Genomic DNA, 237,189 nt, shown 5'->3' with positions numbered 1-237,189 from the left:
ATGTGATGCTCTGCAGGGTCAGTGTGTGTGGGTGCATTGTTATGAGATGGTCTGCAGGGGGTGTGTGGGTGCACTGGTATGCAATGTTCTGCAGGGTCAGGGGTGTGTGGATGCACTATTGTGAGATGATCTGCAGGGTCAGGGGTGTGGGGATCCATTGCTTTGGTTGAAAGCCCAGTGCACCCCAGCCGCCAGCAGTGATACCCCCACCCTGTGGCACTGACCGTACCCCTTTGTCCCCTGGACCTTCAGTGCTGGCCACCACAGCCCCCAACTTCCCTTCCCCCCGCCACCTGGACCCCCCCCCCAGTGATGTTCACAAAGACCGGACACCATCAACCACCCCCACCCAGGACCGCAGTAATGATCCGGCTCTCTGAGTGGCACAACTACACCCCCCCTGAACTTACTGATGAAGACGGGCTCTGGGCTTCTGCTCCTGAATCGCTGTAATGATTGACAATGCCCCCCCCCCCCCCCCCCCTGGACCTCTGCGGTGCTGGCCGTCACAGCCCCTAACCAGCCTGTACCCTCCCCCCCCATCATCCCCCCCCACCCGGGTTCGCAGTTAAGATCATGCCCCCTGAGTGGCACAGCTCCCCCCTCACTGATGAAGACGGCCCTGGGCTCCTGGACAGCTGTAATGATTAATGATCGGGCCCCCCATTCCTGGATTGTTGCCATGGTGCCCAACTGCAGCTTTAAAGGAAGGCCCCAGCGGGTGAGATGGGGGGAGCTCACAGTGCAGAGTGATGAGTGCCCCTCTGACCGGGAGCCCGATGGAGTGGTGCCCCTTGTATAGCGCCCTGCTTGCTTTCCCCTCCGTCCACCTCCACACTCCCCCTTCCCCGAACCTCAGAAGTTCTCCGACCCCCCCCCCCCCCCAACTGAAGGCGAAGATCCCCCTACCTCACCATACCCCGGACCCCCACCCGTACCTCAGCAGTCCAACCGTCCCCCGGACAAAGGGGCTGATCCTCCATCCCAGGTCTGACGGACCTCAGCGGTGAAAATATCAGCAGTGACAGCCTGACAGGAGAGGTGAGATTACCCCCTAAAACTACAACCCCCACCATGTCCTGCTAACAGCTCATGATGGGAGTTGTAGTTTTGAAGCCTGTGGCCATCCAGAACTACAACCCCCATCATGCTTATAGGCTGATCATTTTGGGAGTTTTAGTTCTGCAGCAGATTAGAGGATGACAGCATAGGAGGAGGAGGCGGCAGTGGCACAGTAGAACTACATCTCCCAGCATGGTGTGGTGATATGAAGCACTACAGTACACAAGGGGACATGTGATGTGTGTGGAATGTATGTTGGCACACTAGACCATAGGGCTGGGCGATTAATCAAATTCAATTAATTTGCCCAGAATTTTAGAATTGATTTGAATTTTTTGTGAAAATCGTAAATTCATCGTAAAAATCATTGCGGGCGGTGAGGTGCACGAGGAGAGAAAGAGCTGCACAAGGCAGAACATGGGGCCGCTGAACGTGGTTCTTGTGGCCGGCATTCTCTACCGGCCAAACACCAGGAGCGAGACGCCCATCACAGTCACTCTACCGCCGCAGGCGAGTGACCATCTGAACCCATGCAGTGCGCGGGTTCAGAGGTGGGCGGTGCCTGGGAGCAGAGGGTGCACTCCGTACTGCAGGGGAGAAGGACATGTCCCAGAGAGTGCCGGCCACATGGGGACTACCGCCTCCCTGTACAGCCGGCAGCGGAGCGCCCACAGATGTCACAGCACACTGGCAGCCGGGGGAAGAGCAAGCGGAACGGGTAAATACAGCCCTGCTCCCCGGTCTCTGGAGGAGACTGCGGGGGCTGCAGGGTAAGGTGATCGCATTGCTACGAGTCCTGGAGCTTTACAGCAGGATCAGGGGGTGCAGTGTAAACCCCCAATCCTGCTGTACAGCCCCAGAACCTGCAGCAATGCTATCACCTTATCCTGCAGTCCCCGCGGCCTCCAGAGACCGAGGAGCTCCATGTGCGGCCGGGAGGAGGTGTGTCCAGCTACCCCAGTCCCATCTGGCACCCCCAGCCCCTCCCCCAGCTGCCCCACTTCACTCTGTTCCCCCCAGATGTCCCCCCCATTCACCGCAGTCCCCCTCTGTCACCCCCAGCTGCCCCAGTCTCCTCTGTTCCCCCCAGCTGCCCCCGTCCCCCCCCCCCCCCCCCCCCCCCCCCCTCTGTCGCCCCCAGCTGAAGGGGGATTTTCTGCTCTCATGGTTCCTGGTCAGGCCACCTCCAGTTAGATCAGGCTGTCCATCACTGCTGATGTCATCACTGCCGAGATCTGAGGTGGGGTAGTTGGGGACAGTTGGGATGTGGAGGATCACTCCTGAGGTCCTGGTGGTATTACTCCTGAGGGGAAGGGGAAGTAGGGGAGCACTTTTGAGGTTCCGAAGGGTCCAGGGTGGAGGATTGCTGTGGATCGGCAGGGACACAGGGGAGAGTGAGTAGTGCGCTGTGCTCTGCGTTGACACAGCCGGGAGATACAAGGGGTGCTACTCAATCAGGGTATGGGGTGCGCTCCTTATTGCAGGGTAGGGTCCGGGTGGCAGGGGTGAGGGTGGGTAAGGGGAACTCATCGTTGCACAGTGAGGTCTGTAAAAGGAACACTGGGGCACCAAATCAGGAGTTCTGGATGCTTTCCTGGTGTGCATCAGGAAAGCATCCGGAGTTCTGGTGCTCCCGTATAGTTCTACGGGGGCATCTGTGCCAGAATTTCGGATGAAATTAGGATAGAATGTGAAAAATTCTGACCTATTTTCCGGAACAGACGCCCTTCAGAAAAAAATCCTGAAATGTGTCCATGACTAATGTACCCCTATGGGTCTGGAAATCTGGACAGATTTTCCGGATTTGTGACACATGATAGGTGTGTGGGGGGGGGGGAGGAGTTGTTTCTTAGCAATTATCACTGCTGGCGAGAATGAGATTGGTGGGGCTGCAAATATCACTGCTGCGGTCCCGGGGGACTTAGCGATCATCATTGTGCTGAGGTTGGGGGGGGGGGGGTAGCTAGATAGAGGAATGCTGCCAAGATTGCCTGTAGTCTGCTCCCAGCCTAGTGCTCCCAGTCTAGTGTCCGCTGCACTGGCACTGTGTCTGCCTGGGAGGGGGGGGCTGGTGCCTGCAGCTCCATGCAGGCGCCCAGCCCCGGCCTGTCACCAGAATTCCGGACACTTTCCTGATGTGCATCAGGAAAGTGTCCAGAATTCCGGCACTTCCATAGACCTCTATGGGCTGTCTCAGACATCTTTGCGACATATCCCTGCATCGGATCCCAAAAAAAACCTGTGAATATAACCTTAATTTTCAAAATAAAGGTATAATATTGATTGCATAAAAAGCCTTGTACACACTATTAGTTTATACAACCAGAACCTGCTGACAGATCACTGTGCAATATTAATCTTTAAATTGTTTGTAATAAAAGTTTATTTAAAAAAAAAAATGGTTTCATGTTTTTATTGGGGTGGGGGAGAGCTGGGGCTGTTGTTTCATTGTGTTTATTGGGGTGGGGGAGAGGTGATCAGCTGCTGATTGGCTGAGCTGACACTGCACAAGTCTTTGCTCAGCCAGTCATCGCCTGCAGCAATGCCCCGCCTCAGCCGCTGAGTGGCTGATGGTAGATTTGAAGAGACAGAGCACAGCACACTAAAAGCTCAGTGTGCTGGGCTCTGGAGAAGGAAGATGTTGAAGGTGAGTATGGAAGGTTTACCCGCACTGCACCCATCCCAGAAAGGAAGGGGGCGTTTAACCCCCCTTCCTTGCGGGGATGGGTAAAGAGTGAGATTGGTCTGGCCACCAAGGAGTTGTTGTGGATACAGTGCATCCTCACAACCCCATCGTGGGCCACATTGTTCAGTATGGCACCAAAAGGGTTAAGTGGAGATGCGATGCATCCTCACTTAACCCCTTGTGTACCGGACTGTAAGCAGCATCTGGCAAGATGCTGTATATTGTAAGGTGCAAAACACCTTTCAAAATGATGGGTGTTCTGCTCCTGCCCTTTTTTGTGTCTCCCCTCTTGTTTTTCAGATATTGGTAAACAGGCTTGTGACTGATTCGGTGGACAATGTCAATGACCAGTGTGGTCAACGAGGAGTGTGTGTGGGGGGGGGGGGGGGGTTATTTTTTGAATAAAACATTATTTTTTTCAACTTGTCATCTTTACTTTACAGGCTGACAGATGGCATCCATGAGTCAGGGCTAGTGATGCACGATGCACCGAAATATCGATACTATTATCGATATTTCGGTCAGAAAAACGGTTCGATACCAGGATTTCCTGGTATCGATACTTCATGTTAATCTGCATAATAGTGCAGATTAACATGAAGTATGGTGCAGAGAACACGGCCGGCAGCTACCTGAGCGCCGGCCGTGTTCTCTATGTGCCGCCCCCTGCCCCCTGGTGTCCCCTCCTCCGCCCGCGAGCTCTCCGCTCCCGGCGGCGCCAAATTTAAATAGCCGGCACACAGCGATCACTAGTGCCGGCTATTTGCAGGGGTCCTCAACTGGCGGAGGCCAGCTGTCCGGACCCCTGGTCAGACCTCCTAACCGCCCCGGATCCGGTCCGTCCCGGGGCGGTTAGGAGGTCCCGCTCCCCACCGCACTGCCTCCCGCCCCATAGGCGTACTGTCCTTAGATGTCAGTACGCCTGTGGGGCTGGGGGCAGCGTCGGTCCGGCCCCCGGCTGATACGCGCTCTCTGGGGATGTCCCGGGATTCCCCAGCAGAGCGCGCACCACAGACCTCAGTGTACGCTGGCGGCCTGTCCTTCCCGGAAGTGCAGGCCGGCGGCGTACGCTGAGGTCACTGATGCGCGCTCTGCTGGGGAATCCCCGGGACATCCCTACAGAGCGCGTATCAGCCGGGGCCGGACCGACGGGAAGAGAAGAAGACAGCTGCAGCGGGGAACGAGGTGCTAGGTGAGTTGTTTTTGTTATTTTTTTTTTCTGTCTGGGGGGCATCTACAAGGGGAGAGTGCACAGGTGGACTGTATACTACAGGGGGGACCTCACAGGGGGCTATATACTACTGAGGGGGCTATATACTACTGGGGGGAGCGCACAGGGGGCTATATACTACAGGGGGGACCTCACAGGGGGCTATATACTACTGAGGGGGCTATATACTACTGGGGGGAGCGCACAGGGGGCTATATACAGGGGGGACCTCACAGGGGGATATATACTACTGAGGGGGCTATATACTACTGGGGGGAGCGCACAGGGGGTTATATACTACAGGGGGGACCTCACAGGGGGCTATATACTACAGGGGGAAAGCACAAGGGGGGCTATATACTACTGGGGGGAGAGCACAGGGGCGCTATATACTACAGGGGGAAAGCACAAGGGGGGCTATACACTACTGGGGGGAGAGCACAGGGGCGCTATATACTACTGGGGGGAGCTCACAGGGGGCTATATACTACAGGGGGACAGCGCATGGGGGGGCTATATACTACAGGGGGAGCTCTCCGGGGGCTATATACTACAGGGGGAGCTCTCAGGGGGCTATATACTACAGGAGGGAGCTCACAGGGGGGCTATATACTACTTGGGGGGAGCTCACGGGGGCTATATACTACTGGGGGGAGCTCACAGGGGGCTATATACTACAGGGGGAGAGCACAGGGGGGCTATATACTAGGGGGAGCTCACAGGGGGCTATATACTACTGGGGGACAGCGCACAGGGGGCTATATACTACAGGGGGGCTATATACTACTGGGGGGAGCTCACAGGGGGCTATATTCTACAGGGGGAGAGCACACGGGGAGGCTATATACTACTGGGGGGAGCTCACAGGGGGCTATATACTATAGGGGGAGAGCGCACAGGGGGGCTATATACTACTGGGGGAGCAACAGGGGGCTATATACTACTGAAGGAGAGCGCACAGGGGGGGGCTATACACTACTGGGGGAGCAACAGGGGGGCTATATACTACCAGGGCAGTCACCCCCTTTGTACCTAATATCAAAGGCCTGGTGAGAGAGAAAAAAATGCCAATTTTCCCGCTAATAAGCAGCAATTTTGTATATAAATAGTTGAACGTTTGTGACAAAGTAACAAAACACGTTTCCTACTGATGTTCAGCTCGGACCTTCACCTGACAATAGACCCCGGTAAGTGGACCTTCACTAAAAGTTGTTGAGTACCCCTGCCCTAAAGGGTAGATGCCGCTGTCATAACCGACAGCGGCATTTAACCCCTGCAGAGCCGCTCCATATGCAGCACGAGTCTGCTGCATATGGATCGGCCCCTCACTGCTAATGACTGCGGCCCGCAATCCCGCGGGCAGCAGTCATTCAACCATTCCAAATACGGGACCCGCCGGTGCTGCGGCAGCGGTCCCTTACACCAGCCAGTTCCCCAACCTCCGGGTCCACAATCCTGTCGCCGCCCCTCCATTCCCGCGAGGCCCACCGATACAGTGGCACAACAACTCCCAGAATACCTTCTTGTGGGGAGTTGTTGTTCACAAGGAGGCATGCTGGGAGTTGTTGTGCCAGGAGGCTGCTAATGCATTACAACTCCCAGCAGCATACCTCCTTATGCACTACATCCCCCAGCATACCTCTTTGTGCACGAGGAGGCATGCTGGGAGTTGTAGTGCACAAGAATGTATGCTGCACAGAGTTGTGTCAGGAGCTGCACAACTGCAATTCCCAGCATACCTCCTTGTGCACTACAACTCCCAGCATACCTTCTTGTGGGGAGTTGCAAAGCACAAGGAATTATGCTGGAAGTTGTTGTTCACCAGGAGTTATGCTGGGAGGTGTAGTGCACAAGGAGTTATGCTGGGAGGTGTAGTGCACAAGGAGGTATGCTGGGAGTTGCAGTTGCGCGGCAGCAGCCTTTCAAAACATCCCAGCATACCTTCTTATGCACTACAACTCCTAGCATTCCTCCCTGTGCACTACAACTCCCCACAAGAAGGTATTCTGGGAGTTGTTGTGCACAGGGAGGTATGCTTGAGGTTAGAGGGGAATAAAAAATGTAAAAAAAAGTGTTTTAAAATAAAACAAAAAATAAAGGTTCTAATAATCCCCCCTTTTCCCTTTTTTTCAAAAAAAAAAAGTAAAAAAAAAAAAAAAAAGAACATACATGTATCCATTACATGTGAATTGTCCGAACTATAAAATGTAACAAAGTGATCAAGAAGTCACATAAATAAAAATGTTGTGCATGGGGGGAACATATCTGTAGTCAGGGAAAAGGGAAATTATATTTGTATTTTTACGTGTTTTTTTCTCAAACTTTTTATTTAGTATCGAATTGGTATTGAGTATCGAAATCCGAAAGCTGGTATCGGTATCGAACTCAAAATTTTGGTATCGTGACATCCCTAGTCAGGGCTTAGTGTTAGCTGGTATAAAATGGCTAACACTAACCCCACCTTCCCCCATTATTACCCCAGTTCCCACTGCACCAAGGTTGCTGGGTACCCTATACGCACGCACACACACATACATATATATTCCGAGTGAGTTGGGGGATGCGTCTCCCTGCGTGCTGCTCATTGGCAGGGTTCAGAATGTAAAAGTTACAACATTTCCCCATGTGGGTTAGTTTTTTATTTTTCTACATTTTTAAGCTTTAGGCTATGTTCACACTGCGAATGAATCCGGCTGTAGTTCGTACGCCGCCGTACATGTGCGGCCGAAACTACGGGCGTGGGAAAAATCGACACGCGGCCGGATGATACAAACTGTGAACATACGCCCGTAGTAGAGTTATGCTTCCCTAGCTTGTTTCGTAGTGATCTGAAACAGGTCATTTACTTGGAAATCTTCGCCCAGCCCAATAAAACACACAGAACCTTTTGGATCGAAAAATCAAGTTAAATTTGGCTGAAATAAGTACTTCATACGGGACCGCATGGGAATCCACGGCCGTGAGTTACAACATTTCCATCCTCACACAATGGTCTTGTTCATTTTTCATGGCGCCGTATACGATCCCGCCGTAAGCTCATACGTAGTGTGCATTGTGCAGGCGTATATCGTATACTTCCAAGCAAACGCATCAACCTCAAAACTACGTGCGTATATTCGCGGTTTGCACTACGGACAGAAAAATACCCAGTGTGAACATAGCCCCAAAGTGAATCCGTCAGTGACTGGACCCGAGGTGCTAACAGTGTGTATCCCCTTGTGTGCATTGAACCTGTCTACAAAGCCTCTGTGCAGTGGGATTTTTCCACTTTACAAACAGTCTAACCAAGCGTCAAAGAGGAGTGGTGGCTTGGCATTTGTGCCGCATCTCGGCCCGCCTCACCACTACTTCTTCCTCCCCTTTTTAATGCATATATACATATTCGCCTGCCTCCTGCCCCCCGATATCATTATGTTGCTAATCGTGCATGCGTTGTTGGGCAGAAGTGCGGTGCACACATGCTGAGGGCCTGAAGCCAATGCCCTCTGCACCTTCCTCTTCCGCCCTATGGTGCATGCAGGAATGGTGTTATCAGGAGCACACCCTCAGAGGGAATTGTCTGTGCAGACATGCAACAACGTGACTACGAAGGGGAGCAGGAGGCAGGCTAATGGGTAAAATGCATGAAAATGGGGTGAGGCGGGCCGAGGTGTGGCCCAAATGTCAAGCCAGTACTCTTTGACACTTGGTTAGAGTGCGTTTGTAAGGAGTTTAAACAAATTACTGCAGGGAGGCTTTGTAGAAAGTGACCATGCACACCTATACTACACTGTCAGCATCTTGGGTCTGGCCCGGTGCTGACAGATTCCCTGTAAAGCCTGCCTATCAGAAACAACCTCTTTTAGATTATACGGCATGGAGAGAAAGGAGCTGCTGCACCTCACACCTATGGCTGACACTAAGGGGCTGTTCACACAGAGCAAGAACGGCGGAATGCCGCCAGCCTCCGTGTCATAATGACCTTGTATGGGAGGCGCGTGCGGCTCCTCTCCCTGCGCTGAAGAATGAACATGTTCATTCTTCAGCGCCGAGAGATGCAGTGTGCACCTCCCATAGAGTGTCATTAAGACACTAAGGCTGGCGGCATTCCGCTGTTCTTGCTCTGTGTGAATGGGCCCTAATGCTTCTCGGCTACATTTAAAAACCAACGCCAGGATGATGGTATATAATTTGATTAAACCATATTGCCTCGTGTACCACGTGCAGGTCCCCTGAGTCCCTACACTACACACTGTCGGTCAGTGACCGCAAACCCCGCAAAGCGAGCGCAAGCAGGGAAGGGAGGCCATAGAATGGTCCTGCAACCTCTTTTAGATTACTTTATTATTTCCAGTCTGGAGAGCAGGAGAGGTTTTCTATGTGGATTTTCTACTGCTCTGGACAGTTCCTGACACGGACAGAGGTGGCAGCAAAGAGCACTGTGTCAGACTAAAGAGAATACATCACTTCCTGTAGGACATACAGCAGCTGATATATACTGGAAGGTTGGATGTTTGTTAAGGAAATTACATATCTCTGGCACTAACCCTTACAATACCCATGTGCTGGCATCTTTACTGCCTGTATAATGTGGCAGATGGATCAGTGAGTTCCATCCACCTCCCATTCTCCTTGTAGATGGATCAGTTCCCTCTGTGTGGTGTAAGGACTGTGGCTGTCTCTCTCTCTCTCTGAGCTTGTCAGGCTCAGCTTTTTAGTGAGTGATGAGTTGCCATGTAGGTTACCAAAGCCCCCCACCCCCAATCTCTGACAACCAGGGACTCCAGGGGTAGGACCTACCTCTGGCAACTACATTCTAGCCTGCTCACACTGAATAGGTTAGACTCCGGAGGTAGGAATTACTTTTTAGCCAGGACCTACCTCTGGCAACTACAGGCTTCAGGGGTAGGACCTACCTCTGGCAACTACATTCTAGCCTGCTCACAGTGAATGAGCTAGATTCCGGACTCCAGGGGTAGGACCTACTTCTGGCAACTACGGGCTCCAGGGGTAGGACCTACCTCTGGCAACTACATTCTAGCCTGCTCATAGTGAATGAGATAGATTCTGGACTCCAGGGGTAGGCAACTACAGGCTTCAGGGGTAGGACCTATTTCTGGCAACTACAGGCTTCAGGGGTAGGACCTACCTCTGGCAACTACATTCTAGCCTGCTCACAGTGAATGAGCTAGATTCCGGACTCCAGGGGTAGGACCTACTTCTAGCAACTACATTCTAGCCTGCTCATAGTGAATGGGCTACATTCCGGACTCCAGGGGTAGGACCTACTTCTGGCAACTACAGGCTTCAGGGGTAGGACCTATTTCTGGCAACTACGGGCTTCAGGGGTAGGACCTACCTCTGGCAACTACATTCTAGCCTGCTCACAGTGAATGAGCTAGATTCCGGACTCCAGGGGTAGGACCTACTTCTGGCAACTACGGGCTCCAGGGGTAGGACCTACCTCTGGCAACTACATTCTAGCCTGCTCACAGTGAATGAGCTAGATTCCGGACTCCAGGGGTAGGACCTACTTCTGGCAACTACGGGCTCCAGGGGTAGGACCTACCTCTGGCAACTACATTCTAGCCTGCTCACAGTGAATGAGCTAGATTCCGGACTCCAGGGGTAGGACCTACTTCTAGCAACTACGGGCTCCAGGGGTAGGACCTACCTCTGGCAATTACATTCTAGCCTGCTCAGTAGAGAACAGTCTAAATTCTGTACTTCAGGGGTAAAAATTACTTTTTAGCAACTCCTGGGGTAGGACCTACCTCTGGCAACTACATTCTAGCCTTCTCCTACTGAATGGGCTAGATTCCGGACTCCAGAGGTAGGACCTACTTCTAGCAACTACATTCTAGCCTGCTCATAGTGAATGGGCTAGATTCCGGACTCCAGGGGTAGGAGCTACTTCTGGCAACTACAGACTCCAATGGTAGGACCTACCTCTGGCAACTACATTCTAGCCCGCTCACAGTGAATGAGCTAGATTCTGGACTCCAGGGGTAGGACCTACTTCTGGCAACTACGGGCTCCAGGGGTAGGACCTACCTCTGGCAATTACATTCTAGCCTGCTCACACTGAATAGGTTAGACTCCGGAGGTAGGAATTACTTTTTAGCCAGGACCTACCTCTGGCAACTACGGGCTCCAGGGGTAGGACCTACCTCTGGCAACTACGGGCTCCAGGGGTAGGACCTACCTCTGGCAATTACATTCTAGCCTGCTCAGTAGAGAACAGTCTAAATTCTGTACTTCAGGGGTAAAAATTACCTTTTAGCAACTCCAGGGGTAGGACCTACCTCTGGCAACTACATTCTAGCCTTCTCCTACTGAATGGGCTACATTCCGGACTCCAGAGGTAGGACCTACTTCTAGCAACTACATTCTAGCCTGCTCATAGTGAATGGGCTAGATTCTGGACTCCAGGGGTAGGACCTACCCCTGGCAACTACATTCTAGCCTGCTCACACTGAATGGGCTAGATTCCGGTCTTCAGAGGTAGGACCTACCCCTGGCAACTACATTCTAGTCTCAACCCTACATATATCTGACTGTGGGCGCCACATCCCGCACAGCTACAGGACCTTTGGTGACGTCATGGCCACGTGATCATCTACATGGGTGGGAGGAGCCAGGCTCACACCCGAAAGTGTATGTGTAAGAGTAACGGGTGTTCATGAGCTGTGATGGGTGTGCAGGGCTGAGAGAGCTGTGTGTGTATATACTGAGAGAGCTGTGTGTGTATATACTGAGAGGGCTGTGTGTGTATATACTGAGAGAGCTGTGTGTGTATATACTGAGAGGGCTGTGTGTGTATATACTGAGAGAGCTGTGTGTGTATATACTGAGAGGGCTGTGTGTGTATATACTGAGAGAGCTGTGTGTGTATATACTGAGAGGGCTGTGTGTGTATATACTGAGAGAGCTGTGTGTGTATATACTGAGAGAGCTGTGTGTGTATATACTGAGAGAGCTGTGTGTGTATATACTGAGAGCTGTGTGTGTATATACTGAGAGGGCTGTGTGTGTATATACTGAGAGAGCTGTGTGTGTATATACTGAGAGAGCTGTGTGTGTATATACTGAGAGAGCTGTGTGTGTATATACTGAGAGAGCTGTGTGTGTATATACTGAGAGAGCTGTGTGTGTATACTGAGAGAGCTGTGTGTGTATATACTGAGAGAGCTGTGTGTATATACTGAGAGACCTGTGTGTGTATATACTGAGAGAGCTGTGTGTATATACTGAGAGAGCTGTGTGTGTATATACTGAGGGAGCTGTGTGTGTATACTGAAGGAGCTGTGTGTGTATACTGAGAGAGCTGTGTGTGTATATACTGTATATAGCTGTGTGTGTATATATACTGAGAGGGCTGTGTGTGTATATACTGAGAGGGCTGTGTGTATGTACTGAGAGCTGTGTGTGTATATACTGAGAGAGCTGTGTGTGTATATACTGTATATAGCTGTGTGTGTATATACTGAGGGAGCTGTGTGTGTATATACTGAGAGCTGTGTGTGTGTATACTGAGAGAGCTGTGTGTGTATATACTGAGAGCTGTGTGTGTGTATACTGAGAGAGCTGTGTGTGTATATACAGAGAGAGCTGTGTGTGTATATACAGAGAGAGCTGTGTGTGTATACTGAGAGAGCTGTGTGTATATACTGAGAGAGCTGTGTGTGTATATACTGAGGGAGCTGTGTGTGTATATACTGAGAGCTGTGTGTGTATATACTGAGAGAGCTGTGTGTGTATACTGAGAGAGCTGTGTGTGTATACTGAGAGACCTGTGTGTGTATATACTGAGAGAGCTGTGTGTATATACTGAGAGAGCTGTGTGTGTATATACTGAGAGAGCTGTGTGTGTGTGTATACTGAGAGAGCTGTGTGTGTATATACTGAGAGAGCTGTGTGTGTATATACTGTATATAGCTGTGTGTGTATATATACTGAGAGGGCTGTGTGTGTATATACTGAGAGGGCTGTGTGTATGTACTGAGAGCTGTGTGTGTATATACTGAGAGAGCTGTGTGTGTATATACTGTATATAGCTGTGTGTGTATATACTGAGGGAGCTGTGTGTGTATATACTGAGAGCTGTGTGTGTGTATACTGAGAGAGCTGTGTGTGTATATACTGAGAGCTGTGTGTGTGTATACTGAGAGAGCTGTGTGTGTATATACAGAGAGAGCTGTGTGTGTATATACAGAGAGAGCTGTGTGTGTATATACTGAGAGAGCTGTGTGTATACTGAGAGAGCTGTGTGTGTATATACTGAGAGAGCTGTGTGTGTATATATACTGAGAGAGCTGTGTGTGTATATATACTGAGAGAGCTGTGTGTGTATATACTGAGAGAGCTGTGTGTGTATATATACTGAGAGAGCTGTGTGTGTATATACTGAGAGAGCTGTGTGTATACTGAGAGAGCTGTGTGTGTATATACTGAGAGAGCTGTGTGTGTATATACTGAGAGAGCTGTGTGTATACTGAGAGAGCTGTGTGTGTATATACTGAGAGCTGTGTGTGTGTATATACTGAGAGAGCTGTGTGTATATACTGAGAGAGCTGTGTGTATATACTGAGAGCTGTGTGTGTATACAGAGAGAGCTGTGTGTGTGTATATACTGAGAGAGCTGTGTGTGTGTATATACTGAGAGAGCTGTGTGTGTGTATACTGAGAGAGCTGTGTGTGTATATATACTGAGAGAGCTGTGTGTGTATATACTGAGAGAGCTGTGTGTGTGTATACTGAGAGAGCTGTGTGTGTTTATATACTGAGAGAGCTGTGTGTGTATATACTGAGAGAGCTGTGTGTGTATATACTGAGAGAGCTGTGTGTGTGTATATACTGAGAGAGCTGTGTGTGTGTATACTGAGAGAGCTGTGTGTGTGTATACTGAGAGAGCTGTGTGTGTGTATATACTGAGAGAGCTGTGTGTGTATATACTGAGAGAGCTGTGTGTGTATATACTGAGGGAGCTGTGTGTGTATATACTGAGAGAGCTGTGTGTGTATATACTGAGAGAGCTGTGTGTGTATATACTGAGAGAGCTGTGTGTGTATATACTGAGAGAGCTGTGTGTGTATATACTGAGGGAGCTGTGTGTGTATACAGAGAGAGCTGTGTGTGTATATACTGAGAGAGCTGTGTGTGTGTATATACTGAGAGAGCTGTGTGTGTATATACTGAGAGAGCTGTGTGTGTATATACTGAGAGAGCTGTGTGTGTATATACTGAGAGAGCTGTGTGTATATACTGAGAGAGCTGTGTGTATATACTGAGGGAGCTGTGTGTGTATATACTGAGAGAGCTGTGTGTGTATATACTGAGAGCTGTGTGTATATACTGAGAGAGCTGTGTGTATATACAGAGAGGTGTGTGTGTGTATATACTGAGAGAGCTGTGTGTATATACAGAGAGAGCTGTGTGTGTGTATATACTGAGAGAGCTGTGTGTGTGTATATACTGAGGGAGCTGTGTGTGTGTATACTGAGAGCTGTGTGTGTATATACTGAGAGCTGTGTGTGTATATACTGAGAGAGCTGTGTGTGTGTATATACTGAGAGAGCTGTGTGTATATACTGAGAGAGCTGTGTGTATATACTGAGAGAGCTGTGTGTATATACTGAGAGAGCTGTGTGTGTATATACTGAGAGAGCTGTGTGTGTATATACTGAGGGAGCTGTGTGTGTATATACTGAGAGAGCTGTGTGTGTATATACTGAGAGCTGTGTGTGTATATACTGAGAGAGCTGTGTGTGTATATACTGAGAGAGCTGTGTGTGTATATACTGAGGGAGCTGTGTGTGTATATACTGAGAGAGCTGTGTGTGTATATACTGAGAGCTGTGTGTGTATATACTGAGAGAGCTGTGTGTGTGTATATACTGAGAGAGCTGTGTGTATATACTGAGAGAGCTGTGTGTATATACTGAGAGAGCTGTGTGTGTATATACTGAGAGAGCTGTGTGTATATACTGAGAGAGCTGTGTGTGTATATACTGAGGGAGCTGTGTGTGTATATACTGAGAGAGCTGTGTGTGTATATACTGAGAGAGCTGTGTGTGTATATACTGAGAGAGCTGTGTGTGTATATACTGAGAGAGCTGTGTGTGTATATACTGAGAGAGCTGTGTGTGTATATACTGAGAGAGCTGTGTGTGTATATACTGAGAGAGCTGTGTGTGTATATACTGAGAGAGCTGTGTGTGTATATACTGAGAGAGCTGTGTGTGTATATACTGAGAGAGCTGTGTGTGTGTATACTGAGGGAGCTGTGTGTATATACTGAGAGAGCTGTGTGTGTATATACTGAGAGAGCTGTGTGTGTATATACTGAGAGAGCTGTGTGTATATACTGAGAGAGCTGTGTGTATATACTGAGAGAGCTGTGTGTATATACTGAGAGAGCTGTGTGTATATACTGAGAGCTGTGTGTGTATATACTGAGGGAGCTGTGTGTGTATACTGAAGGAGCTGTGTGTGTATACTGAGAGAGCTGTGTGTGTGTGTATATACTGAGAGAGCTGTGTGTGTATATACTGAGAGAGCTGTGTGTGTATATACTGAGAGAGCTGTGTGTGTATATACTGAGAGAGCTGTGTGTGTATATACTGAGAGAGCTGTGTGTATATACTGAGAGAGCTGTGTGTGTGTGTGTGTGTGTGTGTGTGTATACTGAGAGAGCTGTGTGTGTGTATACTGAGAGAGCTGTGTGGATACTGAGGGAGCTGTGTGTGTATATACTGAGAGCTGTGTGTGTATATACTGAGGGAGCTGTGTGTGTATATACTGAGAGCTGTGTGTGTATATACTGAGGGAGCTGTGTGTGTATATACTGAGGGAGCTGTGTGTGTATATACTGAGAGAGCTGTGTGTATATACTGAGAGAGCTGTGTGTGTATATATACTGAGAGAGCTGTGTGTGTGTATACAGAGAGAGCTGTGTGTGTGTATACAGAGAGAGCTGTGTGTGTGTGTATACAGAGAGAGCTGTGTGTGTGTATACAGAGAGAGCTGTGTGTGTGTATACAGAGAGAGCTGTGTGTGTGTATACAGAGAGAGCTGTGTGTGTGTATACAGAGAGAGCTGTGTGTGTGTGTATACAGAGAGAGCTGTGTGTGTGTATACACACAATATGTATGTATAGAGCTGTATACAATTGTGTGTATAATGTGGACACAGCAAATAGAGCTGTATACAGTGTGTGTTATATGCACACGGCAGGGCAGTATTCATGTGTATATAGAGCTGTATATGCATGTGTGTTATATGAACAGTGCAGTGTGTGTGCATGTACTATGCATGTTGTACCTGCGGTATGGGTGGGTTCATACTGAGGAATTCTCGCGGGTAATGTCCGCGAAATTCTGTCTGTCCGCGTGCCTTTCCGCCGGCTCCATAGACACCATTCTATGGGCCGGCGGAATACGCCGTCCCATAGAATGGTGTCTATGGAGCCGGCAGAAAGGCGTGCGGACAGACAGCGGAACCCACCCTATCTGTGTAAGAGACCTGTGTGTGGGATGAGTGGGCAGGCAGCGCAGTTTTATGTAGGGGGTTAGTATTACATGGACCGACCCCTGCTAGAGATGAGCGACCCTGGAGCAGCTGGAGTCCATCCGAACCCGAGCGTTCGGCATTTGATTAGCTGGGGCTGCTGAACTTGAATAAAGCTCTAAGGTTGTCTGGAAAACATGGATATAGTCAATGACTATATCCATGTTTTCTACATTGTACGATTAACAATTTTTTTTTTCATAACAATCAGCGTTTAGACGGTATGATATATCATACGGAAAATGTGCTTTGCGATCGATTAAGCCTATCTCACACATTGGTTAAATCGGCGAACGACTGTTTACACGGAACGATCTGCGAACAATTTCTCGTTCATCGCTTGATCGTTCGCTGCGTTTACACGTACGATTATCGTTCTAATTTGCACAATAATTGTTACATGTAAACGCACCTTCAGAGCTTTATCCAACTTCAGCAGCCACTGCTAATTAAATGCCGAACAATCAGGTCCGGATGGACTCGAGCATGCTCCAGGGTCGCTCATCTCTAACCCCTGCCCCATCTACTAGATTACTCAGTCTGATTATTGTGCAGGACCTTGGGAACTGTTGCTGATTGTTCCTGCCGCCTATCATCATGGTCGGCACATATCCTAATCATTTCTTTTAAAGTAGCTCAACTGGTTGACAACAAAGGAGAAGCGTTCGGCAATGTATCAGTACGGGTGCGGGAATCAACGGTTTTGGAGCTCCCAGCATCATAATGAATGCCGATACCGGGAGCTCCGAGGGCTGGTCCACAGAACACTGTCCGTGCATGTACTGTCTGACATTGTGGACATGTAAATAAGGCCTCATTCCGTTCTTTATACTTCTTTCTTTTGGATCCTCTTAGGGTGAATTCACACATACCGGAATCGCAGCAGAATTCTCTGCCATTCCTGGTGCTGTCAGTTTGAATAACTTTACATACTTGCGGAATTCTCATACATAAAATGCCCCTTCCCCGCCGTGGCCTAGTGAATACTTTACTGGACTGTGCTCCGGCCTCTGGGGCCCCTGCTCAGCCAATCACTGCTCTGTCCTGCCGCACCCACTGATTGGCTGAAAAATCCGCAGTGAGTGTGTAAACCCGTACAAACTGACAGTATCGGGAATCCGGTACACGTGATCCCACCCTCAGGCTATGTTCCCACACTGTTAAAATAGAGTGGATGGCCGCCATTTAATGGTAAATAATTACTGTTATTTATAACAGCGGCCCTTATAACAGAAATAGTGTCCGTTGTTAGAGAATAACGGCTGCAATTTTCCGTTAAATGATGGCCGTCTTTTTGACAGCGTGTGAACATTGGCTTATAGTGTTTGTGGGTGGGAGCCAGGCTTTGTGTCCTGTTACTATAGGTGTTCCAGGTCTTTGGATATGTAACAGCTTCTGCTTCCTGTCCCCAGCTTCCCGGGACCTTTCATTATCATCACATTAGTTATTCATTATTGCGGCTGTTTTTGCTTGTTTTGCCGCCTGGCCGTTGCCTTTCCGGACCTCCCCCTTGTCTGCGCCTTCCTTGCCTTGGATTCTTCTCGCTGTGTCCTGTTTGTCGGCACACAGGGACGTCCATCACGGCTTTTGCACATATTTTTCCCTATTAATCTCAGCAATCTCTCATCCTGTTACTCTGTATTTAGGATTTTTCTTGCTATAATAGTATATGTGCAATTCTTTATTATTATTATTATTATTATTATTCACCTAATGAGATGGGAAGCCGGTGTTTAGCCGCTGCCGTTCTAGAAGACGAATTCATTGTTGCACAGATGTAAAAAATTGCACAACACTTGTGAGCAGCTCTCTACCACCAGCTGTAACATTTATGTTTATCGTTAACCTAAAATTGTTATATTACACAGGACGATGGTCGTTAGTTATGATCGTTATTGTGATCGTTATTGCGATCGTTACTATGATCGTTATTGTGATCGTTACTATGATCGTTTATTCCTTCTGATCCCAGCAAAACAATGAACAATGTGCAATTATGCTGCGTTTACACGTAACGATTATCGTGCGAATTTGCGCGATAACTGTCGAATTGGAACGATAATCGTATGTGTAAACCCATCGAACGACGCACGATAAATCGTACTATCATGATCTTTCATCAGGTCAGCAAATCGTCGTTCATCGTACGCAAAAAATTCGCAAATCGTTCCGTGTGAACAGTCGTTCGCTGATTTAACTAATGTGTGAGATAGGCTTAAACGATTGCAAAACGATCACAGTGCGAATTTTCGTACGATATATCGTACCGTCTAAACGCTGATCGTTATAAAAAAAAAATCCTAAATCCGACATCGCTAATCGTACGATCGGGCCAATAATCGTTACGTGTAAACGCAGCATTACACTGAACAATTAGTGAACAAATGCGGACATTATGGACATTATTAGCGATGTCTGTGCAGCCCTTGCTTTATTAATTAATAAAGATTATACTTACCTCTCAATGCTCCTCAGTGTACTCCTGCCTACACTCTCCTCAGCTGTATTACACGGAGCGATGTGCGGTCGGCGGCCGATGGATTTATAAATTTGATTAAAGACAATGATCAGCTAATAATTAGGGCTTCATTGATGGATCTCTTTATTACACGCAGTGATTAGGGATGAGCGAACCGGCCGAGGTTCGGGTTCGTATGAACCTGAACTATCGGCTTCTGATTCCCACTGTCTGCCCGCTCTGTGGAGAGAGTGGATACAGCCGGAGGACCGCCTGGAAAACTGGGATACAGCCATAGCCATTGGCCCGCTGCACGGAGCGGGCAGACAGCGGGAATCAGAAGCCGGTTCGCTCATCCCTAGCAGTGATGTCTGCCCGAAGCTGCCTGACTTGGCGACAATCGCTCTGTGTAAGGGTCCTATTAAACAAAGCGATTTGTCAACGATAAACGATCTCAAACAACCACTTTGGCGAACAACCTAAAATCTTTCATTCAATTACACAGAACGATAATCCTATAGGAACAACCAAACAAGGTGTTATGATGCTGCGTTTACACGTAACGATTATTGGCCCGATTGTACGATTAGCGATGTCGGATTTACGATTTTTTTTTTTATAACGATCAGCGTTTAGATGGTACGATATATCGTACGAAAATTCGCACTGCGATCGTTTAAGCCTATCTCACACATTGGTTAAATCGGCGAACGACTGTTCACACGGAACGATTTGCGAATTTTTTGCGTACGATGAACGACGATTTGATGACCTGACGAAAGATCAAAATGTACGATTTATCGTGCGTCGTTCGAACGTTCGCTGCGTTTACACGTACCTTTATCGTTCGAATTCGACCATTATCGCGCAAATTCGCACGATAGTCGTTACGTGTAAACGCAGCATTACACCGAACGATCAACGATTTTAGGTTAATGGTGCGTTTACACAGACAGATTTATCTAACAGATCTTAAAAGCTAAAGACAGGAATGGACTATAAACACGGAACAAGGTCATAAAGTAAAACTGAAATCTCTCCTTTTCAAATCCATTCCTGGCTTTGGCTTCAAAAATCTGTCAGATAAATCTTTCTGTGTAAACGCACCATAAGGATTAAACAAGCGATCAACGATTTCTCGTTAGTCATTCAATCAATGCCAGCAATTAGGGTCCATTTACACAAAAAGATTATCTGCCAAAGATTTGAAGCCAAAGCCAGAAACAGCCTATAAGAGATCAGGTCATAAAGGAAAGCCTGAGATTTTTCCTCTTTTCAAATTCAGTCCTGGCTTTGGCTTCAAATCTTTGGCAGATAATCTGTCAGATAATCGTTCCGTGTCATAGGACCCTTAGGGTACTATTACATGGAACGATAATCGGCCGATCATCGCTCCATGTAATAAATACAACGATCAGCCGATGACAACGATCATCGGCTGATCGTTGATATAGGTTTAGACCTATTTTTGTCGGGCACCGACCGCACACCACTACGTGTAATAGCGGTGCGCGGGCGGCGACTAACGATATACATTACCCATCCACGTTCCAGGGCTGCTGCTGCGGTCGTCTTCTCCCCGGGTCCCGCGCGCTGTAACGTCAGAGTGGCCTGTCAGCTGACAGGCCGCCCGGCTAATCACAGGCCGCGGTGGTCCCGGACTGTGATTGGCTGAGTGTCCTGTCAGCTGACAGGCCACTCTGACGTTACAGCGCGCGGGACCCGGGGAAAAGAAGACCACAGCAGCAGCCCTGGAACGTGGATGGGTAATGTATATAGTTATGCAAGGGCTGCAAGGACGTGTAATAGGCCCAGTAAACGAGCGGCGATCTAGCAGATCGCTGCTGGTTTACAGGTATTATCGGGCCCTGCTCGGCCCATGTAATACCACCCTTAGGCTCCCTACTGGGCTGATCAGCCGACTGTGGCGTACTAATGCACTATATTGTAGGTAACTAAGATAAGAATGGAAGTTATAACCAGATTTTCTGAACACAAGATAAAACTTTTGTCTGTTCGGTCCATAAAATCGCGGCCACAATGACGTTTTAGTTTCATTGTAATTTGGTTCAAGCCGAAACAGCAAAGTAACAATAATGCAATAAAACTAATGGCCGTGGCAGGAGGACCCCAGCTTGTTTAGAACGCGCAGAGTTAACTCTTTTCTAATAGAAACTGAATTGAAGGATAAAGATAAAAATCGACTTCATTAGACTTATGGTACTTTTACACGGAGCGATAATTCGCACGATTAACGATTTTGAATGAACAATGTTTTTTTTATAACGATCAGCGTTTAGACGGAATGATACATCGTACGGAAAATTTGCTATGCGATCGTTTTGCGATGGTTTAAGCCTATCTCACACATAGGTGAAATCGTTGAAAGACTGTTTACACTGAACGATCTGCAAATTTTTTGCGAACGATCAACGATGATTTGAGAACATGTTGAAAGATCAAAATGAACGATTTATCGATTTGATTGTTTGCTGCGTTTACACGTACAATTATCATTCAAATTCGATCGTTACCGTGCAAATTCGAACGATAAATCGTTCCGTGTAAAAGGACCATTAGGGCCCTATTCCCCTGGACGATTATCGTTTGCATAATTATTAACGATTTTAAACGACCGCTATTGCGAAAGACCTGGAAACGTTCACTCATTTCCATGGAACGATAATCGTTACTTATGATCGTAATTGCGATTGTTTTTTATTCGCTATTGCGTTCGTATCTATTGAGAACGACCGAGCGATGTCTTAGGGCCCTATTCCACAGTAACGATAATCGGCCGAATCTGCCCCATTTGGCCCGATTCGGCCGATTATCGTTCGGTGAAATAGAGAGAACGATCAGCCGATGATCGTGTCATCGGCTGATCGTTCATTTAGGGCCAGACCTAAAATCATTGTTCCCCCACCGCGCATCGCTACGGTTGAATAGCGGTGCGCGGCGGGCGACCAACGATTTCAGAAGCGCAGCAGCATACATTACCTGCAGGTCTTCTTCTCCGCGCTGTCTTCATCCCAGGGTCCCGCGCGTTCTATCTTCCGAATGGCCGGTCAGCTGACGGAGCGCTCAGCCAATCACAGGCCGGGACCGCCGCGGCCTGTGATTGGCTAAGTGTGGCCTGTCAGCTGACCGGCCATTCGGAAGATAGAGCGCGCGGGACTCGGGGATGAAGACAGCGCAGAGAAGACCTGACAGGTAATGTATGATGCTGCAAGGACATCGGTAACGATGTCCCTGCAGCCCTCGCTCAACGATCATCGGGCCGTGGAATAGGCCCAGTAAACGAGCGGCGATCTAGCAGATCGCCGCTCGTTTACATCGTTGATCGGGCCCTCCTCGGCCCGTGGAATAGGACCCTTATTCAATGCGAACGATTTACGAACGTTTTGGAAACGAGCAATGATAAAAATAGGTCCAGGTCTTAGGCTGGTATTACACGGAGCGATTATCGTTCGAAAAATCGTTAAATCTTTCGGATTTGAACGATAATTGTTTCATGTAATGGCAGGCAACGATTAAACGACCAACGAGAAATCTTGCTTCACTTTTCAAGTGGATTCAGTATATATATATATATATATATATATATATATAATATATATATATATATATATATATATATATATATATATATATATAGCTGTGATGTGCCCCTGGCATACGCCTGCCATAATCCCCGCTCGCCTGATGGGTAGGCACTGAGGGAGGATTGGGGCTACGAGGTGGGGAGGAGAAGAGGCCTCCTCCCGCACCTGATTTATGAAGGTTTACAGCTGGAAACAGGCGTAAAACAGGTAAAAATGTCCACCTGCTTCAGGACAGGTGATGCCCGCTCAGCCACTCGCTGGCTGTAGTGGTGACCAGTTTTCCCTGGTTAAAGGGGTAGTGCGGCGCTAAGAAATAATTCACAAAATAACACTCATTACAAAGTTATACAACTTTGTTATGTATGTGAATGGCCCTGTGTACCCGGAAGTGTAGTGCAGTATACATACCTGATCCATGTCGACCGACCCCGTCTGTAATCTTGTCAAAGAGGTCATCTTCGGGAGGCCGGACGACCCTGCAGCCCCCGCCCGGAGCATATATTACCTGTTTAGCGCCGCAGCTGTGTGAAGCTCCCGGCTCCCCTCATTAGCCAATCAGAGAACTTCACACAGCCGCGGCACCGAGCAGGTAATGTATGCTCCGGGCGGGGGCAGCCGGGCGGCATACATCACCTGCTCCAGGCCCCTACTTTGGCGGTCAGCCAATTAGTGCTGGAGCAGGTGAGGTATGCTCTGGGGCTGCGGGGGTTAAAGGGGCCGGGTTACATATTCGCAGCGGAATGAAAATTCCACTGCAGATATGTAACCCATAGACCTTTACATTACCAGGATCCGCAGCAGAATTTGCTGCAAACCCACTGCGTGAAATCCGCTGCGGATCCGGTACGTGGGAAGGCGCCCTTAGGCTAGGTTCACACATAGGATTTTGGTTAGTATTTCAGTCAATACTGTGGAACCAACATAGAAAAACAGTTTTTTAACCCCCTCCTGGTTTTGGTTGAGAAATACTGCTGTAAATCCTATGTGTGAGCATAGCCTGAAGGTGCGATCACACTTACATTGTTTTCAGCTGCAGAGTTCGCATTTTGTTACAGGTCCAGAAGATGCAGCTGACAACACTGTAGGTGTGAATGGGCCCTTAACCAGGGGGGGGCTTCATTTGTTAATACAATTAGATAACAGGACAGAAGTAAAGAGCATGCAGGCCGGATGGTAAAAAAAAAAAGGATCTCATTACATGGTGGACGCAGCCAAAGTAATCTCCAAAGGCGCAAAACGATAATCGTCCGTACTTGGTTTAATGGTGGAATGACCTGCTCGATGTCGGCTGACCATTGTCTTCCAGCATGTTGAATAAAGAGCCAATGAAAGTGACGGTCTACTGTCTGCCGCTTTGTGTAGTAGGCAGCGGGCCACTATCTTTTAAGGGCCACTCTGAGGATCTAAAGATGTTCCAGGCCTTCCCCTCCCCCCCCTCCTTACCTGATCAATCCATATGCGTGTAATAGCACCAACAGTGAGCGGGAACGAGGAGTTTTCAGGTCAGCACTCGCTTGCTCCTTATTATTGGGTGATGGGGACCTTGAAGGGCTATAAGGTTCAAATCCAGACACACTATCTGAGTCCTTATTTCCTATTAAGACCAGGGTCACATGTAGCATGGCATCCGCTGTGTTACTCTGTCCTGTCATTGGCCTGGCCATAAACCTTCAATAACTGGCAGCCAAGCGATTGTTTGGCCATCATTTATCTCTCCCACCCCCATACCTCCTTTGTTCTCTGAAGGGAGGTATAAGCCACAGCCAGAGCACTCTGACCTTACAGCAGCTCATCTCTCCCAGAACTAAGGGGTCAGACTGGAATTTTCCATCATTCTTGAATCCTATCTCCACCAACCTCATCTTTGGGTGGTCGTTCGACCTTAGATTGACTGTTGATTGATTGCTGAGATCTCACAGCTGGCCGTACACCACCTTCACTGATCGTCTGGCCATCAGTTATGCCTCCCGGCCGCCGCCGCCCGTCCTCCCTATACGTAGGAACGTTACGCAGGACACACTCACAGTCAATCCAATAGTGATCCCCATAATTCCTCCACCGTAAACTGTATATGGTTCCTGTAATGACTTTCATACTTGTGTTTGCTTCCACTTTTAATGGCGTTCAGGATCTTATAAGCTGTAATTACTTTTATAACCCATAAAACCGTTTTGGCCGTAGACACTTTAACTAGCAAGGAAAGCATCATGGAGGGCGGGAAGCTTCTCGTCTCATTTATTACTTGTAAAGCGCTTCTTGTTTTATGTCTTTAGTGATTTTGCTTCCATTACTTATTACAGTTTAGGTTACGGCCGTTGCATTGATACAGGATTAGGGATGAGCAGACTTGCTGAGGTTCGGGTTTGTACAGATCTGACTGATCGGCGATTGACTCTCGCTGCCTGGAGGAGGTGGATGCTCTCCGCAAGTTCGCTCATCCCTATGCAGTATCCATTACTCCAATGGCTCCGTCACAGTTATAAACCAATGTTAAGGTTAAATTTATATGTTGACCTCTCTCTATGGAGAGAAGCCAAAAACCCAGGTAAAGGATGGTTTTTTAATTATATCTAGAGTTGGAATCCTGCAGTATTACCAGCTCGTTACTTATACGTCATGGACACAGATAAGACAATGTATCATGATTATAAGCCTGGAGAAAATGGCCCAAGTTTTATTATGGTCATCACATTTTATAGACAGATAAAATATAGGGTGGTAACAAATGCTAATAAGGCATAGATGAGGCGGTGCTAGTGATTTAGATATTCAGTCATGCGCAATGGCATCTATATTAGTATTCATTATTATTATTCAAAAAGGTTAGAACAATACATTCTCTGCAATGATACTTTCACATTATTCCCACTGTAACAGACAGGCAGCTTTCCTCTGAGAATGTCCTTGAACGCTGATAAAGATGTCTCTGAGGGAAATAGTTCTTGAGACAAAACATTCTTTCTAGTGTCATATCAGACGTTTTCCCAGGTAAGAAATGGTCCAACTATAAGTTAACCCTATCAGGGACTCTCTAATGTGCTGGAGCTTCTGAGCAAGAGGCCTATATATATGTGTATTCATATAGGTACGGTGCAGGTAGGTAAAATCGCATCGCTGGCCTTATCATTCCCCCATTTGACATCCGTGGAGCATGGATATGGTTCATCACTGGTGGTTGGGTCGTAGCCGGAGGTTTTAAGGACTCTACCCTCAGTCGCAGGTTGATCAAGGGACCACAGGTGAAAACATCCTCCAAGTACTAGTACAGCATCCAACCTCCAGAAATGTCCAGGCGGCACAGATTCAAGAGAACCGATAAGAGAAAGAAAGCATAGTAACGTTAGTCTCTTATATGAGGGTGAAGCTTCTTCCTGTTTGTCGAGGTTTTATACGAGAGAAAATACACATGAACACTTTTACTGAAAAACAGATCAGTATTATGCATAAGACCACTTGGAAGAGACCCTGAAGGACTCCCATTAGTTTATGGGCATCACCATAGGATAGACAAAAATAGTACCATACGTTTTATTGAAAGTTATAGATGGCGGAACAAACTTACAGCAGATGTGGTAGTAAGATCTGCAATAACCGAAAGAAAATACTAAACAATGGGCGAGTCTGTACAGTATACATCAATATACAGCTTAGTTACAACAAAACAAATAAAAGCTTATTATCAATACCCAAACTAATATATGTATATGACAAATACCTCTCCGGATTTTATCAAAATAACCAAACCTTATTGTCTCATCACTCCTGTCCCTAAGATTTGTCCCTAATCTTGACTACAGATGTAGCCCCCTTCTCTAGGTCCCTTTACCGTAGGACTGCTTTAAAGGTAAGACAATCCTCCGTCCCGAACCTAACTAGTCTCCTGTCACTCCTACGTCTCCCTGTGACACTGAGTGATCAGACAATAAGTTCTTCACTGTATATAACAGATGTGACTCTATCACAAGGACTCTACCACTTTGGTATCATGTGGGTATTGGAAAGTCACAAAAACTAACTTTAAAAAGTTTCTGAAAATAAAAAGTTTAGATGTGAACAAATCTTATCTCATGGCAAAAGCAAAAATAAAAAGTTGATTGACACATAAACCAAAAACAGCATAACAGGTGAATGCAATAAAATCTCCACAATGTGACCTACTATGTAACCTCTAGATTCACTTATAATAACCAATTAGTGAATTCACAATCTTCAGTACCGGATTCTAAAAATTTCCACTTCTTTTTAGTCTTTTTACTTCATTTTGTACCTAGAAAACGTCTTTATGATTAGATCACACAGGACTAATGACTGGTCGCATGGTCACATCTCTTCCTGTAAATAATCATATAGTATAATACATAGACCAATAATATGGAGTAACTGGGCGCTTATTACCTACATAATATTTGGATCCTACTGAATTGTCTCTTGTCTGACTGAGATCATCATATATTACACATAAAATAACCACCATAGAAATAACAGCAAAGTGTAAACGATACATCACCTAAGGTTTCAAAGCCTTTTTATGAGAATAATATATCATATGATCCTTTTTGTAATAGTAGCATTGGTATGGATCCTTTATCCTTAAACCCATCTTTTGACTGACAGGCCTCTTTACAGACACTTGGATTCTTGGCCTCAGTTATATCGCTTCTTTTAAGGCCACTAATATCACCTCAGACATTGGCTTTGTCGTCTCCCATAGCTTTGGCTGACCTGTAAAGAAGACACCAATACAGACAAGGACATACCTGTATAGGCCACCTGTGGCAGGTGGATGACGTCCACTTACATTCCCTAAAACAGGCAGGAAGATGACAGACTATGCAGACAGGCACTTTACGGTGTTACTTACAGTAGGTTATGACAGGTGTAGATAATACAGCCGTACACAACCCTCTCTGCTATATTTGTTGTCCCCTGGGCCGCCCAATGTGAGGATTCTACACCACATTACACATGGCTTCCTTCTGCTGGTTTTGTCAGATAACTTACAGTGGGATACAAGGCAGGCGGCAAACACAGTTACTTACTGTCTGACTGCCATCTTTACCCAGTACCTCTTCTCCATCCGCTGGTCTCACAGCTTGTTGCTGATTGTCTCTGGAAAAGACTTAAAAACAAACAGATCCACATCTCCTCCTCCACCTGTACACTATGTACGGTTACCTCAGGAAGAGACTGGAAACATCTCCCCATTCCCTTGTACGCTTTGTACGCTGTTACCTTGGGAAGAGCACAGAAACCACCGCATCACCAGCTTTATCCATCATCCATCACCCTTTTTGGCATCAGGGTTTGTCTGCGTGAACGTTGCGTCAGCCGCTCTATGGCAGCTTTTTGGTAAGCCCAGGGACCAAACAAATCTCTAATTTGCCAATTAACCCATAATGGTGGGCTTCATATAGACATCTGCACAGTTACCTTCAACCATCCTACATGTCTCAGTGATTGTCCTCACCTCCAGCTTATAGCAGGAGCGGTTTCTGCAGTGGAACGTCACTCTGCATGGCGGTCACCATATATCCTTGCGTCTTGTGTCATCCATCTTTGAAAAGTCTGAGATAATCTACAATGAAAACTTTTAAACTTTCATTAATATTTGGGCTTTCAATTACATTTTCATCTTTCACAATTTAAAATATCAAACACAATAAGTAATAAAAACATCCTTATTCAAAAATAAAAATTTGTACGGTGTTTAAAATGTTTTTTTTTTTTTTTTTTTTTTAAACATCAAAATGGGCTACTCCCATTTCCATTCACCTCTATCCCCTCCCCCATTTGAATCTACATCAATAGGCAACAGAGATGCTGGATTCAATGCACTTAACACAAAATATATATATATTGGGGGGGCATAAGGAGTGCAGACTGGAGCCATGGACATGGGTTTGGTTTTTACTAGGGATAAAAGTACATATATATTCATGAGCTAAGTTTGCTATAATCATCACAAAACTGTTACCCCTAAAAATAACAAATAAAAATAATTAAACATTGTACACTCGTCCTATATTAACCTTCTTTTGATAAAAAAATTAAATAAAACACACCTTAAAGATGAAATGTAAAACATACGGTATATAGAATAATTCTTTTTGTCAGAACCTTCAGCTTAATTTGTACCATCATTAGCTGAAATGAATCCATTCCTCTAGTAAGCGTCTCTTATCAGTAAGTAGAACGCTCTGTACCTCACTTCTAACCTTGAGCAGTAAAATCATAGATACAAGAGTTAAAACTTCTTTTTTTTTTTTTTTTTAACATCCTTGAAGTTACAGAAGATATCAGCGCTGTGCTCTTATGCACCAGACTGTAACCTTGGACAGTGGCACACATACTTATAACTTAGTAGGAAAAAAAACCAATTTGCGTAGAACTTATTAGGATAGATGTGTACACATATATACACATATATATATATAAAGACTTGTTAAATAAAGTTACATAGAAATATATATTACAGTAGTAAGTTACTACTCCTTAGAAGTATATATATTTTACTATAGTAAACTACTTCTTCTTTGAAATATCATACGTTGGGGACACACACTTAAAGAAAATCTGCTTACAATATATATTGGGATACATATATATACCTACAACATACTTTTTAAATACAAATGTGTAAGTTACAGTAATAAGTTACTACAGGCTCCTTATACCATTGGGTTCTTAATAAGTGCACAAAATTCTGCGTTTGATCTTTACCAATTATCACTTTTCTCTTGACATTCCAAATAAACGTACTTTTTCTCTCTGACTCCTCCTACTGACACTTCCGTATAACAATCTTATACACTAATAGGTCTAATAGACCCAGCTCCTTCAAACAGTCTCATTGCTTTTCCCTCCAACAAACCTTTGTCTAACTTTCTTCACCATCAGGTAATAATATTCATTAATAAATGTGCAAAACAGTTGTTAGACTCTATCGGAGAATCCTGTGCCCGCCCCCTCAGTGACACTAAGCAGTATGGGCGGAGGACAGAAATGCCAGGAGTTAAAATGGCCACCGGACTAGATAACCGGATATAAGGGTGTTGGCTTAGGGCATGGTTTTGAGACGTCACAATTATAATGGAGACGTGGATGATATGGGGAGTGTTTGGCTTTCCGTCGCCATCTTTGAGGGCTGATTACAGAAAAGTGGCGTACACAAATAAGCAAATGTTCCACGGTCGGGACAACAGAAAATGATCAACATTTTTTTAACACGTAACATACTTCTAAAGGGGAACACCAGCTTAGTAAGACTGGCTGAAATACAGTATAATGTAGGAGCGTACATTACATTACACTAACAGCTCTGATTCTTTTTTTTTTTTCTTCTAATGCTGCTTGCATGTGATCTGCAGCCCTCAGAGCTGGTTGATGGCCTTGTACAAAACATAACAAATAACACACATTATGTACTTTGTATGCTGCTTCACTACGCAGCATTAATTAACCTCTTCAGCTCTCTCAGTACTGTATCTAGCAATGAGCTGGACTGTTCTCCTTGTCTGAGTACGTGGCTTTGTACTTAGACACTTACATGGCAATATACACTATTTGAGGTTAGGCTGCCCACCTCCACAAAGGCATTGGTCTTACTATCAGGTAAGGGGCACTTTAAATCAAAGTAACTACTTCAACAGCCAACCAAGGGGAAGATTCCTGCAGAACAGAGGGTCTATACGCCACCATTGGACGTAGGTTGGCTTTTCGCAGGATCTGGGGTTTGTATACAGATATAAACTGGGTACAATGGTGTAACATAATGATGTGGCTTGGGTCTGCCACACACACTACAATATTCTGTCTTATCTAGATATTGTTGGTCACCGGCACATGACATGTCCACCCAGCTGGACTTGTGCTTCCCACCCATTATCCTGAATGTTTTCCTTCTGTCTGACCCTCTGGCTCTCATCTCTCTATCTACTTCCCACCCTCCCCTCTTAGAACTCTAATCCTTGATTCCCCCTTAGGGATAGTACTTCGATTAACCCCTAAGATTCCTGGAAATTCCAAGGACCCATTTGCCCTGCATGTTACATGTAGGTCTGGTTACCTACCCACAAGGCAAAAATAAGTGTGCACAGGAGTGTGGGGGGTTTCCCAGGTGTTGGTCAGAGAGCCAGAGGTTGGTGGGGCTAAGGCATGTATCTGCCTTCATATCAAGCCTCCTAAAGATCTGTTCTAGATCTTGCACTGCATCTTTACATGCCCATCGCTATCTTCCTTAGCTTCACATCAGCTTCACATAAACTTCTTGTGGAGACTGGGGATCCCTTCTTTTTAGTGAATAACTGTCTCATCCTTGCTCAGCTAATCCCTAGGTAGCGTATTGGGGAACGAAACCTAAACCTTAGGTTTTAACAAGCACAGCCGCTATAGGCCCAGCCGCCACAGTGACACACTATGGCGACGCACTACAGCAACCTTGCTATAGGCCCAGCCGTCACAGTGACACACTATGGCGACGCACTACAGCAACCTACTGTCCCTCGTTGCTAATTCCTCCTAGGGGGCAAGGGGGTAAGTCACAGATCTTCTGACCTGCTCTCTACCACAGTACAAGCACAAATAATGGGATCAATACAAGTATTGTTCCCGCTGCTCGAGACAGATATCACTTATCAGGAACCCGTTCACTCCAAAAGTTATGCGCCTGCTGTCTGTGACCTTGCAGCTGTTCTCGATGCCATGCTGTATTACAAGGGTTAAGAATTAATCACAGCCTCCCCGTAAGGACGCAGAAGTGATCATGTTCGGCAATCCCTTTCCTTAATTCAGCATAAATACAGCAACAGCTTATCTCAATCACACAACAGTTTGCGATGGCAATGCAGCACTTTAACCTTGTCCTATCCTGGGTTACAGAGTTCTTTGTCTAACAATTAGACTCAGCTTTACAAACATATATAGAGAACACAGGTGTGACGGGAATCTGATTAGATCCGTTCCCCTGAGGCGCAGATAGTACGTAAGAAAGGAAAGTCTTTCTTACCTGGCCAGTTATATCTGCGCGTCCGATGACGGATAAATCACCACATCCCGTCAGTCTGCGTTCTAGTTTGCAAGCGGCTGAGTCCCAGTTCGGACGCCAAATGTTAAGGTTAAATTTATATGTTGACCTCTCTCTATGGAGAGAAGCCAAAAACCCAGGTAAAGGATGGTTTTTTAATTATATCTAGAGTTGGAATCCTGCAGTATTACCAGCTCGTTACTTATACGTCATGGACACAGATAAGACAATGTATCATGATTATAAGCCTGGAGAAAATGGCCCAAGTTTTATTATGGTAATCACATTTTATAGACAGATAAAATATAGGGTGGTAACAAATGCTAATAAGGCATAGATGAGGCGGTGCTAGTGATTTAGATATTCAGTCATGCGCAATGGCATCTATATTAGTATTCATTATTATTATTCAAAAAGGTTAGAACAATACATTCTCTGCAATGATACTTTCACATTATTCCCACTGTAACAGACAGGCAACTTTCCTCTGAGAACGGCCTTGGACGCTGATAAACATGTCTCTGAGGGAAATAGTTCTTGAGACAAAACATTCTTTCTAGTGTCATATCAGAAGTTTTCCCAGGTAAGAAATGGTCCAACTATAAGTTAACCCTATCAGGGACTCTCTAATGTGCTGGAGCTTCTGAGCAAGAGGCCTATATATATGTGTATTCATATAGGTACGGTGCAGGTAGGTAAAATCGCATCGCTGGCCTTATCACCATCACATGATAGACGGGTGAAGTATGTGAGCGATGTAGAAATGTGTCCAATACGTGATTTGTATATCAGGAGGGAGCAAAGTCTGCTTGTGTTACCCTGAAGTAATCCCATTAGATACAAGCAATCAAGGTGTTAAAGCCAAAGTGCAAAGATCACAGCAAGCCAATGGGGTCAGGCGTTATTGGATAGTGAGAGTTCCTATATACGTATATCCTACACATCTGTTTCTGAGATGTTAAATGAATCACTGGACTATTACGTCTAAAAGCTTTAAAGGAGTTATCCAGCGCTACGTAAACATGGCCGCTTTCTTCCAGAGACAGCACCGCTCTTGTCTCCAAGTCTCCAAGCAATTAAGCTCCATTCACTTCAATGGAACTGAGTTACAAAACCTGCCCCCAAACTGGAAACAAGAGCGGCGCTGTCACTGGGAGAAAGCGGCCATGTTTTTGTAGCGCTGGAGAACCCCTATAACCTCCAACAGCAGTGACGTATCATTACCACGTGCTACAAAGTAATACATTGCAGGATTTCCTATATCCCTTCATAACGCTGACAACATGCAGTCAGTTGTATCTGTGAGTTTCTGACAAATATTGCACAATTTTTTTTTTTTTTTTAAGTTATAAAGCGCAGAGAAAACGCAAACAGTTTATATTTAATTTAAGTTTTAGGTTTTTTTCCGTTGTATACCAATAGTATTGTACAGTAAATATTATCAACTTCTGTGTATACCAGGGATGGGGAACCTTCGGCTCTCCAACGGTGGCAAAACTACAACTCCCATCATGCCTGGACAACCAGCCAAGGTTCCCTACCCCTGGTGTATACTGTGGCACAGATATTAGTGGGAAAACTTTGCTAAGACAAAGGGTTTTATTACACGGAGCGATTTTTAACGATAAACAATTGCAAATGAGATTGCTTATCATTAACCTGAAATCATATTACACAGAACGATGGCCATAAGTTATGATCGTTATTGCAATCGTTACTATAATCGTTTATTCCTTCTGATCCCAGCAAAACAATGAACAATGCGCAATTACACTGAACGATTAGTGAAAAAATGCGGAACTTGCGCGAACCAATGTGGAATTACAGGCGAACGATTAACGATAATTTTAGGTTCAGATATAAGGGTACTATTACACTGAATGATAATCGGCAGAATCGGCCCTATCCGGCCGATTATCGTTCCGTGTAATAAACACAACTATTAGCCGATGATCGTTGTCATCGGCTGATTGTTGATATAGGTTCTGACCTATAATTGTTGGCCACCGACCGCGCACCGCTACGTGTAATAGTGGTGTGCGGCCGTCGGCTGATGATTTGCAAAATAAATACATTACCGATCCATGGTCCAGGGCTCCTCCTGCTCCTCTTCTCCCCGGGTCCCGCACGCTGCAGCTCCAGAGCGGCCGGTCTTAGCTGACGGACGCTCAGCCAATAACATGCCGGGACCGCCGTGGCCAGTGATTGGCTGAGCGGCCTGTCAGGTAAGACAGGCTGCTCTGAAGCTGCAGCGCGCAGGACCCGGGGAGAAGAGGAGCAGGTAGGAGCCCTGGACCCGAGATAGGTAATGTATATCAGTTTAGCAAGGGCTGCAAGGACGTCGGTAACGATGTCCATGCAGCCCTTATTAAACGATTATCGGGCCGTGTAATAGGCCCTGTAAACGAGCGCCGATTTACTGTTATTATCGGGCCCCCATCGGCCCGTCTAATACCACCCTAAATCAACGACATACGAACGATTTTTCGATCGTTGCCTGCAATTACACAAAACGATTATCATTTAAATTCTAACGATATAACGATTTTTCACACAATAATCAGTCCGTGTAATAGGGCCCAAAGGCTGCATTATGAATTTTACTGTGACACGTGTCACATGGTCAAAAGTCATTGCGTTACACAGCAGCGATTGTGCTGTCTGGCAACTTGGGTAAGTGACTGGGGTCGTCTTGTCAGCCACAAGTGGCCGGGTCTAGAGATGAGTGAATGCGGCTTCCTTAGGATTTGTAGGAAGCAGCACACTCGGCTTTTGATTCCCATACAAGTCAATGGGGTTCATCGAGCGATATGTCTGTCTCAGTGTTTTGGCTTTTATTGAGAACAGGTACCTGTAGGTTTATAGCCTCAATTCTCTATATTGATGAGACACTAATAATCGTCTTGTTATTATCGTAATTCACTTTCTCCTTTTTTTAAAAACAGAATTTCCCATTAGAGATAAAACACACAAACCCCAATATTCCCTCCCGCTCCGATTCACTTTCTTAAAGGGGAATAATTTATTTGCAGGTGACATCACATTATTAACCCTTGCTGGATCATAGCTGCTGCTTTGATGCTTTAAACCTTGTATATTATATTATGTGCACAAAAACATTAGTAAAATTGAAATCGGTCCTTTCCTCAGGAGTAGTCGGTGGATTTCACACCAAGGCTCTGACCCCTTGGTGTGAGGCAGGCCGGGTGTGGGGCCGGACTCACATGCCTTGTATTTACATGGAAATTAACCTGGTTTTGCAGGTTATCTAAAGACGTTGTTAACAATTCCTCCTCTATTAGTCTGTGGGAGCGAAGTGGCCGGTCAGCAGCTGCATTGTCTCATCACCTTCTAGTCAGCTAAGGTAAGAGAGGCGCCTTATATTTGTGTCTCAGACCATGTAATATCTAGTATGGTATATACTGGGGGGGCTCCATGTAATATCTAGTATGGTGTATACCGGGGGGGCGCCATGTAATATCTAGTATGGTATATACTGGGGGGGCTCCATGTAATATCTAGTATGGTGTATACCGGGGGGGCTCCATGTAATATCTAGTATGGTGTATACCGGGGGGGCTCCATGTAATATCTAGTATGGTGTATACCGGGGGGGCTCCATGTAATATCTAGTATGGTGTATACCGGGGGGGCTCCATGTAATATCTAGTATGGTGTATACCGGGGGGGCTCCATGTAATATCTAGTATGGTCCATCCTTGTACAGTATATACCGGGGGGGCTCCATGTAATATCTAGTATGGTGTATACCGGGGGGTCTCCATGTAATATCTAGTATGGTGTATACCGGGGGGTCTCCATGTAATATCTAGTATGGTGTATACCGGGGGGCTCCATGTAATATCTAGTATGGTCCATCCTTGTACAGTATATACCGGGGGGGCGCCATGTAATATCTAGTATGGTATATACCGGGGGGGCTCCATGTAATATCTAGTATGGTATATACCGGGGGGGCTCCATGTAATATCTAGTATGGTGTATACCGGGGGGTCTCCATGTAATATCTAGTATGGTGTATACCGGGGGGTCTCCATGTAATATCTAGTATGGTCCATCCTTGTACAGTATATACCGGGGGGGCTCCATGTAATATCAGTATGGTCCATCCTTGTACAGTATATACCGGGGGGCGCCATGTAATATCTAGTGTGGTATATACCGGGGGGGCTCCATGTAATATCTAGTATGGTGTATACCAGGGGGGCTCCATGTAATATCTAGTATTGTGTATACTGGGGGGGCTCCATGTAATATCTAGTATGGTCCATCCTTGTACAGTATATACCGGGGGGCGCCATGTAATATCTAGTATGGTAAATACCGGGGGGAGGGGGGGGGGGGGCGCCATGTAATATCTAGTATGGTGTATACCGGGGGGGGGGGGGGGGGGGGGCTCCATGTGATATCTAGTATGGTATATACTGGGGGGCTTCATGTATTATCAGTATGGTCCATCCTTGTACAGTATATACCAATACCGGGGGTCTCCATGTAATATCTAGTATGGTCTATCCTTGTACAGTATATACCGCGGGTCTCCATGTAATATCTAGTATGGTCCATCCTTGTACAGTATATACCGGGGGGGGGGGGGGGCGCCATGTAATATCTAGTATGGTGTATACCGGGGGGGGGGGGCTCCATGTGATATCTAGTATGGTGTATACCGGGGGGCTTCATGTATTATCAGTATGGTCCATCCTTGTACAGTATATACCAATAACGGGGGTCTCCATGTAATATCTAGTATGGTCCATCCTTGTACAGTATATACCGGGGGGGGGGGGGGCGCCATGTAATATCTAGTATGGTGTATACCGGGGGGGGGGGGCGCCATGTGATATCTAGTATGGTGTATACCGGGGGGCTTCATGTATTATCAGTATGGTCCATCCTTGTACAGTATATACCAATAACGGGGGTCTCCATGTAATATCTAGTATGGTCCATCCTTGTACAGTATATACTGGGGGGGTCTCCATGTAATATTTTGTACAGTATATACCAATAACGGGGCTCTCCATTTGCTGCAGCCCCCATTTTCTGTAGTTTAGCAAGAAGAGGATAGTCGCAGGATAGAAAACAGTTACCTCTGTGATAGATATGCGGTTACACAATCCTCAGCAGGAGGGGTTGGATGTTTCCTTTTGTTTCCACCAAAATAAGTGTCTGCCAGTTGTATATGTGCCTTAAAATATTACATGTAAGTGGTCATTTACAGGTTCCGTATATACAGACAATGTGCTGTGGAACTATATGTGGAGCTCCCAGCACTATGATTCATGATGATGCCGGGAGGTCCGAATCAGTTTAAATCTCCGCGCTCCTGTACTGACACAGCGCTGCAGCCGGATGCATACAAAATGAATCGGAGCTCTCGGCAATCACAATGCTTTGAGTTCCGTGATTCTGGTCCTTAGCACATCGCCCGTATAAACGTGTAAATGCCCCCCATGCCCAGGGGTACCAAAGCAAATGTATCTAGAGAAAAGTCTGCAAATGATAAAAATGCCTATGGGTCCTATAGATTATAGATATAGACTACACTGTATGCATCACTATAACACGTAACAAAGGGAAATGTTACCATCCATCTCCAACCTGTGCCGGGATATTTCCTAATTGTGGTGCCCCCTTCCTTCCTTTATTAGTAGCCATGGGGCTCACATACAGCTGGTTATATATATATATATATAATATATATATATATATATATATACTGCAGGTTGTACTTGATGGTATTTTTTCAATGGGAGAATTGTGCAACTGAATGGGAACCGTATACAGCTGCATAAGCCCGGGAGATACGGGTGATAGACGGATCATGGTGCAGATCAGGGGAGATTTATCAAACATGGTGTAAAGTGAATCCGGCTCAGTCGCCCCCGGCAACCAATCAGATTCCACCTTTCATTCCTCACAGTCTTTTTGGAAAATAAAAGGTAAAATCTGATTGGTTGCCGGGGGCGATTGAGCCAGTCTCACTTTACACCAGTTTGATAAATCTCCCCCATAGTGTGGAGTGGGGCATTGATCACATCTTCCCCTGTATGGCAGTAATCATTAGTTCTAATCCCCCGATCATTGCATAGTACATAGTCTGAGAGCAGATTGATTCGCTATTAGAGATGAGTGAACCATGTTTGGGTTCGAGACGATCCGAACCCGAACGTTCGGTATTGGATTAGCGGTGGCTTCTGAACTTGGATAAAGCTCTAAGGTTGTCTGGAAAACATGGATACAGCCAATGACTATATCCATGATTTCCACATAGCCTTAGGGCTTTATCCAAGTTCAGCAGCCACCGCTAATCACATGCCGAACGTTCGGGTTCAGATCGACTCCAGCTGCTCCAGGTTCGCTCATCTCTATTCACTATACATGGTTGATGCTCATATTGGTGATCCTTCAGCCCATGTACAAGAAGCCTTATTCTTACTATAATCATTCGTTGTTACGTTGGATCTATGTGAAAGTCAGGGATTCCTGATCTGTGAGGTGGGCCTTACCGGTGCGACCACCCTAGCTGTTGTTTGTTAGGTTGCTATGGAAGAGGTTCTCACAGAAATGTGAAAATCAAATTCTCCACAGGCCGTTCTTTGGGCGGCAGAAATTCCAGTGTCAGTAAAGTAATGGGCTCCTTTTGTGCTTGTCGTAATGTTATACTGGGGTCAGGAGACACATGAACTGGGAGACCGAGCAGTGGCTGAAATCCTGGCGTAAAATTCAACAATCTGTAGGAAATCACTAGGTTGTAGTTTAGGCCCCAAGAAGAAAAGTTAAAGAAGCCTAAAGATCTAAATGACCTACAGGAAGGCTATCCTCACAAGGTGGCCTTAGGGTAGTATTACACTGGCCGATAGGGGTCCGATAATAACTGTAAACTGGGCCTATTACACGGCCCTATTATCGTTTAACAAGGGCTGCAGGGACATCGTTACCGATGTCCTTGCAGCCCTTGCTTAACTTTATACATTACCTATCCAGGCTGCAGGGCTCCTCTTGCGGTCTTCTCCCCGGGTCCCGCGCGCTCCAGCTTCAAAGCGGCCTGTCAGCCGACAGGCCACTCAGCCAATCACTGGGCGCGGCGGTACCAGCCAGTGATTGGCTGAGTAGCCTGTCAGCTCAGACAGGCCGCTCTGAAGCTGGAGCACGCGGGACCTGGGGAGAAGACCGCAAGAGGAGCCCTGCAGCCTGGATAGGTAATGTATATTGTGAGCCACCGGCCGCGCACCGCTTTTACACGTAGCGATGCGTGGTCGGCGCCCAACAATTATAGGTTCAAACCAATATCAACGATGAAAAGAGGAGAAATCTCAGGCTTTCCTTTATGACCTGATCTCTAATCTGTCAGATAATCTTTCTGTGTAAATGGACCCTTAACCTTAAATCGTTCACCATATTACACATAATGATGGTCGTTATTGTGATCGTAACTATGATTGTTTATTCCTTCTGATCCCAGCAAAACAATAGACAATGTGCAATTACACTGAGCGATTAGTGAACAAATGCGGAACTTGAGTGAACGAATGTGGAATTACAGCGAACGATTAACGAACAATTCAGGTTCAGATCTAAATCAATGATCAACTACATACGAACGATTTTTTGATCGTTGCCTGCAATTACACAGAACGATTATCGTTTAAATTCGAATGATATAACGATCTTTCGCTCGATAATCGTCCCGTGTAATAGGGCCCTGAGAGCAAAAGTGTCTATTAGTCAGGGTGTAACCTTTCAGAGAATAAGCCAGGAGAAGTCTGCCCCCCCAACTTCTGGTAAGGGCCCTATTCCACGGGACGATTATCGTTGAGATTATTGTTAAGTCATTCGGATCTAAGCGATAATTGTTCGGTTGAATAGCAGTTAACGATTAACGACCAAACGAGAAATCGTTGATTGCTTAATAAGACCTGGACCTATTTTTATCGTTGCTCGTTCGCAAATCGTTCGCATTGAATAAGACGTCGTTCGGTCATTCGCAGTAGTGACGAACGCAATAGCGACGACAAGACGACCGCAAGAACGAGCATAAGTAACGATTATTGTTCCATGTAAATAGGTGAATGATTTCAGGTCTTTCGCAATAGCGGTCCTTTGAGATGGTTTATCGTTAACGATTATGCGAACAATAATCGGAAGAGAGTGCCGGAGAGCAGAAGGTTCCTCAGACAAAAACTACTTGGGTAAAAACTTGTGATTAGTTTGTGTTTGCAGTATTGGAGACTGCAGTGTTACGGTAACATAACCTGATTGTGTATAATCAAAAAGACAAACAAATCCAAAGGGATGAATTGTTATTGGCCATGCAGCAACATTGTTTCACTGTAAGGGTATGTTCACACTGAGCACATGGGGCGGAATTCCACCTGCCTCGGTGTCGGACCGCATCTCTGTGGGAGGACCCCCGCACCTCCGATCTCCTCTGCTCTCCGCTCAAAGAATTGACATGACAAGAAGGTGGCATTCCGCTCCATTTGCTAAGTGTGAACATACCCTTATGGTGGTTTTACACAGAACGATGTATTGTTCAAATTTGCATGATAACGGTCGAATTCGAACGATAATCGTACAATCAAGCGACGAGCGAGAAATCGTTCATTTTGATCTTTCAACAAGTTCTCAAATCGTCGTTGATCGTTCGCAAAAAATTCGCAGATCGTTCAGTGTAAACAGTCTTTCAACGATTACCCTATGTGTGAGATAGGCTTAAGCGATCGCAAAACGAATATTCCGTACGATGTATCGTTCCATCTAAACGCCGATCGTTATATAAAAAAAAAATCGTTCATTCAAAATCGTTAATCGTGCGATTGGGCGAATTATCGCTCCGTGTAAAACCACCATTAGGGCCCTATTACAGGAAGCAATTATCGGCTGCATTTGCTTGATTATCGGCCATTACGGACAATAATAACTTTGTATAAAAAAAGGCAACAACCAGACGACATGAGCGGCTATGTCAAAATAATCCAGCGATGAGCTGACGAGCAAACTCTGATTTACCTGCTGATTGTATCTTCTGTGCGGCCAATAACAAAGGGGACGCACAAATGATCCAGCGATGGCTCATGCAGCTATATAATTGATTGAGCATTGTACAGACTCTGCATAAAACTGATCGGTCATGTATTCTATGGTCAGGTTACTTAAAGGGGTACTCCGGAGATTTTCTTTTTTCTTTCAAATCAACTGGTGTCAGAAAATTATACAGATCTGTAAATTATTTCTATTTAAAAATCTCCAGTCTTCCAGTACTTACCAGCTACTGGATGTCCTGCAGGAAGTGGTGTATTCTCTCCAGTCTGACACAGTGCTCTCTGCTGCCACCTCTGTCCATGTCAGGAACTGTCCAGAGCAGCAGCAAATCCCCATAGAAAACCTCTCCTGCTCTAGACAGTTCCTGACATGGACAGAGGTGGCAGTAGAGAGCACTGTGTCAGACTGGAAAGAATACATCACTTCCTGCAGGACATACAGCAGCTGATAAGTATGGTAAGACTGGAAATTTTCAAATAGACGTAAATTACAAATTTGTATAACTTTCTGACACCGGTTGATTTGAAAGAAAAAGATTTTTTGCTGGAGTGCCCCTTTAACCAAAGAGCTGCTAGTATGACTCCCTATATACCTTAGGACCTGTGTAAGGGCCTCCTTAGCCTCTCTAAGCGGGATGTCTCTATGTATGAATCCTGGAGGTGGTGACGTCCCATTCGTCTGGATGGAAGTTGCAGATAGCAATGAGTTTGCTTATGAACAATCCATCCTGCAGGGCGCTGATCTCCAGGCACCATAATAATGCAGTATAGAAGACATTAGTGCAAGAACTTGGATTATCCCCTCATTAATACGGTTATATTATACATGAATCTATTACACTCCGCTATGAAGAACACTGAGTAATAATTTTGGGGTAATTGTCTTTATTTTTACAGAACTATTTCCTGCGATCGCGTTTACTATGTCCTTCGATTCATCAGACTGTCCTCCAAGTGGTAATGTGTATATATATACTACTGGTCACATGATCACTGCTTTACATAATGTATCCAATGCCAACATTCTCTAATGAAGTACAGCGATGATATATAAGCTACTGTACAGTATAGCAGCATGTGGTGTATAATGTATAGTAACTGTATAACCGTGATAACACCGCAGCTGGATATGTGATATATAAGTTACTGTACAGTATAGCAGCATGTGGTGTATAATGTATAGTAACTGTATAACCGTGATAACACCGCAGCTGGATATGTGATATATAAGTTACTGTACAGTATAGCAGCATGTGGTATATAATGTATAGTAACTGTATAACCGTGATAACACCGCAGCTGGATATGTGATATATAAGTTACTGTACAGTATAGCAGCATGTGGTATATAATGTATAGTAACTGTATAACCCTGATAACACTGCAGCAGCTGGATATGTGATATATAAGTTACTGTACAGTATAGCACCACGTGGTGTATAATGTATAGTAACTGTATAACCCTGATAAAACAGCAGCAGCTGGATATGTGATATATAAGTTACTGTACAGTATAGCAGCATGTGGTATATAATGTATAGTAATTGTATAACCCTGATAACACTGCAGCTGGATATGTGATATATAAGTTACTGTACAGTATAGCAGCATGTGGTATATAATGTATAGTAACTGTATAACCCTGATAACACAGCAGCTGGATATGTGATATATAAGTTACTGTACAGTATAGCAGCATGTGGTATATAATGTATAGTAACTGTATAACCCTGATAACACTGCAGCTGGATATGTGATATATAAGTTACTGTACAGTAAAGCAGTATGTGGTGTATAATGTATAGTAACTGTATAACCCTGATAACACTGCAGCTGGATATGTGATATATAAGTTACTGTACAGTATAGCAGCATGTGGTATATAATGTATAGTAACTGTATAACCCTGATAACACTGCAGCTGGATATGTGATATATAAGTTACTGTACAGTAAAGCAGTATGTGGTGTATAATGTATAGTAACTGTATAACCCTGATAACACAGCAGCAGCTTATAGATACAGGATCGAGCTGCAGATCCCCATAATGCAGTAGTGTAGTACAACAGTCTACAATAGAGAAGCAGGGCTGCTGTCAGAGGTCTGTGTGGTCACATGACAGCAATGGGGAAGGGGCGTGTGCTCAGCATGGACCAATCAGGAAGTGAGAATCACAGAGCTGTGCAGGAGGACAGTGACAGAAACTTCTCTATACAGTAGTGTGTATAGCTGAGTGTGAGTGCAGGCACATTATAGCAGCAGTGTGTATAGCTGAGTGTGAGTGCAGACACATTATAGCAGCAGTGTGTATAGCTGAGTGTGAGTGCAGGCACATTATAGCAGCAGTGTGTATGGCTGAGTGTAAGTGCAGGCACATTATAGCAGCATTGTGTATAGCTGAGTGTAAGTGCATGCACATTATAGCAGCAGTGTGTATGGCTGAGTGTAACTGCACGCACATTATAGCAGCAGTGTGTATAGCTGAGTGTAAGTGCAGGCACATTATAGCAGCAGTGTGTATAGCTGAGTGTGAGTGCAGGCACATTATAGAAGGAATGGAGAAGATGGGAAACACAAGGACTGACAGAGACTGCAGGGAGCATGAAGGAATAAGCAGGGTATATGTGGGCACAGTATAGCAGCGCTCTCTGTCCGGGGAGAGAGGGGTTACAGCTATGTAAAGATTACGCCCACAGTCCTGTCCCCTGATGTGAGCCCCAGCCTGAAGTGGATCTGCTATGATTTGGAAGGTGAGGGAGACTTCCTGGGTCAGAGTGCAGGGCTGTAGACCCCCCGATGCAGGCCATGCCGCTCCTCCTCCCACCCAGTACAGGGAGCTCTTACACCAAAGCAATGCTCTTACACCAAGTTACAATTTAGAAAAACTGTGAGCTCTTCTTGCAAAGCGCTGAGAAGTAATTTGGTTCATTAACAATATTTCACGAGTTTACCGTAAATTCTTCTTATTCTTTTCCTGTAGCCTTTTTCTACATTGGAACTAATGACAGCGATGATGAAGAAAATTTTGACTGCGAGTAAGTATTTCTGTAATTTTATATGTACTTTGTGATGGTAGACATGTATATAATAGGATTTTGAACACATGGGTGGGGTTTAATGACGCACAAATGATCCAGCGATGGCTCATGCAGCTATATAATTGATTGAGCATTGTACAGACTCTGCATAAAACTGATCGGTCATGTATTCTATGGTCAGGTTACTTAAAGGGGTACTCCGGAGATTTTCTTTTTTCTTTCAAATCAACTGGTGTCAGAAAATTATACAGATCTGTAAATTATTTCTATTTAAAAATCTCCAGTCTTCCAGTACTTACCAGCTACTGGATGTCCTGCAGGAAGTGGTGTATTCTCTCCAGTCTGACACAGTGCTCTCTGCTGCCACCTCTGTCCATGTCAGGAACTGTCCAGAGCAGCAGCAAATTCCCATAAAAAACCCTCTTCTGCGCTGGACAGTTCCTGGCATGGACAGAGGTGGCAGCAGAGAGCACTGTGTCAGACTGGAGAGAATACACCACTTCCTGCAGGACATACAGCAGCTGATAAGTACTGGAAGACTGGAGATTTTTAAATAGAAGTAACATACATATCTCTGGTTAGTTTCCTAGGATGTTGTGTGTATTTGGAGATTGGATTCTGAGCCCAGAGCTAGGCCGTGTGTAGAACTATATATTATGTTTGTAGAAATATTCAGTATTTCTCCACTTTTTATATTATTCTAGGCCCTTCTCTTCTTCCGACATCTCTATGCTAACCGCAATCTGGAATGATATAAGCTCCTGGGAAGAGGGGTACACGCCGCCACTAGAGCTCGCAGTTAAAATACTAAGAATCCTGCACGGCCTGAGAATTAGTCCACATGAAAGCAAAGAAAGCTTTACCTCCTACACCGCGTTTTTGGTAAGTTTTATCTATCACTGTAAAAAAAAAAAAATGCTTAAAGGAGAATTCCGGCAAAAGTTTTTATTAAAGTATTGTGTTGCCCCCTAAAAGTTATACAAATCCCCAATATAGACTTATTATGGGAAATGCTTATAAAGGGCTTTTTTTCCCTGCACTTACTACTGCATCAAGGCTTCACTTCCCGGATAACATGGTGATGTCACTTCCTGGATAACATGGTGATGTCACTTCCTGGATAACATGGTGATGTCACTTCCTGGATAACATGGTGATGTCACTTCCTGGATAACATGGTGATGTCACTTTCTGGATAGCATGGTTATGTCACTTCCTGGATAGCAGGGTGATGTCACTCCCTGCATAACATGATGTCCCTTCCTGGATAAACATGGTGATGTCACTTCCTGGATAACATGGTGATGACATTTTCTGGGTAACATGGTGATGTCACAATTCCCAGAGCTTTGCGGGCTGTGGCTGCTGGAGAGGATGATTGCAGGGGACACTGAGGGACACAGGGCACTGGAGGGACACTGAGCATGCCCCTGCCATCATCCTCTCCAGCAGCCACAGCCCGCACAGCTCTGGGAGTCGGGTCATGACATCATCATGTTATCCAGGAAGTGACGTCACCATGTTATCCAGGAAGTGACATCATCATGTTATCCAGAAAGTGACGTCACCATGTTATCCAGGAAGTGACATCACCGTGTTATCCAGGAAGTGACCTCACCATGTTATCCAGGAAGTGACATCACCATGTTATCCAGGAAGTGAAGCCTTGATGCAGTAGTAAGTGCAGGGGAAAAAATGTTATAAGCATTTCCCATAATAAGTGTATACTGGTCATTTGTGTAACTTTTGAGTGGCAATACAATAGTTTCAAAAAATTTTCGCCGGACTTCTCCTTTAAGACAATAAGTAAGAAATATGATACTAAAAGAAGCGGAGATGCAGTTTGGGGTATTCTAGAGCAGGGATGGGGAACCTTCAGGTGTCCAGGCATGATGGGAGTTGTAGTTTTGCAACAGCTGGAGGGCCAAAGGTTCCGCATCCCTGTTCTAGAGAGTAGATGCAGCCTTATTCTATACAGACTGGACAATCAGTGAATGGGGCCGGAAGCCGCTTGTCTCCGTTCCCTGTGTAGTGGTAGTAACCTGTAACTGCAGCTCATTGGTGAATGGAGACAAGCTGCTTCTGGCCCCATCACTGTGTAGTGCGGGTACCGAGCAGCTGATGGTCGCCACGTTTCAGTGGTTATTGACGCCATTTTTCTTTCCAATTTCAGAACAGACGGATTGCTAAAGTCTCCGAAGCTTTGCAGGAATACAAGGAGCAGTTATGTACACAGGTATTCCATTTATTGTTATTTGGTGAAAGAGCGGACGTGTGTTACATGAAGGGGGTAAATGTGGACAACCCAGAAGGGGCCTAATACCCATCATGGCTGCCACTGTAATGATGCTAATGACAACAGAGCCTAAATCACACAGATTGAGCATTACTGAAGGCGTCACTTACATTTACTTACCTCTGCACTTTCTGTACACTGCTTTCTTATTATTTAGGTATTTTCTGTTCTGGAGGAAAAGGAGGAGGAGGCTGATCTATCACAGGAGATAAAGGAAGAAATACAGAGGATTAAGGTGAATGGATACAACATCTCAGGACCATGTATATCGCCGCCTTTACCAGTGTTGCTGCTGCATTTCACAAAATCTTTTCTTTTTTTGCAGACAGAGATGGAGCATGCAAAGTTATTGTCTTATCAGAAGAACCGCAGCATCCGCAAAGTGAGTAAAGATGCAAAGAGGCTGTTACAGTGAACTGCTTAAAGGGGTTATCCAGAGACACAAAAACATGGCCACTTTTCCCCCTACTGTTGTCTCCAGTTCGGGTGCGGTTTGCAATTAAGCTCCATTTACTTAAATGGAACTGAGTTTCAAACCGAACACAATCTGGAGACATGAGAGGGGGAAAAGTGGCCATTGTAGCGCTGGATAGCCCCTTTAAAACCACCAGGGTTTTGTCCTGACATGAAGGGGTTTTATCATTTTTTTTTATGTCCATTTTATAATTTTTAAATCAATGGCCATTTCTAAGAAGAGGAGGAGGAGAAGAGAGGGGTCGGAATGGGCCATAATGGTGCTGAAGCACCACCCCCACTGCTCCAAGTGCTGAAGCCCCACCCCCTCTGATTCAAGTGCTGAAGCACCGCCCCATACTGAAGCACCGCCCCCACTGCTCCAAGTGCTGATCCCTGCTCCAAGTGCTGAAGCACCACCCCCACTGATCCAAGCACTGAAGCCGCGCCCCCACTGCTCCAAGTGCTGAAGCACCGCCCCCACTGATCCAGGTCCTGAAGCCCCGCCCCCACTGCTCCAAGTGCTGAAGCCCCTCCCCCACTGCTCCAAGCACTAAAGCACCGCCCCCACTGCTCTAAGCACTGAAGCACCGCCCTCAGTGCACCAACTAGCTAATCTGCATAATAAATAAAAGATGTTTTCCTGGTGATTGATTCAGTGTTACAGGATAATAAAAGTATTATGGATTACACAATAACCTCTAATAAATCTATTTAGCGGTGCCAGCAGTATAGTGGTAATTACTACAGGGGAATACAGGTCAATTCTGATAAACTAAATAATAATTACGTCCTCCATAACAACCTCAAGGTTCTAAGTCTGTTCTTTTATTCCAGCGTTCTTTATTACGATACATTAGAGAAGCATTCATCGGATCAAAGCGGCTGAGCATTATAAAGAAAAAGATGTGGTCAGTATCAGATTCACTTCTCAGTCGCCTATGGGCACAAGGTTTTTTCTCTTAAAATCTGCGAGATCGGCGCCTTTACATGGCGCAATATTATGTGCAGCCATGGAAACTGACAGCACAGATATGCAGGATGCCAGATCACACAGCAGCGCACTAGGTAAGTATGCACTGCTGTGTGATCTGGTAACCCACAGCTGGGATATATGCATACATGTGCTGTCAGTTTCCTTTTGCTATCGGCTGCACGTCTATACAGGAAGATGTGCAGTCGGTAGTGATATATTTTAAAGCGGTTACAAGGAACGGCCATTGCTGTCACTTTTAGCAACTAGTAGAATCCTACCCCTTTAAATCTTCATGGAAAGACATCATTGAATTCTTATTCACTCCCTAATATCCATTATTCTATCTTACAGACAAGATTGAAGAAGAAGGAGGAGAGGAAGACGATGATGTGTCCACTGTAAAATGTCTTTATTTTCTCAAGCTCATCGGAAGAAAGTAGTGAAGAATAAAACTTCGCGGAAATGTGATATTCCATAAAGCTTGTGGCTTAGAGATGTAAATGCTTTCAAATCTTAAAGGGGTTATCCAGTACTACAAGACATGGCCGCTTTCTTCCAAAGACAGCACCGCTCTGGTCTCCAGTTTGGGTGCAGGTTTTGTAACTCAGTTCCATTAAAGTGAATGGAGTTTAATTGCAAACCGCACCTGACCTGGAGACAAGAGTGATGCTGTCTCTGTTTTTGGAGCACGGGATAACCCCTTTAACTTTACTGTTAGGAAGGGACTGCCCTATATTCACTCACAATTTCTAATATATCCCATAGCGCTATCAGAAGCCCCCCCCCCATGCTCTGCCGTCCTGCTCAGCATGTCCATAATGTGACCGGACATTGGAGGAGCAAGTTCCTCACTTGACTTCCTCCATGGAAATATTCAGGCTAGGACTCAGGGGGAGAAGTGCGGTCACTTGTTTCTCCATGCTTAGCCATTTAGTGGATGGGATAACCTTGCAGTATTCCGAGCAGGACGGCACAGCATGGGGGGGGGGGGCTTCTTATAGGGACACACCAGGAGAAATTGTGAGTGTAGTATACTGATGAATTTTAGTAGAAAGTGGTCAAGCCATTTAAATGTCCATAAACCCGACCTATATTGCCTCGCCAGGCTGAAATACAACATTAATAAACAGCGTCAAACAATGCAAACCTGGTATATTATTTACATGGAAATAATCCTATTATCAGCCGTATAAGCTAAACATGGAGGATACGTAACAGGATGAATCTTTAATTGAGTAAGCAAAAAGCTTCTGACAGGTCCGCTTTAAAAATTTCTGATCTCATGACCAGTCTGATTAAAGGGGTTTTCCTGGATTTAAAGGGAACCTCTCACATTGAAACTGCAGCCCTTTCAGCAGGCATCATGTTATAGAGCAGAAGGAACTAAGAAGAATGATATATAGTTTTGTGGGAAAATATTTACTATCCCCTGAAGCTGCTGAAAATGCTCCCTGCCTGGTCCACTCTGTCTCCACTCCTCTGTCCTCCCCCCTCCCTACTGAGACAGAGGTCACATGATCTCTGTCTCATTTGTAGGCCAGGAAAGCTGTAACATGTTTTCTGTAACTGACTCTCACCTATCAGTGATCACCCGGCCAAAGCAGAAGCAGAACAAGCCAGTGGTGGTCTGTATCAGGCAGTTGGCTCTGAGGTGCAGTGCATGCTGGGAGATGTAGTCTCCTAGCCGGCTGCCATGATGTAAAGCTAGGAACATTTGTAAAAGTTTGAATCTGGGGCTAGAAGGAGCATAGACACATGAGAAAGGGGTCACACAATTGTTGGGGGATTGGTAAGTGAACCTATATGCTTTTTGTGATTTTTTTTTTTTATGGGCTTGCTGGAATACTTCTTTAATGATAAGACCTCCCACCGGACTCCTAAGCCCAGAATGAGCAGAGATTCAAATAAAAATATACAAGTTATACAGAATATTTTACCACCAAATCTGTATCTCTGTCGTCCTTTCTTCCAGTTCCAGGACACGCTGCCTAAAGATAGGACGGTATTTCCAATGTGATGAATTCCCTTTACTATCAGCAGGAGAGGCCAGAAGTACCTGATAACATATCAAAAGTTTTACAGGGTCAGATTTCAAACCAGACTGGGGTGTCGCAACGTGCTGCTCAAACTCAAAGAAGCACAAAGAAACAGGTGACACTGATGCTGGTCGGCCAAGGAAGCTTAGTGCTGCAAATGAAGGACAAATCCTTCTTACATCGGAGGCGGAAGATTTCCAGCAGTGCCAAACTGGCAGAAACCAGTGGGACCCAGTTACACCCATCTAATGTTCGGAGACGTCTGACCAGAAGTGGTCGTGGAAGAATTGTGGCAAACATATAAACCTTCAATGTGAAACAAAGCCAAGCGACCCAACTACACTCAAAATCATCGGCACTGGGTGCAAAATAATAGCAGCAGGTGCTCAGGAGTAAAATAATTAAAGGGGTTATCGAGCGCTACAAAAACATGGCGCTTTTCCCCCTCTCTTGTCTCCAGTTCAGGTGTGGTTTTCAATTAAGCTTCATTTACTTCAATGGAACTGACTCTGAATCCGCACCCAATCTGGCGACGAGAGGGGGAAAGTGGCCATGTTTTTGTAGCGCTGGATAAACCCTTTAAATATTTAGCTCTATCAGGAAGCGGTTTGTTCTTAGGGCTGCAAAGCGGGATAAACATGAGAGCAATGTCTGCTGGTAACACTGGAGCATGATGGAGACTCCCTGCCAGTTCAGGGCTGGATTTCAACAAATAGAATTAGGACTTGGTCAGGATTATTGGTGTTCTCAATGCTGTGAAACCCGGCAGATACGGATCCATCAGGCAATAAAACCGGGATCTGATTGTCTTCAAATTTTTTCTGCAATGAAATATACAGTCAGTGTCATTAAAGTGTACCTGTCATTTATAAAAACGTTTGACATGTCAGAGACATCACAGTGACATATCATATAGACGTCATAGAGACATATCATATAGACGTCATAGAGACATGTCATAGAGACAGATCATATAGACGTCATAAAGACATGTCATAGAGACATATCATATAGACGTCATAGAGACATGTCATAGAGACAGATCATATAGACGTCATAGAGACATGTCATAGAGACAGATCATATAGACGTCATAGAGACATATCATATAGACGTTATTGAGGCATCACAGTGACATATCATATAGACGTTATTGAGGCATCACAGTGACATATCATATAGACGTCATAGAGACATGTCATAGAGACATATCATATAGACGTTATTGAGACAGCACAGTGACATATCATATAGACGTCATAGAGACATGTCATAGAGACAGATCATATAGAAGTCATAGAGACATGTCATAGAGACTTATCATAGAGACATGTCATAGAGACATATCATATAGACGTCATAGAGACATGTCATAGAGACATATCATATAGACGTCATAGAGACATGTCATAGAGACATATCATATAGACGTCATAGAGACATATCATAGAGACATATCATATAGACGTCATTGAGACATCACAGTGGCATATCATATAGACGTCATAGAGACAGATCATATAGAAGTCATAGAGACATGTCATAGAGATGTATCATAGAGACATGTCAACTTTTGATCAGACTGGGTTCGAGTGTTCAGACTCCATACCGATTGTGAGAACGAGTCGGGAGAAGACTGCTCTAAGCACAATCCTCTCCCGGCTCTGTGTCATGTGATGAGTTGGGCTCAAGTCATAATGTAAGTCTATAGAGTCCGACTCTTTTTTTCTCGCACAGATCGGGGAGCGGATTCACTGCAGCGTGGTCCTCTCCCCACTCAGTCTCCAAATCAGTACAGGTGTGAACACTCAGGCCCAGATTGATCAAAACATGTCTCTATGATGTCTCTATCATGTCGCTATGTCATGTCTCTATGACATCTCAATAAGGTCTCTATGACATATCTCTATGACACATCACTATGATGTCTCTATGACATGTCTCTATAATGCCTCTATGACTTGTCTCTATGACATGTCTCTATAATGTCTTTATGACATCTCAATAAGGTCTTTATGACATGTCTCTATGATGTCTCTATGATGTCTCTATCATGTCTCTATGACATCTCAATAAGGTCTTTATGACATATCTCTATGATGTCTCTATGACTTGTCAAAAGTTTTTACAAATGACAGCGACACTTTCAGAACTATCTTCAGCATGAAGTAGAACAAGGAGTCCTGGAAGTAACAATGTGGCCCCCACAGAGTCCTGATCTCCACATCATTGGGTCTGTGTGGGGTCACATGAAGAAACAGAAGAACGTGAGCGGCCGACATCCAAGGAGGGTATGTGGTTACTGCTGCATTTATACGAAGCAATAATTCGCCCAATCGATCGTTTAGCGATTTTGAAGCAACGATTTGGTTTTTATAATGATCAGTGTTTAGACAAATAAACCGTTAGAAAATTCGTAAGAAAAAATGTTATTGCGATCGTTTTTAAGATCACTTAAGCCCATCTTTCCCTTAGGGTAGCTTCACACGTACCATATCGCTGCGTTTTTAACGCTGCGTTTTTAACGCTGCGTTTTTGCTGCGTTTTTTACATGCGCATTTTGATTTTCACATGAAAATCAAATGAAAATCAAAACGCGCATGTAAAAAACGCAGCGTTTAAAACGCAGCGATACGGTACGTGTGAAGGCTCCCTAAGGGTGAATCTTTGAAAGACTGTTTACATGAAGCGATCTGCAAATTTTTAGCGAACAACAATTTGAGAACATGTTGAAAGATCAAAATGGACGATTTCCCGCTTGCCGCTTAATCGTTTGCTGCTTTTACACGGAACCATTATCGCTCAAATGCGATCGTTATTGCGAAAATGTAAGATGTAAAATGTAACACTAATAAAAGAATAAAAGTGTTCAGCTCTCGTACAGGACATAGTGAAGAATAACCATGGGCACAGTAAATACGTCATCACTGATTTCAATGAATTAGAAAAGGCGGAGTGGCTGAGAGTGAGCGGGGACCTTCCAGAAGCTGCCAGGACCGTCCAGCAGTGACAGCTGCTCTGGATCATCTCCCATCTATCAGCCTCATTCCCAGCGATCAGCTGTCAGTCACCTCCATATAAGGCAGGGCAGGTGGGATATACCACTCTAACAGGGGGGGACAGTTACCACCATTCAGTATGTTTTGTCTTTATGTGACTGTAGCAGAGACGTCTTACTTGTTTGTGCCTCTATAGCCGAATATTATAGCTATTAATATCTTATTTCTAAAGCTAAAAAAAACCCGTCCTTACCAGAGGAACCCCCCGTGCCCGTCTGAAGTGCCCACATTCCAGCAGTGGACCATCTCATTCACATCTATATATAACCCAGTGGGCATCAGCCGGCCGAGAGATACTAAGCGGACGTCCAGGAGAACTTCATATGCCAGCTAAGGTAAGTCTATATACTGCAGTTACCATGCACAGGTTACTATGTGATTCCAGCTCTGGAGGACGCACAATTAATATGCAATGGGATTTGGACTAATTTCCTATTTGCTAATGTTATTATCTTCAAAGGTATCGCTGGGAAATAGGAAAGGAAAATTAGCTGAATGATGTCTGTGTTTGCTACCTGCATCTGTATCTGAACATTAATGTGTATATGTAGAAATCCGTGCCGACAATATATAGAGACTCCTACCGGAACGCGGCATCTAGATGAATTATGTCCAGGATACTTTGGAGGTGCTCATAGAAATGTAGACAAGTATAAAAAAAAGAGGTGCGGCACTCACCATTTGTAGTATCTTCCTAGACTTTATTCAGAAGATTCAAAAATCGTGCAAGTTAAACAAGAGGAGTTTGGGGCGCTTCAGCGTCCTCTCCTTTAACTTGCACTGTTTTTGAATTGTCTGAATAAAGTCCTAGAAGATACTACAAATGGTGAGTGCCGTGAGCTGAGAAGTGTATGGGAAGTCACACCAGAATTTTATTCATCTATATATATATATAGTGAAGAGTAGTGGGGATTTTTCGGAGGCGTCCATGTGTGATATAGGCCCTTGGCTCTTAGACAGGTGGTGGTGACACATGGTGACCAGTTCCGTTCCCTTATATGGAGGACACACAGTCAGCTGGACGGACGTTGCTGGCAGACATGTTTGTACAGATGACTGTATGGTGTGAAGCACAATTTACAGACCCCCCAGACCACAGTCCCCATCTGGTGACATCAGCGAGCCTGCTGGTGCCATTGGTTCTCATTCAGGTCGTCAGTACACAAATCTGCAGGGTCATTGTTCATCTATCTACTCAGATGTTTGGTAAATACAGCGGTGCCTTGGATTAGGAGCATAATTTGTTCCGGGACAGAACAAATTAAACCAAAGTAAATTTTCCCATAAGAAATCATAGAAATGCAGACAATTGGTTCCACACCCCCAAAATAATGATTTATTATTCTGAATAACATGTAAAACAAACATTTATAAACAGCAGAATATGTGATATATAAGTTACTGTACAGTATAGCAGCATGTGGTATATAATGTATAGTAACTGTATAACCCTGATAGCACAGCAGCTGGATATGTGATATATAAGTTACTGTACAGTATAGCAGCATGTGGTATATAATGTATAGTAACTGTATAACCCTGATAGCACAGCAGCTGGATATGTGATATATAAGTTACTGTACAGTATAGAAATCAGCATGTGGTATATAATGTATAGTAACTGTATAACCCTGATAACACAGCAGCTGGATATGTGATATATAAGTTACTGTACAGTATAGAAATCAGCATGTGGTATATAATGTATAGTAACTGTATAACCCTGATAACACAGCAGCTGGATATGTGATATATAAGTTACTGTACAGTATAGCAGCATGTGGTGTATAATGTATAGTAACTGTATAACCCTGATAACACAGCAGCAGCTGGATATGTGATATATAAGTTACTGTACAGTATAGCAATCAGCATGTGGTATATAATGTATAGTAACTGTATAACCCTGATAACACAGCAGCTGGATATGTGATATATAAGTTACTGTACAGTATAGCAGCATGTGGTCTATAATGTATAGTAACTGTATAACCCTGATAACACAGCAGCTGGATATGTGATATATAAGTTACTGTACAGTATAGCAGCATGTGGTGTATAATGTATAGTAATTGTATAACCCTGATAACATAGCAGCAGCTGGATATGTGATATATAAGTTACTGTACAGTATAGCAGCATGTGGTATATAATGTATAGTAACTGTATAACCCTGATAACACAGCAGCTGGATATGTGATATATAAGTTACTGTACAGTATAGCAGCATGTGGTATATAATGTATAGTAACTGTATAACCCTGATAACACTGCAGCAGCTGGATATGTGATATATAAGTTACTGTACAGTATAATCCCACACAGTGAGGTCCTATACAGCATGGTCCTGCTCTCCAGTATTTACAAATCTACATCTCCTATCATGCTTTTCACTGTCTGTCCATGATGGTGGTTGTAGTTGTGAAGGAGACCCACAGGTTGGGAGGAATAAATCTATATGTTAGAGGGGGTATCCCATGAGATGCCCATTGGTGGGGCTGGTGGGGCTGGTGGAGATGCACAGGACGTTGCTTGGCTCATTCAGTTAGTCAGACATTCGGTGACCACCACTCTAACTAGAAATAGTGCTACTTTGTAAGACCCCCATAAATGAAAACAATAGGTAGAAATTGACCACTTGCTGACAGTTTCCATCAATTACAGCTGATCACCTGGTATTACCCTCTAAATATTTTTGGAGGACCCTTATAACAAAAATAGATTATTCAAAGCAGACAAGTGCTTTAAAGGGGTACTCCGGAGATAGCAAAAATAAAAGGGAGCAGCAGGGGGTTGTAGGAACATAAAGAAGAAGCTATACTTACCTGTCCTGGTGCCCCCGCTGCACAAAGTCACTGCACTCAATCACCCGCTTGTCTCCTGAAGCCTCTGCAGTCACTGACTAGCTATGTGGGTAATTCCTGTGGTGGAGACCGGAGGCTGACAGAGAGCGGTGGCGCTGTGACTGCAGGGACAGGTAAGTATCACTTCTTTATTATGTTCCCACCACTCCCTGCGCTCCTTGTTATTCTTTTACTTTTGCCCGGAGTATCCCTTTAAGCCACAGTAATAGGCCAGTGCTAGTATTAATATTACATTATTACTTTTTCTTTCAACAGATGGAGGACCCAGCGCAGCTCAAAGAGGACGGGAACAAATACTTCAAGGCAAATGACTATGACAACGCCATCGACTGCTATAGCAAAGCTATAAAGCTTCTACAAGATAAGAAACAGCTGGCGGTTCTGTACCGTAATCGCTCAGCGTGCCACCTCAAGAAGGTAAATGGGACCTCAGCAACGGCCGACCCCCCCTCCCCCAGCATGTACAGAACTATGATTATAAATACCCGGCATGTACAGAACTATGATTATAAATACCCCGCATGTACAGAACTATGATTATAAATACCCGGCATGTACAGAACTGTGATTATAAATACCCGGCATGTACAGAACTGTGATTATAAATACCCGGCATGTACAGAACTATGATTATAAATACCCGGCATGTACAGAACTGTGATTATAAATACCCGGCATGTACAGAACTATGATTATAAATACCGGCATGTACAGAACTATGATTATAAATACCCGTCATGTACAGAACTATGATTATAAATACCCGTCATGTACAGAACTATGATTATAAATACCCGGCATGTACAGAACTATGATTATAAATACCCGGCATGTACAGAACTATGATTATAAATACCCCGCATGTACAGAACTATGATTATAAATACCCCGCATGTACAGAACTATGATTATAAATACCCCGCATGTACAGAACTATGATTATAAATACCCGTCATGTGCAGAACTATGATTATAAATACCCCGCATGTACAGAACTATGATTATAAATACCCGGCATGTACAGAACTGTGATTATAAATACCCGGCATGTACAGAACTATGATTATAAATACCCGGCATGTACAGAACATTTCATACTAGGCCCTAACTGCTTCATAATATTTCTAACTTTTTTATATTTTCATAGGAAAACTATGTACAAGCGGCCTCTGATGCTTCTAGAGGTTTGTAGACCCTTTATATGGCTTGTTACATCCCTCGTCATCACATTTTCATCAAGTCGTGCTTTCTGTTTCCCAGATAAGGTTTTTAGTTATTGAAACTGATTCCTTAAAGTAATGTGCGCTGACTAAAGGGGGATTCCGCTGAAATTAAACTTATAAAATGTTGCTGCCCTGGCGGAGAACACAACAACCAGGCTATACTTACCTCTCTGCGCTGCTCCGGTGTCCTTCTGTATCATCTTCGGATCCCGGCTGAATGACCCTGTCTCCCCTACCATACAGACTCGTCTCTGCAGTGACAGCTCACTCAGCCAATCACAGACTGAGATGGGACGGCACCTTGGCTGAGAGGGCTGTCACTGCCAAGATGAGTTCGTCTTGTGAAGAAGAGGTGGGATCAGTCAGCCGGGACCCGAAGATAACACAGGAAGACCTTGGGGGAGCGCAGAGTGGTAAGTATAATCTGCTTGTTATGTTCTCCTCCAGGGCAGCAACAAATTAAAAATTGAATTTCAGTGGAAAACTTTACATCAAATGTTTGGCACTATTTTATCAGATCAATTGAATAAGAAGTGTTTTGCCTTCCTTTCAGCCATTGATGTGGATGGATCAGACATAAAAGCTCTATTCAGACGCTGTCAGGCCCTGGAAAAAGTGGGGAAATTGGACCAAGCATTTAAGGACGTTCAAAGATGTGCGACACTTGAGCCAAAGAATCAAACATTCCAAGAGACTCTCCGCAGAATCGGCGCCGATATCCACCAAAAGGTAAATCTGAGTGATGACTACTGAAGAATGACCAATCACAGGCACCCCGCACCCCCACATGTTGCAGTCATGTTCTGCCATGATCTTGGGGGTACACACGACATTCCAGTGACAGATATATCCGTTGCGAATGGACCAACAGGTCCATTAATTGATCCGCACTGGCGCACAGATGCCGGTGGCACAGTCCTTTTTTCCAAACACCACCTGGTTCCCACGCTTGGCGGTGGTCTTTTCCCTAGCATTGGCCCGCCCCGCAGCACTGGAAGCAGACCCGCTGCCCACCAATGTGGCGATATCCCCTCTCTCTGTGATGCAACTCCATTGCTTTTAATGGAGCCATGTCACAGAGAGGACGTTGGTTTCATCACACTGGGGGGCAGCGGGCCCCTCCAGTGCTCCAGGGTGGTCCGGTGCTCAGGAAAAACCCATTGGACAAAAATGACAGGTTTGTCGGGTTTTTGAAAAAAAATTGTCCTGTACCTAAACACCAAACCAACAGGGAAAATGGATAAAAACCCAACAATTTGCTGCCAGGAGCACGTTAGTAAATCAGTGTCCTCTGTCTAACCGTGTGCACCATGTTTTTTGTCGCAGCTTCATGTACAATTTTCCACTGACTCCCGGGTTGAAAAGATGTTTGACATCCTGCTGGACCCAAATAGTGAAAAGGAGAAAAGGGAAAAGGTGAGACGAAGAACCCATTTAGCTTCTATAAGTGTGTCTTCTTATATTCATACAGGTACAGACCTCAGGCACGTGGCCGCCACATGGGACCTGGAGCGGTGTATGGGGGTCTCACTGCACGTCTTATGTAATCCTGAAGCATATGAAGGCTTCTTAGGCCGATTCTATACAAACCTGACGAAAAATATGGCCGGCGTCATCAGATGCCGTTTATTGTCAAATACCGTACCCCCTGCACAAAATATTGCAGTCCAGAATTTTTGGGCTTTAAAAAAAAAAAAAAAAAAAAAAAGAATATATATATATATTTTTATATTTATATATATATATATATATATATATATATATATATATATATATATATATATTTTTTTTTTTTTTTTTTTACTTTATTTATGTTTGTCACAATTTGCAAAAAATTTGTCAACTAACCTTTAACATTCTAATATATATATATATATATATATATATATATATATATATATATATATATACCTTTTTTATTTATTTCAGGCCGCCAACAATCTTATAGTTCTCGGTAGAGAGGAAGCTGGGGCCGAGAAGATTTTCCAAAACAATGGCTTGCATCTTCTTATGAAGTTAGTGGAAACGAAAGATCCGGAGCTGATTCTCTCAGCAGTGAGAACTCTGTCAGGGATGTGCACTGGGCACAGGGCCCGAGTAAGTCTCATACACTAGAATGGCTACTGATGCCCAATATAGTTGGTTGGATGTAAATATATACATATATATAATATATATATATATATATATATATATATATATATATATATATATATAGTTACGTCTGTTTATTCTACACAGGCTACGGCTATCCTGCATCTTGTGCGCTTTGAGCGGATCTGCCGCATTATGGCTGTGGACAATGAAGAAATTGCTCTAGCAACTTGTAATCTTATACAGTGTATTGTGGACTCACTTACTAAAGAGGATCGGAGAGACCATGGCAAGGAGGAGACTGTTGTATTAGGTAAGTGTAGTGCATGCATCACTAATAGCCAGCATGGAGGAATCACCGCGCTGGGTATTTATATGTCGCTGACTGCAGGATTTAAGCAGCCTCACTGCATGACATCGGTGATGCAGTGGATCAAATCTAATCTAATGTCAGGACAGCCCAAGGCCTCTTCTAGGCCTCCTGTGGCCTCCTGAAAGTAATACAGCCTGCCTACAGCTGTCTGAACCAGAATAGATTGCAGAGATTTTGGATAAAATCGATCACATAATAAAAATATTAATTACCCCCATTTTTTAAATAGAAATAGTAAAAAAAAAAACATGAGGAAATATACAGTCTATTAAAATATGTTATAAAAAATGTATTATAAAGAGTAGTGTAAATGTAGAATGACAAGGTGCCAAATGACGCACATGATGACCCGCCCCCGCCCCCACCCCCACACACACACACACTTGAAAAATAGCTTCTTTTTTTTTTCCTTTTTCCTCAATTTTTAACTAAACCTTTTTTTCTGTTTCACTGTATAATTTCTGGAAAAACAAAGGGCGCAGTTACCAAGTTTATTTACTCCCACAAAAAACAAGCCCCCTATGGCAGGTTAAATACTTCTAACCTGCTGATAGTTTCCCTTTAAGCATGATATATGACTGGATATGGTAACAGGGTGCTTGAGGTACAGAGTTGTGAATATTTTTGGTATTTTTTTTCCATAGATACAAAGAAGGATCTCCGTATGATCACCACACAGTTATTGGACATGCTGGTTAATAAGAATGTTTCTGGACACGGCCGAGATCAAGCTCTAAACCTGCTTAATAAAAACATCCCCAGATATGACCTGAAGAATAAGGACAACACTAAGACTCTCTTCGTCGTGGATACAGGTAAGATAACGTTATTTTCTTCCCTTAAATCAACATTATACATAAGGCCAAACTGTGGTCCATGTGGAGCAAACCCAGGAAGTCCCGGTCCCCTGTGCGCTCACACAAGGAAAGACGCCTGTCCATCATGCAGGTTGTAATTCACTTCTGCTAATTATATTATCAGCTGTACAGCAAAGGCCGGGTTCACACTACGTTTCTGCAATCTGTTTTTTTCATCCGTTTTTTGCAAAAAAAAAAAAAAAAAAAAAAACAGATGCCTGTGTGCATCCATTTTAATCAAAATGGATTTGTTTTTTGTTTTTTTAATGGACACAAAAATGGATCAGTTTTGATTTGTTTTTGTTTTTTTTTCAATAATGGAAGTCAATGGAAAATGGATGCACACAAATCCATCCATTTTTTTCATCAGTTTTTTTTTGCAAAAAAACAAACAAACAACTACCAGGATCTTTGTAACAATCCAGTCAGTATGATGTCACTGTGTGCTAACAGAGGTTTTGGTGCTGTATGACAGGAGAGCTGACCATACAGTGCGAGAACCCAGGATTCTCAGCCACTAAATGTGGAAGTGCAACAGCTGTACACAGGGTAACTTTTCAGTCATTCATGTTGCCCAGAAGGAAGATTGGGTTCACATTTTACTGTGAATTCCCTTAAAGGAGTTGTCCAGCGAAAATCTTTTTCTTTCAAATCAATTGGTATCAGAAAGTTATATAGATTTGTAATTTACTTCTATTAAAAAATCTCAAGTCTTCCAGTACTTATCAGCTACTAAATGTCCTGCAGGAAATGTTTTATTTTCAGTCTGACACAGCTCTCTGCTGACATCTCTGGCCGAGACAGGAACTGTCTCACTTTTCTATGAATCCTCATAGAAAACCTCTACTACTCCAGACAGTTCCTGTCTCGGCCAGAGATGTCACCAGAGAGCACTGTGTCAGACTGAAAATAAAACAACACTTCCTGCATGACATACAGCAGCTGATAAATATGGGAAGACTTGAGATTTTTTAATAGAAGTAAATTACAAGTCTATATAACTTTCTGACACCAGTTGATTTGAAAGAAAAAGATATTGGCTGGACAACCCCTTTAAGTTTAGCGATGCTTTTATTAGATACTTGGCTTTTGTCATTTACTTTTGCAAAGTGATGGGAAAATATCTGATGCGTTATTCTCATTTTAGTAGGCAGCTTCCATATAGCGTGGTAGATTTATTATAAACGTATAGATATCGTATAGACCTGCTTAAAAAATCAAAAACCTTCGCTCTCTTTCCATCAGGCTTAAAAAAGATCCTTAAGGTCCTCAGTCAGATCCCTGAGCTGCCGCACTGCCTCCCCCTGACCCACAACACCAGGTTAACGGCTTCCGTCCTTCTGAATAAACTCTATGACGATCTGCGTTGCGATCCCGAGAGAGACAGCTTCAGACAGATCTGCGAGGAGTTCATAACGTGAGTCACCTGGGCTATCGGATAGAACCCATTGGGTCTCGTATAAATCACCGTCTCGAATGAAAAACTGTTTTATTTCTTATCATAGTGGACAGTTTGATCCAAAAGATATGGAGAAGAACCTGCACGCCATACAGACCGTGTCGGGGATCCTACAAGGGCCTTTCGATTTGGGAAACAAACTGCTGGGAATGCAGGGGGTGATGGAGATGATGGTGGCCCTGACCGGCTCCGAGAATGAGATAGACCAAGTGGTGGCGGTGGAAGCTCTTATCCACGCCTCTACAAAGCTCAGCCGCGCCTCCTTCATCATAACTAATGGCGTCTCCTTGCTGAAGGAGATCTACAAGAAGACCAAAAATGAAAAGATAAAGATCCGGGCTTTGGTGGTGAGTATTATAGTAGTAATATACGCCATAGGCAATGACTTCGGGATATCGCCAAAAACACAGCTCTGCTCAACTAGCTTAATGGGAAAATTTGGGGGTTAGGTCGCCAAGAAAAGATATTGTAAGAAAGAGAAATAAATTTTATATCACCCGGTGAAGATATTACTTTTAGGGCGTGATGCTGGTTCATCGGTGCTTACTTAAAGGAGAAGTCCGGCCAAAATGATCCAGTGCAGGCCAAAGGGTGCAGGAACATGATAAACAATCAATACTTACCCATCCCCGTGCCCCGGCAGCTCCGTGTCACAGGATCAATGACCGATACCAGGCTCCCGTTTCTCCCATGTTCCGGTGTTGTAGCGACCCAGTAGGTCGGGCCCAGTGACTGCAGGGGTATCCCACCCCGGTCACTGACTGGCTGAGCTGGGTTGTGATGTTGCAGGAGCTACAGGAGGCTGGCAGGGGTCCAGGAGCAGTGATGCAGCATTGCAGGGGGATGTGTAAGTATACATTGCACTAGATTTTTTTTTTCTTTGGCCGGACTTCTCCTTTAATGCTTTCTCCTTCTTGCCGTGGGCCATCAGGTAGCAGCCTATGTATAAAAGATGGGGGTGGACATTTCTCGGCCAAGGCTGAGATGATGAATGTGATTTTTTCCTAGTTTCTGCACTTTAAAAAGGTATAAAATATTGTTGTTTAGAAGTGAATTTAGTGAATTACCTGTAATACTTCATGGGTACATAGTATATATAGGTCATGTGATTATAATATTTTATTACGGCATAACTGAAGTATTTACTGAATTTCAGGGTCTTTGCAAACTAGGATCGGCTGGGGGTACAGATTACGCTTTAAGACAGTTTGCAGAAGGATCTACCGATAAACTCGCCAAACAATGCAGAAAGTAAGTATTTCTGTAATATAAGTAATAATTCACTGTATAATCCGTACACTTAAATGGATCCCATCACTATGAAAATGCTACCTAATCTATTGCCATCATGTTATAGAGCAGAAGAAACTGAGCGGATTGATATATATGTTTATGGGATTCAGTATAACTTGTAATTTATTGATGGAAATCTGTGATGTCTCCAAGAGTCCGGTCTATTGAGTGACTCCGCCCACTGGACTCCTTAACACAGAATGATTAGGGATTTCACAAGTTATACTGAATCTTTTCCCATAAAGTCATATATCAATCCGCTCAGCTCCTCTTGCTCTATAACATGAAGGCGATAGATTAGAGAACTTTGTCTAAGTGACAGGTTCCCCTTAAGTATGTGATAACCCTGAAACACGAAAGATTATAAGGCCTATTCTTTCTGTGCATTATTCCAGTACACACATCGTATCAGTAGCAATGTATGTGCTTCTTTTTCTGTCCTGAGTTTTTTAAAATCTGCTATTGGCTCTTCATCACAGGTGGTTGTGTAACCCAAGCATCGACATACAGACAAGAAAGTGGGCCGTGGAGGGGCTGGCGTATCTGACATTAGATGCCGACGTGAAAGATGAATTTGTTGAGGATGAAGAAGCCCTTCAAGCCATGTTTGAGCTGTCAAAGGTGTGTAAGAGCGTGTCCACATTCACTTCTCATCCATCTCTATGCAGAAAGACTAACGGTGCCATTCCCATTACCCACAGACAAGCGATAAAACCATTCTGTACTCTGTGGCTACAACTCTGGTCAACTGTACAAACAGCTACGAAGTGAAGGAAGTCATCCCCGAGCTGGTCCAGCTGGCCAAGTTCTCCAAGCAGCATGTTCCAGAAGAACACCCCAAGGTAACTGCACTGGTGTCATTGTGGTGGGAGACAGGAGTACCTGAATTGTGCAGCATTGTAAGGTCAATTAATATAGGGAGGCGGCTGCCCAATACAAACACTGATCAATTATTGGCATAGGCAATCGGTGATGATTAAACAGACCATGTGCATGACCCAATGGTCTGGGGGGAGGGGCTACACAATCCCTGCATCATTCATGCAGCCCTTCACGTCTTTTCCTGTTGTCAGCACATCCCTTCTTTACATGGGGAGATGTGCTACTGACAATCATTTTTACAGGGGAACTACGGTGATTTTTTAAAAATCAGATTAACTGGAATACAGATTTCTAAATTACTTTATTTAAAATTATCAAGTCTTTCAGTACTTATCAGCTGCTGTATGTCCTGCAGGAAGTGGTGTATTCTCTCCAGTCTGACACAGTGCTCTTTGCTGCCACCTCTGTCCATGTCAGGAACTGTCCAGAGCAGGAGAGGTTTTCTATGGGGATTTGCTGCTGCTCTGGACAGTTCCTGACATGGACAGAGGTGGCAGCAGAGAGCACTGTGTCAGACTGGAGAGAATACACCACTCCCTGCAGGACATACAGCAGCTGATAAGTAAAGGAAAGACTGTAATTTGAAAAAAAAAAAATAATAATAATAATAATATTTCTCCGGAGTTCCCCTGTAAGTTTGCACATAAGATGTGAGCAGCTAGAAACGTTTTTTTTCGGCTGATGGTTGGACTTTTCCATGGCCCAGTAGTCTGTACTACTGAAGTAATATGGCCTCCGGGCAGCATGTATTGATGAGATGCTGTGATAAGGGACACTATCAGGATTCTGTATACATTGTTGCCGCCTTCTCTAGGTTTTCATCACAACTTCTATGTTTTTATTGCAGGATAAGAAAGACTTTGTGACAAAACGTGTGAAGAGACTGCTGAAGGCCGACATCATCTCAGCTCTGTCCTGCATGGTGAAGGCAGACAGCGCCATACTTACCGATCAGACCAAGGAACAGCTCGCCAGGTAATATCCCATAAACTACAGCACAATATTCATAGACAGCTCGCCAGGTAATATCCCATACACTACAGCGCAATACTCATAGACTGGCCACGTGTATCCAAGTACAAAGCCGACCATGTACACAGGATGACGAGTGGCCGTGTACATAGGATTACGAGTGGCCGTGTACACAGGATGATGAATGGCCATGTACATAGGATTACGAGTGGCCATGTACATATGATTACGAGTGGCCATGTACATAGGATTACGAGTGGCCGTGTACACAGGATGATGAATGGTCATGTACATAGGATTACGAGTGGCCGTGTACACAGGATGATGAATGGTCATGTACATAGGATTACGAGTGGCCATGTACATAGGATTATGAGTGGCCGTGTACACAGGATGATGAATGGCCGTGTACATAGGATTACGAGTGGCCGGTCATCTGTTTGCCGGGTCCCTTTATCCTTCATAATATTCTGAATGTTTGTGTTTCAGGGTTGTCTTAGCTTTGTGTGAAGATCCAAAGGACAGAGGAACAATTGTTGCACAAGGAGGCGGCAAGGTAAGTGCAGAGCAGTAGTATAGTAGTAGTATATTAGTAGTATAATAGTAGTATAGTAGTAGTATATTAGTAGTACAATAGTAGTACAGTAGTAGTATATTAGTAGTATATTAGTAGTATAGTAGTAGTATAGTAGTAATATAGTAGTAGTATATTAGTAGTATAGTAGTAGTATATTAGTAGTATAGTAGTAGTATATTAGTAGTATAGTAGTAGTATATTAGTAGTATAGTAGTAGTATAGTAGTAGTATAGTAGTAGTATAATAGTAGTATAGTAGTAGTATAGTAGTAGTATAATATTAGTATAGTAGTAGTATATTAGTAGTACAATATTAGTATAGTAGTAGTATATTAGTAGTATATTAGTAGTATAGTAGTAGTATAGTAGTAATATAGTAGTAGTATATTAGTAGTATAGTAGTAGTATAATAGTAGTATAGTAGTAGTATATTAGTAGTACAATATTAGTATAGTAGTAGTATATTAGTAGTATATTAGTAGTATAGTAGTAGTATAGTAGTAATATAGTAGTAGTATATTAGTAGTATAGTAGTAGTATAATAGTAGTATAGTAGTAGTATAATAGTAGTATAGTAGTAATATAATAGTAGTATAGTAGTAGTATAGTAGTATAATAGTAGTATAGTAGTAGTATATTAGTAGTATAGTAGTAGTATAGTAGTAGTATAGTAGTAGTATATTAGTAGTATAGTAGTAGTATAGTAGTAGTATAGTAGTAGTATAGTAGTAGTATAGTAGTAGTATAATAGTAGTATAGTAGTAGTATAGTAGTAGTATAATAGTAGTATAGTAGTAGTATAATAGTAGTATAGTAGTAATATAATAGTAGTATAGTAGTAGTATATTAGTAGTATATTAGTAGTATAGTAGTAGTATAGTAGTAGTATAGTAGTAGTATATTAGTAGTATAGTAGTAGTATATTAGTAGTATAGTAGTAGTATATAGTAGTATTAGTAGTAATATATAGTAGTATAGTAGTAGTATAGTAGTAGTATATAGTAGTATAGTAGTAGTATAATAGTAGTATAGTAGTAAGTATAAGTAGTAGTAAGTAAGTATTAGTATATAGTAGTATAGTAGTAGTATCGTAGTAGTATAGTAGTAGTATAGTAGTAGTAATAGTAGTAGTAGTAGTAGTAGTATATTAAGTAGTATAGTAGTAGTATAGTAGTATAGTAGTCAGTAATAGTAGTATAGTAGTAGTATAGATAGTAGTAGTATAGTAGTAGTATAGTAGTAGTATAGTAGTAGTATAGTAGTAGTATAATAGTAGTATAGTAGTAGTATAATAGTAGTATAGTAGTAATATAATAGTAGTATAATAGTAGTATAGTAGTAGTATATTAGTAGTATAGTAGTAGTATATAGTAGTATAGTAGTAGTATAATAGTAGTATAGTAGTAATATAATAGTAGTATATAGTAGTATAGTAGTAGTATAATAGTAGTATAGTAGTAAGTATATAGTAGTATAGTAGTAGTATAGTAGTAGTATAGTAGTATAATAGTAGTATAGTAGTAGTATATTAGTAGTATAGTAGTAGTATAGTAGTAGTATAGTAGTAATATAATAGTAGTATAGTAGTAGTATAATAGTAGTATAGTAGTAATATAATAGTAGTATAGTAGTAGTATAATAGTAGTATAGTAGTAGTATAGTAGTATAATAGTAGTATAGTAGTAGTATAGTAGTAGTATAGTAGTAGTATAATAGTAGTATAGTAGTAATATAATAGTAGTATAGTAGTAGTATAATAGTAGTATAGTAGTAGTATAGTAGTATAATAGTAGTATAGTAGTAGTATATTAGTAGTATAGTAGTAGTATAGTAGTAGTATAGTAGTAATATAATAGTAGTATAGTAGTAGTATAGCAGTAGTATAGTAGTAGTATAGCAGTAGTATAGCAGTAGTATAGTAGTAGTATAGTAGTATAATAGTAGTATAGTAGTAGTATATTAGTAGTATAGTAGTAGTATAGTAGTAATATAATAGTAGTATAGTAGTAGTATAATAGTAGTATAGTAGTAATATAATAGTAGTATAGTAGTAGTATAATAGTAGTATAGTAGTAATATAATAGTAGTATAGTAGTAGTATAGTAGTATAATAGTAGTATAGTAGTAGTATAGTAGTAGTATAGTAGTAGTATAGTAGTAGTATATTAGTAGTATAGTAGTAGTATAGTAGTATAATAGTAGTATAGTAGTAGTATATTAGTAGTATAGTAGTAGTATAGTAGTAGTATAGTAGTAATATAATAGTAGTATAGTAGTAGTATAGCAGTAGTATAGTAGTAGTATAGCAGTAGTATAGTAGTAGTATAGTAGTAATATAATAGTAGTATAGTAGTAGTATATATAATAGTAGTAATATAATAGTAGTATAGTAGTAGTATAGTAGTATAATAGTAGTATAGTAGTAGTATATTAGTAGTATAGTAGTAGTATAGTAGTAGTATAATAGTAGTATAGTAGTAGTATAATAGTAGTATAGTAGTAGTATAATAGTAGTAGTATAGTAGTAGTATAGCAGTAGTATAGTAGTAGTACCGTCTGTTGTGCCGCAGCGTCATTGTATCATGCCTGCTTTCTCTTTGGGTAGGCCATGATTCCTCTGGCCCTGGAAGGTACAGAAGTCGGGAAGACGAAGGCGGCTCACGGTCTGGCTAAAATAGCAGCTGTATCCAACCCGGACATTGCCTTCCCTGGAGAGCGGGTATGTGAGAAAGAAGAGGACTGATCTTTACTTGTTGTTGTGTGACTAGTGGGACATACAGAACGTTTCATTGAGAGAATGATACAAGCTGGGGGCGTTATTCTTTCAGGTATATGAAGTCGTGCGTCCTCTAGTCAGTCTCCTGGGCACAGAGAAGGACGGGATGCAGAACTTTGAAGCTCTCCTCGGCCTGACCAACCTGTCTGGGAGGAGTGACAAATTAAGGTTCGTATGCTGGGTAGTAGACGGCACATTGTAATAACAGGGACACCTATCGGAGATGGAGCAGGATTATTGTGAGGTTTTTGTATTTTTACATAGACCGACCATAGTCCAGTATTCATCACAGAGTCCAATCTTGTAGCTAGAGCTAAAGGTCCTTTCAGATGGCCGATGTGTGGCCTTAAAGAGCGATGATCAGCAAGATCAGGGCCCGTCTGCAGTGACCTTACAAGGCATGATGAATTGTTTAGCCAGGCCACACGATCGGCCGTTGTATCGCTTGTGCGGCCATGGAAATGCATTAGTATCGGCTGCAGAATGATGTGCGGCTGATAATGATCGTTTCTAGGAACACTCGTTAAAATCCAGTGTAAAGAGCCTTAAGACACTAGAGAACTGCTGGATGGTCGTCTGTGGTTAACCCTCGACCATCCGGCGAGCATCGTTACGCGTAATAACTGCGTGTAATAGCAATGCATGGCCTTTGGGTGATGAATGTGTAAAAAAAAAAGAAAAGCTATACTTACCTGTCAAGGCTCCCTGATGTCCTGTAGCTTCAGACCCTACCCTGCAGTGTCTGAAGTGACAGGCCACTGAGCCAATCGTTGGTCACGGTGCTGTCCTGGTGATTGGCTGAGTTCCTGTCACTTCAGAAACTGCTGGGGTGGGCCGAAGCTACAGGACATCAGGGAATGCCGAGAGGTAAGTATAGTTTATTATTTTACTTATTATCACTTGTATATATATATATATATATATATATATATATATATACACACATCCCATGCTGCACGATTATCAGGCCATACATGGGCTCATCTAGGAGATTGGCTCTTGCTTGTATCAAGTCATCGGCCCTTGTAATACGTCCGTTCCTTACAGTCTTACAAATATGAATATGCATGTTATTAAAAGCATTACAGGGGAATATAGCAGCTGCCATATCCTTATATGTTGTTTTTTTATTATTATTATTATTATTATTATTATTAATATTATTATTATTATGTGATTTTGCTATTTAGCAGAGTTTTACATGTAACCTCGGTGTTCAGGTCAGAAATGTCATTGTTACCACGCTCAATACAAATATATGATGATTCTATTGTCCATTATTATTGTACAGGCAAAAAATTATTAAGGAGCACGCTCTTCCTGAAGTTGAGAATTACATGTTTGAGAATCATGAACAGATCCGACAAGCCGCCACCGAATGTATGTGCAACCTGGCGGCAAGTAAAGAGGTCAGTGAATATGATCAGGGTGAAGGTGAATATTAGGGAATAGATGTGGGACAGAGGTCATATTTTAAATGGCGGCCCTGCCCGGGATTATCCTATCTCTATTGTTGGTTTAACTGGGAAAAGTTTTAAACAAAGTCCCTCCATGTGACATCTAAGATATTTGTAAATCTCTTCATTTATCAAGATGATAATCCCAGAAAAAAAAATATTGGCCATTAAGTGTATTTCTTTCCTGCAATCTGCTGCCTGTTGCTAGGGGAAATCTGTCTCTAGTAACAGAAAGAGCAGGACAGAACACAGGAGGTGGGAGCAGCATAGAGGGGATCAGTAACAGCAGTAAGAGCACGAAAATCACCTGAGGGGTAAAAAAAATCACACAGGTTTATAAAAAAAAAACTTTTAAAACAATAAGAATTCTTTTTGACACTTGAAGTGTTTCTTTTTCTATTGTGGATATTATATTGCTACATCTTGTATTTGTATAATAAACCTAATTTATTCTATTAGGTTCAGGAAAGGTTCGTGGCTGAGGGAAACGATCGCTTGAAACTGGTGGTTTTGCTTTGCGGAGAGGAGGATGAGGTGAAACTACAAAGAGCCGCAGCAGGAACTCTGGCCGTTCTTACCGCTGCCCAGAAAAGCCTATGCCAGAAAATTACTGAAGTGGTAAGCAGGATCTCCCCACCTTGGTAACCAGCTAGAATATATGAGATTTCTGCCCAGTCCAACAGCAAAGGCTTTTAGAACATACACACACAGTATGCTTTGGGCTATGCTCCCACAACATCTTCTTTTGGCCGTTTTGCGGTAATTTTTACGGGTGGCTATAGTTTTGATGCCAAAACATGTTAGTTAATATGGACGTTTTGGTGCCAATATGACGACCATCCAAAAAAACAGACGTGAAACGGGCAAAGACGACATTTTGGGAACATAGCCTTCTTATGTCATCCATGTCTTATAGCGATAAGTTATCCCGCCGGAGGTAAATCAGACCTGTACGTTTATTTTTTCCCAGACTACGCAGTGGATGGAGATCCTGCAGCGACTCTGTCTGCACGAGGACTTACAGGTTCAGCATCGAGGAGTGGTGATCGCCTATAACCTCATCTCTGCCGATAAAGAGCTGGCAAAGAAGCTGGTGGAGTCCGAGATGCTGGAGATACTAACAGTCATCGGGAAACAGGAGAGCGACCCCAAGAAGCAGCACATCATAGATGTGACCAGAGAAGCCCTGATGAAATGCCTGGATTATGGGCTCATCAAGCCTGTCTCCTAAATCCCATATAGATCCCATATAGAACGGTGCATTCCCTTTAAGAGGTAGGGTTGTAGTGATGTGTGCGAATTTATAGGATCCCAACCCTTCTACTGATCCTGAACACATCCACTGGAACCATCCCAGCTTCCCTCAGCATAAATCACAGCTTCCTTCCATGACTTTCTTACCATATTCCTCCCCTCCGCCATTGATTTGCTCAATAACCACTCACCTTCCAGTCTTACGACTCAGGGAGACGTCTCCACCCTAGAAAAGTATAAAAAAAAAACAGTATAATCATGTAGACCTCCAGGCCTGGACGTCTGTCTACCCTCACATCAGGCTTTGTGGTTATAAGTGCCAGATGCTGCTATATAGCACTCATTATAGGCATCTATTATAGGTATATATCATCAGCTTTTCATGGAACTGCTAGGCCATAGGCGCCGGATGCATAAACATCGGCCATTAGTAGCTGCCACCCATAGGCTATAATTGGAGATAAGCCAACCTATCAAAAGTTCAGTCCAGCAGGTTTGATGAACTTTAATGTAAAGTTTGGGTTCGTGCCGAGCTGAAGTTTAACTTTCATCCCGTAAAATTCGTCCCAGAACAAACCTAATTTTTTGCAACGTTCTGGGTTTAAGAGACTCTATCTATAATGTCATCCATTAGATCATGAATACATCATTAAAAGCTAATGAAAATTTGATGACTTATATAGTAAATAGATACCATTATAGCCTATGGGTGAGTTATATAGTAAATAGATACCATTATAGCCTATGGGTGAGTTATATAGTAAATAGATACCATTATAGCCTATGGGTGAGTTATATAGTAAATAGATACCATTATAGTCTATGGGTGAGAGGTGGCAAAGTGAAGGAGGATCCCAGCCTCTGGTTCCTGCATTGCTTATACTTTGTATATCTTTAGTTTATACATTAAGGCTATGTTCACACTACGTATGAGTCCGGCCGTAGTGCGAACCGCGAATATATGCCGGTAGTTTTGAGGTTGATGCGTTCGCTTAACAGTATACGATATACGGCCGCACAATGCACACGTATGAACTTACGGCGGGATCGTATACGGCGCCGTGAAAAAGGAACAAGACCATTGTTTGAGGACGGAAACGTTCGAACTCACGGGCGTGGATTTCCATGCGGTCCCGTACGGAGAACTTATTTCAGCCAAATTGAACTTGATTTTTCGATCCAAAAGGTTCTGTGAGTTTTATTGGGCGAAGATTTCCAAGTAAATGACCTGCCTCAGATCGCTTCGAAACAAGCTAGGGAAGCAGAACTGTACTACGGGGCGTATGTTCGCGGATCGTACGCATCCGGCCGCATGTCGATTTTTCCCACACCCGTAGTTTCAGCCGCACATGTACGGCAGCGTAAGAAATGCGGCCGGAATCGTACGTAGTGTGAACATAGCCTAAAAGTAACAAAAAGGACACAGTGTGAATAGGACTTTATAGTATTGGAAACGTTCCCCTCTATTAGCCCAACAAGTCCTGAAACAATGAATAGTCCTATGTATTACAAGGAAAACATATATTTTAGCAAGAAACCTACAAGCATATTACTTGACTAAAACAAAAGTTCAGGTCGACCGGACTCCCTTCACCTAGAATTTTAGCTTTTCTTTGTGGCCAACGCCTCGTCGTCCCTGCAGCTTCCCTCCTTCCTCGTCCTCCCTGCAGCTTCCCTCCTTCCTCGTCCTCCCTGCAGCTTCCCTCCTTCCTCGTCCTCCCTGCAGCTTCCCTCCTTCCTCGTCCTCCCTGCAGCTTCCCTCCTTCCTCGTCCACCCTGCAGCTTCCCTCCTTCCTCGTCCACCCTGCAGCTTCCCTCCTTCCTCGTCCTCCCTGCAGCTTCCCTCCTTCCTCGTTCACCCTGCAGCTTCCCTCCTTCCTCGTCCTCCCTGCAGCTTCCCTCCTTCCTCGTCCTCCCTGCAGCTTCCCTCCTTCCTCGTCCTCCCTGCAGCTTCCCTCCTTCCTCATCCTGCCTGCAGCTTCCCTCCTTCCCATCTCTTTCCTCTTTTCTACTTGTACTTTATTATTTATTGAGTGTTTATTATGGTAAAACCAACGGGTTTCGATTGTTCAGCATCTTCTTCAGGTTCTATACTTATGCTGTTAGTACTTTTATAATGGAGTTCTGTCCCTTTAGATGCTGCATGAAAGAAGCTAAAAGTGTATGAAAGGTTTCTACTGCCGCAACTGGAAATCCAATAAAAATGATTGAAGAAAGTATAAAGTAGACGTGTGCGCTTAGTTACTAATGTCTTTCCTGCTTTGTGTTCTTTATTCTTGCTACACAACAAGTTTATTTTTTTACATAAATATTTCACCCACAAAACAAACGTATCTTTCTACAAAAGGTTAAAAAAAATGATGAAGGATTAAAGGGGAACTCCAGCAAATCTTTCTTTCAAATCAGCTGGTGTCAGGGCCGCTTTTGCCATGAGGCAAAGTGAGCACCTCGCCTCAGGCGGCAAATTCTCGGGGCCCTAAGGGGGTGATAGATGGGCCCTGTCAGTCTGATTTCAATAAAATAACAGGGCCGACCAACTCACTAAATGTTCCTTTGGGGGCCCCTGGTGTGTGCAGAAGGACGGCCACTTCCCTATCTGTAGTATGTGCTCTTCTCTCTCCCTGTTCTTCTCTCTGCCTGTTCCATCCATGGCATGCTTAGAATAATTGAGTTCAAGGCCTGTGTGTGCAGGGTAAGAGGGAAAGTGTCACACACAGGTCGTGAACCTGATTTGTGGTTGGAGGCCGGGGAGCTGTGGTTGTTGGCTTTTGGTCCGGCTCCTGACATGTCAGGACGTTCTTACCTCTAGAGCAAAGTGCTGGTGTCCCCCTCCCCCTAACCGACCACCCTGCTGCTGCTGTTGTTGTGGTGCTGGATCCTGAGGCCGCTGTGTGGTGAGTGTTCATGAGGTGTTGAGGTCAGGGAGAGATAAGATCAGGGAGGGATGGAATCAGAGAGGGATGGGGTCAGGGAAGGATGGGGTCAGGGAGAGATGAGATCAGGGAGGGATGGGATCAGAGAGGGATGGTGTCAGGGAGGAATGGTGTCAGGGGGGTCAGGGAGGGATGGGGTCAGGGATGGATGAAGTTGGAGAGGGATGGGGTCAGGGAGGGATGAGGTCAGGAAGAGATGAGGTCAGGGAGGAATGGGGTCAGGGAGGGATGGGGTCAGGGTAGATGAGGTCGGGGAGGGATGGTGTTAGGGAGGGATGAGGTCAGGGAGGGATGGGGTCAGGGATAGATGGGGTCAGGGAGGGATGAGGTCAGAAAGGGATGAGGTCAGGGATAGATGGGGTCAGGGAGGGATGAGGTCAGAAAGGGATGAGGTCAGGGATAGATGGGGTCAGGGAGGGATGAGGTCAGGAAGAGATGAGGTCAGGGAGGAATGGGGTCAGGGAGGAATGGGGTCAGGGAGGGATGGGGTCAGGGAGGGATGGGGTCAGGGTAGATGAGGTCGGGGAGGGATGGTGTTAGGGAGGGATGAGGTCAGGGAGGGATGGGGTCAGGGATAGATGGGGTCAGGGAGGGATGAGGTTGGGGAGGGATGGTGTTAGGAAGGGATGAGGTCAGGGAGGAATGAGGTCGGGGGATGGGATCAAGGAGGGATGAGGTCGGGAAGGGATGGGGTTAGGGAGGGATGAGGTCAGGGAGCGATGGGGTCAGGGAGGTGACAATGACTGCACCATGTAACAGCAAGAGCAGATTCCCTCCTCTGCCGCCCTGGACACAGTTTACACCCCGCAGCCCCCATAAGTCATTAGTTTAGTGTATTTTACCCACTTCACACTGTGTTATTATTACTGGAGGTCAGATTGTGGTTAGTTTTCGGTGAATGGAGCCATTGTTTCCTGTGAGACGCTGTCAGTTACGCCGCCATGTTTCAGGAGGGCACTGGACGAGTATTTGGTGGCTCCCATATGTTTAGCAGTAATTTTGGGGGACACAGAATTTTTCACTGTTATACTGAGAGGACACAAAGTGTGTTACAGCTCAGGGGGCACATTGTGTACGGCACTGATATAAAGGAAACCAACCGCATGAAAATTCACTATCACACTAAGTAAATGTGCTGGTACACCAGCATGTACATACCCATCTTGGTGGTCGGTAATCTAGTAAAGGAGCTGTAAACAATGGAAGGGAAAGAGCGGCATATGAGCAGAAGGAGACACGTTTCAAGTCAATAGTAACCTATGGAATGGAACACATTTATTGTATTATTATTATTATTATTTTTACTGTTATGTATTATTATTATTATATAAATAATAATAATAATAATAGTAATTTTTATATATATATTGTAACCGGTTGCTTTTGATAATAGTCGGAGAAGGCTATAACCACACAGATTTATAGAAATTGTGAAGTTATATGGCTGGACAGTTGACATAGGTGTGACAGTATACATACACACACACAACTACAATGACTTCTACACACATAGCCATACGAATATATATAAGTATATATATATATATATATATATATATATATATATATATATATATATATACACAAGACATTAAAATAATACATTCCTTCTCATTACATCAATAAGACACTTTTATTTTCTGAAATGAACCCATCCGGTTACATATATATATATATATATATATATATTTATTTGAATCATCTTATCAGTAACAATCTATCAGTGCTGTGTATATAGGAGTCCCCCAGGGAGATCAGTGCTGTGTATATAGAAGTCCCCCAGGGGTATCAGTGCTGTGTATATAGGAGTCCCCCGGGGGATCAGTGCTGTGTATATAGAAGTCTCCCAGGGGGATCAGGGCTGTGTATATAGGAGGCCCCCAGGGGGATCAGTGCTGTGTATATAGGAGACCCCAGGGGGATCAGTGCTGTGTATATAGGAGGCCCCAGGGGGATCAGTGCTGTGTATATAGGAGACCCACAGGGGGATCAGTGCTGTGTATATAGGAGCCGCCTGAGGGATCAGTGCTGTGTATATAGGAGTCCCCCAGGGGGATCAGTGCTGTGTATATAGAAGTCTCCCAGGGGGATCAGTGCTGTGTATATAGGAGGCCCCAGGGGGATCAGTGCTGTGTATATAGGAGACCCCCAGGGGGATCAGTGCTGTGTATATAGGGGATCAGTGGTGTGTATATACAAGTCCCCCAGGGAGATCAGTGCTGTGTATATAGGAGTCCCCCAGGGGGATCAGTGCTGTGTATATAGAAGTCCACCAGGAGGCTTCATATTACTGTATGTAAAAATAAAATAAAGTCTTTTTATTAATAAATAATCCCCTCCCCTAATAAAAGTTTAAATCACCCCCCTTTTCCCATTTTATAAATAAATAAAAAAAGAATTAAAAAATAAACACATTTGGTATCACCGCGTGCGGAATCGCCCAAACTATTAAATTATCACATTCCTGATCTCACACGGTAAACAGCGTAAGCGCAAAAACTCGCCAAAGTGAAAAATTGTGCATTTTTGTTTACACATCGTGGTGCAAAAAATGACACCTCAATCGGCCCCATAGACCATCGGCCCTGCCTCATAGATCAGAAATGAGCAGGAGATTAGAATCCGTGAGCTATAGTTTTTCCAAAGACCACCACCAAAACTGGGGCCAGGGCTTCTATCAATGTGAAAGGTGTCCATGCTCCGGTACAGTAAACAGTAATGCACTGTGCCTCACTGGGTACTCTATAGCCATGGAGTTAAATGATGATGCTGTGCATGGCTGCTTAATTTCATATACCCAATGACCACTTATGTCTTTATATCCACTTATCTCCTTATACACCATGGCCACTTATCTCCTTATACACCATGGCCACTTATATCCTAATACCCCATGGTCACTTATATCTTTATACCCTATAGCCACTTATATCCTTATACCCCACGGCCACTTATCTCCTTATACACCACGGCCACTGGCATTACTACCTGGCAAAATAAAAAAACATCTGGCATCACCACCTGGCAAAATAAAAAACATCTGGCATCACCACCTGGCAAAATGTAAAATCTACTGTCACCATCTGTGCAAAATAAAACACCACCTGAATAATAAAGAAGTTCCATTGTGTTACATCTCATCTTTTACATAAACATTGAGGGTATATAATAACCGACACCGATCAACTTTTACACCACAAGTTTTGTGAGAGAGATAGGAACAAGAATGATTGAAAAGAAGAAATAATTCTTGATCGGTCCAACAGGGTCAGACCTGTATAATATGGACACTTAGGGGGACATTTATCAAAACTGGTGTAAATCTTGATAATTTAGGAGTGGGTGGAGGCCACGCTACCTCCCCTTCCTTGTTGCGCCCCCCCCCCCCACAACCCAACCGCCCGACCACCACCATCACCTTCTGGTCAGCGGGGTTACGGTTGGTGTACGCCAGGGAGAAGGTAAGAATCTACCCCTTCTCCCTAAGAGGCACATCCTTAATAATTCTCCCCCTTAGAGCCAACATCAAGATAATTTGTAACTCCTGGCTGGGAGATATAGTGATGACTGTAAATATTGTAGTAATTTGGGAGCATTCACATAATCTTATGTATTGCACAGATTGTTGCTCCTTATACATGATGTAACGACTAAAAAATGGTAAAATGAGCGCTGCAACGCTAAGATGGTTTTTATAAACTTGCTATCTAAGGGGCCTATTCCACAGAGCGATAATTAGCCGAATCGGCCCGATTATCGCTCGGTGGAATAGAGAGAACGATCAGCCGATGATCGTGTCATTGGCTGATCGTTCATTTAGGTTCAAACCTAAAATCATCAGTCGCCACCCGCGCATCGCTACATGGAATAGCGGTGCGCGGTGGGCGACCAACAATTTAAAAACATCATACAATACCTGTCCAGGCTGCAGGTCTTCTTCTTCTCCCATTCACGCGGCCTGTCTGAGCTGACAGACCGCTCAGCCAATCACTGGCCAGGACCGCTGCGGCCAGTGATTGGCTGAGCGGTCTGTCAGTTCAGACAGGTTTCGAAGCTGCTGCGGCGCGGAACCGGCAGAAGGAGAAGACCTGCAGCCTGGACAGGTAATGTATGAAACAAGGGCTGCAAGGACATTGGTAACGATGTCCTTGCAGCCCTCACTAAACGATTGTCGGGCCGTGGAATAGGCCCAGTAAATGAGCGCTGATCTAGCAGATCGGCGCTCATATACATCGCTGATCGGGCCCTGCTCGGCCCGTGGAACACCACCCTAAGCTCCAATAAAAAGATGTTAAAAAAAATAACAAGGGGGAGACAACTACAATACACAGAAAAAGATAGGAATCAAAGGGTAAGGGGGAATCATGGGGAGGGAGAAGGGGGAATCATCCTATCAGGTAGAGCTCATAGTAGGAGTCCCAGGGAGACCAAATGTTCTGGAATTTTTCCATCTGCTCTGACAACCACCAACCTACGGGATTGATCAGCTCTGCTGGAGAGGGAATAAGTCTTTGTTTCCAGTATTTATCTAATAAACATTTTGCTGTGGTAAGAATATGGAGAAGTGGCCTGGTGGAAAGCCTACACGTGTTTGTTTGTTTTTTTTTTGGGGGGGGGGGAGAACCTTAAGAATATAAAAGAGCGGGTCTAAGGGAATTATTTGGTGAAATTTTGTGGCTAGTAGGCCCTGACTACCCCAGAGACACATCCAACATTACGGTGAAGTCGGTGGAGGACGTCTGGAGTGTGAGGCCAAAAAAATAAAATATTGCACTGATTCTCCTTGTAGGAAAAACAGGAGGAAGATTTAGCTGCCTGGGACCAAATGACCAGTAAGATGAAATCGTTGTCATCATCAGGTTTATCCTCTTGGTCAGAGTTAGATTCTGAATCTGATATAACATAAACGCTGCGCTTTTTAGCAGGAGGAGCATGATCGGGGAGGCAGAAGGTCCAGGAGTAACAACGGTCCGGAGAGAAGGAACCAAAGCTACTGCTGGAATAGTAGGAGCTAGGCCAACCAATGAAGCCTGGATTTCCTGGTGAATTATAGCCCGTATTTCCTCAGAGACAGACACCTGGGTCGGAGGATTTAGTTTTGCCAGGCAAATCTTGCACAACATTCCAGTATAGACTTCAGGTAGGCAGACATCACATCCCACACATCTTTTGTCTTTGTCCCCTCTTTGGAATCTCCTTGTCCCCTAGGAAGAGAGGAGAGAACAAATATGATAGAGAATCCCCACTAAGGACTGCCTATCATCCCACAAAATAAGTGAACCCATAAAGGCAACTTACCGAGCCAGCAGGTGGGGATCTCTCTGCAGCCTCCCTATTAATTGTCCCAGAAGCCTCCATGGATACAGGATAAACCATATACAGGAGCAAGAGACCATGACAGGGAACTTACCAGCTTCTATATAGGAAAGGACTGCAGGAGATTTGAATCTGGCGCCAAAATTACGCGCCGCTGACTCGACTTCCGGTGAAGGATGCAATCCCCCTCGCAGCCGCGTGACATCACCGTGGATCGTGGATCGGCTCGACGCCAGAGAAGGCCACAGGGGAACCACCTGGAACCCGAGAACCTGCGTCATTTTTATGCTCCCCCGCATAAACTTCAAGAGCGCAAAGGGAGCAGGGACCGGAGGCACCCATGAGGGCACAACAGCTAATGGCAGAAGATCCTTGCTGGAGGGACCCACAGGCCGCTCCACCACCATATGTTCCTCAAGTCCTTACGATTACAACGATATATAACATGTATAACTTATATTATCTGATGGCCTGTAAAAAATTCAAACCATTAACAAATATATGTTCTTTAAAATCGCTCCATTCCCAGGCTTATAGCGCTTTTATCCTTTGGTCTATGGGGCTGTGTCAGGTGTCATTTTTTGCGCCATGATGTGTTCTTTCTATCGGTACCTTGATTGCGCATATACGACTTTTTGATCGCTTTTATTACAATTTTTCTGGATTTGATGCGACCAAAAATGCGCAATTTTGCACTTTGGGATTTTTTTGCGCTGACGCCGTTTACCGTGCGAGATCAGGAATGTGATTAATTAAAAGTTCGGGCGATTACGCACGCGGCGATAGCAAACATGTTTATTTATTTATTTTTATTAATAACCTGGGAAAAGGGGGGTGATTCTGACTTTTATTAGGGGAGGGGATTTTTACTATTAACAACACTTTTTTTTTTTTTTACACATATACTAGAAGCCCCCCTGGGGTTAGGGTTATTCCTCCCCCTGGGGTTAGGGTTATTCCCCCCTGGGGTTAGGGTTATTCCCCCCCCTGGGGTTAGGGTTATTCCCCCCTGGGGTTAGGGTTATTCCCCCTGGGGTTAGGGTTATTCCCCCCCTGGGGTTAGGGTTATTCCCCCTGGGGTTAGGGTTATTCCCCCTGAGGTTAGGGTTATTCCCCCATGGGGTTAGGGTTATTCCCTCCCCCTGGGGTTAGGGTTATTCCCCCTGGGATTAAGGTTATTCCCTCCCCCCCTGGGATTAGGGTTATTCCCCCCCTGGGGTTAGGGTTATTTCCTACTGGGTTTAGGTTTATTCCCTCCTGGGGTTAGGGTTATTACCCCCCCCTGGGGTTAGGGTTATTCCCCCCCCCTGGGGTTAGGGTTATTCCCCCCTGGGGCTAGGGTTATTCCCCCCTGGGGTTAGGGTTATTCCCCCTGGGGTTAGGGTTATTCCCCCCTGGGGTTAGGGTTATTCCCCCATGGGGTTAGGGTTATTCCCTCCCCCTGGGGTTAGGGTTATTCCCCCTGGGATTAAGGTTATTCCCTCCCCCCCTGGGATTAGGGTTATTCCCCCCTGGGGTTAGGGTTATTCCCCCCCTGGGGTTAGGGTTATTTCCTACTGGGTTTAGGTTTATTCCCTCCTGGGGTTAGGGTTATTACCCCCCCCTGGGGTTAGGGTTATTCCCCCCCCTGGGGTTAGGGTTATTCCCCCCTGGGGCTAGGGTTATTCCCCCCTGGGGTTAGGGTTATTCCCCCTGGGGTTAGGGTTATTCCCCCCTGGGGTTAGGGTTATTCCCCCCTGGGGTTAGGGTTATTCCCTCCCCCTGGGGTTAGGGTTATTCCCCCTGGGATTAGGGTTATTCCCCCCCTGGGGTTAGGGTTATTTCCCACTGGGTTTAGGTTTATTCCCTCCTGGGGTTAGGGTTATTCCTCCCCTGGGGTTAGGGTTATTCCCCCTGGGGTTAGGGTTATTCCCCCCCTGGGGTTAGGGTTATTCCCCCATGGGGTTAGGGTTATTCCCCCTGGGATTAAGGTTATTCCCTCCCCCCCTGGGATTAGGGTTATTCCCCCCTGGGGTTAGGGTTATTCCCCCCCCTGGGGTTAGGGTTATTTCCTACTGGGTTTAGGTTTATTCCCTCCTGGGGTTAGGGTTATTACCCCCCCCTGGGGCTAGGGTTATTCCCCCCTGGGGTTAGGGTTATTCCCCCTGGGGTTAGGGTTATTCCCCCCTGGGGTTAGGGTTATTCCCCCCTGGGGTTAGGGTTATTCCCTCCCCCTGGGGTTAGGGTTATTCCCCCTGGGATTAGGGTTATTCCCCCCCTGGGGTTAGGGTTATTTCCCACTGGGTTTAGGTTTATTCCCTCCTGGGGTTAGGGTTATTCCTCCCCTGGGGTTAGGGTTATTCCCCCCTGGGGTTAGGGTTATTCCCCCCCCTGGGGTTAGGGTTATTCCCCCTGGGGGACTTCTATACACGTTGATCTCTCATTGAGATCTTTGCTGTATACTTATACAGCAAAGATCAATGAGATCGGCACTCGTTTGCTTTCGGCTGCTGCAGCCGATAACAAACGAGTGCCAAGCTGGGGACGGCGCCATCTTGGAGCGGTCCCCGGCCGGCTTCAGTAACGGAGATCTCGCCCACTAGACAGCTGCTTACCTGATTAGCGGGCACGGCGATCGGACCGTTCCCGCTAATAGCGGCGGTCCCGGGCTACACGCGGCACCAGGGACCGCGGCGGTTCAGAGCGGGGTCGCCGCCCTTTGTCGTTAAGGGGTTAAACTTGTGAGGGTTTGTTTTTTTATTTTTATTTTTTTTCAACTTTTTACATTTTTTTTTTTATGCTTATATATGTGTTTTCCAAGGAACCTTGGGGCTGCATTCATAGTTTCCAGCAACCAGGATTCAAATACCAAGCATTTGGGTGAGAATGCATTCAAAGGGTTAAATGGCTGCCCACAGGCCGCTGATGTCAGAGAAAAACAAGTGACAGCGCTCCATGGTGCGGATCAGCTGGACTAAAGGGGATGAAGGGATAGAATATGGTAATCCTCACCTGATAGGGTTGTGTTGAACAGGAGGCACAACTCTCGGAATAGCATGAAAAGTATAAAGGCCCTATTCCACCGAACGATTATCGTTTGTATTCGGACAATATCGGCCGCTACGGACGATAATTGTCCCGTGGAATAGAGTGCAACGATCAGCCGACATGAACGGCTGATCGTTGCAGTCGCTTGTTTTTCAACATGTTGAAAAACAAGCGACTGATACAGCAGCGATCGTTGAGTAGGAGCATCGGCAGCAGACGCTGCTGTATCCTATGGGCTGCCTGGACGATCAGCGATCACCCGGGCAAACCCCCCCCCCCCCCCCCCCGCTGACCCTCCTGCACTCACCCGCTCGCTGCAGCCGCGTTGAATAGCGGCGGCAGAGAGCGGGGAACGAGGAGCAAACGAGCGCTGACATCGCTCGTTTGCTCCTCTTAATGACCCGTGGAATACGGGCTTAAACCTGCGAACCGCAGCCACTCCCGAACTCCTCCAAGGGAATAATGAGGAAAAACACCACCAAACTCCCAACAACGGGGATCCAGGCGCAGGTCTGACTAATGGTGACCAGATGAATAATGCAAAACTCTAAAAGTTTATTAAAAAGACCCAACGCGTTTCTGAACTGTACCGATTCCTTTTTCAAGAGTCATATAAACGTTATATGACTCTTGAAAAAGGAACCGATACGGTTTCAAAACGCGCTGGGTCTTTTTATTAAACTTTTATAGTTTTACATTATTCATCTGGTCACCAATATTCGGACCTGCGCCTGGATCCCCGTTGTTGGAGTTTGGTGGTGATGTCAGAGGGACATGTATACACCTCAAAGCCTGAAGGGTGCAGCCCATGTTACTAGTGAGGGATCTCACTTGCCAATAGGATGAGCTGGGTGGGAATGCATACTGCTAAGGCTAGGTTTATATAGGTTGCATCAGTGGGAAAAACTGACCACAACTGATGCCAAAAAGGCGTCAGTTGTCATCAGGTTTTCTATGCTTTTTATATATATATATATATATATATATATATATATATATATATATAAATATATATATATATATATATATATATATATATAAAAACCAATAGTTGGCATCAGTTGCCATAAGTTTATTACATTAGTTGTGATCAGTTTGTTCCTCTACATACAGGGGGCAGCAGTACAGGAGTAGATGGCCCCCCATGAGGTGTACCCCTAAAGTAGATGATTTACTTTAGGGGTACACCTCACAGGGGGCAATCTACTATAGGGTCAGCTGCTACAGAAGGCAGCACCAGAGCCATCAGGGCAGGTGAACTACTATAGGGGGTGAGGGGGCAACTCATATCGGAGCCCTCTACTGGGGACATCTCCTATAGAGTGCTGCTCCTCTTGTCAGGGGCCACTCTGCTGCAGGGCTGGAGTCACAAGGGTTAATGGGGGCTGGGGACACCTTTCCTATGAGTGCTGGAGGCAAAAGCCAGATGGTGCATATATGCATGCGTAGGTATCGGCAGGGTCTCCGGCGCTCGCCCCACAGACCTCAATGGATGCGGCCGCCGCATCACCGTCCCGGCGGTGCATCAGGATGCTGCAAGATAAGTTCTGCCGCACAACGTGTTCCGGCGACACTTTTTGCATGCCTTGCACTGCTTGCTTTAAACTGTCCCATTGAAAACAATGGGATTAGTTCAAAGATGTGTTTCCCTCCGGTGCTTTTCTCCTGCATCGGAGGGAAACGCCGCCACATCGCCGGATGAATGTAAATTAGGCCTAAGGGTAGTGGAGGGAGCAGGGCAGGCTGCCAGAGAACTACTTACACTCCTCCACACAGCAAGGGTTGGTGCACAATAAGCAGCTGAGGTGATACAGAAATGAAAGCAAGCACCAAAACCACATTTAGGTATTAATATATCTTTATTTATGCATGTGTAAACAGTTTGTAGCATATTATGACTTCTTAATTTTCCAGATAAGCTCTTTAAAGGGAATGTGTCAGCTCCTGGGCCCTACCTGAGGTGCTGACAGTGTGCTGTAGCTGGCAGTCCCCTGAGGGCCCTACCTGAGGTGCTGACAGTGTGCTGTAGCTGGCAGTCCCCTGAGGGCTGTACCTGAGGCGGTGACAGTGTGCTGTAGCTGGCAGTCCCCTGAGGGCTGTACCTGAGGTGGTGACAGTGTGCTGTAGCTGGCAGTCCCCTGAGGGCCCTACCTGAGGTGCTGACAGTGTGCTGTAGCTGGCAGTCCCCTGAGGGCTGTACCTGAGGTGCTGACAGTGTGCTGTAGCTGGCAGTCCCCTGAGGGCTGTACCTGAGGTGCTGACAGTGTGCTGTAGCTGGCAGTCCCCTGAGGGCTGTACCTGAGGTGCTGACAGTGTGCTGTAGCTGGCAGTCCCCTGAGGGCTGTACCTGAGGTGCTGACAGTGTGCTGTAGCTGGCAGTCCCCTGAGGGCTGTACCTGAGGTGCTGACAGTGTGCTGTAGCTGGCAGTCCCCTGAGGGCCCTACCTGAGGTGCTGACAGTGTGCTGTAGCTGGCAGTCCCCTGAGGGCTGTACCTGAGGTGGTGACAGTGTGCTGTAGCTGGCAGTCCCCTGAGGGCTGTACCTGAGGTGCTGACAGTGTGCTGTAGCTGGCAGTCCCCTGAGGGCTGTACCTGAGGTGGTGACAGTGTGCTGTAGCTGGCAGTCCCCTGAGGGCTGTACCTGAGGTGCTGACAGTGTGCTGTAGCTGGCAGTCCCCGGAGGGCCCTACCTGAGGTGGTGACAGTGTGCTGTAGCTGGCAGTCCCCTGAGGGCTGTACCTGAGGTGCTGACAGTGTGCTGTAGCTGGCAGTCCCCTGAGGGCCCTACCTGAGGTGGTGACAGTGTGCTGTAGCTGGCAGTCCCGAGGGCTGTACCTGAGGTGCTGACAGTGTGCTGTAGCTGGCAGTCCCCTGAGGGCCCTACCTGAGGTGGTGACAGTGTGCTGTAGCTGGCAGTCCCCTGAGGGCTGTACCTGAGGTGGTGACAGTGTGCTGTAGCTGGCAGTCCCCTGAGGGCCCTACCTGAGGTGCTGACAGTGTGCTGTAGCTGGCAGTCCCCTGAGGGCTGTACCTGAGGTGCTGACAGTGTGCTGTAGCTGGCAGTCCCCTGAGGGCTGTACCTGAGGTGGTGACAGTGTGCTGTAGCTGGCAGTCCCCTGAGGGCTGTACCTGAGGTGCTGACAGTGTGCTGTAGCTGGCAGTCCCCTGAGGGCCCTACCTGAGGTGCTGACAGTGTGCTGTAGCTGGCAGTCCCCTGAGGGCTGTACCTGAGGTGGTGACAGTGTGCTGTAGCTGGCAGTCCCCTGAGGGCCCTACCTGAGGTGGTGACAGTGTGCTGTAGCTGGCAGTCCCCTGAGGGCTGTACCTGAGGTGCTGACAGTGTGCTGTAGCTGGCAGTCCCCTGAGGGCTGTACCTGAGGTGGTGACAGTGTGCTGTAGCTGGCAGTCCCCTGAGGGCTGTACCTGAGGTGCTGACAGTGTGCTGTAGCTGGCAGTCCCCGGAGGGCCCTACCTGAGGTGGTGACAGTGTGCTGTAGCTGGCAGTCCCCTGAGGGCTGTACCTGAGGTGCTGACAGTGTGCTGTAGCTGGCAGTCCCCTGAGGGCCCTACCTGAGGTGGTGACAGTGTGCTGTAGCTGGCAGTCCCGAGGGCTGTACCTGAGGTGCTGACAGTGTGCTGTAGCTGGCAGTCCCCTGAGGGCCCTACCTGAGGTGGTGACAGTGTGCTGTAGCTGGCAGTCCCCTGAGGGCTGTACCTGAGGTGGTGACAGTGTGCTGTAGCTGGCAGTCCCCTGAGGGCCCTACCTGAGGTGCTGACAGTGTGCTGTAGCTGGCAGTCCCCTGAGGGCTGTACCTGAGGTGCTGACAGTGTGCTGTAGCTGGCAGTCCCCTGAGGGCTGTACCTGAGGTGGTGACAGTGTGCTGTAGCTGGCAGTCCCCTGAGGGCTGTACCTGAGGTGCTGACAGTGTGCTGTAGCTGGCAGTCCCCTGAGGGCTGTACCTGAGGTGCTGAGAGTGTGCTGTAGCTGGCAGTCCCCTGAGGGCTGTACCTGAGGTGGTGACAGTGTGCTGTAGCTGGCAGTCCCCTGAGGGCCCTACCTGAGGTGGTGACAGTGTGCTGTAGCTGGCAGTCCCGAGGGCTGTACCTAAGGTGGTGACAGTGTGCTGTAGCTGGCAGTCCCCTGAGGGCTGTACCTGAGGTGGTGACAGTGTGCTGTAGCTGGCAGTCCCCTGAGGGCTGTACCTGAGGTGGTGACAGTGTGCTGTAGCTGGCAGTCCCCTGAGGGCTGTACCTGAGGTGGTGACAGTGTGCTGTAGCTGGCAGTCCCCTGAGGGCTGTACCTGAGGTGGTGACAGTGTGCTGTAGCTGGCAGTCCCCTGAGGGCTGTACCTAAGGTGGTGACAGTGTGCTGTAGCTGGCAGTCCCCTGAGGGCTGTACCTAAGGTGGTGACAGTGTGCTGTAGCTGGCAGCCCCTGAGGGCTGTACCTGAGGTGGTGACAGTGTGCTGTAGCTGGCAGTCCCCTGAGGGCTGTACCTGAGGTGGTGACAGTGTGCTGTAGCTGGCAGTCCCCTGAGGGCTGTACCTGAGGTGCTGACAGTGTGCTGTAGCTGGCAGTCCCCTGAGGGCTGTACCTGAGGTGGTGACAGTGTGCTGTAGCTGGCAGTCCCCTAGTGAGCATGGTGCCTTTTGGTAATTTGCCTGTGGAGTGGATTATGCGCAATCTCAGTTCTCCTGTAATGAGAAGTCATGAGGAGTTGTTTGTGCCAAACTCTGAAACTCCTTAGCCCTTCTTCCTCCTCCCTCTTCTTATAATCAAAGCTGCCCGGCCTCCTGTTCGCTCAGCTGTCAGCCAGTATTTTTCAACAGAGGACTGATCTGCAATCACATATAGTTGAAACTGCTAGCCTTTGTAGGAGCTGTGGTCTAGGGGTAACTCACCTGTCTAGATACCAGCACCAGTTTGTTTGTTTTCTTTGCTTAGAATCTCCTGATGGAAATTAATTATAGTTATTTTTTTTTATCATTGTATTAAAAAAACTAAACTAATTTGGAACTGAGTGGGAATTCTTTGCACTTTTAAAAATGATACAATAATGAGAAAAAAAGAATAAATAAATAATTATATTTCATTTCCATTAGGGGAATCAAACCAAAGAAAGACCTGTTGGTGGTCTCTAGACAGATGATTTACCTCTAGACCACAGCTCCAACACAGGCTTGAAGGATCAACTATATCTGATTGCAGATTACTCCTCTGTTGGTAGATACTGACAGCTGAGTGAGCAGGAGGCCAGGCAACACTAATTATTCATGTAGGAGTGGTAAGGTGTGCTAGAGTGCGGCATAAATGCTGTGCCACAACTCCTGTTTGCCTCTTCATTACAGTAGGAGACCTGAGATTGTGCATAATCCACTGCATGGACAAATTACCAAAAGGCACCATGCTCACTAGGCGACTGCCAGATACAGCACACTGACAGCACCTCAGGTAAGGCCCAGGAGCTGACACATTCCCTTTAAGGTCTTCCACCATTTTTGTAATTTTTTTGCAGCACCCTCTATATTTAAACAATGTCTATTTGTAGGTAGTTTCCAGAACTGAACACCATACTCCAGAGGTTGTCTCACTAGAGCTCTATACAGCAGGATCACAATCACCATCTTCCTATTATTATTTAATTTTAAAGTGCCCTTGATTCCAGAGTCTAGTACAAGTGATAAGGGTTAACATACAGAATTAAACATGCAGAACATAACATAAAAACAGGAAAAAAAAATGAATAAAGTAAATGACAGACTGAAACATAGGGATAACAGACCCTGCCTGGGAGGGCTTACAATCTATTCCACTATTATTAATAAAGTAAGTGTATACATTTTTTGTGTTTATACATCAATTTCCATTAAATGGCAGCAGTAAGGGGAAACACAGGCCCCTCTGCCGTCACCAACGTTCATGTCTTGAACGCCTCACTCTGCTATTGGCCGTGGAATACCGATTACCTGTGAGTGTAATCTTGATATTTCCCTTCTGCCCATGACAGCACCTATAAGAGACTAAGCTTGATAAACAACTTAAGGTGTAACCCTGGATGACTTTCCTAACTAAACTAAGGTACTCCATGTCTATAAGATCCAACTTGTAGTGTCTGAAAAAACGGTTAGCTGAACTCCAGGTGGCAGCAATACAATAGTTACATAGTTAGTATAGTTGAAAAAAAAACACGTCCATCAAGTTCAACGAAGGAGAGGATGGATGATGGGTAGAAACAGTACATGAAGTAAAGCAAGTTCATTAGTTATTTTTTTATTTATCATACTTTAAGACAAAGCTGAACTTGCCAGAAATCCAGGTCCAGTCTATTGAAGGTTTTTAATCTTGTGCTGGTGGGAAAAAAAAAACAAAAAAACTAAATGCAGGAAGTCCCGGCTTATGTCAGTCAATCAAATGAATGTAAATAGCAAAATTGCTTTATATCACATCCACTGTTTATGAAGATTTGGAAAGTTATAACGACAGGGACACTTTAAGCCCCATTGCCACGAAAGTGCAAGAAATGTCTCTAACAATCCATCTGACCAGTGTCCTGCAAGATACCTTCTTCCCTTTATGTCCTGGAACTGTAGAAAGCGGTGAAGATTTCCTCCATTCTCTGGAGAATCAGGGCCCTCCTGACATGTAGGAATGGGATTCTTTTTCCCTATCATTTGTTGGATGGCAGAACTCTCTTAAAGGGAAACTGTCACAGGGCATTCCGACGCAGAGCCCGCCCGACCCCCCGGTGGAGCCCCGGATACTTACCCTTTGCTGCAAGTCCCGCTCCTGGATCCGGTCCCTGGACGGAGATATCGGTGCCGAAAGGTGAGCGTGGGTGTCGGACTCATCTCTGGAGCGCGCGCACGGCTGCCGACGGTGATATCTCCATCCCCGGGACCGGGTCCAGGAGCGAGACTTGCAGCAAAGGGTAAGTATCCGGGACTCCACTGGGGGGTCGGACGGGCTCTGCGTCGGAATGCCGGGTGACAGGTTCCCTTTAGAACCTATGGAAACTGGATACAACTTTATAGAGACAGGCTGGGTTAGGCTAGATTAATATTCTAAGACTGTCCTGTAAGATTTCGGTGTAAGATGGGCCAGCTGAGATTGCAGCAATCTCCCCTCCGCATGCTGATGTAACGCTTACTTAAAGAGCGGTATTATAAGAAAGATCTTAAATGGAGGCCACATGGGGACCTCTCTGCCTCTGGGGGTCTATGCCGTACTGTCACTATAGTAAATCTTCTGACCCAGAGATGCTCACACAACCTAACAAGTAAGGCACGAAGGGCAGAAATCTTAGCTTGTTAAGGCACTTTTGCAAAAATTCCAAAATGCTGGGTATGTTCGGCTGCCTAAATACGTTCACTGAACCCTCCCGAAAATTTTACACAAGCTTTTTTGGAATCTTCCTACAAACTTAAGAGGAAAGAGGAGGCCACCATTTTAAAAGAGGACCCTGTTTCCTGTCCAGGTTCTCCATCTCTCATTGGTGCTGTCATCGGCGTTAAAGGAAGGTATGCTAGAAAATTCGGATAAAAAGCATATTTAATTTTTTTCTTCATAGAACACATGTAGCTTTCCAGTAGCTCTTGAGGCAGCACCGATAAAAAGGTTTCTGTTAATGTTACGGGGGAAAGAAACAGGGTTAATGGCAAACACAATGAAGCGTTCCAGTCCACTAAAACGCCGGATACTGTCTACGATGATGGCATCTTGTCTGATCTCTTCTGCATTGATGAATTGATTTACAAGTACTCTACTTTTCCTTGTGATTTCTTTTATCCTCTTGTATAGAGGTTCTTTGCAATTGTTGACTGCATCCTCTGTGCTGCATAAAATGGCGATATCACCTTGAGAGTAACCACCGGAAAGATACTTCTCACAGCATCGTGCGATATCATCCAGAATGTCTTCCCTCGGCAAGGACTTTATTTCACACAACCCCTCTATCCCATGGGAACATTCACTTTCTCTTAATTGCGTCTTCAAAAAATCATCCTTAGAACTGGAAGCAAACTGTTTCATTTTCTCCAGAAATACATTGTATATTTCTATAGGGCTCCGAACCACCTTGGTTAGAGTGTGCTTATTCTGCCGTTTCCATTCTGGTAGGCCAGTAGGTTTCTGGTGATACGATTGGAAATAGTCCAAGAAAACCCACAATTCACCATCAGATTGCATAACAATCTCTTCAGCTTTTTTAAACCAATCACCTTTATCTGTTCGAAAGTTTTGAGCCTCATCAACTACAATGTGCTTGGGGTTAACGTCCTCCCGCTGAAACAGTACACGAGTCATGGCATCACAGATATTGAAACTCCTAAAATCAGAAATCAATATGATAAAAATATTACATGTATGTAGTAGTATAGTAGCACCCAAATTTGGACATATATACACAGTACTACTCCTCCCATCCTCTGCTCATAGTATGAGCAGATGATAGTGGAGTAGTACCTGTGCTATCCCCATTACGCCGCCGCACAGCTGCTCATCACAAGGACTTCATCATGCCGCCTCCTCCCAGCTTCCACTTTCTAACTATCCTGACACTCACCGCCGCTCTCTGCTCCCAAATATCGCCTCCCGGTCCGCACTGCATGCCGGCTGCGTCCGCCCTCCCCCAACCCCGCAGGGAGCACGGCGCTCCCTGTCCCCGGCCGGCATGCAGTGCGAACCGGGAGGCAGTATGTGGGATCAGAGAGCGGTGGCCAGTGGCGGGATAGTTAGAAAGTGAAAGCTGGGAGGAGGGACAGTGGAGGAGGCGGCATGATGAAGCCCTTGTGATGAGCAGCTGTGCGGCGGCAGTGTAATGGGGATAGCACAGGTACTACTCCTACATAATCTGCTCATACTATGAACAGAGGATGGGAGGCAGAGAGGGAAGGGGGAGGTAGATGGCACTTCTCTCCCTCCCTGCTCGGTGCCCTCCAAATGTACTGATTGAATACATTTATGGAATATTTTGGGGAGCAAGGACACTTGCTCCCCACAGTATTCCATAAATGTATTCAATCAAAAACATACTGTATATTATATTTACATACACATCAATTGATTCCATAGTGTCCAGCAGGGGTGTACTATATATATATGGTACTCATTGACTTCTTTATATAGTGCGCCCCCTGCTGGATACTTCATTGGAATTACACCCTGGTTTGTGACGTCACCATATTTCAGAGAATCTGAAGATTCGATGATCTACTAAATTAAGGGAAATAGCCCTATATGTGCATTTCCCATAATTAATGTATATTAGAAATTTGTCTAACTTTCCATTTAGTAATAACATACTAAAAAATAGTTTTGGCCGGACTTCTCCTTTAAGAAAGGGGAAAAATACACTAAATGGCAAAGCAAAATATAATATACATAAAATAACTATTAATTACTATATTTACCTAACATAGTTTCTTAAAGGTTTATTCTCACAAATGTAGAGAATGTCTTCAGTCGAACATCGATATCTGTTTTTTAATCTCTTGATCATCTCCAGAGCAATAACCGTCTTTCCGGTTCCTGGGGGTCCGTGCACAAAGGTAATCTGGTTAGGTAGTTTATCTGACAACACCCTATACTGTTCCATGGTAAGAAGGTTGAAGTACTCCATCCCGACCTTGTCGCTTAGCAGGTTTCTGAAACTGAGAATCACTACTGTAAGTGACAGCAGTAATTCTTTCACTGTGTCCAAATCCTCCAATTTGTATGTGTCTGGATATTGTACTACAGGCCAGGAATAGCTGGATTCTCCATGTTCAGTGGTTAGATATTGCACAGCAGGAATGACACATAGCTTTTCTGTGTAGCTTCCAATATCAACTAATTTTTGCTTTAAGGCAAAGGCTGCTGTTCGTGAATACTCATAATCCTTGTCATAAACCTCAGTATTGAAGACAGAATATAGTGTTGGGTGGTGATTTGGTGATAAAAGAAAAATATCACACACAACATTTGGGTTCCTGTTCTTCCCTACGTCCACGGCCCAGCTCCTGGATACAAAGAGTACTGCCCCAGAATCTTTATGTAGATTCTTCAAAACCTGTATTAGTTCTTTAAAACCATGGTGCTCTGCTTTAAGGTCTTCATATAGTTTATCAGGTTTTATTATTACCTTTATCTCAATATCTGTGAAATAGGACAAAAACAAAATAAAAAACTATTTTTTACCAAAAAGAACAATAACAATGCAAGTATGTATAACTTTGATGCATGAGTAGCACTATTGTTAATAAATATAGTAAAGTATTATATTCCCTACAGCTAATAAAATAGGGCTGGATAAAGGGCACATTTTTGGCAACCTGCCTTTGTGGTGTTTATTCACATATGTATTAGGCTTCGTTCCCACTGAGCAAAACTAGCGGAATTCCACAGCGGAATTGTCCGCCGCGGAATGCCGGTAGCCTCCCTCTCATAATGGGAGTCTATGGGAGGCGCGGGCTCCTGCTTTGTCCGCACTGAAGAAGGAACATGTTCATTCATTGTCCCATAGACTCCGGCAATTCCGCTAGTTTTGCTCAGTGGGAACCAAGCCTTAGTCTAATAGGTTTATGATCAGGGCTTTTTACTATTTTTCCACATGTGCCTCAACAGACAGAACACAGTGTCATCTGGGAATAAAGAAGCTGGAAAGAAAGTTAGTCTGCCTATAGCTAAGTTGGTGGCCAAGCAATGTGGTAGTGAGTGGACCCTGCACACAGGAGAGTAGGAAGCACATCTGATGTCTAAATAAATATAATTAAAAATAGTGGAACACAACATCAAATCTGCAGAACATATATAGTATGTGTGAACAAACCTTTATATTACCATCCCATGTCCCCTACATCAAAGCAGCAGTAAGACAAAATACAGTATTAGGCTATGGTCCCACTTTGGGAACATATCGGGTAAAGGCGGATGTCTCATTATACAGACGACCACTAATAAAAATCATTATTAGTGGTCGTCTATATAACGAGACAAACGCTATTGCCCAATATGTTATCGAAGTGGGACCATAGCCATAGGCAATAATTATGTATAACCCTTTAAGATAGGAATAGTAATAGGAGTAGTACAAGTTTTTAGGGGTTACTGTATGATAATAGGGTTAAGAATTTGAGTATTTGAATCATAAGGACTTGTTAACGTGATGCATTTTTATAGACTGCATAGCCATTTCACAGAGATATAAGCCATTTTGTTGATATGTAAATAAGGTTCAAACTGGAAAACACTGTTCGACTTTAGGCTCCGTTCACACACGGAGCAAAACTAGCGGAATTCCGCCAGCCTCCGCGTCATAATGAGAGTCTATGGGAGGCTTGTGCTCCCCCTCTCTCAGAATGGACATGGAGAAAGGAGGCGTGCGAGCCTCCTATAGACTCATTATGACACGGAGGCTGGCGGAATTCCGCTAGTTTAGCTCCGTGTGAACGGAGCCTTAATCAGCAGCCGACAGTGTTATCTTTTTCTGGTCTCCCAGAGATCAGCAATCTGTTTCTCTTATGGCTTTACTAGGCATTGCTCCCACCTAGCCAGAATCCTGCTCCACACTGACGAGGGGCAACAGCCCAAAACAGCTGTCTGTGGATGGATACCTGGCCTTGGTTTTTCCCATGTCATTACACTGACTTATAGGGCCACTTAATATGGTGGTTTTGGTGGTTTCCCTACAGGAGCCACCCCTTGGCTGGGTCCTTCCTGGAGGGATATCTAGCTAGTCCTGTTAAATGAGGCACCACGGGCTCTTGTTCTGCATATCAGCGGCTGGTAGCATCTTGTGCGCAGCACTAAAACTTATCATTATCAGCTGCCCATCTCTGTGTAAACAGGAGACATGCAGGCGATCACAGTGAATGTTAGGGCCGCACGAGAGATGCAGTGATCGTTTGTGGGGCCTGGCCGCATGATTTATTTTGCCTAATAAAGGCACTGCAAGTGAGCACCCGTCTCGCTGATAGCCACTTGTTTGCCGCCATGGATGGCCGAAGATCAGGTAATGTAAAATGACCCTAAATTGTATATATGTGACAGAGTACGTACTGCCAAACAGGCTGTTCTGTAAGTCCTGTAAGGATTCCAGGCCTCTCTTTGAGTACACTGGCTTCGACAATGGCGGCCTTTTCTTAATGTTTAGTCTCTTAAACTGTGACTCCAGAGAAGGCTCTAAGAAAGCAAAATATGAACAAAACCATGAAGACAATGTTAAAATAACCATACAGGTATGAAAAAACTAGGCAGATGCAAATAAGATCTATGTATTGCATAAAATTATTGTGCCAGTGCAAATAGAAGGCTATATGTAGTTTAAACTGTTCCCACTTTTGGTACAAAATAAAAGTATAAAGTATGAGGCTGTCGTAGCCTAGTACAGCAAAATAATTATTTCATCCCTTGCTGATTTTGTAAGATTGCCCACTGACAAAGACATGAACAGCCTAAGGGTAGGTAAATTTAACAATGAGAAATAGAATATCAAAAATAAAATCCAGAAAAATCACATTGTATAAAATTATATCAATTTATTTGCATTTTGCATAGGGAAATAAGTATTTGATCTACCAACCATTAAAAGTTCTGGCTCCTACGGACCAGTCAGAGGCTCCTAATAAACTCCTTACCTGCATTAAAGACAGTGTCACCTGTATAAAAGACTCCTGTCCACAGACTCAATCAGTCAGACTCTAACCTCTACAACATGGGCAAGACAAAAGAGCTTTCCAAGTATGTCAGGGACAAGATCATAGACCTGCACAAGGCTAGAATGGGCTGCAAAACCATAAGTAAAATGCAAATATGTTTATGAAGTTTACATATGTTTATAATTTATACAATGTGATCAGCAAGGGATCAAATATTTCCTTGACTATATATAAATATTCGTCTAACAGACTAATCGAGACAAGTCACATGTTTATCCGCTGTTTGTTTGTTTTTTTCTCTCTATGGCATTTTTTAAAAGCTACGATCTATAACTCTACAGACTAAATATTGCGTTAATGCTGTCTGAAGGGACTGCGCTGCTAGCGTGGGTGCTTGAGCCTCTTCAATGTTTTACTCAAGGATTGGGTAACACCACCCAGAGATTAAGGGCCCTATTCCACTGGACGATTATCGTTTGCATAATCGTTAACGATCTCAAACGACCGCTATTGCGAAAGACCTGAAAACGTTCACTCATTTCCATGGAACGATAATCGTTACTTATGATCGTATTTGCGATAGTTTTTTCTTCGCTATTGCGTTCGTATCTACTGCTAACGACCGAACGACGTCTTATTCAATGCGAACGTTTTGCGAACAAGCAACGATAAAAATAGGTCCAGGTCTTATAAAGCGATCAACGATTTCTCGTTCGGTCATTAATCGTTAACTGGATTTCAACCGAACGATTATCGTTTTGATTCAAACAATTTAACGATAATCTGAATGATAATCGTCCAGTGGAATAGGGCCCTAACTGACAGCGGAGATCCTGTTGGGCTGCATCCTTTGCAAGCAGTGTCAGACAAGGAGATTCGGTAACTCCATTTTAAAACTTGTACAGTTGTGCCAGTTCTGACTTAAGCCCAAGTATAAGCTTAAGAAAAAGCAGGAATTGAGGCCCAACAGTATTTTTTTTTATTAATGTATGCCACGGCTACACCATCTGACACCAAAAACAGTATGGTGAGGCTAGAAGGGGGATTTCATGAATATGTTCCACTATGTGTGTGCCACAGACTTTCCTGGAGCATGTGGAATGAACACAAAATTATTAACTTTTACAACTGTATTATTTATATAGTATATAGATGGATTCAATGCACACGGAAAACATGGATACAGCCATAGGCCACCACTATTCAAATGCTCAATGATGGGACTTGAGCATGCTCAGTTTGTGCTCATCTCTTGTGTACAATCTATGCTGTGTATGGTGCTAATAATTGTGCAGTGTGGGCACTCTTGACATCTTTCCTTTTTTTTCCCTTATAGTGATACCATTCTGGTACCATGGATTTATACAGAGCTATGTCACATCTACATGAAACCCTGGTGTGGTGTTTATTTCCACTGAGATGTTACAGTCAGTAGTTTATCAATATGAACCTAAAATAAAATTTTGACAGGGTATCTTTCATCTTTTTACGTTTCATTATGTTTGTTTTATTCAACCATGTTTTTTGTATACAGTAAAACAATGTATATGCTACTATCTGTTTTATGGTGTAAGTCAATGGAAAAAGGATCCTGATAAGCGGCATTCAGCTGCATTGGTATAATGTATATGTTTTAACCCTTTCCACAGTGTAAAAATGTTAAATATTGATTTTAATTTAGTTACAAAAATGCAGTTTGAATCCAGCCTTACTGCAGAGGTAAGAGGTTGGGATGGCAGAGCTGTTGCCTAGACAATTTTATATACCGTTTTGCTCAAAAGTTTACATACCCCGGCACAATGCTTTCTTGTCCTTTTTTCAGAGAATATGAATGAGAACACAAAAAATGTTTTTTTTCCCACTCATGGTTAGTGGTCGTGTGACACCATTTATTGCCAAACTACGGTATTTTTTTTTTTTTTAAATCATAACGACGACCACAAACATCCAAATGACCCTGATCAAGCTAACATACTGCCTTTCTTAATCCCGTGTATTGCCCTGTCAGACATCAATGTCTTTTGTGGTAGTTGTGGATGAGGCTCTTTATTTTCTCAGATGGTTTCTCCAGTTCCTGTAAATTCCTGGTCTGTCCTGCATGAACTGCGCGCTGGAGATCTCCCCAGAATGGCTTAAAGGGAACCATTCACCCCGTGGCCCCCGGCAGAAACTGACATACAGTGACATAAAGGTCAATATACTTACCACATCGCTCCCGGTCCCGTCCCGGATCCCGTTGTTGACACGGAGAAATCGCCGATTCTTCTTCTCCCGCCCATTATGGTAATGAGCTGAGATGAGTCCAACGTCCATAGGAAACGACGGACGAGTCCAACTTATTCATGAGGTCCTCTTCTCGTCGCTGCCCATCCACGCCTCCTGGAACTTGATTGACGTCTTCAGTCTTCTGACGAATTCCCGCGCAGGCGCCGTTGCGATGGTCTCGTCACCTCTTCTGCGCCTGCGCGGTAAACAGGATACGTGTTCGAGCCAATCGGCGCACGCGCAGTAAACAGTGAAGCTGCGGAGCGGCTTCAATTGTGAACTGCGCATGCGCCGAAAACGACTGTCACGGCGCCTGCGCGGGATCCGGCGAGAAGAAAGAAGACGAGGAGGAAGAGGACCTGGCGTCAATCAAGTGTCGGAGGCGGGGAGAAGGCTGGATTTCGGACCCGGCGGCGCTCATTACCATAATGGGCGCGAGAAGAAGAATCGTCGATTTCTCCGTGTTAACAACGGGCTTCGGGACGGGACCGGGAGCGATGTGGTAAGTATATTGACCTTTATGTCACTGTATGTCAGTTTCTGCCGGGGGCCACGGGGTGAATGGTTCCCTTTAATGATGTTGAGGTCAGGAGACTGAGATGGCCGCTCCAGAACCTTCACTTTGTTCTGCTGTAGCCAATGAGAGGTCGACCTGGCCTTCTGTTTTTGATCGTTGTCATGTTGGAACGGCCAAGTACGTCCCATGTACAGCTTCCGGGCTGATGAATGCAAATTTGCCTACAGTATTTGTTGATAACCTGCTGCATTCATCTTTCCTTCAACTTTGACCAAGTTTCCTGAGCTTTTTGTAGCTCACAGATACCCAAAACATCAGTGATCCACCCCGTGCTCTACACTAGGAATGGTGTTCCTTTCATCATAGACCTTGACGACACCTCTTGAAATGGAACGTTTATGGCCACAAAAATTTTATTTTGGTCTTATCACTCCAAATGATTTGTTCTGTATTTAATAAAATTTATATTTTTTGAATTCTCTACTACTGTTGGAGTGCCAGTTGATTCCCCATATATTTTCTTTGGCTGTTCCCAAGTGTATTCTCACTATATGGGGACTGTGCAGCCGATTTTAGGTAAAATAGCTGCGCATACCATATTTTGGTTCTTGTATCACTCCAAATGACCTTGTTCCAGAAGTTTTGAGGCTTGTCTCTGTGCTGTTTGGTGTATTGGAGGTTATATATTTTGTGGCATTTGCATAGTAATGGCTTTCTTCTTGCGACTCAACCGTGCAGTCCATTTTTCTTCAAGTGCCTCCTTACTGTTCATCTTGAAACCGCCATGCTGCTAGTTTTTTTCCTGGCAGTGACTGAAACGTTTGTCAATTTGTGCCAACTTCTATGCATGATATGAGGCCAAAATCTCCAGGTTATCACCAGTCATGGATGTTTTTGGTTGTCATTAAGATTTAAAAAGAGAAAGCACAGTAGTTTGATAATAAATGGCTTCACCCAACCACTAAACATGAGGGGGAAAAAAGTTTTTGTGTTATCCTATTCTCTGAAAAAAGGGCAAGAAAGACAGAATTCTGCCAGAGTAGGTAAACTTTTGAGCACAACTGTACATCTTATAACAACCTGTCAATGAGAAAACAAAAGCAAAATAAATAAAATTACCTGTTTCCTGGTTCGTCATAATCTTTACCCATTCAGCTGCAGTCAGTTGCTTTACCTGCACATGCTTTCCACCACAGTGATCATGGTTACAGTCTAGGATCCAAGACTGAGGATGCATCTTAAAGCCAAGACAACAAAATTGCTTCATTTCCAAAAAAATTACATATCCTGTATTTTTGTTCCCATCTTGAACATATTTAATTGTGAGAGTATAAAACTTATCCTCTGATTTGCAGTCTTCCAGGTGGACGTAGATCATATTATTTAAAGCTTCTCTGATGACAGATTCAATCTCTGACCTGTCGGTTCCTTTTCCACAACCTTTTACAGTTCGTGTATCATCTACTCCGATAATAAACCATCCTCCACCACTGTTACCAAACGATGAGAAATACTTTTTAATCACTTTTTTGATTTCATGTAGAAAGTTTCCTGTGCTATAATCCTTATATTCAATATGATCTGATTCTCCTAACTCAAGCTTTTCATCTAGACATAGATACTCTCTTGCTAACAAACTTTGTAAGGCACGTGCCTGATCAGCTGGGACTGTAGAAAGGCGACGTCTCTTCCCTTTTCCATTAGTTTTTTTGTTAATAAGGTCCACCATCACCATAGCATTTGCCATCGTTGTTGAGCTGCCATTTCGAATGAATAAACCAGTCTCTAGAGTACAAAGCTTAGGAAGGGTTTCTTGCATACCCCAGGGCTTAACAAATATCATTAAATATGATCCTTCCTGAGAATAATCATAGCATTTAGCTGTAGAGTTATAAATAAGTTCACGTAATGCCTCTTCAAGGTCTTGTCCTATGCCATCTTTACTAAAATTATAATTGTCATCACAACTTTCAACCAATACAATTCCTCCTCCAGAGTTTAGTAAGGCGCACACTGCTTTACGTATAGTTTCTTTCTGCTGGGTCATTTGGCTTTTGTCTTTCTTAGCCAGTAATTTCCTTCTTCGTTCACCCAGTGAGGCTGTGCCAGCATAAAGTAGTTGATCGGGGTATTTAAAATTGTGTACAAATAAATTGTCACTGCGAAAAGACAAAAAACAAAACACTAAAGTCAAGATACCAATGCCCTTACATCAAAGATTTGTGTTTCGTAACAGGAGGAGGCATATAGGCCCAGATATATCTAACGGCCTAAAACATTGTGTGGTTTTCCCCACAGCAACCAATCACAGCTCATGTATGACGACTCATGTACATCAGTCTGAAACCTCCATTAGCTCTCTCTGCCCAGGAAGCGAAAATTGGATGAGTGAAGTGTATAGAGACCTCACCTATCCTATGGGACTAAAAAAGTCGCAGGACCTCTCTTTTGTAAGGTGGAACAAACATTATATGAAGATGTGAATCTAGGATTATTACCTTGAAAATCTGCTGGCGACTGGGAACCAGGTGGGACTTTTCCTCATTTATGACCCACCCCAACTTGGATAAACAAAAGCCCACCGCACTCAAGCAAAGAAACAATGCTGATGTGGAGAACTTACTTTAGATCTTGCAGTGACGCTTCTGGCAAACCTGTATTTAGAGAAATTCTTCCAAGGGGTAATCTGCATGAGAAAGAAGTCTTTTTAATTGAATATATAAAAATCTCTATTAACAGGATGTTCCAATCACTTAAACAGAACCCGTAAGAAAATGGGAACAAGAACTGTAGCCATCGTGTAAACCCAGTTCACTCAGCCGAAAGCTTTGTCTATACCTGTACCCAAGACAAATATATATAACTATATACACTCATGCATTGATGGGTAGGACATTAGTGTTAGGGTGTTAGACAGGGGTCACTTATGGGGGTGTATTATCGTTCTGGCAGTCCCAACTGCTTGCAAGAATGCAACCTACAGGTCACAAAGCCTGAAAGCCAGTGGGTTCTGCCATGAAAACAAGCAACCAGATATGGCTAAATTGGGATACCGTCTGATACGGGACAAACAGCGTGATAAACATTGGGGTGCTTTGATTTGAAGTGGAAAATATGTCCCACAAATGATGCATTTGTGAAAAAAAGCCAATGAACTTATTTTTTTATCTGACTCTGCAATAATCCCGGTCTCACAGTAAGGGCTCAAATTGCTCACTGTCGGCCTAAATGATTACAATAGGGGGTGCAGTTTTCATAATGAGGTCACTTATGGGGGTGGGGTACCATTCTGGCAGCTCCAATCTTTGCAAAAATTGAATGAAGCCTAAAATGATGTAGGTGCTCCTTTCCCACCATGAGAACAGGAAACCAAATGCGGCCTAAGTGAGAATACCATCTGAGACAGGACAAACCAGGTGGTAAAAGTTGGGGTGCTTTTTCTTCATTTTACCAGTTTTTTAGCGGAAAATTTAATTTTTTTTTCTTACTGCAATAATCCCAGTCTTAGAGTAAGGGCTCACTGTGCCCATTGCCGGCCTAAATAATTACATTACGGGGGTGCCTTTTTCAAAAAGGGGTCACATATGGGGGTGGGGTATCATTCTGGTACGTTTAATTTTTTTTAAACCCAACATGGTGCCTGTAAAACATCTTAATAGAAAAAACACGGGGTGGTCCTTTATTTCTAAGGATTGTATGCATGCTCAGCAGCACACCAGGCCCACACATGGGATATTTCTAAAAACTGTTGATTCGGGATAATAGATATTTAGTTGAATTTTTCTGTTGTTACCTGCTGTTTTACGGAAAAAAAATTGATTAAAAGTTAAAAAATTTTAATTTCACCTCTACTTTGCTTTAATTCCTGTGAACCATTTAAAGGTTTAACAAAGTTCATAAAACCTGTTGTGAATTCTTTGAGGGGGGGGGGGGGGGGGGGTAGTTTTTAAAGTGGGGTAATTTTTGCAGGTTTGTAGCATACAGGTCTCTCAAATTTGCTTTGGAAATACTAGTCCCTTTAAAACATCAATTTGGGAAATTTCATGAAAAGTTAACACTAAACATTTGCTACTAAACTTCTAAGTAATCTAATGTCCTAAAAAAAGTAAAAGAGCACTGACCAAATGATGCTAACATAAAGCAGACATATTGTAAATGAGAATTATGAAATAATTTATGTGGCATGGCTATCCCTCTTACAAGCAGTGAATTATTAAAATCCTAATAATTTAAATTTTTGAAGTTTTTCACAAAAAACACTAAGGGCCACATGTATCATCCGGCGGACGGATGATTTTTGGCGGAAAGTGCCGATTTGCGTATTATTTTATACGCAAATGGCCGATTTGCTAATAAAATAATCGCAAACCGGCACTTTCCGCCGAGTACGCCAGGGGGCGGAAAGGGGGCGGAAAGTAGGCGGGAAGTGGGCGGAACGGAGGGCGCGGACTCAGAGTCCGCGCGATTTATCATCCGTTCCGCCCAAATGTACGCCGAAAACCTACTCCAGTCCTCAGCTGGCGTAGGTTTTCGGCGGTGCGCAACGGCGCGCACAGGATTTATGTACAGGCAGTCCGCCTCTACATAAATCCCCGTACCGCCGGAGCTGCGGGGGCATTTTTAAGTCCGGCGTAAAAAACGCCGGACTTAATAAATGCCTCCCTAAATGTATTGACTAGAGATGAGCGAACCTGGAGCATGCTGGAGTCCATCTAAACCCGAACTTTTGGCATTTGATTAGCGGTGGCTGCTGAACTTGGATAAAGCCCTAAGGCTATGTGGAAAACATGGATATAGTCATTGGCTGTATCCATGTTTTCCAGACAACCTTAGAGCTTTATCCAACTTCAGCAGCCATCGCTAATCAAATGCCAAACGTTCGGGTTCGGATGGACTCGAACCCGAACCCGGTTCGCTCATCTCTAGTATTGACCAAAATTTACAACTAACCTAAAGTACAATAGGGGAGATTTATCAAAGGGTGTAAAATTTAGACTGGTGCAAACTGGCCACAGCAACCAATCACAGCTCCTCTTTCCTTTCACCAGAGCTGGAAGCTGAGCTGTGATTGGTTGCTGTGGCCAGTTTGCACCAGTCTCAATTTTACACTCTTTGATAAATCTCCCCCAATATGTCATAATAAAAAAAACAATCTTAGAATCAATTGGATAAGTTAAAGCATCACAGAGCTGTAAGCAAATCGACAGGTCAAGTTTGAAAAAAAATGAGCCTCAGTCCTTAAGTGACATAAAGACCTTTTTAGCTAAGTCTTTAAAGGGTTAAATGACAGTTAGGGTATGTTCACACTCAGTAAATTGGGCTTAATTCTGCAGCAGAGAATCCCGCCGGACTCAGTGTCCTATAGTCTGTCTATGGGAGGGCTTGCACGCCCTCAGCTTCCTTTTCTCTCTCCGATCAAAGATTTGACATGTCAATTCTATGATCAGTGAGCAGAGGCGCGCGAACACTCTCATACAGACTATAGGACACTGAGGCAGGCGGGATTCCGCGGTGGAGAGGTCTGCCACGAAATTCAGCCGAATTTACTCAGTATGAATATACTCAAACACTTTGAGGTTTGTTTACATCACGTGCCTCCAAATGCGTTGCTCTCTGCTCAAAAAATTGACATGTCACTTCTTTGTGCAGTGAGCGGTGGGAGCAGAGGCGCGGGAGTCCTCGCATAGAGACACTGTGGGACACTGAGGCAGTATGAACATACCCAGTTAAAATCTTCAAGCTCTTTAATGGCATCATTCAGCTTATTTTTACAAAATCCGGTTACATATGAAATATGAATGTTTAATGTGTTAGCATCCACTTACTTCCCTGTCATCTTTTCTGGCAAAATTCACGCTAGCAGGGATGCTATAAAACTACAAATATAAAGAAAAGAGTGAACTGAAAGAAATACTACAATAAACATAGTCATTTCTTGCATGAAAAACAGATGCTACCCCAATACACTAATATTTAAAATAATGTGAGGCAACAAGGGACGGCCATTGGTAGTCAGTGCTAGTGGTCATAGTTGCTATAATACATAACAATACTAATATAATACATAATGGCTGCTATAACACACTGCGCTAGTACTCTAGTATAATGTATCCTACCTGGCTCCATTCACCCAGCCTACCACCTATATTGTAACCACATGAAACTAATATATTGGCGCATATAACCAATGTAAACTATAAACACAAAAAAACAAAATATATGCGCCATACAGCATAAATCATTGCATAAAATGTAAATATTGTCATATAATCAGTAAAATACATAAAAAATAGTAATAAGTCAATAGGTAAAATATTCAAATTCCATAAGAAATAATTGAAACGCAGACGATTTGTTCAAAACCCCAAAATAAGGCAGGTAAGACGTTCTCTATCAATACGACTGTATCAGTGAAGAAGATGATAAAGGGGAAGTCCAACTGCTGGCAGTGGGGAAAACAACAAGCAACCATTACTTACCTCTCCCCATTCCTGTGATGCTCCGTATGAATGGCCCCGGGACCCCTGCCGGAAGGCATTCCCCCCCCCCCCCAAGTTGTGACGATGTCATGGAAAATGCCTGTCTTGGTTGATGGACAGCCCACTCAGCCAATCAGTGACTGCAGCAGCTTCCTGCCCCAGTCACTAACTTGGGGACCAATTACACACACAGATGTCTGATAGATTTTTGAAGCCAAAGCCAGGAATGGATTTGAAAAGGGGAGAAATCTCAGTCTTTCCTTTATGACCTGTTCTCTGCTTATAGTCTGTTCCTGGTTTTGGCAGAAAAAAATCTGTCATAGGGCCCTTACTGAAAGGCTGACCACACAACGGTTCTGCTGGAGATGGTGGAGTCTGGCGGGGGTCCCATAGTGGCGATCCAGTGCTGGAGAGGCACGGCACATAGTTTGTTATGTTCCCCCCATGCCCCTGCAGATTAAAAATGTATTCCCGAGGCCGGACTACTCCTTTAATCAGCTATCAGTGAAGGGGTTAATCCGGGGGTCAGAGGGAAGCAGCATTGATGGGGTCGGACACTGGAGGAGAGCTGGAAGGTGTCCGTTCACCAGGGCAGAGCTTATCAGGTAGCAGTAGGTTAGAATGAGAGGCTTCGTACCCAGTACAGTACCAGGATGGGGACACACGGGGCGCATATTAAGAAATCTTGATTGTTTAACGAGTTACAGTTTTATAAAGATTGTCTAGTCAAATGTTCTCAGAGCAAGTTACTTGTAATCCAGGGTTCAATGTATTTCTTTTCTGAGATAACGTTAAAGGAGAAGTCTGTCAAAAATTTTGTATTTTGTACAAAGTATTGTATTGTCCCCCAAAAGTTATACAAATCCCCAGTATACACTTATTACGGGAAATGCTTATAAAGTGTTTTTTTTCCCCTGCACTTACTACTGCATCAAGGCTTCACTTCCTGGATAACATGGTGATGTCACTTCCTGGATAACATGGTGATGTCACTTCCTAGATAACATGGTGATGTCACTTCCTGCATAACATGGTGATGTCACTTCCTGCATAACATGGTGATGTCACTTCCTGCATAACATGGTGATGTCACTTCCTGCATAACACGGAGATCTCACTTCCTGGATAACATGGTGATGTCACTTCCTGGATAGCATGGTGATGTCACTTCCTGGATAGCATGGTGATGTCACTTCCTGGATAACATGGTGATGTCACTTCCTGGATAACATGGTGATGTCACTTCCTGGATAACATGGTGATGGCATGACTCCCAGAGCTGTGCAGGCTGTGGCTGCTGGAGAGGATGATGGCAGAGAGATGCTCAGTGTCCCTCCAGTGCTCTGTGTCCCTTAGTGTCCCCCTGCCATCATCCTCTCCAGCAGCCACAGCCCGCACAGCTCTGGGAGTCGTGCCATCACCATGTTATCCAGGAAGTGCCATCACCATGTTATCCAGGAAGTGACATCACCATGTTACACAGGAAGTGACATCACCATGTTATCCAGGAAGTGACATCCCCATGTTACCCAGGAAGTGACATCCCCATGTTACCCAGGAAGTGACATCCCCATGTTACCCAGGAAGTGACATCCCCATGTTACCCAGGAAGTGACATCACCATGTTACCCAGGAAGTGACATCCCCATGTTACCCAGGAAGTGACATCACCATGTTACCCAGGAAGTGCAGCCTAGAAGCAGTAGTAAGTGCAGGGAAAAAAGCACTTTATAAGGGGTTATCCAGCGCTACAAAAATATGGCCACTTTTCCCCCTACTGTTGTCTCCAGTTCAGGTGCAGTTTGCAATTAAGCTCCATTTACTTCAATGGAACTGAGTTTTAAAACCCTACCCAAACTGGAGACAACAGTAGGGGGAAAGTGTCCATGTTTTTGTAGCGCTGGATAACCCCTTTAATAAGTGTATATTGGGCATTTGCATAATTTTTCGGGGGGAATACAATACTTTAATAAAAATTTTCGACAGACTTCTCCTTTAACTCTTTCTAGTCCCTGATCACCCTCTGCTGCTAGTTAATCCCACCCGCCTGTATAGTTGGCATTTGTGCACTGGAATTTATCCATCCTTTTATTACTATATTTAATGTATTTTATGCTTTGTCATCAATAATTCATAGCGCTGTCACAATGTTTGTTATGTTAAAACATTGGCCGTTATTTGCCTTTAAATGATGGACATCCACTCAATTTCGGTAGTGTGTGAACATAGCCTTTCTAGGTTTTCAATCCACTCCTGTTTTTTTGTTGCAAAATACGGACCACAAATACTGTGTGGGGTGAAGGATTGGTCAGGTGGGAGCAGCAAAAACACCCCACGCGTTCCGCTGTACCAGGCTTCCTCAGGGATGTAAGTCCCAAATCGTGTCATCGTGTCATATGCTTTTTCTTCATAGTCCTTCTGTGTTTCTTATACACATTGGTTTAGCACTTAGGTTATAGAGTGGTGCCCACTATATTCTCCGACTTGGCATACATGTTGAAAAACTGTGATTCTAAAAACCTGTGTGTATTATCCCCCCCTGTACTGTGACATCACTGTGTGTATTATCCCCCGTGTACTGTGACATCACTGTGTGTATTATCTCTGTACTGTGACATCACTGTGTGTATTATCTCTGTACTGTGACATCACTGTGTGTATTATCCCCCCTGTACCGTGACATCACTGTGTGTATTATCCCCCGTGTACTGTGACATCACTGTGTGTATTATCTCTGTACTGTGACATCCCTGTGTGTATTATCCCCCGTGTACTGTGACATCACTGTGTGTATTATCCCCCGTGTACTGTGACATCACTGTGTGTATTATCCCCCGTGTACTGTGACATCACTGTGTGTATTATCTCTGTACTGTGACATCACTGTGTGTATTATCTCTGTACTGTGACATCACTGTGTGTATTATCCCCCCTGTACCGTGACATCACTGTGTGTATTATCCCCCGTGTACTGTGACATCACTGTGTGTATTATCTCTGTACTGTGACATCCCTGTGTGTATTATCCCCCGTGTACTGTGACATCCCTGTGTGTATTATCCTACCGTGTACTGTGACATCACTGTGTGTATTATCCCCCGTGTACTGTGACATCACTGTGTGTATTATCCCCCCTGTACTGTGACATCCCTGTGTGTATTATCCCCGTGTACTGTGACATCACTGTGTGTATTATCCCCCCCTGTACTGTGACATCACTGTGTGTATTATCCCCCGTGTACTGTGACATCACTGTGTATTATCTCTGTACTGTGACATCACTGTGTGTATTATCCCCCCTGTACTGTGACATCACTGTGTGTATTATCCCCCCTGTACTGTGACATCCCTGTGTGTATTATCCCCCCTGTACTGTGACATCACTGTGTGTATTATCTCTGTACTGTGACTGTCATGAATGTGCCTGGGATGAACTCCGTGCGCCCCTCGGCTCGTGCTGCACGGCTGAGATGGCGCTGATATTCAGTGTTTTGTATGTCTTGTGCAGTAACCTGAACCCTGTCTGAACACTGGCCTATTTCTAGTATTGTGTTCAGCCCCACCCGTCTGCTGTGTGCTCTGGCTATTAAGGAGTTACACTGCTGCCAGTTCTGATCCGCAGGTGATTCTGTTTGGAACCAGGAGCCTTGTCCAATAGGGGCTGGAACTGTCTCCTTGTTCCCTATAAGTATTTGGCTGAGGCTCATTCTAGTGCCGGATATTGAGCGCGTCTCTGCCTGGTTCTGGTTCTCTTGCTCTGTTTAGTCTGACTATTTTTGCCTTGTATTTCTGACTATCCCTGCTAGCTGCTGCCCCTGACCATATTGCCTGTTTATTGACCTTGCTTCTTGGATTGTGATTTTGTACTTTTCTGCCCGATTGTTGTGACCCGGACTGTCGACCATTCTTTAATGTGTTTTGTCTGTCTGTCTTGTCTTTGTGTCCCACCAAGCCAGTACAGGGACCGCCGCAAAGTTGCTGCCCTAGGGTTTAGCCTGGGGGGCAAGTAGGTAGTCAGTGGGCGGGGCTGAGCTTAGGGTGCACTGTCTGTGTCCGCCATTTTGTCTCTCTTAGCGACTAGCTACATAACTGTGTGTATTATCCCCCCTGTACTGTGACATCACTGCGTGTATTATCCCCCCCCCCTGTACTGTGACATCACTGCGTGTATTATCCCCCCCCTGTACTGTGACATCACTGCGTGTATTATCCCCCCCCTGTACTGTGACATCACTGCGTGTATTATCCCCCCTCCTGTACTGTGACATCACTGCGTGTATTATCCCCCCTCCTGTACTGTGACATCACTGCGTGTATTATCCCCCCTCCTGTACTGTGACATCACTGCGTGTATTATCCCCCCTCCTGTACTGTGACATCACTGCGTGTATTATCCCCCCTCCTGTACTGTGACATCACTGCGTGTATTATCCCCCCCCTGTACTGTGACATCACTGCGTGTATTATCCCCCCCCCTGTACTGTGACATCACTGCGTGTATTATCCCCCCCCCTGTACTGTGACATCACTGCGTGTATTATCCCTGTACTGTGACATCACTGCGTGTATTATCCCTGTACTGTGACATAACTGCGTGTAGTATCCCTGTACTGTGACATCACTGCGTGTAGTATCCCTGTACGGTGTGACATTACTGCGTGTATTATCCCCCCCCCCCCCCTGTACGGTGTGACATCACTGCGTGTATTATCCCCCCCCCCCTGTACGGTGTGACATCACTGCGTGTATTATCCCCCCCCCCCCTGTACGGTGTGACATCACTGCGTGTATAATCCCCCCCCCCCCCCCTGTACGGTGTGACATCACTGCGTGTATTATCCCCCCCCCCCCTGTACGGTGTGACATCACTGCGTGTATTATCCCCCCCCCCCTGTACGGTGTGACATCACTGCGTGTATTATCCCCCCCCCCCCTGTACGGTGTGACATCACTGTGTGTATTACATATACATATCATACATATAATGGTCCGATGACATATATTTGCACACTTACACATGACTATACTTGCCCTCCATGCAGAGCCGGGTGCAGGTGATATATGTGGCTGCACTGTGTCTGCAGACATTCCCTGCTGCCCTCTCTTTCTCTCACGATGAGGGGGCTGCAAGCAGAAGCAGGAGGCTTGTCCGGTCTGAGGTGACGTAGGGGCATGGAGGGATTTCTTAAAGGGATTGTTCACAAAAAAATTATTTCAAATCAACTGGTGTCAAAGATTTGTAATTTACGTCCATTGAAAATCTCCAGTCTTCCAGTACTTATCAGCTGCTGCATGTCCTGCAGTAAGTGGTTTAATCTCTCCAGTCTGACACAGTGCTCTCTACTGCCACCTCTGTCCATGTCAGGAACTGTCCAGAGCAGAAGAGGTTTTCTATGGGGATTTGCTGCTGCTCTGGACAGTTCCTGACATGGACAGAGGTGGCAGCAGAGAGCACTGTGTCAGACTGGAGAGAATACACCACTTCCTGCAGGACATACAGCAGCTGATAAGTACTGGAAGGTCGGAGATGTTTTAATAGAAGTAAATTCCAAATTAGTGAACAATTCCTTAGATTGCGTTCACACCTACAGGATTTGCAGCAGATTTAATGTTGTGTTCAGTTATTTATTCTGCTGCGGATCTGCAGCAGAAAATCAGCTGCGGATCCTGTAGGTGTGAACGCACCCTAAGTGTGAATGTTGGCCAGCAAACAGCAGCCTGTCATAGCTGCTGCAGGGGAGGGGGTCTCCGGGAATAGGTACTATCCGTACAGAATCCGCAGCAGAGGAGCGAGAAACGAAAGTGACAGTAACCCGCTGATCCGCTCTAATGTCAGAGACGCGGCCGTTAAGGATTAGAGGGGCGGCATAACCGGCTGCAGTGTCATGTATACGGGGGTCACCCCGGAGCCGCCGCAGCCGCATACTGACCCGTCACAGCGCAGGATCCCGGGAGCTCGCTCTCTGTCAGTCACAATTCCCGCCTGACTGACTTTCTCATGAAGTGGGCGGGGTTACTAGTGACGTCATGAATGGGAGGTTCCTGAGAGTAGAACACCCGGCAGCCCCCGCTCTATAGGCGGATTATACACCGTGTACATAGCGCTGTACGGGCTGTGGCGCCGCCGCTGGCGCCCTGGGCGCGCTGGGCTTCGTTTATATTTAAAACAAAAGCAACTAACGGAGACGGCGAGTGACGTCACCACTCCCCACAGGCTCCGCCTCTCAGGACGTATGGTTTACGTACTCCCCGCCCACTCACGTGATTCGGCTTAAAGGGACCGAAGCTGCAATGTCGTGTTCACTCGGAGATGGGGATTCCCGGAGGCTTCCCGCGTTATGTTACAGGTGAGAGGGACTAGATGATTCCATATATATATATATATATATATATATATATATATATATATATTATTTTTTTTTTTTTTAATTATCGTTTTGTAGGGTAGTTTTATTTTTTTTGTTAAAAGTGTCTTGGCTGAGTTCACACTTTGCAGTTTTTTTTTGTGTTTTTTTGCTGCTTTTGTCTACTTGTCTTCAGGGAAAAGAAATTTACACACCACGTGAAGCCCCCAATATGTGACACTTTTTTTTTTTTTTTTTTGTATTTGATTTATTTTGTAACAAATCATGTGACTGAGTCATGTGATCAGTAACGCATACAATTTTTTTAAAATGGAAATGATCCAGAGCTGGCGGACGTGTTCAGCGGTGATGAGTGTGATGTAATATGAGCTGGTAGTGTACGACGATTCCGTCCGCGCTGACCAGTCGCTGATCATGTGATCTTCTCTCTGAGCTGAGACCAAGGACCTCGCTGCTGGATTCAACTCATTTTCCAGCAGATTTATAGAGAATTAGAGAAGAAAAATGGTGTCAGATGTTAATTCTCATATTGAACCGATGCATTTTCTTCTCTACAGGCCGTGTGAGCGATGGTGTACTGGGGAATAGAGCCGAGGAGCAGCGGCAGGAGAGGTAAGTATGCATCACTAACTTATCCCCTACATCATGGCAAAGTGTGAATAGTTCCTGGACAGCCCCTTTAGGGTACAAACCCACACACCGTATACGCAGCAAATACGCAACAAATACGCAGCAAATACGCAGCAGTTTGATGGTGAAGATTTAATGCTGAGTTCAGTTATTTAGATCTAATCTGCTGCGTTTTTGTTGCGTATTTGTTGCGTTTTTGCTGCGTATTCGCTGCGTATCGCAGCAGTAAATACGCTGTGTATACGGTGTGTGGGTTTATACCCTTTAAGCAGGTGAGTATACAATATTTTTGTTTCATTACCCTAGGAGGCTGTGATTATTTTTCTTAAAGGGGTAGTGCGGCGCTAAACAATAATTCACTAAATAACACACATTATAAAGTTATACAACGTTGTTATGTATGTGAATGGCCCCCTTCCCTGTGTCCCCTCACCCACGCTAGACCTAAAAGTGTAGTGCTCTGTACTCACCTGATTCGTGGCGACCCCGGCCGCCATCTTGCGACAATGATGTCATCTTCGGGAGGCCACCAGCCCTCCTTCATGCTGCCCCCCTCCCCCCGGCATCATCACCTGCTCAGCCGTGATTTTAAGTATAGAGCACTACACTTCCAGGGGGTGGGGGGGACACGGGGAGGGGGGTCATTCACTAACATAACATACATTGTTGTATAACTTTGTAATGTGTGTTATTTAGTGAATTATTGTTTAGCGCCGCACTACCCCTTTTATTCAACAACCATTCAGTGTAGGTAACTGACTTGTGTTGGTATTTTTTTTTTTTCCAAGTTAAAGCAAATGCACCAGCGGTACATTCACTTTAAGTCCTGCGCATGAATAGAATGACGTTCTATTCATGTGTAAAACTAAAGGACGACTCCCGCGTTTTTTTTTCTCTTAACTAACACACATTACAAAGTTCTATAACACTAGTCCCCTGCCTGGAGCCGTTCCGCCTCTTTTCCTCCACCAGCATAAATTTCAAGGGCCGCAGCTGAAAAGCCGTTTGTCGAGCTAATGAAGCGCTTCTCTGTTCATCCTGTAAATTCATTTATCTTTACTCCCATCATCCATACTTCAATACGTGTAAGTATCATTTCCACAAGAAAGCGGCCCAGCCGTCATACCTCACACGTCCTTCACAAGTAGTGTAACTCACAGGGTGCTGTACATCTGATATGACACCATGTGAGATCTACTGGACCTTGTAAATAAATCACTTTTGAAGGACTTGTGAGTTGTGCTGTTGTAAGATATACAGCGATGACGTAAGAAATGACGTACAGGGATAAAATCTGGTTCTATGTATTTGGAATTAATGTTGGACATTTGTAAGAACAGTCAGCAATATAGAGTCTAAATTCGATTCCTATAAACAGTTTAACCAGGGGTGATTGTTAGTTCTACAGTGTTAATCAGGAGGCCAGAGAAATGTTTGTTTAGTTACATTACAAAGGCTCCTGAAGATAGAAGGATTCATGTGCCTGAAGAAGTCGTAGTCAGTGTCTGCTGGTGCGATCTCTCACAATGCGCAAACGAAGAAGAAGTTTACTCGTTAAGTACAGGATAAGATGACATCGTCATTCTTTTGCGTATTGGGAGAGAAAGCACAAAGATCAGAGAACTTGCTTTGATGAAGGACAGAGACTCGGTGTCTCCAGCACCCATGGGAAAATACTGAAGTGGGAGTCTAAAATCACTATAAAATACCCAGGTTTTGGACACCCTGGGAGGTAGCTTGGAGGTCTCTGAGCTTGGTGTCTCTTAGCACGCCGGATGCTAAGATCTATGGGAGAGATTCCTGGGGAGATCAAACTATTGGAAGGATCTGGGCCGGGAGGACTGGCGTTCAGACTTGGTAGATATATTGCTGGCTGTTCATTATTCTATTTTTGTATTCTTGTTATGGTAGATGGTTGGTTGTGATAACTGTGTTGGTTCATTATTATTGATTTAGGGTTATTGTCTGATTATTTCTGATTATTGCTTCATAATCTGCTTGGATTTGTGGTGGGTTATTTGCTGTTGTATCTCTGTGGGATTCGTTATTGTTGTTTTGGGGTTTTGTCTGATTATTTCTGATCATTGCTTTATGTACTGTCTCATATTGGTGGTGGGTTAGTTTGTGCAGGTTTTATGATTTTGTTTGCTTATCTTTCACACCGTTCATTTGCCTTTGTATATAATATAATTCCTTGTATTTATATGCGTTGTTGTGTACTTTCTTTGCTGATTGTCCCCTAGAATTTACGTGGGAATGTTATTGCTCAGTATTAGTATGCATTAATATTAATATTGTCAATAATCATATTTCTTACACTGTGACCTCATCCGTTCCTATATGCAGCCACCCATGCTTCCTAACATATCTGTCCTATATTATGTATGAACTTACAAAATGTGGATATGTGCATAAATAAAGATCTGTCAGTACCTTGTAGTGTATTTCAGTGTGTTTGTACTTTGGCAGTGTTTACTGTTTACTCCCCCCCCCCCCCCCCCCCCCACAATTATATTTTAACTGTTCATTTCCCATTTTTATTTTTACTTTTATTTCTATTCATACATTTGAGTTCCAAGATTATTTAATATTTTTAATCCTCTGATTCATTATAAATAATACATATCCAGCTTATTGTAATGGACATTTCTATATTTTCTCCAATCTTATGTCCTTCACCCTTTGGTACAGGATTGACCTCAGCCACAATACTGTATTGTAAGCTCCACTATTCTTTCATTTCATGTTTTTTTCCCTGATAGACTTGTATTCAGGGGGTAAAAATGTCATGTCTATATGCACACTGGCATTTTTTTGTCTCCCCCAATCATCAGTGGAAGTCTTGGAATCACATGATTTACAAAAAAAAATAAAATAAAATTGCTTGACCTGTACTGAAAAAAATTCCAGACATTAAGATGAGAAATAGCAGCTGTGTATGGAATTGTCTGTATGATAACTGACTGCAGCTGTGTCCTCAGTGTTGGCCTATATGATAAATGACTGCTGAACGCCTGGTCCTCCGTCATCTCCAAGCACAATGATGTACCTGGACCATGGGCCAAAGGAGTCTATTACACCGCGGCTGCCGCTGTGCCATCCACACCCTGCTACATACTGGTGATGACAGTGGCGGCCAGAACAGAATGAGTTTTCTTACACCAGTACAGAATGACAAGTTACGTTGAACATGGTTTATTTTTTATAAGGTTAGTGGTGGTTTATAGTTGGTAAGTTTAATATATAAGGCTGCCAGGTTTGTTCAACACAAACCCTTTGGCAGTGCTGTTAGGGTATGTTCACACTGAGGAATCCCGGTGGATTACCCTCTCACCACCACACGCATCTTCGCACCATACACTCCATTCTATGGTCGACCAATCAAAGACTATCTCTAAAGTTTCACCAAAGGCTGCAGATCGCAGGCAGAAGCCAAGAGAAAACTGGGGAGCACGGACAGGTAAGATATGGACCTCACTTTTAATGCAAGGGCTAAACAGACATCTCTAATGAGATTATAATATATATATAATTTATATATAATCCTTGCTGCATGATAATTGGGATATATAATAGGCTCAGTAAATGAGCACAGATCGGCACTAGTTTACTATAGGGATCGGGCCGTCTAATGTGGCCCTTATGCTAAGTTTACAAGAGCGATTATCAGGCGAATTTTCGCACTAACGATCGAATTCGCAGCCGCCGTCTCTGCTCTGATCGACACCCCCACCCGCTATCGTTCCGATTGCCCCCACCGCCGTGGCCAAGAGCATACGTTACCTGCTCCGTGCAGCAGGTCTTTAAGATCCCCGGCTCCCCTCTTCAGCGCATTGATTGGCTGAAGAGATGAGCTGAGAATTTTAAACGGCTCCTCTTCAGCCAATCAGTGCTGCCTTGCATTGATTGGCTGAAGAGGGGATCTGGGAATTTCAAACGGCTCCCCTTCAGCCAATTAGTGCTGAAGAGGAGCCGTTTGAAATTCCCGGCGCGGAGCAGGTAACGTATGCTCTTGGCCGCGGCGGTGGGGGCGATTGGAGTGGCGCCGGGGGGAGGGGGGGCGTACTGTCGGCGCCCGATCGCAAAACGATTTTTCCGTACGATAAACACTGATCGTTATAAAAAAAAATTGTTATTTTGAAATCGTTAAACGTGCGATCGGTTGCCTTGTGTAAACTTAGGATTAGGGTGCGTTTACACAAAGATTTATCTGACAGATTTTGGAAGCCAAAGCCAGGAATGGATTTAAAAAGAGGATAGATCTAAGTCTTTCCTTTATGACCTGATCCCTGTTTATAGTCTGCTCCTGGTTTTGGCTTCTAAGATCTGTCAGATAAATCTGTCTGTGTAAACGCACCATTAGCGTGGTCTTCTCTCAGCTCGTTCTCACAATTGGTATATGTCTGAACACATCTCTATGACATGTCAAAAGTTTGTTTTAAATAACAGGTACACTTCAAAGGCATTTCTTCCTGCTCAGGCTGTATTCACAGTCACACATGCATTTTCACTGCGTAGTAATAATAATACAGTTATTTGTATGGCGCACACTGATTCCGCAGCACTTTGTATAGTTTGCCAATTTTATTCCCTGTCCCCATTAGGGCTCACAATTAAAATTCAATCTAAAAAACACAGAGAACATACAAACTCTTTGCAGATGTTTCCCTTAGTTGGATTTCAACCCAGGACCCCAGCGCTGCAAGGCTACAGTCCTACCAACTGCGGCATCGTGCTGCCCCTTTGCTACCTTATTTACCCCAGGAGATAGGTGCATGTTGTTATGTTCAGCCACCTCCTCCCCGGCTCTTTAAAAAAAAAAAAGTCTAACCCCAGACTTCTTTAATTGTTGTCCAGCCGTCCTTCATTGTGTTCCTGCAACATGTAGGAACATCCCCTCAGTGAGCGCATGTATGTGGAGGTCTGATAGGACAGTGGTTGGCTGATAGCTATGGTACATGGCTATCCTATAGACTTACCTGCAAGAGCTTTTTGCCTAAGGGTATATTCACACGGGCGGGCTTGCAGCGAGATTCTCGCTGCGAGCCCGGCAGGTCCTGGCAGTTCCCATACACTACATACTTGCTGCGGTCTAAACGACCGCAGCGAGTATGTAATTATACCGCCCTTAACCCCTTCTGCTCCCAGCCGGCTCCCCCGCTGTAAGTATACTTTACCTGTCCTTGCTGCACGGGTCCGGCGTCCTGCTCTCCCGTCCGGCCAATCAGTGTGTTGCCCAGGCGCAGCCACTGATTGGCCGGACAGGAGAGCAGGACGCCGGACCCGTGCAGCAAGGACAGGTAATGTATGCTTACAGCGGGGGAGCCGGGCGGGAGCAGAAGGGTCGTTTAGACCGCAGCAAGTATGTAGTGTATGGGAACTGCCAGGACCTGCCGGGCTCGCAGCGAGAATCTCGCTGCGAGCCCGCCCGTGTGAATATACCCTAAACCAGAATTCTTATAGCAAGTTGGACACAGCCCTATAGAAATTGCGCTAATCTCATTGATTTTAATGGTTTGTGTTGGTGAATGAAGTGCATCTATAGATCACAACGTTAAATACTGATATTTTCCACAATTTGACACTAATAATTCTAATAATTTTCTAATGCTTATTTGTGCGTTTTCTTTTATATGTATTTAATCTTTTACTATTAAAGGGCACGATTGTGCTGACATGGTTCCTTGCTGCACAGTATAGTTCTACTGTGCAGCTCCTCGAAGCGACCAGTCGTATCTGCAGCAGTGGCTTTACAGCGGTGAAAAATTAGTTTTATTCCACCACACAAGGACAGGAGAGGGGCAGCAACTAGTCATCTGGACAGGGAGCTGTCTGTGACTAGTCACCACTCTCTGCCTGTCAATCATCTCTGCACTGCGTGCTGACAGGCAGAGTTCCGTGACTCCCCGCCCAGATGACTGGTTGCCGCTCCTGTACTTGTGCGGTGGAATAAAACAACCTTTTCACGGCTGCAGCTGGTCGCTTCGGGGACTGCATGGCAGAGCTATACTATGCTGCTGGGAACCATATTAGCACTCTAGTATCTTGGTGGTGAGAAGTAAAATCATGCCAATTTATTACCAGTATATAAATTATTTTGTCAATCTCTATTATAAAGCCTCAGTACAAACTCTACATCTATATTCCGGGACTGATCGTTTTAAAGAACTCCATGAAAATGAGTTTTCATTACATTTTAGTGACTAAACAATCGTGAAGTTCTCGTTTTGTCTTCAAGAATGAAGAAATCCTTATGTGGTTCAGGCGACATCTACCAAACTGCTTGAAAATCTCAGGATCCAAGTGTGTAAAGTATCTACTACAATACTGGCTTCTTGGGTGTTCCATCTCCCCAAGTCTTCGGTGCTCAGTCCAGGCCCGGTCTAACCGTCCGGAGTGTAGAGCCGTATCAGATGCTGGAGCTCGGTTGGGTAGCCGCTCACTGGGCAGCGCTGGTGATTCTTCACATAGTAATAGGCACACCGGTAGCAGAAGACGTAGCCCGAGGTTCCCAGAGCCGTGTCGTTCACTCTTACTTTCCGACAGAGCGGGCAAACTGTCTTCAGTTTGGGCAGGAGAGGAGAATAGGTCACCAGGTCGAAATGAATGGGAGCGGTGGGAGCAGGCAATGTGCTCAAAGACTTCACAGTCTCTTGGTTTTCGGCAGAATACCACCACTCCAGAAACTGCAGGAAGAAGACGCCCAGCGAGAGGCCAGAAGATACCGTCACTGACACGCCACCCAGAGCCTTTTTCAATATGGCGCCCACGCTGAGGAGAAAGCAGGAACAATAATAAATGCTGCATTACAAAAGCCAAGCTGTTATACCTGCCTGTAATGGCTCATGTCCCTCTGCAGATTACTGCATTGTACAACAGCAAACCGCAGTTACAGAGCAGCGTCACTAAGCCATAGTCCCACGGTCCGTAAATATGGACAACGTGCTATGGAACAGAGTTCGGAGCTCCCGACATCAACATTTATGGAGCTCTGAACACATTGTGCACGAAATGTGGGAATATGGCCGTAGTGCTGGGGGTGCATAGTGCATAGCCGCTGCCATTGCTCTTCTGGCTCCGTAACTGCAGAGGTACAAATCTTATTTAGAGCAAACACATGTGCACAAGGAGTCTAATGGAAACCGTTCATCTCCAAGTACAGTGCCAAGCATCAGAGTGTTGTAAAGCCTGTCACTATTAAGCTCTGGAGCAGTGGGAATGTGGAGTAACAATACATGCACTTCATTTAATTGTAGCCAATGAACATAAAACTATAGCTCCTTAAAGCGCACCTGTCATTTCAGGGTCATTTTTCTGAAAACAATAAATATCAATAGTACAAGGGATTTTAAGAAACTCTGTAATAGGTTTTATTTACCAAGAGAGTTTCCTTCTGGACTGAAAAAGCTATTTTTCTAGCTCCCCCTGAGTCCAGAAGAAGCAGGATTTCTGTATCCATTTTTTTCTATGGAGAGGGGAGGGGCTGAGAGGAGTGAGTGAGCGCGGAGCAGTCCTGCACAGCACAACACCCTGCAATCTTCTCTCAGCAAGTTCCTAGACTGACCTTTCTGACCTCTGAATCCAGCGTTTTAGGTGCCCAGACAGTCTACAAACAGCTGACCTTCATGTCACCTCTTCCTGCTCCCTCATGCCCCTTGGCCCCTCCCCCCCTCCATAGGATATAATGGATACAGCAGAACCCATCTTCACTGGCTTCACTGTAATGAAGACGGATTTGCCTGATAATGAACAGATAAAAAAGTGTGGGGGGAGGCTGGGAAATTGCTTTTTGAGTACAGAAAGAGGCTTTTTTGCCTAATAAAACCTATTATAGAGTTTCTTAAAATCGCTTATACTACTGATTTCTGTAAAAAAAAAAATAATTACACTTTAACTGTGGGATCCTTATATAACAGCGCATATATGCATATATCCGTGCAGATCACACAGTTCATACTGAGCTTCTGCACTGCTGTGTGATCCGGCATCCCTCTCTTTTCCTGCTCTCCGGTTGCTGCCTCTTCCAGAATGATTGACAGCTGAAAGGGGCAGCCTGAAGATACAGCAGCGGCTGGAGAGTGGGATGCTGGATCACACGGCAGCACTGCTATCAGTTCCGTTTTGCTATCAAGTGCACGACTTCAGTTTACTCATTATCGGCCAAAAGAATGTTTCTATTAACAGTCCTGGACGATAATTGGCCTGTGTAAAAGGCCCTGAAAGGGGTACTCCAGCGAACATCTTTTTCTTTCAAATCAACTGGTTTCATTACTTATTAGCTACTGTATGTCCTGCAGGAAGTGGTGTATTATCTCCAGTCTGACACAGTGCTCTCTGCTGCCACCTCTGTCCATGTCAGGAACTGTCCAGAGCAGAAAAGGTTTTCTACGGGGATTTGCTGCTTCTCTGGACAGTTCCTGACATGGACAGAGGTGGCAGCAGAGAGCACTGTGTCAGACTGGAGAGAATACACCACTTCCTGCAGGACATACAGCAGCTGATAAGCTTTTGAAGACTTTTTAAATAGAAGTAAATTACAGATCTATATAACTTTCTGACACCAGTTGATTAGAAGGAAAAAGATTTTCCCTGGAGTACCCCTTTAAGAGTCTGGCTAGTCTGAATAGCCTTATCAATGTGAGTGGATTACTTGTAAGTTACCTGAGGGTGGACTGTGCGGACGCCATCTTCTCTGTAGCCGCATCCATAGCCTGTAAATCTTCTAGTGTCAGTCTAGTGAGCTGCACCCCTGCGATCCGCAGCAGCGGTGAGTGGTGACTGGTATTCCATAGGATATATCTCAGCTGATAGATAAGGAAGCACCCCTCCCAGGACAGCTTCACAAAGGGATAGGACGCCAGAACGGCCTTATAACATCTTTTCCTGAAGGACGTCGGGTTTTGTATTGAATAGTCCTCTTCTTCGCGCATTCTGTTAATAAACTTCTCCAGCTTCACCCGCAGATACGGCAGCAGCACCAGCAGCGCCAGCGACCTCCAGTATTCCTTCCCTCGCAGGCCAAGGCTTTTTCCTACGGCCACTCTCTTAAGTCCATAGAAGTTCTCAGAGAAAGAAGCGCCGGCCCATGACAAGTAGTGCTGCTGGAGGAGCAGATCGAGCAGGGTGTACAGCTCATCAAACCATCGCCATAAAGGGCCAAAGCGGGCCGGGTTCGATTCTGCGAGGACCTGTAAGAATTGGCGTAAAAGTGAGCAGCACAAACATGGCGTAGTCCATGCAGTATTCAGGATTTCAGCTATATTTAATGAGCAATTCCCAAGTTATTTATTTAGCAAACCTGCTCCAGGTTACTGACCACAGCTCTACTCTAAAAGCAGTGATCAGAATCATTATACTGTAGAGGTATAAGGGGAGATTTATCAAACTAGTGTAATGTAGAGCTGTCTCAGTTGCCCCTAGCAACCAATCAGATTCCACTTTTCATTCCTTACAGATTCTTTGGGAAATGAAAGGTGGAATCTGATTGGTTGCTAGGGGCGACTGAGCCAGTTCTACTTTACACCATGTCTGATAAATCTCCCTAATAGTGCCTATACATCTAGCCTATAATTAGTATGATCGGTGCTTTTAGAGCAGAGCTGTGCTCAGTAACCTAGACAATAAGCAGAATGTCAGGAGAAGGAAGCAAGTTGGCTAATTTAATGTATTAGCAAAAATATTAAATTTGATGAGATATACAAAGTAGTTTCATGGAGAAATAAAAAGAGACATGGTGGCACATCCACGTGGCTCACACTGACCGTCTGCTCCTCAGCACGATATAATAGTAGCATCAGGGGTTAGTTACAATTCCATAAAAGTGTATAAGTCCCCACACCGCTTCAAGGTTCCCAATTTATGTGGGTCCTAAACTAAAATGGGGTAACAGGGCGGTATTCCCAGCTGCTGCTGCCCCCAGCGCTAAACCTGCAGACCCCCCATCTTCTCTCACCAATCATCATCATTATTTTCAAGGTTCTGATCATCATATTGATATCTGATCAGTTTTAGGCCGCGTTCCCACATTTACTGTACGTCACCACATGCAGCAGATGCCAGACCCTCATGCAGTAACCAATAGGTGTATGGCTACTAATCCTGGTGACAGCACATGATACTGGGGAAGAAATGGAAGCCAGGTATCAACCACATAGATTTCTCTACATGGAGAAAAATTTTTCATGGCTTTTAACAGCTTAAAAAAAAAACATATTTCCACATAGAATCAGTGATTAGAGCTGTCTGCATATTGTCTGAGGGAATTCTCACCACAGGATTGGTAGGTAATAGCTCCAGGAATTACATTTATTACCGCCACAACAGACCTAAACAATACCGCCACACTGTGACTGGATAACACTGCTATACCAGACCTGACCAATACCACCATACTGTGACTGGATAACACCGCCAGACCTGACCAATACCGCCATACTGTGACTGGATAACACCACCATATCAGACCTGACCAATACCGCCATACTGTGACTGGATAACAGCGCTATACCAGACCTGACCAATACCGCCATACTGTGACTGGATAACACCGCCACACCAGATCTGACCAATACGGCCATACTGTGTCTGGATAACACTGCCATACCAGACATGACCAATACCGCTATACTGTGCTGGATAACACTGCCATACCAGACCTGACCAATACCGCCATACTGTGACTGGATAACACCACCATATCAGACCTGACCAATACCGCCATACTGTGACTGGATAACACCGCCATACCAGATCTGACCAATACCGACACACTGTGACTGGATAACACTGCCATACCAGACCTGACCAATACCGCTATACTGTGACTGGAGAACACCACCATACCAAACCTGACCAATATCGCCATACTGTGACTGGATAACACCCATACCAGACCTGACCAATACCACCATACTGTGACTGGAGAACACCACCATACCAAACCTGACCAATATCGCCATACTGTGACTGGATAACACCCATACCAGACCTGACCAATACCACCATACTGTGACTGGATAACACCACCATACCAGACCTGACCAATACCGCCATACTGTGACTGGATAACACCCATACCAGACCTGACCAATACCACCATACTGTGACTGGAGAACACCACCATACCAAACCTGACCAATATCGCCATACTGTGACTGGATAACACCCATACCAGACCTGACCAATACCACCATACTGTGACTGGATAACACCACCATACCAGACCTGACCAATACCGCCATACTGTGACTGGATAACACCGCCATACCAGACCTGACCAATATTACCATACTGTGACTGGATAACACCGCCACACCAGACCTGACCAATACCGCCATACTGTGACTGGATAACACTGCCATACCACACCTGACCAATACCGCCACACTGTGACTGGATAACACTGCCATACCACACCTGACCAATACTGCCACACTGTGACTGGATAACACCACCAGACCTGACCAATATTACCAATCTGTTGGGATGAAGGATGCAAACGTACACTAAACCCAGTAATATTAGTGACATATATCTTGGGGTGATATTCTCTGATAGCGGAATACCCCTTTAAGGTGCACAGGTTTTTCTCCCTGTATCTCTTACCTTGACGATATGATGCAGCGCAGGCCTTACCGCCACCATCAAACTCTCCTGAGCCACAACTTCAAAGATAGAAGGTCGCCCATCATCCGGGGGAGCTGTAGTGATGTGGGCTCCACGCTCGGCCATTTGTAGGATTTATTTTTGTTTTCTGTCAAAATCTTTTCTACACTCAAAGAAAGTTAAAGAATACGACTCCTCCCTGGATTCCCCTAAACAGAATTAATATAGAAAACAAATGTTATACATTAATAAAGGCCCAGATTTATCAAAGTGTGTAAAATTTGTATGTCCTGCAGGAAGGTGTGTATTCTCTCCAGTCTGACACAGCGCTCTCTGCTGCCACCTCTGTCCATGTCAGGAACTGTCCAGAGCAGGAGAGGTTTTCTATGGGGATTCACTGTTGCTCTTTACCATCACCATCAACCTAGGGGAAGCATCCTATACATGAAGGCATCCCAGGCCAGACTCTGCTTCATCCATCCATCCCTGGCTGTCAGTGTTAGTGCATGGGGCTGGGAGCTGTCAGTGTTAGTGCACGGGGCTGGGAGCTGTCATAGTGTTAGTGCACGGGGCTGAGAGCTGTCAGTGTTAGTGCACGGGGCTGGGAGCTGTCGGTGTTAGTGCACGGGGCTGGGAGCTGTCGGTGTTAGTGCACGGGGCTGGGAGCTGTCGGTGTTAGTGCACGGGGCTGGGAGCTGTCACTGTGTTAGTGCACGGGGCTGGGAGCTGTCACTGTGTTAGTGCACGGGGCTGGGAGCTGTCAGTGTTACTGCACGGGGCTGGGAGCTGTCAGTGTTAGTGCACGGGGCTGTCAGTGTTAGTGCACGGGGCTGGGAGCTGTCAGTGTTAGTGCACGGGGCTGTCAGTGTTAGTGCACGGGGCTGGGAGCTGTCAGTGTTAGTGCACGGGGCTGGGAGCTGTCGGTGTTATTGCACGGGGCTGGGAGCTGTCAGTGTTACTGCACGGGGCTGGGAGCTGTCAGTGTTAGTGCACGGGGCTGGGAGCTGTCAGTGTTAGTGCACGGGGCTGGGAGCTGTCGGTGTTAGTGCGCGGGGCTGGGAGCTGTCAGTGTTAGTGCACGGGGCTGGGAGCTGTCAGTGTTAGTGCACGGGGCTGGGAGCTGTCAGTGTTAGTGCACGGGGCTGGGAGCTGTCAGTGTTAGTGCACGGGGCTGGGAGCTGTCAGTGTTAGTGCACGGGGCTGGGAGCTGTCAGTGTTAGTGCACGGGGCTGGGAGCTGTCAGTGTTAGTGCACGGGGCTGGGAGCTGTCAGTGTTAGTGCACGGGGCTGGGAGCTGTCAGTGTTAGTGCACGGGGCTGGGAGCTGTCAGTGTTAGTGCACGGGGCTGGGAGCTGTCAGTGTTAGTGCACGGGGCTGGGAGCTGTCAGTGTTAGTGCACGGGGCTGGGAGCTGTCAGTGTTAGTGCACGGGGCTGGGAGCTGTCAGTGTTAGTGCACGGGGCTGGGAGCTGTCAGTGTTAGTGCACGGGGCTGGGAGCTGTCAGTGTTAGTGCACGGGGCTGGGAGCTGTCAGTGTTAGTGCACGGGGCTGGGAGCTGTCAGTGTTAGTGCACGGGGCTGGGAGCTGTCAGTGTTAGTGCACGGGGCTGGGAGCTGTCAGTGTTAGTGCACGGGGCTGGGAGCTGTCAGTGTTAGTGCACGGGGCTGGGAGCTGTCAGTGTTAGTGCACGGGGCTGGGAGCTGTCGGGGCTGGGAGCTGTCAGAGCTAGGAGCTGTCAGAGCTAGGAGCTGTCAGAGCTAGGAGCTGTCAGAGCTAGGAGCTGTCGGAGCTAGGAGCTGTCGGAGCTAGGAGCTGTCGGGGCTGGGAGCTGTGGGGGCTGGGAGCTGTCGGAGCTGGGAGCTGTCGGAGCTGGGAGCTCTCACAATACAGATGACACAGTCACTTGTATCCTGTCACACTTACCTTAATGCAGATTCCCAGGTCCCTGCAGTGTTGCAGCACCGGAGCATAGTGCAGATCCTCGGACACAGCTGGAGTGCAGGCAGTGCATGCTGAGGTTAAAGGTGAGGACTAACGTGTAACAGGTACAGGGCCCCAGCATGGCAGCAGCCACCCTCCACCTCACGGTACTACAATACTTTGCATCTATCTTCGTCTTACGGAGGCAAACAAGCAAAACAACCTGCTACGCCAACACTTACACCATCCCTTCTCCGCTTGGCACTCACACTGACAGCCGCAGAGAGGAGACTTCCTGTGTTTGGAGCGCAGACTCTACTCCCGTGTGGAACGCAGGGAAGGAGGCAGTGACGTACTTCCGGTGTGTGGAACGCAGGTGGGCGCTCTGGGTGAGGAGCTCTTGGTTTCCGGAGCCGCTGCCTGGCCGCCCGCTCTCCGCTGTCTGGGATCGTCCCTTTCCGGCTGCCAAATATATCCCGCTGCTAAATCCTTGTAATTCCAGGAGGTGAGAGAACCGAGAGAGGCACCGGGTGCTGCCGGTATAACGGGAGGTGACAGGGAGCCGGTGATGTCATATACTGGAGGATGGAGGGAACCTCAGTGACATTGCATCCTATATACAGCTATATACTTCTATATACAGCTATATACTTCTATATACAGCCTATATACAGCTATATTCTTCTATATACAGCTCATATGCTTCATAATGGCTCCCCCATCAGGGAGGATATACTGCACTGCAAATCACATCTGTATACAGCAATGGCTGCCATATACCTGGGGGTACACTTACTATGTGATCTGTATACAGCAGGGGCCCATATACCTGGGGGTACACTTACTATGTGATATATCTGTATACAGCAGGGGCCCATATACCTGGGGGTACACTTACTATGTGATCTGTATACAGCAGGGGCCCATATACCTGGGGGTACACTTACTATGTGATCTGTATACAGCAGGGGCCCATATACCTGGGGGTACACTTACTATGTGATATATCTGTATACAGCAGGGGCCCATATACCTGGGGGTAGACTTACTATGTGATCTGTATACAGCAGGGGCCCATATACCTGGGGGTACACTTACTATGTGATCTGTATACAGCAGGGGCCCATATACCTGGGGGTACACTTACTATGTGATGTGTATACAGCAGGGCCCATATACCTGGGGGTACACTTACTATGTGATATATCTGTATACAGCAGGGGCCCATATACCTGGGGGTACACTTACTATGTGATCTGTATACAGCAGGGGCCCATATACCTGGGGGTACACTTACTATGTGATCTGTATACAGCAGGGGCTGCCATATACCTGGGGGTACACTTACTATGTGATCTGTATACAGCAGGGCCCATATACCTGGGGGTACACTTACTATGTGATATATCTGTATACAGCAGGGGCCCATATACCTGGGGGTACACTTACTATGTGATCTGTATACAGCAGGGGCCCATATACCTGGGGGTACACTTACTATGTGATCTGTATACAGCAGGGGCCCATATACCTGGGGGTACACTTACTATGTGATATATCTGTATACAGCAGGGGCCCATATACCTGGGGGTAGACTTACTATGTGATCTGTATACAGCAGGGGCCCATATACCTGGGGGTACACTTACTATGTGATCTGTATACAGCAGGGGCCCATATACCTGGGGGTACACTTACTATGTGATGTGTATACAGCAGGGCCCATATACCTGGGGGTACACTTACTATGTGATATATCTGTATACAGCAGGGGCCCATATACCTGGGGGTACACTTACTATGTGATCTGTATACAGCAGGGGCCCATATACCTGGGGGTACACTTACTATGTGATATATCTGTATACAGCAGGGGCCCATATACCTGGGGGTACACTTACTATGTGATACATCTGTATACAGCAGGGGCCCATATACCCGGGTGTACACTTACTATGTGATCTGTATACAGCAGGGGCCCATATACCTGGGGGTACACTTACTATGTGATCTGTATACAGCAGGGGCCCATATACCTGGGGGTACACTTACTATGTGATATATCTGTATACAGCAGGGGCCCATATACCTGGGGGTACACTTACTATGTGATACATCTGTATACAGCAGGGGCCCATATACCCGGGTGTACACTTACTATGTGATCTGTATACAGCAGGGGCCCATATACCTGGGGGTACACTTACTATGTGATCTGTATACAGCAGGGGCCCATATACCTGGGGGTACACTTACTATGTGATCTGTATACAGCAGGGGCCCATATACCTGGGGGTACACTTACTATGTGATCTGTATACAGCAGGGGCCCATATACCTAGGGGTACACTTACTATGTGATCTGTATACAGCAGGGGCCCATATACCTGGGGGTACACTTACTATGTGATATATCTGTATACAGCAGGGGCCCATATACCTGGGGGTACACTTACTATGTGATATATCTGTATACAGCGGGGGCCCATATACCTGGGGGTACACTTACTATGTGATATATCTGTATACAGCAGGGGCCCATATACCTGGGGGTACACTTACTATGTGATATATCTGTATACAGCAGGGGCCCATATACCTGGGGGTACACTTACTATGTGATATATCTGTATACAGCGGGGGCCCATATACCTGGGGGTACACTTACTATGTGATATATCTGTATACAGCAGGGGCCCATATACCTGGGGGTACACTTACTATGGGATCTGTATACAGCAGGGGCCCATATACCTGGGGGGACACTTACTATGTGATCTGTATACAGCAGGGGCCCATATACCTGGGGGGACACTTACTATGTGATCTGTATACAACAGGGGCCATATACCTGGGGGTACACTTACTATGTGATCTGTATACAGCAGGGGCTGCCATATACCTGGGGGTACACTTACTATGTGATCTGTATACAGCAGGGCCCCATATACCTGGGGGTACACTTACTATGTGATCTGTATACAGCAGGGGCCCATATACCTGGGGGTACACTTACTATGTGATATATCTGTATACAGCAGGGGCCCATATACCTGGGGGTACACTTACTATGTGATCTGTATACAGCAGGGGACAATATACCTGGGGGTACACTTACTATGTGATCTGTATACAGCAGGGGCCATATACCTGGGGGTACACTTACTATGTGATATATCTGTATACAGCAGGGGCCCATATACCTGGGGGTAGACTTACTATGTGATCTGTATACAGCAGGGGCCCATATAGCTGGGGGTACACTTACTATGTGATCTGTATACAGCAGGGGCCCATATACCTGGGGGCACACTTACTATGTGATCTGTATACAGCAGGGGCCCATATACCTGGGGGTAGACTTACTATGTGATCTGTATACAGTAGGGGCCCATATACCTGGGGGTACACTTACTATGTGATATATCTGTATACAGCAGGGGCCCATATACCTGGGGGTACACTTACTATGTGATATATCTGTATACAGCAATGGCTGCCATATACCTGGGGGTACACTTACTATGTTATCTGTATACAGCAGGGGCCCATATACCTGGGGGTACACTTACTATGTGATCTGTATACAGCAGGGGCCATATACCTGGGGGTACACTTACTATGTGATCTGTATACAGCAGGGGCCATATACCTGGGGGTACACTTACTATGTGATCTGTATACAGCAGGGGCCCATATACCTGGGGGTACACTTACTATGTGATCTGTATACAGCAGGGGCCATATACCTGGGGGTACACTTACTATGTGATATATCTGTATACAGCAGGGGCCCATATACCTGGGGGTAGACTTACTATGTGATCTGTATACAGCAGGGGCCATATACCTGGGGGTACAATTACTATGCGATCTGTATACAGCAGGGGCCATATACCTTGGGGTACACTTACTATGTGATCTGTATACAGTAGGGGCCCATATACCTGGGGGTACACTTACTATGTGATCTGTATACAGCTGGGGCCCATATCCCTTGGGGTACACTTACTATGTGATATATCTGTATACAGCATGGGCTGCCATATACCTGGGGTACACTTACTATGTGATCTGTATACAGCAGGGGCCAATATACCTGGGGGTACACTTACTTTGTGATCTGTATACAGCAGGGGCCCATATACCTGGGGGTACACTTACTATGTGATATATCTGTATACAGCAATGGCTGCCATATACCTGGGGGTACACTTACTATGTGATCTGTATACAGCAGGGGCCATATACCTGGGGGTACACTTACTATGTGATCTGTATACAGCAGGGGCCCATATACCTGGGGGTACACTTACTGTGTGATCTGTATACAGCAGGGCCCATATACCTGGGGGTACACTTACTATGTGATCTGTATACAGCAGGGGCCCATATACCTGGGGGTACACTTACTGTGTGATCTGTATACAGCAGGGCCCATATACCTGGGGGTACACTTACTATGTGACCTGTATACAGCAGGGCCCATATACCTGGGGGTACACTTACTATGTGATATATCTGTCTACAGCAGGGGCCCATTTACCTGGTAGTACACTTACTATGTGATCTGTATACAGCAGGGGCTGCCATATACCTGGGGGTACACTTACTATGTGATCTGTATACAGCAGGGGCTGCCATATACCTGGGGGTACACTTACTATGTGATCTGTATACAGCAGGGGCCCATATACCTGGGGGTACACTTACTATGTGATCTGTATACAGCAGGGGCCCATATACCTGGGGGTACACTTACTGTGTGATCTGTATACAGCAGGGCCCATATACCTGGGGGTACACTTAATATGTGATATATCTGTCTACAGCAGGGGCCCATTTACCTGGTAGTACACTTACTATGTGATCTGTATACAGCAGGGGCCCATATACCTGGGGGTACACTTACTATGTGATGTGTATACAGCAGGGGCCCATATACCTGGGGGTACACTTACTATGTGATCTGTATACAGCAAGGGCCATATACCTGGGGGTACACTTAGTATGTGATGTGTAAACAGCAGGGGCCCATATACCTGGGGGTACACTTACTATGTGATCTGTATACAGCAGGGGCTGCCATATACCTGGGGGTACACTTACTATGTGATCTGTATACAGCAGGGCCCATATACCTGGGGGTACACTTACTATGTGATATATCTGTATACAGCAGGGGCTTCCATATACGTGGGGGTACACTTACTATGTGATATATCTGTATACAGCAGGGGCCCATATACCTGGGGGTACACTTACTATGTGATCTGCATACAGCAGGGGCCTATATACCTGGGGGTACACTTACTATGTGATCTGTATACAGCAGGGGCCCATATACCTGGGGGTATACTTACTATGTGATATATCTGTATACAGCAGGGGCCCATATACCTGGGAGTACACTTACTATGAGATCTGTCTGTATACAGCAGGGCCCATATACCTGGGGGTACACTTACTATGTGATCTGTATACAGCAGGGGCCCATATACCTGGGGGTACACTTACTATGTGATCTGTATACAGCAGGGGCCCATATACCTGGGGGTACACTTACTATGTGATCTGTATACAGCAGGGCCCATATACCTGGGGGTACACTTACTATGTGATATATCTGTATACAGCGGGGGCCCATATACCTGGGGGTACACTTACTATGTGATATATTTGTATTCAGCAGGGGCCATATACCTGGGGGTACACTTACTATGTGATCTGTATACAGCAGGGGACCATATACCTGGGGGTACACTTACTATGTGATCTGTATACAGCAGGGGACCATATACCTAGGGGTACACTTACTATGTGATGTGTATACAGCAGGAGCCCATATACCTGGGGGTACACTTACTATGTGATATATCTGTATACAGCATGGGCTGCCGTATACCTGGGGGTACACTTACTATGTGATCTGTATACAGCAGGGGCCATATACCTGGGAGTACACTTACTATGTGATCTGTATACAGCAGGGGCCATATACCAGGGGGTACACTTACTATGTGATCTGTATACAGCAGGGGCTGCCATATACCTGGGGGTACACTTACTATGTGATACGTCTGTATACAGCAGGGGCCCATATACCTGGGGGTACACTTACTATGTGATATATCTGTATACAACAGGGGCTGCCATATACCTGGGAGTACACTTACTATGTGATATATCTGTATACAGCAGAGGCCCATATACCTGGGGGTACACTTACTATGTGATATATCTGTATACAGCAGGGGCTGCCATATACCTGGGAGTACACTTACTATGTGATATATCTGTATACAGCAGAGGCCCATATACCTGGGGGTACACTTACTATGTGATATATCTGTATACAGCAGGGGCCCATATACCTGAGGGTACACTTACTATGTGATCTGTATACAGCAGGGGCCCATATACCTGGGGGTACACTTACTATGTGATCTGTATACAGCAGGGGCCATATACCTGGGGTACACTTACTATGTGATCTGTATACAGTAGGGGCCCATATACCTGGGGGTACACTTACTATGTGATCTGTATACAGCTGGGGCCCATATCCCTTGGGGTACACTTACTATGTGATATATCTGTATACAGCATGGGCTGCCATATACCTGGGGGTACACTTACTATGTGATCTGTATAGAGCAGGGGCCTATATACCTGGGGGTACACTTACTATGTGATCTGTATACAGCAGGGGCCCATATACCTGGGGGTACACTTACTATGTGATCTGTATACAGCAGGGGCCATATACCTGGGGGTACACTTACTATGTGATCTGTATACAGCAGGGGCCCATATACCTGGGGGTACACTTACTATGTGATCTGTATACAGCAGGGGCCCATTTACCTGGGGGTACACTTACTATGTGATCTGTATACAGCAGGGGCTGCCATATACCTGGGGGTACACTTACTATGTGATATATCTGTATACAGCAGAGGCCCATATACCTGGGGGTACACTTACTATGTGATATATCTGTATACAGCAGGGGCCCATATACCTGGGGGTACACTTACTATGTGATCTGTATACAGCAGGGGCCCATATACCTGGGGGTACACTTACTATGTGATCTGTATACAGCAGGGGCTGCCATATACCTGGGGGTACACTTACTATGTGATCTGTATACAGCAGGGCCCATATACCTGGGGGTACACTTACTATGTGATATATCTGTATACAGCAGGGGCCCATATACCTGGGGGTACACTTACTATGTGATCTGTATACAGCAGGGGCCCATATACCTGGGGGTACACTTACTTGTGATCTGTATACAGCAGGGGCCCATATACCTGGGGGTACACTTACTATGTGATATATCTGTATACAGCAGGGGCCCATATACCTGGGGGTAGACTTACTATGTGATCTGTATACAGCAGGGGCCCATATACCTGGGGGTACACTTACTATGTGATCTGTATACAGCAGGGCCCATATACCTGGGGGTACACTTACTATGTGATGTGTATACAGCAGGGCCCATATACCTGGGGGTACACTTACTATGTGATATATCTGTATACAGCAGGGGCCCATATACCTGGGGGTACACTTACTATGTGATCTGTATACAGCAGGGGCCCATATACCTGGGGGTACACTTACTATGTGATATATCTGTATACAGCAGGGGCCCATATACCTGGGGGTACACTTACTATGTGATACATCTGTATACAGCAGGGGCCCATATACCTGGGGGTACACTTACTATGTGATCTGTATACAGCAGGGGCCCATATACCTGGGGGTACACTTACTATGTGATCTGTATACAGCAGGGGCCCATATACCTGGGGTACACTTACTATGTGATCTGTATACAGCAGGGGCCCATATACCTGGGGGTACACTTACTATGTGATCTGTATACAGCAGGGGCCCATATACCTAGGGGTACACTTACTATGTGATCTGTATACAGCAGGGGCCCATATACCTGGGGGTACACTTACTATGTGATATATCTGTATACAGCAGGGGCCCATATACCTGGGGGTACACTTACTATGTGATATATCTGTATACAGCGGGGGCCCATATACCTGGGGGTACACTTACTATGTGATATATCTGTATACAGCAGGGGCCCATATACCTGGGGGTACACTTACTATGTGATATATCTGTATACAGCGGGGGCCCATATACCTGGGGGTACACTTACTATGTGATATATCTGTATACAGCAGGGGCCCATATACCTGGGGGTACACTTACTATGGGATCTGTATACAGCAGGGGCTTCCATATACCTGGGGGACACTTACTATGTGATCTGTATACAGCAGGGGCCCATATACCTGGGGGGACACTTACTATGTGATCTGTATACAACAGGGGCCATATACCTGGGGGTACACTTACTATGTGATCTGTATACGAGCAGGGGCTGCCATATACCTGGGGGTACACTTACTATGTGATCTGTATACAGCAGGGCCCCATATACCTGGGGGTACACTTACTATGTGATCTGTATACAGCAGGGGCCCATATACCTGGGGGTACACTTACTATGTGATATATCTGTATACAGCAGGGGCCCATATACCTGGGGGTACACTTACTATGTGATCTGTATACAGCAGGGGACCATATACCTGGGGGTACACTTACTATGTGATCTGTATACAGCAGGGGCCATATACCTGGGGGTACACTTACTATGTGATATATCTGTATACAGCAGGGGCCCATATACCTGGGGGTAGACTTACTATGTGATCTGTATACAGCAGGGGCCCATATAGCTGGGGGTACACTTACTATGTGATCTGTATACAGCAGGGGCCCATATACCTGGGGGCACACTTACTATGTGATCTGTATACAGCAGGGGCCCATATACCTGGGGGTAGACTTACTATGTGATCTGTATACAGTAGGGGCCCATATACCTGGGGGTACACTTACTATGGTGATATATCTGTATACAGCAGGGGCCCATATACCTGGGGGTACACTTACTATGTGATATATCTGTATACAGCAATGGCTGCCATATACCTGGGGGTACACTTACTATGTTATCTGTATACAGCAGGGGCCCATATACCTGGGGGTACACTTACTATGTGATCTGTATACAGCAGGGGCCATATACCTGGGGGTACACTTACTATGTGATCTGTATACAGCAGGGGCCATATACCTGGGGGTACACTTACTATGTGATCTGTATACAGCAGGGGCCCATATACCTGGGGGTACACTTACTATGTGATCTGTATACAGCAGGGGCCATATACCTGGGGGTACACTTACTATGTGATATATCTGTATACAGCAGGGGCCCATATACCTGGGGGTAGACTTACTATGTGATCTGTATACAGCAGGGGCCATATACCTGGGGGTACAATTACTATGCGATCTGTATACAGCAGGGGCCATATACCTTGGGGTACACTTACTATGTGATCTGTATACAGTAGGGGCCCATATACCTGGGGGTACACTTACTATGTGATCTGTATACAGCTGGGGCCCATATCCCTGGGTTACACTTACTATGTGATATATCTGTATACAGCATGGGCTGCCATATACCTGGGGTACACTTACTATGTGATCTGTATACAGCAGGGGCCAATATACCTGGGGGTACACTTACTTTGTGATCTGTATACAGCAGGGGGCCCATATACCTGGGGGTACACTTACTATGTGATATATCTGTATACAGCAATGGCTGCCATATACCTGGGGGTACACTTACTATGTGATCTGTATACAGCAGGGGCCATATACCTGGGGGTACACTTAACTATGTGATCTGTATACAGCAGGGGCCCATATACCTGGGGTACACTTACTGTGTGATCTGTATACAGCAGGGCCCATATACCTGGGGGTACACTTACTATGTGATCTGTATACAGCAGGGGCCCATATACCTGGGGGTACACTTACTGTGTGATCTGTATACAGCAGGGCCCATATACCTGGGGGTACACTTACTATGTGACCTGTATACAGCAGGGCCCATATACCTGGGGGTACACTTACTATGTGATATATCTGTCTACAGCAGGGGCCCATTTACCTGGTAGTACACTTACTATGTGATCTGTATACAGCAGGGGCTGCCATATACCTGGGGGTACACTTACTATGTGATCTGTATACAGCAGGGGCTGCCATATACCTGGGGGTACACTTACTATGTGATCTGTATACAGCAGGGGCCCATATACCTGGGGGTACACTTACTATGTGATCTGTATACAGCAGGGGCCCATATACCTGGGGGTACACTTACTGTGTGATCTGTATACAGCAGGGCCCATATACCTGGGGGGTACACTTAATATGTGATATATCTGTCTACAGCAGGGGCCCATTTACCTGGAAGTACACTTACTATGTGATCTGTATACAGCAGGGCCCATATACCTGGGGGTACACTTACTATGTGATGTGTATACAGCAGGGGCCCATATACCTGGGGGTACACTTACTATGTGATCTGTATACAGCAAGGGCCATATACCTGGGGGTACACTTAGTATGTGATGTGTAAACAGCAGGGGCCCATATACCTGGGGGTACACTTACTATGTGATCTGTATACAGCAGGGCCCATATACCTGGGGGTACACTTACTATGTGATCTGTATACAGCAGGGCCCATATACCTGGGGGTACACTTACTATGTGATATATCTGTATACAGCAGGGGCTTCCATATACGTGGGGGTACACTTACTATGTGATATATCTGTATACAGCAGGGGCCCATATACCTGGGGGTACACTTACTATGTGATCTGCATACAGCAGAGGGCCTATATACCTGGGGGTACACTTACTATGTGATCTGTATACAGCAGGGGCCCATATACCTGGGGGTATACTTACTATGTGATATATCTGTATACAGCAGGGGCCCATATACCTGGGAGTACACTTACTATGAGATCTGTCTGTATACAGCAGGGCCCATATACCTGGGGGTACACTTACTATGTGATCTGTATACAGCAGGGGCCCATATACCTGGGGGTACACTTACTATGTGATCTGTATACAGCAGGGGCCCATATACCTGGGGGGTACACTTACTATGTGATCTGTATACAGCAGGGCCCATATACCTGGGGGTACACTTACTATGTGATATATCTGTATACAGCGGGGGCCCATATACCTGGGGGTACACTTACTATGTGATATATTTGTATTCAGCAGGGGCCATATACCTGGGGGTACACTTACTATGTGATCTGTATACAGCAGGGGACCATATACCTGGGGGTACACTTACTATGTGATCTGTATACAGCAGGGGACCATATACCTAGGGGTACACTTACTATGTGATGTGTATACAGCAGGAGCCCATATACCTGGGGGTACACTTACTATGTGATATATCTGTATACAGCATGGGCTGCCGTATACCTGGGGGTACACTTACTATGTGATCTGTATACAGCAGGGGCCATATACCTGGGAGTACACTTACTATGTGATCTGTATACAGCAGGGGCCATATACCAGGGGGTACACTTACTATGTGATCTGTATACAGCAGGGGCTGCCATATACCTGGGGGTACACTTACTATGTGATACGTCTGTATACAGCAGGGGCCCATATACCTGGGGGTACACTTACTATGTGATATATCTGTATACAACAGGGGCTGCCATATCCTGGGAGTACACTTACTATGTGATATATCTGTATACAGCAGAGGCCCATATACCTGGGGGGTACACTTACTATGTGATATATCTGTATACAGCAGGGGCTGCCATATACCTGGGAGTACACTTACTATGTGATATATCTGTATACAGCAGAGGCCCATATACCTGGGGGTACACTTACTATGTGATATATCTGTATACAGCAGGGGCCCATATACCTGAGGGTACACTTACTATGTGATCTGTATACAGCAGGGGCCCATATACCTGGGGGTACACTTACTATGTGATCTGTATACAGCAGGGGCCATATACCTGGGGGTACACTTACTATGTGATCTGTATACAGTAGGGGCCCATATGCCTGGGGGTACACTTACTATGTGATCTGTATACAGCTGGGGCCCATATCCCTTGGGGTACACTTACTATGTGATATATCTGTATACAGCATGGGCTGCCATATACCTGGGGGTACACTTACTATGTGATCTGTATAGAGCAGGGGCCTATATACCTGGGGGTACACTTACTATGTGATCTGTATACAGCAGGGGCCCATATACCTGGGGGTACACTTACTATGTGATCTGTATACAGCAGGGGCCATATACCTGGGGGTACACTTACTATGTGATCTGTATACAGCAGGGGCCCATATACCTGGGGGTACACTTACTATGTGATCTGTATACAGCAGGGGCCCATTTACCTGGGGGTACACTTACTATGTGATCTGTATACAGCAGGGGCTGCCATATACCTGGGGGTACACTTACTATGTGATATATCTGTATACAGCAGAGGCCCATATACCTGGGGGTACACTTACTATGTGATATATCTGTATACAGCAGGGGCCCATATACCTGGGGGTACACTTACTATGTGATCTGTATACAGCAGGGGCCCATATACCTGGGGGTACACTTACTATGTGATCTGTATACAGCAGGGGCCATATACCTGGGGGTGCACTTACTATGTGATCTGTATACAGCAGGGGCTGCCATATACCTGGGAGTACACTTACTATGTGATCTGTATACAGTAGGGGCCCATATACCTGGGGGTACACTTACTATGTGATCTGTATACAGCTGGGGCCCATATCCCTTGGGGTACACTTACTATGTGATATATCTGTATACAGCATGGGCTGCCATATACCTGGGGGTACACTTACTATGTGATCTGTATACAGCAGGGGCCTATATACCTGGGGGTACACTTACTATGTGATCTGTATACAGCAGGGGCCCATATACCTGGGGGTACACTTACTATGTGATCTGTATATAGCAGGGGCCATATACCTGGGGGTACACTTACTATGTGATATATCTGTATACAGCAATGGCTGCCATATACCTGGGGGTACACTTACTATGTGATCTGTATACAGCAGGGGCTGCCATATACCTGGGGTACACTTACTATGTGATATATCTGTATACAGCAATGGCTGCCATATACCTGGGGGTACACTTACTATGTGATCTGTATACAGCAGGGGCTGCCATATACCTGGGGTACACTTACTATGTGATACGTCTGTATACAGCATGGGCCCATATACCTGGGGTTACACTTACTATGTGATCTGTATACAGTAGGGGCCCATATACCTGGGGGTACACTTACTATGTGATATATCTGTCTACAGCAGGGGCCCATTTACCTGGTAGTACACTTACTATGTGATCTGTATACAGCAGGGGCTGCCATATACCTGGGGGTACACTTACTATGTGATCTGTATACAGCAGGGGCCCCTATACCTGGTTGTACACTTACTATGTGATCTGTATACAGCAGGGGCCCATATACCTGGGGGTACACTTACTATGTGATGTGTATACAGCAGGGGCCCATATACCTGGGGGTACACTTAGTATGTGATGTGTAAACAGCAGGGGCCCATATACCTGGGGGTACACTTACTATGTGATATATCTGTATACAGCAGGGGCTTCCATATACGTGGGGGTACACTTACTATGTGATATATCTGTATACAGCAGGGGCCCATATACCTGGGGGTACACTTACTATGTGATCTGCATACAGCAGGGGCCTATATACCTGGGGGTACACTTACTATGTGATCTGTATACAGCAGGGGCCCATATACCTGGGGGTACACTTACTATGTGATATATCTGTATACAGCAGGGGCCCATATACCTGGGAGTACACTTACTATGAGATCTGTCTGTATACAGCAGGGCCCATATACCTGGGGGTACACTTACTATGTGATATATCTGTATACAGCAGGGGCTTCCATATACGTGGGGGTACACTTACTATGTGATCTGTATACAGCAGGGGCCCATATACCTGGGGGTACACTTACTAAGTGATATATCTGTATACAGCAGGGGCCCATATACCTGGGGGTACACTTACTATGAGATCTGTCTGTATACAGCAGGGCCCATATACCTGGGGGTACACTTACTATGTGATCTGTATACAGCAGGGGCCCATATACCTGGGGGTACACTTACTATGTGATCTGTATACAGCAGGGGCCCATATACCTGGGGGTACACTTACTATGTGATCTGTATACAGCAGGGCCCATATACCTGGGGGTACACTTACTATGTGATATATCTGTATACAGCGGGGGCCCATATTCCTGGGGGTACACTTACTATGTGATATATTTGTATACAGCAGGGGCCATATACCTGGGGGTACTTACTATGTGATCTGTATACAGCTGGGGCCCATATACCTGGGGGTACACTTACTATGTGATCTGTATACAGCAGGGCCCATATACCTGGGGGTACACTTACTATGTGATATATCTGTATACAGCGGGGGCCCATATACCTGGGGGTACACTTACTATGTGATCTGTATACAGCAGGGGCTGCCATATACCTGGGTGTACACTTACTATGTGATCTGTATACAGCAGGGGCCCATATACCTGGGGGTACACTTACTATTTGATATATCTGTATACAGCATTGGCTGCCATATACCTGGGGGTCTGTATACCTGTGATCTGTATACCTGGGGGCCCATATACCTGGGGGTACACTTACTATGTGATATACCTGTATACAGCAGGGGCCCATATACCTAGGGGTACACTTACTATGTGATCTGTATACAGCTGGGGCCCATATCCCTTGGGGTACACTTACTATGTGATATATCTGTATACAGCATGGGCTGCCATATACCTGGGGGTACACTTACTATGTGATCTGTATACAGCAGGGGCCATATACCTGGGGGTACACTTATTATGTGATACATCTGTATACAGTGGGGGCCCATATACCTGGGGGTACACTTACTATGTGATCTGTATACAGCAGGGGCCATATACCTGGGGGTACACTTACTATGTGATCTGTATACAGCAGGGGCCATATACCTGGGGGTACACTTACTATGTGATCTGTATACAGCAGGGGCCATATACCTGGGGGTACACTTACTATGTGATACGTCTGTATACAGCAGGGGCCCATATACCTGGGGGTAGACTTACTATGTGATCTGTATACAGCAGGGGCCCATATACCTAGGGGTACACTTACTATGTGATCTGTATACAGCAGGGGCCCATATACCTGGGGGTACACTTACTATGTGATCTGTATACAGCAGGGGCCCATATACCTGGTAGTACACTTACTATGTGATCTGTATACAGCAGGGGCCCATATACCTGGGGGTACACTTACTATGTGATCTGTATACAGCAGGGGCCCATATACCTGGGGGTACACTTACTATGTGATCTGTATACAGCAGGGGCCCATATACCTGGGGGTACACTTACTATGTGATATATCTGTATACAGCGGGGGCCCATATACCTGGGGGTACACTTACTATGTGATATATCTGTATACAGCAGGGGCCATATACCTGGGGGTACACTTACTATGTGATATATCTGTCTACAGCGGGGGCCCATATACCTGGGGGTACACTTACTATGTGATATATCTGTATACAGCAGGGCCCATATACCTGGGGGTACACTTACTATGTGATATATCTGTATACAGCAGGGGCCCATATACCTGGGGGTACACTTACTATGTGATCTGTATACAGCAGGGGCCATATACCTGGGGGTACACTTACTATGTGATCTGTATACAGCAGGGGCCATATACCTGGGGGTACACTTACTATGTGATACGTCTGTATACAGCAGGGGCCCATATACCTGGGGGTAGACTTACTATGTGATCTGTATACAGCAGGGGCCCATATACCTAGGGGTACACTTACTATGTGATCTGTATACAGCAGGGGCCCATATACCTGGGGGTACACTTACTATGTGATCTGTATACAGCAGGGGCCCAAATACCTGGTAGTACACTTACTATGTGATCTGTATACAGCAGGGGCCCATATACCTGGGGGTACACTTACTATGTGATCTGTATACAGCAGGGGCCCATATACCTGGGGGTACACTTACTATGTGATCTGTATACAGCAGGGGCCCATATACCTGGGGGTACACTTACTATGTGATATATCTGTATACAGCGGGGGCCCATATACCTGGGGGTACACTTACTTTGTGATATATCTGTATACAGCAGGGGCCCATATACCTGGGGGTACACTTACTATGTGATATATCTGTATACAGCAGGGCCCATATACCTGGGGGGTACACTTACTATGTGATCTGTATACAGCGGGGGCCCATATACCTGGGGGTACACTTACTATGGGATATATCTGTATACAGCAGGGCCTTCCATATACCTGGGAGTACACTTACTATGTAATACGTCTGTATACAGCAGGGGCCCATATACCTGGGGGTAGACTTACTATGTGATCTGTATACAGCAGGGGCCCATATACCTGGAAGTACACTTACTATGTGATCTGTATACAGCAGGGGCCCATATACCTAGGGGTACACTTACTATGTGATCTGTATACAGCAGGGGCCCATATACCTGGGGGTACACTTACTATGTGATCTGTATACAGCAGGGCCCATATACCTGGGGGTACACTTACTATGTGATCTGTATACAGTGGGGGGCCATATACCTGGGGGTACACTTACTTTGTGATCTGTATACAGCAGGGCCCATATACCTGGGGGTACACTTACTATGTGATATATCTGTATACAGCAGGGGCCCATATCCATTGGGGTACACTTACTATGTGATATATCTGTATACAGCATTGGCTGCCATATACCTGGTAGTACACTTACTATGTGATACATCTGTATACAGCATTGGCTGCCATATACCTGGGGGTCTGTATACCTGTGATCTGTATACAGCAGGGGCCCATATACCTAGGGGTACACTTACTATGTGATCTGTATACAGCAGGGGCCCATATACCTGGGGGTACACTTACTATGTGATCTGTATACAGCAGGGGCCCATATACCTGGGGGTACACTTACTATGTGATCTGTCTGTATACAGCAGGGGCCAATATACCTGGGGGTACACTTACTATGTGATCTGTATACAGCAGGGGCCATATACCTGGGGGTACACTTACTATGTGATACATCTGTATACAGCAGGGGCCCATATACCTGGGGGTACACTTACTATGTGATCTGTATACAGCAGGGGCCCATATACCTGGGGGTACACTTACTATGTGATCTGTATACAGCAGGGGCCCATATACCTGGGGGTACACTTACTATGTGATACGTCTGTATACAGCAGGGGCCCATATACCTGGGGGTACACTTACTATGTGATCTGTATACAGCAGGGGCCCATATACCTGGGGGTACACTTACTATGTGATCTGTATACAGAAGGGGCCCATATACCTGGGGGTACACTTACTATGTGATATATCTGTATACAGCAGGGGCCCATATACCTAGGGGTACACTTACTATGTGATATATCTGTATACAGCAGGGGCCCATATACCTAGGGGTACACTTACTATGTGATCTGTATACAGCAGAGGCCCATATACCTGGGGGTACACGTACTATGTGATACGTCTGTATACAGCAGGGGCCCATATACCTGGGGGCACACTTACTATGTGATCTGTATACAGCAGGGGCCATATACCTGGGGGTACACTTACTATGTGATACGTCTGTATACAGCAGGGGCTTCCATATACCTGGGGGTACACTTACTATGTGATCTGTATACAGCAGGGGCCCATATACCTGGGGGTACACGTACTATGTTATACGTCTGTATACAGCAGGGGCCCATATACCTGGGGGTACACTTACTATGTGATCTGTATACAGCAGGGGCCCATATACCTGGGAGTACACTTACTATGTGATTTGTATACAGCAGGGGTACACTTACTATGTGATCTGTATACAGCAGGGGCCCATATACCTGGGGGTACACGTACTATGTGATACGTCTGTATACAGCAGGGGCCCATATACCTGGGGGTACACTTACTATGTGATCTGTATACAGCAGGGCCCATATACCTGGGGGTACACTTACTACTGATCTGTATACAGCAGGGGCTTCCATATACTACCGGGGTACACTTACTATGGTGGTATCTGTATACAGCAGGGGTCCCATATACCTGGGGGTACACTTACTATGTGATCTGTATACAGCAGGGGCCCATATACCTGGGGGTACACTTACTATGTGATCTGTATACAGCAGGGGCCCATATACCTGGGAGTACACTTACTATGTGATATATCTGTATACAGCATGGGCTGCCATATACCTGGGGGGACACTTACTATGTGATCTGTATACAGCAGGGCCAATATACCTGGGGGTACACTTACTATGTGATCTGTATACAGCAGGGGCCCATATACCTGGGGGTACACTTACTATGTGATCTGTATACAGCAGGGGCCCATATACCTGGGGGTACACTTACTATGTGATCTGTATACAGCAGGGGCCCATATACCTGGGGGTACACTTACTATGTGATCTGTATTCAGCAGGGGCCCATATACCTGGGGGTACACTTACTATGTGATCTGTATACAGCAGGGGCCCATATACCTAGGGGTACACTTACTATGTGATCTGTATACAGCAGGGGCTTCCATATACCTGGGGGTACACTTACTATGTGATCTGTATACAGCAGGGGCCCATATACCTGGGGGTACACTTACTATGTGATATGTCTCTATACATCAGGGGCCCATATACCTGGGGGTACACTTACTATGTGATACGTCTGTATACAGCAGGGGCCCATATACCTGGGGGTACACTTACTATGTGATCTGTATACAGCAGGGGCCCATATACCTGGGGGTACACTTACTATGTGATCTGTATACAGCAGGGGCCCATATACCTGGGGGTACACTTACTATGTGATCTGTATACAGCAGGGGCCCATATACCTGGGGGTACACTTACTATGTGATCTGTATTCAGCAGGGGCCCATATACCTGGGGGTACACTTACTATGTGATCTGTATACAGTAGGGGCCCATATACCTGGGGGTACACTTACTATGTGATCTGCATACAGCAGGGCCCATATACCTGGGGGTACACTTACTATGTGATCTGTATACAGCAGGGGCCCATATACCTGGGGGTACACTTACTATGTGATCTGTATACAGCAGGGGCTTCCATATACTTGGGGGTACACTTACTATGTGATCTGTATACAGCAGGGGCCCATATACCTGGGGGTACACTTACTATGTGATCTGTATACAGCAGGGGCCCATATACCTGGGGGTACACTTACTATGTGATCTGTATACAGCAGGGGCCCATATACCTGGGGGTACACTTACTATGTGATCTGTATACAGCAGGGGCCCATATACCTGGGAGTACACTTACTATGTGATATATCTGTATACAGCATGGGCTGCCATATACCTGGGGGGACACTTACTATGTGATCTGTATACAGCAGGGCCAATATACCTGGGGGTACACTTACTATGTGATCTGTATACAGCAGGGGCCCATATACCTGGGGGTACACTTACTATGTGATCTGTATACAGCAGGGGCCCATATACCTGGGGGTACACTTACTATGTGATCTGTATACAGCAGGGGCCCATATACCTGGGGGTACACTTACTATGTGATCTGTATTCAGCAGGGGCCCATATACCTGGGGGTACACTTACTATGTGATCTGTATACAGCAGGGGCCCATATACCTGGGAGTACACTTACTATGTGATCTGTATACAGCAGGGGCTTCCATATACCTGGGGGTACACTTACTATGTGATCTGTATACAGCAGGGGCCCATATACCTGGGGGTACACTTACTATGTGATATGTCTCTATACATCAGGGGCCCATATACCTGGGGGTACACTTACTATGTGATACGTCTGTATACAGCAGGGGCCCATATACCTGGGGGTACACTTACTATGTGATATATCTGTATACAGCAGGGGCCCATATACCTGGGGGTACACTTACTATGTGATACGTCTGTATACAGCAGGGGCCCATATACCTGGGGGTACACTTACTATGTGATCTGTATTCAGCAGGGGCCCATATACCTGGGGGTACACTTACTATGTGATCTGTATACAGCAGGGGCCCATATACCTGGGGGTACACGTACTATGTGATCTGTATACAGCAGGGCCCATATACCTGGGGGTACACTTACTATGTGATCTGTCTGTATACAGCAGGGGCCATATACCTGGGGGTACACTTACTATGTGATCTGTATACAGCAGGGGCCCATATACCTGGGGGTACACTTACTATGTGATCTGTATACAGCAGGGGCCCATATACCTGGGGGTACACTTACTATGTGATCTGTATACAGCAGGGGCCCATATACCTGGGGGTACACTTACTATGTGATCTGTATACAGCAGGGGCCCATATACCTGGGGGTACACGTACTATGTGATCTGTATACAGCAGGGCCCATATACCTGGGGGTACACTTACTATGTGATCTGTCTGTATACAGCAGGGGCCATATACCTGGGGGTACACTTACTATGTGATCTGTATACAGCAGGGGCCCATATACCTGGGGGTACACTTACTATGTGATCTGTATACAGCAGGGGCCCATATACCTGGGGGTACACTTACTATGTGATCTGTATACAGCAGGGCCCATATACCTGGGGGTACACTTACTATGTGATCTGTATACAGCAGGGGCTTCCATATACTTGGGGGTACACTTACTATGTGATATATCTGTAGAATAGAGAAGTAATCAGGCGATACCTTTTGGAGGTAACTGAGTATATGTGAGTGTAAGCTATCGGAGTCTATAGCTCCCTTCGTCAGACAAGATGTTATACAGAACTGAAAAAAATCACAGACTTATATACACACTAAACAGAACTCATCAAAGGATTTTAGGAAACTTTGGAATGAACAAAATGTAATATATACACAGGGTCTGCTATATACAACAGGTCCATAAACTATAGCTCATGAGGCGTGACAAGAGGATGGTGATCTCTAGCTGCTATCTGATTGTTGTCAGATTAATGGCCTAATAGCAATTAATGGTCTTCATAGCCAGAACAGGTCACACATAGGCCGACATGAAGCTGGCATGGATATTGAGACCATGTTGCAAAGTTTTAAATTTGAGCATTAGTTTATATTCCCATTCCCTTCTTTCTCTTTGTGTCTTAAAATGTCCCATTAAGACTGTAACCCGCAGGTCTTCTACTGTGTGTCCCTCTCCAGAGAAATGTGCAGCCACAGGGAGATCTGTCCGGCCGTTGTTAATAGTAAATCGGTGTGAGTTCATACGTTGACTGAGTCTCTGCCCTGTTTCCCCCACATAGAGGCCTGTAGTGGGGCATCACACACACATATAGTCACATAGAGGCCTGTTGTGGGGCATCACACACACATATAGTCACATAGAGGCCTGTAGTGGGGCATCACACACACATATAGTCACATAGAGGCCTGTTGTGGGACATCGCACACACATATAGTCACATAGAGGCCTGTAGTGGGGCATCACACACACATATAGTCACATAGAGGCCTGTAGTGGGGCATCACACACACATATAGTCACATAGAGGCCTGTAGTGGGGCATCACACACACATATAGTCACATAGAGGCCTGTAGTGGGGCATCACACACACATATAGTCACATAGAGGCCTGTAGTGGGGCATCACACACACATATAGTCACATAGAGGCCTGTAGTGGGGCATCACACACATATATAGTCACATAGAGGCCTGTTGTGGGACATCACACACACATGATCAGATACACCACATTGGAAGATCTGCAAGTAAATGTTCCCTTGATTGTGTGTCCCTCCTGTGACTGTGGGACTGGTACACTGTCAGAGTTATGGATATGTGTGCAGGTTTTGCACCGGTTTTGTGGCAGGGTGAGGGGACATTATCCGTTGGGGCCTTCAGAGCACTGCGGATAATGATTTGTCGCAGGTTTGGTGGTTGCCGAAATGAAAGCAGCGGGGGGACTGGGAATATTTCTTTTAGTCTGCTGTCCTTGTGTAGCACAGATTGGAGTTCCCTAGAAATCTTTCGTAGGATCTCCAGCTGTGGGTTGTAGGTGACAACTAGGGGCACTCGGGGTTCATCTTGGGCCTCCTTGTATGTGAGGAGAGTGTCCCTGTTGATGGCTGCTGCTTGGCTGATCTGTTTGTCCGTCATGTTTGGTTTGTAGCCCAATTGGAGGAATTCAGTCCTAAGATTCAGGAGGTGCTGGTCCAGGTCTGCTTTTTCTGAGCAGATACGGTTGTATCGAATAGCCTGGCTGTATATAATGGATTGTTTTGTATGTTTGGGATGGAAGCTGTCGCTTCTCAGGTAAGCAGTTCGGTCTGTCGGTTTGCGGTATATTGATGTTAGTATCCAGTGGTCTTTAATGCATATAGTTGTGTCCAAAAAATTGATTTCACTATGGGAATGGCTTAGTTTAAGGTTCATGGTGGGGTGAAAGTCAGTGAAGTCTTCATGAAATTTAAGCAGGGCCTCCTCACCTGCAGTCCAGATAATCAGGATATCGTCAATGTATCGAAGGTAAGTCATAGGTTTGATGGTGCATGTGGATAGGTATGCTCCTTCCAGTTCTGCCATAAAAAGATTTGCATACTGGGGTGCACATCTTGAGCCCATTGATGTCCCCATTTGCTGGAGGTATAGGTCATCTCCAAAGGCAAAATGGTTATGGGTTAGCAGGAATTGAATGAGTTGTGTGATTGGTTTTATTGGGAGGTCTTGTTTCTCCAGGTATTTTCGACATGCTGCAATTCCATCTTTGTGGGGGATGTTAGTGTACAAGGATTCCACATCCATGGTGGCCAATATGGTGTCGTCAGGTAGTGGGCCTAAGGCTTTTAGTTTGTTTAAGAGGTCAGTAGTGTCCTGGATGTAGCTGGGAGTGTCTCTGACCAGGGGTTTTAGGATATTTTCTATCCAACCAGAGATATTTTCTGTCAATGTCTCAATGCCTGAGATTATGGGTCTCCCTGGGTTGCCTTCTTTGTGGATCTTGGGGAGCATGTAGAAGCAGCCTGGTCTGGGATCTTCTGGAAGGAGCAGTTTAATTTGTTCCTGGATGTTATTAGGAAACTTCTTGATCATGTCCTTGAGTTGTTTTTTGTAGGCCTCTGTGGGATCACCTTCAAGGTTAGAGTAGTGGACGGGGTTGGATAGTTGTCGGTTTGCTTCCTGGATATAGTCACTGGTGTTCATGATGACTACTGCGCCCCCTTTATCAGCAGGTTTTATTTTTATGTCCTGATTCCCTTTAAGTGACTTAATAGCCTTTTGTTCTTGCAGAGTAAGGTTATGTACTTGTTTTTTTTCTTTTCTCCAGGATTTCAGATTTTACTTTGTTTCTGAAGCAGTCAATGTATTTATCAAGTGTTGAATTGGTTCCAGGTCGTGGTGTCCAAGTAGAATTCTTAGTGGGTTTCCTTATAAGCTTTTCAATACCAGGATCCGTGTTGCAGGGGGGGTCTTTGTCATGGAAGTATTCCCTCAGTCTTATTTTTCTGAAGAACTCCTCCATGTCGTTGCAGAGTTTGATGCTGTCAATGTTTCTTGAGGGGCAAAAGGAAAAACCTCTGGAGAGAACTGACATTTCGTGTTTGTTTGGCTTGTAGAAGGAGAGGTTCATGTGATATATCTGTATACAGCAGGGGCCCATATACCTGGGGGTACACTTACTATGTGATCTGTATACAGCAGGGGCCCATATACCTAGGGGTACACTTACTATGTGATCTGTATACAGCAGGGGCCCATATACCTGGGAGTACACTTACTATGTGATATATCTGTATACAGCAGGGGCCCATATACCTGGGGGTACACTTACTATGTGATCTGTATACAGCAGGGGCCCATATACCCGGGTGTACACTTACTGTGTGATCTATATACAGCAGGGGCCCATATACCTGGGGGTACACTTACTATGTGATCTGTATACAGCAGAGCCCATATACCTGGGGGTACACTTACTATGTGATCTGTATACAGCAGGGGCCCATATACCTGGGGGTACACTTACTATGTGATCTGTATACAGGAGGGGACCATATACCTGGGGGTACACTTACTATGTTATCTGTATACAGCAGGGGCCCATATACCTGGGAGTACACTTACTATGTGATATATCTGTATACAGCAGGGGCCCATATACCTGGGGGTACACTTACTATGTGATCTGTATACAGCAGAGCCCATATACCTGGGGGTACACTTACTATGTGATCTGTATACAGCAGGGGCCCATATACCTGGGGGTACACTTACTATGTGATCTGTATACAGGAGGGGACCATATACCTGGGGGTACACTTACTATGTTATCTGTATACAGCAGGGGCCCATATACCTGGGAGTACACTTACTATGTGATATATCTGTATACAGCAGGGGCCCATATACCTGGGGGTACACTTACTATGTGATCTGTATACAGCAGGGGCTCATATACCTGGGGGTACACTTACTATGTGATCTGTATACAGCAGAGCCCATATACCTAGGGGTACACGTACTATGTGATCTGTATACAGCAGGGGCCCATATACCTGGGGGTACACTTACTATCTGATCTGTATACATCAGGGGCCCATATACCTGGGGGTACACTTACTATGTGATCTGTATACAGCAGGGGCCCATATACCTGGGGGTACACTTACTATGTGATCTGTATACAGCAGGGGCTCATATACCTGGGGGTACACTTACTATGTGATCTGTATACAGCAGGGGCCCATATACCTGGGGGTATACTTACTATGTGATATATCTGTATACAGCAGGGCCCATATACCTGGGGGTACACTTACTATGTGATATATCTGTATACAGCAGGGGCCCATATACCTGGGGGTACACTTACTATGTGATCTGTATACAGCAGGGGCCCATATACCAGGGAGTACACTTACTATGTGATATATCTGTATACAGCAGGGGCCCATATACCTGGGGGTACACTTACTATGTGATATATCTGTATACAGCAGGGGCCCATATACCTGGGGGTACACTTACTATGTGATCTGTATACAGCAGGGCCCATATACCTGGGGGTACACTTACTATGTGATCTGTCTGTATACAGCAGGGGCCCGTATACCTGGGGGTACACTTACTATGTGATATATCTGTATACAGCAGGGGCCCATATACCTGGTTGTACACTTACTATGTGATATATCTGTATACAGCAGGGGCCCATATACCTGGGGGTACACTTACTATGTGATACGTCTGTATACAGCAGGGGCCCATATACCTGGGGGTACACTTACTATGTGATACGTCTGTATACAGCAGGGGCCCATATACCTGGGGGTACACTTACTATGTGATCTGTATACAGCAGGGGCCCATATACCTGGGGGTACACTTACTATGTGATCTGTATACAGCAGGGCCCATATACCTGGGGGTACACTTACTATGTGATCTGTCTGTATACAGCAGGGGCCCGTATACCTGGGGGTACACTTACTATGTGATATATCTGTATACAGTAGGGGCCCATATACCTGGGGGTACACTTACTATGTGATATATCTGTATACAGCAGGGGCCCATATACCTGGTTGTACACTTACTATGTGATATATCTGTATACAGCAGGGGCCCATATACCTGGGGGTTATTCCTGAGTGTCGCCCCCTATGGGATGATGTTACGCTGTAATGTTTTGCTGCTTCCGCACACGAAGGTTTAAAGAATCTCCATCACTTTAACCAAAAAGCTGTTGTTTACCCCCAAGCACTCTCTAATGTTCACACTATGTATAACACCGGCCGTTGCATAACAATGGACGTTGTTATACTGCTGGATGCCAGGCGATGTTCAGCACGTTCCTGCAGCCAGTAGTTCTGTATCAGCTGCAGGAACATTAGGAACCCTCGGACGCGCCCGCCGGCTGTGTCATCCGCTATTGTTTCTGGATTCTGTTCGGTAATAATAGGCATCTTTATTTTTTTACCGTCCGTTCTAAAGATCAGATGTTAAAATAACAAAGTCGGAACACAGTGGGTGGCCTTGCGTCCGTTGTTAAAAAAAAAAAACGTAGGAACGTAGGGAAAAAAAATGCAACATGTGAGTGCGGCCTAACAAGGCTGAACAAATCCAGGGAACAGTGTATCCAATGTATCCCAGAAACTGTTACTGGTTGGTATCTTTGCCTCTTTATTTACAACAGACATCAGTGTGACACTGGAGAGAATACACCACTTCCTGCGGGACATACAGCAGCTGATAAGTACTGGAAGACTGGAGATTTTTAAATAGAAGTAAATTACAAATCTATATAACTTTCTGACACCAATTGATTTCAAAGACAAAACCTTTTGCGATGTACCCCTTTAATTTTCACAATTACATTTAATCGTGTGGCCGAAATGAGATATCTTTCTCACCTCTCAGTGAAATTTTGACTTTAAGGATGTGAGATCCAATGGCGTCTATTTGTAACGCACCGCATGGCCAAGTCCAGTAGTCATTGAGGCTATTGTGTACATCGCTTCACCAAGGAGCCTGCAGTTTTATGTGTTACAGGGTGGCGCTATACTGGGCGGAGATTTCCTAGTGTATTTGTGTCTCCATTATGGAGTGACTGTGCGGCCTAGTCAGGGAGCGCCGGCCCCGGGTATTCATACAGTCTGTGTTTCTTTCTTTTAGGTCCCTGAAGAGAACGTGCAAACATGACCGACTCCAAGTATTTCACCACCAACAAGAAAGGTCGGTAGTATTTGCAATTTTTTGGCTTTTTATATGTAGTACCATCTCCCCCTAAAGACCCTATTCCACAGAACGATTATCGGCCGATAGTCGTCCCGTGGAATAGAAGGCAACGATCAACCGACATTGTTTATGTCGGCTCATCGTTGCAGTCGTTTGTCTTTCAAGGTGTTTAAAAACAAACGACTTATACAGCAACGATCTACTGCTGTTGCTCCGTGTATCACCCGGGCAGCCCCCCCGCAGCTCCCCCCGGCCCTTCCCGCGTGGAATAGCAATGGCAGCGAGCGGGGAACAAGGTGATAGCGCTCGTTTGCTCCTCATAGTCGCCCTGTGGAATAGGGGCTTAAAGTGTCACTGTCGTTTACATTTTTTTGCAGAAATCAATAGTCCAGGTGATTTTAGGAAACTTTGTAATTGGATTTATTAAGCAAATCTGCCATGATCTGTATTCAAAAAGATTTTCCCCAGCCCCCCCTCTCATCCACTGCTCATTATCAGGAAATCTTAACTCCTTCACATCAGTTGAGCCCTGTGTAACCTATGGAGGGGGGAGGAGGGAGATTAGTCGCCAGCAGAGAGCAGAGAACAAAGGATTACACAGCGGGACCTGTGAGAAAGCCAGTATTCAGTGGTCAGAGAGGTCAGTGCTGACTTAAGAGGAGATAGCCCAGTGATTTAGCTGTAAATTAACTCTTTGTTTTCCTGTTTTTGGTGCCTCATCTCCCTCCACCCCTCTCCTCTCCATAAGAGAAACATGAAGTCAGGGGGGAGAGCTTCTAACTGCTTTTTCATGATAAAAAAGCACTTTTCGCCCAATAAACCCAATAACAAAGTTTCTTAAAATCGCCTGTACTATTGATTTCTGCAAAAAAAAACAAAAACCCGACCGTGACACTTTAAGGAGGCACTGTTTTTTTTTGTTTGTTTGTTTTTTTTTTTTTTTTAAAGAAATAAGGAGTTGTGATTGCAATCAATTTATTAAAAAAATAAAAATAGTGACAGGTACACTTTAAGCACCCACCTACCTTACTGCATGTACAAAATCACATGGAATATGGAGTCTGGAGGACGTGCTGATAAAGAGCGTATAGATCGCCTTCAGCTTTATCTGTGTCTGTTACTTTATTCCATAAATATTCCTTCCTGCGCCCCCTCCTCTCCCTGAGGACACCGATGACCCCTCCCATGTTCTCTACACGTTTGTCTGATTTCAGGAGAGATCTTTGAACTCAAAGCAGAACTGAACAATGAGAAGAAGGAAAAGCGCAAGGAGGCGGTGAAGAAGGTTATTGCTGCCATGACTGTCGGCAAAGATGTCAGGTAATGGGGAAGCTTCTCTAGAACATGTATTAAAATAAAAAAATAATTATAATAAATAAAAAATAAAATGAAGCCCTGCAATAATACACAGCACTATGCTAACACCATCCATGGGGAGAAGGACCACTCTCCAGTGTCGTTTTTCGCTCCTTTTAGCCTCTCATCATGTGACCATGAAGTATCTGTATTTCCAGTCAGGCCATTGGCGACTCCCTAGTTACCACAGCCGACTTCTCCTGTCTTCCTCCACTGAGCTGTATACAAAGTAGTCCCTCACACACAGCTCCAGATATCTCACTGATATATAGTGCAATGGAATATATTTCCCAGCACTCCCTCTCCACTTTCCCCACCAGTTTATTCTTCTTATGTATTATTTGTGCTCCATATACCTCCTTCATCCATGTTTACATATATATATATATATATATATATATATATATATATATATATATATATAAATTTAAAAAGCTAAAACTATACACGGATCCATTTACTCTCCCTAAGGCTGCCATTGCACTTCACTGTTTTATTTTTCTTTCGTTTTTTTCCTAAAGGAGAGCACAGGGCAGGACTATTTTGAAAACAATGCCCATGGAGGGGGTGGGTAAAAAAAAATCTAACATATAAAAATATAACATGCTCCTGCGCTGGTGACCGCACTTCGCAGCTCTTGTCCGTGGCTGCGTCCTGGTGGTGAGGAGGACTCAGGATGTGATGTCACAGGGCCGCTCAGTCAGTCAGGGGCGGAGGTGGTACACCGCTTCAGTCACTGACTGGTCGAGCGGGCCTGATACGTCTCCTCCCATGTCAAAATAAAGAAACGGCCACAAATCTCTAAATTAGAATTTTTCTTTGCGTTGGTCCAAGATCCCTGACAAGTACCAGCTTTTCTACTATAGGGCTCCTAATCCCTGCATACTGTCCACCTGCAGCCACCATCACAGGGGGATTGTGTGTTGAACTCCTTAGTAAGGGCCCTATTATATGGGACGATTATCGTGCAGAAAATCGTTATATCGTTCGCATTTAAAGGGAACCTATCACCATATGCTTTCTAGTCTATAGCCATCTTGTTATAGAGCAGAAATATTCAGCATAACGTGTAACATTTTGATTGAAATCCCTGATCATTCTGTCTTAAGGAGTCCAGTGGGCGGAGTCACTCAATAGACCGCCCTCTTTATCATAGAAATAGCTGATAAATGTCTCCTGTCTTTCTGTATTGCAGCTCTTTGTTTCCGGACGTGGTGAACTGTATGCAGACCGACAATTTGGAACTGAAGAAACTTGTGTACCTCTACCTTATGAACTATGCCAAAAGCCAACCAGACATGGCCATAATGGCCGTCAACAGCTTTGTCAAGGTAGCTATACTATTCTTATATTCTCTTCGTCCTTCTATATTTCTATATGTCCATAACCTAAAGGGGTATTCGTCTGAAACATGACCTTTGATATGTTGTTGCCCATAGTGAGACTAACAATTCCTTTCATACTTATTATCTATTCAGTCTCCTTCCCCCAGTTCTGAGCTGCTGCTTTCTGCTAAAGACACAAAAATCTGTGTGTGAGCTTTTCTCTTTCTCCCCCCCCCCCTCCTTTCTGAGACGACTGATGTAAACAAGTCCCTGGCAGGCTGCAACATTGTAGCTTCTCTGTAATGCTGGGAGGGATAATCACAGTGAGTTCATCAGCAGCTTGACCTTAGAATAACCCTCCCAGCGTTACAAAGAAGCTACAATGTTGCAGATACAGCCTGCCAGGGACTTGTTTACATTAGCCGTCTCAGAAGGGAGTGGGGGAGGAGGGGGAGACAGAAAGAAAGGCTCACACAGATCTTTGTCTGAGAACTGGGGGAAGGAGACTGAATAGATAATAAGAAGTAGGAAGGAATTGTTAGTGTCACCATACGTAGCAACGTATGAAAATAATAAATAATTTCCTTGACAGGTGATGTTTATGTAAAGTACTGTCCATCTAGGACAACAATTACGTATGTGCTTTTTTTAGTGTAGATTACAAACATAAGAAGAAAATATATATATATATATATATATATATATATATATATATATATATATATATAAATGGGGTGTACTGAAATATCCTAATCTGTGCGCATATCTACATTTTGTGGCACTTTTTATGCCAACTTAGTGTCTGGCAAATAAAAAAATTGTCAGCCGGCAGGGACAGGAGGGGACGTAATAAACAATACTTACCTCTCCCTGTGCCTGCGAAGCGCAGCATTAGAAGATGTCATGACTGCGGGGAAAATACCCGACCCAGCTCATAAATTGCCCACTCAGCCAATCAGTGATTGCAGCAGTGTCCCGTCTCAGTCACTGACTGGCTGAGCCGTGATGTCAGCTGTGAAGGAGATCCTGGAGCCCGGCGGGGGTCCCGGAGCAGCAATCCATCGCTGCAGAGGTACGGGGAGAGGTGAGTAGTGATTGTTTATTGTGTGCGTCCTCCACGCCCCCCCCCCAGCTTCTCCTTTAGGGTGCGTTCACACATACAGGATCCGCAGCAGATTTGATGCTGTGTTCAGTTATTTAGATGAAATCTGCTGCGGATCCGGTACGTGTGAACGCACCCTTAAAGGGGTTGAAGTAGCTTACATCATTATGCTGTTTTTCCTGCCCATGTATCCGATCACTTTCTGGACGGGGCTTTATGTAAGACTGGAGTACAAGTACTAGTTTACCAGTCTTGATAAGTGTCCCCCATTGAGTTTGGATGGTTGGTGCGTCGGTTTTGCCCTAAGGTTTTACATTTCTGGAAACCGTCTATTTCCTGACCTATTTTGCAGAACATTTTTTACCCGGCCTATATATGTTTTTTTCTTCTTCTTCTAGGATTGTGAGGATCCTAACCCCTTGATTCGGGCTTTGGCCGTTCGTACCATGGGCTGCATCCGTGTGGATAAGATCACCGAGTACCTCTGCGAGCCATTGCGCAAGTGCCTAAAGGACGAGGATCCGTATGTGCGCAAGACGGCAGCTGTGTGTGTGGCCAAGCTTCACGACATCAACGCCCAGATGGTAGAAGACCAGGGCTTCCTGGATTCACTACGCGATCTCATAGCCGACTCTAACCCAATGGTAAGACCCAATGGATTCTCTTTAGACATGAGCGAACCGGGTTTGATCGTTCGGCATTTGATTAGCTGGGGCTGCTGAAGTTGGATAAAGCTCTATGGTTGTCTGGAGAACATGGATACAGCCAATGACTATAACCATGAATTCCACATAGCCTTAGGGCTTTATCCAAGTTCAGCAGCCACCGCTAATCACATGCCGAATGTTCGGGGTCGGATGGACTCCAGCTGCTCCAGGGTCGCTCATCTCTAATTCTCTTCTATTCATTCATACGGTTCTCACAGCTTTGTCATTTGGTATAACATAGGTAACAGTGATCAGGTTTTGGTCCGTGCTCTCCTTGTATGTTGGGTTGTAGAGCAGACGTAATTGCCTCCTTTTCAAAAATTTTCTTTTACTAGCAATTTGCTTTGTGTGGTCCTGTCATTATTTCCTCCATAATCTGTAAAGACTGAAGGTATCAAAAATTTATCGAAGGCCGAAATTGCCTGAGGTTAAAATTTTCGAGACAAAACCCTATCGAATCTTACAAACTGTATCCGGATGATTCTAAGATTTTTTTCTTTGTGTGACATTACTTTGTACTTTACGTTAGCGGTAAGTTTGGGTGGATACAGTGAATGACTATTTGTGAAAAAATAAAACGTTGCAAAATTGAGCATTTTCAAAAATTTGAAATTCTCTCCCTGTAAGGAATCCAGTCATGCTTCAGAACTAAGTTATTAATTCACATGTACACAAGGCCTACGTTATGTTGGCATCACTTGGTTAACTCTCTTTTGTAGAACATTAGAGGACAAAATGATAGTGGCCGCTCCTCAGCCGCTATGAAGTGATCTTGACTCCTGACATGGTGACATAGCAGATAACCGCGTACTGGTACAGCATAGGTAAAAGGGAGCTTTACTTCACTTTCCAAACTGTAGACGCTGTTAGATGCTGTTAGGACAAGGAGACACATGGTACCATTCATATATCCAGCTGTGCTTCCAGAATGTAGAAAATGCTATTATTCTCTGGTATAAAGAGTCAGTCTTACCTGAGCTCCTGCAGTGCAGGAAGCTGTAATGTCTCCTCTCTCCCCCTCCTATCCCTAACCCTACTGTAATGTCTCCTCTCTCCCCCTCCCATCCCTAACCCTACTGTAATGTCTCCTCTCTCCCCCTCCCATCCCTAACCCTACTGTAATGTCTCCTCTCTCCCCCTCCCATCTCTAACCCTACTGTAATGTCTCCTCTCTCCCCCTCCCATCCCTAACCCTACTGTAATGTCTCCTCTCTCCCCCTCCCATCCCTAACTCTACTGTAATGTCTCGTCTCTTCCCCCTCCCATCTCTAACCCTACTGTAATGTCTCCTCTCTCCCCCTCCCAATCCTGACCCTGTGCAGGACTCTGCTTCCAGGTATCAATCTGGCTGGGAGGTGTAATAGGGCATTAGAAAAATGGCACCGCTTTTTTCTACAGATCTGGTGTGGTTTGCAATTATGCTCCATTTACTTCAATGGAACCAAGTTACAAAACCTGCACCCAACCTGGAGACAAGAGCGGTGCTGTCTCTGGAAGAAAGCGGCCATGTTTTTGTAGCGCTGGATAACCCCTTTAAGGTTCTGAAAGGACAGAAGTTGCTGCCCCTGGATAGAAGTCAGGCTCGTTGAATCTAACCGCTTGCGTTTCTGTCTCCCCTCTTATTTCGTTGCGCGGTTGATGTTTTCTGCTGGCGCATTTTCATGTAGATTGAGGTTATATTTGTGTAGCCGCTTCACCCCAGACGGCTTTCTGTGTGATACTGGCGGATTTAGGATAATTCTCTTCTTCAGGCTAAGTAGACTGGAATGGCTTCTGGCACACACGGCCTGTGGTTTTGTTGTGTTTTTTGATGCCTCTCTAGCTGGTTGCCTAGCAACCCGCTGTCTCTGCCTAGATGACTCCGCATGAAGTGATACTCGGGGTGAAGAGAGTGTTTACTGGTTGCTCGGCAACTCGACTTTTTCGCTTCGGGTCATTCCGTCCTCTTATAACTTAATCAGTTTTTTTTTCTTGCTTTTAAGAATTAAAGAGGTAGTTTTTCAGATAAACTGGTGCCAGAAAGTTATATAGATTTGTAAATTACTTCTATTCAAAAATCTCCAGTCTTCCCATACTTATCAGCTGCTGTATGTCCTTCTGAGCCTAAACCTAAAAGTATGGTCACCTACGGGGTCCCGCTGGCCTCGCAAGAAATTGCACAGCAAATTTTGGGGGTGTAAATTCCACTTTGTTCCTTTTTGAAAATTAATTATTTTGAGCTAAATGTTCATATTATTTAAATTTTCCTTTTTGCAACATAGCGCCGGCCTGCAAAATCTTGATGGAAAATGCAGATCAACTTGTGTGAATATACCCATAATCTGCAGACACTAACAAAAAAAAGACTACCCCCCCCTCCCCCCTTTTTTTTTTTTTTTTTTTTTTTTTTACATACAACCACAAGATAGAGGGATAGAGGGGTGTGAGATCACCAGCATGTTGGGTGAGGCCACATTTTCAGCAGTCAAGGTTACATGTCACTTTCCTTCTGCAGTTTCCCATGTTAGCTCAATTAGTATTTAACTTTTCTTATTTCCTGACCAGAATGTAAACAACAAAAATCCAAAAATACATTAAAAAAAGTATGAACAATACATTTCGCATCTAGTTGAAGAAAAAAAGGAAAAAAAAAAGAAGAAAAAAATTTGGTGACATATATTCTTTTTAAACAAGCAAGCAGGCAAAAGATAGGATGAAATGATCAAACGTGGTCACAGCCGATTGATGATGTCAGCCCATATGTTGCTAACAATCAGGTATAAGCATAAACCAGTTTTTTAAAAAAAAGCACCGCGCCAGCAGGATCCCAGCGCTGTAACAGACTAAACTGCATCTTCACTCTATATAACGGATGACTGCACTGCATCAGTACACCACAGGGGGGCAGCGTACACGCAGTAACCATCATTTCCCACAAAGCCGACAGAATAAGAAACTTCTCCTGTCTCCTCTTCTCTTTTTTGTACTAATGAAATAAATATGACAGATTCCTCTCTGAGTCTCAGTAATTACACGTTTGTCCGGGATTAAAGGGGGTTTTCTTGGCTTTTAGCAAAACTGATCACGGGGGAGGGATGGGGTGGATACTTACCCTTCTGTGTGCTCCTGATCACATGCTACCCCACAGGTCTAGACTACCGGGCGGACGGGCCCTGGTAGAGGTACCACACAGTGAGCACCGGGCGATGCAGCCAGGCACTGCCCTCACTTGTTAGTGCCAGTGATTGACAGCCGTGTACAGTGAGTGCCGCCTTCTTTTTTTTTTTTTTTTTTTTTTTCTCACCCATTTCCTGCGCTGAAAACATTTTTTCTAAAAGCCTAATAAACCCCTTTAGAGGGAAACTAACAGCAGTCAATGATGATCGGTGTCCTACGGCTCCAATAAAGTCCTATGGCGCTACTCGGATCCCAATGATGTCACGGCTCTTCTTTCTACAGGTCTATTGAAGGCCGGAAGTCAGGATCTCCAATGCATGTCCGTTAGAGCGCTCCTATAGAGATGCATTGACCTCCAAAAAAAAACAAAAAAAAATCCTGGACTGCTACTTTAAAGTGACTCTGTATCCACCAGCTCACCCCACCAAACCGCTAGTACAATCTGTTTGATGAAAGTAAATCCTTACCTGTGCCCCAGGCCTGCGACGCCTCTCCTTTCTTCCTCCCCACCCGCCTCATCATTAGGAAGGATTTCTATTCATCACCTGTCTAAACACTGCGCATGGGCTATAGTGACACAGGTGCAATGAAAAGAAGTCCTGCATGGGGGCGTGCCTAATGATGAGGAGGGCGGGGAGGAAGAAAGGAGAGGCGCCGCAGACCTGGGGCACAGACACTCTAGGCCACGACAGTACGACACAGCGCTGCAAGTTTAAAAGATAATTTTCTGATCTGGCCGAGGCACCGGGGGCTTTCTAAGAGACACGAGCGGTAAGGATTTACTCTCATCAGACAGACAGTGGATACAGAGGGGCTTTAATATGTCTATAGTTGAGCCTTCCTCCCGCCACTGTGTTCTCTTCTTAGAGCCAGTCACATAATGCAGCACAATGCGGCACAGCAACATAAAAAACACGTAAACTGGAAAGATAAAAGCTCTAGTGGATGAGGATTCTGGGAGTGATCGTCCACTGTAAGAGATTCAGAGTCTGACGTCTTCATCCAGGATAAGTATATTGGGAGATGTAGCCGCACATCTGCAGCGCAGGACGGACGCTCTGACCGCACGGATCTGATGCAAACTGACAACCCTTGCAAGCAAAAGAATCCAAGGTCTCGCTGTGCAATAGCATGGGGATAGCGGGCAGCTGGAAGGTTAACCGCTTCATCGCCGCTCATGCCTGGCTCTTAGGGTCTATTTACACAGAAAGATTATCTGCCAAAGATTTGAAGCCAAAGCCAGAAACAGACTAGAAACAGAGAACAGGTCATAAAGGAAAGCCTGAGATTTCTCCTCTTTTCAAATCCATTTCTGGCTTTGGCTTCAAATCTTTGGCAGATAATCTTTCTGTGTAAATGGACCCTTAGCCGGCAATTGTTTTGCATAATTCCTTGTGTTCCTGTAATATTTGTCTGGCCCGCGGTATCGTCACCCTTGATCAGCACTTACCTCCGGCGTCAGCACTTACCTCCGGCGTCAGCACTTACCTCCGGCGTCAGCACTTACCTCCGGCGTCAGCACTTACCTCCGGCGTCAGCACTTACCTCCGGCGTCAGCACTTACCTTTAGGTGGCAGTGGAAGAAAGTGATGGCTGCCATGTTAGGAGGCTGTGAGCGGGGATCACTATGATACAACTTGGAGCGACGGCCATTTATTCACCTTTTACTTTCAACGTCATGTATCATGTATCAGTATTGGAGCATGGGATGTGTGAACGGTTCCATAACTAGAAGCAGCTTTGTAGAATGGCGCATGCTGGTGTCTGGTTGTACAGTATTACGGACATAGTGACGGACATTGGCTTCAGCTGACTGTGAATTTGGGGCAATTCGAGGTTTGGGCAATAATCGGACAGTCCGTAAGGGTTACTACTTAAATTTTTATTCAGGAATAATTTTTTTTGCTATTTTTTTGCAGTTCCTTTAAATACAGTGATTTATATAATACGGTATGGCCTGTCGCCTGCCGGTGCACTGTGGGCAGCTGAGATGTCTCCAAAGGGCCTTTTACACGGGCAGATTATCTCCCTGGAGTGATGCAGGAAACGCTCCTGCAGCTCATATCGACCCGTGTAAAAGTGACACCGATCAGCTGATTACAGGAGAAACACCTGATCCTCGGCTGATTGTGTCTTTAGAGAAGGCGTCAAAATGTATGGCCGTCAGCCGCCCATCTTCCTATGTGAACAGGATCTGAGGTGAATAACGATAACAGGAAACTGACGGCACAGATATGTATATGTCCACAGCAGTACATACTTACCTAATGCATTGCTGCTGTTATCTATCTATCTTGTCACCCCGCTCTCCCATCCAGCTGATGTATCTTCAGGCCCCGCCTCCTCAAGCTATAAATCTCTTTGGATCTAGCCTCCCGTCTCATCCCTGTTGGTGTTTTTGGATCCAGCCTCCCGTCTCATCCCACTGGTGTTTTTGGATCTAGCCGCCCATCTCCTCACCGTTGGTGTTTTTGGATCTAGCCTCCTGTCTCATCCCCGTTAGTGTTTTTGGATCTAGCCGCCCATCTCCTCCCCGTTGGTGTTTTTGGATCTAGCCTCCCATCTCCTCCCCGTTGGTGTTTTTGGATCTAGCCTCCCATCTCTTCCCCGTTGGTGTTTTTGGATCTAGCCTCCCATCTCCTCCCCGTTGGTGTTTTTGGATCTAGCCTCCTGTCTCATCCTCTTTGATGTTTTTGCATGTAGCCTCCCGTCTCGCCACCGTTGATGTTTTTGGATCTAGCGTCCCGTCTCATCCCCGTTGATGTTTTTGGATCTAGCCTCCCGTCTCATCCCCGTTGATGTTTTTGGATCTAGCCTCCCGTCTCATCCCTGTTGAGGTTTTTGCATCTAGCCTCCCGTCTCATCTCAGTTGAGGTTTTTGCATCTAGCCTCCTGTCTCATCTCAGTTGGTGTTTTTGGATCTAGCCTCCCGTCTCCTCACCGTTAGTGTTTTTGGATCTAGCCTCCCATCTTATCCCCGTTGATGTTTTTGGATCTAGCCTCCCATCTTATCCCCGTTGATGTTTTTGGATCTAGCCTCCCATCTCCTCACCGTTAGTGTTTTTGTATCTAGTCTCCCATCTCCTCCCTGTTGGTGTTTTTGGATCTAGCCTCCCGTCTCGCCATCGTTGATGTTTTTGGATCTAGCCTCCCGTCTCGCCATCGTTGATGTTTTTGGATCTAGCCTCCCGTCTCATCCCCGTTGTTACATCAGACAGGATTAAGTACAAGTACAAGGCTGCTAGTTCACAGCGATGTGTATAAAGCCCCAGGATATGGCGCATGCATGTAATTGGGTGTATGAGCGTGTAGTGCTCCAGCAGCCGCTCCGCTTAATGTGTCTCTTCATTTGTCACACTATGAAGTCTGGAGATAGAACAGCCGCCCTCCTCCTCCTCCTCCTCTTCTGCTTTCTGAGATAGCTGCGTCCAGGCTCTGACTACTGATCCATCATTGTGGGACACTTGAGTCTGGACGTCGTCCTGTGATGTAGAACTGACGGCTTTATAATGAGTCTCTCCTTTGTGTTCTTAATTAAACTTTTGACACTGTTCACACTAAACCGAAGTGTGCAGTTTATTCTGCAGACGCTGCACAGTATACTGGTATCAGGCAATGACAGTACCAGATGCTAAAACAACATGATGAGAGCAAAAATCCAGACACAGGAGAACAGAGCGCCACACCTGTCCTCAGGTTATGTCTGATATTACAACTTGGTTCTATGCACTTCAGCTGAACTGAGCTGCAACCTGGAGAAAGGCAGCTCCACTCTACTAATCCTGGATAATCCCTTTAAAGAAGTACGAATGAGAATAAAAAAAATTCTTTCAGATCAACCAGTGTCAGAAAGTTATACAGATCTGTAAATGACTTCTATTTAAAAATCTCCAGTACTTATCAGCTGCTGTATGTCCTGCAGGAAGTGGTGTATTCTCTCCAGTCTGACACAGTCTTCTCTGCTGCCACCTCTGTCCATGTCAGGAACTGTCCAGAGCAGGAAAGGTTTCTATGGGGATTTGCTGCTGCTCTGGACAGTTCCTGACATGGACACAGGTGGCAGCAGAGAGCACTGTGTCAGACTGGAGAGAATACATCACTTCCTACAGGGCATCCAGCAGCTAATAAGTACTGGAAGACTGGAGATTTTTAAATAGAAGTCATTTACAAATTTGTATAACTTTCTGACACCAGTTGATTTAAAAAAAAAAATAAAAAAAAATTCTCCGGAGAACTCCTTTAAGCCATTATAATAAAGTTGAAGAGTCCACAATAGTAAGTGCTACTATATTTGACTTAAAGTGTCCCTGTTGTTTAAATTTTTTTTGCAGAAATCAATAGTACGGGTGATTTTAAGAAACGTTGTAATTGGGTTTATTAGCCTAAAAATGCATTTTTATCATGAAAAAGCAGTTTGAAGCTCTCCCCCCTGTCTTCGTGGTTTTCTATGGAGAGGGGAGGGGTGGAGGGAGATGAGGCACCAAAACAGGACAACAAAGAGTTAATTTACAGCTACATCACCGGGCTATCTCCTCTGACAGTCAGCACTGACCTCTCTGACCTTTGAATATCGGCTTTCACACAGCTCCCACTGTGTAATCCTTTGTTCTCTGCTGCCGACTAATCCCCCTCCCCTCTCCATATGTTACACAGGGCAACTGATGTAAAAGAGTCGAGATTTCCTGATAATGAGCAGTGGATGAGAGAGAGAAGGGGGGGGGACCTGGGAAAAGGCTTTTTGAATGCAGATAATGGCAGATTTGCCTAATAAACCCAATTACAAAGTTTCTTAAAATCGCCTGGAATATTGATTTCTGCAAAAAAAAAAAAAGAAGTAACAACATTGAAACTTTAAGATGGACTGAAGATGGTTCATCCCATGTTAGAACTTTAAGAGTTATTTTTGGCTTTGTCGCACACATATCCCCGTTGGCTTAGAGGAGTAGCTAACGTAACCGTTGTTATGTGGACAATGTCCGATGACCTAAAGAAGCTTGTGCTGTCAGGGACGTTGCTGTCCGATACCTTTAGCTTTGTTATATACGCTGATGCTTTGGTATTGTTATGAATATATTTTCCTCTCTATCCTGAATACTCCCCCTCCCCCTCCTCCTCAGGTGGTAGCCAACGCTGTGGCCGCACTGTCCGAGATCAGCGAGTCCCATCCTAACAGCAACCTGCTCGATCTGAACCCACAGAACATCAACAAGCTGCTGACGGCCCTGAACGAGTGCACCGAGTGGGGCCAGATCTTCATCCTGGACTGTCTGTCCAACTACAACCCCAAGGATGAGCGGGAGGCCCAGAGGTGAGCCGGACCCTGGACCCTCCCCCTTGTGTCCCCTGTTATCCTGTATACTCATCCGGCTCTTCTTCTCTTCAGTATCTGTGAGCGGGTCACCCCGCGTCTCTCTCACGCCAACTCTGCAGTCGTTCTATCGGCCGTCAAAGTCCTGATGAAGTTCCTGGAGCTGCTGCCTAAGGACTCTGATTATTACACCATGCTGCTCAAGAAGCTGGCGCCCCCTCTGGTCACCCTGCTGTCCGGGGAGCCCGAGGTCCAGTATGTGGCTCTAAGAAACATCAACCTTATAGTCCAGAAGAGGTAAGTGACAATTTCAAGGGATTTTGTTTTCTACGTATCAGGCGGTTGACTCCTTTAGCTTCAATTACGCATGTGGCGGCACCCTTTTTAATATGACCCAGGGATAGAACGGCGCCGTCACGGGGAAGCCGATGCCGCGGTCTTTTTTGTATGGCGCTGTTCTATCCACGGGTCCCGGGCCGGGGCTGTAGCTCAGGAGGCGAGCCGGCCCGCCCCCAGTGGGCAGAATCACCCTTGTATGACGCGGCTCCGTTGATTCTAACGGAGCCTCGTCATAGAGGGGGGGAATTCCCTCCCACTGGGGGCGGGCCGGCCCGCCTCCTGTGCTTTCGCCTCGGCCCGGGACCCGTGGATAGAACGACGCTGTACACTGGAACCGGGCCGTGGTTCAAAAAACGGACCGCGGCATCGGCTTCCCTGTGACGGCGCTGTTCGATCCGTTGGTCAGATTAAAGAAGATGTACCTGATGGTTTATCCTCTTTAAGACCATTGTAAGGCTGGGTTCACACTATGTTTTTGCAATCCGTTTTTTCATCCATTTTTTTTTGTGAAAAACAGATGGAAAAAACGGATGCAATTGTGTGCATCCGTTTTTCCGTTTACTTCCATTTAAAAAAAAAAAAAAGGATCAGGTTTTTTTTTTTTAGCGTACACAAAAACGTGGTCTACCTCATTTTTGTGTCTTAAAAAAAAAAAACAGATCTGTTTTTTTTTATAATAGAAGTCAATGGAAAAACGGATGCACACAATTGCATCCGTTTTTTTTTCATCAGTTTCTCATCTGTTTTTTGCAAAAAACGTAGTGTGACCCCAACCAAGTTTTCATTGACTGGATTTCTTAGCCAAATCACCCGGTCCTGTTGGAAATCGTCTTGAGCCACTGAATTATATCTCTGATTTCATATGTCGCCCGACTGCTTTCCAGTAGTAAAACGTCCTCTGAAATGATTGGTCAAGAGACAAAAACCGTCAGGTGCTTCTAATAACCTTCCTGTTATCCTTCAAGAGCTTGCGGGAAATGCTTGGTACTCCGGTAAAAAAAAAAAAATCTTTCAAATCAACTGGTGTCAAAAAGTGATATAGGTTTGTAAATTGTCTATTCCAGTACTTTTCAGCTTCTGTATGTTCTGCAGGAAGTGATGTATTCTTTCTAGTGTAACACAGGACCACTTTCTGCAGCACATACAGTAGCTGTTAAGTATGGGAAGACTGGAGATTTTGAAATTACAAATCTGTATAAGTTTCTGACATCAGTTGATTTAAATGATTTTTTTTATCAGTTTTTGCAAAAAAACCTATGCATTAGCGTGCAACTGTTTTGATCCGTTTTTCCATTGACTTACATTACAGAAAAACGGACCATTACAGAACAGTATAGAACATTTCTCTGGATTGAGTCGGGGAATATGAGGTTATTTCTTCTCTTTGTTTCCGCACAGACCTGAGATCCTGAAGCAGGAAATAAAGGTTTTCTTTGTCAAATACAACGATCCCATTTATGTGAAACTGGAGAAACTGGACATCATGATACGACTGGCATCTCAGGCCAACATCGCTCAGGTCCGTATTGCTGCGCTCACTTATTTTATGCTAACCTTCCTCTATGGTGTTTACCAGTCATGCATAAAATGTGAAGATTGATGTCCACTTTAACTTAAAGGGGTACTCTGGCAAAAATAATTTTCTTTCAGATCAGCTGATTTCAGAACGTTATATAGATTTGTAATTTGCTTATATTTAGTAATATCAAGTCTTCAGTACTTATCAGCTGCTGTATGTCCTGCAGGAAGTGGTGTATTCACTCCAGTCTGACACAGTGCTCTCTGCTGCCACCTCTGTCCATGTCAGGAACTGTCCAGAGCAGGAGAGGTTTTCTATGGGGATTTGCTGCTGCTCTGGACAGTTCCTGACATGGACAGAGGTGGCAGCAGAGAGCGCTGTGTCAGACTGGAGAGAATACACCACTTCCTGCAGGACATACAGAAGCTGATTAGTACTGGAAAAACTTGAGATTTTTAAATATAAGTAAATTGCAAATCTATATAACTTTCTGACACCAGTTGATTCGAAAGAAAAAGATTTTCGCCAGAGCGCCCCTTTAAGGCTGGAAACACACACAGCAGTTTTGTGCCAAAACCAGAAAAGGATCCAACAGAAAAGAGAAGTACAAGTCCTCCCGTTATATTGTCCTTCCCATCTGAATCCACTTCTGGTTTTGGCCCATAAACTGCATTGGGAGTTTTCTAAAAAAAAACAAAAAAAAAACACCTAAGGGTAGCTTCATACGTACCGTATCGCGGCAGATTTCATGGTGCGGATCCACGGCAGATTTGATCTAAGTAACTGAAAACAGCATCAAATCCGGTATGTGAGAAGCTACCCTTACCCTGTATCGGAGAGCTGGGAACGCTCCGCAGCCTCTTATCATCTTAAACCTAAAAATAAAAAAGTTGCCCATTTAGTTGAATTGTCTGATGTTTTTGTTGGTGTCTTCCACCATTTTAGGCCTATCCCCAGGATGAGCCATGAATTTCAGAGTGAGGGTCCCGCCAGCTGTGTAGAGTAGTCACGCCTCTCATGTGCGCTCCGCAGCCTCTTTAGTGTCTTGCTGAGCTCGTAACTGCATCACTGTACTACGTTAGTGGTAGAGAAAGTCAAATGAACGAGGATGAGCTGCCGCCCCTTGCTCTGCCATTGCTAAGAGTGCTTGTAACCATTAAAGTGGCTGCGATGTTTGCACAAGCTTCAGACCCCCCTTCAAGCAGCTGATCGGTGTGAGTGCCGGAGGTCACCAGAGTACAGGCCGGTAACCTAAGAAGGCTGGATAACTTCTTTAAAGTGAATGTGTGACACAGATTTGAGACATAATATATTTTGGCAATTTTTTGGTTCTCACATAATTAAAGGGGAACTCTGGTTAGGAAAGATTTAACCCCTCTTCAATCCCCACCCATAATCTAATCTATTAAGTGTGTGTAATAGGCTTCTATTACATGAATTGGTCCGTGTGTCTGCAGCACATCCTGACTGACACCCTGAAGCTGCAAAAAGTCCTCACTGCCTGCTCCACTCTGTCTCCACTCCTCTGTCCTCCCCCTCCCTTCTGAGACAGAGGTCATGTGATCTTCCTCTCTTCTCTGGACCAGGCAAGCTGAAACACATCATCTGTAACTGACTCGCACCTGTGATCACCTGACCGAAGCAGTAGGAGCCAGTGGTGGACGGATACCAGGCACTTGGTGCAATGCATGCTGGGAAATGTAGTTTCCTGGCCATTTGCTATGATGTGAAACTGGGATGATTTGTAAAAACTTTTCCAACTTTGTACAGTTTATCCTCAGGTCAGACCGAGGTCCATGTCCCAGCTCCCCGTCAGGTCGCTTCCATCAGCCCCCCTCACTATGTACATGAAAGGCAGCAGACGTCGTACTATATGTAGCAATGGTCTATCGTGAGCCTAGGCCGTATACTCGGATAAGGGTCCTATTCCACCGGACCATCGTTCAGATTATCGTTAAATCGTTCGAATCTAAATGATAATCGTTCGGTTGAAATGCAATTTCACCTATTTTATCGTTGCTCGTTCGCAAATCGTTCGCATTGAATAAGACGCAATAGCGAAGAAAAAACGATCGCAATTACGATCATAAGTAACGATTATCGTTCCATGGAAATGAGTGAACGTTTTCAGGTCTTTCGCAATAGCGGTCGTTTGAGATTGTTAATCCTTAACGATTATGCAAACGTTAATCGTCCGGTGGAATAGGGCGCTAACCCTTTTAATGTTTGTTTTTGGTTCGGCAGGTGTTAGCTGAGCTGAAGGAATACGCTACCGAGGTGGATGTGGACTTTGTTAGGAAAGCTGTTCGTGCCATTGGAAGATGCGCCATCAAAGTGGAAGTAAGGTCCTTAGACACGGTCTCCTGGTGGGGAGAATACATGCTGCTTAGTAGTCCGTTCTCTCCAGCATATATTCTCTGTCTGACAACAGTGTTAGGCCGTTTTTTCAGTCTGTTTCCCGCTAGAATGGTATCCGTTGTTCTGTATTAGTGACCATCTTGGGTACAGGTTCTTTTGTTTGTATCCCCCCCCCCCAGCAATCTGCGGAGCGTTGTGTCAGCACCCTCCTGGACCTCATCCAAACCAAAGTCAACTATGTGGTGCAAGAAGCCATCGTCGTCATCCGTGACATCTTCCGCAAGTATCCCAACAAGTATGTCAGGGATTTATCCAGGTGATAGATATGATTGATAGGAAGAAGGGCTCATTGATTTCCCTTTAAATTTGTGCCAGGTATGAAAGCATCATTGCCACTTTATGTGAGAATTTAGATTCCCTGGATGAGCCTGATGCCCGGGCGGCCATGATCTGGATTGTCGGAGAGTACGCCGAGCGCATCGATAATGCCGATGAGCTGCTCGAGAGCTTTCTGGAAGGATTCCATGATGAGAGCACCCAGGTACCATAACTCTATACCTCACCCTAACTATACTATAACTATAAGAACATAACTAGTATTATAGAGGATAACAAATGGCGTGCAACTAAATAAGCCCTGTAGCGTTAGGGCCCATTCACACAGAGCAAAACAGGTGGAAATTACAAGCGGAGTCCACACTGCTCAATGGGATGTCATGCGCACCTTCACTCTGAGCGGCCAAGAGCGAGGCGCACGAGACATCACGTTGAGACAGTGAGGCAGGCGAGATTTCCAGCGGAGTCTGTGGTGCGGGTTCTGTTCACAATTTCCACTTGTTCTGCTCAGTGTGAACGCAACCTGAAGATGTAAAGAGAGCAAACAATGGAGCTCTCTAACATCATAGATACAGCGATCACTTCAGCTCTTTGTATCCGATCACATGACTATAAAAGTGTGGACGCTAGATGAGAGGTATTAGAGTTCATGGCCTTTCATTATTATTATTATTATTATTATTATTATTATTATTATTATTATTATTATTATTATTATTATTGTGGGGGTTATGCTTGAATTGAGATAGATTGTGTTAGGCTGATTTAACTTGACATGTTAAAATGGGATGAATAATTGAATGCTTGTATGTGTTTTATTGTTTTTTTTTCTGAAATAAAAAAAAAAGTTAAAGAAATTTAAAGGGGAACTATCAGCAGATTAGACGAATCTAACCTGCTGATAGCGCCCGGAATGCTGAGGGGGAGTATGTGTCTTACCTTCCTCCTCGGCACTGGTCCCATGCTGTTGGTCGGAGTAATCTTCACTGCAGAGCACTGTTAGGAGTAGTGCCGTGTCATCGGCCCGCTAATGATAATCAATGGAGGGGGGTCATGCTCTTAACATGGCACCGGAGTGAAGATTATGCCAACTAACAGTGCAGACCGGTGCCGAGGAGGAAGGTAACACACATGCCCTCCCCCTTAGCAACTTGGGCGCAATAGGGGGCTATAGGCAGGTTAGATCCATCTAACCTGCTGATATTTCCCCTTTAAGTAAAGAAAAAGAATATAAAACTGTTACAATGACTTTAACCAATGTTTGGACGTCTTTTTATATCAATGAGGATAAACAGTCTTCTGTATATAGGTTATTGGTGCGTGCTTTACTCTTAGCTAGTGTTGAGCTTGGGGTTCAGCAGCGTCGGAGCCTGAACGCTCAGCATGTGACTCCCGGTGGATGCTGCCTTTGGCGATACCAGAGGCATGGATACAGCATGGATACATGGATACAGCTTTAGGGCTGCGTCCAACTTCTTCAGTTGCCGGAAGTCAAATGCCGAGTGTTCAGGTTCGGACGCTGCAGGAACTGATCTCTCAGCAAGTTCGGGGACTGAGGATTGTGGATGGTGTCCGGAACACTCTGTAAGCATCTTTTGTGTTCCCCTCAGGTGCAGCTGACGCTTCTAACTGCAATTGTTAAACTGTTTCTGAAGAAGCCGTCGGAGACTCAGGAGCTGGTGCAGCAAGTCCTCAGCCTGGCTACACAGGTAGGAGACGGCCGGCTTCCACATACATCACTCATGGAATGATGAAATAACTCTGTGTTCTTTCTACTGTCGTGGTATGAAAATATCCGGAGCTCTGGGATCGTGTAAATTTTTGGGCCTTTCTTACCTGTGTGTTTTTTTTCCTTATTGTTGTCTTTTAGCTGCTTTTTAGCGTTGCTTCTTCTCAGCATAGCAGCACTTGTACGGCTACATTCACACGTTCACAGAAAAGTTTACAGCCCATTGATTTCTATTGGGTTGATGACTCTGTCCGTTGATTTACAGATACACAAAAATGATTTACACTCTAGTATGGACCATAATTACGGCACAGATTGTCCTATAGAAGCCTATGGGAGCGTTTCTGGATCCATATTTTTTGCATATGAAACGTCCACAAAAATTACAGATTAGTAATCATTTAAACCGTTCCCGCTTATTTAGCTATCACCTTCCCCTTCTTTGCTGATCCACAAATATTATGTATTACGGATGAATTTTTAGCGGATTGCGGATGGTCGCAGACGTCGTATACGGTCCTGTAAGCTAGTGAACGTGTGATGTAATCTTTGAACGCGCATTTTATGAGATAATTTTCGTGCTTTATGTGATGGTCTATGTTGCTGTGTAAGGAATCGGTGCACAGATCACAGACGTGACACAGAGCAGCGTCCGATAGCCGGACCTTCTGGCTTTGTTAAACCAACCGGCATCAAATGAAAGTCAGTCATGTGGATTAACGTTTTTCTATAGCAATTAGACTATGGCCACACAACGTCTTTTTTAAAAAAAATTTTTTAACCGTTTTAAAGCCGTTTTTTTAGAGAACCATTTATGTAAATGACTGTCGTGGGGGGGTGGGGGTGGGGGGTTTTGTCCGATCTCAGAGCCCCGCCTCTGTGACTGCCGAGTAGCAAAAAGAAGCCCTAGAAATGACGAACACAGGTAAATGTGCAGCGTGAGGCAGTCGGTGTAACAACAAGCTGCTGATATGTCCCTTCACCTCACAGGACACCGAGGATGAAGGGAAGTCTCTTACCTTACTCTTTGGCGCTGTTTCTGTGTAGTTTGTAGTTTAATCCATATGCTAATGAGGTGCTTTGGCCCCCCCCCCCCTCTAATGAATATTTATCCGGCAGTGACGTCACTCTGGCCCTCAGTATGATGGATAAATATTCATTACATGGGGTGGAGTTAAGGGCGGTGAACCCACCCCCAGTGCACCAAAACACCTCATTACTATATGGATTAAACACGAAAACAGGGCTGAGGTTAAAGGTAAGAAAGCTAACCTTCATCCTTAGCGCCCCGTGTGCTATAGGGACATATCAGCCGGTTAGATGCTTCTCGAACGAAAATCAGATTAGAGGTCTGGGATATTTAAAGGGGTACTCTAGCGAAAATCTTTTTCTTTTAAATCAACTGCTTTCAGAAAGTTATACAGATTTGTAATTTTATTCTATGTAAAAATGTCCAGTCTTCCAGTACTTATCAGCTGCTGTATGTCCTGCAGAAAGTGGTGTATTCTCTCCAGTCTGACACAGTGCTCTCTGCTGCCACCTCTGTCCATGTCAGGAACTGTTCAGAGCAGGAGAGGTTTTCTATGGGGATTTGCTGCTGCTCTGGACAGTTCCTGACATGGACAGAGGTGGCAGCAGAGAGCACTGTGTCAGACTGGAGAGAATACACCCCTTCTGCAGGACATACAGCAGCTGATAAGTACTGGAAGACTGGAGATTTTTACATAGAGGTAGATTACAAATCTATATAACTTTCTGACACCAGTTGATTTGAAAGAATTTTTGCTGGATAAAACTATCCCAGACCTCTCATCTGAATGGCTGTAGAAGTCAGCTGTTATAATGAGGTAATGCCCATCTATAATACGGTTGTTATATCCTTTCCCTGGCACACACATGAAGGCGCTGGGACGTGTGTGATCTCCTTGTAGACTGACTGTTCTGTGTGGATCATGTAGTTGAGCAGCGTGGGCTGAGCGGCGCTGCCTCTCCCAGAACTCCTTGTGCCCAGTTGTTGTGCGCTCACAGCCCCCCGCCGCAGCTAATAAGTGCTTCTAGTCATCTGAATATCCGCCATCAATAAGACGCACACAGATTCTGACCTTTTACACAGACTAACAATGAACCATGAAACCTCCCCGTGCTCTACAGAATTAGATCGCAGACGTCTATGGTCAGCCGTTTATTGTTTTTATTTTTTTTAAATGCAAAATGCAGAGTAAAAAAATATAGTGTATATGCGATCATCAAAATCCCTATAAAGTCATAAATATTTCTAGATGTACAATACTGGAAATCCTAACAACACTCAGATTGTCCTAGGGAAGAAGCATCTAACCTGCTGCTGAGATGTCCCTATTGCATGTGAGGTGCTGAGGATGATGGTATATCTGTTATAGGATGTCTCTTACAGCATGTCTCTTACAGCATGTCTCTTACAGCATGTCTCTTACAGCATGTCTCTTACAGCATGTCTCTTACAGCATGTCTCTTACAGCATGTCTCTTACAGCATGTCTCTTACAGCATGTCTCTTACAGCATGTCTCTTACAGCATGTCTCTTACAGCATGTCTCTTACAGCATGTCTCTTACAGCATGTCTCTTACAGCATGTCTCTTACAGCATGTCTCTTACAGCATGTCTCTTACAGCATGTCTCTTACAGCATGTCTCTTACAGGATGTCTCTTACAGGATGTCTCTTACAGGATGTCTCTTACAGGATGTCTCTTACAGGATGTCTCTTACAGGATGTCTCTTACAGGATGTCTCTTACAGGATGTCTCTTACAGGATGTCTCTTACAGGATGTCTCTTACAGGATGTCTCTTACAGGATGTCTCTTACAGGATGTCTCTTACAGGATGTCTCTTACAGGATGTCTCTTACAGCATGTCTCTTACCTTCATCCTTGGTGCCGTTTCCATGCTATTAGGAGTTTATATTATTATGCTGATTAAGATTTTTGGTGCACTTGGGGCGGGGGGGGTTTGCCTCTGTGTAGCCCCACCCACAGTGCACCAAAATGGCTAATTGGCATAATAATATAAACTCCTAATAGCATGGAAACTGCACCAAGGGTGAAGATAAGGGACACCCTATAAGGGACACCCTATAAGGGACACCCTATAAGGGACACCCCTTACACTCTTTATGGGGACACACTATAAGAGACACACACCTTCATCCTCAGCATCCCGTATGCAATAGGGAGATATAGGCAGGTTAAATCCTTCTAACCAGCTGAGTTCCCCTTTAAAGGTTAAAGCAAGTTACCATATGTCCTAGATGAGAAGAAAACAAGGATGGGGGAGCTATACCCAGAGATTCCCATATCGTATAGAACATATAAGCAGATCCTCTATTTTAGGAAATTATTTTGTGAATGTACGATCTGTATCTGTATTTTTATTTTAAAGAGGAACGCCAGCTAAATATCTTTTCTCTAAATACAACTGGTGTCAGGAAGCTATATAGATTTGTAATTTGCTTCTATTTAAAAAATTCCAGTCTTCCAGTACTTTTCGGCTGCTGTATGTCCCGCAGGAAGTGGTGTATTCTCTCCAGTCTGACACAGTGCTCTCTGCTGCCACCTCTGTCCATGTCAGGAACTGTCCAGAGCAGGAGAGGTTTTCTGTGTGGATTTGCTGCTTCTCTGGACAGTTCCTGACATGGACACAGGTGGCAGCAGAGAGCACTGTGTCAGACTGGAGAGAATACACCACTTCCTGCGGGACATACAGCAGCCGATAAGTACTGGAGGCCTGGAAATTTTTAAATAGAAGCAAATTACAAAGACTTTCTAACACCAGTTAATTTAAAAAAAAAAAATCTCCTGAGTTCTCTTAATTGGTTGTGCTTGTCTGTAGGATGGTCACGTAGCATAGACATACACTGCAGTCTGATTCTGGCAGAACATTGGCCGTCTCTCTAAGGATCTGGACATAAGTCTTTTATCTCTGTGGGGTTAAATCATATGAATTACTTAGTGAACACAGTGAATACAGATACGTGCACAGTCCCTTTAAGAGACCGGCGGACTGGCGTAAGTCCACATGGAAATCCTCCATAACACTATGCGCTGTGCTTTGTTCTTGAGCTTCGTCTATCGGAGCTGTAAAATCTCCCCTGACATTCAGAGCCGGGTTCTTGCGGTGTCCGGATATCAGATAAACCGGCCGTTCCCTCAGCAGCTTCTATGTGCAGACACTCCAAATCCTTGAAATCCTCCTCCTCCTCCATACGCTCCTCGTCTTCTGTTACTGAGCGTCTCGAGTCTCGAGTTTTATCCCCAGAACCTGTTAAATATTGTCCTTGGGATTATCAATCAGGAAACTAGAATTTCCAGTTCTGTTTTATTCACATTTCTTTGCATTGGTTCTTTTGACTGTTGCCTTTTCCTCCCAAGGCTTCATATCCGGGAGGGGGGGGGGGTGCCTGGATGGCGGCCATCATGCCGGGGAGGTTACCGTATGATGCTTAAAGGGGAATCTAGCAGCAGGTTTGGGTGTCCTAACTGGCCTGGGCCATTCTAGAGCTTTCTTTTCTTTTGAGATTTTCCTTGGCTGTGTTTTTGGAATCATTGGGGTACAATGGGACCCTGGCGTACACCCCCCTGTAAGAACCACTTACCTAATGGGCTGGCGGAGAGGGCACGGTGAGGCTGGGAGGAGGCAAGGTCTCCTGCATCTAATTTATCTTGGTTTACGACTGGAAACAGGTGGAAAGCCGAGATGTCCACCTGCTCCGAAGGTTTCTTTATTCTAGTAGCTCTATGTAAAGTATATATAATACTGGAGGAGGAGTACTTAAAGGGAAACCATCGAAGCAGGATATGCTGTGAAGATACTGACAGGTAGGCCGTCTCCTGAAGCGTGCGAGGAACTGGTGGAATTAAAGAAGCAGTTCACGAAAATATTTTATTGCCCCAATCCCCACCAAGCGCTGACACGTTTACTTACCGCAGGTGATCGGTGTCCAGCGCCGCAACTTCATTCCGGTACCACGGGGCTGTTCAAATCCGGTGCGCTTTCTCCTGTTATTGAACGCCAGAAGTCATGTGCTCCCATAGAGAATGCATATTTAAGCGTGACTTCCGGCGTTCAATCACAGGAGACAAAAGAGAAGTCCCAGCAGCGGATGGTGTGAGCATGTTCCGGATTTAAATGGTGCTGCGGGATTGGAACGAAGCTGCGGCGCTGGACACACATCACCTGCGGTGAGTATACGCGCCAGCACATGGCGGGGGGCGGGCAATAAAATTTTTTTATGAACTGCTTCCTCGTACGTTTGAGGAGAGACAACCTACCTGTCAGTATCTTCACAGTGTATCCTGCTGCATTAGGTACCCTAATGCAGAGGGGGAGGGGGGGCAATAAAAAATCTTTAACTGCTTGCACTCACAATACCATCTATGACTTTTCTGGAAGTTCCCGTAGCTCGCACGCTTCAGGAGACGGCCTACCTGTCGGCACCTTCACAGCGTATCCAGCTGCGGTGGTTTCCCTTTAAGTACTCCTCCTCCTCCTCCTCCAGTATTCCATATACTGTATACAGAGCTACTAGAATAAACTTTCTTTAATAAGACCGTGGTGGTCTTCTGTCTGATCTAATGATCCTTAGGGTCTTATGAGACTAAGGGATTTTTCATCTTCTCCGATAAACGAGAAACTATTGCAAATTACCTGAAATCATTCACTATAATACACGGAACGAAAGTCGTACGTTACCATCGTAATTACAATTGTTTGTTCGCTCGTAATAACGAAGGAACAATGCGAGGTTTATACACCGAAAGATTAGCGAACGATTGGCACAGATTTTATGGCCCGCTCAAAAGATGCCATCAACGACATATAAACGTATTTTCGTTAGTCGTTTAATCGTTGCCGCATGTACACGAAAAGATTATCGTTAAATCCTAACAAAATAACGATTTTACGCACGGTCATCTTTCTGTGTACTTGGGCCTTTAGTCTTACTATTGCAGTTATAAATCAGTCCTGATGTTAACATTTGGATCCATTTTAATGGAGTTGAGAAGGTGCCGGGTAACGAGGCGGAATGTTCCGGATAAGTTTATTCCACAATAATTGCTCGGCCCTTTCCAGTAACAATTTACCGGGTTTCATCTAATTTTTCGGTATTAGAATGTGATTACATATTGAGGATGATGGACGTGTATTTCTGATCTGTCCTCTCTGTAGGATTCCGATAACCCCGACCTACGTGACCGAGGATACATCTACTGGCGCTTGTTGTCCACTGACCCTGTGACCGCCAAGGAGGTGGTGCTGTCAGAGAAGCCTTTGATCTCGGAGGAGACCGACCTGATTGAGCCCACCTTGTTGGACGAGCTGATTTGCCACATTGGCTCTCTAGCTTCCGTCTATCACAAACCACCCAACGCCTTTGTTGAGGGCAGCCATGGAGTTCACCGTAAACACCTTCCCATCCAGCATGGAAGGTGAGTGTCATGAGCGATAGAACATGTTTTCTGAAAGATAGCTGTGCCTTAAAGGAGAAGTCCCGTAAAACTAAAACATTATAGGCTGGGGAGTAATAGAAAAAAAATCAAGAAAGTATACTTACCCAACTCCCTGTCCCCCTAAGCACAGCTCTCGGGTCTCTGACAGTCTCTCATTTTCGGCCGACATCTGGGTACGTAACATATTCTGCTCTTCTGGCTGCGACGCCACGGCCTGACTGATGGATTGCCCGCTCAGCCAATCAGTGAGTGTAACAGTATCTCACCCCCAGTCACTGATAGGCTGAGCGGGCAATCCATCAACCGCACCGTGATGTTGCTGCAGGAGGCCGGCAGCTGTTGGATATTGTTCAGGCAGCGATACGTGGGGGACACAGGGATAGGCGAGTATGCTTTCTTTATTAAGTTCCGGCATCCCCCACCCCCCTTTGATTGTTTCAAGGGACTTTTACTTTAAAGTGTATTTCCATATCAACTACCATAGTTAGACTTGTAGGACTGGTCTGGGTTAATATTTTGGTAAGTATGCCTATTTTGCAAAATTGTCTCCTCCTAATAGGCTGCTCTTTCCCTCCTATTGTTAACATCTCGTTACCAACCACCGCTCTACTCTAAAAGCAGTGGTGTCTATACATCTACAATATAGTTATGTTTATATAAATTTGCTTTAACAGCAGAGCTGTGGTCTATAACCTAGACGATGAGCTGTCAATAATTAGATGAAAAGAGCAGCAAATGAGGAGGAGGAGACAAGTTTAGGAAATGACTATATTTTCCGTGACGAGCCGTACAGTTATAGGATGAGAGGAGAGTGCCCCTTTAGCACCACCTTCTATCATTTATTCTGAGGGAAACTAAAGCACCTGCCCCTAGGGAAGGAAGACCTGGCGGCCGGCTGCCCCCTCACATGTATTATGGTGACGCAGGATATAAGATAAGCCGGAAGCTTCCCCGGTTCTGATGGTTCCGGCCGTTCTCACACTGTGATACCAATAAGGGAATGGTTTATTACAATCTGTTTAATGGCTTTTTAATCGGTTCTTCAAATCTCCGAATCCAGATGGATATTGGAATAAGCGGGATGTATGCGTCTGAAGATGGATAAGCCCCCCCGCTCATCGCTCAGTAACTAATCCAGATATAATCAGCATTTGTAAGGGTGCTGCTCCCTTCTCTTGACCATGACGGCTTCTGCTGTAATACACGGACTGATGAGACCCCTTTGACACTTTTCCTCTTTATAATAGTAAAAAAAATAATTTTTAACGACATTTCCAGATTTCAGTTGTTAATATTCTGTAGCATATAGTATTTATTAACCTTCTTGTGTTTTGCCCTCTGCACGACCTTTCTCACCTGTCCGAACACCCATTCAGAACAGTAAAATTAGACCTGCACTACCAAGAAGATGGAAGGGGCTGAATAAGGGGGCACTCACCCGATTTGCTGCGGAGCCGAATGTGGAGCTCTGAATCCGTATAAATCTTCGCTCTAGTGCCAGTACAGTAGCGCAAAGACTTTAATTCATTCGGGACCCTCAGCATCATAATGAATGAGGAGCTCCGTTATTCTGGTCCGTAGCACAGTGCACAGACCGCAATCCCAGAGCGCGTGAGCGCCCCCTAAGTGTGGAGAATGTACGGTTGGGGAAAATAGAGGCCAATGGTGGAACCATTGAATATTGTCTATAGGCGCAGGAAATGCCGCTGTACACGTAATGTACCAAGGGAAAAAGTAAAAAATTACAAAGGTGTTCCGATACCATGTCATACAGCTGGGATATGACATCACTCTGACTGGAGGGAGGAACCTTTGTGGCCCCACAATCTAGCGGGGGGTTATATGTCGGGGGGCCTAGGTGACACCGTCCACCGCACAGCCACCATTGTAATGAGGATCTTATCCGGATGATGATATAAAAAGTTGCCTGTCTGACTGTGCTAAGAATTTGTTCTTTTACCGTATATTTTTTAGTATCGATATTGGAGACAGCCCAGTGGGACCCGCTCCGACAGTGTCTCTGGAACAACCTCAGGTCATTCCCTCACAAGGAGACCTCCTCGGTGACCTTCTGAATCTCGACCTCGGACCACCAGGAAATGTCCCACAAGTCTCCACAATGCAGATGGGGGCTGTGGATCTGCTTGGCGGAGGTCTTGATAGTCTGGTAAGAAATCTCAGATTACCTTAGAGTTGTGCTGCATCAATACACTATCGTAAAGCCAATGTATCACCAGTTCCATCGCTTTAGGTTTTTTACATGAACAGACCGGTGCGGAGATGCCGGTGCCACGGCGCTGATCTATTCCCGAGCACTGGAGGCGGCCCGCCACTCCCAAGTGTTACAAAACCCCCTCCCCTCTATGACACGGCTCTATTGATTTTAATGGAGCCGTGTCACAAAGGGGAGATGGTCACACTGGGGCCCAATGGGTCGGCCCCAAGTGCTTTATGCCCGGACGGTACCCAGGAATAGACCAGCGCCGTACGCAGCAACTGGGCACAGGGACCGCGTCACCGGCATCCTCGCACCGACTCCAATCTGATCATGTAAAAAAACAAAGTGATTTACCTGATGATCCATTTGTTTTAACAAAGTATTCAGATAAGCCGGTCAGTAACGCCAACTCTGTAAGGATTAGGGATCTCCAGGTGTTCTGTGCTCTGTGTGCTTTGTGTAGATGTTGTGTGCTTTTGTGTTGTTGTGTGCTTTATGTTGATGTTGCTGTGTTCTTTGTGTTGTTGTTGTGTTCTTTGTGTTGTTGTGTTGATGTTGTTGTGTGCTTTGTGTTGCTGTGTGCTTTGTGTTGATGCTGTTGTGTGCTTTGTGTTGCTGTGTGCTTTGTGTTGTTGCTGTTGTGTGCTTTGTGTTGCTGTGTGCTTTGTGTTGATGCTGTTGTGTGCTTTGTGTTGCTGTGTGCTTTGTGTTGATGCTGTTGTGTGCTTTGTGTTGCTGTGTGCTTTGTGTTGATGCTGTTGTGTGCTTTGTTTAGATGTTGTTCTGTGCTATGTGTTGATGTTGTGTTCTTTGTGTTGATGTCGTGTGCTTTTGTGTTGTGTTGATGCTGCTGTGTGCTTTGTGTTGCTGTGTGCTTTGTGTTGATGCTGTTGTGTGCTTTGTGTTGCTGTGTGCTTTGTGTTGCTGTGTGCTTTGTGTTGATGATGATGTTGTGTGCTTTGTGTTCATGCTGTGTGCTGTATGTTGATGTTGTTGTGTGCTTTGTGTTGATATGTGCTTTGTGTTGATGATGCTGTGTGTTTTATGTTGATGTGTGCTTTGTGTTGATGTTGCTGTGTGTTTTGTGTAGATGTTGGTGTGTGCTTTGTGTTGATATGTGATTTTAGATGTTGTTGTGTACTTTGTGTAGATGGTTCTGTGTGCTTTGTGTAGACGGTTCTGTGTGCTTTGTGTAGATGGTTCTGTGTGTTTTGTGTAGATGTTGCTGTGTGTTTTGTGTAGATGTTGCTGTGTGTTTTGTGTAGATGTTGCTGTGTGCTTTGTGTAGATGATATGTGCATTGTGTAGATGTTGCTGTGTGCTTTGTGTAGATGATATGTGCATTGTGTAGATGTTGCTGTGTGCTTTGTGTAGATGGTTCTGTGTGCTTTGTGTTGATGATGTGTGCTTTGTGTAGATGTTGTTGTGTACTTTGTGTTGTCTCTCAGTAGTTTGGCTGTAGCTGGTTTTCCTATATACACGTTCTTTTTATTTTGCTGTTCCGCGGTTCCTGGCAGGGAGATGGTTAGGACGGACGTGCAGCCACCACCAGATGCTGTCTGTGATTTGTGTCTGGACCGTGGTGTTCTCGGCCAGACGTTAGGAGCGCCAGCGAGGACGGTCCCTCCATTTTCCGCTGCTGATAGTCAGAGCGTCCGGTTTTGCTGCTGTTGACGCTGCTTGTTGTTTTCTGCCGTTCCGCCATCTCTCCGCTGACAGTAACCTCTCTGCTTCTTTCCTCCTGTGTCCCGCCTGCCAGATGGGAGAGGATACACAATGGGTAACTCACTCAGTAGTACAATGATAAAGTGGCATTAACCCTCTCTTCCCCCTCCGTTCCATTGGTCGTCATTACAGACCCTTCTTCCCTCTCATCAGGCAGATCACATGCATGACCATTAGTCGTGAATCTCATGATCTGAAGCCTCCAGTTTAGCTGCCTGACCAGATCAACCTGTAACCTAATACTATATCAGGGATGGGGAACCTTCTGCCCTCCAGCCATTACACAACTACAACTCCCATCATGCTTAGAAGCTAAAGCTTTGGCTGTCCGGGATTGATGGGAGTTGTAGTTCTGCAGCAGCTGGAGGGTGGAAGGTTCCCCTTCCCTGCACTGTATACATACACCATTATATCCCCTGTGTACAGTCTGTCACGTGTGACCTGCCATCCACATCTAGTGCTTTGCATCTCCGGACTATAACAAATCTAATAGCAGGATTGTCTGAGCGACTGAGACTGCGCCCCCTGCTCGGAGCGACTGAGACTGCGCCCCCTGCTCGGAGCGACTGAGACTGCGCCCCCTGCTCGGAGCGACTGAGACTGCGCCCCCTGCTCGGAGCGACTGAGACTGCGCCCCCTGCTCGGAGCGACTGAGACTGCGCCCCCTGCTCGGAGCGACTGAGACTGCGCCCCCTGCTCGGAGCGACTGAGACTGCGCCCCCTGCTCGGAGCGACTGAGACTGCGCCCCCTGCTCGGAGCGACTGAGACTGCGCCCCCTGCTCGGAGCGACTGAGACTGCGCCCCCTGCTCGGAGCGACTGAGACTGCGCCCCCTGCTCGGAGCGACTGAGACTGCGCCCCCTGCTCGGAGCGACTGAGACTGCGCCCCCTGCTCGGAGCGACTGAGGCTGCGCCCCCTGCTCGGAGCGACTGAGGCTGCGCCCCCTGCTCGGAGCGACTGAGGCTGCGCCCCCTGCTCGGAGCGACTGAGGCTGCGCCCCCTGCTCGGAGCGACTGAGGCTGCGCCCCCTGCTCGGAGCGACTGAGGCTGCGCCCCCTGCTCGGAGCGACTGAGGCTGCGCCCCCTGCTCGGAGCGACTGAGGCTGCGCCCCCTGCTCGGAGCGACTGAGGCTGCGCCCCCCGCTCGGAGCGACTGAGGCTGCGCCCCCCGCTCGGAGCGACTGAGGCTGCGCCCCCCGCTCGGAGCGACTGAGGCTGCGCCCCCCGCTCGGAGCGACTGAGGCTGCGCCCCCCGCTCGGAGCGACTGAGGCTGCGCCCCCCGCTCGGAGCGACTGAGGCTGCGCCCCCCGCTCGGAGCGACTGAGGCTGCGCCCCCCGCTCGGAGCGACTGAGGCTGCGCCCCCTGCTCGGAGCGACTGAGGCTGCGCCCCCTGCTCGGAGCGACTGAGGCTGCGCCCCCTGCTCGGAGCGACTGAGGCTGCGCCCCCTGCTCGGAGCGACTGAGGCTGCGCCCCCTGCTCGGAGCGACTGAGGCTGCGCCCCCTGCTCGGAGCGACTGAGGCTGCGCCCCCTGCTCGGAGCGACTGAGGCTGCGCCCCACCCCCCTGTAGCCTGATCTGCACCCGGCTGCTCGCCACTTCTAATGATTAATAGTGGAGTGGGTTGGCCCGGGGTGGGCTGGATCGATGCTCTGGGGTCGCTAGCTGTGCCCCCAATGCTCCAAATGGCCTTACCAGATGCAGGATTACACTTCAAGCAGCGTGGGAACAGGGCCAAGGATAAAAGTAATAGACATGCCTTCATCCTTAGCACCCCGCGACATATCGGCATTTGTCTAACCTGCTGATAGTTTCCCTAACCTGTGTAGACAATCTGCTGCCGTGTCCCTGCAGCTCCCTACCTCATCTTTTCAGCTCCATCTTGTTATTTTTGTAGGTTTCGCTGTTTTCGAGTAATTTAATCCAAAAGAAACATGTAACTGAGCTCCATTTGCGGCCTGGAGCTTTCCTCGCCCCCCAGTGCATCGTTCAGCCGCCCGCCACTTGTAGTCACAGGGTCCTATTACACGGAGCGATTTCTAACGATTAACGATCGCAAATGAGATTGTTTATCGTTAACCAGGAATTGTTCACCATATTACACAGAATGATGGTCGTTAGTTATGATCAGTACTATGATTGTTTATTCCTTCTGATCCCAGAAAAACAATGGACAATGTGCAATTACACTGAACGATTAGTGAACAAATGCGGAACTTGAGTGATTGAATGTGGAATTACAGCGAGCGATTAACGATAATTTTAGGTTCAGATCTAAATCAACGACATACAAACGATTTTTCCATCGTTGCCTGCAATTACACAGAACGATTATCGTTTAAATTCGAAGGATATAACGATTTTTTGCACGATAATCATCCTGTGTAATAGGGCCCATACTTAAGCAGGCCAGACTATCCAGCAACAGCGCAATAATTAATAAGTATGAACGGCGCAGGAGCAGCAGCCCGTCTCCATACAGGTGCTGTTACTGCTCTGCTTCAGCATTAGTAGGTGTGACCATAAGAGGTGTTGGGTGGGCAGTACTGTGTACAGGGCAGGAAGGGGGGCAGTACTGTGCAGGTGGGGGGGGGGGCAGTACTGTGCAGGGGGGGGGGGCAGTACTGTGTACTGGACGGGAAGGGGGGCAGTACTGTGCACGGGGGGGGGCAGTACTGTGCACGGGGGGGCAATACTGTGCACGGGGGGCAATACTGTGCACGGGGGGGCAATACTGTGCACGGGGGGGGCAATACTGTGCACGGGGGGGCAGTACTGTGCACGGGGGGGCAGTACTGTGCACGGGGGGGCAGTACTGTGCACGGGGGGGCAGTACTGTGCACAGGGGGCAGTACTGTGCACTTGGGGGGTGGGCAGTACTGTGCACTGGGCGGGAAGGGTGGGCAGTACTGTGCACTGGGCGGGAAGGGTGGGCAGTTCTGTGCACTGGGCGGAAGGGGGGGCAGTACTGTGCACTGGGGGGAAGGGGGGCGCAGTACTGTGAATGGGGGGGCGCAGTACTGTGCAGGGGGGGCGGAGTACTGTGCATGGGGGGGGGCGGAGTACTGTGCACGGGGGGGGGGGCGGAGTACTGTGCACGGGGGGGGGGCGGAGTACTGTGCACGGGGGGGGGGGGGACAGTACTGTGCACGGGGGGGGGACAGTACTGTGCACGGGGGGGGGACAGTACTGTGCACGGGGGGGGGGACAGTACTGTTCACGGGGGGGGGCCGTACTGTGCACGGGGGGGGGGGGGGGGCTGTACTGTGCACGGGGGGGGGGGGGGACAGTACTGTGCACGGGGGGGGGACAGTACTGTGCACTGGGGGGGGGGGCTGAGGAATGCCCCCAGTGCACCAATGCAGCTCATTTACATATTTCCTTCAGATTAAATTACTCAAAAACGGTGGGACCTGCACAGATGGAGCTGGAAGGAGGAGGTGGGGGCTGATAGCTAACGCATCACATATGACTGAGAGAGTTAAAGGGAAACTAACAGCAAGTTGTAAGCCGCTGTTATGTCACCACCGATCCCCGGGGCCCCGAGGGGAAGGTCGTCTGTCAGTCAGGGTTTACATGCCGAGGTTTATGGCGTCACTTCAAGGTCATATCTAATAGACTATATCGATTATTACCGCAATACAACATTCTTGAAAGGATTGTAGCAAAAATCTATAAACGTAAAAGAAATCCAGGCTAGTCATTTACTATAAGGCTGTGAGCACACAGGATTTTTGCTCAGTATTTTTTTTTTTTTTTTTTAACCAAAACCCGGAGTGGATTGAGAACACAGAAAAGTTGAAAGGCTGAAAGGCTATGCTCACACACTGCTGAGTGGAGGACCCCTATTTAATTACGGGCCGTTAAATGACGGCCATCCACACAAACCTATGCAGATGCTGAAGGTATAACCTGGTGGTATGGATGGATAGGATAGGGCAGCATGCTCACCCCTCTGATCGAAAGGAGCCGTAACACACTGCCAGGCCTGATCCATCCAGATTGGAATCTATAAAGCACATATGTCTGACTGCTAGGCTGGGAGGTGCTGCAGAGGATGTGTGATTCGTGTAGTTCAGGGCGATGACACCGCTTCTAGGCAGCCGTCCCAGAAAGAGGGAACAGGGTGACAGCTTGTGCTGAAAGGGCGGCCGAAGTGAGCATTAAAGTGGAGTTGAAAAGCACAGTATGATTGTGTTATAAGGGAGGGAAGCTGTGGCTGCCAGCAGAAGAAGTTCATGTACTCTTATATGAGCTTTTATTTAAAGGAGAAGTCTGGCGTGGAAGGAAAAAAATCATTGGGGGTGGGGGGGAATAGAAAAGGAAGTTATACTCACCTGCCCCGGTGCCTGCGTAGAGCCGCATCCCCCTCCTGGACCCCGCCGGCTATGTCACAACCCTGCTGATGGATGTCCTACTCAGCCAGTCAGTGATTGGGGCGGGACATCACTGCAGTCACTGATTGGCTGAGCAGGCTAAATCCCACCTGTCTGGTTTTAGAAAGTTATGTAGATTTGTAAATTACTTCTATTAGGAATCTCAAGTGTTCTGCAGGGACATACAGCAGCTGATAAGTACTGGCAGTGATATATTCTTTCCAGTGTGACACAGTGCTCTCTGCTGCCACCTCTGTCCATGTCAGGAACTGTCCAGAGCAGCAGCAAATCCCATTAGAAAACCTCTCCTGCTCTGGACAGTTCCTGACATGGACAGAGGTGGCAGCAGAGAGCACTGTGTCACACTGGAGAGAATACACAGCTTCCTGCAGGATACACAGCAGCTGATAAGTACTGGAAGACTGGAGAATTTTTTTTTTAATAGAAGTAAATTACGTTTTATTCCCCTCGGCTGTAGAAGTTTGATACAGCCCGGGGGCTGCCAGGAAATCATGGATACACCCAATGACGTATGTCTGTATCCATGTTTTCTGCCACTCCGTAGGGCACATTCCAACCAATCATTCGGATAACGTTGTTGAACCGGAACATTTTGACAGATCCGCTCCTCACCAGTCATCACTTTGAACATGAGCCAGCTCTAGAAAGTCAATTTATGTGGAAAAATTCTGGCTTTGCTCTTCCTGTGTATCTGCTCCCTCAGCTCCGAACAGAAACCGAGCTCTCCTGGTCCATACTGCTGCATAAAGCACTCTGCTCCTCTGTAACACACACACTCTCCTCAGTGTCCGCTCCTCTGTAACACACACTCTCCTCAGTGTCCGCACTCTGCTCCTCTGTAACACACACTCTCCTCAGTGTCCGCTCCTCTGTAACACACACTCTCCTCAGTGTCCGCACTCTGTAACACACACTCTCCTCAGTGTCCGCTCCTCTGTAACACACACTCTCCTCAGTGTCCGCTTCTCTGTAACACACACTCTCCTCAGTGTCCGCTCCTCTGTAACACACACTCTCGTCAGTGTCTGCTCCTCTGTAACACACACTCTCCTCAGTAACACACACTCTCCTCCTCTGTAACACACACTCTCCTCAGTGTACCCTCAGCAGTGTCCACACTCTGTAACACACACTCTCCTCAGTGTACCCTCAGCAGTGTCCGCACTCTGTAACACACACTCTCCTCAGTGTCCGCTCCTCTGTAACACACACTCTTCTCAGTGTCCGCTCCTCTGTAACACACACTCTCCTCCGTGTCCGCTCCTTTGTAACACACACTCTCCTCAGTGTCCGCACTCTGCTCCTCTGTAACACACACTCTCCTCAGTGTCCGCTCCTCTGTAACACACACTCACCTCAGTGTCCGCACTCTGCAACACACACTCACCTCAGTGTCCGCACTCTGCTCCTCTGTAACACACACTCTCCTCAGTGTCCGCTCCTCTGTAACACACACTCTCCTCAGTGTCCGCTCCTCTGTAACACACACTCTCCTCAGTGTCCGCTCCTCTGTAACACACACTCTCCTCAGTGTCCGCTCCTCTGTAACACACATTCTCCTCAGTGTTCGCTCCTCTGTAACACACACTCTCCTCAGTGTCCGCTCCTCTGTAACACACACTCTCCTCAGTGTCCGCTCCTCTGTAACACACACTCTCCTCAGTGTCCACTCCTCTGTAACACACACTCTCCTCAGTGTCCGCTCCTCTGTAACACACACTCTCCTCAGTGTCCGCACTCTGTAACACACACTCTCCTCAGTGTCCGCTCCTCTGTAACACACACTCTCCTCAGTGTCCGCTTCTCTGTAACACACACTCTCCTCAGTGTCCGCTCCTCTGTAACACACACTCTCGTCAGTGTCTGCTCCTCTGTAACACACACTCTCCTCAGTAACACACACTCTCCTCCTCTGTAACACACACTCTCCTCAGTGTACCCTCAGCAGTGTCCACACTCTGTAACACACACTCTCCTCAGTGTACCCTCAGCAGTGTCCGCACTCTGTAACACACACTCTCCTCAGTGTCCGCTCCTCTGTAACACACACTCTTCTCAGTGTCCGCTCCTCTGTAACACACACTCTCCTCCGTGTCCGCTCCTTTGTAACACACACTCTCCTCAGTGTCCGCACTCTGCTCCTCTGTAACACACACTCTCCTCAGTGTCCGCTCCTCTGTAACACACACTCTCCTCAGTGTCCGCTCCTCTGTAACACACACTCTCCTCAGTGTCCGCTCCTCTGTAACACACACTCTCCTCAGTGTCCGCTCCTCTGTAACACACACTCTCCTCAGTGTCCGCTCCTCTGTAACACACACTCTCCTCAGTGTCCGCTCCTCTGTAACACACTCTCCTCAGTGTCCGCTCCTCTGTAACACACACTCTCCTCAGTGTCCGCACTCTGCTCCTCTGTAACACACACTCTCCTCAGTGTTCGTTCCTCTGTAACACACACTCTCCTCAGTGTCCGCTCCTCTGTAACACACACTCACCTCAGTGTCCGCACTCTGCTCCTCTGTAACACACACTCTCCTCAGTGTCCGCTCCTCTGTAACACACACTCTCCTCAGTGTCCGCTCCTCTGTAACACACACTCTCCTCAGTGTCCGCTCCTCTGTAACACACACTCTCCTCAGTGTCCGCTCCTCTGTAACACACATTCTCCTCAGTGTTCGCTCCTCTGTAACACACACTCTCCTCAGTGTCCGCTCCTCTGTAACACACACTCTCCTCAGTGTCCGCTCCTCTGTAACACACACTCTCCTCAGTGTCCGCTCCTCTGTAACACACACTCTCCTCAGTGTCCGCTCCTCTGTAACACACACTCTCCTCAGTGTCCGCACTCTGCTCCTCTGTAACACACACTCTCCTCAGTGTCCGCACTCTGTAACACACACTCTCCTCAGTGTCCGCACTCTGCTCCTCTGTAACACACACTCTCCTCAGTGTACCCTCAGCAGTGTCCGCACTCTGTAACACACACTCTCTCTGTGATCCTGACGTCAGAAGGAGCCGTAACATCAGTGTCCCCGGATCTCTCTTGGATTTTAGTTCTACATGGCATTTACCATTAGTTTTCTATGTGGATGTGGACTTGTTTAGTTGAAATCTGTCATTACCTTTAATGTGTCAGTACCTATAATCTGCACTGACTCCCTGACATTGCTGTTTCTCTTACAGTTGGGCAGCGACCTCGGAGGTGGAATCGGTGGGAGTCCAGCGGTAAGATCCTGTCACTTCAGTAGGAGCAGCACCGGCTCTTTATTACCCGGCGATCTCAGGCCTTGTCTTCTTCCTGACTCTTAGCATTGTATATATATATATCTATATATATATAGAGAGTTATATATATTTATGGCTTCCACTGACGGGCGTTCAGCACCTGCTCTCGACTGTCTCCAAATGACTTTTCTTTTTTCGGCTGGGGATAGAACACATAATGGCCCGGCGGGGTGCAGATGGAGCTTAGAAGTGTTGACTGGAGGGAAATAGATGATTCTAGATGAGCTTGTATGTATGTGTATATGTATGTGTGTATGTATATATGTATATATATATATACTGTGAGCACTGATCATGGATCCGCAATACTACCAGGAGAGCAAAACAATCATCTCTCCATCCGGGATTCTAATTAGATGAAATGTTATAAAAACCTTCTGTCACCTGAATTAGGGAAGGTGGAAGGTGCGATGGTACCCCCTATGGGGAATATACTTGCTGTGTCGGTGGGATATACATCTCATCAGGTTGCTGTTTCAGCTTTTTAAAGGGCCGATTGAGTATTCATCTGGTCAAATCCTGTTAAATAAACAGACACCGAGCGAAAACCAGACTGACCCATTTAAAGTAAACTGGGATCCGCTGGTGTCAATTGTGCAGCTGACCACCCGGCACTGAATGGAATCTGTGACAGGGTAGAGCCTCCCATGCCAGGGTGAACCTTTCTTAAGATACACTATGGACTACTTAGACTCTGACGTCTGTGCGCTTATAGCTAATGCAAGTGTGTACAGAGACGCTGATGTGTATAGAGAGGGCTGATTCAGAATCTGCGTCTATTAAAGGGGAATTATCAGTCGGTTGGATGAATCGAGCCGCTGATATCTTCCTGTTGTGCACGAGGCACTGAGGATGAGGGTCTGTCTCTTACCTTCATCCTCAGCACTCTTCTTGTGCAGTTTTTATGTAATCCTGTGTCTGGCATACATTACCCGCTCCGCGCTGCGGCTAGTTCTGTGGCCCCCGGCGTCTGCATGTCCGGCTCCTGCGGCAGGATGGTGCACTGATTGGCTGAGCGGGATGTCAGGAGCCACAGAACGAGCTGGATAATGTATTCACCGGGCCACGGGGGGTTAAGGGGGCTGCGCTTACATATTCGCATTTGAAACTGACAGGAGGCAAATTGCAGCAGATTTTCCTGCAAACTGGCAGCGTGAAATCTGCTGCGATTCCATTACGTGTGGAGCTACCCTTTAATTACAGGAAATGTGCCCCATTTTTTGGACTTTTTTGATAAAATACAATCAAACCTAATTCATGTAATTTTAGGCTAGTGACACACAGCATCTTAACCCTTTTTTTTCTGATGACGATCGGGGTGGGGCGGGGGGGGTTGATGGGTTGGGCATTGGCAAAATGATCAGATGAGTGGAAAAAAATGCCCAAAGTAACTATGTAAGGGAGGCTTTACAGGACAGACAGGTGGTGAGATATCTCTCTCTTTTTCTGTCTGGCAGGTTGGACAAACCTTCATTCCTTCCTCCGTTCCCGCCACCTTTGCTCCGTCTCCTACTCCGGCCGTGGTCAGTAGTGGCCTCAATGATCTGTTTGAGCTTTCTACCGGCATAGGCATGGCTCCAGGAGGATTCGTGTCACCAAAAGCTGTAAGTATTATGGAGACTATTTTCTTGCACTGAGGCTAATGTTAAAGGGGAACTCCTGCAATTTTTTTATTCCGATGAACTGTTGTCAAAAGTTATATAGATTTGTAATTTATTCTATTTAAAAAAGTTATCCAGTACTTATCAGCTGCTGTATGTCCTGCAGGAAGTGGCGTATTCTCCCGTCTGACATAGTGCTCTCTGCTACCACCTCTGTCCAGAGCAGGAAAGGTTTTCTTTCAGGATTTGCTACTAGACAGAGGTGGCAGCAGAGAGCACCATGTCAGAAGGAAAAGAATACACCACTTCCTGCAGGACATACAGCAGCTGACAAGTACTAGTAGAGATTTATAAATTAGTAATCTATAGCTTTCTGACACCAGTTGATTTGAAAGAAAAAAATCAGCAGAGTGCCCCTCTAAAATCACTCCAAAATATTACACACACACGAAAGTTGGTGTAAAAACACAAAAACAGTGATAACTAACACAATTCCTATATATGTGAAAGTATATAAAATAACAAAGAGACGTGACCAAGATCATCTAAGAAATTCTCATACAAGCCCTGGGCCCCCCACCGAGCCCCCTTACCCCTGATAGGGTCATGTACGTGACGTCCATAATACGGTGGTCTCTAAGGCGGCTTATACCCCGATAGTTCATTGATCTCAGCTGCAGTAAGCAGAGGCGATGTCCTGTAATATTCTGTAGTGTACCTAACCTTTCCAGTATGGAGCATAGCCGTATTATAGACCGTCATCCGCTCACCCCCTGCTGGGACATTTAGTAAAAATTGATTCGTCTTCCTCTTCTTCTTACAATAGTCAATGACCTGCACTGCTTAGGAGTTCTGCTAAAGAACCGACTATAGCAAGGAAAGCGGATTCCTGGAGATAGTATATAGTATATAGACACGTCTCTCAGCGGATTCCTGGTGACAGTATACAGTATATAGACACGTCTCTCAGCGGATTCCTGGAAACAGTATATAGATAAGTCTCTCAACGGATTCCTGGAGACAGTATACAGTATATAGACACGTCTCTCAGCGGATTCCTGGAGACAGTATATAGACACGTCTCTCAGTGGATTCCTGGGAACAGTATATAGATAAGTCTCTCAGTGGATTCCTGGAAACAGTATATAGATAAGTCTCTCAACGGATTCCTGGAAACAGTATATAGACACGTCTCTCAACGGATTCCTGGAAACAGTATATAAAAACGTCTCTCAGCAGATTCCTGGAGACAGTATAGGGACATGTCTCTCAGCGGAGTCCTGGAGACAGTATATAGTATACAGACACATCTCTTAGCAGATTCCTGGAGACAGTATATAGACACATCTCTTAGCGGATTTCTGGAGACAGTATACAGACATGTCTCTCAGCGGAGTCCTGGAGACAGTATACAGTATATGGACACATCTCTCAGCAGATTCCTGGAGACAGTATACAGACATGTCTCTCAGCGGAGTCCTGGAGACAGTGGGGGGGGGGGGGTGTATGGGGGGGCAGTGTTGCCAGGATGCAGCAGTGCCGCGCTGAATCAGCTCTGCATCACTGTGTCTCCCGGTCAAGTTACACACGTCTGTAGGGACGGTTAAAGCCCTGGAAACATGGGGGACCTCAGTGGGACACTCTGGAGGGCAGGAAAACCATATTAACCGCTCCGTGAGGTCCCGACCACCCGACTGGCATCTGAGCTCGGCCACCAATTTCACAGCTGAGTGCAGTGGTTGGGAACATAGGCAATGAGCTGCCAACACTACAGGGACACAATGGGGCCAAACTTTGTGCATTTGTAAAATTGCTTCCTTTTGCATTCCCTATTGACTAATAAAAGTTTAGGTGATTGGAATACCCCTTTAAATGCACTGATAGGCACTAAAATAAATGGGTGTACAATTTTGCCATAAACAAGCTAATAGATGGTGTAAACTTAGACTAGACAGTCCAACAGCACATAGGAGGAAACCAGCTGCAGATATTACTGGGGTTTTCCCGGAATATTCTCCCTGTTATTGCATTTGCTTGGAGTCGGTCTGTGAGTCGGCTAATGTGGCAGTAATTCTCCTGTGCCCCCTCCTAGGTTTGGCTGCCGGCTGTGAAGGCGAAGGGGCTGGAGATCTCGGGCACGTTCTCCCATAGACAGGGACACATCTACATGGACATGAACTTCACCAACAAGGCCCTGCAACATATGACCGACTTTGCTATCCAGTTTAACAAGAACAGGTAAGATGGGATTCTTGAGCAACTTAAATGTAATACAAAATGTTGTAACATTTACTTTCACCGTCTAAATAGCCGAGTAGGATCTACCAGAGATGGCCTAGCTTTAGGATAGGCCTTTAAAGGGGGCTTCCACTCAGGTAAAATACATGTTAAACCAGACTAACAATTACTTCCATACATGTCGTGACCTTTTTTGTCTCCTTCCCCAATTCTGAGGCTGCTGCTTTCTGCTGAAGAGAAAACTGTATGTGAGCGTCTCTCCCCCCCGTCCCAGTGTCCCTGGCTGGCTGTTCTGCACTCTGTGAGGCCAGGAGGGTTACCATATCCAAAAGTGAAGGGCCAAAAGCCCAAACCACATCGGACTGGATTCCCACTAGTAAAATATAATTATATTTTACTAGTGGGAATCCAGTCCGATGTGGTTTGGGCTTTTGGCCCTTCACTTTTGGATATGGTTATAATTCCATCGGTATGGATTCCTTTTAGGCACATATAGGGTTAGTTATTGAGCCAGGACGGATAATCACAGTAAGGTCACATTAACCCTGCCACATTACACAGTGCAGAAACAGCCGGCCAGGGACTTGTTTACATCAGCCGTCTCAGAAGGGGGGAGGGGGAGAGAACCGCTCACATGGTTTTCTGTGTCTTCAACAGAAAGCAGCAACCTCAGAACTGGGGGGAAGGAGACTGATAAGGTAATGACATGTATGGAAGTAATTGTTAGTCTCCAGGAGTGGGGATGATTCAGCATGTCTTTTACCTGTGTGGAGTACCCCTTTAATACCAGATTGGTGGAGAGTTGATTGCCCTATGATCATCTATCTGTTTTATGGGACCACAGTGCTTGATGTGCAGCAGCCTCTTCATGTCACCGTTTAGTAGTGGTTATTGATGACCTCGTATAGGTCATCAGTATCAGACTGGGGGAGCGGTGACGAGAGAGGAGAGAATGTACACTATAAGCGGAGAGAAGCCACACAGGAGATAATGTACAGTATAAGTAGAGAGAAGCCACAAAGTAGGAAATGTACAGTATAAGCGGAGAGGAGAGAATGTACGGTATAAGCAGAGAGAAGCCACAGAGGATAGAATGTACGGTATAAGCGGAGAGAAGCCACAGAGGAGAGAATGTACGGTATAAGCGGAGAGAAGCCACAGAGGAGAGAATGTACGGTATAAGCGGAGAGAAGCCACAGAGGAGAGAATGTACGGTATAAGCGGAGAGGAGAGAATGTACGGTATAAGCGGAGAGGAGAGAATGTACGGTATAAGCGGAGAGGAGAGAATGTACGGTATAAGCGAAGAGGAGAGAATGTATGGTATAAGCGAAGAGGAGAGAATGTACGGTATAAGCGGAGAGAAGCCACAGAGGATAGAATGTACGGTATAAGCGGAGAGAAGCCACAGAGGATAGAATGTACGGTATAAGCGGAGAGAAGCCACAGAGGATAGAATGTACGGTATAAGCGGAGAGAAGCCACAGAGGAGAGAATGTACGGTATAAGCGGAGAGAAGCCACAGAGGAGAGAATGTACGGTATAAGCGGAGAGAAGCCACAGAGGAGAGAATGTACGGTATAAGCGAAGAGGAGAGAATGTATGGTATAAGCGAAGAGGAGAGAATGTACGGTATAAGCGGAGAGAAGCCACAGAGGAGAGAATGTACGGTATAAGCGGAGAGAAGCCACAGAGGAGAGAATGTACGGTATAAGCGGAGAGAAGCCACAGAGGATAGAATGTACGGTATAAGTGGAGAGAATTTACAGTATAAGCGGAGAGAAGCCACAGAGGAGAGAATGTACGGTATAAGTGGAGAGAAGAGAATGTACGGTATAAGCGGAGAGAAGCCACAGAGGAGAGAATGTACAGTATAAGTGGAGAGAAGCCACAGAGGATAGAATGTACGGTATAAGCGGAGAGAAGCCACAGAGGAGAGAATGTACGGTATAAGCGGAGAGAAGCCACAGAGGAGAGAATGTACGGTATAAGCGGAGAGAAGCCACAGAGGAGAGAATGTACGGTATAAGCGGAGAGAAGCCACAGAGGAGAGAATGTACGGTATAAGCGAAGAGGAGAGAATGTACGGTATAAGCGAAGAGGAGAGAATGTACGGTATAAGCGGAGAGAAGCCACAGAGGAGAGAATGTACGGTATAAGCGGAGAGAAGCCACAGAGGAGAGAATGTACGGTATAAGCGGAGAGAAGCCACAGAGGATAGAATGTACGGTATAAGTGGAGAGAATTTACAGTATAAGCGGAGAGAAGCCACAGAGGAGAGAATGTACGGTATAAGTGGAGAGAAGAGAATGTACGGTATAAGCGGAGAGGAGAGAATGTATGGTATAAGCGAAGAGGAGAGAATGTACGGTATAAGCGGAGAGAAGCCACAGAGGAGAGAATGTACGGTATAAGCGGAGAGAAGCCACAGAGGAGAGAATGTACGGTATAAGCGAAGAGGAGAGAATGTACGGTATAAGCGAAGAGGAGAGAATGTACGGTATAAGCGGAGAGAAGCCACAGAGGAGAGAATGTACGGTATAAGCGGAGAGAAGCCACAGAGGAGAGAATGTACGGTATAAGCGGAGAGAAGCCACAGAGGATAGAATGTACGGTATAAGTGGAGAGAATTTACAGTATAAGCGGAGAGAAGCCACAGAGGAGAGAATGTACGGTATAAGTGGAGAGAAGAGAATGTACGGTATAAGCGGAGAGAAGCCACAGAGGAGAGAATGTACAGTATAAGTGGAGAGAAGCCACAGAGGAGAGAATGTACGGTATAAGCGGAGAGAAGCCACAGAGGAGAGAATGTACGGTATAAGCGGAGAGAAGCCACAGAGGAGGGAATGTACAGTATAAGCGGAGTAAAGCAATTCGTTATTAGAGCAAAGTTCTAAACTTATTTGACGAGTTTCCTTTATATGTGAAAAATCCATTTAAAAAAAAAACATTTTTCTTCTCCTTAATTTCAGCTTTGGGGTAATTCCCAGCGCCCCCCTGGCTATCCATACACCCCTCATGCCAAACCAGAGCATTGACATCTCCCTTCCGCTCAACACTTTGGGACCAGTCATGAAAATGGAGCCGCTTAACAACCTCCAGGTATATATATATACTCTGCCCTTGGTGCTCTTGCTGTGTATTCAGCTGTGGCTTCTGATCTCAGTATTAGGCCTGGCTTTTGGATCACTATATAAGTGAGGAGCCGGCTAGCAGCAGACGTTGTGGACATAGATGCTGCTTGTGTCCATAGACGGGCCGTATACCCGCTGTAAGGGATGGCAGTGCTGGTTCATGTAGTCCCATCCAGCCATCTGCTCTCCCAGCTCACTCCCACTGATGCAGCTACCAGAATCAATTAGTTGTTAGCACCCATGCCAGACATGTCATTAGCCGACTGCCATCTCCTACATGACTGATCTGCTCCCGCGTGGCACAAATGCAGGTGGCAGAGCGCCCCGGGTTCACATCCCAATCTGTGACAATAATCGCTTGATTGGAATTATAGAATGCAACTTATTAGAACTTTTGTATTGTGCTATTATGGAATAGATTGTATACTGTAACTTTATTAATTTGGGGTTATGTGATTTTTTTTTTTTCACCTTATAGACATCAGTGGCAGAATACAGTACAGTGACCCCAGATAACTCTACATTACATCTAACACACTGTGCAGAATATCATAGAGCAGAAGAGTTCTCACACAGCTTGTAAGGATGGTGTGTGTCACCTTTCCTCTCAATATGCATAGAAAAATACACAGACAGACAGACATTACAGCAGTATAATAACATGGTGTTGGTTTAGTGCACAAAGGTATGATGACAGGTCCCCTTAAAGGGGTACTCCAGAGAAACCTTGTTTTTGTTTTGTTATCAAATCAACTGGCGCCAGAAAGTTATACAAATTTGTAAATTATTTCTATTTAAAAATCTCCAGTCTTCCAGTACTTATCATTTGCTGTATGTCCTGCAGGAAGTGGTGTATTCTCTCCAGTCTGACACAGTGCTCTCTGCTGCCACCTCTGTCCATGTCAGGAACTGTCCAGAGCAGCAGCAAATCCCCATAGAAAACCTCTACTGCTCTGGACAGTTCCTGACATGGACAGAGGTGGCAGCAGAGAGCACTGTGTGAGACTGGAGAGAATACACCACTTCCTGCAGGGCATAAAGCAGCTGATAAGTATTGGAAGACTGGAGATCTCTAAATAGAAATAATTTACAGATCTTACTGTCTGGTATCAGTTGATTTGGGAAAAAAAATATTTTCCACCGGAGTACCCCTTCAATTCAGTTTAGAACACAGGTGTCAAAATCAGGGTCTCCATCTGCTACAATTCCCATCAAGCTTAAAGCTAAAGCTTTACCTGTCCAGGCATGATGGGAGTTGTAGTTCTGTAGCAGCTGGAGGGCTGAGTTTGACGCCACTGATCTAGAACATCACGTTTTTTTCTGGGGTTTTTTTCCGTTTTTTTCCGTTTAGAAACATAACCAGACTGCATTATCCCCGATCCAGGACGCTGGTAGGCCACAGCATTGTCTGGCTGTATGGAACCGTTTCGCTTCCTAAAGTGGGATGACATTTTAGCTGCATTAGGTTGTCATAACTTACTACTTCTGTGTCCATTAGATAACAATGGTGTTTTGTAGTCCCATCCGCCGCATCGCGTTCTGCTACATTTACGTATGGCCTATATCATTGTATTATAGCAGCAGATTACAGACACTGAACGGACGCGGTAACTGAATAAAAGCATCAGGAATCCCCACCATTATTGGTTGTATTCTGCAGATTTGGCTATGACGCGGGGACGTTGCTCATTATAGTGACAGCTGATAGGACGACGGCCACCCAGCCCCCTCCAGCACCGGGATCTGGAGGACATGTCCTTCCGACAAGGCCCCACACATTGGTTTTCCACACAGAAGTATTAATAATTGCGCGAGCTTCTGATTCCTTGTGACATCTCGTGGTCCTTATTAGTGACCTTAAAGGGGATATGCGCAGTTATTATAAAGCATCTGTGTGATAGAACGCCCTGATATACTCAGTAATATAATCCTCTGGGCTGCAGTGTCCACATCGCCTACCTTCAGGGGATACATCAGCGTATACTGCGGCGTACCGCTGCTGCCTTCATTGATTTTAATAGCTCAGATAGTGGTCTATTAGTGACTGTGCTCAGTGATTGCGGGAGCAGAGTCTGTTTGCAGGACCCCACGGTGGAGCTACCTGTGTTCTTACATTCTTAAGATACATTCCAAGATAAAGTGCCGGTGTGGCTGCCCGAGATAAAGTGCCGGTGTGGCTGCCCGAGATAAAGTGCCGGTGTGGCTGCCCGAGATAAAGTGCCGGTGTGGCTGGCCGAGATAAATTGTCGGTGTGGCTGCCCGAGTTAAAGTGCCGGTGTGGCTGCCTGAGTTAAAGTGCCGGTGTGGCTGCCCGAGTTAAAGTGCCGGTGTGGCTGCCCGAGTTAAAGTGCCGGTGTGGCTGCCCGAGTTAAAGTGCCGGTGTGGCTGCCCGAGATAAAGTGCCGGTGTGGCTGGCCGAGATAAAGTGCCGGTGTGGCTGGCCGAGATAAAGTGCCGGTGTGGCTGCCGCTAAGGGGATATTGCTCTGATGATAATACTTACCAATACAATGGCAGCCGGGCAGACTTACAAAGGGAATCTCACAAAACCTGAGTATGCAGAAAGTATATACATATATATGTGCACATTGATAATAGTATAGCAGTTTTTATGTCAAGACACCATGACGGAACATATTGGCTTCATTATAAGTCATCAGGGTCCATTGGGTCCGACCACAGCTGTAACTTTATTTTCCTTCTTCTGCTTTGTGTCTGAATTCACCAGACAGATGTGAACACGGCCTAATCCACTGCTGTCAGTAGTAACCCGAGAGGGCCGTCATTTATTTATAGAACGGCGTACGAGTACAGATGTCACTTCTGTTCACGCGGCTGAGAGAATGATTCAGAAACAGCTGAGTAGAGATGAAGGGTTAATGGATGTTATGAACCTCTCCGATCAGCCGGGGGATCTCAGGCGCCGACGCCGCGGTCGCCTGCTGTAAATCTCACACGTTAATTCTTGGTTCTCACTCTTGTGTGTGATAGGTGGCCGTGAAAAACAACATTGATGTCTTCTACTTCAGCTGCCTCATCCCTCTACACGTTCTGTTTGTGGAAGATGGCAAAATGGGTAAGAGGCGATCCTGCCCGTCAGGTGCTGTATACGCTGGATATATATATATCATTAGCCTCATTCACACCCACTTACAATGAATACACTGTACATTGTCCTGTATCTTTAGTGATGTGGGATGAATCCGCACTACACACGAGTATCAATAGTCCTGATAATAAACTACCGACTACGTCCGGCTAAAGGCTATGTACACTGAGGAATAGGGCTATGTGCACACTGAGGAATAGGGCTATGTGCACACTGAGGAATAGGGGTATGTGCACACTGAGGAATAGGGCTATGTGCACACTGAGGAATAGGGCTATGTGCACACTGAGGAATAGGGCTATGTGCACACTGAGGAATAGGGCTATGTACACACTGAGGAATAGGGGTATGTGCACACTGAGGAATAGGGCTATGTACACACTGAGGAATAGGGGTATGTACACACTGAGGAATAGGGGTATGTACACACTGAGGAATAGGGCTATGTGCACACTGAGGAATAGGGCTATGTGCACACTGAGGAATAGGGCTATGTACACACTGAGGAATAGGGCTATGTACACACTGAGGAATAGGGCTATGTGCACACTGAGGAATAGGGCTATGTGCACACTGAGGAATAGGGCTATGTGCACACTGAGGAATAGGGCTATGTGCACACTGAGGAATAGGGCTATGTGCTCACTGAGGAATAGGGGTATGTGCACACTGAGGGATAGGGGTATGTACACTGAGGAATAGGGCTATGTACACACTGAGGGATAGGGGTATGTACACTGAGAGATGGGGGTATGTGCACACTGAGGAATAGGGCTATGTGCACACTGAGGGATGGGGGTATGTGCACACTGAGGGATAGGGGTATGTGCACACTGAGGAATAGGGCTATGTACACACTGAGGGATAGGGGTATGTGCACACTGAGGGATAGAGTTATGTGCACACTGAGGGATAGGGTTATGTGCACACTGAGGGATAGAGTTATGTGCACACTGAGGGATAGGGCTATGTACACACTGAGGGATAGGGGTATGTGCACACTGAGGAACAGGGCTATGTACACACTGAGGGATAGGGGTATGTGCACACTGAGGGATAGGGTTATGTGCACACCGAGGGATAGAGTTATGTGCACACTGAGGGATAGGGTTATGTGCACACTGAGGGATAGAGTTATGTGCACACTGAGGAATAGGGGTATGTGCACACTGAGGGATAGGGGTATGTGCACACTGAGAGATAGGGGTATGTACACACTGAGGAATAGGGTTATGTGCACACTGAGGGATAGGGGTATGTACACACTGAGGGATAGGGTTATGTGCACACTGAGGGATAGGGGTATGTGCACACTGAGGAATAGGGCTATGTGCACACTGAGAGATGGGGGTATGTGCACACTGAGAGATGGGGGTATGTGCACACTGAGAGATGGGGGTATGTGTACACTGAGGGATAAGGGTATGTGCACACTGAGATCCATGATCACGGACAATTTCACAGGACGCCTAAGTTTTTAATTCCTAATAGCATGTAAACAGCGCTGATGATGAAGGTAAAAATTTATTTTCAGTGCACAATAGGGAGATATCAGCAGGTTAGTTTCCCTTTAAAGGGAACCTGTCACCAAGACAATGCCATCTAATCTATCGCCATCATGTTATAGAGCAGGAAGAGCTGAGCAGATTGATATATAACTTTGTGGGGAAATATTCAGTATAACTTGTAATTTATTGATTCCTTGTATTCTGTTTTGAGTCCAGTGGGCGGAGTCACTCAATAGGCTAGACTGCTTAGCAATAAATGACAAGTTATACTGAACTTTTCCCATAATGATATATATCACTCCGCTCAGCTCCTCCTGCTCCATAACATGGTGCTGATAGCTCAGGTAGCTTTTCATGGTGACGGGTTCCCTTTAAGACATGGTAAACGCTTCCTGAAATGGAACAGACACATTTGTGTTGGTCATAACCAGGGATTATTCGCTTCTCTTTCACTGTGTATTGTGGCCAATCATCTCTTCTGTTTCCATTCCATAGAGAGACAAGTCTTCCTGGCCACATGGAAAGATATCCCCAATGAGAATGAACTACAGTTCCAGATCAAAGAGTGCCACCTGAACGCAGGTACGTTGTGGGGATGATGGGGGAGATTTATCAAACATGGTGTAATGTAGACCTGGCTCAGTCGCCCCCGGCAACCAATCAGATTCCACCTTTCTTTCCTCACAGACTCTTTGGAAAATGAAAGGTGGAATTTTATTGGTTGCCGGGGGCGACTGAGCCAGTCTCACTTTACACCATGTCTGATAAATCTCCCCCATTAATATGTGTATTTATGTGTCGATATGATGTGATAATTGGCCCCCACACCTCATCTGTTACTCCCCATGGCATCAGGAAAGTATCACATTTCCTGACAGTAATACGTTTTTACCTTGTGGTGCTGGCGGCGGGCGCATAAGTCCGGGAGGGGGGGGGGGGGCGGGTTTAGGGCGGCGGGCGCATAGGTCCGGGGAGACGGGTGCAGGCAGGCAGAAGGAGGCCTGGGGGATCCGACGCCTGAGGTCCGGATGTGCATCAGGAAAGTGAATATGTGAACACACGGTTAGGATGAGCACGTAGAGGCCCACATTGCAGTACCTTCGCCTTTTTGCCATAAATGACTGAAATCGGAATGAAAACTATTGCACACGTCATTTGCAGCAAAAACCGCAAAGTACTGCAGGACACGAACACAGCACGAGCGTTCATTGGGAACGCTCACAGTTAAAGGACCTGAGCACAGCGCAGCGGCGGGTGACCGCAAGATTATAATGGGGGCAATCTCCCTGTTGCCCAGATTGCCCTCATTAGAATCCGGCTATGTTTCTAGACTATGGGGGACATGTATCAACTGGCGTACAGTGTTTTTTCGTCGGAAATGGCTGATTTGCGAATGAAATATTTGCAAATCAGCACTCTCCGACGGGTACGCCGGGGGGCGGAGAGGGGGTGTGGAGGGGGCGGAACGGAGGGCGCAGACTCAGAGTCCGCGCGATTCACCATTCGTTCTGCCAAAAGATACGCAGAAAACCTACTCCAGTCCTCAGCTGGCGTAGGTTTTCTGCCGTGCGCAGTCCGCCGGCGCTGCGGGGGCATTTTTAAGTCTGGCGCAGAAAACGCCAAACTCAATAAATGTCCCCCTATGGGTTACTTGCTCTCCCAGCAGGCCTTGCCTTGCTCTCTATGACTGCTTGTTTCTGGCTTTGTAGTGCGCCATTGCTCGTGCTATACTTACATATGGTAGACTACATGGGCAGATTTCTTAGTTGCCTAGGGTCCTATAACACGGCCCGATCATTATTGTAAACGAGCACCGATCTGCTAGAGCCTATTACATAGCCCGATAATCATTTAGCAAGGGCTGCACGGACATCGTTAGTGATGTCCGTGCAGCCCTTGCCCAAAAAGGGGTAGTGCTGCGGTAAGCAATTATTCACTAAATAACACACATTACAAAGTTATACAACTTTGTAATGTATGTTATGTTAGTGAATGGCCCCCTTCCCCGTGTTTCCCCCCATCCACGGTAGACCCGGAAGTGTAGTGCTGTATACTCACCTGATTCGTGTCAACCCCCGTCCGCCATTTTGTGACAATGTTGTCATCTTCTGGCGGCCAACCAAACCGCCCCTAGTGCTGCTCGCCCCCTGCCGCGTCATCAGCTGCTCAGCCGCGATTGGCTCAGCATAACTGTGCTCAGCCAATCGCGGCTGAGCAGCTGATGACGCTTCAGAGGGCTGCCGGCACTAGGGGCGGTTCGGTCGGCCGCCCGAAGATGACATTATTGTCACAAGATGGCGGACGGGGTCGACACGAATCAGGTGAGTATAGAGCACTACACTTCCTGGGGTGGCGTGGGTGGCGGGAAACACGGGGAAGGGGGCCATTCACTAACATAACGTACATTACAAAGTTGTATAACTTTGTAATGTGTGTTATTTAGTGAATAATTGCTTACCGCCGCACTACCCCTTTAATACAGTACCTGTCCACGCTCTCAGTCTTCTCCTGCGTTCTGCATGCTCCCCGGTCCCTTGGCTGCAGCTTCAGAGCGGTCTCTGTGCTTACAGGCCGCTCAGCCAATCACTGGCCAGGACCTCCGTGCACTGTCAGCTCAGAGACAAGCTCTGCATGCAGAGCGCATCGCTATCACGCGGAGCTATTACACATAGCGATGCACAGCTGATGGTTTTAGGTCCTGTTCTAAAGAAACAACCAGCCGATGATCATTGTCTCTATTACACAGAGCGATGATTGTTTCCTGTAATCGGCCCTTAGAGTTCTGGGCCACAGTCACGGTCGGCCGTTATATATTTTCTATTTTCTCTTTTCCTCCATCGTTCTCCATTGTCCTTCCCGCACCGTCACATGAGAGTTCAGTCCGTTCCTTCAGCGACATGATGAAGAGTAAAGAGCGTTTGAGAAAGCATCGAAGCTGCTTCCAGTTCAGCGGCTCCGCTCTGCGCGAGAGAGTGTGCGATGCCGGCTAAAAATAGTCTGGGTCATGTGACAGTCTACTGGCATTATATCTGAGAAGCGTTATTAACCCGTCGACTCCTAGGGAATTCTCTGCAGCACTGAGAGAGGCCGCAGGATTTCTCTGTCGAGAACAAAGGCTTTGCAGTGCGATGTTTATGCTGAGGGACTGTGCTGCGCAGGATAACACCATGGCGGCTCGCCCTAACCGGAGCAATGTCTGTACCTGCAGACCAAGGAAGGTTACGGGATTCTGTTAGTAGCCTTCAGGGGGGGGTACGACGAGGGGGGGTGGCAGGGGTACGACGCGGGGGGGTGGCAGGGGTACGACGCGGGGGGAGGCAGGGGTACAACGCGGGGGGGTGGCAGGGGTACGACGCGGAGGGGCGGCAGGGGTATGACGCGGAGGGGCGGCAGGGGTATGACGCGGAGGGGCGGCAGGGGTACGACGCGGGGGGCGGCAAGGGTACGACGCTGGGACTGCAGGGGTACGACGCCAGGCGGCAGGGGTATGACCTGGGGCATAAAATATCAGTAAATATAAAGTCCGCTCTGGATTGTCGTACAGATGGCGGCCATTGAAGCTCCTGCGGGTAACCTCTGTATACAAGGCTTCCCCATGATCACCTTTCCGTCTATATCTGCTTTGAGGACAGTGTTAAATATTCATTTCCGCATGGCTTCCCGAGGCCGGCCGCCACGCATGTGGCATCCTAAGGCTCGATTATTTAGGTTGCTTCGCGTAGCACGCAATCTCCTGTCCTGTCCTTATCTATTTGTGTGTTTTTAAGTGGGTCATCATTCAGAAAACATTACAAATAGCGCGCCAGAAGGCTTTAGTATTTAGCCGGAAGCTTCCATTATACGAAACCCTGATCCCCAGACGCAGCTTATTTCTCCTCTTTTTTAAATTAAGATTAAAAAGGATCTGCGGATGAGATAACGTCTTCCTCTGTTAAAATCGGTTTTAAAAACAAAAAAACATAAAATATATACACAAATAAAAGCCACACAAATAAAAAAAATTTCAGCGATTGTCAGAAAGCGTCATTGACTATAATGTAAGAAAAAATGGAAGTGCACTTTTCGTTCGTGTTCTGTTTTTTTGGGGTGCGCAAAAAGTTTGTACATGAAAAGATTTTATGCCCGATGGAACACTGACGAATTTGATGAAAATGGAGCCCGATTTTTTTTAAAATTCTCTATTTTGATATTCATTGAGAAGGACCATAGTATGAACAAGGTTCACAAGTAAGAAATAAACACACAATGAATTATATAGTATAAACAGCAGAAATAGGCTAATAAAGAGCCCTTAAAGGGATATGTAAGCAAAAAAAATCTTTCTAATCAACTATTGCTAGAGATTTGTAATTTACTTCTATTAACAAATCTCAACATACTAACATAGTTAATAATACGGTTGAGAAATACAAGAGTCCAGCAAGTTCAACCTATAGAAGTCCTACTGTGCTGATCCAGAGGAAGGCGAAACCCCTATGAGGCAGATGACAAGTGCCCCATGACAGGAGAAAATTCCTTCCTGACTCCAATATGGCATCAGAATAATCCCCCGATCAATGTCCTATCACATGTAATCTAGTCTCCATAATTTAAAAAAAAAAAATCATCCAGGCCTCCCTTGACCTTATTTAAAGAATCAGCCATGACACCATTGTGTGGCAGAGAGTTCCAGTCTCACTGCTCTTACAGTAAAGAATATAGAGAGTTCCATAGTGTCACTGCTCTTACAGTAAAGAATATAGAGAGCTCCATAGTCTCATTGCTCTTACAGTAAAGAATATAGAGTTCCATAGTCTCACTGCTCTTACAGTAAAGTATATAGAGCGTTCCATAGTCTCACTGCTCTTACAGTAAAGAATATAGATTGTTCCATAGTCTCACTGCTCTTACAGTAAAGAATAAAGAGAGCTTGATAGTCTCACTGCTTTTAAAGTTAAGAATATAGAGAGCTCCATAGTCTCACTGCTCTTACAGTTAAGAATATAGAGAGCTCCATAGTCTCACTGCTCTTACAGTTAAGAATATAGAGAGCTCCATAGTCTCACTGCTCTTACAGTAAAGAATATAGAGTTCCATAGTCTCACTGCTCTTACAGTAAATAATATAGAGCGTTTCATAGTCTCATTGCTCTTACAGTAAAGAATCTGCGTCTGTGCTGATGGTCAAACCTTCTTTCCTCTAGAAGGTTTCACCATCATGGTTACAGACCTAGGAGTAAGGAGACCCCTACAAAGATCTCTGTACTGTCCAGTCATATGTTTGTACATTGGGATCAGATCGCCCCTGAGACGTCTTTTTTTCTAAACTAAGTAACCCCAAGCGTGATAACCTGTCCTGGTCCTGTAACCCCCCCGTTCCCTTATTACCCTGGTCACCCTCCTCTGCACCCGCTCCAGTTCAGCTGTGTCCTTCTTATATACCGGTGCCCGGTGCTGTATATAGTAAATACCACGTGTGGTCTGACCAGTGATCTGTATAGAGGACACTATGTTCTTATATACCAGTGCCCGAAGCTGTATACAGTATATACCATGTGTGGTGACCAGTGATTTATAAAGAGACAAAACTATGTTCTCATCTTCAGCATCTCGGCCTCTTTTGATGCCCCCTGATGTTATTAGGCTTGGCAGCCGCTGCCTGGCACTGATCACTATACATGAGGTTACCGGCCACCAATCCTCCAGCTCCTGTTACCCAGTGTTTTATTATTTAGCCATAACTGTTCTGATTAGGAAGAGAGAGAAAAAAAACATTGAAATTATTGGGGAGTTTGAGGGATCCACCAGGATTGTGGCTGAGGGTAAAACACTGGTGTGAACTGAGCCTTAAAATTTGCATCATTTGCTATGGCATCTAGATGTAGAAGAAACGCCGGCCTCCAACCCCCCTCCCCCTCTATGACCCGCTGTGATAGACTGCGCTCCGGCTCAGGTTCCATATCTTACAAGTTTGGAATCGGTTTTCCATTCAGTTCTTTCCTCCTTTCTATACGGGGAGGTTGTTTTGTATAGATCCTTTTATGTTGCTTCGTGGTAATTGGGTGCATTTATGTTGTGAATGGCTTCTCTGTTTCATCTCCTCCTCTCTTTCTATTCCTGTCGCTGCGCGGCACGGTTTTGGTAACTACTTAGCACACTTCTTTATTGTGCTACAAAGGGAAATCATTGGCAATTGCTACCATTTGGGCTGACATGGTTCGCGGTGCCCCTCGTCTAGTACACGCACTTTGACCGGATGTTTTCGTATTGCACAGCGCGATGACTTGCCTTTCTCTTTAGACACCGTTTCCAGCAAGTTACAGAATAACAACGTTTACACGATCGCAAAGAGGAACGTGGAAGGGCAAGATATGTTGTACCAGTCTCTGAAGCTGACCAATGGCATCTGGATCTTAGCTGAGCTGCGGATCCAGCCTGGAAACCCCAACTACACAGTAAGAAACGTCATTGTGATCGGACACAAACCTCCTTAATCGGCCGTATTCATTTTAGTTTGGGTGTTTGATATTTTACTTTATCCTGTATTCTGCATCATTGCAACTGTCCAGAGCAGGAGAGGTTTTCTATGGGGATTTGCTGCTGCTCTGGACAGTTTTTGACATGGACAGAGGTGGCAGCAGAGAGCACTGTGTCACACTGGAGAGAATACACCACTTCCTGCAGGACATTCAGCAGCTGATAAGTACTGGAAGACTGGAGATTTTTAAAGGGGAACTATCAGCAGGTTAGATGACTCCAACCTGCCGAGAGCCCCTTTAAACGCCTGGGATGCTGAGGAGGAAAGTATATGTGTTACCTTCCTCCTCGGCGTCTGTCCTGCACTGTCAGAGTTATCTTTGCCCCGGAGCACTGTCAGGAGCACAGCCGCATCATCCAGCTCGCCCCCTCCATTGACTATCATTAGAAGGAGTGGGCAAATGGTGCGGCAGTGCTCCAGAGTGCTATAAGGGGCTATCAGCAGCCAACCAACCAGAAAAGTGCTGTCCACAGGTGGGTGTCTCTGGTTAAGTTGATACCTCTAGTCATGTTTCAAGGTTCGTCTGTCATCCGCTGGGTCTACAGAGATGCCATATTCTGTGTAATCCCCAAAATTCCCCAACTCAACAGTACTTAAAGTGACTCTGTACCCACAATCTCTTCCCCCCCCCCCCCTCCCCACTTGTACATTCGGATAGCTGCTTTTACTGTCCTGGGGTCCACTCAGCAGGTGATGCAGTTATTGTCATAAAAAAACAACTTTTAAACTTGCAGCCCTGTGCCAAATTGGCGTGGTCTGGAGTGTCTGTGCATTAGACTTGCACCCTCTCTCCGTCCCTCCTCCCCACCCTCTTCACCATAAGGAATGTCCCAGGTAGGATTTTTCCTATTCATCACCTGTGTGAACACTGCACATGTTGGATCATTAAGGCACCTGTGCAGTGTTCAGACAGGTTATGAATAGGAAAAAACCTGCCCAGCAGCTTTCCTAATGATGAAGGGAGGAGGGACGGAGGGGCGGTGCAAGCCCAGAGCACAGACACTCTAGGCCACGCCAATTTGACACGGGGCTGCAAGTTTAAAAGTTGTTGGTTTTTTTTGGGCAATAACTGCATCACCTGCCGAGCGGACCCCAGGACAGATCTTAAAAGCAGCTATCTGAAGGTATGAGCGGTTAGGAGGGGTAGATTGTGAGCAGAGATGATCTAACAGGGCGATGGTTCGGGTGTTGGGAATACTCCTTTTAAATTTCTGCTTTTCCCGTCTCATCTCTGTGTTTCTTGTCCCGCTTGCAGCTCTCCCTGAAGTGCCGCGCTCCGGAGGTGTGTAATTACGTCTACCAGGTGTACGACTCCATCCTGAAGAACTAAAAGTGACGTCGTGCAAGAGCCGCCCTCTCGTAGATGAATCCTATTTCCCATGTAACATGTCTGTCTACCCTCCTATTCTTACAGTGTACTGGGTTGTACATTCCGACACGTCAGAGCGCCGCTGGCAAGGTCTCTCTAATGGAGAATAGGGGAAAGCACTTGTCAGGCACAGATAGGGATAAGAAAAGGTGGCGAGCCCCATTCAGTAGGTACTGGCCACGTCTAGTGCGCAGCCTCCTCCTCTAACTACGTGAGTACTCAGCAATATATAGACCGATATCTCCATGATGCTGTGCCAGTGCCGCCATATATGTAGGATCCCGCCTTGTGTAGATGCTCCTTGCCAATGTTAATCATAATCACTATTGTAAATTAGAGAAACTAGTCGTCGTAACCTTAGATTGAGAATATTGTGTACGTGTAACCAAGCTCTGTGAACCGCACTACAAGCATCTCGTAAGTATCTGCCCACCGTCGCTCTCATCAGACCACATGGTGGAACAACGTCTGATGAGAACGGCCAGATGAGTGCGTCTACATTAGTGCCACTTGAGTTCCTGATCTTGTGAGAATCCCATGTTTAATCATCCATCCCCGATACGTGTACATTCCGTGCCAATGGTCAGTGCATCGCAGCCCAAGGGAGCATGGCGCTTGTTTATTGTTACATCCACTTTCCTATCTCCACAACATTGACCGTAACAATAAAATGTATTTCAGAAAATCATAAGTTGTGCTTGTGTGTGACTTCATGAAATGAGATTCCAGAATATCCTTTTTCTCTTCTTAAAGAGACAGTGTCACAAAATTTTCCTTTAAAGGGGTAGTGCGGCGCTAAGAAATTATTCACAGAATAACACACATTAAAAAGTTATACAACTTTGTAAAGTTTGTTATGTCTGTGAATCCCCCCTTCCCCGTGTCCCACCACCCCCGCACGTGTACCTGGAAGTGTTGGTGCATTATACATTACCGCATGCGCATGTCCGCCATCTTGTGCCAAAAGTCATCTTCGGATGGCCGGCCGAACCGCTCTGACCGTCCCTAGTGCCGGCCGCCTTCTGCAACATCATCAGATGCTCAGCCACGAATGGCTGAGCATAACTGTGCTCAGCAAATCGTGGCTGAGCACAGCTATGTTGCGGCAGAGGGGGGACGGCGGCAGCGATTCGGCCGTCCGTCCGAAGATGACGTTTGGCACAAGATGGCGGACATGTGCGACACGGATCAGGTAATGTATAATGCACCAACACTTCCGGGTACACAAGCGGGGGTGGTGGGACACGGGGAAGGGGGCCATTCACAGACATAACATACATTACAAAGTTGTATAACATTATACTGAATACTGAATTGTTGCATAACACAGAGCATTGTCTCCTGGTAAGCTGCAGAGCTGAAAATATAATAGTTAATAATATAATAAGACTACATTATTTGCCCTCAGCTGATATACAACCTGCATAATGGACAGGTTTTCTACACGAGCGCAAAGGAGGGGGACTTCCTGTGTGTGTTTTTTTTTTTTTTTTTTTTAATTTGAACGGAGAGAAGACCAATTATTGGCACAGGGGGGGGGGGGGGGGGGGGGGGGGGGTCATGGAGCACAGTTTGGCCATATATATGCACTTATTATGGGAAATGCTTTTGTCCCTGCACTTACTAATGCATCAAGGCTTCACTTCCTGGATAACACCGTGATGTCACGACTCCCAGAGCTGTGCGGGCTGTGGCTGCTTGAGAGGATGATGGCAGAGGGATGCTCAGTGTCCCTCCAGTGCCCTGTGTCCCCTGCCATCATCCTCTCCAGCAGCCACAGCCCGCACAGCTCTGGGAGTTGTGACATCACCGTGTTATCCAGGAAGTGCCATCACCGTGTTATCCAGGAAGTGACATCACCGTGTTATCCAGGAAGTGACATCACCGTGTTATCCAGGAAGTGACATCACCATGTTATCCAGGAAGTGACATCACCGTGTTATCCAGGAAGTGAAGCCTTGACGCAGTAGTAAGTGCAGGGAAAAAAAGCCCTTTATAAGCATTTCCCGTAATAAGTGTATATTAGGGATTTGTATAACTTTTTTTTTTTTGGGGGGGGGGGGGGGGCAATACAATACTTTAATATTTTTGCCGGACTTCTCCTTTTACCATCTACTTCCCTTCCTAGAGTAAGGAATGGATATAGTCAAACCAATCCTCAAAATGTTAGTATCTTTTAGTGCCGTTACAATTATTTCAGGTAAAGCTTCAGGCGCACTATAATAGGAAGAACAAACCTGCAACAAGCCGGCTGCATCAACTCACCAAAAAATCCACAGGTGCACAAATCCCTTCAAAGCAGAAGTTCAGCATCCAAAAAACAAATTTTTTCAGCATTGATGTGGATTAAAAACTTGTCTTTTATTTTCAATAGGGGACAGTCATGGAAAAAACATAATTATTTCCATGACTGTGCCGTATTGCATAGAAAACCTCTCCTGCTCTGGACAGTTCCTGCGTCAGCCAGAGATGTCAGCAGAGAGCGCTGTGTCGAGCCATGAGTTCCAGGCATTAGAATAGAATAATTTTAAGAAAATAACTTTTTCACGAAAACAATTAGAAATGTTATGGCTTTTAGAAGACTACATCTGGTAGCAAAGGTAGGTTATTTTTGCCAACTTTCCAACAGGGAAAAAAAATGCACTATTGATGGAGTTATCGTTAAGAAAGTCATATTTTGTATATTCAGCGAAACCATTACAATATGGCTCTGACCTTCTAAATACCTAGAGATGTTTACACTCCTTAAAGCTTATGTAAGTAACCACTAGTGCTATGCAAGTAACTCTTTTCGTACCTCAGCCAATGACGTACTGACACGAGCTTTAGTAGAAGAACACATGCCCAACCCCCAGAATATATAAACTGGCTGCCATCTTTGAATAAACGAGATCCACCTGAACCATCAGTGTGTTAGTGTGGCTACTCAACGTGCACTATAAACTTTATAACTTGTCATTCAGAACAGTCAGTATGCCAGCACTCTTGATGTGAATCCTCATCAGTATTTTCTCCTTAAAGTGTCACTGTCGTTTTTTTTTTTTTTTTGCAGAAATCAATAGTCCAGAAACTTTGTAATTGGGTTTATTAGGCAAATCTGCCATTATCTGCATTCAATAAGCCTTTTCCCAGGCCCCCGCCCCCTCTCTCTCTCATTCACTGCTCGTTATCAGGAAATCTCAACTCTTTTACATCAGTCGGGCCCTGTGTAACCTATGAAGAGGGAAGGAGGGAGATTAGTCACCAGCCTAGAGCAGAGAACAAAGGATTACACAGCGGGACCTGTGTAAAAGCCGGTATTCAGAGGTCAGAGAGGTCAGTGCTGACCTCAGAGGAGATAGCCTGGGGATGTAGCTGTAAATTAACGCTTTGTTGTTCTGTTTTGGTGCCTCATCTCCCTCCACCCCTCCCCTCTCCATAAATAACCATGAAGACAGGGCGGAGAGCTTCAAACTTTTTTTTCGTAATAAAAATGCATTTTTCGGCTAATAAACTCAGTTACAAAGTTTCTTACAATCGCCTGGACTATTGATTTCTGCAAAAAAAATTTAAACAGTGACCCTTTAAAGCATTGCTTCTGTGGGCCACCCAGATTATCTAAAAATAGTTCGTCAGCCCTGCGCTCCTCCCCGCTCGCTGTCGGTGTGTGTAATATCACAGACAGCTGGCAACGAGGAGCAAGTGAGCACTGAGCTGACAGGCGTTTGCTTGCGCCTTAATATTGGGCTGTGTATTATGGCCTTATGGATAGGGGAAATCAGATGACCCCTTTAAAATACTCTCTTGGGGTGTGCTCTATGGATAACCCCTGAGCTTCCCATTTGGCCCATTATGCTGCGATCTTACAAACACAAAGCATCTGTGCCAATAAGAAAACCTTAGGGCTGTAATACATGGCCGATCTACCAGAGGAAGCGAGCGCCAACCTGTCAGATCAGTGCTCGCTTCCTCCTCATTCCCTGCTGCTTGTCAATGCTATTACACGCACAGACATTGAGCAGGGGGGAGCTGCGGGAGGATCTTTAGATTGTCTGCGGAGCCCATAGAGGAGAGCGGTGGTCTGCTGCTGCCCCCTCTCCTATTACAAGCAGCAGACCATCGATGTCGACATTGTGATTGTAGAACATGCTGAAAGACGACGATCAGCCGACATCGTGCATGAGCTGTTACACCAAATGATTGTTGTCCGGTAACCAGCCAAGTATGGCCGTTAATCGTTTTGTGTAGTAGGACCCTAAGAGTTCATTCACACCTACAAGATCTGCAGCAGATTTTATGGTCTGGATTTGATGCTGTGTTCAGTTATTTAGATCAAATCTGCTGCCGTACAGTGAGTGTGAAGCTACGCTTAGTCTGGAAATGAACACAATGTGATGTAACATGATAATATTACAAGGTTATCCTGTTATAATGTACATGCTGTCTGCAGCAATATTCTTCCCACCGTACTTTGCATCTTACAGTCACAGATTAAAGAGGTAGTAGCTTGGCGACTCTCTGCCTGCCGCACAGGATGAGGAGAAGCGGGCGCGCTCGCCACATTTATAAACGGCGTTCTATTTTTATCCGTGCTGTGAACGGCTCCATCCTAACAAGCTGTCTTTGCCATGTGCCTCATACTAAGACTTCCCATGGGCACGTCCTCCGTGAAGCAGCTGCCGAGCGTAAATGAATGCGGCACAATATTCACTGATTACAGTCACCGCTTCTCATGACTCGCCGGAATGAAAGAGAAATCTTCATTCTTCCCATAGAATAAATATATTGTAAACTTTCTCCATTATGTTCCAGCTCTGATACACTTGTCCTGATCCGCAGCCGCGTGAGCACAAAGGAAGTTTAATTTCGGAGTATTATGTTATGGAGAATTGGATTTCCTCAATGGAGACCTGCGCAAAACTTCTCTATACATGAGAATGAGACGCTGATCATATACAACATGGCATCTGCCAAGTGTTTGGAGCAATGCCACCCACTGACGGAAATCACATTGCCATCTCCCCCAAATCATCAAATCATATCATATGAGCTTCTTAATATTTATCATTGCTTATATAGCACCAACATAGTCTGCAATGCTGTACACCGGTTGTCATTAGGGATGAAGCAGTGGCGTAGCTACCATAGAGGCAGGGTAGGCAGTTGCTACGGGGCCCGTGCAGGAGTGGGGCCCGGGGGAGAAGGTAAGAGAGTGTGTCCTTCTGCTTAACCCCTCATTTACTGCAGTGTGTAAGTGGCCCAATCTTTACTTACATGCTGCAACACAGAGAAAGGGTTAACAAGCAGAAGACAGAGATCTCTGCTTCACAGCACTGATAGCTTCTGACCTCTGTTGTCCAGCTGCAATCAAGTAGGGAAGAAAAAGGTGCAGAGGTCAGGGGTTATCAGTGCACCAGCTGTGAAGTATATATATATATATATATATATATATATATATATTATATTATATACACACAGTGCTTTGGGTTGTGCTTAGGGAAGGAGGCCCCTTAAAATCTTTTGCTATGGGGCCCCGTAAATCCTAACTACGCCCCTGGGATGAAGCAAAGTGCTTCCCAATTCTTGGTGGTTGGCTTGTCAGTCTGCCGCCTTTGAACTCTGTGCTTGTCTGTGCCGGGTGCCTGGGAAAGCTGGATCCAGTCCTGGGAAACTTCTCCCAGTTCCCCAGTATTGGATTCAGCTTTTCCTCATACCTGGAGTGGAGCAGCACGTAGTTCAAAGTCAGCAGATCGACAAGCCAATCACCAAGAATTGGGAAGCGCTTTGCTTCATTCACTCATCCCTAGCTGTCATCATATCTTATGCCGAGGGGGAGGGGCTTACAATCTAATTACTTAAAAAAAAAAAAACACACATTAGAAAGCCAAAAAACTATCTGTAAGGTTTTAAATATGGGAGGAAACTCGGAACAAAAATTTCCATTACCTGTATTTGGATTCAAATGTGACCCCCAGTCAGCAGTGCTAAGCAGTGATCCACTGTACTGCCACATCTAGCATCTGGTTTCCCCAAAAATAAGACATCCTCCAAAAATAAGATTTACAGGAAAGCTTAAAGTGTCACTGTTGTAGTATAATTTTTTTTTTTTTTTTTTTTGCAGAAATCAATGGTCCAGGCGATTTAAAAAAAAAAACTTTGTAATTGGGTTTATTAGGCAAATCTGCCATTATCTGCATTCAAAAATACATTCCCCAGCCCCCCCCCCCCCCCCTTCCTCTCTCATCCACTGCTCATTATCAGGAAATCTCGACTCTCTTACATCAGTCGATTCCTGTGGAGAGGGGAGGAGGGAGGAGGGAGATTAGTCACCAGCAGAGAGCAGAGACCAAAGGATTACACAGCGGGACCTGTGTGAAAGCCGTTATTCAGAGGTCAGAGAGGTCAGTGCTGACTTCAGAGGAGATAGCCTGGTGATGTAGCTGTAAATTAACTCTTTGTTGTCCTGTTTTGGTGCCTCATCTCCCCCCACCCCTCCCCTCTCCATAAGAGAACCATGAAGACAGGGGGAGAGCTTCAAACTTTTTTCGGCTAATAAACCCAATTACAAAATTTCTTAAAATCGCCTGTACTATTGATTTCTGCAAAAAGAAGTGACGCTTTAAAATAAGGCATCCCCCCAAAAGTAAGACTCCCACCACCATTTTTCGCCATCATTCCATTAAGAGGAAAGCGGGTGCCGGTTGAGGGTTGTCTGGTTATGCTGGTTTGTGATGACAACTACTGTACAGTATATAAAAAATTTAATTTTTTTTATTTTTTTTTGTTCAACAATAAGGGTTTGTTCATACTGAGTAAAATAGGCGCAGTTCTGCCTAAGTGACATGTCACTTCTTTGGACGGCAGCGGAGGAGCGCACGCTCTCCCATAGAGATGCTAAGACACTGAGGCAGTCAGAATTCCGCCTATTTTTCTCAGCGTGAACACAGCGCATCTTTGGGAGCAAAAATTTATATAAGAAACTGCTTTATATTGTGTAACAACTTAGAGGCCATCCAGGCAATAGAACTAATAGTCCCGGCATCATTCCTATTAATGTTGAGTACATTTCCTATATCAGATTGTAGGACGGAGTGTAGGACACTTTATTACGTACAACCTTCTGGCACCAAACCTAACCCCATGTACGTGCTGGGATTGATTGATCGTGGGAGGACCCGCTCCTTGTTGACCTGGCACTTGCTTCCGATATATATCATCCTGATATTGACCCAAGGGCTCTCTATTAGATTGAGATCCAGTGACTAAAGTCTATAGAATTTATGATGTGTGTTCAGTTACATGATATATAACCCCGCCTGGAGTAGAAGCGGCACGGATTATAACCAGAAAGGAGACGTGCGGCTACGCGGCGGATCATATGTGGTGGTAAAACTGCTGCTAGGGGCTCGGCTTCCCTAAGGTCGGGCAGAGAATAGAGCTTGTGTAATACTGACATAGGTTTATTAATATATTGGTTATTTTTTATTGTATTATAGAGAGGAGCCATGCTGGAGATGGGTCACCATAGATACACACCACAGCAGGGAGTTACCATAGCAACACCAGCGGTCTCCTTAGGCCCCGTTCCCACTGAGCAAAGCTAGCGGAATTCCGCGACGGAATTGTCCGCCGCGGAATGCCGTTAGCCTCCCGCTCATAATGGGACTCTATGGGAGGCGCGCGCTCCTGCCCTGTCCGCGCTGAAGAATGAACATGTTCATTCTTCAGCGCGGACAGAGCAGCAGCGCGCGCCTCCCATAGAGTCCCATTATGAGCGGGAGGCTAACGGCATTCCGCGGCGGACAATTCCGTCGCGGAATTCCGCTAGCTTTGCTCAGTGGGAACGGGGCCTTACTGTACTACAGCAGCTAGGAGAAAGCTCCAGAAAGAAGGCGGAGCTATTCTAATGAGCTCCCCTCAAGAGGCAGTTGGCATAGAAAGTTAGTCTGTTGGTTAGTGGAGCACAGCTGTAGCAGGAGTAACATCCTCTGAGGAGACTACAGCCTGTAAGGAGATTTCTGTGAGGAGACTGCAGCCTGTGAGGAGATTTCTGTGAGGAGACTGCAGCCTGTGAGGAGATTTCTATGAGGAGACTACAGCCTGTGAGGAGATCTCTGTGAGGAGACTGCAGCCTGTAAGGAGATTTCTCTGAGGAGACTGCAGCCTGTGAGATTTCTATGAAGAGACTGCAGCCTGTGAGGAGATTTCTGTGAGGAGACTACAGCCTGTGAGGAGATGTCTGTGAGGAGACTACAGCCTGTGAGGAGACTACAGCCTGTGAGGAGATGTCTGTGAGGAGACTACAGCCTGTGAGGAGACTACAGCCTGTGAGGAGATGTCTGTGAGGAGAATGCAGCCTGTGAGGAGATGTCTGTGAGGAGACTACAGCCTGTGAGGAGAAGTCTGTGAGGAGACTACAGCCTGTGAGGAGATGTCTCTGAGGAGACTACAGCCTGTGAGGAGATGTCTGTGAGGAGACTACAGCCTGTGAGGAGATTTCTGTGAGGAGACTGCAGCCTGTGAGGAGATTAATTGAAGTCAGCACCACGACTAATGGAGAGTGCAACCCATGGAAGTTGTGGCGCCTAAATAAGCCAGTTTCTTTGTACAAATTGTGCCAGCTTTTTGCCCCGATTGTTTATTCTTACCCCGGCTCTTCTCACAAATGTTTAGTACCTTATATAAGTGCTTATATTTAGTGCCTTGTATAAAGGTTACCTTAGGGACAGGTTCAACGTTGAGGCTACACTGGTCCATGTTCAGGCAGATTGGTAGTGGGGTATTTCCCTTTGGATATGGGGTTGGGGGCCCCCTGTACTGGAATCTAGGTTGTATACATGTACATGGATGATATGTTTACGTTCTGCTTACCTGGTTATATTATAATATCAGGTTTGGGATAATGGAGTCATTATTTTTGAGACAAATATGATGGACTTGATTAAATCTACATAAAGCAAAAATAATTGGTGATAATTGTCACAACACTGTAATAAAGATGACAGACAGTGGCATGGAACCCGGCTTTAAGCAGCCAACACAGATCCGACAATTATACCGCAGCGGGATTACATTAGCAGCGCCAACGTGACAGAACTGAATGAATTGTCAACTAACTGGAAATGGAAAATTCTACTGTCACTAAAGAACTTCCGAAAAGTCCTACGTTAATATCTTTTCATTGTATGTGAATTGTAGTAAATGCATTCAATTATAAAAAGGTGTTTAACTTTAAGTTATACAAATCACCAATATACACATATTACGGGAAATGCTTATAAAGGGATTTTTTTCCCTGCACTACTGCATCAAGGCTTCACTTCCTGGATAACACGGTGATGTCACTTCCTGGATAACACTGTGATGTCACTTCCTGGATAACACAGTGATGTCACTTCCTGGATAACAGTGATGTCACTTCCTGGATAACACGGTGATGCCGCTTCCTGGATAACATGGTGATGTCACTTCCTGGATAACATGGTGATGTCACGACCCGACTCCCAGAGCTGTGCGGGCTGTGGCTGCTGGAGAGGATGATGGCAGTGTGACATGGAGGGACACAGGACACTGGAGGGACACTGAGCATCCCTCTGCCATCATCCTCTCTAGCAGCAACAGCCCGCACAGCTCTGGGAGTCGGGTCGTGACATCACCATGTTATCCAGGAAGTGACATCATCGTGTTATCCCGGAAGTGACATCACCATGTTATCCAGGAAGTGACAGCACCGTGTGATCCAGGAAGTGACATCACCCTGTTATCCAGGAAGTGAAGCCTTGATACAGTAGTAAGTGCAGGGAAAAGAAATCACTTTATAAGCATTTCCCGTAATAAGTGTATATTGGTGATTTGTATAACTTTTGGGGGGCAATACAATACTTTAATAAAAAAGTTCTCGGGACTTCTCCTTTAAAGGGGCAGTGTCACGAAGCAAAAAAAGGTAAAAATCAGATGTGTTCTACATACATACATACATGTAGAGGAGAACAAGTGTGCTGTTTTTAGTAAAGTAACTTTCATCACTGGACAAGTTTTCTTCCCCATGTATCTATTCACTTCCTGGTTTCCCCTGCGGTTGCCAGGCAGCAGTGCAGACACTTTCCCACAATCCCCCTTGCTTTATTTGAAGTAAAAACTGGCCAGATCATGTGACAATTGAACTGAGCATGAGCGATACAAGAAAGTGGATGCCCAGTGGGCTGTAGCCAAGGGCAACAGATAATGAAGCAAGACAGCACACAGGGGATTAGTGAGTCTTTATCTTCTAAATACATTTTTAGAAATACTTGTACATTGGAAATATATTTTATTTTACATAATTAGTATAGACCTAGTTTTCTTCGTGACACTACCCTTTTAAAGGTTATATACACCTCTACGCCCATGTTCTTTGAATGTCCCAAATCATCTAAACTAAAAAAATAAATAAAGAAAGCTGTTATATAGCTGCCTTCAGGAGACAGGACCTGGATACAGTAAGTATAGCTGTTATATAGCTGCCGTCAGGAGACTGGACCTGGATACAGTAAGTATAGCTGTTATATAGCAGCCTTCAGGAGACTGGACCTGGATACAGTAAGTATAGCTGTTATATAGCTGCCGTCAGGAGACTGGACCTGGATACAGTAAGTATAGCTGTTATATAGCAGTCTTCAGGAGACTGGACCTGGATACAGTAAGTATAGCTGTTATATAGCAGCCTTCAGGAGACTGGACCTGGATACAGTAAGTATAGCTGTTATATAGCTGCCTTCAGGAGACTGGACCTGGATACAGTAAGTATAGCTGTTATATAGCAGCCTTCAGGAGACTGGACCTGGATACAGTAAGTATAGCTGTTATATAGGAGCCCTCAGGAGACTGGACCTGGATAAGTAAGTATAGCTGTTATATAGCTGCCATCAGGAGACTGGACCTGGATACAGTAAGTATAGCTGTTATATAGCTGCCGTCAGGAGACTGGACCTGGATACAGTAAGTATAGCTGTTATATAGCTGCCTTCAGGAGACTGGACCTCGATACAGTAAGTATAGCTGTTATATAGCAGTCTGGAGACTGGACCTCGATACAGTAAGTATAGCTGTTATATAGCTGCCTTCAGGAGACTGGACCTGGATACAGTAAGTATAGCTGTTATATAGCTGCCTTCAGGAGACTGGACCTGGATACAGTAAGTATAGCTGTTATATAGCAGCCTTCAGGAGACTGGACCTGGATACAGTAAGTATAGCTGTTATATAGCTGCCTTCAGGAGACAGGACCTGAATACAGTAAGTATAGCTGTTATATAGCAGCCTTCAGGAGACTGGACCTGGATACAGTAAGTATAGCTGCCTTCAGGAGACTGGACCTGGTTACAGTAAGTATAGCTGTTATATGGCTGCCTTCAGGAGACTGGACCTGGATACAGTAAGTATAGCTGTTATATAACATGTCTTCAGGAGACTGGGCCTGGATACAGTAAGTATAGCTGTTATATAGCTGCCTTCAGGAGACTGGACCTGGATACAGTAAGTAGAGCTCTTATATAGCTGCCTTCAGGAGACTGGACCTGGATACAGTAAGTATAGCTGTTATATAGCTGCCTTCAGGAGAATGGACCTGGATACAGTAAGTATAGCTGTTGCAGCCTTCAGGAGAATGGACCTGGATACAGTAAGTATAGCTGTCATATAGCAGCCTTCAGGAGACTGGACCTGGATACAGTAAGTATAGCTGTTATATAGCAGGAGACAAGACCTGGATATAGTAAGTATAGCTGTTATAAAGCTGCCCTCAGGGGACTGGACCTGGATACAGTAAGTATAGCTGTTATATAGCTGCCTTCAGGAGACTGGACCTGGATACAGTAAGTATAGCTGTTATATAGCAGGAGACAGGACCTGGATATAGTAAGTATAGCTGTTATATAGCTGCCTTCAGGAGACTATTGTACGCTGTTCACACATAGATTGTTATTTTTTCACTGTCTTTTTAATTAAATTCAATAAACTTTTTATGATTAGCCCCACCCAAAAGGGGCATCATCAAACTTAAAGCAAATGTACCATCAGGTACATTCACTTTAATCTTTGCGCATCTATAGAATGGCATTGGCGTGAGGATCTTTAGGTGCATTGCCCACACCCATAGTGCCAATCTGTCCTTGGCATGCCTGCCACCTACTAATGATAATGAAAGGAGCGGGCCGGATCAGCACTATGGGGTCGGACCATGAAGCACACGACTAACTGCACCGGAATAGTGCCGAGTAGCAAGGTAAGAGACATATCCGTGTAATAGGGACATATCAGCAGGTTAGCTTTGTGTAACCTGCTGATAGTTCCCCATTAAACAATGGCCATTATTTGATACTCAAAATAACGGCCGTGGCTTTGCGTATGAAACAACGACCGTTGAAAATTTAAAACCAAGATTTATTCACACATATAATATTTTTTCCTTAGAGCGAATACCTTTCATTAAGCTTATGTCTGTCGCTTTAACCACAATTTATATAAAAAGAAAACAAACCTCTGAATATTTAAGCCGGGAATGAATTGAGCACAAAGATTGTCTTTTCGTTATTTACATAAAACATCAAACACGGTATTTACATAAAACTTCAAACGCTGTGTATAACGTAGGACCAACACCGAACGCTGCGTACCGAGATCGGAGCGAAACCGACATCACAACCAAACGGAGATCTCCACTGCTGCAAATACAAATGTGCCGCTGGATTATGCTAATTCTGCAAGTTCAGAGTTCAGGCTGCAAATTAAAGACTTGATACATAGGGGACCCAGGCAGATAGTAGTGCGTGACGAAAGGACGGTCTCAAGACATTAATATAATTGTAACGCCTCTGTCAGCTCAACCAGGGATAATCAGTTTTCCACGTCCATTACCTTATAATCACAGCTCAATCTATGAGGACATTTCTAGTGGTAGCTGCACCTAGCAACAAAAAACAGATCAATCTACATCCAGACTTCCATAGATATCATCCACATTTCTATAGACTATGCTATAGGCAATTAATCAATGTAAAGGTATATTAGATCAATAATTAAGGACTAGATGGGCAGGATGCAATTAGATGGAATATACCGTATACAGAGCTAGAATGTATTACTGTAGCTAGAAAAAAAACTTTTGCTCTCTGGTGTAAAGGACTTATTTATAGAGAGACTTTGTCAGTAAGTTTATGGCGTCCAATCTCAGGGTGACATAAACTAGTGACAGAGAAGCTGAACAGAATGATGGATCACTTACATTGTTCCGTGCAGCTGATCCAGAGATCTCCTCCTGAATAACATTCACAATAAGTAGTCCCTTTAATTATGTGCATGTGATCAGTAGTCCTGGATATTCATGAGCACTAACACACTCTGGCAGTTTGCAGTTGTCTATCTATTTACTGTATAGGCAGACAGCTTTCAACCAGGTGGAGTTAACGATAAACGATCTCAAACGACCGCTATGGCAAATGACCTGAAATTGTTCCTGCTGTCCTCTTCGTTTTGCTTCAGTTACCGAAGACTTTTCATGAAGAAAGAACAATATTCAGACAAAGGTGGATGGTGAACGTCTCTTACGTATGGGAACGGCCAGTGAATTTGTAACAGACTTTTTGTGCTCTGTTTTCCCCACTCTTCTGTAAGCATTAAAGGGGTACTCTCATCTCAACCAACGTAGATAAACTTGAAGATCTTTTCACGTTAAATATTTTTGAAAATATATTTAGCAAATCTGCCTCCTTCTCACGATATGCTGCTTTTTTCCTGCCTTTGTTAATTTCATAGTCAAGGTTATCAACCACCACTCTGCTCTAAAAACAGTATGGCTGGTGTATACTGTATATTGCCATAATGTAGATGTATATTCACGGGTCTCCAAACTGCGGCCCTCCAGCTGTTGCAAAACTACATTTACCATCATGCCTGGACAGCCAAATCCAAAGCTTTAGCTGTGCAGGCATGATGGGAGTTGTGGTTTTGCAACCGCTGGAGGGCCGCAGTTTGGAGACCCATGATATAGATATATAGCTATATGTACACCAGCCAGACTATTGTTTTTAGAGCAGAGTGGTGGTCGGTAATCTAGACCAGTGATTTTCAACTAGTGTGCCGTGACACATGGTCGGGTGTGCCGCGGGGAAAGTTCCCCAAACTATGGTGCCCCTGCAGATCGCCCCGCTGCTGCTGTCCGCCTCACCTACTGGCCGCCTGTAGCGCCTGGACGTGCTCCTCCTATCCAATCAGTGGAGACTGGGAGCGTGGTGCAGCATGTCTGGGCCCTACGGGGGGCCAGTAGGTGAGGAGGAGAGCAGCGGCGACCATGTGGGAGGAGGTGAGGAGGAAGGGGGGGAGAGAAACCTGGGGATGGGGGAGAGAAACAGGAAAAAACAATGGGGGTGTCATGAATGTGCCTGTGCGGAACTCCGTGCGCCCCTTGGCTCGTGCTGCGCGCTTGAAATGGCGCTGATATTCAGTGTTTTTGTATGTTTGTGCGGTGTCCTGGGCCTTGTCTGAACACTGGCCTATTTCCTTCTGTGTTTGTTCAGCCACACCCGCCTGAGATACTCCTGGCCATTTTGGAGTTAACTCTGATGCTGGTTTGCTTGTCTGGTCAGGTGTCTCTTGCCCCAGGTGTTCTGAGGAGATTAGGGGTCTGGTCCAATCAGCTCCTGCACTGGACCTCTTGTCTCCTATATAGTGTCTGCCAGCCTGCCTCTCACTGCTGGATATTGAGCTTGTCTCTGCCTGCTTCTGCCTCTGTTTAGTTCTCTGTTTAGTCTGACTATTTTTGCCTTGTATTTCTGACTATCCCTGCTAGCTGCTGCCCCTGACCATATTGCCTGTTTATTGACCTTGCTTCTTGGATTGTGATTTTGTACTGCGCTGCCCGATTGTTGTGACCCGGACTGTCGACCATTCTTTATTGTGTTTTGTCTGTCTGTCTTGTCTTTGTGTCCCACAAAGCCAGTACAGGGACCGCCGCCCAGTTGCTGCCCTAGGGTTTAGCCTAGGGGGGCAAGTAGGTAGAGTTAGTGGGCGGGGCTGAGCTTAGGGTGCACTGTCTCTGTGTGTCTGGTATCACCGGTTCCTGACAGGGGGAGAGAAACCTGGGGATGGGGGAGAAACAGGGGAGAGAAGCAGGGGGGAGAAACAGGGGGGGAGAGACAGGGAGAGAAGCATGGGGGAGAGAAACATGGGGATGGGGGAGAAACAGGGGAGAGAAGCAGGGGGGAGAGAAACATGGGGATGGGGGAGAGAAACATGGGGATGGGGGAGAAACAGGGGAGAGAAGTTTGGGGGAGAGAAGTATGGTGGGGAGAAGCACAGGAGAGAAGTAGGGGGAGAAGTATGGTGGAGAGAAGTAGGGGGGAGAAGTATGGTGGAGAGAAGAACAGGAGAGAAGTAGGGGGAGAAGTATGGTGGAGAGAAGTAGGGGGGAGAAGTATGGTGGGGAGAAGCACAGGAGAGAAGTAGGGGGAGAAGTATGGTGGAGAGAAGTAGGGGGGAGAAGTATGGTGGAGAGAAGAACAGGAGAGAAGTAGGGGGAGAAGTATGGTGGAGAGAAGTAGGGGGGAGAAGTATGGTGGAGAGAAGCACAGGAGAGAAGTAGGGGGGAGAAGTATGGTGGAGAGAAGCAGGGGGGAGAGAAGTATGGTGAAGAGAAGCACAGGATAGAAGCAGAGGGGAGAAGTATGGTGGAGAGAAGTAGGGGGGAGAAGTATGGGGGAGAGAAGCAGGGGGGAGAGAAGTATGGTGGAGAGAAGCAGGGGGGAGAAGTATGGTGGAGAGAAGCACAGGAGAGAAGTAGGGGGGAGAAGTATGGTGGAGAGAAGCACAGGAGAGAAGTAGGGGGGAGAAGTATGGTAGAGAGAAGCACAGGAGAGAAGCACAGGGGGGAGAAGAAAACAGGCCCAGGTTTCACACTGAGTATAAATACATTTAGAATGTATATTATTAACTATATGTATAATATGTACTGTTTTAGTGTCATTTTGTGCCATTTTGGTTGGTGGTGTGCCGCGGCTCAAAAAAGGTTGAAAATCACTGATTTAGACAACGAGCTGTGAACAATGGAAGGGAAAGAGCAGCAGATCAGGAGAAGGAGACAAGTTTTTGCAAAAATATGTAATGTAACGAGTCCTTTGAGATTAACTGTATTAATGGAGGTGGGCATGTATCGGCTGCTTCCATGTTTTCCAGGACTCCCTACGGCTGCCACCAACTTCTGCAGCATCCTCATATTAGTGGCGACCATAGCGGAGATTGATTCAGTTCTTGAGAAACATGTCAAACCTATTACAAACAGTGTTAGAATGGGGTATCTGGGGCCCACCAGAGGAAATCATCCAACAATGAAGAACCGGTAAAAAAAGACATGTCAGTCAGTGTTAGTTCAGGTTCTAAAGCTGGGGGCCCACCGGAGGATCCTCCAGTCTTCTGGTGGGCCAGTCCGTCACTGCTTACAAACCATAGCATTGACATGCACTATCCTGGGAGTATCGCTCAGAATGAGGTCATCAATGTACTAGCTTCTTGCCCAGTTATCTTCAGCTAAATGCTTCTAATTCCGGCCTGCACCCCTGATATAAGTCATAAGGAGCACGGACTCTGGTGATACGTTTCATGGGAATAAATCAGCCGAGGGGTTCAATCAAATGGATGACTCAACGGGAGCTGGCATGACAGAAGTGCTCCTAAAATGTCTTCAAGAAAATAAGAATATTGATTTTGAAGACATATGAGGGCACGGTTATGATAATGGCTCCAACATGAAAGACTGAATAAATGGAAGACTAGTGCGCGCGTGTGACAAATCAATCCACGGCCTTCCACCTTCCCGCTATACTTTAGACCTGAGTGATGTCGCATCTGCCTGGGTTAAAGCTGTTGAGTTTCCTTTTAATATGATCCAAAGCCTTTGTCTTTTTTTCTTTGTCTCCACTCATGGATGGGCCATTCTTCATCATAACCCGGGAGCATCACACCAATCCAGTTCATTGAAGCCAACATGTAGTACCAGATGGGAGAGCCGTGGGGATGCAGTAAAGGCCGAAACTAAACAGTGAAGATGGATAATGACAGAACAATCCTGCTGATCGTTCCCAGTAGCCGCTTACCTTCTCTTTCTGGCGCTGATCTTCTGATTCTTGTAAGTCCCGCCATTTTTGGGAAATTCAATCCTATAAAAATATAAAATTAGCTCCTCTGGAGCACTGGGGGTGTTCCTCGGTCCCCAGATCACGTTTAGCCTGCTTGCCACCTCCGCTGCTTACTGCCATAATTTTTGGCCCATCACACTTTTCCAGTGTTAAATCTGGCCCCCCTGACGTTGCAGTAGATTATAAAATGGGGGGTCCGGATGGCGGCTCAGACCGCCCATATTATAATCTCGTAGGCCGAAGGCTACTATATAAGAGACTATTTTAGGGACTGGCTTCTATATAAGACACTATTGGGGAGGGCTGGCTACTATATGGGACAATATTAGCTGTGCTGGCTACTATGTGGGGCACTATTGGTAGGGAGGGCTACTACATGGGGCACAATGATAGGATTACCTACTGCTTGAGGGATATAATGGGTAACTACCATGTGGGGAAAATTACTTTAGTATAGGCAGTGCCAGGAACGCCGCATGCACTTTTCATTAAATATCATGGTTGGCCCGCGACTTTGTCCAATTTTTTAATTTTGGCCCACACTGTGTATTTGAGTTTGACGCCCCTGCTCTAGAACGATCTAAGGATACTATTCTATTACCAATTTCCAAAGCAAGGGGCATCGAGAAAACTATCTGTCATTGGACATTTTTACGTCTGTTACTTTTGTAATTTGAAAAACGTATTTGAAATCTACTTTGATATTTCTAGTGCAACAATTAGTAAAAATAAAATAAATTATTCTTCCCAAGTTACCGATCAGATGAACAGTTTGAAGATGTTTGATGAGCACAAAGCCCGGCGGGAGAATTCAATGGAATCGACGGAAACGTTCTACCTGTGCAGGCAAGTGAAATAAAGGAAAAAAGACACATTTTTATTATGAATCGAACGATAAACTAATAACCGATCCTAGAGAACTTTCCAGGGTGGGGTCCTTCAGTCAGATCCTTACTGGAGCTTTACAGTCTGTTGAAAGTCGCTTCTGCGGCTGAGAGATTGCGGCTTTGCGCTTTCATTACTGCGTCATATGATACAAATAAAGGATATGACAGCAGAAAACCATCACGTATAGTGCGATAAACCGAGAAAATGGCCATCAAATGACACCTATGGATCTTCCAGAATATTCCCCCAAAGAGTCTTCTGGAGAGAATCTGTCAAAGTGAAAAGTGCCCCATCTTTCCAAGCTCTCGTATTGCTCTCAGAATTCTCCTTTCACTCCCGGTTACTGTTGCTAGTGGTGAACGCAGTTTCTCTAATTTATTAAAATTTACCTGCGTTCCACCGTTAGGGTGCGTTCACACCTACAGGATCTGCAGCAGATTTGATGCTGTGTTCAGTTATTTAAATGAAATCTGCTGCAGAAAATCAGCAGCAGATCCTGTAGGTGTGAACGCACCATTACACAACAATTTCAATTGAACAAGAACTAACCTATAAATCAATTTGCACAGCTTTGGGATGCGATTTCTGAATTGCGCAATCCTAGTTAAAAAAAAAAGCGTAGTTTTTTTGCCACGATGCCATCAAAATTGCAGCAAAATTGTGGCAAAACATATCATTACCTCAAAATAAACGCCACGTGTGAACACAGCCTCTTTGTGGAAATTCTTGCATCTAGGGGTCCATTTACACAGAAAGATTATCTGCCAAAGATTTAAAGCCAAAGCCAGGAACAGACTATAAACAGAGATCAGGTCATAAAGGAAAGCCTGAGATTGGTCCTCTTTTCAAATCCATTCCTGGCTTTGGCTTCAAATCTTTGGCAGATAATCTGTCAGATAATCTTTCCGTGTAAATGGACCCTAATGCTACGTTTACACGGAACGATTATCGGGCGAATTTTCGCGATAACGATCGAATTCAAACGATAATCGTACATGTAATCGCGGCGAACGATCGATAAATCGTTCATAATGATCTTTTAACATATTCTTAAATCGTTCTTAAACATGGTGTAAAGTGAGACTGGCTCAGTCGCCCCCGGCAACCAATCAGATTCCACCTCTCATTCCTCACAGACTCTTTGGAAAATGAAAGGTGGAATCTGATTGGTTGCCAGGGGCGACTCAGCCAGTTCTACTTTACACCATGTTTGATAAATCTCCCCCATCTATTCTATTTCGGATTGCATAGGAAATAATGACTTTTTTACGTTGTTGTTATTATGATTATTATGGCTGATTTTAGGTTGGTTGATTCAGGGCCGTTTCTAGGTAGTTTTGACTACAGGGCGAATCTTACTAAAAGCGCCCCCCCATCCCCTCTCAAGTGATGTTGGGGGGGGGGGGAGTTGCTATGAAGAAGCAGTGTGTGTATTATGGCATTGAGCAGTGTTATTTAACCATTTTCAACTGAAACAAAAAAAAAAGTCAGTGACGTCTTCTTTGATCTGAGGCGTCATTTTCCTTTCCCTCTCCATCTTGCCCAGACCTCCATGATGATTTCTTGCAGCTACAATTCGTCTCTTCTGAACCTGCCAGACAAACATCTTAGGCTCCGCACTTTTACAACAACTTCCTCTTTTTATGACGTCTGTGCTCTGCCCCATAGTAATAACCCCCCCTCCCGTGCTGTCCCTATAATAATAATATCCCCTGTGCTGTCTCTATAGAAATAATCTTCCCTGTGGTCTGCCCCATAGTAATAATCCCCCCCCCTGTGCTGTTCTCATAGTAATAATCCCCCTGTGCTCTGTCCCCATAGTAATAATCCCCACTGTGCTCTGTCCCCATAGTAATAACCCCCCTGTGCTTTGCCCAATAGTAAAAATCCCCCCCATGTTCTGCCCCATAGTAATAATCCCCCTACAATGTTCTGCCCCATAGTAACCCCCCCCCATGTTCTGCCCATAGTATTAATTCCCCCTCCCATGTTCTGACCCATAGTAATAATCCCCCTCCCATGTTCTGCCATATAATAAATAATCCCCCCTCCCATGTTCTGCCATATAATAATAATCCCCCCTCCCATGATCTGCCATATAGTAATAATCCTCCCTCTCATGTTCTGCCATATAATAATAATCCCCCTCCCATGTTTTGCTATATAATAATAATCTCCCCCCCCCTCCCCCCATGTTCTGCTCCTTAGTGATACCCTTCATTGCCGCAACACAACACAAAAAAAAACAAAACATTATACTCACCTTCTTGCATACAGCGGGTCCCTCTCTCTCTCATCAGATCTTCTCTTCTGGCCTGCGAGGAGCCGCTCCTGCCTCCCCGCCCAGCGGCCGCATGATCTGCCTCCCCCGACCGCAGCTCCTGCCTCCCCACCCGCTGGCCACATTATCTACCTCCCCCGCCCAACCGCAGCTCCTGCCTCTCCGCGCGCCGGCCGCATGATCTGCGCAGATCGCCGGACTGCAGCTCCTCCCCGGCCCATCACCTGACAGCAGGCCGCTGCCCCCGAACGTCATATCACGGCGCCTGCTGGAGGATAGAGAAGATGTGTTTGGGGGCGGCGGCCTGCTGTCAGGTGATGGGCCGGGGAGGAGCTGAAGTCCGGCGATCTGCGCAGATCATGCGTCCGGCGCGTGGGGCAGCAGGAGCTGCGGTCGGGCGGGGGAGGCTGATAATGTGGCCAGCGGGCGCGAGGCAGGAGCTGCGGTCGGGCGCGGAGGCAGATAATGTGGCCGGCGGAAGGGCTGGCGGGGGCGTGCGCAGCTAGGTGAGGTCTGGGAAGGTGCCACCAGCGCCCCCTAGCTGTCGGCGCCCCGTGCGGTCGCCCGGCCCGCCCGCCGCTAGAAACGGTCCTGGGTTGATTCCCTATTAGTGATGAGCGAACTTACCGAACTTTCAGGCGCATTTGTACCCAAACGCTCATTATTTAAATACCGGTGGCTGAAGAAGTTGGATGCAGCCCTAAGGAGAACAGTCTATGGGAACAGTCTATGGATACAGAATTTAGTGAAAGTCATAACTAAGACTGTACTTATATATACATTCAAAGACAGGCGTATGTGCACAATATACAGTATATACAGGTGTTTACTTACATGAAGGCTACTGGACTGACACAGCGCCATTTACCCTAAGGCCGACTCTGGTGCCGAGGCTGAAGGTAAGACACATACCCTCATCCTCCGCGCCCCATGTGCAATAGGGACATATCAGCAGGTTAGATTCGTTCCCCTTTAAGACATGTATCTGTTTATCACAGAAGAATCCGTCTCTACTCTGTTACCTGGACGCGCCCTAATGTGATATATAATAAAGACCGCTCTCTTAGTAGTAATTGTCTCGTCTTCTTATATTATTCCGTTTACCATTCATGTACACGGAGGTTATAAAGCAGTTAATACATTTGCGTTTTCATTTTAGTCATTACCCTTAATAAGTGTAGCGCAGGTTCGCAGTCAGTCGTACTTATTATCCACGCTGCGCCCTGAGGTTCATAGTCATCTCCAAAAGCTCCAAACATTAAGACTGATCGACCATAGAAATCCCTTCTGCCGTTCCGTAATCAGACCATGTGACCCATCCCCAAACCTTTGTCGGGAATACTAATAACAGGGCAATCGTCTATGTATGAGGGCCTCAGCATTATAGATGTGCGGCTTCACATCCATCCACCACGTTCCTCTTATTTCTATCACCGGACAATGATTCAACCCCAACTAATCATCATAATAAATGTGTCCAATATAAACCATAGAGATGAGTGAGGATTAAAATGCTCGAGTATCTTCCGATGCTCGAGTGCTCCCCCTAATAAAGTCAAGGGGAGACTGGAGGGTTTTTTCAGGGGTGTTTGGTCACCTGAAAACCTCCGAAACTGATGGAAACACCACGGAAATGGTACTGGCCCAGCGGGAGGAGCAGCATGGAGGGATGTCCCCGAATTACGCCACTAGAGAAACCAAAAAGGAAAAGACAAAAATCCTCCTAGACCCCTTAAAAGCTGCCGGCCCATCTCTGACCTTAGTCCCGTCATCTCTGACAACCATAGATGCTGTAGACAAGGAGGAACTCTAACTAAATCCACCGGTAAGTGCCATTGTGGATACGACATGGTCAGACAATCCAGTTTACATTTTAAAGGACGAACTCACAGACTCATCAAGCCGAAGCAGCAAGTGCGAGGGCTTCCGAAAAACTGAAAGGAAAGAGGGAATCCCATGCACCCTTCATTACACATATAGGAGGGCCTAATGCACAGGCTGTAAAGATTTGGTGTCAGAGCCTGGTGGCAAGCCTCCTTATAGTTGGGGGAGAGAGCCTGGTGATGACCCCCATAAAAATGGTGGGTACTAGCCTGTTGTTACCCACCTAATAATTGTGGGCGAGAACCAGTTGTGACCCTCGTTATAATTATGGATAAGAGACAGTTGTGAACCTGGGTATAATTGTAGGTAAGAGCAGGGGCGGATTAACTTTACCATAGGCCCCGGGCTGTTCACCAAGCCTAGGCCCCCTAACTTCACTGTAAGGGCCCTATTCCACCGGACGATTATCGTTTAGATTATCGTTAAATCATTCGAATCTAAACGATAATCGTTCGGTTGAAATGCAGTTAACGATTAACTACCAAACGAGAAATCGTTGATCGCTTTATAAGACCTGGACCTATTTTTATCGTTGCTTGTTCGCAAAATGTTCGCATTGAATAAGACATCGTTCGGTCGTTTGCAATAGATACGAACGCAATAGCGAATAAATAGCGAAGAAGAAACAATCGCAATTACTATCGTAAGTAACGATTATCGTTACATGGAAATGAGTGAACGTTTTCAGGTCTTTCGCAATAGCCATCGTTTGAGATCGTTAATCGTTAACGATTATGCAAACGATAATCGTCCGGTGGAATAGGGCCCTAACTATGGCAGCACTAGTGAGGTGTTCATAGTACAGGATAGAAAATGTCATGAATGCCTTTTTGGGTGGCCATGGGCCCCCCAGGAGCTCTCTGAAATAATGACGCCATGCAGAAGACCTGCCCCTCCGGGAACACTTGTAGGACCACTTGGTATGGCCCACCTTCTCCCTCTGGCCACACCAGCCAATCCTGCCGATGCTGCAGATCCCCCCCCCCCCCCCCCGCTGAAGTGTTGGGTCCAGTCGTCTCACCAGTCACTTTGTCCCCCCCCCCCCCCTCCCTCCTCAATGCTCTTAGACATGGGAAGCTCAATGCTTGGGGAATCGGTGGACACAATCTCCTCCGGTGCCTCCTGAATTGTTATTTCAAAGTGTCCGGTGTCTGACTGACTGTCTGTGTTATCCGCCATGCACATCACCACCTGGTCACGCTGCTCTATATTCAGTACTGCGTGTCCCCGCTAACAGGGAAGCCAGGGGTCCTAAATAAGCCGCAGTGTTGTGCCGCAGCAGCATGCTGTGATTTAGGATGCCCATGGCTTGTGCCCGCACTCTCATCAGTATGATGGTTATGAACAATGAATGATTTCTCGTTGGTCGGTTGATCGTTGCTGCATTTACACAAAACGATTATTGTTTAAATTTGAACGATGTAACGATAATTTGCACGATAATTTGCCCTAAAGCCCCTATTACACCAAGCGATTGCCGTTTTAAAATTTCCTTTAACGATCGATCGCTAGCGATAACAACAATCTTATAGCGAACAATTTACACGTTATTACACGGCTGTAGTGACAGATCATTTTTGCAGCCGTTACCTGGTCGCCTAATCGTTCGTGCGAGACAACAATGATTTTCCACGAACAATCAAAAGATTTCTTATTACACAAACAAATTAGCGAATTATTATGGAAAGACCAACAATTTTTTTTCAACACGCTGAATGATCATGAAGAACAAAGTTTAACGATTTTGTGTTTGTCGTTTACTTGTTCACACCTATTACTCCTAAGGGTGCGTTTACATGGAGAGATTTATCTGACAGATTTTGGAAGCCAAAGCCAGGAATGGATTTGAAAAGAGGATAGAGCCCAGTCTTTTCCTATATGACCCATTCCCTGTTTATAGTCTGTTCCTGGCTTTGGCTTTAAAGATCTGTCAGATAAATCTGTCTGTGTAAACGCACCATTAGGACGATCCTTAACGATTGATCGTTTCAGTTTTTGAACGATAATCGTCCTGTGTAACGGGACACAGCCCTGTCTATATAAGAGTTCAGAACTGCCAGTGCACATTACAGGACCAAAGGATTCCCTGTAAAGATAAACAGCCCATTCTACTTGTACTCCAGCTTGTTCCTGGCTAAGTTTTGTGTAGTCCTTGGGAACTTCTCCCATTTAAAGGTGTAGTTCAGCAACAAAAAGAAAAAAAAATTCTTTTAAATCAACTGGTGCCAGAAAGTGCCTGAGATTTGTAATTTATTTCTATAAAAAAAAATCTCTAGTCTTCCAGTACTTATCAGCTGATGTATGTCCTGCAGGAAGTGGTGTATTCTCTCCTGTCTGGAGAGCAGAAAAGTTTTTATATGGGGATTTGCTACTGCCCTGGACTGAGGTGGACAGAGGTGGCAGCAGAGAGCACTGTGTCAGACTGGAAAGAACACATCACTTTCTGCAGGACATACAGCAGCTGATAAGTTGTTGTTTTTTTTTTTTGCTGAACTACACCTTTAAATGGGATAAGTTCCAAGGACTACACAAAACTGAGCCAGGAACAAGCTGGAGTACAATTAGAATAGGCTGTTTATCTTTACAAGGAATCATGGGATCCTGTAACGTAAGCTGTTAAGCTGTTTCTCAGTTCAGTTTTATAATATGAGGTTGTAAATTGATATTCCAGGTAGATTTGATGTAAAAGTTTGTCCCTGATCTCATCTGAAAGGGAATCAAAAAACTTCAAAATCCTCCTCCTCCTCCTTCTCCTCATGTCAGGGGAACGAGGACTTAGGGGAGAAGAGCCGGGAAGGAGAGAAGAAGGTCTGACACTAAAACGGGAAAGAAAAAAGAACGAGAAAAAAGGAATAAAAAAAGAACGATTGGGAATAGCGGCTGAGATGCTGCAGGAGGCGACTGACGGGGAGATCTACAGCGCCGGTCACTAGAGCGTCCGTAATAAGCTGGGGGGGGGGGTGTCCTGTTTTCCTGCCTGCTCACTTGTCAGCTTTATTGTGTGCCGACTATAACAGGGTCAGCCGAATATAATATAATGTACAGCCGGGGGCAGAATGGCGGCAGTGTACTCTGCGCACAGATGGGGTATAATCCGAAGCTCGGTGTCTGAGCGAGCGGCCGCACTCCAGCTCTTCTGATTATTAAATGATCGCTTATAGGATTCCTAACATAATTGTCATTTTTATTTACCAGGTTTACTCCTTGCCCTAAAGTTTTGGTCACCAGGTGTTGGTAATTTCCCTGGAATTGCCTGTTAACTGCCTGCTGTTATGGTGCGTTTACACAGACAGATTTATCTGACAGATCTTTGAAGCCAAAGCCAGGAACAGACTATAAACAGGGATCAGGTCATAAAGGAAAAGACTGGGATCTGTCCTCTTTTCAAATCCATTCCTGGCTTTGGCTTCCAAAATCTGTCAGATAAATCTGCCTGTGTAAACGCACCATAAGGCTATGTGCAGGTCCAATAACAGAGACACCAAGATTCAACACAGGAAGTGGGGTGGAATTTACTAGTGCTGTGTGCAGGAGAGCGGGCGAGAGACAGAGCTGTGTAACCAGTGTGCCTTTCTGCCTCCTCCAGAAGCTCTGTTATGTCCCATACAGGTAGATAAAGGCTTCCCTCTCATCTCTGACCTCTCTTAAAGGTAAATAAAGGCTTCCCTCTCATCTCTGACCACTCTTAAAGGTAAATAAAGGCTTCCCTCTCATCTCTGACCTCTCTTAAAGGTAAATAAAGGCTTCCCTCTCATCTCTGACCACTCTTAAAGGTAAATAAAGGCTTCCCTCTCATCTCTGACCACTCTTAAAGGTAAATAAAGGCTTCCCTCTCATCTCTGACCACTTTTAAAAGTAAATAAAGGCTTCCCTCTCATCTCCGACCACTCTTAAGTTCTGAGCTGCTGCCCCTTTTGGTCCTACTGCTGTAGCCTGTATGTACACAGTGCTGTCTCCTAAATATACCCCCGCCCCTTAAGCTTGTCATCATCAGCACGGTGCAGACAGGAGATTTATGTAGAGACATTGCATCTGTACATTAATCCTGGGAGCCGTTGCATTGCCAGCGGACCAGAGCAAGAAATGTCGGTCTTAAAAAATCACAATTGCATCTCACGGTTGCATCTCCATCCCGGCCTCACCCTGTAATCATGCAGTTGCATCTCCATCCCGGCCTCACCCTGTAATCATGCAGTTGCATCTCCATCCCGGCCTCACCCTGTAATCATGCAGTCGCATCTCCATCCCGGCCTCACCCTATAAGCATGCGGTTGCATCTCCATCCTGGTCTCACCCTATAAGCATGCGGTTGCATCTCCATCCTGGCCTCACCCTATAAGCATGCTGTTGCATCTCCATCCTGGTCTCACCCTATAAGCATGCGGTTGCATCTCCATCCAGGTCTCACCCTATAAGCATGCGGTTGCATCTCCATCCCGGCCTCACCCTATAAGCATGCGGTTGCATCTCCATCCAGGTCTCACCCTATAAGCATGCGGTTGCATCTCCATCCTGGCCTCACCCTATAAGCATGCTGTTGCATCTCCATCCAGGTCTCACCCTATAAGCATGCGGTTGCATCTCCATCCTGGCCTCACCCTATAAGCATGCTGTTGCATCTCCATCCTGGTCTCACCCTATAAGCATGCGGTTGCATCTCCATCCCCGACTCACCCTATAAGCATGCGGTCACATCTCCATCCCGGCCTCACCCTATAAGCATGCGGTCACATCTCCATCCCGGCCTCACCCTATAAGCATGCGGTCACATCTCCATCCCGGCCTCACCCTATAAGCATGCGGTCACATCTCCATCCCGGCCTCACCCTATAAGCATGCGGTCACATCTCCATCCCGGCCTCACCCTATAAGCATGCGGTCTACAGCTGCTTACAGTATCTAAGAAACAACCTAGACTGAAAGAGCATAAAAGCCTGATAACTTCTCTGCTGACTCCGCCTTGGAATAATCCAACGTGTCATCCTGGTGACGGCCTCAGCGCACCATGCGTCCATCCCAGCAACATTACACCACCTCATTCTTGCAAAGTGCTTGATTAAAATTATAGATCATAGGAAAAGCATGCGACGGCATTTTGAGTCCTTGGCTTCACCTAGTGGCTATATATATATATATATATATATATATATATATATATATATCTACTCCGAGCCCTGATGTGTGTCCTACACACGGCCAATTAATGACTGTTACAGTCTGGACGCTGCTTCACTCCATTAATCCCTTTAATGCAGAACATGTCTCTTGTACTTACACGGAACTGTGCTCAGAGGACTGACATTAAAATGTCATTGTGAAGACCCCCAGCGAGGGCCCATTGTCCGTATGATGTACTGTCTGTGCCAGATAAAGCCGTATACATCAGCAGATGGAACAATCCTTCACGTTTTTTATTTACCCAAATCACGAAAAATGGAACATAACCAAAATCTCTCAGGTCTAGTCTACTGCTACATAACAGCTATACTTACTGTATCCAGGTCCAGTCTCCTGAAGGCAGCTATATAACAGCTATACTTACTGTATCCAGGTCCAGTCTCCTGAAGGCAGCTATATAACAGCTATACTTACTGTATCCAGGTCCAGTCTCCTGGAGGCAGCTATATAACAGCTATACTTACTGTATCCAGGTCCAGTCTCCTGAAGGCAGCTATATAACAGCTATACTTACTGTATCCAGGTCCAGTCTCCTGAAGGCAGCTATATAACAGCTATACTTACTGTATCCAGGTCCAGTCTCCTGAAGGCTGCTATATAACAGCTATACTTACTGTATCCAGGTCCAGTCTCCTGAAGGCAGCTATATAACAGCTATACTTACTGTATCCAGGTCCCGTCTACTGCTATATAACAGCTATACTTACTATATCCAGGTCCAGTCTCCTGAAGGCAGCTATATAACAGCTATACTTACTGTATCCAGGTCCAGTCTCCTGAAGGCTGCTATATAACAGCTATACTTACTGTATCCAGGTCCAGTCTCCTGAAGGCTGCTATATAACAGCTATACTTACTGTATCCAGGCCCAGTCTCCTGAAGGCTGCTATATAACAGCTATACTTACTGTATCCAGGTCCAGTCTCCTGAAGGCAGCTATATAACAGCTATACTTACTGTATCCAGGTCCAGTCTCCTGCTATATAACAGCTATACTTACTGTATCCAGGTCCAGTCTCCTGAAGGCAGCTATATAACAGCTGTACTTACTGTATCCAGGTCCAGTCTCCTGATGGCAGCTATATAACAGCTATACTTACTGTATCCAGGTCCAGTCTCCTGAAGGCTGCTATATAACAGCTACACTTACTGTATCCAGGTCCAGTCTCCTGAAGGCAGCTATATAACAGCTATACTTACTGTATCCAGGTCCAGTCTCCTGAAGGCAGCTATATACCAGCTATACTTACTGTATCCAGGTCCAGTCTCCTGAAGGCCAAATTTTAAGGCTGATTGAAAAAAACATACTAAACACAGACTAAAAACAACGTGTCCATCAGTCACATGACTGCCTTCTCTGTGAGCGCAGATGACCTGGGAAACACGGGACTTACTTTGTTTAGTGTCGTTAAAAAAAAAAAAAAGAGTCAGGAAACAGGAAGTGCCGTGTTTTTAATGATAAGTAAAAAAATGCATGTAAATTGCAAACTTGCTTTCTATCACATCTGCTGCTGATCTCTATAATTACATACACAGACAGGAGATATTTTTGCTTTGTGTGTATATATATATATATCTATATATATATATACTGTCTGCAATTGTGCTGGGTGGGTTATTATGTGAGGACGGCTTCATGTACAGCTCCATCCCTGACACAGGTGAGAGGATCGGGAACAGAATTATCATGTGCCAGACACTAGAAGAGAGAGGAAACTTCCTGAACATTCTCTGCCTCCATTATGTTCTTTGTGATTGTTCTCAGATCTGCAATAGGTGCTGCTCCC

At 45.6% G+C, this 237,189-nt stretch overlaps 5 protein-coding genes and 1 non-coding gene across 9 annotated transcripts; 3 read left to right on the top strand and 3 right to left on the bottom strand.

Moving 5' to 3' along the window:
* Positions 1–52,785: 52,785 nt before the first annotated feature.
* Positions 52,786–72,776, top strand: UNC45B (unc-45 myosin chaperone B). The gene is made up of 20 exons (XM_069972719.1): positions 52,786–52,851; positions 55,636–55,797; positions 56,528–56,564; positions 57,157–57,332; positions 57,930–58,019; positions 58,533–58,700; positions 58,845–59,010; positions 59,715–59,885; positions 61,173–61,344; positions 61,433–61,733; positions 62,543–62,637; positions 63,159–63,300; positions 63,381–63,521; positions 64,409–64,536; positions 65,023–65,089; positions 67,715–67,828; positions 67,938–68,053; positions 69,177–69,294; positions 69,802–69,960; positions 70,313–72,776. Exons 1-20 carry the CDS (start codon positions 52,840–52,842, stop codon positions 70,571–70,573), a joined length of 2,796 nt encoding a protein of 931 aa, XP_069828820.1. The 5' UTR covers positions 52,786–52,839; the 3' UTR covers positions 70,574–72,776.
* Positions 72,777–84,185: 11,409 nt separating this feature from the next.
* On the bottom strand, positions 84,186–88,543 carry LOC138794218 (uncharacterized). Its single transcript, XM_069973000.1, has 4 exons — positions 88,434–88,543; positions 88,156–88,219; positions 85,983–86,533; positions 84,186–85,935 (listed from the first exon to the last, which is right to left on the bottom strand). The coding sequence occupies exons 1-4, from the start codon at positions 88,541–88,543 to the stop codon at positions 85,341–85,343; spliced, it is 1,320 nt and encodes a 439-aa protein (XP_069829101.1). The 3' UTR covers positions 84,186–85,340.
* A 316-nt stretch (positions 88,544–88,859) lies between these two features.
* SLFN11 (schlafen family member 11) lies at positions 88,860–109,916 on the bottom strand. 4 transcript variants are annotated; one of them, XM_069972716.1, is made up of 7 exons: positions 109,696–109,916; positions 103,112–103,162; positions 99,910–99,972; positions 98,406–99,445; positions 93,906–94,028; positions 91,280–92,003; positions 88,860–90,195 (listed from the first exon to the last, which is right to left on the bottom strand). In XM_069972716.1, exons 2-7 carry the CDS (start codon positions 103,120–103,122, stop codon positions 89,421–89,423), a joined length of 2,736 nt encoding a protein of 911 aa, XP_069828817.1. In that variant the 5' UTR covers positions 103,123–103,162; positions 109,696–109,916; the 3' UTR covers positions 88,860–89,420. The 4 variants fall into 4 exon arrangements, with proteins under 4 accessions (XP_069828817.1, XP_069828818.1, XP_069828816.1 ...); XM_069972717.1 differs by lacking the exon at positions 109,696–109,916 and adding an exon at positions 108,781–109,030; XM_069972715.1 differs by lacking the exons at positions 103,112–103,162; positions 109,696–109,916 and adding an exon at positions 108,781–109,030.
* Positions 109,917–110,471: 555 nt separating this feature from the next.
* On the top strand, positions 110,472–110,566 carry LOC138794244 (Z30 small nucleolar RNA). Its single transcript, XR_011363400.1, has one exon. It is a non-coding gene; the product is annotated as a Z30 small nucleolar RNA (small nucleolar RNA).
* A 5,634-nt stretch (positions 110,567–116,200) lies between these two features.
* PEX12 (peroxisomal biogenesis factor 12) lies at positions 116,201–124,578 on the bottom strand. Its single transcript, XM_069972713.1, has 4 exons — positions 124,288–124,578; positions 122,365–122,573; positions 119,422–119,948; positions 116,201–117,531 (listed from the first exon to the last, which is right to left on the bottom strand). Exons 2-4 carry the CDS (start codon positions 122,488–122,490, stop codon positions 117,144–117,146), a joined length of 1,041 nt encoding a protein of 346 aa, XP_069828814.1. The 5' UTR covers positions 122,491–122,573; positions 124,288–124,578; the 3' UTR covers positions 116,201–117,143.
* A 77-nt stretch (positions 124,579–124,655) lies between these two features.
* AP2B1 (adaptor related protein complex 2 subunit beta 1) lies at positions 124,656–208,718 on the top strand. Its single transcript, XM_069971770.1, has 22 exons — positions 124,656–124,789; positions 151,146–151,205; positions 152,423–152,528; positions 153,760–153,895; positions 155,390–155,635; positions 163,972–164,162; positions 164,238–164,459; positions 165,900–166,020; positions 168,265–168,360; positions 168,558–168,673; positions 168,754–168,919; positions 170,325–170,423; positions 176,648–176,907; positions 178,903–179,095; positions 188,453–188,494; positions 190,012–190,158; positions 192,248–192,393; positions 195,365–195,494; positions 198,517–198,601; positions 200,638–200,724; positions 206,421–206,575; positions 207,914–208,718. Exons 2-22 carry the CDS (start codon positions 151,169–151,171, stop codon positions 207,986–207,988), a joined length of 2,856 nt encoding a protein of 951 aa, XP_069827871.1. The 5' UTR covers positions 124,656–124,789; positions 151,146–151,168; the 3' UTR covers positions 207,989–208,718.
* Positions 208,719–237,189: the final 28,471 nt, after the last annotated feature.

This window comes from Dendropsophus ebraccatus, chromosome 5, assembly GCF_027789765.1.
Source record: "Dendropsophus ebraccatus isolate aDenEbr1 chromosome 5, aDenEbr1.pat, whole genome shotgun sequence".
NCBI lineage: Eukaryota > Metazoa > Chordata > Amphibia > Anura > Hylidae > Dendropsophus > Dendropsophus ebraccatus.
The sequence above is the reverse complement of the archived record's forward strand: the minus strand, read 5'-3'. Positions and strand labels throughout refer to the sequence as shown.

Coding starts and splice junctions, on each gene's coding strand:
- PEX12 (XM_069972713.1), bottom strand. CDS start 122,490: ATGGCCGAGCGTGGAGCCCACATCACTACAGCTCCCCCGGATGATGGG. Junction 119,949..122,364: donor CGCTGCATCATATCGTCAAG/GTAAGAGATACA, acceptor CAATTCTTACAG/GTCCTCGCAGAATCGAACCC. Junction 117,532..119,421: donor TCCGCACAGTCCACCCTCAG/GTAACTTACAAG, acceptor CTTTCTCCTCAG/CGTGGGCGCCATATTGAAAA.
- AP2B1 (XM_069971770.1), top strand. CDS start 151,169: ATGACCGACTCCAAGTATTTCACCACCAACAAGAAAG. Junction 155,636..163,971: donor TAGCCGACTCTAACCCAATG/GTAAGACCCAAT, acceptor CCTCCTCCTCAG/GTGGTAGCCAACGCTGTGGC. Junction 192,394..195,364: donor ATCCAGTTTAACAAGAACAG/GTAAGATGGGAT, acceptor CCTTAATTTCAG/CTTTGGGGTAATTCCCAGCG.
- UNC45B (XM_069972719.1), top strand. Junction 56,565..57,156: donor GGCCTCTGATGCTTCTAGAG/GTTTGTAGACCC, acceptor CCTTCCTTTCAG/CCATTGATGTGGATGGATCA. Junction 62,638..63,158: donor CTCGCCAAACAATGCAGAAA/GTAAGTATTTCT, acceptor TCTTCATCACAG/GTGGTTGTGTAACCCAAGCA.
- LOC138794218 (XM_069973000.1), bottom strand. CDS start 88,543: ATGATAGGGAAAAAGAATCCCATTCCTACATGTCAGGAGGGCCCTGAT. Junction 86,534..88,155: donor AAGTTCAGCTTTGTCTTAAA/GTATGATAAATA, acceptor TCCACTCCACAG/GCAAATTACCAAAAGGCACC. Junction 85,936..85,982: donor CTACAGCACACTGTCACCAC/CTTAGGTACAGC, acceptor CACTGTCACCAC/CTCAGGTAGGGCCCTCAGGG.
- SLFN11 (XM_069972714.1), bottom strand. CDS start 103,043: ATGATGCCATTAAAGAGCTTGAAGATTTTAACTGG. Junction 94,029..98,405: donor TATGACGAACCAGGAAACAG/GTAATTTTATTT, acceptor TTGCTTTCTTAG/AGCCTTCTCTGGAGTCACAG. Junction 90,196..91,279: donor CCTTTAAGAAACTATGTTAG/GTAAATATAGTA, acceptor TTCTGATTTTAG/GAGTTTCAATATCTGTGATG.